General features: G+C 38.1%; 1 protein-coding gene and 1 non-coding gene across 3 annotated transcripts; both read right to left on the bottom strand.

The window, feature by feature from the left end:
- Positions 1-4,875: 4,875 nt before the first annotated feature.
- On the bottom strand, positions 4,876-130,399 carry LOC101281953 (cadherin-6). Of its 2 annotated transcripts, none has more exons than XM_004266036.2 (12): positions 130,214-130,399; positions 60,984-61,340; positions 30,273-30,567; positions 26,950-27,069; positions 24,751-24,918; positions 22,409-22,596; positions 20,151-20,404; positions 14,890-15,026; positions 12,240-12,361; positions 11,063-11,180; positions 10,678-10,929; positions 4,876-5,411 (listed from the first exon to the last, which is right to left on the bottom strand). In XM_004266036.2, exons 2-12 carry the CDS (start codon positions 61,209-61,211, stop codon positions 4,921-4,923), a joined length of 2,373 nt encoding a protein of 790 aa, XP_004266084.1. In that variant the 5' UTR covers positions 61,212-61,340; positions 130,214-130,399; the 3' UTR covers positions 4,876-4,920. The 2 variants fall into 2 exon arrangements, with proteins under 2 accessions (XP_004266084.1, XP_049564281.1); XM_049708324.1 differs by lacking the exon at positions 130,214-130,399 and adding an exon at positions 129,963-130,129.
- TRNAD-AUC (transfer RNA aspartic acid (anticodon AUC)) lies at positions 41,623-41,695 on the bottom strand. Its single transcript has one exon. It is a non-coding gene; the product is annotated as a tRNA-Asp (tRNA).
- Positions 130,400-288,358: the final 157,959 nt, after the last annotated feature.

Below are 288,358 nucleotides of genomic sequence, written 5' to 3' on the forward strand. Positions count from 1 at the left end.
TGCAGTTTACTTTCAAAGCAATGAAAATAATCACAAACAAAATAATACAGTGGTTTTGAATCGCTCCTGTGTTTCTCCCGAGCAGATCAGTTTTCGTTTGCTACACAGCATTCCTCCTGAATGCCTAGTAATTCTATACATATGATTCCTTAATAAACACTAAACTAATAGATCATAGAAAACTAAAAGCTTATAGCAGGTGCCTCTAGACGTATTTACATAAATAGCACAGTCTTGCAAGAAAGACCAAGATCTCATTATAGTGGAATGCTTTTTCCACAACGCTGGGTCCATGCCTCATTTGTCGGATTAACCCCATTTGAGGAGAAATTTGAGTTTGTGGTCCATGCGTTTTTAAAAAAAGGGAATTAAGCAACTTGTAAAAGCTCTTTTGAAATTAATCTAATAACCCAGTGGCTCTTCGGCTAAGTGCCTGGTCCTGTCTGAAATACAGTGGGTAATAGGCTTTGTTTCCATTTCACCTCCTTTCAGCACTTTCATCTGCTGGCTCTGTCGGGCAAACGTTCCCCCCAAATTAAAAAATGAAACTGCATCATAAATAAGGTATTACCAAATGGGGAGTAGATTAAAGATCGTCTCAGCAATGCTTAAATTAAATTGACAATGCAGAGACCATAAACTTCTGGCTTTAAAAATGAACTATTTCTTTATTAACTTTTAACAAGTGTGTGAGTCAATGTATTGCTCTGCACAGAAAATATGGTCGGGGTCCGATATTTTTTAGTAGAGAATTATCCCTTTAGAAAATTATTCCATAAAGATGCCAAAGGGAGATTAAAAATGCTGCAACCGTAAGAATCACTGAACTTTTAAGGAGATGATACTGTAATTTTGTATTCTCTAGAAAAGAAGCTGCTGTCAGACCTCAGGAAATAGTTCATTTTCCTGAAGATGCACACACGAAGTCTTAATCTTTCCACTCTTATTATCTGTTAAAGGAGGCTGGGTTGTAGTGGTAATAGTAGACTGCTTGGATTTTTTAATCTCCTGTCACAATTCAAAAAAGATTTCCTCTAGACCAAAAAAAAAAAAAAAAGAATAAAATTACACTAAAATGATCCTTTTCAGAGGATACCTTTCAAAATAGTGGAGATCATGACTTTTTAGTGTTCTTCCAAAGTAATTACACCACTTCAACACTAGTGACTATGAAAAAATAATTTATTTGGTGGTTCGTTCAGTCTCTGGGGAAAATGAATTTAGCTGTACCTGCTTTAAATATTTAGTTTGTGCCCAGGAATCAAGTTTCTTCTTTCCTTTCAACTGCATACTTTTTTAATGGTCCTCAAGTATATAGAATTGAGGAATGCCCAATTCATAGTTTATACATGATTATCTCCAGTGAAATACCCATTTCAAGACAAAGCATTTGGTATAAGGTATTGCTCAGCAAATCAGAACACCTCAAATGTATGTATCACTTAAATGTTTAAATTTAAAAATTACCTAAAAGTGAAATGAATGAAAATATTCTGAAGTTAGTTTGGATCCATAAAATTTGGATGCTTCTAAGATAGAGATTCAACTTATAAGAACTTTTTGTATAACTTTTTGGGAGCTGAAAATGAACACTAAACCAAAATTTTTATACTGAGTTAGAATATAACACCAGGTGTTATTCCATCTGAAAATGGAGTTGATTTGTATCCAAACCTCCCTATAGGCACCTAAACTGTAAAGCTAGGAAAGCTCTTACAAAAACATGTATTTTCTGGGCCCAGGTCCCCTCTCTTATGGCTCTATGAAACCAGTTTTGATTCTCCCTCATTTGATTTAGTCTTTTATTTGGGAATGAATGTTTTCCAGGCCTTTCAGAAGAAAGTGCCATGAAGTGAAGGGGCTTTAAACTTATGCACAATAGCTTAATGTTTTCAAAATTTCAGCTTATTCTAGGGAACATCTCAGTGATGAAGAAACTTTCTCCTTTGAATAGAGGGCAAAAAAAAAAAAAAAAAAGTGAGAAGGGCCTCAAAGTTCTTGAAACAACCCACGAAGGCAATCTCCCTATACTTAATGAATTTTAGTTTCTCAGTGATTAAAGCAAATATTAAAACAACTTTACCTCTTCTCAATTTCCTCCTTTCTCATCACAAACATCTAACATCAGGACAGAGACAGTGTGAAAACTGAGCTGAAAGCTAATGTTTTCTCCAGTCATTCATGTCAACCCAGGTTCTTGACCGGATGTCTTGGTGGAAGGAAGTGAGACCAGCACAGAATGATGGAACTATGGCTCTTATTGTTTCCACGACATCAGGCAGCTTTAATTTTAGGAAAATGTTACTCAGTCTTGACATTTATAGGACCCTAGTGCAAAATATTCAGCTCCAATCTATCCAACTTCTTAGAGATTCACTTCATCATCAGCTTTTGTGGTAAGAGATTTAACAGTTATGTACTTAGTCATATTAACCTGCTCTTGGTATAACTGTCCCATCTTCAGGGTGGAATAAGATAACTTCCAATTACACCTCAGAAGTTCCACTACAGAACTTCTTACTTTCACTTTAGGAGGAAAGCGTAAACCTTACCCTTAAACATGGAAGTTGCTGGCATCAACCCACACACATTCCAATTAATGCCAAAATTTTAGAAGGAAGACTTCTGATGATACTTTTCTTTTACAGGACTATCTTTCTTGATATACTTTATTACATGACATGAAATATAAGGATAGAGAGCTCTTAAATTTTACAGTAATTTGTGTGATTAAGGTGCTGTTCTATTGCTATAAATAACTAGTTCTTATGATTAACTTTCCTAAGCTATCTTTTTTTCAACACTTACCTGTGACTATGATATATATCGACTCATTACAGTGAAGCCCTCCTGTAGTATTTTGTCTGCGTTCCTGTGTGTGTGTATGTCTGTGTGTGTGTGAAGAACTAGAAAAGAAAACCTTGTAAGCAGGAAACAGCCCAACCATGAAATACTTGTTAGTATACAGGGAAGTCCATCCATTCAGGAAACACAAGGAATAATATGGTTGTAAAAAATTTTCACTCTCATTGGGTAACCCCAAAGACTATATTTCTCTTATTTTAAAGGTGCTGTCTTTACTTCCTGGGTAATAAACCTATTTAGAACTTAACTACTAAACAACAGTGTGTTTCCAAATAGAAAGTATGTGCTGATAGGACATTATCCCCAAATGGAAATGGCACTAAGATTATCTGTAGAAAATTACCATTAATTGAAAATAAATTCCTAAGACTAATAATTGAAGTCAGCGTATTCTTAAGTACATATTATATACATACAGAGCCTGTTTTTTTCAAAGTTTTCAAAACAAGGATGTTTCATTACAGTACTTTGGAAATTTCTGATGACTGCACAATGTAAGAGTCTAATGACAAAAATCATTAGAACAGCATATGAAATAAATGATCTGAACCTGCCAAAAGGATTAGTTCAGTTCAGGGTCCTCTGGATGATAACTATGATGCTAATTGCATAATTAGAGAAATAATGGATTTGAAGGATTGTACATTATTTTTCTGTTGCAGTTTGAGACCATTACTTTATCATTCGTTCAAAGACAAGGAGGGCAGGGATTGCCGTGGGAACAAAGTTAAAAACAATGAAAAAATTTTAATGCTTTTGAAAGTCAGCTATCATTTTAATTACAGTCTTAAACACCCTTGTTGAAGGGAATCCAAGTTTTCCCTTTTTAAGTGTTTTCCAAGCATGTAATATGTAGGTTTTCACCGTGATTTCAGTGTTCATCTATATGTATCATGTTATATAAATATATGGATATTTCCAAATGTGAAGGGCAGGGTGTCAAGTTCAAGTGTGACTGGCTCTTACCTCCCCATTAGACTCTGAGAGAGGGATCTGAGTTTTATGTAATCTACCTTCACTAATGCAACTTAATTGTATAAGACGTATCTGAAGAATATGAATTATTGTACTTCACACTGCTACTTTCAAGTATATTAGAATAATACTGACAATTACAGACAAGGAGTTAAACTTTGTCTCAGAAAAGTTCCTTCAAGAACTTTCTAAACAATTTAGACTTATTTGTAATTAGCCTACTGATGGCTGAAATAATTTCATGATACATTTGGTGGCCCAAACTTTAAAATATGCTAAATATTTCCTTTGTTAACATTGATTATCTATTTTTCTTTTCCCTTTATATGGTGCAAGGGCAAACTTTTGTATGTCTAATATATAACAAATTATGAGTCAGTGGCAAGGAATGAGGTCTTATTAAAATTTTTTTTTTTTGGTTATCTTTGAATGTTACCATTTAATTGGCATCATTTCCTAAAGAAGAAGACGAATCTCAAAACGTTGGTGGATCTGATGTTTTGAATAGTCACTGGTGCCAGAAAAAGATCATGAAGGATAAACAGGACTGGCAAATATCATTTGAAATTCTTTGTAACAGAAATACACACCCATATATAGTTCATCATCTCCTTGTGAGCTGATATACCAGGAGCAGTGGTTCCTCCTTCATTTCTTTAACTAAAACTATATTCTTATAAAGTATAATCCCTTATCCCATTAGCATGTGAAATGTACAGAGCAGTCAGCTGACCTTGAGTCAATGCAATGTACTATGAGACCAGGCCAGTGAAATCGAGCACGTTCCAAACCTGCACTAAGAGAACAGGGGAAAGGATTACTCCCCATCCTCTCCTCCAGCACGATGCCTGTTGGGCTGACATGGTTAACTGGATGCGCTAAAAAATAAACATTTGCCTCTCAGAAGCTCATAAAAGTGTACTAGAAAAAATGTCTCTAACATTGGATCCGCACGGACTGCAGCCATTAACTTTTGGAACGGGTAGAACAGAGAACCCTTCACGGAGCGGTGGACAAACAGAAAGAAGGAGCCACTTCACATGTTTCAGTGTCGTACTGGAAAATGAAAAAGGCAACATATTAGGAGTCCTTGTCACTGTCCACCCCTCCGTACATATCTGCGAGCTTTTTGAACCGAGGCCCCCAGTCACTAAGGTATTCGTAGTCCTGGTCTCCATCCGTGGTCACCGACTCCAGCGAGCTCAGGGAATCGGCCACCGAACCGGTACCCTCGTAGGCGAAGGTAGCCAAGGAGTCGTAGGGCGGGGCAGTGGGGTCCGTGTCATTTTCCTTTAACCTTTGGTTAATGAAATCTCGGACGTCGGTGTTATCACAAGCTGCTGGAGTCCGTCGGGGTAGAAAAAGGGCTTCGGGCACAATGTCCCTGCGTAATTTGCTGTCCTCTATGGCTTCGGGATTCCTCAGGGTGCCGATATCAAAGGCCTGGGTGTCCTCCTCTCCCCCACCTTCGTCGTTGTAACTGACAATGTTGTCTCTGATGTCCTCTTTGGAAATGATCAAAGGTTCTTTTTTCCGCTGTCGCCTGAGAGCTGCAAACAACACCACTGTCACTGGAAGCAGAAACAAAACAGCGAGGGAAGGGAAAGTTAATTTGCCGACCAATTAACATCAGGAAGAAACACTGCTCCAAAGTGAAGTTTTCAAAGTTTTCGAGGAAACTACTCGAGACTCAACTTTTGCTTCCTTAAGGTTGCACGTGCCTCCACGCATGATCAAACCATGACCCTCTCCCACCCCCAAATCGAGTAACTATTTGAAAGAAAGGATTGAAGTAGAGGATAGAACACCTTCATGTTTTGTCAGTAGTTCCTTCTTGCTTTGAAATGGCAGACTAGTTTCAAGGTAAGGGAAAAAATAATAATAATAAAAAAGAGCTCAAACACAGTGAGAGTACTGCAATAAGAGTGAAAATTATGCTGAACACCTGAAATGCTCTGAAACTGTTTATAAGTACAAGGCTGGCACCTTCAGGGATGTGTTGAAGGGTTTGCATAACTCCACTTCTAAAATAACTTTTGCACTGATGCCTTCTTTGTTTTTCCCGAGAAAAGTATAAAGTTAGTTTAAAACCCAAAGTAGAGACGTGGATGTTTGGATACCTTTCTTACATATAAGGACAGGTAATACCTGCAGAGACCCAGATACAATTCAGAAAGCCGTTTTGGACTTCAAGATCAGCCAGTTTGAAGGGGGCAGGTAATAGTGCACATGCCAGATTATCTGTGTTTAAGCTAAACAAAACAAACACATTTGAGTGGGAACTTAAAAAATCTCTCAGAGTTTCATGTTCTGTAAGTCTGTTGACCGGAATGTTTGTTCTTTTGATTTTTCCTAATTCGGATTAGAGGCAAAGCAAGAGCTGTGTTTAAATAGCTCCTGACGTGGGCTTCCCTGGTGGCGCAGTGGTTGAGAGTTCGCCTGCCGATGCAGGGGACAGGGGTTCGTGCCCCGGTCCGGGAAGATCCCACATGCCGCGGAGCGGCTGGGCCCGTGAGCCATGGCCGCTGAGCCTGCGCGTCCGCAGCCTGTGCTCCGCAACGGGAGAGGCCACAACAGTGAGAGGCCCGTGTACCGCAAAAGAAACAAAAACAAATAGCTCCTGACGTTTCTTCATAGCTGGTTGGGTAGAAAACAGCTGGCTACCTGTAAAGAGACACATCCATGAATGAACACATGGATGGGAAAGTGAAAACATACTGACAGCTTGGAGAGAAAAGAGCCATCCAGGGCAGAAAATGCATTGTTAACCTGGGGTTGTCCGTGGGAGATTAGTACCAGTAACACCTCTTTACTCTGTCATCCATAACATGGTCCAGTTTTTATGAGCCGTGCAAATTGAATTATCACAATAAAAATTACAGAATAATGGCTTTTGGTGGATGTGTATATCTATCTCTATATTAATGGATATAGGCACACCCAGGTGTCTATATATTTAACATTTCAGATGTTAATAGTATTAATAATTGGTGATCTATCGAGATAGTTCTATGTGCCAAGCACTGTGCTAAGTGCTTTACATACCGAATCGAATTTAATTATCATAATAGTCTTACAAAGTAGGTACCATCATTATAACTCCATTTTACATAAGAGGAAATTGAGGTTTAGAGATGTCACGTGTACAAACAATTGAAATCTAGGTCAGTCAGACTAAAAAGGCTGTACTCTTAATTACCCTGCTTTGAAGCATGTTTGGATTGTAGACTATTTCTAAAGGATATGCAATTTTGCTGTTTTCAAGCATGCGGTTGTGTAACGGTACACATTCTCTTTTGCTGCCAGAGAGTATCCTGATGCCTCATTTATCCCTTTCATTCAGGGTATTTATTTATTTGTTCATTCAATAAATATTTATTTAGTGCCAACTCTGTGCCAGGTATAGTTCTAAGCATTATCAATAAAAAAAAAAAAGATCAAGAGCCTGTCTGAAAAAGGGAGGCAGGAGTGGTGGTGGTGGGGTGGCGGATAGAGACAGAAAAAAACAATGTATGTAATAAATAAGGAAATTATTATAAGGTGATAAGTGCAATGGAAACAAGAAAAAGTAGGGCAGAGTAAGGAGGATGGGAAGGACTTCCGTGTACGTTTGAGGGGCTGTATATATTTTCTGGGGGGGAGACTGCATCATTGAGGAAGTAACATCTGAGCAAAGAGATGAGGAGTTATCTAAGGAACTATCTGGAGAAGAGGACAGAGCTAGGAGGAAGGCCACGGGGTGGGGGTGTGCCTGCAGCGTGTGAGGTGCTGGGGAGACGAGCAGAGTAGGAAGGGCCATGTCAAGTGGGGCTGTGTGTTCTTTGTATGCCTTCACTTTACCCGGGGGTCCAGGTGGGTGGAAAATTGCACGGCTCTGGGTGGAGGGATGCTCTTAATCTACCTTTTATGCTGGTTTCCAATGTGACGCAGATTTGCAAAACAGAGGGTTGTAAATAAGGACAGTCTTTGGGATAGAGAATAGAATCAAGCTAACTCGCTCAAAGAAATAAATTCTGATGGACACAGGTTCATTCCAACGTTTAAGGCAAGATAGCAGGCATTTATCACTTCCTGATTTTTCCGCAGCTTAAGGTGCCTATATCTTGTCTTTTACTCCTGTGCACACCTGAAAGTGCAATTGTCTAGAAGACAGAGGGCACATTCAGTAATTTAAAGGCATTTGTGCACTGCCTAATTCTCCTACTGTTACAACTGCCTATATCTTTTCTTATTGGCCCAATACACATCTGAACAGAATTTCTTGAGGGTGTAACTGCCTAAAAGGAAGATCTTTTTCAAAGCTAACTTTTATAAATCGAAAATGTGAGTTCTAAGCACATGGAACAAAAACACTCTGAGAAAGTAAAATGCTGCCTTCTCTGTAACTGAGCCCTTCCCTTTTCTCTACCCCCTTGAGGCCAGAGGACAGCAGTGAGATATTTGGGGCCAGGGTGCTTGGACAAATTTGTGTTCAAATCCCATCATGAAACTGGAAGGTAGCAAAGCATCTGAGATCAGCAGATCTAGGTTCACTTAAATGATCTGACCTTTCTAAGTCAGTTTCCTCCTCTGTAAAAGAGAAGCAGTAACACAGTGCCCAGTGTGAAAGTTATTATGCCAACTCTAAAGCACCAAAGAAGCACGAGATGTAGTAGTTGTTTTTACTGTTGCTTTATTGACAAAAACAACAGATGCCACATGATCCACTTTCTTGACGGCAGATTTCCTCCTATATCAATGTGGCTTTCCTTCTCTTACCAACTCTCAGGTTTGCGGCCACTTTCTTCAATGGTCTCATTTTTAGTTCGAGCTCTCTTTCAGCCTGAAAGTTACACTGCATTCTATAAGTTCATGGAGAAAATAGAGTACAGTGTGGAAGCACCAGGGGTCGGCAGGGTAAAGACCTGCGTTTGGAACTTAGCTCTACCACCTGTTAGCTGTGTAACTTGGCTTCACACCCTGGGGCCTCAGTTTTCATATGTAAGATGCAGATAAATATAGACTAGATGGTTCTGAGGATTAAGTGAGAAAGACATTTGTAAAGCATCTTGCCCAGTGTCTAGCCCATGCTGTGAGCCTAGTAAAGATTAAATCCCATTTTTTTCCTTTTTAATTAGGTACAGAATTCCAAAGAGACTAGACAAGATGTGGGAAACACTGAGGCAAATTAGAAGTAATGAGGAGACAGTGAAGTCACTGGAGGGAAAAGATGAAAAAAGAGGACATAGGGAGCTGGTTAGAAGGAAACTAAGGGGGAGGACAAAGTGGGTAGATGATGAGGGAAGGGAAGCATGACCTCTATGAAGTGAAGGCTGGCTCTTCCTCCATAGACCATGAGTCCTTGGAATTCTACCTGAGTATGGCATGCCAGTCTAGCCCTTCTAAAAATAACTCTTTTTTTTTTTTTTTTGTGGTACGCAGGCCTGTCACTGTTGTGGCCTCTCCCGCCGGGGAGCACAGGCTCCGGACGCACAGGCTCAGTGGCCATGGCTCACGGGCCTAGCCACTCCGCGGCATGTGGGATCTTCCCGGACCGGGGCATGAACCCGTGTCCCCTGCATCGGCAGGCGGACTCTCAACCACTGCGCCACCAGGGAAGCCCATATAACCTCTTCTTTTTATCAAAAAGAATATTCATATCTTTCTCTTGGAAAACAGTTTTTACAGACTCACACCATTAGAACACTGATTTGTCTTTGCATACTGTCAGTTTTTATTTACCCTCATATCTTAAAATACTTCCCCCAAATCTTAGCTGACAAAGAGAATCACAGTTCTTTAGCCGAGTTTCAAGACTCTGTTATAATTAGCAGAGTTGATCTGGAACGTGAAACTCTTGAACAGGGATCCCTAGGCTTTCTCTTCTTGGAGAAATGGAGGTTTTCCTTTCCTCTTTTCGAAGTCACTATATTGTCATTTTTTAAAAAGGAGTTTTTCTCCTTCTGTGAAATCCAGGTTAACTCTGGCTTATTTTTTCCCCCCATGGTGTAGGCAAGCTTCTCAAATCTTAATTTTTTTTTTTTGAAGGGCTGCATTAACTAACATTTGATTTCTTAGTTCACAACAGTCAAGGGACTTTGGAGCATTTTGAGCTCAACTTGTGCACTTAATTAGTTGGTTGGGGGTAAAAATTTCCTTTGATTCACCATTAGATCTTGATTTTCATTATTCATTCATTTCTTTTAGGTCAAAGATTTATTTCCTTAGTTACAAACGTTATTTATTATTGAGAGTCTGAGAAATAATAGACATTGTGTATGTGGCAATCAGAGAGCAATGCTAAGAAGGTAGTTATTTAAGTGGGTGGATCCAAATAAGTTTTCTGAGATAAAGAAAATTTCACCACGATTTATTCTCCTGTATGAGAAAAGAAAAGTCATCACATTTCTCTTTCCACTTTCCCATTGATCTTTAAACTTTACCTTTGTAGAAATGGCCTTCATTACATACCCCATGTCCAATGACTTTTGTTCTTTGAAAATTTAACGTTTGCCAGGTTAAATATTAAACAACAAATGAAATGGAAAGGGCATATTTATATGGCCCTCCAATCCCCCTGTGGTTCATTCCCAGTCTGATAGAAAAGAGTTTCTTTTGGTGGAATGACTCCCTGGGTAGGGAAAGACATGGGCAAGTTTCACAGCTGTTCATTCTCCAAAGCCATTTTCAAGCAAAAACTAGTTCACGGGTGAACCACATAAGATTCTCAGCACATAACTCTCCTCACCTAGATCGGGCTGTATGCCTTAATGGGGGAGGCGGATAAATCTAGAGAGCCACAGTAACAGTGTGTGCACCTCAGCACGGGGAGATAGGATGCAGGGAGAAGCAGTTTACCTAGTAGGGTCACGATGCACAGCAGGATGGCAACCAGAGCCCCCGTGCTCAGTCCCGTGGGGTGGACGAGGGCCTCCGCGTGGCAGGACTGCATGTTCCCTTGGTGGTCACACGCACAGACCCGGACAGTCACTGTCCCAGTGCTGCTTTGGACTGGGTAGTCATTGTCTGATATGACCACAGGCAGGAGATAGGTGCTCATCTCGTGTCTATTGTAGCCATTTTTCCGAGTTAAGATTCCCGCTGTGTTGTCTGGAACCGGAAAGCAAAGTGGTGAATGGAAGTGGAAACCATGTTATATATTGGATCAATTGTGATGGGAGTAGACAGATAATAGATGCAGATATAGATATATAGACAGACAAGGCAACTTGGGCTCATTTACCTTTGTTGTCTTGAATGGTAAAGTTTGAGCCACTGGCTGCTTCTGGGGCCAAAGAGAACGAGAATTGGTGCCCGCTGTAAGGGTCATCCTTGTCAACGGCTCGTAGGGTCTGAATCAACTAAAATTGAAACCATAAAGCTGCCATCAAGTCTTGCTGACTCAACAGTGTTTCTTACAGTTTTGCAGTAAATGGCTTGATCAAATGATTTCTAATTTTACTTTTAAAATGATAGCCTCTAGAAAATTTACAATGAATCCACTGTATGCAAAGAACTAATAGGCTGGAAGTAGAGCCAGGGACAGTACTTTGTTGTGGAGCTGTCCTGCGCACTGTAGCATTTTTAGCAGCAAGCCTGGTCTCCTCCCTTCAATCCAGCAGTACCCTCTTCCTTGTCACAATCAGAAATGTCCCCAGACATTGCCAAATGTCCCCTGGGGGGCAGTATCACCTGGGTTGAGAAACATGGCCCTAGAGTGATACCAAGCTGTAAAATATCACAATGACCTATGACAATATTGCAGCTTAAGTAAATGGAGGCACTCTTTGGACAGCCTGCTTAGAAATGCAATCTTGGCATATACATAAGCCGTCAAGCTGCAAAAAAAGCTAATTTGAATATAAAACACACAACTTCAGCTTCTCATTTTAACATGCATTTTAACAGTGCACTTCTATTTTGACAAACTGTAACATAGTTTTTATATCACTGTCAGAAAAGACCGATTTCAGGTGGGGACAAATGTGTAAAACAGTAAAACATTCATGAATTTGTACTGCTTGTACAGATGGGCAATGTAAGTAAGTGAAACTATGAATTATAGGCAATTGTAAAATATGTTCTAGCTTTTACTTTCCAGTATATATGGTAATTAAAAGTATCTGCTCACCAGTAAAGATTTTTCCAATAAAGCTGTGACTAATCTATTTCATGTCAAAACTTAAGACTGATTTGGGATCAGCGTCAGTCTTTGAGACTGATGAACTTCCTGTTCTTAAAAACTGTTTGTTCTCTTATGCAAGTTAAACATTCATCGTGGTTCTTATTTGTAGCAATAATTTTGTTGGCATTTATTTCATAGATAATTCAAAACTTGCCCTCAGCTCTGTGTATCATCTGAATTATTAGAAGATCTAAATTAATCTGAGTTAATTAATTTACTTTCTTATGAAACTCACCTGATCTGCTTTTGCTTTTTCACAGACAAAGGTTTCATAGAATTCAGCAAATTCTGGAGGGTTGTCATTGACATCTAGAACTTTAATATACAGCGGTACTCGGCTGCTTTGCTTTGGATTATCTGCAAAATGCCAAAAAGAAAGGAATAGGCATTTATATGTTGACGGCCAGCCCCTTTAGATGATGGTTACTCACTCCTTTCTCATTCATACATAGATTCCCCAAAGCTCCTGTGAGTACCACAGTGAATTATGTATCATCATAGTCACAAAAAAGTAGAATTAGATTGTTTGGTACTTCTGGAGTTGGATACACCTGACGGAAATATCTAGGAGACAAAGCTACTTCTATTGGTACAGTGCAACTGTATAACAAACCCCAGAGTAACACAAAATAAAGAAAAGCTCTTCAGGAAAGGAATTTTAGAAGCATATTTTAAAGGAAGCCAAGGAAGTAGGCAGATGGGAAAAATGTGGGCAGAAGGAAAAAGGATGGGATAATAATGATTGTTAATGGTCTTAGTTTTTTAGTTTGAGAGCTAGACATTGTGCTGAGCACTTTGTTATATTTTATTTAATCCTTATAAACTTCTGAGATAAATATAATTATTGCCCCCATACTATAGATGAGGAAACACATCATATTATAGATGAGACACAGAGAAGTTAGGTAACTTGTCCATATTCACAGAGATAGTAAGGACTGGAGCCTAGACTCAAACTTGGGTCTGTCTGACTCCAAAGCCTAGGCTGCTCATCTAGGATAATGATAGAGCAGAATCAGTGTTTGAAGACCTGAGATAAATGAAGTATTTTGGCTGTCATCTCTGATAATCTCCTGGGTGGTATGGAAGGCAGATTCCTGTTCTAAGAATCAGGAGCTGGAGTCTCTTACCTCAGGTCTCTTCACTCACTACACTCATGTCTATTTGTTTGTTCACTTCATAAATATTTAATGAGCATCTAATATCTAAGTAGTGCCAGCCACTATTTGAGGTACATAACAAAGATCCTGCTTCCTGGAGCTTTGTTCTTATGGGGGTAGGCGAACTGTAAACACATAAATATATAATGTGCCAGATGGCAAATGCTATGGAGAAATTAAACAGGCAAAAGGGACTGGAGAGAGATGGAGGTGCTGCTTTGTATGGGATGCCCAGGATTGGCTTCTCTGATGAGATGCCATTTGCATAGAGATATGAATGAAGAGAAGGATTAAGCCATGTGAATATTTCCGGCTCTCGAGGTAGAGGAAATGGCAGGTGCAATGGCCCTGGAGTGGGAGAGAGTTGGTTTAATACAAGCTCTTGGCTCTTGGCTTCAAAGGTAGTTAAGAAGTTTAGACAATAAGATTCTTAGGTTCCTTTGCATCTAAAATTTTGCTCACATTATTCTTCCCAAGTTAGAACTGCAGAAGATGAAGTTTTAAAAGATCTTTATCACTAGTACTTTCAGAGATATCATAGAAACATTAAATCTTAAAAACAGAAATTTTTAGGTACAAAGTTTAAAATACACACAAGATGACTACTTCAGTAAAACATAAAATTTCATGATGTTATAAAAAATGATCTTTTCAGTGGGAAATAATTTTGTAATTTTAAAGCTTGAAGTATTCTCAGTCATTGGTATCCACATTAGTCCACATAAATTCTGAAAATCAAATTCCTACCTAACAAATTTATAATGAGGAGTTCTTATCACTATCAGAAAGCAATGCTTCATTTTGTCCACGTTGGTTGTTATTCTAGTCAATATCTTTCAGTCACTTCAAATCTCATGAGTTATGTTGACAAAGAATATTACTGTATTATACCATTTGGTATGGAGTATTTCACACTAGATACCCCACTGAGCTAAAAATGTTTGAACTTTTAAAATGAAAAACAAAAACTAAAAAATGAGCTATAATTTAGAAGCCTATTTTCAAACGTTTCAATGTTATTTTAAAGATCCTTTTTCTTTCATCTACTTAGGTCTATACATTGTGTTTACATTATACAGTTTTCACTGTATATAACCATTTTATTTGAAGTATTCCTTTGGCCCTATTTTTCTCTGCCTTAAATTTCACGGGGACTGCCATAAAATTCATTCTAAACATTGTGTTGATTAGTATTGGTGATTAGTAGTAGTCACTTTGGTGTACCATGAAAAAGTTACAATTTATATCTCTTAATTCTGTAACAATTTTGAAGTAGACATTCTACAGAAAGCTAAAGGATGACTATCCAGAAGATTTCTAAACAATGACTACATTTTAGAATATACTTGATCTCCACCCCCTCTTCCCGGCCACACACACACAACGTCTGTGAGCCCATTTCTTTTAGCTGCTTCTGTAATGTTCTGATTTATAAGCTTTTTGGAATCAAATCCAACATGTACCAATTCAACCTAGGTTGACAGACGCATTCCTGTTTTATTGTTCCCAAACTGCAGAACTTCCACAGTTGCTTCTGCATTTAGGAACGAACCAACATGTGTCTAGAAGAAACATTAGTGCAAATCATTGCAGAGCTCTTTCCCTCAATAAGTATCGAGTGGGATCATCAATACATGGTGATGAGTTTCAGCCGCATTTCACTAGCCCTTGTGGAGATGCTCTCTCTGTCAATCAGGGACAGCAGTGGTAAAAGGGTGGACTTACTGATCTCTGTTGCTATCACTGTAATGTTGTGCCACAGCAATGTTTCTCGGTCAAGAAGTTTCGATGTAAAAATTGAACCATTTCCAGAATCGATGTTGAATATTCTGTCCATATCTGTGTGTCGATCAACAGAATACCTGATAATGCAGAGCAGAATTTAGAAAGGTTTTCTTTGATTTGCTATTCTCGCATCCTAAAACTATTCCCAGAAAATCTGTTACGTGAATTTTTTTCTACCTGTAGCACGTATTTGAATATCGGTAACTTAATATTAAGCAAAATATTCTGATAAATTATTTCTTTACAATTGAGGTCTTAATAGTACATCCACTAGACAAGTTGCATGATTCTGAGTATCATTACTAAAGTTTCATTTTAAAAAAATGTAATTTAGATCAAGTTTATATAGTAATTGTTACATTTTAACTTAAGTTTTTAGACATTTGGTTAGGACTTTAATGTGTGTGTGTGTGTGTGTGTGTGTGCATAAGTAGGGTTATTGGCTACTTTTCTATTATCCATTTTATTTAAAAAATCGTTATGTTGAAAAAGCAAAAGATGGTTAATGTGGCTGAGGTTAGTGAATCTGGAGAGGGAAATATCAGATGAGCTTGCGGAGAGATTCACAGTCGGGATTGCAGAAGGATGGGCTGGCTGTGGGGAGGAGTTGGAGTTTATTTGAACTTGATGTGGATCTTCCAATGGATTTTAAGCAGAGGAGTGTCACCATCTAACTCATGCTTAACAAAGATCACTGGCTGAATTGTGGAGAACGGTTGGACGGTGCTGTCACAAATGATAGGAGTGAAGAACAGGATTTGGGGAAGATCATAAGTTCCAGTTTTGATATGTTGAGGCTGAGGTGTCTGAGGAACGTTCAGGAAGCTCAAGATAAACATCCAGACTGACAACCTAGATGTCCTATTCAACACTCTAGGAAGAGAAAGGGAAAAATGCAAAGAATGTACTTGCTTAAAGGATGGACGGGAGAATGGAGACCCACAGGGACTAGAACAGTGCCCAGAGTAGAGTAGGAATTTGATAAATCTTTAAAAAGGAGAGTTTGGAGAATTCAAAGAAAACCAAGAGGTGCTTTAGAAACCAAAACAGGACAAAGTCTTCAACGCTGGAATTGATGAAAGACTAGTAGATTTTGAGAAATGTTATCTTCTTTATAAATTTATTACTAGTGTCTGGATAGTCATATGTAAGGGGAAAATATGTATACGCCGTTTTATGGGGGGAGCATTAAAGAGAAAACTCAGAAGAAAGTTGATATGCGAAGGCCATTATGAAGAAAAAATTGCCTATTTCAGCTGAATTCTCAAAATGTACATCATGATAGGAGATTTTAAAATGCTACTCAGTAGAAATATATTTTAAGTAAATGTCCTACCTAGTCATACACATGTGGAAGTATTATGAATGCTTTTTAAAAAAACTCTTGTTACTAACTTGCAAATAGTGTATCATGTTCCAAGATTCTATTTCAATTAATTATTTTGTTTTAAAGTACTACTAGTGAATTATAATAAACAATGTTATCTTAATAAAATCTATTTTTGTCATCTAGCAGGTGTCTAAAAAATATATATTCCATTATTGTAGGCTATTTAAACTTGATTTTAAAGAGAATTAATGAAGTTCACAATGGATACATATATGTCAAGATGGAATTTTAGTTTCAGTTTACATAAATCTAGTGTTTTATTATCAAAAGGTTTGAAACAGATGAAATAGCTACTGTTTTGCCATTTATGTCATGAATCAACATTTATTAAGAATTTAACCAATTGCATTGAACGTGCTTGATCACCTTTTTTCATTTTTGAGAATGATAAATATTTATAGGACATAATTACCAAAAAGGAAATCTCAGTATTCATAGCCTTTGTAAGGAATTTAATAATTTTCTACAAATATATTTTTTTCTTTCATGAAAAATGTCAAGTTTAAGACATGATGCTTATTGCCTTTATAAGCTGTTAACAATTATACACAGCAGTCATCTTTTCTTGCTCTTTGCCTCTTTTCTTCCTGCTATAGTTTTAAGTTTTACAAGTAATCGTATTTTCCAGTCAAGCCTTGAAATAAAGGGTAAGGGGTGAGGAATTTTTACTTGAAGGTGGCTTTTGATTTTAAAGAGAGAGGACTGTTTAGGAAGTACCATAATTGTGTATTATTTTCTTTCCTTATTTGGGGCTTTAAAAATTAATAGAAAACCTAAAACGTCTACATTGTTTAGGAAAGATATCTCATTTGAGGCACACAAGGCCTCATTTGTTTGTTGTTTTTCTTTCCAAAGTAATTTCTATTTATATCCAGAAATTTACTGTCCAGTCACATTAATAACTGTTAAGGAAAAAGGTAACCAATCTCATCATGATTATAGCAGATCATTCTGCTAGGTACCTCGTTTTATTCCCTAGAATTTTACTGTATTCTGTGATTCAATAATTTGTCTTCTCATGTATCCTGAAGGGAGATTTGTGGGTCAGGAAAAGAAAATGTGTTTGCATGTAAATTTTTCATAATAAGTATTCAGAGTGACATTTTATAAGACTTCCATGGAAATCAAAGGACATTTGTGATATGAAGTTGTTGGAAGAAAATTATTTTATGTAATTAAAGAATTAAAGATTTGTGCTTACATAATGATAAATCATTGTTTGGGGGAAGAATTCTCCAGTATTAATTGTGCACCTAACATTGTGTCTAGCACTTACTTGTGCAATATTTATGTCTTGCATAACCAAAAACTATGTGTGGTTGTAATTTCTGAATGTAAGAATCAGTTTATCCTATAAAAAACCCCACTGGAATATGCATCTATATACCAATATATCTATGTGTATTTTTATCCTTAAAGCTATATCTATATATGAAATCCATATGTACCAAGGGAAGGCTGGCAGAAAAAACTTTAAAATTAGCTGACAGCCAGCCTAATCTGACAAGCTAACTACTTCCTGTAATAAAACATAATATAATTGCAATGGGTAAAAGTGGTATTTGGTATAAAAAGTAAAACAGACATAAAAATGAAGCCTACATTCCCAGAAGACATTATCTCTTTCAATTAAAAGCATGTTGACTGATGAAAGAGGTAACCGAAGCTCATATTTATAAACTTCCAGCATTAGCACTTTTCAATTGGTCTTGATGTTGACCTGCTAAGATTTTTGTCTTATGCAGTAGAACGAACTCTGCATGTTGGGAAAGTACTTAAGGTTATTTGTGTTGTAGGAGCAGAGGCCGTCATTCATTTTCCTTATTAATTATGTTAAATGTATGCGGAGGAACACTTGACCCATGGGGCTCTCATGTGGCTGCTTTGGGTTGCCCATCATCCAATTTAAGGAGCCTACAGGTATTCCAGTAGAACGATAAGACAACAGAGTCTGTTTTCCCAAAGATTTAAAATTATTCCCTGAAAATAAGCCAGGCATTTTTGAGTCTTAGATGTGGGACTTGCCATGAGGTTTCATTTGAACTCAATGGCTAAAAAGTTGAACTCAAGGGCTCAATGGCTAAAAAGTTGGAAAACGACTGCCTTAGAGCCTCAAACTCTTTCATCTGCAATAGTATTCTTCATGCAGCAGCCAATGTGGTCCTCTTAGAGAGTAGTTTTGGATTAGTTAGCTTTTCTACCCAAAGCTCTCCAGCGGCTTCTTACCTCAATCAGAATAAAATCCAGTGGTTACCAGCGCCTACAAACCGCAGTAGGCCCTGCTTCACTCACCACCTACCAAACCTCCCTGTCGCCTCATACCGTGCCACTCCCAGCCTGTGTCCCTCTCTCAGCTGCGGAGGCCTCTACTCCTACCTGCCAAGCAAGCTCTGATATCAGACCTTACCCTTGCTTTCCCCTCTTGTTGGCATGTTCCTCCCCCAGAGAGCAGTGTGGTTCATCCCTTCATTTCATTCAAATCTTTACTCAGATGATTTCCAACAAGGCCAAGCCTGACCACACTATCTAAAATAGTACCCCAGATACCCTTTGTTTTCTATACTCTGTCTTATTTTACTGCTTACACTTTAGTTTCACCTGACATAGCATATATTTATCATTTGCTTATTTCTTTCTTCCCCAATTAGAATGTAAGCTCCATGAGATCAGGACTTGGTACTGTTCTCTGTCATATCTCTAGTGCCTAGAACATGCCTGGCACACGGCAAGTGCCCTGATCAGAATAGATCTGTAGACTCACGGGTACAGCTTCTCAGTCTACTTACTTTCTTCATGAGGAATAATTTACACAATACTATTCTGGTTTAGCACTTTTCTCATCTAGTCAACTAAGCTACTGGTAAAGGCTCAAAGTTGCTGACTCCAGTGCTTTCATGATAAGATTCTAGAATGCTTAAGCAGTGGTGGTCTCAAAGGGCAATGAGGGGGGCTTCCCTGGTGGCGCAGTGGTTGAGAATCCGCCTGCCGATGCAGGGGACACGGGTTCGTGCCCTGGACCAGGAAGATCCCACGTGCCGTGGAGCAGCTGGGCCCGTGAGCCATGCCCGCTGGGCCTGAGCGTCCGGAGCCTGTGCTCCTTAACGGAAGAGGCCACAGCAGTGAGAGGCCCGTGTACCACAAAAAAAAAAAAAAAAAAAAAAAAAAAAAAGGGCAACGAGGCTTTCTTACAACATGATTTACAACGAAGGTGTAAGGAAAGTACAGGGAAAATAGAGCTTGCTTACATAGTATATATTTGGATTCAGCTCTATTAATTTAATTTCCCCAGGATTTCACAGATGTATATCATGAAACAGTGCTTGTTTTTATCCGTGTCTGCAACAGAAAAAAATTATGCATCCAAATGGAGCATAATTCTGCCTGTAAGTGTTACATGGTGGGTTCTTCCACGCTTGAAAAACTGACTTTCAAGCACAGCGCCTTGTTTGTTAAAAATGCTTTCTCCATTCCATACCAATCTCTGACAAATCTAAGACCTAAAAAAAAAAAAAAAAAACCCAGACCATTCAGCTGCATTACCTTGTACCACTTCCATGTAAGCAGTAACCTCCTTATAGCTCATTTTATGTTTTTTCACCCCCAATTGTGAGTTTTTTAGGTTTACATCGTTGCTAAAATAATATTTTATGATGAGCAAGGAGAGCAGAGTTAGTAAAGGTACTTTAAAGTAGTTTTTCAGGAAGACAAAACTAATTGGAAAAACGGGATTCCTCTTTTCCAACTTACAAGTGAATATTTGAATATAAGTCAACAAACTTATGGAAGAGACATGTCACAGAAGTGTGCTTACTTGACAGGATTTCGGGCAGCATCTGGATCTTGGGCTGTGACTGAGCCTATTGTCGTATTTATCTGAGCATCTTCTCTTATTTGTAGAATGTAGGCCAGTTTGCTGAAGACAGGGGGCTCGTCTACATCTTCCACCATAATTTTAACTGTGGCTGAATCTTTGAATGGACCCAGGTAGAGAAAGCGGGGTTCAATGTGAGGGTTGGAGGCTTCCACTTTGAGGCTGTACACTTTCTTCTTTTCAAAGTCCAAGAGCTTGCGGGGGGTGCGGGGAGGAAGAAGTGACATATTTAAAGCAGCCAAGACACAGAAAGCCAAGGCATGAGCCATTTTTAGTGCAAATCACTGATAAATGAAAGTGATCATATTGCTTTGAGACATCACTACACAGCGTGATACTGGGTAAAGACATTGGAATTCAGATACCACACAATCCTGATGGAAGTGTGGGCTGAAATCACGCACCACGGGTGCAAGTTATGATGGGCAAGAGAGGGAACCTAGAAGCAGGAGGGAACCTAGAACAGGCCCCCTTTAAAAAAAATCCTTATATTTGACTACAGGGAGCCTCGCCAGGGGCAGGTTGGCAAATATGTAGTAGATCCTTCTGTGTCAGATGTTGTCACATTTGGCTGTAATTGAACAGCTAATGAGTGCTTAAAATTTGCCAAGGGACTTCCCCAGCGGTCCAGTGGTTAAGACTCTGTGCTTCCACTGCAGTGGGTGTGGGTTCGATCCCTGGTCCGGGAACTAAGATCCCACATGCTGCGTGGTACAGCCAAAATTTTTTTTTTTTAATTTAAAAAAATTGCCAATATCTGAGCCCCACCCTGGACCATTAAACCAGAATATCTGGCGTGGGGATGGCAATCTATACTTTTAAACATCTCCCCTAGTGATTCTACTGTGCAGCCAGGATGGAGAACCACTGGTCTGCAGCATGATTCCCTGTTCTTCATTCAGATAAAATAGATTATAAATGGGGTTTTTTTTGGCGTGAGTTGATAAAATATTCCAAGTGATATCCTGATAAGGGCGTCCGGCTAATTACTTGCCGAAGAAAGTAATGATCATTGTTGTCAGGGGTCTTTAGGAGAAGTATCTCTGCTTCTGGAGACATAGTGAACCCAAATGCTTGTTGCTGACTTTTAGTTTTAGATGATAATATGACAAGGCTCACGAGAAACACAATTAATCAAGATGTTAGTGAATGTGATTTAGTCGGCTAGGCAAAATTTCAGTTTGAATCTGATAAGGCACTAAGAATATTAAAAAGGTTAATGCACACTAATGGGCTTCCTAATTATATTATAGTATAAAACATTGATCTGAATGTCACTTAAACATGTTTTATTGTGTTTCCAGATATTAAGGCATGTAATCCAAAGCTTAAGATGAAAATTTTTCTTCTTATTTACATCTACTTACGCTTATATTTACCAGCAAATACAACAATATGTGACAGGAGAGAGAAGATATTACACCATACATGATAAAAGTGAAATCTTTAAAAAAAAGTAACCAAAACTAATATTATTTTCAGCTTTGAAGCACACAGTTTATTGGTTTTTAATTTTTGCCATATTTTAGTATACTGCTCCGTGATACCAAACAATTCTGCGGGTTAAATAGTGAATAAGTACATAGGGGAAAATAGGAATTTAGAATATAAAATCTTTATTATTGTGTTCCAAAAAGTAGCTAAAGAGCTTGCAGGAAATTTTGCTACTTTATTTTTGTGGTCTTTATATATCCTCTCTAATTCAAACCATCTTTATCACTGCTTGTATTATTCTCTTCCTTCAAAGCACGTAACGGAGTTTGTAGTTATACATGTTTCTTTGTTTATTTGCTTCCTTGTCCATGGGAGCAGTTCCCTGAGAGGAGAGACCATCCTGTTGAATGTACTGTTGCACCTCTAGCATCTAGAACAGTGTCTGGAACTGTTTTTAAATTTATTCTTCACTTACATTATTTATTTCATGTATTTTTTGTATATCATTTGTTTATATTGTTTATTTACTTAGGAAGTTTTTGATAAAAATTTATTGAAAGTATGGAATTAATGTATAAGATTATTGAGGACCCCTGAAAGCCAACCAAAGAACTCTCAATGTAATTAGACTAGGTCTTAAAAAGAAAATTAATAAAACAAGACTTGAGAGGAACGTTCATGTGAGATGTAATTGCCCCCAGTTACTTAGGGACCAGAGAAAAGTAAATGCCTTCATTTGTGTGGTATTTTAAAAAATGCATTACCTTTTTGACAGTTATAATCCCTTCCTGGGTTTCCTGATCGGTGATGACATCAAACATGTCCAGCCCCTCTCCCTCTGTAATGCTGTACTCAATTTCAGCATTTTCTCCCAGGTCGGCATCACTGGCTTTGATCCTGCCAATTGGTGTACCCGGCGGAGATGATTCAGGGGTTTTAAACTGGTATGTACCTATTAATCACCAGACAGAAATAAGTCAAACACAGACTAATTACACTCCATCATACTAAAAACAAAACCCATTTTCTAGCAGTTCGTTCACACATTACCATGGATGCAGGCAGATTTGTGCTTTCCTTAAAATAATTAATGGTGCCCTAGTCTCCTTAACGTTTTTACTTTCATGATTGTTAAGAATATTTCTTCTATTTCATGACCTGTCTCATGGCAAAGGGAAAACACTTTTCTTGTCCTGTAAGTAGGCTTCCAAGTTTTTGGTGTGATTGTGAGAAAGTCTGAACTGTGAAAGGAGGGCGCAGAAGGTTGCAAAGACCCCTGTTAATGTAATCTAGCAGAAAGAATAAAAAAGAATTTAACCTGAACTGTGACTTTAAGCCAATTACTAGGTGTTCTTTAAAAGAGCTCTTTCTGTCATTGCTAATAATAACTGAAGGTGAAAACAAATTACAGCACTTCCAGAATGTATCCAAGTAGAGATTCCTTCACTCCTACATGAAGCTGGTCTAGTTGCAGTTAGGGATATAGATAAATACATTGAGAAAAAATCTCTTAATTTTTTCTAATTTTGACTAATTTCTTCCTTTAAATTTTACTAGTGTTTTTTTCTATGCATAGATTTCTCCCATTCTTGTATTTATATTAATAATTTAAAAGCTAGACATATACTTTTCTCATGTTGGAAAAGACGTTGAAGGAGAGTACATGTGAGTTTCAATTAGATCTGTCAGGCCAGCATGTGCTTAGGAACAGACAAATAGTAAAAACAAAACTTATTCTATTCTCACCCATTACATTTTGCCAACTATTTACACAAATTGCTTTGGAAAAAAAAAATTTATAGACTATGACACTACTAAAATATAGTCCTTCAACAATATTTAATCCACTAAGTATTGATTGAGCTCATCCTTGGTAAAATGATAAAACATGCCAAGTTTTTCTCTAGTGTATTCCACTTCCCTTTCGGGTGCCTCCAGCCCCTTTCTATATTCTCCGGTCCCTTGCCTCGGGACATTACGCAGTAATGATCACAGTCTATTTATTCAAGGAGAGAGCACAGAGGGGGAAGGTCCCGTGGTATGGGTAATCCTTCTGTTATCCTTCCCCAGGACATCCCCATATGGAAAAGGAGGTTTCTGGGAAATGTGCTGGTGATTCTGATATTTTCATTTCAGGCCTCTGTGGGGGATGTTTTAGCGTTCATAAAACCTTTCTTCTCCCCGTTAAATCAGAAATTAGTTAGCTATACTGTTTTTGCATTTAACTGTGATTAAAATACTTGAAAAAAGTAAACAAGATAAAACTATTTCCTGTTGATCTGTGTGTATCTCCATTATAAAAGAAGCCCTTATTAGCTGACCAGCTTTACAAAAGGGCCACGCTTGAGTAAGTGGGTTTTCTACTTAATGATGGCAGCTGTTTTCTCCTGGAAGACAGGATTCAGGTAGTTTTCTTAGGAAATCATAGTCAGAAAGGAATTTTGATCCTGGAAGAAAAATGTCATTAAAACCAGTACCTACTTGAGGTCTCTAAGTGAAAGGGTCAAGTGTACTGCTTGAGACAGAGTGGGCATTTATGAATGCTGGTTTCTCCTTTATCTTCCTTCTTACCTAATCATGAGCGTTAAAGATTTTAGAGATGACTTTTGGTATCTCAATTAACCATAATGTAGAAAACTATTTATGATTACAAATGGATTAAGTAAATAGTTATTTCCACAGTTGTATTTTTAGAAACAGTAAAATGATAAATCCTCCCCTTGCAAAGCCTCGTGAGGACTTAAGGGAGATTACATGCCTGATTAAATTCACAAAATATAAAGTCAAATTTTTCCTCACAGCAGCATGTTTGTATACATATGTTCTGCACAAGCATATTTATGCCTGTGGTGGTCTTATTAATAAGGAAAAATAAAATAATGATGTTGCTTTTATAATAACAGCCATATCAGACTATCGCTCAGCTAATGACCAATAAATGTTCACATCTACTGAGCATCAATGTTGTCAACTCATTTTAATAAATGTGCCAGTTCTTACTAAGTTCACTAACTTTGGCAATTAATAACAGGAAATAAATATCATTCTTAAAGTTACAGTTTTACAAAAGTGCACTGAAGACACTCATTCAATCAAATGTTCCTACTCTGGGGAAACCGGGGAGGGTTGTCATTGACATCCGTCAGCGTGATGTTCACTGTGGTGGTCCCAGACAATCCCCCCATCTGTCCACCCATATCCTTGGCTTGAATCACCACTTGGTACTGCTCCCTGTTTTCACGATCCATGTTGAGCAAGGCTGTCTTGATGATACCTATGGATATGAAGTTCAGAAATGGAAAGGGATATATTAAAAATACTTTACAAAATCATTTATTTATGCAAACAAACATAGATTGTCACCCACAATATGCATCACACTGTGCAGATGTCATGGGTGACCATTAAGATGATTGATTATAGTAATCAATCAATAGTAATCAATTTCCTTCGTACTGAAGGAAATTAAACCCACGTAGGGGAGGTAGATACATAGATACATTAAAAAAAAATACACCTATAATGCAAGGAGAATGAAAACAAGTACAAGTCACATCCTGCAATAGTGCAGACTGTAAGTGGTATAAATATTAAGTGTTATAAGATGACACAGCAAAATATAACTTGGCGTGTGGCACAGTGCTAGACTACTGTAGCTGCTTGATAAAGGACACTGGGTGCATTATGAGGAAATTAATAAAGTCATATATACTTGAACTGACTCCTGAGTTTCACATTACCGAATTAACTAATTCCTCAGCAAATATACCCACCATAATGAATGCTCTGAGGATCTTCTAAACCACAAAACTGTGGTCTTATAAAAACACAGCATCAGTTGTCTCATAATGATCATCTTGTATGATCCTAGAGAATTTTTTCCCTAAAGCTGACGTGAACTTTAGTTCAACAGGTCCCAGCAGTGACCAGCATTCTTCAGTTAGGTAAAATTTATCTCTGTTGTTAGATGGTTATAAAATAATTAGTTTAAAGAACTTCTAAAAGTTTGTCTAATTTCTATGTAAGGCTTATGCTTCAATTAGCAGCATTCTTTCAAAAATCACTGGAGAAGGCTTTATAACCTTCTCAGGTGGCACATTCCAGTGCTTAATGACTAGTGAAGCTGAAAATATCTTTTTATTTTTAACAAGAATACCTCAGACAACAGTTAGGAATGAATACCTCAATTTCATTCCTGCAGTGCTGGCTTCAGTGAAAGTGAAGCTGCTTTCTGTTCTCCAGATAATAGTACTTCTCTATTTAACACGGGAGGTCACCTTAGCCTTCTGTCCTTTAAGTTGAATAATTCTAATTTTTCATCCTCATTGTTTTTAAACTCAACATTTCCTTTTTCCTTGGGATTCTTTCTAAGTTCATGGCACCTCTTACATCGATTTCCAGCTGGATGTAGTGACCTAGAAAGGTTTTGATTTCTACTAACAATAATGGATGCTTAAAAATCGTATAAAAGGAACTCTGCTCCTATTATGACAGCAAAAATATGTGTAGAATTTACTATACAATACAAGTGATATTTATTAAAAAACAGTTCATCATAAGATAGTATGCTACTCTGTGGAGATAGTGCAGAAAAATGAGATGTTGAAGAAGGATTCCATTAAGGCAATCCGTTTTGTTTTTTAGGGCAGTAGCAGTTAAGATGAGCTAGACAACGTGACAACGAAAGTAAAATTTGAGTGGTTTAACTGAACTGTAGTGCTCTGTGCAGGCCAGTAAGAAGCTCTGCTCATGAAAACCCTTAGACATTCAGGCTGGAGACCCACTCGATACTGGTTTCCATCCATGATCACTGTGGCGAGAGGAAGGGAACATGGTGGGTTGTGCACCAGGTCTAAAAGTTTCGCTTGGAAATGACTCGTATCACTGCTACATTTTATTGGCCCCAATAAATCACATGGCTACATCTAGCTTCCCAGCAGGGTAGAGAGATGCGATCCTACTAAATAACTAGAAAAAGAAGAATCAGAATATGTATAAACAGCCCTACTGGCTATCAGAAGGAGTTGGCCTTTTAGCTTCATCTCAAACTGGAAAAGAGAATAAAACAATGTGTAATTTTTCTGAATCTCCTCTGAATAAACATGGTGGATGAAAGATCCATTGTCAGATTTCTTGCTTAAAATGACCTGGATGTCATATTTACAAGTGTATCACTGGTGTTGGGGAGATGAATCTAAGAAAATTCCATCACACTGATTGTTTTTATTAAAAAATATGCTAGCTCAGTTGAGCATGTCAATTAAAATTACAGATGGTAAAAAGAAGATACAAAAGGAATTCTAACCTGTTTCTGATTCAACTGAAAAATAGGGCTGCCCCTGTAGGATGCTATAGACAATTTTAGCACTGTTTCCGTACGTTGGATCATCAGCGTCAGTTGCAGTGACTTGGACAACAAATGTGCCTGTAATGACAGAAACATGAATTGAAAATAAATTAAGGGTTAATGACGGGTCCTTGATACCCACACATAAGGAAAAAGCACAATCTTACTTCTACAGAAAACTATCATGGCAAGGGAGTGAAGAACTACAGTGGGATGCTAGGCTAAAAAGCCTTGGATTTCTCACTCTGAAGGAATGTGATCAACATTAATAAATATTGTAAGGATTAAATTAAAGGGAAGCATGGGAATGATCATGACTTTGGGTGTAACTGATTCCAACCCATCTCCAAGGGTGAGATTTGATTGGATTCTTGCTACGGCAATTCTTTCAAGTTATCTAGGCCTAAATCTATTGGCATCTTGCACTATTTTTTCTACGAGGATTAGTGTAGGTATTGTTTAATCAGGAGGCCATTCGTGATTTTGCTGGAGATTTGCTGTGTCATAGGTGCTTTTACTCCTGGACTAGAACGTGCTGGTGTGGAGCCTGCAAATGCAGTAGCTATTTTGTGATCTTAGCAATGCCAGCCTGAGGACAAAGCTGAATAGGACAGAAAATTACACAGAAATATCTAGAACACAAATCAAACTATGTTCAAAGTCCACTTTACTTTTGGACTTAAGTAATGTGACCAATAAATGCTTGCATTGTTTAAAGTAATTTGAATTGTGTTTTCTGTTACTTACAAATAAAAGCATCCTAAGTGATAAATCTGATAATTCTAAGAGGTTGAAAGACCTTGAACCTTATGAGAAGTAGTTTTGGATTAAGTAAAGAATTAATTGGAATAGCAGAGGATACACATCCAGAATTTATAATCCCAAAAGATGATTATAATTAAATCCACAAAGAAGGCTATGTTGTTTTAGATTGGCATTCTTATCTTAGAGACCACAGTTAATAATAACCTTCAAAGTATCCCTAACCCCCAAGAAATTCCATGCAAATTTTTACATGTATATTACAATGAGAAGAAGTTCCATGGACTTTATCTGATTCTCAAAGGGGTCTGTGACTTCCAAAAAGGCTAAGACCCTCTGATTAAGATCATTTTATGGCTGACTTTTGGTATTCATATTAGACAAAGAGTAAGCATACTGCTAGAATTCTCCTGTCCATGAACAGGGCAGGGAAGTCACATTTAGGGAATATTAGAATTTTTACATTGCTTTTGTAATATCTAACCAGTTCCATTTATTGAACAAATATACTGTACTGTGTTAGGGTTGGATGCTCTGGAGGTAGCATGTTGATGCATGAGATAGAGCACCCGTCCTTGTAATTTGACAAGGTATGTAGGGAAAATGAGAGCATATGATTTTAAAGCGAGGAGTAGTAGAAGTCAACAGACACCTACGTTCTTATTTGACATCAGTACAAAATTTGATTGCTTTTAGAATATGGTTATCTGGACACTTTGAGTGCCTGTTAGTTGCCAGGTGTGGTACTGGGGGCTCTGCACTTGTTTTCTCCTTTCATTCTTACGATAAGGATTAGGAGTTGATGTTTATTATTTCTTTTTTATAGATATGGAACTGGAGGATCAGAGACATCAAGTCATTTATTTACCTAAGGCCACATTGCTGCTTCTTAGTAGGGATAGTTTCAAACTTAGGTCTGTTTGTCGTCAAAGTCCTTTTTTTTTTTTTTTTTTTTTTTGCGGTACGCGGGCCTCTCACTGCCGTGGCCTCTCCCGCTGCGGAGCACAGGCTCCGGACGCACAGGCTCAGCGGCCATGGCTCACGGGTCCAGCCGCTCCGCGGCATGTGGGATCTTCCCAGACCGGGGCACGAACCCGTGTCCCCTGCATCAGCAAACGGACTCTCAACCACTGTGCCACCACCGAAGTCCATTTTTACTACCTTGTTATTGTCCCACTACCGTCATGTAATTCTTTTGGGATGCCTTTACTATCACAATAATGACATGTTAATTTATGATAATGATGAATGTCAACATAACTGTGCCTGTGTGCAGATTGGAAAAAGGCTTCTCTTCCTCAAGACGTGTTACTGCCAGCTACCCTCAAATATTTATAAAACATATTTAATTCTATAATGACTTCAAGAGTACGCTGCCCCTTATATTGTGCAGTTATACTTTGCACATCTTGTTAGAGTTGCCCAGTGTGGTGCTGATGACCAGGCTGTCCTTCATTAATTCTTCCTGCCCTTTACCACGTAGAGGAAAAATATTTTTCCTAACAAATCTTCCTCTTAAAAGAATTCTAATCCTCCTCTTAACTTTGGTGATCATTTGTGATTTTTCTAACAAAAAGTGACTTCCAGTAATGAGATGAATAACTTCTTCATTGGGAAAAATTGAGATGTTTTATAATCATTTCTGTAGATTATGTATTTTCCAAGTCTTAGAATTGTGAACTGAAATGTCTCTGATATCTGACTCTCAAAATTATGGAAATGTTTTTTATTATGTAATTTAGCCCTTTTGAACTTGACACTGAATATAACTTAAAATAACCCTTTACACAATAGTTGAACATTTGTCATTGTCTCCCCTGAAGTGTTTTAATGTGGCTGACAGTGATGTCAGTAGGATTTTTTTCTTAATTTAAATTCTATTTACCTTTTCCCAATCTAAGCAAATTAAATGCACACGTATTAACTTTAAAATTGGTAGTAGAATTGTGCACAAAATATTAATTTACCATATTAATGTCATGAAAGTCTCTTAATTTCTACCACTTAGTAAAGAACATATCCTCTAGACATCGTCTGCATATTGTTTACGGATTTTTTAAAAAGTTTTCTTTGAGTCTCTTTCTCAAATATAATTACTCTTTAGTCTGGACTGTAAATTCAGGGCTTTTGTTTTCCATTGGGGAGATCCTTACCTGAAGCCTAATGCCACTATGGGCTAAGAGAAATAGAGAGGGCTGCTGCCTTTCAGTCCAAGAAATAAAGTGGGCATCTTGAGTGGGGGAGGAATTAAATGAAATGGTCTCTCCTCCCTCCCCCTCTCACCCTGCCACTTTTCATACCCTAATCACTAGAGGAAATGCTGTTTTCTTAAAAATAATAAGACTAGAGTAATATTAGGAGACACCGGTGCGCTTACAAAAAGGACATAAATGGACTCTTTGAAACACAATGCTTCTAGAATTTAGCAGCTAAGTTCATTCAATTCAGCAAATTTCACTCACAGGACTTGTTATTCAGTTGATGTACTAGAGGAAATGGTTGAATCACATCTCACTCACCGACATCAGACATTTCAGGAACAGTGGCCGTGTAAACCTCCTTGGTGAATATTGGTTCATTGTCATTGATGTCATGGATCTTGATGATGAATTCAGACTCGGGCTCCACAGGTCTCCCTGTTTTTCTGTTTATGGCCTGAGCTCGAAGGATGTAAACAGGTTTTTCTTCCCTGTCCAGCCTCTTGGTGGCCTGTATATCCCCTGTGTTTTCATTGATAATGAAGAGATCTCCTGCTCCATCTCCTGAAAGGATATATTTAAGTGATCCATCTCCTCTATCCTGGTCTGAATGTAACTAGTGTAGAAAAAAAAAATTAAAGAAAGTAAAAGTCAAGCATGTGATCCTAAACTGTTTGTCTTTATGATGCAATGCTATGTTAACTTTCATTCAAGTCTTTCTAAGGGTTGCAGATTGTTCTCTTTTACTATTTACTTATATCCTCAATAGTAAATGCCATTCGTTAATGAACATGTTTCCTTATAATCACAGAGATTTCCAGAAGTGGAACAGAGCTTGGATAAAATTTAGTAATCCTGATTTTGAAGAATGGAAAACTAAAGGCCAGAGCAATAGTAAGATGCCCAAGGACATAGAGGCCTGGCGGGAACGAAACTATTTTCACTACAGCTTTCAGATCTATTAATACACTCTCCCCCTCACTTTTATGTACACAGATACACTAGACAAGCAATATACTACTGAGAAAAGGATTTTGGTTTTTGAATCAGAGTATACATTTTGCCTCTACACATTGCTATCTTGGTGAATTTAGGAAAGCTAGTCAATCTTCTTGATTCTAATACGATGGAGATTATAGTCAAGTTTCTAGGAAGATGTGAAATTTATTTATGAAATTCAACTCAAAGTGTTTGAGAAACATCTTAAGTGCTGCCAGGGACAATGCCTTGAAACCACCCTGACTAGGTAATTTACAAGATAAATTGGAATAAGAATTTACAAGATAAATTGGAATAAGATAAATTTACAAGATAAATTGGAAAAGAATATTTAACACATATTTTAGTTTAATATGGGAAAGGACCTTCTAAAAGATTAGATTGAATAGTCTGCCTTATGAAGCAGTGGGTTCTCTGTTCCTGAAGGTCATCAAGCAGAGGCTCTGATAAGATTAACAGCCAGTGAAATGGGTCTGGGTAAAGGGTTGCAGTAATGAACGTGAAGATACCACTGAAGTGAAGAGGGCGATCCTAACTTGGAAAAGTAGCCCATGGGTTACTTATCCTGAACTTTATATCCACTCTATTGACTTCCCTGTTGTTTCTTTAGTTCCCTTCTCCCCACCTCAGCAAAAGTTTAGGCAGTATCTCATAGGTCTTCCAATAACCTAACCCTATTCACAATTTTTTTTCAAAAAGTGCTTTTTACCAAGGAGAACTGTTTTCAGATCTCAGTTGTAAGTGTCAGCTACATACAGACAAGTCAGCTTTTTTTTTTTTTTTTTTTTTTTTTTTTTTTTTTTTTAACATCTTCATTGGGGTATAATTGCTTTACAATGGTGTGTTAGTTGACAAGTCAGCTTTAATGGCTAGTAGGACCCTGTGGGGCCCTCCTGGGTACAAACCCCTCTGTGCTTCCTGTTTCTTGTTTGTAGAGAAAGGCTTTAGTCTCCTAGGTCTTTCCTGAGTTCCAAAGAGCAGACTCAAGCAGTTACTAATTAGGTAAGTGAGGGAATGCAGAAACAAAGGAAAAGCAAATAGTTCAGTGATAAAACGGAGTCCTAGTTCCTCCTGAAGAGATATATACATAACAATCTGACATACATTTTTGAGTTCTGCAGAAACTAAGCTCCCCCACACAAGGTAGAGGATGGTGATTACATGTTACCACAAGCATGCAGATGCCAGATTCAGAAGGTTGATGATTATGATTCCTGAAACATCACCCTGTTACCTCACCACCAACCAGTCAGAAGAAGGTCCATGAGCTGCAATCCTCATGCCAAATGTTGCCTTTAAAAACCCTTTCCTGAAAGCCATTGGGGAGTTTGGGTCTTTTGAGCATGAGCTGCCCATTCTCCTTGCTTGGTGCCTCCAATAAACACTGTACTTTCCTTCATTACAACCTGGTGTCAGTAGATTGGCTTTGCTGTGCAGCAGGTGAGCAGACCCAAGTTCTGTTTGGCAACAATCTCTACCTTATTTCAACTCTGTCTAAGTGGAGTATAGGCTATGTTACAACAGTAATGGCAACAACAGCAGCAGGTAAACCATCTCTGTGTTCTCTTGATTGATACAGCATGGAATGTTCAGAGTAACGTCTACAAACACATTTGAAAATAGAATCTCAGGGGAAAAAGGGACTTAAAAAATATGTAACCCAGACTTTCTAAAAGTATGTCCCATGGAATATCATTTACACAAAATGCTGAGGAAAAAGCATTCTGTGGCCCAATAATTTTGGGAAATACTTCATATTCTGCCTCTTTCTTAGAGTCACCCAGTGCCCATTAACTTAGGAAAGGCTGTGAGTACCTATAGTCCACAACTCTACTAAACATCATTTAATCTAGCTTTCCTGAACTTTCTTATGTAATGAATCCTTTTTGGGTGTGATCCGTATTGATATTCCCCAAAACAGTTTTCCAAGAAACTCATTTTGGGAAACATGAGATAATTGAATCCATCACTGCGAGAGTCAAGAAAACTGAGGCTCCTATATGTAGTGTTTCCCAAATCACGCAGCTCATGTGAGAGTCAGATTAGAACTTGAGTGCAAGAAGAGGCTTATAGATTATTCCGTGCAACCTTCTCATTTTGAGAGATAAACTGTGTCTAATGCCACACAGCTACCACTAGTTAATAGCAGAGTTTGAGGAAGAGAATATTATTTATACAATTAGTGGCCTTGAAAGCAATTTGACAGAAATCATGCAAGATAAGTGCGAACGGGGAGAAAATTGCTTAGAAGTGAGACAAACGCAATAAGAAATGTAAAACAAGAGCACTCCATGATTTGTGTAATGTGATGCGCTAAGAAAACGCTGAAACCCTGACTACACAGAAAGAGTCACTGGGGAAAGTTTTAACTCTCCATCATCAAATTCTTATGACTGAAGAGAGCTCTTAAAAAGCTATTTCATTAACTCATGAGTAATGAAACCAATGTCACTGCCCTTTGGATCTGGCTCTAGGACAGCCATGATCAGCAGCCTGGCACAGTGCAGGGGGTACCACACCAGGAGTCCCAAGTGTGGGCCTTGCTCATTCTCTCTCTCTCAATAGGACAGTCAATTAACTTCCAAGCCCTGGGATCCTTATCAGAAAATGAAGATAATTGAGCTACAGGACAAGGCTGTAGTGAAGCACTAAGAGACTATATACAAATACTATGTTAGTTCCTACATAAACATGCGATAAAATCATGTGTTTTATAAATTATAAAGTGTCTTCCAAATTTAAGATATTGTTACTATTATTAGCTCTTAGTTCACAATAAACAGGTTTTTGCTTTTGACTTTGAGAACTTTGTTCTGAGGCCTTTGAAAACCCAATTTTACAAACACATGGTATCTCTAAGGTAAAATCTGTTATCAAAAGCCAGTATTCTTCTATCAGGTGGCCATTGCTATCTTTCCACATGATTTATTATAGGCTGCATTCCACTAGATTATAGACTCCCCTCAGCCGGTTCTTTCATCACTTTCAATATGTAGTTGTTGCACAATTAGTAGGTGAATACCACATTGGATGACAAAATTTATTCAGGTAAAAGTAATCAGAAACTTATTTTTAGCTGTCAGGAGAGACCATTTCGATGACTTATAGAACAAACACCAAGACAATGTAAAAGGGCAGTGGAGATGCCAACCAAGAGCGTGAACAGGGATTGCTCTGCAGATCCCAATTCTGATTTATCAATATTTGAAAACTAGTGGGAAAGTGCATCTCTTCACTCAGGCATTGTATAATAATAAAACAATTTAACCTCATCCCCCTCCCAGTGCAGTGTTTGCATCTGATGGAGCGCACAGAATAGAAACCTCCAGAAGCCTTTGTGTGCTCTTTCCCCCTCTACTTCCCTTCCGCTGAACCCCCCTGAGGCCAGTTCTTTTTTCTCTTCTTGGGGAAAAGAGGAAACGTAAGAAGACATCAGTGCAAGTGAAAGCGGTGATGACAAGCAGACATTAGGGGTTTATTGAGCTCTTAAGAGTTTAATCGGATTTTTTTCTTTTGTGATGTCATTCATCATGGCCACTGTAAAAGGCAGAAGTTAAACAACAACAAATAAAAGGTTGTATGCTGCCCGAGGCATGTTTTTACTAATTTCAGTTTAATGTGGCTGTTCCATTAAGTTTAATCATCTGGCTCACTTCTAACGATTCACCATCAAGTAAAAATTATCCACTTCCCTCGGAAAGTCACATTTCACCTGGGGCTCGCAGGACTTTTTACTACTGTACCTGGAGCATTTTGTTGCAGAAGAAGCTCTTGGTCTTTGCTTGTTTTTCTGCTGACTTATCATTATTTTTTTAAGTGTAGCATCTTGACAAATAAATACAAGGATCTGGGGTTGTAGATACGGCCCCATTGCAGGCATCACTAAAGCGGTGCCAGTATCTTTTTATCTGCTACGTATGCCACCTCCCGACTTGATTTTGTCTCTAATTCAAAGGTATAACACTAACTGTACAGATTTTTAGTGGTTTATGGAGCTAGTTAATGCTGCCCCATTCACCCCATTCCCTATGTGTCACTGAGTCACTTGTCTTAAGTCAGTAACCAAACTGAATCTTCTAAGCATATGCATTGTTGAGACAAGAAAGCAGCGTTTAAACAGAAGTTTACCTACATGGCACATCTGGAAGTACCTACAACAGCCTGAAAGGGGCTTAGGGAAGGAATTATGTGATTTTTTTTGCTGAAATAAAAAAATGGGTTATGACTAATACGCTCATAGAGTGTAATGTGGCCCTTTAAGAAATGTAATGATTGCTAATCTGAAATGTTATAAGAATCAGAGAACAGCTGTGGTGAAAAGATGTTGTCTGATTGGGATTGAAGTGTAGAAACTGGAGTTACAGCAGAGAGAACACCTTTGTGCTAAATAGATTGAATATTATTTTAAATTGGGAAAATAGATTTACAGTCAACTTAGGACAAATTGAAGCTTAACTGAATTCAATATGTATATGTATATATGAGTGTGTCTATACATACATCTCTCTACATAATGCATGTATACATAATGCTAATAAATATGCTTAACGTAAAAATTGTGAAGAGCTTGTTAGGTAGAGTTTATGTCAGGAAGAAATTTCTTGAAGTACATGGCAGGGATTAGGAGTAGATTCTGTTTCAGAGATCATAGGGGTAGGTAAATAAAAATATCTTTTTTTTTTTTTTTTTCTTTTGCGGTATGTGGGCCTCTCACTGTTGTGGCCTCTCCCGTTGCAGAGCACAGGGTCGGGACGCACAGGCTCAGCGGCCATGGCCCACGGGCCCAGCCGCTCCGCGGCATGCAGGATCTTCCCAGACCCGGGCACGAATCCGCGTCCTCTGCATCGGCAGGTGGACTCTCAACCACTGCGCCACCAGGGAAGCCCTAAAAATATCTTTTAATAAAATTTTATATTACATATTTTAATATGCTGTATTTGGATGTTAATGATTATTATGAATTAACTAATTTATATCTAATTTATATTTAATTTATGTTTTTTACAAGTTAAAATGCTGAGGGCAGCATATTTTTGTGGCAGGTTGTTGGAACTAGACATGCAAATTCTCAGGCCCCATCTACCTCCAGAATCAGAAACTCAAAGGGTGTGGCCCAACAATCTGTGTTTTAAGAAGCCCTCCGGGTGACTGTGATGAGAGCTCAAGTTTGAGAATCACTGCCTTAACTAGTACAATCATAATGCATGCATGGTCTTGGGCAAGGGAAAGAAATGCGTATGTAGTAGTCGGGTAACCTTGGGGAACTTAGTTAATTTCTCCAAGTCTTATCTCCCTCATCTACATAAGAATAATACCATACTTAGTTTACAGGTAGGTTGCTCTGAAAATTAATAAAACAATGTATGTAAAATGCTTAACAGAAGGCCTAGCTCAGAGATATGCATCAATAAATGATTCTTACATCACAGACAGGAAGTATTCAGAAGGTGGACTTTGAAGGTGGAAACACTTGGGTCTGAATTCTGACTTTCCTATTAATCAACTAAATTAATTAAGTTATCATAGTTTTCATAGGTCATCTTTAAGACAAAACTCAAAATAATTAATTTTGCCAGATATTCCTCTTCTACTTGTCCATTAAATGTAGATATTCCTTAGGCCTATGTCTTAGGTCCTTGTCTTTCCTCATTTCACATACTCTCTCCAAATGAGATTATCTATTTTCATGGATTAAACTATTATCTCTGTGCCATTAATGTCCAAATCTCTATAAAACCTCAGGACAGACATTTTCGTGAGATACAGAGTCAAGGATACAGTGATTCCCAGGCAAGTCTCTTCGACAACTCACACTCAGTACTTCCCAGTTGACGTCATTACCTTCTCTCCCAAACCATTCTTCCTCTTGTATGTCCCATCTCTGTAAGGACCACCAGAGAGTCACCCTAGAACCTTCCTTCTGCCTCCATCTCCAAATTCATTAGGCCCCTAACTCCTGCCAATTCTACCTCTTAGCTATATCTTGACTCACCTCCTACTTGTCTCCATTCCCACTGGTGCCACCCTGGTCCAATTCACCACCATTTCTCTTTGACCTATTGCAATGAGGCTCTCTGAACACACACTCAGTCTTGCTTCCTTTCCATCTATTTTCCTTTCTGTGACTAGATGAACTTAAACAACACCATCAACAACTTTCAAGATACCACTCTTTTCTAGCTGAATCCTTCAGTGTTTTCTCTTTACTCTTGGGATAAGGCCCCTAGCCCCACTCAGCATGGCCTCCAAAGTCTCCACAGTCTCTGCCCCTCTCCTTAGCTTCCTCAGCCATCATTCTCTCCTTGACACTCTTTGTTCTAGTGTACTGTACGTATTGCAGTTGGTTGAAGATACATCAGACTCTTTCATATCTAGGCCTCCTTGCATGTGGTCCCCTTGGTGTAAAGTCCTTTTAAACACCTTCACCTGGTTAATCCAATTCATACATCAGGTCTTTGTAATCTTGATTTCCTCAGGGAAGTTCTCCCTGAGCTGCTAGTCTAAGTTATAGCCTCCTGTTCTACACTCCCAATTTCTTCCCCAGTTAGCCATCAGTACATTCTCAATTTTTTTTTTTTTTGGAGAATTTCACAGCTGTTTTCATGTTTCAGTCAGCAAACAGCTAGATGGCAAATTTCATGATTAAAAAAAGCATCAAGCCTGTCTGGTTCACTTCCGTATTCTCAGCACCCAACATATCAGCACATTATAGATCTTCAATAATTAATGATTGCAAAGAAAGAATGAATGAATGTTATAAAGATAAAATTGGATAAAATATCAATAATCAATGAAGGTTTCTGGAACCTAGAAGGTAATCAATAAATCTTAGTGTCCTCCACCCCCTTTCTCACTTGATTTTAGGATAATTCTATGTATCAAGAATATATGTTCCTGAAGCTGCCAGATAATTTAGCAATTACTACCAGAAACTAAGCACATTGTCTAGTCTGAGCAGTCAGAGAGCAATTCAAGTTGTCACCTCAGATATAAAAAATTTTCTTTAATAACCAATTAAACCTCAATAATAAAGCCAACCTGTATTGGATTTGTTCAAAAGAGCAGATGTTATAAGTACCTTGACCCATTATAAGTGCTGGGACAGAAGTCATCTGTTAAGGGTGAAGAAGTTTCAAGAATGAAGCTGATGGAAAATGAATGGAAAATTCTCCATTTCACAGAAACATTGTTCTATTAAAATATAGTTTAACTGTCAACCAAGGCCATTTAAAAACACTTATTGGCCTGAAGAGCTGCATAAGGCAATGAATAAAAAACTATAATAAAAAATAAAAAATAATAAAATAAATAAAAATCTATATAAATATGAGATAAAAAAATAAATATTAGATAAAAATCTATTAAATATTAGAATAAATTCTATATAAATTAGAATAAAAAAAATCTAATACCTGCCTTCTATACCTTTGCAAATTAGCCTTGGAAATACTTACCCGTACATAAAAGAAAGCAAATAAAAGCAGAAATTAGACACTTCGGTATTCTTATTAAGTATTAGTTAGGAATAACAAGGTAAAGGAAACGCTAGAGAACAATACAGAGGGAACCTGTGAGTTGGACAAGGTGGAGTCAGGGGACATGTTAGCTCTTTGATGGTTTAGGAAGACTTCTTGGAGAAGGTTGGATCACCGAGGGGAGAAAAATGGCTTGGCAACCAGTATGAGCACGTGGCATGGTTTCAAGGCTCTGTGTGGGAGAAAATCAGAGAAGGCCTTGAGTATGTACCTGGAATAATAAAAGCAATAAAGTCAGCTAAAATAGAAGCGTCCTTCCCTTGAGGTGCAGGGTCACATATTTTCTCACACTGCATTCAGATGTGCACGGGAAGATGCAGCTTCCTTATTATTTCTTTCTTTTTTTTATCCCTCAAGCTCTAATCCCATTGAGTGTTAGGAACTCGATATTAGGTTGAATATTCAGTCAATATTCAGTAATTTAGTGCAGTCCAATAAAATCTGCCTGATTCAATAATACAGTCTCTTTAGATAACTATTTTAAATAAATCCCAGTCTTTCTGGGTTTTGCTTTCTCTCTTTGCCCCTGATTCATTCCAAGATGACATCTGGGTGTATGAAGAGGAGAGACCCACATGGCACAAATCAGAGGAAAATTCGGGGCTTTTGGAGCTAAGGGCAGTCCTGTACTGCCTCTGGTCCACTGGTCTCTAGACAATAGCTCTCATCCATTACTTTCCTCAGGGGCATCTATGGTTTTGGCAAGTGGAATCACGATCTCAGCTCTCCAGGGTCCAAGGTGACTAGTCCCACCCTGCCTGCCTCCTTGGTATCACATACCCCCTGATGTCTGAGTATCACTCCTCCATTGCCCTTGGCAAATGTGGACTTAGCCACAGGGTTGCTTTGTCCTTGGTAGGTACCAGCAAAGAGATCATCCACCCTTTTCTTGCCCTGGAGAAGCCCAGGAGCTTAAAGGAGCTTCTCCTCCACCACATGATTGCCTCAAAGGGAAACGGGCAAAAACCCACTTTGTTTTCACCTTTATCCACAAACTTGCCACAGCTTCCCACTGCCCCCTTTTCCAGACTTCAGATACAATGTCTCAGAGAAGTAGAAATGACTTTAGATACACACAGGGCTGTGTGTTTTTGTGTTTAATAGCCAGGAATGTGAAATGCCTCCCTCAGTTTCAGGAATACCCCACCACTTAAGTTTTGGTGGGAGGAAGAGACAATTCCCACCATAAAAACTGAGAAGATAACTGGGGGGTAAGAATGACCAATAGCCCAGAGCCCGGCACCAATAACTTTTGGTAACTACATTTATAAATGGGATTCATAAGTTTTATTCGAATTGGCCAGGCTCATCTCTTGATATGTTAAATGGGCTCTAGAAGAATCAGGACAATCTCTTTTCCTCTGACAAAACCTAGGTTCAGGCTGCCTCCATCTCCCATTTTCTTTTTTGATTATGCTGTGTTGCCGCTTATCATGACTAGAAAACATTATATCCTTCTATATAATATAAATAATTTGATTGATTTTTAGAACAGTGTAAATATTTTCTCTTTAAAGCTTTCTCTTACATGATCAATCATTTGGCAATGGGTCTGTCTGGAATTTGGGAAAATAATAATAGCAGACATTTATGAAGCCCATCCTATGGGCCAGGAAATGTGCTGCTGTTACACAGATTATATAATTTGTTACTCATTATGACCCTCTTCCTATCACCTCAACTGATGAGGAAACTGAGGCAAGGTAAGAGTTTAGTAACTTCTCAGCATCATACAACCAATGGGAGAAGGATTGGAGTCCAGGCAGTCTGACACCACAGTCTAGTCTGTTAACTGCAACATAAATATTTTCTCTGGATATTCACATTCAGTTCTATGACATTCATTAAAGGTTTATCCTGTACCAAACAATATTTTAAGTGCTGAGTTACACAGATCTATCTAATTCAGGATTTTTTGACCTCTGCTCTATGAACATTTTGGGCTGGGTAACTCTATTCTGTGTATTATAAGATGTTTAGCAGCATCCCTGGCCCCTACCCACTAGATACCTGTAGCACCTTTCAAGTTGTGACCACCAAAAATGTCTCCAGACGTTGCCAAATGTCCCCTGGGGGGCAAAATAGCCTCCTTTGAGAACCACTGATTGAATCCTATATCTATCTATCTATCTATTAATGTCATCTATCTATCTATCATCTATCTATCAATATCATCTGTCATCTATCTATTATCTATCTAATCTATCCTTCAATCTTTTTTCCTCAATGCGTACCTTGTAACTTTAAAAATACGTTCATATAATACCGTAAAGTGCTCTGCATTTGCAGAGATTCCACATGACCCCACTCAATTCAATCTTTTACCTTTGTTAGATTTAATAAGCACTGAAACAGACCTTGTGTTATATGAAGGAGAATTTTTGACAAAACTGCTAAAAGCAAAAGAATTTTAAATCTAAACTCAGAGAAATGTATTAATTCCCTTGACATTTATCCTTTACACTCAATACCTTGAATTTAATGTCAAAAGTACCAGAGTAACTATTTTTTTTTTACTTTTTTTTTTTTTTCCAGAGTAACTATTAAATGAACAAAACTTTAGTGCTATAATAGTTGTGGTAAGCAGAATAATGGCTCTCCCAAAGATGTTCATGTCCTAATTCCCAGAACCAATGACTATGTTACCTTACATGGCAAAAAAGACTTTACAAGTATGATTAAGATAAAGATTTTGAAGTAGTGAGACTGGATTAACCACATGAGCCCAATGTAATCACCAGGGTCCTTATAAGGGAAAGAAGTAGGGGAGAGCTGGAGCCAAAGAAGGAAATGTGATGATGGAGTAGAGGTCAGAGAGAGAGACTGAGATAGAGAGAGATTTGAAGATGCTATGCTGTTGTCTTTGGTGGAAGGGACCATGAACCAGGGAATGTAGTCAGCCTCTAGAAGCTCGAAAAGACAAGGAAACGGCTCCTCCCCTACAGCCTCCAGAAAGACATCTTGCAGCACCTTGATTTTAACCTAGCGAAACCCATTTCAGACTTTTGACCTCCAAAGCTATAAGATAATAAACTTATACTATTTTAAGCCACTAAGTTTGTGGTAATTCATTACAGCAGCAATAGGAAACTAAGGTAGTTTTTTTGTTGTTCTTTTTTGAGGGGGGAGGATCTTAGTTCCCTGACCAGGGATCAAACCCGGGGCCATGGCAGTGATAGTGCCTAGTCCTAACCACTGGACCACCAGGGAAGTCCCACTAAGGTAGTTCTTTACCTTTGGAATTCAAGGTGAGCTGGAACTGCATGTGGTCCTTCAAGAATTTCAGTGAAGAGAGAAGAAAACTAACACTTGGTGAACATTTACTATGTGTTAGGTACTGCAGGAATGCTTTGTTTGTTAATCAATAATACTCAGAATGACTCCAGGAAGTAAGCTTTATTTTCTCCACTTTTTTCAGAGAAACTGAGGTTAGGGAGGTTAAGTAACTTATCCAAAGTTAAGAGCAGAGCCAGGGAGGTTACCAAGACCTGCTTGACTCCATCAGAGTCACTCTCTGACTCACATCAGAGAATACTACCAAAAAGCACTCCCTACCATGATTATAAACGTTTCTGGATTCATTATATTATTATATTAGACCCCAGGCTAAATTATTTGTAAATTCTATTGGCACAAATGGTACAAATTATAATAGATGTTATTGTTCATTTGGGATTTATCAATTAAACAAATGCATTTTGGTTTATTCACTGCATGAAGTTATTTCCCCAAAAAGGAGTTGTTTACTGCCTTTTGCTTGGCTCTGGAAGACCAAGGTCTTTGGCAGACTGAGACATTAGTCTGACCTCCTGCTTAGTCTAACATTTTCATTTTAAAAAAGCCAGTGGTAAATCAAGCTGAGAGCCAGATATCCAGTCAAAAATTGATTTAGTAAGGCATTGTAACTCACCAATTACAATCCTACTTTTTGCCTTATAATGTAATCTCTTCAGCACTTACCAAATCTAAGGACACACACACACACACACACTCCCCTTGCCTCCTCTCTCTTTCTGTCTGTAAAAATACACTTTGGAAGAAAATATTAATAGATAAATGCAGACATCTGAGACATGATGATTCAAGCAGCAGAAATTTTAAAAAAATTATGCTCCTCACTAGTTAATGGACTTTTCCCCAAACATGTTTTTCTTCAAAGGTAAAAAACATATTGGAAAAAAAAAAGAAAAATATTGGATATAATATTCTTATGTAGATTCTTACTTAGAATCTAAAAAGTTAAAGCCATATCTTTATAAAACAAGTAGTTTGCTTTAGGGAGAAACTATTTCTCATTCAAATTCATAACTCTCAAGCATCCTGTACATGTCCAATAAATGATGATTAAACTGAATTCTGTAACCCACTCATATACTCAAGGAAATAATTGTGAGCAATTCTAGGAGAAATGATTATGAGTTCATTAACTAGTTTTTAGTTTTATTGCATGGCAGTAGCTTATAAATTTTTAAATAATTTGAACAGCTTTGTTTTTTGTTTTTGTTTTTTCTTTAAGAGAATAACTGGGAAACAATCAGTGAAGAGAAATGTGTGCTGTCTAGATGGCCATGCTAGGGAAAGTGTGCTCATGGTGATGTTAGTGCCCTAAATTCAAGTGCTCCAACTCCTAAGCCCTGTGCTACTCTTCCATTGCCCACCATGCCTGAAATACTCTCTACTACTTGAACATGGTAATAATGTGGTATAAGGGAAGAGTAGTAGACTAAACCATGTCAAAAAGCGTGGACTCCAGCTTCACCTTTGGCACTCTGCTGGCAATGGCACTGTGGTCTCTTAACCCCTCGGGGACTCTGTTTCCTTACACCCAGAAGGATTAAATTCTGCTCAACTGAGAGAGTGCTTAGGCGGATCATGAGGAATGCTTGTACACATGAAAACACTTTATAAACTGTAGTACTTGATAAAATGTGGAAAAATATTATCACTGCTCCTATCTCATTACAAATTTTCTGCAATAAAACTCTGCTAAAAAACAATCTAAGAAGCTTCTTCACCTACCAGGGGATGATTTCCCTTGTGTTGTGTTTTCTGTTCTGTCCCTCCCATGCAGCACCCTCCCCTTCTTTGAAGTTATTTGATGGTTTGAATTGCAGTAAAGATTCTGACTGTCTCATTATCATTTTAAAACTCAAGTAAGTGATGTCTAGACTGTTGAAAAGGAGATAAAACTGAATAAAGTACTGCCACTGAAGTCTGCCCAAGTCACTTCATTTTCTTGGTTTGATTTTAAAACAATATTTCCCTTTAAGAGGCAGGTAGATTGGTAATCACCAAGATCATAGCATTCATACAAGGTAAATGATTCCTCCCTTTTGTTCTTTTTACAGAATACACACAGTTCGGAGGGTAGATAGAACACTCAAGATACAAATGGATAATAAAGTAATTTCTTATACTCCACTCTACCTTATTGATTTCTTTTCAAAAATTTTTAAACACTTTTATTTGGCAGTAATCTCAAACTTAGAGAAGATGCAAATATAAAAAATGCTTTACTTGATTTCTAAAGGGAAAGTTTGCTTCCTGGAGGGTATTTATCTTCATTGGAAAAACAAAAAAGAAAACCTAGGATGTAGATTAAGTAAATGAGCCAGATTCTTATGCCTCACAATTTATGAAAAGAAAACAATAAAGCATGCTAAAGTTTTGCATCACTGTTTTAAAGCAGAACTTTCTTTGCATCTCCTCTTTCATGTTCGCTTCTGAACTGTACTCATAATATAAACAGTAGAAAGAGTTAAGATGTGATTATTTTCCAGAAATGATTATATTTCTTGTGAGAACTCAAAATATGATTAGAAGAATATATAGTTGGTACAAAAAGAATTAGTCGTTATATAGAATTTTTCTCTCTCTGTGTTATCCCATTTTTCTGTATAGTTGATTTTTTTGTGAATCATTGCAATCAACATTCTCAGGTCTTAAATGATTTCTCTTTTACTGAGCACTTGAATTATCTGCACAGTGTAGCTTAGGAATTTTAAGAAAAAAATTTGTTTTCTATTAATGAACTCCGGCTTTTTCTCATTTTGTTTCAAACTTTCTTCTACTGAGATCCTAAATAATGTCTGATTTTTCATTTGTAAAAGTCTTAAAGGAACCAACTTTTATATTATTTGCTATATATTTTCACTTTTATCTTTCCTGTTTATGCACATACAACTAACTGTGTTATCTTTAATTTCTCTGGTTTGCACTAAGGAAGCTTGAGTTTTCTGCTATTATATCATAAAATACCTATGTCATTTTGATGTGAAATTTCCAGAGGTAGTTTCTGTGGAAAGACTTTCATGATGATTTGGTTTATATGTTTACTATCTAATATATCCTTGAACTTTAAAGACTAGATTTTCAGTTGTCCACAACACAAAACGCTATCGACGATATCCATATCAAATCATCCACGTCAATAAATTGGGAGGCAGCTTTTAGATAACACAGCAGTTTTTTATCTTTTGTGGTCCCTGCAGCTTAACTGAAGTAATATTTGACTGTTTCCAATGTGCAAAATCTGTGCTAGATATCTTTAAGGATAAAAATATGAGTGAGGTATAGTCTAGGGTCCTGCGGAGTTTATAAAGATACAAGTATTCAAAGGTTTAAATTCAATATCTAAAGTACTAATTTGAAAGACCAGACCTAGGACCCAATATAAAAGAGTACTCAGTATATTAAAGGTCAAAGTTTAACCTTAAACAAGGAATTAATTATTTAGCTCTTAAAAAATGTAATTAAACAATTAAATCAAAAGTAATTTTCCCACAATAATAAACTTTGGTGCAATAATATAAGGATCTCATGATATTAAATCCCACTTAACAACTTAACTATGATAATTCCAGTTTAAAACATTATACCCTAAGTGCGATAGTCATTTTTGATTGTTAGATGCATTGAAGTTTTATTGAAAAAATAACAAGACCTAACCAGACTCTTAACATTTCACAGTAGTTTAAATATTCAAAAACATAAACTCCAAATTGTGGTGTTAAGTAATGATGTTTTAAAATGAAATGATATATAGCCTAAATAGGAGGATCTACAAAAGTTACCAGGATCATCAAATTACATAAAGTGTAGTGCTCATTTTAGTTTTAGTTTGGTTGGGATAATAAAGAAAACTTTGTGTTGTTATATATACTTGGCCCTCTGAATTGCTGGTGATGAGTTGTGTTTGCAGCTGCCTTAGCTGCTCTGGCACCATCTTCTGGCCCATAATACTTGACTTCAGAGAATGAGACTGAACATTAGTGGAATCATCAACTGGGCACTTTTGGTTCATCCTTCTCTTCACCTTTCCTGTTTTCTGAAGATGCACTTGATAGTAGGATGCCTTCCCTCCTTATTCTGGTGTTCCCTTAGTACCTTACTAGCGAGTACCATATGCTGACCCCATTCTAAGCTCTTTCTCGTATTAACTTAATTAATCCTCACCTCAACAACTTTATTACTCCCCTCATTTAACAGCTGAAGAAATGGAGAGCAGAGAGAGGTTAAATAACTTGCCCAATATTACCCAGGTAGTCACAGTGTAGCTGAGGCTCAAACATAGGCAGGCTGCCCACGCTATTAACTTTATAGTCTCTGGTGAATAATTGTTGAATGAATGAAAGCCATTTTCTCTCCAAATCTATTTGAAAATGCAAGAGCTGAGATAAATTCTTCAGCTGCCTTCTTAACTCCAATCTCTGTTCCCTCTAGTCAGCATTAAATCCCACATCCAGACGGATACGTCAGGCTTTTTGTTATGCTTTCATTACTGCCCTCAGGTCTTCTGAAACACACCAATTCACCTAAAGTATTTATCCATATATCTTACACATGTATACATTTTAATCTTTTAAAGTGCCTCCCTTTTCTTGTGCATATGTGTTCTCTGTGAATAGAAAACTGGAAGAAACTATAACTATTTTTCCTGTGAAACATTTTGGCATGCTGCTTTTCTTCTTATTCCAGGCTGCATAATTTCAAATTTGATTCCTCACACTGACCTTTGAGAATAGCTGTTGTTATTTTTACTTATTTATCAATAATGGCAATAAGAAAAAAACCTCTAATTCTCTTATGGAGAATTCTGTACTTTCTTTCAATATCTTCTTCAATTCTAGATGGAAAGATAGATATTCAAAGAATATTGATATATTTAGCACACTCATGAGGATATGATATATGTGATGTATGTATCAATATATGATGACAGTGTATATTACGTTATCATCTTAATAACTGGCAATGCAAAAACTTGTAGGAAGGTGGAGCTTGCTAACAGCAGCCTACATCTATACAAAAAGAGTTGAATCCTTGAGTTTCCAATGATACATTAACATCTAAATATAATCTCTAAATTTGATGAAGGTTGTTAAAGGCAGGACCCCTTCCAAAACCCATTTATTTTTGGTAGAAAAGGGTAGAATATTAGAAAGACAGCTTTTAATTTTGACTAGAGGTAGGGCACTCTAAAAGTTAAATTTATAATTCTTGTTACAATATATTCTTAGTTTCTCATATTTAAAATAATGTACGAATTCACATCAATGGAAATGAAGAAAATCAGTGGTTTAAGAATATTTTGATCTTTGCCAATATATCAGGGATTTTTAATTGATTTTTGAATTGAGTCAATCAAAATGATAATTAGGGATTTTGATTTTAAAAGACATGTAAACTGGGATGTTGGCATTCTGTATATTTATATTCCCATTCTGCTAGTGTGGACCCATACATGACAAAAAATGAAGAACTCTGGTGCAAATCAAATATTTACATGGTTTCATAAACAGATTAAGGTGATGAGTAAAGAAATACTTAACAACGTCCATAGGCTAGATTCTGGCGGGTTTGTTATAACGATCATGCAGAGTCTCTATAACCTTCTGACAGCCTCTAGCTCTGTTTGGCTTGTGGAGCACGGAGGCAAAATAACTCAGTGGGAACGGAAAGGATTTGAACCTTTAACTCTCTTTTGTTCAACTTGATCCCTCCATTTTTTTCAGCAAATTGAGTTATAAGCAGAGGATATAGGAGTCCACAGGCATAATAACATGGAAGTTGGAGGATTTGGGATTGGGTCCTTGTTTGGCTTTCTATACTTTACTCTGCTTGTGTGACCCAGGTAGCCAAACAGTGCATTTGGGTTTATGACCAAGGTCAGACATTCTAACTCTTCTGCTCTCCATGTGAGTGACTGCAGAGAGGGAGGTTTAAGACTCAGAGAACGGCTGTTACACAGGACATTTTCTTACGCATAAAATAGCAAATTGAAGCTTTTGTCGTAAAGAAAGTGGAATCAGTTGGCCGACAGTGGAAACAAAATCAGCATTACCACCAGTTATTGACAGTTGGGAAGTTAATTCTGGAAACATTTTTAAAAAGTACGTTCAAGGAGCAAGTGAAGGCACGTTCTCTTAAATACACTAACTGGTTGAAATATGAAAATGTTAAATGTCTGAGCATTAAATTTAAATGATGAAGAAGAGAGATGTGCCCAAGGCATTTGTCCTGACACAGGGAGAAAAGATTACTGCAGGTGACTGAATCAGAACAGAAGTTTAGAGAAGGTTATCAAGGGAAATAAAAAGAAAAGTGACTTTTTCATCATGATGACCAGAAACACCACTAATTGCATATCTAATTTTAAAATGCTGACCTATAACTATTTTGAATAACACTGATGTGTTCTTGAAATTAAAACAAGAAAAATTAAAAAGAATGTGTGGAATAATAATGCAACACATCTGTGTAGCTCTTTAAAAGTAGTCTCTAAAATTTTTTTCTGTTTCTCTCTACGCTTGGGTTTCACACAGCAGGTCCTCAGTAGGTATTTGTGGTATTGAGTTGAATGCAATCATTGAATGCCAAAGCATATTCTAGGACTGTTTCTTCATTTGTGCCTCAAAATGTCTCTGTGAAGTAGTGGATGCACAGGGTAGGGGATATAACTGAGTACTTGTGAGGTCAGACAGAGGTCGACTGCCAGGTTATAGCAGTCAGAGATCTTGGGCTAAAGTACTGGCCCAATCTGAGCCTTAGTTTACTCCTCTGTAAAACAGGGATTACAGTGGAAACTCACTGGTGAGGATACATTGCAATAGTACACCTGAAGCACTTAGCAGAGTGTTTGGAACAAAACAATAGTAAGTGTTAGCTATGAAGATGTTTTAATCTGATGTTCCTGTTTAAGCAGCAGTGGTTAATTAGTCGCTGAATCACCTTAGGAGGTCTCTACTCCTAAGTCTATGCTCTTTAAAAAAAAAAAAAAAAAGGAATATAAGAAAGCAATCTTTTAATGACAGCATCTTTTAAATGGTCTTTCAGATGAATAAAATATGGCTTCATGTTGACTGAATTTGGATTACGTAATTAGGAACAAATAATTGTTCATTCCTAATTTTAAAGGTGTATATGGCTGACAACTTTTATTTTTATGGGCTGTTAAAACATTACTGTCTAATTATCCTATGACTAGTGGCTCATTGAATCAGGTAGACATTAACGACTCAAGAGAAAGGCATATTAGGAGGACCTGTACATTAGAGCATTAAAGGGAACCCAAATTTTCATGATATTTAAAAAAGCACAGCATATCAATTTTTGGAAAAACTCCCCCAAGAAAACCATCACCAAGATGGCAGAGTAGAAGGACGTGCTCTCATTCCCTCTTGCGAGAACACCGGAATCACAACTAACTGCTGAACAGTCATCGACAGGAAGACACTGGAACTCACCAGAGAAGATACCCCACATCCAAAGACAAAGGAGAAGCCACAATGAGATGGTAGGAGGGGCGCAATCACAAAAAAATCAAATCCCATAACTGCTGGGTGGGTGGCTCACAAACTGGAGAACACTTATACCACAGAAGTCCATTCACTGGAGTGAAGGCTCCGAGCCCCACATCAGGCTTCCCAACCTGGCGGTCTGGCAACGGGAGGAGGAATTCCTAGAGAATCAGACTTTGAAGGCTAGTGGGATTTGATTGCAGGACTTCAACAGGACTGGCGGAAACAGAAACTCCACTCTTGGAGGGCACACAAAAAGTAGAGGGTGCATCAGGACCCAGGGGAAGGAGCAGTGACCCCATAGGAGACTGAACCAGACATACCTGTTAGTGTTGGAGGGTCTCCTGCAGAGGCAGAAGGTGACTGTGTCTCACCGTGAAGACAAGGGCACTGGCAGCAGAAGTTCTGGGAAGTACTCCTGGGGGTGAGCCCTCCCAGAGTCTACCATTAGCCCCACCAAAGAGCCGGGTAGGCTCCAGTGTTGGGTTGCCTCAGGCCAAACAACCAACAGGAAGGGAACCCAGCCCCAACCATCAGCAGACAAGCGGATTAAAGTTTTATTGAGCTCTGCCCACCAGAGCAACAGCCAGCTCTACACACCACCAGTCCCTCCCATCAGGAAACTTGCACAAGCCTCTTAGCCTCGTCCACCAGAGGGAAGAGAGCAGCAGTAAGAAGAACAGAAGCAAGAAGAACTACAAAAGCAAGAAGACAGGAGAAGCAAGAAGAACTATAATCCTGCAACCTGTGGAACAAAAACCACATTCACAGAAAGATAGACAAGATGAAAAGGCAGAGGGCTATGTACCAGATGAAGGAACAAGATAAAACCCCAGAAAAACAACTAAATGAAGTGGAGACAGGCAACCTTCCAGAAAAAGAATTCAGAATAATGATAGTGAAGATGATCCAGGACCTCGGGAAAAGAATGGAGGCAAAGCTCGAGAAGATGCAAGAAATGTTTAACAAAGACCTAGAAGAATTAAAGAACAAACAGATGAACAATACAATAACTGAAATGAAAACTACACTAGAAGGAATCAATAGCAGAATAACTGAGGCAGAAGAACGGATGAGTGACCTTGAAGACAGAATGGTGGAATTCACTGCTGTGGAACAGAATAAAGAGAAAAGAATGAAAAGAAATGAAGACAGCCTAAGAGACCTCTGGGACAACATTAAACACAACATTCGCATTATAGGGGGTCCCAGAAGAAGAAGGGAGAGAGAAAGGACCAGAGAAAATATTTGAAGAGATTACAGTCAAAAACTTCCCTAACATGGGAAAGGAAATAGCCACCCAAGTCCAGGAAGTGCAGAGAGTCCCATACAAGATAAACCCAAGGAGAAACACGCCAAGACACATAGTAATCAAATTGGCAAAAATTAAAGACAAAGAAAAATTATTGAAAGCAGCAAGGAAAAAATGACAAATAACATACAAGGGAACTCCCATAAAGTTAACAGGTGATTTCTCAGCAGAAACTCTAAAAGCCAGAAGGGAGTGGCATGATATATTTAAAGTGATGAAAGGGAAGAAACTAAAACCAAGATTACTCTACCCAACAAAGATCTCGTTCAGATTCGATGGAGAAATCAAAAGCTTTACAGACAAGCAAAAGCTAAGAGAATTCAGCACCACCAAACCAGCTCTACAACAAATGGTAAAGGAACCTCTCTAAGTGGGAAACACAAGAGAAGAAAAGGACCTACAAAAACAAACCCAAAACAATTAAGAAAACGGTCATAGGAACATACATATTGATAATTACCTTAAACGTGAATGGATTAAATGCTCCAACCAAAGGACACAGGCTTGCTGAATGGATACAAAAACAAGACCCATATATATGCTGTCTACAAGAGACCCACTTCAGACCTAGAGACACATACGGACTGAAAGTGAGGGGATGGAAAAAGATATTCCATGCAAATGGAAATCCAAAGAAAGCTGGAGTAGCAATACTCATATCAGATAAAACAGACTTTAAAATAAAGAATGTTACAAGAGACAAGGAAGGACACTACATAATGATCAAGGGATCAATCCAAGAAGAAGATATAACAATTATATATGCACCCAACATAGGAGCACCTCAATACATAAGACAACTGCTAACAGCTATAAAAGAGGAAATCGACAGTAACACAATAATAGTGGGGGACTTTAACACCTCACTTACACCAATGGACAGATCATCCAAACAGAAAATTAAACACAAGCTTTAAATGACACAATAGACCTGATAGATTTAATTGATATTTATAGGACATTCCATCCAAAAACAGCAGATTACACTTTCTTCTCAAGTGTGCACAGAACATTCTCTAGGATAGATCACATCGTGGGTCAAAAATCAAGCCTCAGTAAGTTTAAGAAAATTGAAATCATATCAAGCATCTTTTCTGACCACAACGCTATGAGATTAGAAATCAATTATAAGGAAAAAAGACTTAAAAAACACAAACACATGGTGGCTAAACAATACGTTAATAAATAACCAAGAGATCACTGAAGAAATCAAAGAGGAAATCAAAAAATACCTAGAGACAAATGACAATGAAAACACGACAATCCAAAACCTATGGGATGCAGCAAAAGCAGTTCTAAGAGGGAAGTTTATACCTATACAAGCCTACCTCAAGAAACAAGAAAAACTCAAATAAACAATCTAACGTTACACCTAAAGGAACTAGAGAAAGAAGAACAAACAAAATTCAAAGTTAGCAGAAGGAAAGAAATCATAAAGATCAGAGCAGAAATAAATGAAACAGAAACAAAAGAAAACGATAGCAAAGATCAATAAAAAATTATCAACAAAATTGATAAACAGTTAGGCAGACTCATCTAGAAAAAGAGGGAGAGGACTCAAATCAATAAAATTAGAAATGAAAAAGAAGTTACAACAGACACCGCAGAAATACAAAGCATACTAGGAGACTACTACAAGCCACTCTATGCCAATAAAATGGACAACCTGGAAGAAATGGACAAATTCTTATAAAGGTGTAACCTTCCAAGACTGAATCAGGAAGAAATAGAAAATATGAACAGAACAATGAAATTGAAACTGTGATTAAAAATCTTCCAACAAACAAAAACCCAGGACCAGATGGCTTCACAGGTGAATTCAATCAAATATTTAGAGAAGCACTAACACCCATCCTTCTCAAACTCTTCCAAAAAATTGCAGAGGAGGGAACACTCCCAAACTCATTCTATGAGGCCACCATCACCCTGATACCAAAACCAGACAAAGATACTACAAAAAAATAAAATTACAGCCCAATATCACTGATGAATATAGATGCAAAAATCCTCAATAAAATAGTAGCAAACAAAAACCAACAACACATTAAAATGATCATACACTATGATCAAGTGGGATATATCCCAGGAATGCAAGGATTCTTCAACATACGCAAATCAATCAATGTGATACACCATATTAACAAATTGGAGAATAAAAACCGTATGATCATCTCAATAGATGCAGAAAAAGCTTTTGACAAAATTCAACACCCGTTTATGATAAAAACTCTCCAGAAAGTGGGCATAGAGGGAACCTACCTCAACATAATAAAGGCCATATATGACAAACCCACAGCAAACATCATTGTCAATGGTGAAAAACTGAAACCATTTCCTCTAAGATCAGGAACAAGACAATGATGTCCACTCTACCACTATTATTCAACATAGTTTTGGAAGTCCTAGCCATGGCAGTCAGAGAAGAAAAAGAAATAAAAGGAATCCAAATTGGAAAAGAAGAAGTAAAACTGTCAATGTTTGCAGATGACATGATACTATACATAGAGAATCCTAAAGATGCCACCAGAAAACTACTAGAGCTAATCAGTGAATTTGGTAAAGTTGCAGGATACAAAATCAATGCATAGAAATCTCTTGCATTCCTATACACTAATGATGAAAAATCTGGAAGAGAAATTAAGGAAACTCTCCTATTTACCATTGCAACAAAAAGAATAAAATACCTAGGAATAAACCTATCTAGGGAGACAAAATACCTGTATGCAGAAAACTACAAGACACTGATGAAAGAAATTAAAGATGATACCAACAGATGGAGAGATATACTATGTTCTTGGAGTGGAAGAATCAATATTGTGAAAATGACTATACTACTCAAAGCAATCTACAAATTCAATGCAATCCTTATCAAACTACCAATGGCATTTTTTACAGAACTAGAACAAAAAAATCTTAAAATTTGTATGGAGACACAAAAGACCCCGAATAGCCAAAGCAGTCTTGAGGGAAAAAAATGGAGCTGGAGGAATCAGACTCCTTGACTTCAGACTATACTACAAAGCTATGGTAATCAAAACAATATGGTACTGGCACAAAAACAGAAATATATATCAATGGAACAAGATAGAAAGCCCAGAGATAAACCCACGCACATATGGTCAACTAATCTGTGAGAAAGGAGGCAAGGATATACAATGGAGAAAAGACAGTCTCTTCAATAAGTGGTGCTGGGAAAACCAGACAGCTACATGTAAAAGAATGAAATTAGAACACTCCCTAACACCATACACAAAAATAAACTCAAAATGGCTTACAGACCTAAATGTAAAACCGGACAGTATAAAACTCTTAGAGGAAAACATGGGAAGAACACTCTTTGACATAAATGACAGCAAGATCTTTTTTGATCCACTTCCTAGAGTAATGGGAATAAAAACAAAAATAAACTAATGGGACCTAATGAAACTTAAAAGCTTTTGCAAAGCAAAGGAAACTATAAACAAGATGAAAAGACAACTCTCAGAATGGGAGAAAATATTTGCAAACGAATCAACAGACAAAGGATTAATCTCCAAAATATATAAACAGCTGATGCAGCTCAATATTAAAAAAACAAACAACCCAATCCAAAAATGGGCAGAAGACCTAAATAGACATTTCTCCAAAGAAGACATACAGATGGCCAAGAAGCACATGAAAAGCTGCTCAACATCACTAATTATTAGAGAAATGCAAATCAAAACTACAATGCCGTATCACCTCACACCAGTTAGAATGGGCATCATCAGAAAATCTACAAACAACAAATGCTAGAGAGGGTGCGGAGAAAAGGGAACCCTCTTGTACTGTTGGTTGGAATGTAACTTGATACAGCCACTATGGAGAACAGTAAGGAGTTTCCTTAAAAAAGTAAAAATAGAACTACCATATGACCCAACAATCCCCCTACTGGGCATATACCCAGAGAAAACCATAATTCAAAAAGACTCATGCACTCCAATGTTCATTGCAGCACTTTTTACAGTGGCCAGGTCATGGAAGCAACCTAAATGTCCAGCGACAGATGAATGGATAAAGAAAATGTGGAATGTATATACAGTGGAATATTACTCAGCTATAAAAAGGAATGAAATTGGGTCATTTGTAGAGATGTGGATGGATCTACTTACGGAGTGAAGTAAGTCAGAAAGAGAAAAACATATATTGTATATTAACAGATATATGTGGAACCTAGAAATATGGTAGAGATGAACCGGTTTGCAGGGCAGAAGTTGAGACACAGATGTAGAGAACAAACGTATGGACACCAAGGGGGTTAAGCAGTTGGGGGTGGTGGTGGTGGTGGGATGAATTGGGAGATTGGGATTGACATGTATATACTAACATGTATAAAATGGATGATTAATAAGAACCTCCTGTATAAAAAAATAAACAAAATAAAATTCAAAATTTCAAAAAAAAAAAGAAAAGACAAAATAGGAAGATTTTGAGCAAGACTAATAAATAAACCAAGAGGGCAGGCATAGATAAATCATATTAGGAATAAAAAAAAATTGCAGATTGAAAAAAAATAAGAAACCATCACCAACTTCCAAAAAGCTAACATCAGAAAATATCTATGAAATATATGGTTTATCAAATTCCACAAAAACAGATCTCTTGATATGCTGCTAAAAATAGAAGCATTTCAATGGCCTCTAATGGAGACTAGTTTTACCTATACATTGTGTGGAAGGAGAGGATTAAGAACATTGTGAGGGATAAAATGGAGGAGACAAGGAAATTAAGTGTTGCTGTGGGCTGTTTAATGATAATATGTGAGTCTTTTGCCTAAAATTGTGCATAGTTTTGAGATTTTAAATATATTCATTCTTATATTAATGAATAACCATGTCTTCAAAATCTAATCTATATCTACCTATGTTTTTTTCTTATTGAATTTAATCTTAGACTATATACCAGCTATTGTCAAGGAATTGCTATATTATGTAAAGCTGGAAGAAGGGGCATGGGGTTTTCTGAAAATGTGGAATTACAATGCTTCCCTCTTATTTTTCTATTCAGCTTACATAAAGCCAAAGATAATCTAAGTGATTCTGCATAAAATCAAATACTCTTTCCTTTAGCCCTTGACAAGAAAACATGTACCTCTTTCTGTTTTCTGTGCCAGCATCAGTGACACTTTCACTATCCTGATTGTTCTATCTTGAAATCTCTGACTTTTTGAACCTCCTGCATTCTCTCCTTTGGCTTCTGCAACCAGTTAATTGGGAAGTACTGGTAATTCTCCCTCTGCCAGATGGGCTAACACCTGTTCTTCCCTTAAGATGTGGTCCCAACACCATCATTGTCTCTAGGAAGCTCTGTTGAACCCCTGAGCCCAGGTGGCCCCTCTCCTTTATATTTCAACAATACTTTGGGGATACCCATTTTATCACTGAGCTTGCCACATCTAATTATAATTATTGCCAATAATATTCTCCTAGGGCAATGGTTCTCAAGTTTCGCCACATATTCGGATCATAAATACTTAATTAAAGACCAACTAAATCAGAATCTCTGGGGAAGTGAGACCCAGGCCAACGTACATATTGTTAAAAGCAGCACTTCTCAAATTTTAAGATGCATAAAATTCACCTAAAATTCTGCTTTTGTTGAAAAGCAGATTCTGATTCAATAGATCTCAGGTGGGGCCTAAGAGTCTAAAGTTCTAACAAGCTCCCAGACACAGATGCTGCTTATGCTAAATCAGCATAAAAGTTCCCCCAAATGGTTATGTATTTTAGAACATGGGTCCCCAGCCTTTTTGGCACCAGGGACCGGTCTCTCGGAAGACAATTTTTCCACGGCGGTGGGCCGGGGGAGGGGGTGGTAGATGGTTTAGGCGGAAAGGCGAGCTATGGGGAGCGGCAGGTGAAGCTTCGCTCCCCGCGTGCCCGCCCCCCCCACCGCCCCGCCCGCCTCTCACCTCCTGCTGTGTGGCCCGGTTCCTAATAGGCCGTGCGGCCCAGAGGTTGGGACCCCTGTTTCAGAAAATAGCATCTTCCTTATCTGTATCCGTATCCACGTCTATATCTTATGCTCAAAAACTTTTACCCAATATAAGACCACTTCTTTCTATTCTGATACCTCTACCTGCCACCACCTTTTCAGGTATGTAGAGGTGTTGAGAATTGTCTCATAAATCAGAGTTTGGGTGTCAATATTTCAGCTGTAACTGGACTTCCTCACTTGTATTTACAAGTGCATCCCTCCCCAGCTGTGCCATGTCCATGTTTCTGTGTTAATCTTACTGGACACAGAACAATGCTGAGGAGCATTAAGACAGTATGAGAAGGAAGGTCTTGCTACCTTTGCTTGTGCTTCAATTTTTAAATTATTATTAATTATTTTTGGCTATTAATCTATTTTTGGGTCTTCGTTGCTGCGCGCAGGCTTTCTCTAGTTGCAGTGAGCGGGGGCTACTCTTCGTTGCAGTGCTTGGGCTTCTCATTGCGGTGGCTTCTTTTGTTGCGGAGCACGGGCTCTAGGCACACGGGCTTCAGTAGTTGTGGCACTTGGGCTCAGGAGTTGTGGCTTGCGGGCTCTACAGCGCAGGCTCAGTAGTTGTGGCGCATGGGCTTAGCTTCTCCACGGCATGTGGGATCTTCCTGGACCAGGGCTCGAGCCCATGTCCCCTACATAGGCAGGCGGATTCTTAACCACTGTGCCACCAGGGAAGTCCCTGTGCTTCAATTTTAAAGCATGATCTTGTATATTCACTTCATTGTCACTCCAGCCTCCAGACTCCATCTTCTGCTGCTTCTTGGATGCTTATGTGACTTTCTTTTTCTCCTTCTACACCAGGTAGCCTCTTGCTCCCACACCCATTCTCACATTTTCCCCCATTGTGAAGTCACTGTCATCCCTACTGACTTACCTCCAAATAACTGGAACCAAGGAACACACATATAAACAGCTGCTTATAATGTAAAAACTTCTTTCTTCTACTTTAAGTGTATTTGCTCAACCATATTACTTTTCCTTAGTTAATGCTTCTATCTGTTACATGTACAGATCAACCTTTTCAGTTTTAGGCTCTAAGTAGCTATTATTTAGTAGGGCTAATGACACAATTTAAGGTTCTATTAGCCTTTGTACACCTTTATATACCAATCTAACCACATTCCTATGGTTCCCAGAGTGTGCACCAAGGCACCCTGGTGTGCAGCAGGGAACTCACTGCAGCACCAGGAAATATTTTAAAAATTTGAGGGAAATACAGCAACATGAACTATCAGACATCTTGCGAATTACTAACTCAGAGTAGATCACAGTTTCAACAGCAGGTGGTGCTACATTCCTTTCGATGATGTCATATATTTATTAAGATGGGTTTCCCACAGTGCCCGTGTTAAAAAGCAAGTACCGTGTGAAAATCAATGTGGAAAAGGAAACCAGGGGTCGGTGTCCAATCTGAGAAGTTGTGCAGTGTCCAATACCTGCCCACATTCCATTAGGAAGTAACTGGTTATTTAAGAGTGAAATAAAAATATTATTTTTTCTATTAATTGTTATTTTAGTTACTTATTTGTTAGAACATAAATACGTATTAAGTTGTTTGGGCCTAATTATTTCTTTTGGCCTAAGGGCATTGTGAAAAAATTATCGAGATGTTACAGGCATTGCAAACCAAGAAAGTTTTGGAACCTCTGCTATAGTCTAATTTTTTTTTTTTCCCCCAAATTTCTTGACCTTGTGGATTCGGATAATCTCATCAGGTACCTGTTTACTCCAAATCTTTTAAAAGTGGACCGACCTGTTGCCACATGAGAAACGAACCTTTTTTTTTCTTTTTAAATATTTATTTTTTGTCTACGTTTAACTGTGGTAAAAAACAAATTGTAGTCTAATCCCTTTGTCTGTTGATAAAACATATAGTCCAAAGACAGATTCAGGAAAATGCCTTATCAATAGTTCAGGGACACCTCTTACATACATCTGATGTAGCAATGCTGGCACCTACGATAACTTCAATTATTGCCCTTCACTTTTTTTTTTCTAGTGTATATTTTTTATGGGTTATAACTTCAAGGAGGTGGGGCAGGGGCAGATAATGATGAGGAAGGGAAACTTATCTTGCTGCCGATAAAATATCCAAATCCAACGAATCAAACTGAAGCTGTGATTGTGAAGGGGTTTTCCCACAGTCCTCTACATTTGCCAGCCACTGAGAGATCCGTTAATTATATCATTTTACTTTTTCAATGATATAAAAGTCAGTAACCCACTTCCACGCATTACAGACAGATTTAATAGAATGTATACAATGGAGTTTTCATCAATAACTTCTTTCTGCACCTACTACGTGCCAGCCACTAGTTCTTGTCTCACTTTACACTGCAGCTCCATGTCGTAGGTAGGCATTGCTCCATGCATTTTCTAGATGAAGAAAGTAAAGTCTGGAAAGGTTAATAGCCTGCCGTGGGCCAGACGACTGGCAATTGGCAGCACAGCGATGCAGCCTCAGATCTGCTTGACTCCACAGCTCGCAATTTTTCCCCGTGGCAATATTACCTCTCACAATTATAATCATAAAACTGATTCTTCTGAGGTTTTATCCATTGTTGCTTCTAGTATTTTGAAATATCTGGCCTTTCTTTTCTTTTTTTTTTTTTTTTTTTTTTTGCGGTACGCGGGCCTCTCCTGTTGTGGAGCACAGGCTCCGGACGCACAGGCTCAGTGGCCATGGCTCACAGGCCCAGCCGCTCCGCGGCACGTGGGATCTTCCCAGACTGGGGCACGAACCCGTGTCCCCTGCATCGGCAGGTGGACTCTCAACCACTGCGCCACCAGGGAAGCCCTACCTGGCCTTTCTTTAAAAATACATGTATTTTTATGTAAAATGGCATCACAATTTGAGAAGAAAAAGAAAAGAAAGGGGGGATCAATTATTTAAATACAGCACTTTAAAAAACTTAATCTTCTATAACAACGTTATTTGTATTGTAGAAAGTGCTTTAAAGATTATAAGATTATTGTTATTTTTTACAATAATTTTTTAGCCTTGCCAGTGTAGTGCTATTCAAATTTCACAGAGGAAATGGAGTGAAGTACAAGTAAGCGGACTGTCTTCAGCAGTCACACAGTATGTGAATTTCATAGCAAATACAAGGTTAGACCCTTGGGGATCCGTGTTGATGTTCACCCCTTCACTGAATACTTCCTCTCCTACTTTATTCCACATTAATAATTCACTTCACTGGAATGATGCCTGGTTACCTCAGCCCAAGCCATGGATGGCTTTCCTTCATTTATTGTGGTAAATGCTTAAAGAGAATATTGGCACGGGGTTATTCAGGGATATTTGATAACAGATTGAAGTGTGAACATGCAGCCCCTGGAATCTGTAAAATTTATGCTTTTTGAGTGATATCCAAATATAGATGTTCTAAAATTGTAGCTGTAATCATAAAGACATTTTATCATCTCTATTATGTTTGTTCCCAGTGTGTTTACGTAAAGGATGTATGACAATTATTTTTCTTATCAATACCATGTTCTGAAACAGAGAACCTACGAAGTACAAACCTGTGTCCCTGTCTTTTTTCACTTATTTGCGGGATGCAGATATTCTGCAACGGGAATGTAGCTGTTGATAAAATTTCAGTGAAAACTCATGATGACAGTATAACTAAGCTGTTTCCCTGACTCAGCTCCAGTAATCTGGAAGGGCTGTAATAAGCGATACGTCCTCATTTTACTTTCTGGAGTCAATAAAATGGTCAGATGATATTTGGAAATAGCACCTTTACATAATCATTTTTTCTCTTTTGTGAACCTTGCCACAATTAAATCATAAGTTTTGAAATGCCTGGCTCTTGCCAATTATGGGAGATAAGACAAAACAGCAGCAGCAGTAACAACTAAATCTAAGGCAGTGGTGGGTTTTGAGGACAAAGGGCTCCATTTGGTCAGAGAATGGATGGCACTGTAGGTAGCAGAGTTAAAAAATAGTTAATTTGAACGTGGCCAAAGGACTAAAGCTCAGAATGTTTCCTTTCACAATGAGAAAAAGGAAACTTCTTTTCCTTACAGCTTAATCACTCTATTCCTACTTTTAATACATACTACTTTATAGAATAGCTGGACCACATTTTTCAAGCTAAAGTAAAAATTCAAGGATTTATGATAATCCTATGCGGCTGGTTGTAGGTGTTTCGTTTTCAACGGAAGCATTTCTCTTTCTTTGTTGCAGTGCTAACATTTCTCAGCTTCTCGCTACAGTCTTCCTGAAACTACTCAAGTGAAAAAAAAAAGTCTTACCAGATAAGCAACAATTCTTACTGTACTGGGGGAATATTTCACATCTTCCCCATCTATTTATGAGAAGTAACTTCTTCAAGCTTTTAAAACCAGAATGTCAAAGAGCCCAGTGGAATCCTACCTTGCCCACATACTGATAATCGGATCCTGTGTATTCCTCCAGCAGAAAGAACTGATTCCACATCCAGCTCCTTTTCGAACGGTTCAGCTCATTTTTGCTGTTTCCAGAGGGCTCCAGGGTCCTTTTCTTTGCCGGGAAACCACTAGTCCTCTTAGATAATGGAGTTGAGAAAGTTGGGTAGGGCTGGCCAACCCAAAAGAGAAGCAAGAAGTATCGGTAAGTTCTCATTTTGATGACACAGTCCAGTCTTTGAGTAGTGGGTGCCCTTCTCCTTGAAGTGTCTTTTTTCACTGCACTGTATCCAGCCTCATTCCTCCTCTCTTCCTTAATATTCTTGGCTTGGCTCTCAGAGGATATCTGGAAAGAATAATAACATATTAAGCATTTTTAGAGGTGCTTAAAATTCAGTGTTAGAGCAAATAAGCTCTGGGAAAAAAAGAGGACATAAATTTGAATAGCAAAACAACAAAAAATAAATTGTCTATCAGTTTTGAAATGAGGAAAACAGTCTTTCAGATATGCTAAATGGAAGGTGTGTTCCGAGTAGGAAGCTGCTGTTTTTCTCTCTCCTTTTCTATCACTTAAAAACCCTATTTTAAGTAATAGCATTGCTGTAGGTCAACATGCCAGAGTGGATTATTTCACTATTCTTTTACCTCTGAGTATGTGGGTTGAGATCTGGTTAGAAGAAATGAGTTTGTGTTTCTGATTCTATTTGCATATTTATCCTCATGAAAGAATATCACAGACAGTTTTGATTCAGTTGAAAGTGGATAATGTTGAAATTTTGCTACAGTGTATCGAGCACCTGTGATGTGGAGGCAGAAGCCTGTTCTGCAGACTCGTGGCTTCAGAGATGTGTTGTGATGGAACAGCCTGGGTCAGATAAGCTTGGAAAAGACCTAATGCCTTCCCTTCAGGATGCTCATTAGCATATTGAGGTTTCTTTTTTTGTTGTTTTTTTGAAGATTTTTGTCTTAAAAAAATTTTTTTATACATATTGATGTTTCTGAAGTGAAATTTTGTAGCAATGATGATAAGCCTGCATTTAGTCCAGTATTTCCCAAACTTGACCAGGAAACTTTTTTCCTCATACAACCCAATTAACACTACAGGATGGGTTAATGAACAACCTATGGAATTTGTATTTAACAGAATAAAGAATAAAATGAACAATTCTATTCAAATTTCTTTAGGAAATCCTGGTGGGCTTTTCTCTCTAAATTTTACTTGTATCATAGGCAACTAAGTATATATATTAAAATTGGTCCAACAGTTTCTATGTAATTTTCACAGGTACATCAGATATACCTCAATACCACAGTGAGGGCAATCGACGGCAAGATCTTCAGAAAAGTCAGCTATTATAATCGCGGTAATAATTTTCCATGACAAATACTAATTTTCAAAAACACAACCTAGCATTTGAAACAAATCCTTGGGCCAGAGTGCTTGGCAAAGATGTCACAATTTGGTTTAATATCTTATGTAAATTAAGTAATACATGCCTATATCTCCTTCCTAAACTTTCCCATGTTTCTTGAAAAAAAATCCAATAGATTACTCCTTCATCTTACTATTTGATATAGAGAACATATTTTCTTAAATAATATTAATAAAAAAGTGAAGGGCTTTGTAATGTAGAGCAGAGTAGTAATTAAGCTGGTACAGTTAATAAATAAGTGCAGATAAAGAAACAGGTTGTAGGTAATCTGATCAGTATTTTTTTTTCCCTCTATGTCAGAAAAGATTTGTTCCCTTTTGTCCTGTTTTTCTACCGGGTAAATGTATATATGACCAGTTTTTTTTTTTTTTTTAACCTCAGCAATTAATAATTATAGCCACCCAACACATGTTTAAGTGGAAGTTTTCTGTTGGAATATAAGTGTAATATTTCACAGTGTTCAGCATTTTTAAACCTTTATTCCATTATTATGCATCTTCTTGACAGCAGGCTGGGGAAGTTGAAACTTCCACAGGTGAGTGAATTAGTACTGTGACAATTAGTCATGCTGGATAAATGCCAGGTAGCTATATTTGTCATTATGTGGCCTTGGTACAGGTATGGAATGACTGATGATCAATTAGGTAACGACGGTTCTTCTCTCTTCTTGTGGATGGTACATAAAGGGGACTGAGAGACCATATGGAGAAAAGCCCTCTAAAGACATCTATTCATTTCTAGTAGTAGATATTACACTGAAGTTGATTCAGTGGAAATTACATTTTTCTTAATTTCCCACACTCTCCATTATTTGTGTAGACAAATCCTGCAGTGAAGAATTACACATCTGCTGCTGCACTCAGTGTGTGGCCCACAGTGCTGGCAGGAAAGAGGGATGCAGAGAATGGAGGTGTCAGCTGTTTAAAAGGCAGACTCCTAAAGGCCATTTTAAAGAAAAATCGATCCCTGTGGATGTTGTATGCAAACTCTACAAGCTGTTGCCACTTGACTATTAAATACTAGTTCTTTTTAATATCGCAGATACCAAAATGTCAAGTATTTCATATTTTTTTCTGCTTGGCTGGTAATAAGCTTTTAAAGTGCTACAAATTTAAGCAGAGTTTCCAAGTATGGTAGAACATGTAGTTTTGCTGTAACCCAGCTCTTTTTGTACCAACTTGGTAGGGTGTATCCTTGTTAAAACTCAATATGCAAAATTACTAAAATTACCATGATCCACTCATATTTGGTGTTAAAGGGATAGATTTCTCTGTGAAATTCTATAGTTAAAAAAAACTCCAACAAACTCTACACTGTTGAATATATAACTTAGCAATTCTCATATAATACTTCTTAATAGTCAGGATTGCATAGTGCTTAAGACTATCAGTGTTGGAGACAGATTGCCTGAGTTTAAATTGCTGTGAATTGGGGAAAATGCTTGATTTCACTGTACCTTAGTTTCTTCTTCTGTAAATGGGGGTAATTACAGTAACTACCTCATAAGGTGTTATATATGGATTAAATGAGTCATTGCATGCACTTAAAACAGTGCTTAGCACTCAGTAAGGTATTAATAAGTGTTAGCTATTATTATTACTACTATTGTTACTATTATTTGCATTGCAAGTGTAGAATCCATCTACAGCAGCTTGCAAAAGTCTGCAAAAGATAGCTTGGTTACCTCTTAGGCTTTAAATACTTCTTTATGTTTCAAGAGGCATCTCCAAGCAAGTCAAATTCTCTTAAAATTAAAGAATAGAAGCACTTTAAAAATCAGAATTAGTCCGTTTGCCAATTGTTTGCCTTTGTGTAGACTTCGATTCTGTATTTCACAGTAACAGTATAGAAACAGAGAAGGCAGAAGCTTTATGCCCACTGCCTGCCTCAAGAAGAATACGGGCAAAAAGGAAAGGTCACTGGAGGACAGACTCATTCATACAATCTATGTGTTTTTTTCCCCTTTCCATTTTGTTAAAGTTTTGAAAATCATCTTTACTTTATTCAGGTGAAAAAAAAAATCAGACCTAGCTTCAATGCAGCAGTAGTGTCCTTGCAAAAATGGGACTGGACATACATGTCTTCTTGTAATTTAACATGCTGATATTATATCAGATAAGAATTTGATATAGTTGAAATTAATGATATACAGATTTTAGATTTTAATCTAAAAATATGAAATGCAAAAAAAACCCCATATTCCAAACATGACCTTAGATGCAAAAAACTGGATTCTTAAGGTGATAAATGGCTGTAAGTTCAAGGAAAGGAAGGAAAGGGCCTGGTATAGCACAACTTTGAGAAATGTGGGAAAGTCGCTGACTTCTGAGCAGTCAAAATACAAGAAAACCGCTTCCCTGGTGGCACAGTGGTTGAGAGTCCGCCTGCCGATACAGGGGACACGGGTTCGTGCCCCGGTCCGGGAAGATCCCACATGCCGCGGAGCGGCTGGGCCCGTGAGCCATGGCTGCTGAGCCTGCGCATCCGGAGCCTGTGCTCTGCAATGGGAGAGGCCACAACAGTGAGAGGCCCGCATACCGAAAAAAAAACAAAAAAATACAAGAAAACCACATGGCAAGTAGTAATCGGATGTGCTGGCTCGTTCTGTAGGTCTCGGAAAGTAAACTAAAATGACAAGAAAGTAATGGCCTACATAGACAATGAATTTTAAAATAGCAGGTATGGTTATTCAAGAAGGAAAGAACCAGGAGATTAGACAGTGGGAATGGAAAGAATACAAAACAGTGTGGATATTGTATCTTTTTGCCCCCATCCCCTCATGGCATTAACAGCAAATGAGTTAGAGATATCAAAAACTCTATAAAAATAAAACTTGACCTGCCTAATTACAGCCCAATGACAGTTTAGCAATGAAGTTAAAAGATTACTTAATAGACCAAGTCTCTACTTTTTATTTTCTTTTTGCTAGAATCTGTTTTTTTTTGGGGGGGGGTGGATTTCTATTTCTTATAGGCAATAGTTTGAATCTTTGCAGAAGCCTTTTCTTAGTCATGTGTAGAAGGTAATTAAGATGTTTACGGTTAGTGGGGCAAAGCCCACATAACATTGATAATTACATACTTTGAAAATTTATTTGTCTGGCAGCCAATATGCATATATACTTCAATCTTCACAAGAGTACATAATCAAGTCCAGCTTTTATTTTAATGCATGCCAGTTAGAAGAAGCCTGGGCCTCATTAATTCAGGGTCTACCAATTTAGAATATGTGATAATTAATGGCAGAAGCTGGGCTGAAGTTTTCCTTTGATTAGCAAAATCTTTTCCACTAGATCACTGGAAATTAATAATGTAAAAATATTTCATAGGAGATATAGAATGAGAAGACAAACTACAATGTCTTCAAGTTCCTTGGAGTACTTTGGAATCACCTTTTATTTGCAAATAATTAATATGCTAATTAGAAAACTTCTCTATTGATTGAATTGCTTCTTCAGTGACTTATGTTTGATAACAGTCTGAATGACTCAACTATATTATCTGGTTTTGAGATACTGATTTTATTATACTATTTACAGACAAGCAAGTAAATATTAGACAGATTTAAAAGCAATATAATTACTTTAAAGTTTTAGAATTCGGACTTAGCATACATTTGTTCTGGTGTTCTTGATTAATTCTAATCAGTACAATATTACTATAATGCCATCTAGGCTTACAAATTAAACCAAGTACATTCATTCTTTGGCATGCAGAGCCTTAACTTTGGCATTGAAAGCAAGTAAGCATTCAATAAAGCAACATTATTAATATACTTGAACCATTTACCCTAGTAAGAGAATGTTTTAAAATCTGTTATGAAATTATTTCTTCAAATAAATGGTGTTGCACAGAAATACTGGAGCATAGCACTTTGCATAATGCTGCTCACAGAATCTTATCTACCCATAAGTCATCCTAACCCATTGGCATAACCCATTAGTAATGCTTTTAGCATATGTACCATAAGTCCCTTCCGAATTTTTGGTACATCTTCTCACATTCTATGGTCAGTGAAGTAGAAGACAGCTGGTTATTTACAACTATTTAACATTTCTCCTGACCCTATTGTATTCCAACTCTTGAGAGCCTGAAACCTCTCCATTCTCACACTATCTTTGGGTGCAGTGGGGACAAGGATGGTATTTACTCCATTAAAACCGGCAAATCAAAGAAGCAGGACTGTGATATCAGGATGAATTAAACAGAGTGAAGCCAAACGGACAGGTCTTCCTACAAGTAAATCTTTAAAAATATATATACGTTCTTTATTCTAAGAGAAGAGTTTTACAGCCAATTAAGTTTGTTCACGATTGATTTTCTGATCACCCAAGGAACTTTGTTTTGAATAGGCTGCCAACTGCTGTGAATAAAAGTAAGTCTATAGTACATGGCTGATCTTTTAGAAGTGGTGACATAAGGATAGAACCAATTTAAAATTTTTGGTAGAGATTTCACATGAAGTCTTCATTTCGAAGCCTCCATTTCATTTTTCTGTAAATGTCAAAGTCACTGTTGAGTAAAATTGGTTCCGTTTCGTGTGTGTAATGAACTCCACTGAAATGTGTCAAACAGCCTTGGCATCTTTCATCATGTAGCATTCCTCTTGTGCCAATGAATCATTATGGCAACAGTCATCGAATGATGCCCAAATTTTTTGTAAATGTTTATATTTGTGGATAATATGCCAATCTGTTTGCAAACTGATGTGTTTCCAGATGAACCTATTTCAACAGTATTACCCTTGTTCTAAAATCATATTCCAGACATTGCATTAATGAAGATAAAATCAAATGTGTTACAGCACATAAAAGGGCGTTTTATACGTAGTTGAGGCTCAAGGAATATTTGTTGGCTTGAAATACTCACTTGGGAACAAAAAACCCCAAAACTTGAATCAAAAAGACACAGTTCTTTTTCCACATTTTTTTTGGGGGGAGTCCAAACTATTTTATTGTGAGAGGAAGTATCAGAATACGGTTAAGAACAGACTCTGGCATGTCACATGTCTAGGTTAGAAGCTCAGCCCCACCCAACACTGGCTGGGCAAATAGGGGACCAATGTGTGTCTCAATTTTTTTTATCTATAAAGTGGAATGATATTAATAGTGCCTACCTTGTAGGATGGTTGTGAGGATAAAATGAATGAGAATCTACGTGAGGTCTTAGCTAGTAAGATGGTCACAACTACCTAAGTTGTCAAAGAATATCTTAGCAGAGGATACACTTTGCCTCCTGCACATTTCTTATTTTGCCTTTCACAATTGAGAAACTTCAGTCAGTCACTCATCTTTAAAGATCAATGCATGCCTATTTCTGGATTAACTTGAAACCACAGAAGCTCTGGTGACATCTTCATTTCTGGAGTGGAGGGAGCTGCCTCCTGAATCGGTGCTAGCGCTTCCCTATGATCCTTATGGATGCCTGCCCACTGTGTGTTCAATTGCCATTCAGTTGTCTTTTGCCATCTCACATTCTCTGCAGTTTTCTTAAACCTGCTTGCTTCATTCCTTTATCAGTTATGAAACCTGCTTGCTTCATTCCCTTACTGCTTGGCTCCACAGGGCCGTTGGGCTTGTGGATGCTCTCTTTGACTTGTGTGAACAAAGGAGAAGAGAAAGCATTTTATGCCTTTAACTAGCTATTCATGGCATGAATTTTAAACATTTCTGTAGCAAACTATATGTTTAGGTTGCAGAAATCTATGAAAGACTTGGTTTCATATTACTCCCTGCTTGTACATTAGGCTCTCTGGCAGCTTTACTTCTTTCGGATGCATAGCCATTTAAGACAACGCCTGAATAAGACTGCAAGATGTCAAAACCCACTTGCGCATTAGTGTGAATGATTTCAGTGAGTTTGGTCTTCTTCCAATAGCTCAATGAAAAGGCAGCCCGAGTGTATTGGCTGGGAGCTACAAGGGTACCGTAGCGGGGGTGAGGAGTTCGAAACAGATTTAACTTTATTAAACTGCAAAAGGAGTCACATGGTTGGGTTTACCATTAAGTCATTGTGAAATGACTGGCACGTCACAGATGCTTTTTAAAGGCTCATACTCATGAAAGTGCTATGAGGAGTGGAGATGTTGTATTTATTCTTGCTGATATAATATCTAAACCTTTGTCCATTATATGAATTCTAGCTCATAATAATAGTTAAATTTGCTGTGCTCTATTCCTGAACTTACTATGCGCTAGGCACTGTGCTGAGCACATCACAAATACCTCTTCATTTAATTCTGATGACAATCTGTGTGGTGGATAATATTCTTATAATTTCTGCAGATGAGAAACTGAAACTTACAGAGATCGAATAACTTGTCTACGGTCAGGTAATGGGTACATGATGAAGCCAGACTCCAGCCCTGGCATCAGACTCTGGAGTCCTTGCTCTGAACTCACTCTGAGGAGTCACAGGCCAGGCTGCTGTCCATGATAAGTGCTCATTATAGCTGCGACCTTACAACTGAATCTTCACAACTCCCCTAAACGTATAACCACAACACAGGTCTCTGAGAGGTAAAAATAGTTGTCACAAAATGTATAAGCTAAATAAGAACAGCAAACAAAGTTTGCTTTGTGCCATACAATGGGATAAATGCTCTGTAAACATGTAGTCTTAAACAACAATTCTTTGAAATGGAGACCACCACCCTTATCCTTTACTCCAGACACAAGAAACACAGGCTTGGAGGGACCGGACGCTTTGCGCAAGGGTGCACAGCTAGTGGTTGGCAGAACTTGGACCAAACCCAGCTAATCTAGAGCCTCCTTCTTAACCATAACATTCACTATCTCATTTGTATTTTGCTCATGGAAACAGCATCTAGGTTTTATTTACTCTCATTTCAGACAAAATTTGAACAAATTTATCATCAGGTTTCTAAATCCCCAGCAAATTAAAGGGACAGTGTAAGGAGTGCTGGAGGCTGGAGTCCCATTAGTAGGAGAGGGTGGCTGAAAAGCCCAGAGAAAGGCTTCAAAAGACAGACAGAAAACTAAAGACAGAGTGGACAGGTAAGGAGTTGGCCCTGGTGGATAGGCGACACTCTGTGCTCCTATGCTGAGAACAGTCTGCACATAGTGACACCAGATAAACATTTGTAAAATAAGTGGATGCGTGGATGAACGCATGAGCGACTGAATGTAAGAATGACTGAATGCCTGAATTGATGATAGGACTAATGACTGTAAGCATGGACATACAAAAACCTCACAGCACTTGAGGAAATCCAGCACATGAATAGTCACGATAATGATTCTGAATCATTAAGAAGAGTTCCAAGTCATCTTGGATGTTTGGTTTGAGAAGGCATGGATATGTAGGATAAACACAAGCAATACGACTGTCAAAAGTTACCACAGTGATATCTGTTTGGCTGTGCTGTGCAGCATGCAGGATCTTAGTTCCCCGACCAGGGATTGAACCCAGGCCCTTGGCAGTGAGAATGCAGAGTTCTAACCACTGGACCGCCAGGGAATTCCCACAACAGTGGTATTTAGAAGCGCTGCTGGGTGTTAGGCCTCACTGTCCTTCTCTCCCTTACTCCCCGTGTTACTTATCTCAGGCAAGCTCTTCCACCTCTCTGAGCTTTTGTTTCTCATGTGTGACATTGGGGCTGGTGTGCTGGTATCCACGGATAGAACAGCCCTGTGGTTAGAAGCACACTCTGAGCCAGTTCACCCACATGTATCCCAGCATCAATACTTATTAGTCTTGAGAAGTGGGCAAGTGGCTTGATATTCTGTGCTTCAATTTCCTCATCTTCAAATTGGGAATAGTACAGTTTTAGGGTCTTAAGGGGTAGCACCTGATAAATAGCATTTCTCTTTCTCTTTCAAACTTCAAAGAAATTAAGAAAACAACAACAATAATGAAGGAGTGTTAGACACCAAACTCTCACTTTTATCACCAAAAAAAAAAAAAAAAAGCCAGGCTGAAAAGGTAGCTTAGTTTGAAAGCTTAGTGGGCTTGCTAAGTAAACCCAGCATTGGGTAGATTCCCCGCTGGAGTTGGGGTTACAATTGATTTTTCTTTTCTTTTACAAAAGCAGACGTGGTTGTTACCTCTGGCGAGCAAGCTCCAATTCTACAGTTCAGAGCCAGTGCTCTCACCCCTAGCTGGCTCAGGTACAGTACCCGGAGGTCTGAAGGAAGTGATGGGGCAGAATCTGTTTTAACCCCCATGAATTAAAAACAGATCATTAGAGACATGAGTGATCCTGAGAGCCAGTAAATCACTTATTAATTACCAACAATTCTTGCACTTAAAGCTTTGCTTTCTGGAGTTGTTCACAGCATCACTAAAAGGAAAAAAAGTATGAATAATTTAAAGACTGGGAGTTTAAAGCTTCTCTTAAAATATCTCTCACTTCAGGTCAATTATTGCATTACAGGCAAAATGAATTCTTTTCCATTTCTCTTCACCTTCCTCACCAACCCCGCTCTCCGGACACACACAGAGAAATATGGCAAAAAAGGGAGGATGTGCTTTGGACATTTACCTGTTAACATTGAAAAGCTACAGTGGCTATTCTCACCCAGAAGGACAGTACTGTTTACAGAGGTGTAACCTTTTACACCAAGTTGTTAATGGGAAAAAATAATTGAAGCCCTACTTGCTATTTGGATGGCTTCATTCATTCAGTGTGTTTTATGCAACACTTTATTTTCAGAGTATCCATAACCTAAATTAGATCCTTCTCATAATATCCTGGTATAGTATCTTTGAAGAAATTTAATTGAATAAATATTGTATAACAACTTCAAGAGGTACTGCAACATTTAAAGGTTTATTCCCTGAGACTAACTAAAGTAGAAGGGGGCCTGTGAAGTTGGGGACATCTTAACTCATTCAGGCTAATGTTAACTGACCATCACACTAGACTTGAACTAGACAGGAAGACAATGTGCTTGAATGGGTTGCTGGATGTTTTATCAATTCTGATGGCCTTCACTTACAAACTTTAATTAGAACCTCTGTTTACTGGAGTCAAATTGTGCATAAAATATCATGCAAAACATTTTAAAAGGGAATTTTAATTATACCACTAAAGAAATGCCCTTGCTCAGTGTTTACTAAACACTTGCCAGAACAAGTTAATTAATACATGTTTAAATAAGTGAAAGAAGAAGGGAAACAAACAAAAAAAATCACATTCATCTTTTGTCAAGTTTCACTGCAGTTGTCAAAGAAGTTCAATTTCTAATTTAACAACTGCACTATCACAGTGTACATGTGTAATTATAAACAATGGGGCACCAGAACACAATGAAGGCCAGCAGAAAGCTAATTCTCACTGGAAGTTGTTGTTCAAATTAACTGTGCATTGTTATTTGATGTTCGCCAGTCATCAAATCAAGCGCTTTTCAATTTCATTCACCTATTAATTATTCCATGGTAGAAAATCAGAATGTTCACGTTAATTTTTTAATAGGTCAGTAATATGGCCTTTTACTTATTTAAAGCTACAGAAAAATACTTTTTAATAGAAAGAGCATAATATGTAGAAAAAGAAAACTTTGATGATAGAGTTTTTAGTTCTAATTTTAATATGCCACCAACTTTTCAGCTTTATCTTTTCAAAATCCCCATTTTTCTCACCTATTAATGTAAACCATACTGCTTGTGCTAGTAAAGACAGATATTGGAAAACAGCTGATAATCTACTAGAAAAACAAAATGAAATCAATCTTTCTGGGATATGCCCTGTTATCTCAGTAGCTTTATGAAAAAGTATTCAAAAGTAGCTTCAGAAGAAAAAGTATTCAAAATAATTTTGAAATCTTTTGGAGAAAGAAAATGTACATATCCCATTAACGGTAACTACCATTATTAAGGAAATTATTCTCTTAATCAGCATGTCCCACATCAGTCTTATTATAGTTTGTTCCTGTATTGCTGAAGCTGATAATTTGGTCATTTCTCAGATTCTCTAAAAAGCCACAACCTGTGCAAATCTGGGAAATGACATTGACTTAGGAGCAGGCCCCCCTTAAATGTCCTTTTTGAACTTCCACTGATGGGCCTGGCCAGGCCAGTTCAGACAGCTGAGTTAAGCCTCACTGATTTGTTATAAAAATTAAATATGATACAGTATGTAAAACACTTACTGCATTGCCACCTAAGCAGAGAGTAAATAGTAGCCAGTATTGCTTTTGATACCATTGCTTACCAAGAGCTGATCTTATGCAGTGCAACAATAGTACATAAAACATTCTGCAATCGTTGAGCCACTTAATATTAGTAAAAAACATGAAGTTGAAATATCATAAAATGCAACCTGCTTAAAAAACAAAACAAAAAACCTTTCCTTCTATATATTATTTTTCCTTATTCCTAGAAAAAGGTGTGGTTGGTACCTAAGCATGCTGACTTGCTCTGTAATTTCAGTTGGCAGGGGAAAGAGAAGTTCCTCCTATATTTTTCCTAACAAAATAAAGAACCTGAAATTCCAGCATATTTACACACCTACCAATTATGAAATGAGTTTCCTTGGATATTAAAACTAAGCCAAAATATAACTTAGTCCTGTAAAATATTGTCAAACTCTGCTATAGGTCCACTTGGAGCATCAGGAATTATTTAATTAGCAATTGATGAGTGGACTTTAATGTAACTTTATTTTTTTCCAAGACACAGTAGGAGGTTTCCACAGTAGAAAGTTTTTGTAAAATGAGCATTTTTCTCCAGAGGAAGAAAAAAAGTACATATTATATATATGTTTTTAAAAACATTTTAAAAGCATCGGAGAGTCAAGTGTTTCTGACATCCTGAACTTTAGATGTTGCAGCTCAGTCACCAATGTAAAATTTCTTTCAGATGACTGTAAATAAAAATCAGGTATCCATGATTATAAATACTCCATTTCACACTTTCTTCAGCAACAGCAAAAAATTTCAATTAATTGAATCTTAGCCAACTACAAATAATGCCAGAAGTGCAATACTTGGTGCTCCAGGTCATGGGCAACCATTAATTAAGATGCAAAGGATCAGCATTAGAGGCCCCAAATACAGATTTTTGTCCCAGAATTTCTTTTTCTTTTTGATAGGTATGGGCTGAAATATCTATAAAATGCACCTCCAGTTATGTGGGAAAAGAGGGTATTGGGTACAATCTTTATTTTGCTTGCTCTGGAATTTTTGATAAAGTTCTGAAGTGTCATTTTTGAAAATGAAAATAAGATTATTTTCACTTCAGTGTTTTTATTTATAGAATAAAAAAACCCTTTGAATTCCACGTTACCTCTATTTTAAGGGAAATGCCAATTCAATGGTTTCCCATTGGAGAGATGGAGGGGGAATACTAAGATCTTTTAAAATGGTTAAAGCTACCAAAAGTAAAATTTGTAAACTATGACATACCTTTTTTAGAAGTTTTTCCCAAATCACTTGCCAAGAGGCTAATAGAAATGAATTATTGTCAAGGTACTATCCATAATCTTTCATAATATCTAGATTTTCTGGCAGTAAAATTTTGTGTGTGTGTTTGTGTGTGTACGTTTTGCTTTCTGAAATGTAGATATTTCTTCATATTGCTTTATGGTGGTTGAGTTCAAACAAGAAGAATTCTGAGAAAAAGATCGTGCAACTTGTTAGCTTCCCAATTTATCATCCACCTATACAAGATTTAATGGTTGTGTTAATGCAGGTCTCAAGAATAATTATAGTCTAAAACAAGTCCTTAAAGTAAAGAGATGAAAAGAACTATATAAAGGGAGGGCTGTCATGAAACAGAAATTGCACAAGCAAGGGAACTTTCATCGTGTTGACTAAGTACTTTACTATGGGATTCTTTTTTAAATTAAGGTGCCTAGAAAGTTGGATGAAAATAAAATATGTATGATTAGCAGGGAATACCTTGGCTCAGAGTAGATGCATATGAATGGAGAAAGGACAGAGAGGTGTTTTTTCCCCCCCCAAGTCATTACCAGCTTCAGTTCACAGAAAAGTTATTTCAAATAATCTCTTTGAAAGGCTGCTTTGAGGTCTGCTTTTAATTTGAACAGTTAAATATCGTATTCATGCCAATGAATCTTTTTTCTTGTGTTAATGTCATTAGGAAGAAAGCCTCCCAGGACAGAGTGAATATTGTAATTGCTTAAAAGAAGAAATATATGGCATGCATATTTAATAAAAACCTTTAAAACAATTTCCTTATGTTGGCTAGGCATTTTTGTTTATATAAGAGAGACTTTTAGTTTTAAAAAACTAAACTACGTTGAACCATATGGAAAAATCTCTAGAATAAGATTTTAGCAAATAACCTCTCACAGATCTTTCTCTGATTATATCTGTTTAGGTTGCAGGTCTGTTTTACAGAATCCTTAATCTTGTTCATACAATTAGAGTAAGCCACACTCTATCAATCTGGAAAACTCCTAAGAACAAGATAGGAATCATCATGAAACTTTGGTCATAAATTCCATAAGGTAATTGCTTTGGTATTTTCCACATCTTGAAATGCTCCAAACAACTGAAAAATATTTGTTTTCATGAAAAGTTAAAAAAAATTGAATGCATCACTACTTTTCAGAGCTCAACAGATTGCTGTCTACATGCATGGCATTTCTCACTGCTTATAACTAAAGAGAAATGACGTTGGCACTTTATCTATTTGAAGAGAAATTGTTACTGCAATTGCCTATGAGACATCAAGCCACCTGCCACAGCATCCCTGGCTGTTTTGTTTTGGTTTTTTTTCCTTTTGTCCAAGGCAATCCTTTCCAGTCAGAGTGGGGATAGGAAACCAGTATGCCACCAGACAGAAGTAGCTGGAGCATTCTGGCTAAGAGAATGGGCTTTGGAATCAGTCAGATTATAGGGTGAAAGATTTATTTACTTGTGTGACTTTGGACATGTTATATAACCTTTCAAAGTTTTAGCCTTTTCACCTTAAACTGAGGATGATTATATTCAGGTCCCAGGTTATTAATGTGGAGATTGAATGACAGGGTGTACAGAAAGAGCAGATACTTAGTAGCTGTTATTAGGTCATTTTGGGGGTGAAGGTCTGATGAATTGATGACTTTTGAGATGTTCTTCTTTGTCATAATGGCTTTTCAGATATGGTAGCTAGCCGACCCTGAATCTTTTCTGCAGAGATGTCCTGAGTAAAGATCCCTGGGAGGTCTAAAGGCAGGACCCAATGTGTGAAATTTATTGAAATCTTCAGTTTTATCCTAAACACTTATGCATATTTTGTGTTCTACTCAATAACAGATCTAAATTGTTTTATTAGCAAAATCATTTTTGCCTCTTACATCTTCTTATAAATCTGATGCTCTGGTGTTACCTTCATACTGTGGCATTGCCTGACCTCTGGCACCGTGCTGGGAACAAGAACGGCCAGTCTGGTGCACATTGGAGAAAGACCGGGAAACAGACTTCCCTAAACTTTGCTTTTTAGTGCCTTCGTACAGGTGATGAGGGGTTGGGGGGGCTCCCTCTCTCTGACCACCCCTCTCATTCCAAAATGAAACATAGGCAGTGTAGGTTCTCCTGTATGGATCGTCCCCTCACCATTTTTAATTTAAATTTTTAGCTGATTTGGCTGAGAAATAGGGTGCAATGGGGTGGAGATAGAGGGTGAAGAGAACAAATTTTATCCTTTAATGAAAAAAATTAAGTAAGATAATAAATGGTAAAACAAATGCCATTCTACGTTGCCCCTCACACGTCCCTATTTTGGAGTCCATTAAGAAAATGCTAAGAGTGACTTATAGTCGGTTGTTTTAGAACTAATGGCATATGCTCAGTAGAGATTGAATCTCATCCTATGAATCATGGGAAACTTGTAGGTAACTTTGCAGGTTAAGTGGGAAGGAAGATTACAAACATGCTTTGGGTGGCCTGCTATGCAGACAACTGGGTTCTTTGCTTTAGGCTCAATAACATTTCTTGTAAGTAAAAATCCATGAGATAGTAAATCATTGCTAAATAAATAAATAAAACATGGTATAAATAATAAAATCATTGTTTCTATCTGTCCTCAACCTTCTGTCACTCCGATAGGTTACCCAACTATTCAACTTAAAAATAAAACCTCATAATATCTCCTGTTCACCAGCAGCCCTCTAACCCCATGAGCTGGGACACACAGGTGAACATTGTAGGGGTAGGACGGCACTTGTTACCATTTCATCCTGGACAAAGGCCAATAAGGTAGATGGCAGAGAGGGAGGAAAAGAGAGAGGGGGAAAGACAGGAATAATAAGGGCAAAAATGTAAATTTATCTCCCACTGTCTGTTTACATTTCATTCACTGGAAGTAATATTTACTTATTCCTGGGGCCCTTTCTTACTTCATAGATGGGCTGTTATCTCATTTTGGTGATTAGACTGTGTCATACACATACAATGATCAAACCAAACTTGACTGAGTGTGCATCTTCCCTCCTTAGCTCGGGCTTGCTTCCTGCTGGAAAGGGATACGCTTCTTCTGCTCCCCCTCTCTCAGCCCCTAGCCCCCAGGTCATTCATTACCTTCAGTCCCTGCCCACTGTCAATGCTGAAGCTGTCAGTAGGGAGGAAGGGACAAGTGACGGGACAGTTCTTTCTGCTTTCTGTGCCAGTCAGATTGTTCAAGCTGATGTTTCTGGATAGCTCAGTTATATGATTAAAATGAACTTTCCCCTCTGGGGGCACTTTGATGGACTCTTCAAAGCTTCCCTACTTCTGGCACCTCTTCTACAATTCCCTTGCTCCAGGCATATATGATTCTACTCAAGATGGCCTAAGAGGACACGTTCTGCAGCACTTGGACACTTTTAGACTCTCTGCTGAAGTTACCGTGCTCCTCCAGGCCCTCCCTATTGGACAGAGCCCAAGATGATCCCCTGCCAGTTCTTTCCCATTTGGCCCGCTTGTGTTCTCAAGAAACACTCATACATCCATGTTGTGACAAACTCCAGCCCATCCTAGTGAGGCAGACTGCCCCTGGTTCTATTGCCTAAAGAGTGATCAGCCCCTCTCTCACACCCCAGTTCACAGCCTGCTTTCCCTCCCTCCAGTGTGAGTCAGGAAATAGTCCCCCTCTGTGTCTCCCAACCACAGGGAAAAACCTCTCTCAGCTGTTTGGGTGGCCCCATTGATGTCTCCCTTAATACTGAAATCTCCCTTGATTAGTTTTAGGATTGGAAGGTAGCAGCCCTTCTTATAAAAGAGGGTGGGGGGAGCTTCCCTGGTGGCGCAGTGGTTGAGAGTCCGCCTGCCGATGCGGGGGACACAGGTTCGTGCCCCGGTCCGGGAAGATCCCGCATGCCGCGGAGCGGCTGGGCCCGTGAGCCATGGCCGCTGAGCCTGTGCGTCCGGAGCCTGTGCTCCGCAACGGGAGAGGCCACAACAGTGAGAGGCCCGCGTACCATAAAAAAAAAAAAAAAAAAAAAAAGAGGGTGGGGACTGGACAATGACAGAGCCCTTCAGTAATGTCATCTGCAAATCCCTTGCACCTTCTCCATCTGGTGAGGTTGTCCTTCATACCATTTACAAATTCTGCACATGGTAGGAGTTGAATCCACATCCTTGTTGCCCATATTATTTTGGCAACGCAGTTTCCACAGAGTTAGGAAGAGTCTTCATCCTTGTTACATACAAATCTGGCTTAATTCACTTGGGAAAAACAAGCAAACTCTCATGATAACTAAAATTAAAATAATATATGAACATGGTGCCAAAATTAAGTCACTGAAACACATTTAACTTCTCTGGCAGGTAATCCAGCACTTAGAGTCTGATTTGACTATAAGAACAAGTCTACACAAAATCGGTCTGAAATGGTCATAAAAAGAAGCAAACTTTAAAACTGTATCAAATTCACATCATGAACTTTTCCTTTAAAAGTGATATTTATAGGCTTGGTGCCAACCTTGTAAGTAAAATCTGAAGCAAACATTGCCTTTGCACATTTTCATGCGATGCCTTTGAATATGTTGACCAGAGAGTGGATAAGATACTGGTTTGTTTTAAAGCTAGGAAGCAAGTTTCCAGGTTTGGGCATGAGCTGTGTCTATCTCTAGGATTCTAGCGGGTCTCGATGTGCCTGGCAGACTCTTGGGGTCAGCCTGCCCAGAGTCTGTGAGCATGAGATACATGATGCCTCCCAGGAGAGAAATTGTCCTCAGGGAGGGACGTGTCAAGCAGACAAACTTAAACCTGTAATGAAGCCTCAGCCGTCACATGGGAAGGACAATTCTGAGCATAGTATGAGGCTGCCATTTGGATATGTCCTTTTAGGGACTCTGGTCTGAGTCCTAGGGAGGAGAGGGCTGCAAGTAGAAACCGAAAGAGCTATTTTCACTAAAGTCTTCTGGGATACTGAAGATTCAGATGACCTAAATATCCCCCAACCCCAACTGCTCCCTTAGCCTTCCTGGCTGAAAGAAGCAGCTCCTGCTTTGTCTGTTGAGACTGATAGGGTCTTGCTTGAAGACAGCCTAGTAATGCCAAATTGGGATAGTTACATTGCAAGGGGATGCCAATTCTACTCATGTCTCCACATTACCCACCCCTTCACTTCCGCTAGACTTGTATCCAGCAGCATACCTCAGCAGGCTCCACGGGGCCAATTACAAAATCAGACCCAGGAGAAGAAGGCTCTAACATGAAAAGAACTGCAAGGTTTTGAGGAATACATATTCAAATGGATTCTAAGGGTGTTATACCAGGTAGGGAGGAATAAAATTTTAGACTGAGCATGTATGTATTTATCAGATATTCTTGGTTCTGTTTATTTGGTTGGTTGACTCAAAACTTGCCTCAGCAGTGGCCCATGTTGAATGAAGTTGAGAGGCCAGAGATTCATTGGTATAGCACAGTAGAAGGAATCTAAAGGCTGAGGGAGACAGGAAGTTGAAGTGGATTTATCTTTTGTTGCTGTTCATGCACCTTAACTAGATAGTCTCCTGACCACATCCAGGTGCTTCCAGAGAACACTCCCTTCATTAACATATTGAGAAAATACACCAGCATCCTTGCAAAGTGCCAAAGAGTTGTTTTCTGTAGGCTGGTGATGAATATGGTGATGCTACCATTGAAATGGGCTCCTTAGTTGCCATAGTGACTACATGCTGCCAGGATGGCAGAGGCAATGTGCAGCCTGGGACCTTAAGAGGCAAGATGGGCACTGTGTTATAACAGACACCCCAGCCAGAATGGTGATCAAAGAGGGATGATCTGCAGAAATCTTTGGTGGTGGCTAATGGATCATGGAGATCTTAGGACTGAAATAGATAGTCTACTAAGGTCCTCTTTGATCTGTAGAGCTGCAGAACTCCAGATTTGGCAAGCAGAGCTGCCCCATATAGAGACCAAGCCACTAATCAAATTCTAAGACTTGAGGCAATTCCTAGACCTAGCAACTGTAAATGAAGAAGAAGTATGGAATCTTTGAGAGCAGATCTTTAGAGACCCCAGCCTTCCCCAAGGGACTTGTAGCTATTTATCAGAGTTACTATGTACAAGGAAAGAGAGACCCCAAATTCTTCACAGTTTTGATGGTGGAATATCTCTGAAACTCTACCGGTATGGTCTTGCTTCTGGTTTACTTTATTAGACAGAAGCATCTTCATTAACTTCCCCTTGACTCTTTCTATTACAGTGCTCACATTTCAGGAATCAGGGAGCTAATGTAGAAATTCAGTTCCCGGGTTTATCTATTCCAACTACTTACTCAGTAACTGAGTTGGAGTGGGCACATGGACAGTGGCTCTGAGCTGAGAATAATCCTGGGGTCCAGACACCACTGTGGTACACTGGTCACAATGGGAATTTTCGGAAATGAAGGGGAAAATGGAATTTGGGGTCAAGCCCGCCTCTCGGTGGGCCCAGTGGGAACACAGTGTGGTTATTTTCTCAGTGGGGGTGGTTAAATTGAGTTGCCCTGCAAACTGCCTAGGATTAGGGGGACTTTGCTTGCCTGGGACTTCTTCAGAGCTTCACAGCTTAAGCAGGTAACTGTAGCATCATGTTCAAATATGGTATATGTTGTCTAAAAAATCCAAAGATGTTCTTACTATTCTTTAGGGAGGACCAGGCAGCAACTTGGTTGCAGGTCAGTTCTATCAGGTTTCTTCTCTCTTGGAATAGACACTTATCCTCGATATAGATTTGATTTCCCTGAATGCCATGATTCTGCCACTACTCCCTTCCATAGACTTACTTTGCCATATTCGCTGTCGTAACAAGCCAACCAACATTGCTCTGAACAAGAAACTTTTCCAGAAAAAAAAAAAAAAAAAAAGCAAAGCAGTGGGTGAATGCCTATGGGATTATCCGATTTTTTTTTTTTTTTTTACCATGTACCTTATTACCCTGAAGCAGCTGACCTTAAAGAAGAGTGGATTGGCCTGTTGAAAACTCAGTTACAGCAACAGTTGGAAGACAACATTGTAAGACTGGGTTACCGTCCTCCACGATGCTCTGATCTAGTTAATAACATATGGTGCAGTTTCTTCATAAACAGAATTCCTGGGGTAGAATGGCAGCTCTCATTATTACATCTAAATTTCACTTGTAAATATTTTATTTCTCAATTCCACGGATTAGGGCTTTGCGGGTTTAAAGTTCTCATGATGCAACGGAAAACTACCTCCACTAGGGGACGTAACAATGGGTCCATTTAGTTGAATGTTGAGATTGCCACCTGGTTACTGGGCTCCGCATGCCACTGGGCCAACAGGGAAAAAGGATGTCACTGTATTTTAGGATTTATCCTGTTTATCAAGGGGGAAATAAAGTTGGTGCTTTATAATAGGAATTAAGAGGAGCCCAGGGACCCTCTTGAATGACACCTAGTACTGCCATGTAAGGTGGTAAAAGGGAAGAGTGGAACAACTCTATGGCAGAGACTGTGATATAGTCACCAAAACACATTTCCCTTTTCCGTGTAGGCACAATGGCTAGACAGTAATTCCCAGCCTGCCTTGCAGCTAGATGTAAGCATGTGACTGTGGTCTGTCAATGGACTGTGAGGGGAGCATTATATGCTACTTGCAGGCCTAGCATATAAGATAAAAGGAGCTAGGGTATTAGAAGGCCACCGTCATCTGACCAAAGATACCCTCTTGGGGCTTTACTTGAAAGAGGAATAAACATCTCCTGGGTTAGACCACTGAAAATTTCAGGTTTATCTGTTCTAGCAACTGGCATTACCCCAACTAATTAATTACAAACCCCTTAAAAGCACAATTTTCCCTTGAGTCAATGGCACACTTCAGAAGAGAGCCTGCCCACAGGGCTTTATGTCTGTATTCTATCCAAGAGGGATGCTTTCTGGATGAGGGGAACCAAACAGCAAGAGGCCACAAGGAGATTCAAGCACACAAGTTGGAAGAGGTTGGTCTGAAGTGGTTCTCTCACCTTAGGAAACCATGCAGTTGAGGTGCCCTTGTTAGATGCCTGAAAAACTCATACTTGGTTCATACATGAGAACTTTATTTTGAATGCCTGCCATACACTGTTGATGTCCAAGGGACACCATGACCAGTAAGACAAGAGACACTTGCTTTGTCTAGCTTTCTCTTATATGCACCCAGTGGTGAGGATCAATAACTTGAAGGCTGGTGGGAAAGAGCAGGAGGGAAACAACCTGTCTCCAAAACAAGTTTCTGCTGCTGTAGCCTCACTGAGGTTGAGGAAGTGAAACAGGATTAGGTCAGATCTGACATTGGAACTTGTAATTGGACAGGACCAGAGTGGACTCTAAAAATAACAAGGTAACCAGAAAGTTATGGAATTTGCCCAAGATAAATAGGGAGGGAAAGAGAGATTCAAGAGAGCATGAAAGAATGTGGCAATTGAAGAAAAGGAAAACCATTTCATGCCATTTGACTGTTAAACACAACTTAGAGTGACGCTATAGTCATCATACACCCTCTACTTTTCACTCTGTGTTGCTAGATGAGCACGGAGAACAGTCAGAATGAATCCTACCATTATGCTTCCTAATTGTGGGAGAAACCAATTCATATTAATAAATAAAAATTGCTATATTTCTTCTTGGCAGTTGGTGGGCTATCTGAGAAGATGGAGGTTTTCATAAGGGAGGAATGGAGGAGTTCTTGATGGGACTGCTGCCCATGGGATTAAGGTGATGAAGTGATTTATTCAGCATCATATTTTCTGCTCCAAGGATGACCTAAGTGATCTGGCTGTGTCCGACCACGCTTTATCTCTAAGTGAAGGTCAGAATACCTCAGGTGTTGATGGTAGTGGAAATACTCTCTCACTGCTGTCTGTGAACCACTGCTTCTGGTCTGGCACACTGCAGTTGCTTCTACCTCTTTCCCCCAAATTGAAGAAAGAAATACACAAAATTAGCATTTCCTAAAGTGTGTTCCACAGGAATCTAGTTCCATGGGATATTTATAGATGCTAAAGAGGAAAAAAAATCTCTTTGATCAAATAACTTGGGTAAAGCTGGATTAAACAAAGGGGAAGAGTTTTTTTCTTTACCACAGAAGTTCTCACAGCCTTGATTACGCTAACGTTTGTGGTGGAGCTCATGGCAGAGACGCAGAGAGTAGAATTTCACAGACTTCTAAGTCCATGGACCCTCTTTTAACTCCAGATTGTTTTAGAGGACTGAGTGTTCATCAGCCCATACTTTGAGACCTGCTGGTCCAATTCATTTCCCCTTGTGCACAAAAATTCACAAGTAATGAATGGATGTGAATAAAAAGAGAAAGTTAGTGAAATCCTATTCATTTATCTAAAAGACCATTTGAAGAATTGTCTGTGTTAAGATTACGTGCTTTTTTCCTGGACTAGAGAGAGGGCAGACTATCCCTTGATGAAGTGAAGGCCAGTGAAACAGGAATGCATGTTTAATCCCAGCGCCAGAGAGTGGTGAATTCCTCTGTGACTCTTCTAATACATAATTTTCGTGTGAGTTTTAAAATGAATACTATGCTTTTGCCTTGTCAGATTTTCCACTTTTCATCTCATGCATCACTTTTAAACGGCCCATGTGGATAAGAGAAGCAGTACTTGCAAGCCACACGTTTTGGTCTAATCAAGGCAGACCCTAAACTCATCTTGCTTCTAAAGTTGGGTTTATTAACCATTCATTTATAAACATTTGTTTCTATATACTTCCAGGAATTCTCCTTTTTACCATTTCACATCTTTATATCATTGATTTCTAATGAGCTAAATTTTATTTTTAAAAAATTCATTACACAAATGGAGAAATAATCTTCCACTGAAATAGTATGGATTAGAAATATGGATTTGGTAGTCATCTAAAGTATGCGAGCAATAACTAAATCAATTCTCATTACTCATAAAATAAAAAAGTATGAACTTGGAGGCAGGAAACCTAGTTTCTGTTTCTTCTGTGTTTCTAATAAGTTCTGTGGCTGTTGGCAAGTTTCCTTACTTCTTTTAGGCCTCAGTTTCTTCAACTGTAAAATGAAAGGGCTGGAGATGATATCCTCTAGGGACCTTTGAAGCTATAAAATTCAATGATTCTCATACTGTTATTTTTCCTAAATTTCCACATTTAGTACATTTTAATATGTATCTGTCATTGTGATGCCCTGCAGAGGAACAGTTATGATTTCTAGAGCCACACATCCATGATACACTGAGATAGATGACCTGATTGGAATATCATCCCCGTTATTTTATAGAAGATGAATGAACCATCATCATTCTTCTAGCCGTCAGTCAAAATTGTGTTTGGGCGTTTGGCTACTTAAGTGTGTCCTTTTTCCCTAAATGTGTATAGAGAAATAAATGTATGACCCCAAATTCAGATTAACTTTTAACTTCTGAATATCTTACAACACGATCAAGTACAAAATTCGGAAAAAGTTGATATGCTCATAGCACAGAGAAGAGGCAAAAATTTCTGTAGCTGTGCTATCCAATACAGAGCCACCAGCTCTGTGTGTCTATTGAGCACTTGAGATGGTGCTAGTCTGAACTGAGATGTGGGTAAAATACATAACAGATTTTGAAGACGGTGCAAAAAAAAAAGAGTAAAATATATCATTGGTTATTTTTAATATATTGATTACTTTTTGAAATGATAATATTTTGGGTATATTAGGTTACATAAAATGTATTATTAAAATTAATCTTGTTCCTTCTTACTTTTTAAAGTATGGCTATTAGAAAATCTAAAATTACGTATGTGACTCATTATCTTTCTAGTGGACAGCACTGTTCTAAGGGATTCTGTCATGATAATGAACACTTTAGATGGCAACACTGAATTCTATTTTATTCCCATAGGAAGATTAATCAATATAAGTAGCTCTAAACTTTTAAGAAGGCTCGGTTCTAAATTTTTGTGTCACTTCTCTCTCAATTTTTTTTAACATCAAAACAATATAATGAAAGGCTGGTTACTTTCCCAGGTCAGCTCTAAAGCTTATTTAACCTTTAAAGCTTAAATATTGTGTATAAGCCATGAAAATAGTAGAATACAGTACTATTGAAAGAATAGTAATTTCACAAAATAAAATAAAAGAATAAATCTTCTTGTTTGTTTGTTCTAATTATTTATACTTGAGTTAATTCTGCTCAACCAAAGAAGAAATATAAGGAGTTGGAAACCTTCAACATGGCCCTTCAGAGGACTTCAACACATTTTCAAAGATTTAAATTTTTTATGTTTAATAACACTTCAGACTTAGGGTTTTCATTCTGTTTAAGGCATATGTGATTCTTTCACTACCTTCTTCCTTATTGCCAGGATTACAGTAATTGTTTTGAGCTACAACAGTGAAAACAAAAGGGAACGAGAGGAAGAATTGAGAAAGACTTCTTCCTTCTACTTTCAAGGAGGCAAGTGAACCAAGAGAGCTTGCTTTGGGGTTAGGGGACAGCTTTTGGGTGGGAGGGTGTGGGGACAGAGAGGGATTGAAGGCCATTTCTATGCATGGTCTTCCTTTCTTTGAAATAGTACTTCTCAGTGGGTACATTTCTGTCCGCAGCCTGAGAGCACAGCGTTCTACAGTAGAAATAAAATTTCCCCATTTGATTGTCTTTTAGGATACCTAAAATGTACAACAGAACCTGACTACCTTAAAGCCAGCTGCCACCACCTGACAGCTGTATCCCAGACTGAAAAAATCCTTAAATGTTAAGTTGAAGGTAATTTAAAACATCTCCAGTGACCAACATTTGAATCAATCATGCCTATGTTCTAAAGCCTCCATTAAAAAAATCAATCTGTTACCTATTTAAAAAAAATCAAATACAGGAATAAATTTATTTATCTGAATAAAGATTTACGTGGTCCTAATTTCAGAGTATACTTTGGTTTCAGGTTTTCATGAGGGGAAGAGCCAAAAAAAAAAAAAAAAAGAAAGAAAGGAATTAATATCTATGGAATTTTAACTCTTGCAACAACCCTGTGGGGGTGGACATGATCGTCTCCACTGACTGATGTGGAAACATATTCAGAGGTTTCCAAGAAGTTGCATCAGCTGTTCACATTTGCATGGTGAGCAATACGAGGTCAGAAATGGATTCGGTATCTTGTGACTTAAAAGCCCATTTAAACTTGCTGCTTCTCTTGCTTTGTTTCCCAGAGAAAATATGAGAGGAAGAACATTGCCTGTAAGAGAATTGCGGGTGTGAAACATATTTCACACCCAAAGAAATACCGGGGAAAAAAAAAGGTCAAATCCATTCTTTTACCTCTGTCTCAGGACTGAAAAGTCAATTTTTAATTATACGTGTAAGGTTGACCGGGGGCTAACCTATCAAAAATGCTGAGTTCAGGGTTGGAGATTAAATATGGAGAGAGGCTCAGTTTATTACTATTTGGGAGGAATAAACGTCCATACAGAAACAAGAGACTGGAATCTCTGCCCCCAGCCTGCCCTTGACCTTGAGGCGAACAGTGTGAAGTCTGATCCTTTGGGACAATAAATGAAGAGCTAGTGGATAGCATGGCCCATAGTGTATGCCATAAATTCTGGGATGCTGGTCGTGTGTGGGAGATCATGTGGCTACCACCATCTGCTGACACCTCTATCCTTTTGGGGGCACAAATTTGCTCAGGTCATGTAACATTCTTAGAAGCCTACAAAGGGCTCCTTTTTGCCTTGCGATAACAGAGACTCTAAATCCTGTGTCTGATTCATTCTTTTCCAAATGACATGTCTGCGATTGCTAACCATTTATTAAACGTTATTCCTTCTGCTTACCTACCTTGTTCAGCTGCCTTAAATCTGCTCTGTAACAGACAAGATTTAAATAAACAAACTGGGTTCATTCATTCTTAAACATGCTATTTTGTCAAACAGCTATTTTTCTGCATGTTTAAAAATATAAGATGGCTAAATGGCCATGTAGTCTTAAATATACAAATCTATGTGGATTTCCTCCCAAAATGAGATAAATTTTGCTCTTTACCATCTTATCAGCATGATTCCACAGTACTCCCCAAGCATCAGAAATCACATTGAATAAGGCACTAACTGTGATGAAAGACAGGGGAGAAAACGGTGCATCGGGACCCTCTTCTCCATTCAGAGGTTGGACACAAATATTGACATGAAATCTCAGCATGAGGGGCCAGACTGGCAAGTTCTGCTGATTGAGACAGGTTCACAGCCAGTGCACTCAAGTTCAGATAGAGGACAAAATGAAACTAGGAGACAGGGGGAGAGGGGAGGGGACTCCCTTCCAAGCAGGGCCTTCCTCTTTATCCCCCAAAGTGCTCCAGTAGACTAAAAGCAACAAAGCTAGCCAGAGAAGTTGGTGGGGATTTAATGGTGTTTGTGGTGGGATAGAGCACATGGCCATGTGAACCCTGCCAGAGTTCACCACATGGCTGCGCCCAGGAAGGGTTGTGTATCCCTGAGAACCAAGTAGATCAGATGGAGATTTGCGGTTTTTTTCCCCCTGCTTCCCATCACCTTCATTCATATTGTGTTTACATAACTTCTTAATTAGGGGAGTATATTAGGATACCTCAGTGGGTCATTACAAACTATAACTGAAATAAAGTTGAGTGATTTGTTTTGGCGAAAGACACCTTGATTGAGGTGGTTATTAGTAAACTATAAAGTACGATGAGGATAATTGGTAAGAGTGCTATCATTATTTAGTGGTGTCTTCAAATTTTCCCACTAATTTTCCTGTGATTAAAGAAAATTACTTACATTTAGCCAGTTGAATATAGAAAAGAGGTTTGTCAAAGTATAAAATTGCTATTTATACTTAAAGCATTAATAAACTTTATACTTCATAATAAATTGTTACATATTTTTAGACATCTGCTTCTTACTAAAACACCTGAAAAATGTTTTCTATAGTTCAAAACATGAATGGCAAAAAGAATAAGTTTTTAGCAATTAAAAGCAAGAAACATGCAAATATCAATTCTGCTAGTGCAAACAACAGGCACAAAGTAACACAAATAAGGTGAATTAATGTCCACAATTCCCTTCTTCTGATCAAATAATACCAAAAACTGTAAAACAGGTATTTTATAATAAATATAAATTAAATAATTTTCTTAATTAATATCCTCAATTGTGACTAACATATAGCTTCTTACATGTGTTACAGTATATTTAGTTCTTGGCCTTTCATTTTGGGTTAAAAAAAGAAAATACGTTTGGAAATGAGATTGTCTTTCATTTGCTCCTTGAATACAAGAAATTATTTATTTGGTTTTCATTGCTATAAATAATTACTCATTTGAGGCTTGTTTCTCTAAAATGAAGGGTTACTCAATCAGTCATGCATAAAATTTGTTATTTTCCTCCACTTTGTCCAGTAGCTGCTCGCAGAGAAATTGTATGAGTCGTTAGTTTTCACTGTCATTACTGCAAACTGGAGTCAGAAGAATAAGGGAGAATCATAGAAATCAAATAGAGGAAAACTCTGTATGTACCAGGATGGTGGACAGCAATAAAACTGTCCACTTTGAAATGAAATCACAGGACAATATTTCCTTACAAATATATGGGCACAGAGGAGCCACTCAAATCACAGACCTATCCTTTTGCTGTTGTTGTTGGCTCTGATATAATGTATTGACTGAAAAAGTGGAAAATTTTTAACTTTGGGCTTGAAAACAATGGCACACACAAAGTAAAAAAAAATGAGGGCATAGAGTAATGTAAAAATATCTTTAAACCTAATGAAAGAGATTACCAAGGAGTAACACCCTGGATTGACTAGGTGGTTGGAACATTTTCTTCCACTGTTTGGTTCCCTCAACTGGTTTTGATACGTCAGCTCACTCAGTGTCTGAAGTCTAAATAGATTGAAGCGAGCAAGCAGTCAACCAATGGGTCATTGACTTCAGTGTGGCAAGCCCCCTCACCCCCCAGTGATACTGAGTGCCTTGGTATTGCACACCTGTGGATAATGGAGTGCTTGGGTACAGGATGCTTTGGGTTACTTAGACTAATAGAACAAGAAAATGATCCTTATGTAGCTGCAAAACCATAAGGAATATATATAACTATATGTATGGTTATAAATTTACATAAAGAGTATATACTTCTATGTGTGCAAATCGATATACACATGTATGTATATACATGTATGTATATTTGTGTGTATGTATGTATATATATACAGACTTGTTTACAAATGTAATTTGGCTTAAATGTATATGTAACTTGGGTTAATCATCATTATAATAATAGAAGCCTAAGTAAAAAGGCCTGGAGCTTAGAAAAAAGGACATGTTTTATAAACTCTGACTAAACAGATGGATGGGGGCAAGGGAAGGTGTCACAGAATAAGTGAAACAAACAGTGGGAAGGAACGAATGCTGATATTCAGTGATTTACAGTGAGATCCCCGAGCTGACAGGGAAACCAGTGTGGACTGGATATGTGAGTCCCCATCCAACTTCCCTTCCCTTCTAGCTGTATCGGATTCTGAATGGCAGACATTAGGAAAATAGCATCTTAGCTATTAGTAACTTTCTCTTGGTGTCATTACTGTGTGGATACTTTCCCATTCTCATTCCGTGATAGTTTTGCTAAATTTAAAGATATAACTTAATTAGCAGACACACATACACTCAATACATGTGACAAGACTCTGAAGTCACAACACAATCCACAATCCATTATAAAATACAGAAACAGTTTTTAAAAAATTTTATACCAGTGTATGAAATTTAAAAATTTACATATTTTCTTTACTGGTATTATTTTAGCATAAACTTTTCATGTATTTAAAAACCTAATGTTTCATCAGTTTTTGTTACAACATTGGACAAGAGTAACATATTAATAAAGAATAAAAATATACCCTAAATACCATTATTATTAGGCTGGATGTTTATAAATTTCCAGACCTTAATATATGATATTTTATCAAAATATTTATTAAGAACACACATTAAACAGAATGGCATTATGATAAAAGAAATTTTGAGATATTGACTATCATAACTTTCTATTCACTTAAAAGCCATCAGAATTGAAAATTAACAATTCAGTAATTCATTGAGAATTATTTTTGAGACTCTAATATGCCCCAGACACAAAGTCCTGCCTTGTGGAGATTGCATTCTAGTGGAAGAGATGGACTATAGGAATAAGTGCATGGATAGGTAAGTAATATATATATATATTTTTTTTTTTTCCCTTTTTTTTTTTTTTGCGGTACGCGGGCCTCTCACTGCTGTGGCCTCTCCCGTTGCGGAGCACAGGCTCCGGACGTGCAGGCTCAGTGGCCATGGCTCACGGGCCCAGCCGCTCCATGGCACATGGGATCCTCCCGGACCGGGGCACGAACCCGCGTCCCCCGCATCGGCAGGCAAACTCCCAACCACTGCGCCACCACGGAAGCCCGGGGCAGCTATTTTATATGTCAAGGAAGGAAGGAAGGTCAAGGAAGACCCCTCTGTGAAAAAACTGGCATCACAACGAGCCAGTCATGGGAAGAACTGGTAGAATTTCTAGCAAAGGAAACAGCAAGTGCCATGGCCACGGAGGAAGCAAACTTTCAACCAGTCTTAATAGAGCAAAGGCCAGAGTAACTGAAGTAGGAGGTGAGATGACTGGAGACTGAAATCAGTGAGAATTAGGAAATACAATAAGCGAAGTTTGGTAATTTAAATGTTTGTAACATAGTTCTCCTCTCTTAGCTTTTATACTTTAAAATATTACTTTTTTGGTATAAAATATCCTCCTTATATCCTTCTCTCTGCATGTCTGTGTTTGTATGTGTGGATATGTATGGATGTGTAACATGCATATATGTATTTGTGTATATATGTGCATGCATGTGTATGTATGTGTCTATTCAACTGTTCATTGCATGTTAAAAGTATGACATGGTGGACTTCGGATTGCTTAGGTATGAATACTGGCTCTTCCATGTTCCAGCTCTGACCTTTGAAAGGTTATTTAACCCCTGTGTGCCTCAGTTTCCCCATCTGTACAATGGGGATTAGTACAGTACCTACTTTGGAGGGATGTTGTGAGGATTAAATGAATTAATATATATAAAGCTCTTAGAACAGTGGCTGGCATATAGTATATGTGGCAAATAGTATAAGTGCTATGTAACTGTTACTTTTATAATTTTCTCAACAAGTAGCACTTTATCCAAATGATTAGACTATGTTACAATTTTTACTTTCAATTTACACTCCTACAAGCAAAACCAATAATCAAAAAGTTGACTTGATATTTTTTCATTGGCTACTCATATTCATTTACTTGGAAAACTAGTTTGAACTCTCATTTGTTTTTGGAATATTTCAAGCTTAATGAGGACACTTCTGTTTCTAAATTGGGAAGAGTAAGTGCTTCTGTCCTGGAGAGAATGTGCCTCCAAAAATGATTTCTAGAGGTTAAGGGTGCATTAAATATGTGTCCACTTGAGGGAGCTCCAAGATTTCTCCAAAACCCTGGTCTTCTCAGCCCTGGGACTGGGTGCTACGACACTGGGCTTGGGTTACAAACATTGTGGAAGGCAAAATTTAAATGTCCAGAATTAAAGTTTAGGAAAAAAGTACTGGGTAGTAAAACTGATAATTATTTTACTGTTTTCCAGTTATGTATTTAATTGAGGGGAACAGAAACACTTTTTGGAGAACTTCAAACAGCTCAGCTGGAAGCATGGGAATTAGCATAAAGTGAAATATTTATGGGAGCTTAATACTGTTTAAGACTCATTTTCTCCTTGCCTTAAGACAAGAAGTCAAATTAACCATTTCTAATTAAAGAGTTGGAAAAAAGTAGTATGAGACCAGAAGTAGGAGCTAAATGGGAATGTCTATGTTGTGAAGTGTGAAAAAGTCATTTGACATAATGGTCAAGAATGGGAAGATACAAAAGAATTCCCATGGAACAAGAGGAACAAATCAGGGTGATTTAAAAAGAAATATAATTATGATAGGCTTACTACCATTCCTTCCTAAATGAATATTTTTCCTCTTAGGTCAGAGTTCTAAAACTGGACATGATAATGCCCCTTTGTCTCTCTCTGTTAGTCGTTCAGCTACAAAGGAAGTATACACACAACATCCAAAATGAACTGGGATCACTTTAAATACTATTCATGGGAATTCTGGCCCAGAGAACAGCCATGCATTAAGGATATCAAAAAAGAAAGAAATTTCCAAAGCCCAGTGAAGACACAATCCTGGGGCCTCCAGGCCACTCTCATTCTCCTTATTTCTAAACCACTATTCAGAGACACGATGATTTGCTTAATATATCAATTTTATGCACATATTTTAATTTTAATTGCATCATGAGCGAACTGTTAAAAAGAATTTGAACGTTTGGCCCCTAAATCACTACAGGCTGAGATGAAAATAAGGCAATAGAGATTGCCGCCCAGTAGAAAAGGAAAATATTATATTAGAATATACTTCCAACAAATGAAAACTATAATTAAAATATAATCATGTGATTAGAAATTAAAAAGAGCACATAAGGCTTCCAGCATATTCTTCATATGCTTAGATCTTAAATTTTAAAGAGTTTATGTTAACACAGCTTTAAGCATTTTGCACAAAGATTCATGTCAATCTTTTCATTCACACTTTGTGAAATCTCTTACAATTGTTTCTTTATTAATTAACACACAATATTTTTACCTGGGTGGTATACTGTATTGTTAAGCTACTTTTGTATGCATCTCAAATTTCCCCTCAGCGTTATCTTGATTTTGACTAAATTGAACGGATTTGTTGTGCTACCTGAGAACAGAATCAGGATTATCCTGCAGATGGTTTTTTAAAATCATTTTTGTTGTGTTTTGTTTTGTTTTGGTCATTTCCATTTTTCATAGAGCATTTGTTTCTTTTTGCTTTGGCTGTAAGTTTCTTTTCTCATTTTTCATTACTACATTACCTCATGGTCTTAAGCACCTTCTGCTGCTTTCTTAAACAAGATGATATGCCTGATGAGGAAGGCTAATGCTTCTGTATTCTCTCTTAAAAAATAAATTGGGGGCTTCCCCGGTGGCGCAGTGGTTGAGAGTCCGCCTGCCGATGCAGGGGACACGGGTTCGTGCCCCGGTCTGGGAAGATCCCACATGCCGTGGAGCGGCTGGGCCCGTGAACCATGGCCGCTGAGCCTGCGTGTCCGGAGCCTGTGCTCCACAACGGGAGAGGTCACAACAGTGAGAGGCCCACGTACCACACACACAAAAAAATAATAAAATAAAATAAATTGGAAGCATATTTTAATGGTGTTTAACATAAACAGTTTAATACATATTCAGAGAGGCTGTTTCTCTAGCAGGTGGAAATGAGCCAGGCTCTTTGGAGATTTTCTCTGCTTGTGACGGCTACACAGACAAGCCTGTGCACAGTCTGTTTATACAATATCCATCATCCCTTAGTGCATTCTCTGTATCTTTTAGGAGAAGTTATCAATTGGACAGAGAGGACTTTCCTCTTCTGTATATTGAGTTCATCTTTTGATTTGCCATGGTAGACCCTAAAGATTACCATGAATAAGTACTTGGAGGAACACACAGGCCCTCGGTTTCTTAACTACTGCTTCTAAACTGGGACTTTAGGGCTTTCTGTGCAAAAGAGAAAGCGAATTCTCTTTAGCTGGGGTGTACTGCGATAAGTGGGACCATTGTTATCTTGACTTTGTTGTGGAGACAAGCCACAGTGGCAGCAGAGATAGCATCAGACAATTAAACTGCAATACAGCGTTCAAAGGGTAGGGAAGACAGATTTAATTATGAAACAGATGACACTGCTCAATCCTAATTGTCATACCAGGATCCAAGTCGAGGGGCCGTTAATCACCAGCCAGGAGAATGGATAGCAAAGCACCTTATGTCACCAAAGGCAAAAAGCATCAGACCACAATTACATTGAAACGTAATAATCTCAATTAGGAACAACAAGAACAGAAACAAATAGAAACTTCCTTTTATGTTCTGTAACATTAAGTACTGGGAAATATTTATTCAGTTACTATGATTGTAGGCAATTAGATTTCTCTTTCCTGTAGTTAATACTTTCACTAAGAAAACCTTAGGTGTAACTCTGGAGTTTCTTTAATTCTCACAAGCATTTTCAGAGTTACAATTCCTTTTACACAAAAAATTAACCATATTTATTGGTTTAGCCAATAATATCAGGGGAACTAGAGACCTGTAAATGTTTTCAAATTGGCACCATCCGTAGTCATAAGAGCCAAGCTGCCTCAACAACTTGTTACAAATGCCTAACAGCTCTAGAGAGAAAATATTTTCCTGGGCCTACAGTTCCTCATCTGTTTTGCTGTTCTGCAAACTTCACAGAGATAATGGACAATATGCCTCATTTCCTATGCACCCATCTATTTTGGCCAAACATTCAATTTCTAACCAGTATGGTGACCAGAAGTAGAGAACAAGAGGTCTGTAACATAGAATAGAAAAACAGAGGACTTGGAGTCAAAATACTTTGTTTGCAGTCCTTGCTTTGCCCCTTCTTTCTTTATCACTAAGTCCGTTAACCTTCTTCATTAGACTCAATTTTTGGAGATTGGATGGCGCTCACAGGTGGCCATGTAGATTAAGAAAGATAACATGGTTGGGAGAGTTGGTAACCTTGGAAATGCCATACAAAATTGTTATTTAGTATTACATGAGATTGGAGCTATAGCATCAAAGAATTAACCTTAATTGAACACCTACTAAGGGTCTGTCATTATGCTAGGTACTTTTGCATTTTTATGCCCTATATGAGGCATGATTTCCTCCATGTTTCAGGTAAGGAAACACTCATGAAGAGGTTAACATGCCTAAGATCGTACAGCTTTGTTACTGGCAAAGTTGGGATGGGAATCTAGGTATGTCTAGCCGTGGAAACACACTTTTTTCCATTTCTCCAAGTTTGTAATCAAGGTGAATGCAGTTTCCTCCTTCAGCTGATTCAGCTCCTGAGTTCTGGCACAGGAGATGTGTGCTTGGCAGAATAATGGCCCCCTAAAGATGTCCATGTTCCAATCCCCAGAAGCAGGGAATATGTTACCTCACATGGCAAAGGCACTTTGCAGATGTGATTAAGTTAAAAATCTTGAGATAGGGAGATTATCCTGGATTATCTGGGTGGGTCCAATGTAATCACAGGGGGTTATAAGAGGGAGGCAGGAGGATTAAAAAAAGGGATGTGATTGTGGGGCACAAGTCAGAGAGAAAGAGGTTTGAGGATGCTACACTGCTGCCTTTGAAGATGGAGGAAGGGGCCTCAGATGGAGGAAGACCTCCATCTGAGCTAAGGAATGCTGGTGATCAAAAGTTGAAAAAGGCAAGGAAACGGATCCTCCCCTAGGGTCCCCAAAGGAAACACGCCTTACTGACAAGATGCCTTTAGCCCAGAGCGACTTTTGACCTATGAAACTGTAAGATAATAAATTTGTATTGTGTTAAGCTACTAAATTGTTGTAATTTGTTATAGCAGCAATAGGCAACTAATACAGGAGCCTTGCCTTTTCCAGGGCTCTCAAGCTTTGCTTGTCTGGATGGAGGTGGTCAGGTAGAGGAAGGAGGTGGATGGATCTTGGAAGCTGGGCAGTTGATAGGCAGGAAGTGTCTGAGAAGCACAACCACATCTTGTGGCTGGGATGGGATCTATACTTGCTTTCTAAGAGAAATATTTATTGTTGGGGTTGGAGGCCATAGAGGTGTAAATTCTGGAGGAAGCCTTGGCCTGTGAGGCTCAGAAGGAGGTGAAGGAATTAGGGTGTTCACCTCTGATACACTGCCAGGGAGGAGAGGAGGAATATACTCTAGAATTCTAGGAAAGAGTCAGAAATGTTTCTGTTCCAGAACATAAGGAACAGTGACCTCCCCAAATTCCAAAGGTTGTAACCCCCAAATATGTATATTTATTTATTAGTTATATCCATGTACTTCTGTACTACTAACATACAGTATATGGTATTGAGCAAACAAAAAAAATTGGAAGTATATGTGACAAAAAATTAATTTAGAAGTTCAAACATTTCTTCCCAAACTCTAATAGATTATCTTCCACAGTCACCATGGAGTGGTGTAGAGCATGGAAGAGGTGTGGGAAGACACGATTTGATGGGCAGAGAGTGCCTCCCTTCATATTTCCTTTCCTTGTCTCTTACCCAATTTAGTTTAAGAAAGGGGGTAAAGTGGGAAAGGGTGAGATGAAACCTGCACTCCTCTGAATTAGCACATGACCTAGGTAGAGAGATTGTGACCTTGGATGGTTGAGAAACCCTGCTTAAGGGAAGCGTGTCTGCACATAACATACTGTGCTGGGGGAAGGGGCACAGTTTCCAGGGAGGAGCGATTTTCAGGTTTCGAGATTATGAACAGACTTACCATTTTCTTATGAAAGTCATGAGATCATATTTATTCACATTTGATACCGAGGAGCATAAAATACTGCAAAATCATTAATTAGTTTTACAGAGTGATTTGACTGCATAATAATGAGAATTGTGGAATTTTACCATTCTCATCTTTCTTCTTCAAAGGACTAATTTCCCACAACATATTTGCGGTCCTAAACAATTTCTGAAAGTGACAAGGATAATGAGTTTGTGTCCCTAGTTTGTAAAAGCATTTCACTACTTCAGGAGGAGGATGAACCTACAGCTTTCCTACCATCAGCCCCCTGAAGGGAGAAGCAGGTCAAGGAGGTGGGTGCGTTGTGGGGAAAAGCAAAAGGTGACTGGAAGAGAACGGGGCCCTGGTCACAGACACCCCCAGCTCCCTACTTGCTATGTAAATACAGTTAAGTCACACAAGCTCTCTGTGCCTTGCTTCTTTTTTTTAAGAAGGGAAACACCTCATTAGAAGAGATGATCATTCACATCCCATTCTTAAGTAAGGCAGAGAGAGAAAAACAAATACCGTATGCTAACGCATACATATGGAATCTAAAAAAAAATGTACTGATGAGCCTAGTGTCAGGGCAGGAATAAAGACGCTGACATAGAGAATGGACTGGAGGACATGGGGGCTGGGGGAAGGGGAAGCTGGGGCGAAGTGAGAGTAGCGTTGACATATATACACTACCAAATGTAAAATAGATAGCTAGTGGGAAGCAGCAGCATAGCACAGGGAGATCAGCTCGGTGCTTTGCCACGACTTAGAGGGGTGGGATAGGGAGGGTGGCAGGGAGGCTCAAGAGGGAGGGGGTATGGGGATACATGTATGCATATGGCTGATTCACTTTGTTGTACAACATAAACTAGCACAGCATGGTGAAGCAATTATACTGTAATAAAGATGTATTACAAAATAAAATAAAGCAAATAGAATAAAAAAGAAATAATCTATTTTTATACCCTGTTTATGAGATACCAGAGTATATTTTTCTGTGAAATGAGAATATTTCTTTTCAAACTCTCATATCCAATGGGCTACTCAATTATATCTAAGCTGAAAAGTTTTAGATTTTATTTGAGGAAGAACCCTACTTTTTTACAGTAAAGGGTTAGCACAGAACTCAGGACTGTAAATTTCTCTTACTAATTAATTATATCTGGGGTATACGAACACAGTCCATATTTGGGATATGAATGTTGGTCCTTCTACTTATGAGCTCCTCCACTTTAGGAGAGTTATTGAATCTCTGTACTCTTCAGATTCTTATGCACAACATGGAGAAAATCACGCCTACTACGCATTATCATTGTGAGCATCTGAATATGTAACATAGTCGGTGTATTGTATGTCTAGAATGGGCTCTCATGTTGTGTCTATAGCAGTAATAATATCATCAAGCCCAAAGTGTACATCACTTAATACCCTCAGAGAGGCTAAGAGATGATGTAAGCCTTTTGCATTTGTTTTATGCGGTCTCTCCTATAAACACAAGGCCCAGAGTCATTTATTCATCAAGATAGAGCAGTTAGGACAGAAATCAAGCCATATAAAGACATGATTACCAGAAAGTCCTTCACTGGACAGCTCCTTAAACAGGGTTTCACAGCCTCAGCACTACTGAGTTTGGGCCGGATAATCTCTGTTGTGGGGCTGTCCTGTGAATTGCAGGATGTTTAGCAGCTTCCCTGGCTTCTCCCCAACTAGACCAGTACCACTCGCATCCCAGTTGTGACAGCTAAAAATGCCTCCAGACACTGCCAAGTGTTCCCTTGGGTGGGGAGAGGGAATCACTGCAGGTTGATAACCTTTACTGCCTTAAAATGATGAGCTAAACAATATAGAGAACTAGACTAAAATATACATGCTGTGAGATTACTTGTTACTTTCATAAAGACTAAACATGCTAGTGAGAATAGTTAAAAGCTTATCTCTGGAAACTTGGAATTTCACTCTACCTCTAGCTCTCCACGTGACTTTAGATAATTTATTTAACCTCTCAAAGTTCAAGTTCTTTCACTTGTGAAATGGGGATAATAATCATACATGTATAACAGGTTATTGTGAGGATTAAATGAGATAATGTCAAGATGTTAGGCCCACGAAGGCACTTAGTAAATGTTGGTAATTGTTCTTTCATTATTATTTATCACCGCTACTGCCACCACAATCATTACCATCATCGTTGATCTTTTTCTATGCAGCACTGCAGTATTTCTCAACAATTGAGTATAGCTTTAAAAAAAGAATTATTTGAGAAAATACATTTTAATTTCTTTATAGGATTTCAAACTTCAGTCTTCTAAGTGAAAGCCTCATCAAAATATCCAACCTTTTTTTCCTTTGGACTCATTCATTCATTAGTAATCATTATATTGGACACAGTTAAATATGCATTTCATCCAGAGATGCCCACAGGGAACCCAATGTAACATACACCACCAAAGCCAAAATGTAATGTTAATGGAAATTAACGAAAGACAAATCATTCCATAGCACACTAATTTTAAGAATTAAATCACCGAGAGCTGCATATTCTACAAATAATTACAAAAAAGAATAAAATAAGAATCTCATTAAATTATTTAAACAAAGTACTGGATTTATAAAACTCCTAAGTTCCACATTAGAGAGCACAAGTATGTTTCCCAGAAGGAATGATAATGTTACAAAGCTTCTGTTTTTCCGAAATCCTAATTTTATTAGCAGCAAAGTAATTAATTTTTGTGACAACAAATTCTTCAAGGAGAAATAAATACTAAGCCAGATTCATGTGAGCAAAGCGGTTAAAGAAAAGGAGATGAAAATACATCAAGGAAGCCTTAAGAGCCACTTTTATCCCCCACTATGAACTATGTCCTTAAAATCTGGTTCATTTTCAAAAGGGCTTCTAAACAAATCTCTACTACTCAAAAGATAAAGATGGTCTCAATGAGCTTGCAGAAAGTCAACTGGAAAGGAAATGGGAGGGATTTTTTTTTCAGATGCTGAAAGATACTGTACGGTTAATGGAATGAAGAGATTCTAGAAAGAAAGCTGTGTGTGTGTGTGTGTGTGTGTGTGTGTGTGTGTGTGCGCGCGCGCATGAAAGAGAGAGAGAGGGAGAGGAAGGTGTTGCAGAACAAAGGACTTCACCATCTCAAAAAATCAGGACTTTGCAAGAGAATATAGTCTCTTGAATATCTAATGATCATGGCATTAATCAGGATAATGCACAAAATAAGAAAAACAGAAAATGACCTAAAATTTATATTAGATTGACTTAATTTTAATTTTTACTACGTGCAGTGAATGAATAGAGGCCATGTGGAATTAGACAGACTTTGAGTTAGGTTATAAAACCATCATCAACTAATTGTCCTACCTTAAGTAAGTTTCTTAACTTCTTTGTATATCAATTTTATATAATTGTATAAGTGAATCTAAATATTTATATATTTATATCTTATAAATATTGAGAGGATTAAGTGAGATAAAGTGTACCAAAGTCTTAGCATTGAACCTGGCACCCAGGAGGTGATTCTTATTATACCATTATCTGAGTCATCAAAAGAAAACACTTTCATGTTAAGCCCAATTTAAAGTACTCTTTTGGAATTTTTTTTAATTAGAAACTTTCTGTAACATTATCCCAGGCAAAGTAAGAATGCATAAGTTTTGACGTGAATAACAATGGAAAAATAAGGGACTTATATCTAATTTGCACTCTCTGATTTATGTGCAGGGCTAACTTTTATGTTTATATCAATCACTTTTACAAGATGGCAGGATTACATTCTTAGAGTAAGGAAAAATTGGTTTTAAAGAATGTTCGCTTGATGTCAGAGTTTGGTCACTGTATATATTAAAAGCTATATATTTCAAATATTAAAAACATCCCTAGAAGTAGTGAATATTCCTATCCAAAAAAAAAGTTATTTGGGTCATTTTAAGATTTATTTCTCTTGTAAGGAGTTTTATTTTAAAAATCTGGTTTGGAAAGTCTTTTCTATTCCTAAAAATACAACAGGAAAAGGTATTTCATAGTTTTTTTGAAAATGCTAATCTGTAAAAGAAAGGCAATTACATATACTGAAAGCTTACTCTCTGAGAGAAAGCATCCTTGATGGTTTTGTATATGGTTTTACATGTAATCCGCACAAAAAAATCTAGCAGTTGTGATCTCTATTTTTATGGATGAAAAAACTAAGTTTAAAGAACTTGAGGAACCACCTGTCTCAAAGACTCAACTAGTACTGGCCAAGTTGGAAGCTTAACAGTTGTATAATACTCTACAACTCAAGCTTTTCCTACCACATCATGCTGCCTTTCCTTAACAGCCCTTCACCCAACACCTCAGACAACAAACATTCATATTGATTGACTAACGTTCCTGAATCTGTTAACTCATGCTGTTCATCAGAGAGATGGCATTTATTCTATTTTACAGATGAACAAATGATGAATAAAACCAAGTGCAAGACGCCACATAGTCATCAAATCCTATCGTGACCCATTCTAGCCTTCTGATTCCTCCCAATTCCTTCCACAAGTCATCAGTCTTTGATGACTGCCTTCTCTCAAGTGTGTTTAATAAAATCATTAATAAAGGTCAATAAAAGTATATTCAAAAAGGTAAAGTCTTCATCAATAAGTTGGATTTTCTAAAGATATAGAGGACTATTCCCACTTAATTACAAGATTCTATGCCCTGGAGATATTCTGGGTTCATTCTTTTGGAATAGAATTGTTAGGGGAACCTCTGCCTGAGACCTCCCGCACTGTCCAGGCACCATAGTAACCACTTGCATGAGTTATCTTCCAACAGGAGGTCCTGGTAAGGAGCGCAGAACTAACAAGCTACCACCAACTGGAAGAATTTGGGAAAGGTCAAAGGGAAAGAGGAGATTCCAGTCCATATGTCCTACCAACCTCCCAGAATCCTTCTTGCTGGAATCCATCTTGGCTGAGTGATGCGCACACCACCAGGAAGGACCCTGGGTTAAACTGATTGGCCAGAAACAACCCAGAAACTAACCCCATTACCATAAAACCCGAGACTGCGAGCCATGTGGCAGAGCAGTTCTCCTGGGTTCCCTTACCCTGCTGCTCGGCACCCCTTCCCAATAAAGTCTCTTGCTTTGTCAGCACGTGTGTCTCCTCGGACAATTCATTTCTGAGTGTTACACAAGAGCCCACTCTTGGGCCCTGGAAGGTGTCCCCCTTCCTGCAACAGAATTAAAGTTGATTTCAGATGACCTAAATGTATGTGGGCTGAGTGCAAGACCAACAATAGGTTTCTGACTTTGGCCTACATATTCAATACTGTTGGTATGTAAGGAAAAGACTATTGATTCAATTCATCCAATCAGAAGTGTTTACTTTCTAAAGGGTTCTGGCAGTGAGCTGGAGAGCTTGACTAGTGAGGGAGGAGTGACTGGGGACAAACTGAGTTGCAAAGGACAAAGGACTTCATCAAAGTGCAGCCAAGCTGTGCTTGCATAATGAACAACCAGGACAACTATTAAATCAAATTCTGCTCAAGAGATGCAATTTGCATGACAAACTACATGGCTTCAATTTAAATGTTTTCCCTCTGCCCACTGCCTATCCAGGATAGGGTGAAAATTCAGGCAAGGCAGTATATCTTAGCCAGAGGCTAAAGCAAAGAAAAAAATCCAGATTTTAAGGATGATGTTTCCTGGAAAAAGATCCCTTCAGTTCTTAAACTGGATCAAGCACGTTCCTCCCTTCAGTCCTTACACATACTGCCATCTTCCTGGTACCCTCTGTCCACCTCCATCTCCCCACCCTGTTTTCTCTGGGCTTCCTCCTTTTCATCCTTCAGGTTGGGGAATAAAATATCACTAGTTCAAGAGGTCTTTCATGGCTTCCCTATCAGAGTGTATGTTCCCTTGGTTATTCTCTGGCATTCCGCTCAGGTCTGTTTCCTTCATACCACACATTACAGTTTTTAAATAACATGTCTATATATTGAATGATATATTTGCTTACCCATTTTTGCTTCCTCTACACTGTAAGGTTCTCAAGGATAGGGACTATGTCTTTTATTCACCAGTGTACACTTACCTAGCTCAGTGTATACTTACTGAGCTAGGTAAGTATAAGGTGCTTAGCAATGCTTCACAATGAAATGAACGAACAGATGAGAAGATAAATAAAGAGAGAATTTGGCCACCCTCACTTTAATCAACTACATTAACTCTTTGTGATAATATGAGACCCAAGGATTGTGCTGGAATGTGTTTATGAAGTTAAAATATTCTAAACACTTTTAAATGGATTTAGCATACCTGTTGGAGTTGGTCCTGCTTCCTGAGTTCTCACATTAAAAAAATCAGTATTTACTTTAATTTTGGCAATATGGACAATTTTGTCTCATTAATTCAAAAAAGAATAAAGAAACTAGTTAGTAGGTAGAAACTTTGATACTAGGTCTATACCCTGACAAGACCCTCTGGTGCTTTCCAATAGGGATGCTTGTCATAGGAAATATAAAGAACTCCTTTTAATCATGGAAGTTTCCAAAGGAATAATAGTGTTCTCACTCTGATTTAATTAGATTTATTAGACTACACTACAAAAAAAAAAGAAAGATAGATCTAGGCAATTTTAGTATATATCTGAGGTTTCCTATTTAAGGCTTAAGTACCATGATTATGTGTGGAAACTAACAGGGGAACTGCTACTTTTTCATGAGATATTTAACCAGCTTTCTATTTCATTCGATTCTAGGTGGAGAATGACCTCCTAGACTAAACAGATTGAAGCTTGACAGACAGTGCTTAGGAAGTAATTTGAGCTTCAACAAAAATGCTTTCTTTATTAATTTGTTCATTCATTTACTCAGTAAATACTTACTGAATGCTTACTGTGTCCCAGGCATTGTTCTAACTGCTAGAGACTCAACAGGGAACAAGATAGGTATTTTCCCTCTTAGAAACAGGTATTTTCACTCATAGAATCAGTCAGAGGGAAACAGAAAATAGACAAGCAAACAAATGAGTAAAGATCATTTTAGGACGAGAAGTTCCATAAAGGGAATGAAATGAGGTGATGTGATGGAGTATCTGAGTGAGCTATTCCGAGCTGAGACATGAATGACATGAAGGAGGCAGTTATACGGTGAGCCTGGGGGGGGAGTTCCAGAGACAGAGAACAGAAAGAGCAAAGGTGTTCTAGTGCTATAGGTGTTGAAAGTGTTATAGTGAGAAAAGGTTTGGTATGTTTGGTGTATTAGTCAGGGTTCTCAAAAGGAACAGATCAAACAGGATACTTGCCTACCTCTCTATCTGGATTTATTTTAAGGAATTGGCTCATGCAATTGTGAAGGCTTGGTAAGCCTAAAGTCTGATGAGTAGGCTAGCAGGCTGGAGACTCAGGGAAGAATAGCAGTTCAAGTCCAAAGGCCATGTGCTGGCAGAATTCTTTTTTGCTGGGGCGTTGAGCGGGGGAAGGTAGGAGGTATTAATCTTTGTTCTCTTAAGGCCTTCAATTATTAGATGAGGCCCACCCACATTACAAAGAGTAATCAGCTTTACTCAAAGTTCACACCAATTTAAAAGTTAGTCTCATCCTGGGGCTTCCCTGGTGGCACAGTAGTTAAGAATCTACCTCTCAATGCAGGGGATATGGGTTCGATCCCAGGTCCAGGAAGATCCCACATGCCGCAGAGCAACTAAGCCCGTGCGCCACAACTACAGAGCCTGCGCTCTAGAGCCCACAAGCCACAACTACTGAGCCCGCGTGCCACAACTACTGAGCCTGCACACCTAGAGCCTGTGCTCCACAACAAGAGAAGCCACCACAATGAGAAGCCCACACACCGCAACGAAGAGTAGCCCCTGCTCGCTGCAACTAGAGAAAGCCCGCACGCAGCAATGAAGACCCAATGCAGCTAAAAATAAATAAAGTAAATAAATTTTAAAAAAAGTTAGTCTCATCCAAAAATCACCTTCACAGAAACATCCAGAGTAATGTTTGACTAACTATCTGGGCATGGTGGCCCAGCCAAGTTGACACATAAAATTAACCATTACAGCTGGGAAAGAAAAAGAAGTTAAATGTAACTGAAGCACAGTGTACAAGGAAAGGGGTGTTGGACATGAGGGCAGCCAAGTGCAGTGGGAAGCACTGAAGCTTATTTTTTATTTATTTATTTATTTTTTTGCGGTACATGGGCCTCTCACTGTTGTGGCCTCTCCCGTTGCAGAGCACAGGCTCCGGACGCGCAGGCTCAGCGGCCATGTCTCACGGGCCCAGCCGCTCCGCGGCATGTGGGATCTTCCCAGACCGGGGCACGAACCCGTGTCCCCTGCATCGGCAGGCGGACTCTCAACCACTGCGCCACCAGGGAAGCCCCTTATTTTGTTTTTAATTTTGTTTTATTTTTTTTAACAGCAGGTTCTTATTAGTTATCTATTTTATACATATTAGTGTGTATATGTCAATGAGCACTGAAGTTTTGAAGCCGCATGAGTAACACGTTCTGGTTTAAATTTTACAGATGACTCTTTCTTTGTGTAGAGCCTGGATTTCACAGGAGCAAGAGAGAGAAATTAGGGAGACAAGTTTGGTGGCTTCTGTGGTAGTTTAGGCAAAAGGAAATGGTGGTTTGGACTTAGGCTCTGCAAGTGGAGAGAGAGGAAAGGAGAAGGATTCTGGGCATATCTGGGAAGCAGAGGTGACTGAATACTGATGGACTGAATGTGTGGCTAACTCAAAGGGGGCCCAGTAAGATGGGTAAGAGGGGGAGGCACACATTTCGGAATTTTCTCTCAAAATAAATGGGAGTGGGTATAATATCTTGAAAACCCAGAACACCGTGTGTTTTCTCATATCTGTAATTTATACCAGTAAAATAGGTTCTTTGTTAAATGGATGAAATTGCAGTACATTTGGAATTACCTACCCATGTTTTACTTTAATTAACTATAAATCTTTGAGACATGTGAGATAAACCTCTTTCAGGTACAGTGTTCTTTTAGCTATAATTTTAAATACAACAATTGGGTATTGTGTTCATTTTTTTGTTTTTGTGAATTTCTCTGCTTATAAAATGTCTAATTGCATCACTGGATAATATAATTAAGCTTAAAATAGTAATGGTTACAAAAAGATATTGCAAGTATATTTTAAGTTAGCATTTCCACAATTATAAATGCTCTGCAATTTCAAATGTATTATAATAATGATATTCAGTAATTTGGTTATAAAAATGAATTAAAATGAGCTTAAAGGACTTTAATGACAATGGAAAAAAACAAATGCCTTCTCTACTTAAGCAAAGAAACTTCTAAATGCCTCATTCCATATCATCTATACTTATACTCAATTTGTGTCTGTATTTAAGCTAAATATATCTTAGAGTTTTTTCTACTTTAAAAAACTGGTTTAAATTTTTGGGGAGTGATTAGATCTATCTAAATAGCAGAACAGGAAGCCATGTCCTAAATCCAAAGTTAATTAAAATATTAACTTAATAGAGGCAAAGCTGTGCCTCCACTGGGAATTCTTTAATTGCTGCTGGGAACTTGGTACTGTAACCTGTGTGTACCCCTGGCTGAGCTGAGCTTTGCTCGGCTTCCACATCTTTCACTCTTGCTACCTTCCCACCTAAACATCCAGTCCTTTGAGGTGAGGGAGAATGTCTTACTGATCACAACATCTCCGTGTCTGGCATGGTGTCTGGACCAAGGATTTATCAAGGTGTTCAATTAATAGTCCTGAAAGAACTCAATTCGTTTGTGAGTATTCAACTTTTTATTCTGAATATCATGGACCCAGGTTTTCATACCGTGGATGGTGACCCAGTATTTGGTCATGAAACCAATTTAGTAAGTCTGATGAGAATTTACAAATAATTAAAGGAATAGAATATAATAGAAAAGAGAGCTTGGCATGTAAAAAGTTTCTCTTTTTTTGATGAAACTTTAAGGTTATAAATATATGTGAATGTGTGCATTTGGTTGTGATGTAAAATATATTTCTCACTGTATATGGTTTTGCAGTAGAAAAAGTTGAAAAGTTGGTCTAGGTTTTGAAGTCAAAAAGGCTATTTTTCTTCAAAAGGATCCAAATTTATGAAAATTATGCCTAATAATAAGAGACAGACAGAGAAAATAGGGGAAGTTGAGGCCATGTCGACTATTCAGCACACATAACGTAGAAATAAATAGATCCCATTTCATTTAACAAGTATATATTGTCCACTTACAAATGCTCTTGTTTAAGTACTATGAGGAATACAAAAATACAAAAATAATATAAAGTTCCTCTGCTCAAAGAGCATGGGAGCACCCAGCAAGAACTCTATGTATCCAGCTATAGCCTTGCAATCAGGAAAAGGTTATGGAAATTTTTTCCTCCTCTTTCCTGCAATTTATGGCCACCTATTTCCAAACTTCATTACTCAGGCTCTTAGTACAACAGTTAAAACAAATTATACGTTAATCAGCATTTGTGGGTTAGCCTAGGAATCAAACTGTCATTTATTATTTGGTTCTCATGGACAACTGACTTCCAAATGAATTTTTAGTATAAAACCTGTTCCTAGGTTGGAGGATGCTTATGCAAAAAAAATTTTTTTTTGGTAGCAGGGCTTGCTATATTAGAGCAGCAGTTGGCAGACTTTTTCTCTAAGGAGCCAGACAGTAAAGATTTTAGGCTTTGTGGCCTACATACAGTCTCTGTTGAAGCTACTCAACTCTGTTATTGTAGTGTGAAAGCAGCCATAGATAATATGCAAATGATTTGTTGCAGTGAAATTTTATTTATGGGTACTGAAATTTGAATTTTATATAATTATCATGAAATACTATTCTTTTGATTTTTTAAAACCATTTAAAGATGTGAAAACCATTTTTAGCTTGCAGGCTGTACAAAACTAGGCAGTGGGTTTTGCCTGAGAGCCTTAGACTGCTGACTCCTATATTAAAAGCAACAAAATATCTTTTCCCCAAGAGATTTACTGTAATGGTTTTGTGCAGCCAAATCAACAAAATAAACATTAGATTGCAAACAAAGTTCTTAAGCCCAGAAACTGTCTCATTTTTTTTTTAAACCTCAAGTTTTCAAAAAAAAAAGTCAGATATAAGTTTTAAAATGTACTGAGAGTTTGCATAAATGAATTATTTAAATAATATGGTAAGCTATCTGGTAGAATTTGTAAACATGTAAAACCTCTTTATACTTCTGGTGTAGGAGGGAACAGATTTTGAAAAAAATCAAAAAGCCTATCTCTCACTTTACAATAGTAACTGTGTTTTACATTACAGTCATTTTCAGGAAAAACAGGTTTTAGGTCATCTGTCTCCTGGTTCCCATGTGGAACTTCTTCCTTGACTGTCAAATTTGAAGATACAGGTTTGATTTTACGAAGAGAGCTGGCTGGTTTCTGTGTGTGTGTGTGTGTGTGTGTGTGTGTGTGACTGCAAGGATTCAGGGGTCATGTTTTTACTTGTATAAAATAATAGTCAAATATCATCATCATTATCATTATCAAATAATATTACAAATCAAAATGGTCAAGATTTACTGAGTAACTATTGTGAGCCAAGAACTGTGTGACTGCCTTATAATACATCTCATTTAATCCTCACAATAATTTAAAGTAGGACATTGAGGGAAAAGGATCGTGGTTGAATGATTTACTCAAGGTCACATGGATAGGGGGAATCCACATGACTGACTCCTAACCTTGATTATTCCCTGAATCTGCTTATATGTGGCAACACTCTTTATTTTAGACCTGGAAACATTAAAATCCTTGTTTTGGAATGAGTAATCAGTCTTCTGCACACCATACGTGGAATTCTCAATTTACCTAACTTTATTAGCATTATATTTGATTAGGCTACATCTTCAAAACATTGATTTGCTCTAATCAGCGTTATTTTACATGGAGGAACTGAATTGGCCCCAAGCTATTTGGTTTTACATTTTCTATTGCCTAACTATTGATGGTTCCCCCAAACCTGTCACTTTCACTGCATTCTTAATGGCATGTTTTTACTAATAAAGTTAAATGTTTCAAATTATTTTAGGGATCCAGTGTAGAAACTATATTGAAGAATGGGTTGAATAATATTCATACCTGCAGCAGTTTATTATGACTCAATAAATGTAATATCTAATTCTATGTGATACTGTATTTAAAGGATTTAAAAATTCATTAAATATTTTCAATAAAAAAGTAAAGTATCATGTAAACCATCACTAACTAGTTGATTGGTGCTTAACAAAGAACTATTCTAGTAATTATAGTTAAAATATATTAAAGACAGACATTATTCTAGAGAATATTCAGAAAGAATTATAGTAGAAAGGAATTTATAGCTCTAAGTTTTGCTAATTTATCCCAAATTGGGTAAAATATCTCCTCAGCAGCAGGACTATAATTTCAATTGTCACAACAGATAAAAAACAATTAAATCTAATCATTCACACGTGTGACTTGATCCATTTCCACTGGATTTCACGAATGAGCTAATATGAACTGTAACGCTTTTTACATCAAAGTTTTAAGCTTTTTTTTATTTTTGCAGTACGCGGGCCTCTCACGGTTGTGGCCTCTCCCGTTGCGGAGCACAGGCTCCGGACGCGCAGGCTGTGCGGCCATGGCTCACGGGCCTAGCCACTCCGCGGCATGTGGGATCTTCCTGGACCAGGGCACGAACCCGTGGTCCCCTGCATCGGCAGGCGGACTCTCAACCACTGCGCCACCAGGGAAGCCCCAGTTTTAAGCTTTTTGATGCTATACATTTTGAAAGTAGCAAGAGGAAAATCATAGTACAAAATCATTCAAAGTTGTCAGTGCATATGAGTTTCAAAAACTTTACTAGGACATGCTCACATTTTTCATTAATTTCAGGTCAAGATTTATCTGCAATCAGTAAATAAACGTTTACAGAAATGTAGTTCCATTGCCAAATGCCTTAGCTTCAAATGTGATTTTCTCTCAAAGTGATTTCTTTTAGATAGAACACAATTTCTTTCTGATCCTGAGCATATGGGCCTATGCTAATATGAAATGGTGTCTTAAGAAAGGTTATTTGATTTTATTTTTTTGCAGGGAGCAGTCACCCTTTGACCTCTTTTCAATATGTGACACAGAGCTGATTGTGCAACAACCATTAGCCTCACCCGAAATCCCTAGTTTGAGGTCAGGGCTCAGGTCAGGGACCATTACTCTTGGGTGTCAGAGCTAAACTTAATTAATAACTTTAAAAAATACATGGATGATATTTTATTCCCTTAAGATGTATGAAAATGGCCTGCAGGATTTAATCCTGAAAAACGTTCAAAACAAGAATGGTTTAGTTGTTTGATATGCCCCGTGACCTCTTCCTGAAATCACCAGCACTGCCCAGTGTGTTTGGCTTTTTCCCAGCCTGCTGTGCTGTCCAGTTATTGTTGTTGTTCTGCTTTTTTTGTTGAGGCACAGATTCCTTCTGTGCACCTTTCTGGCCCTCATGGCACCCTCTGGTAAACCATCGTCTTTTGAAGACAGGCCCTCCCCTGTCATGCTGTTGCAGAACGGAGGAAGGCCACATGGGTAGAGAGTTACAAAGAGAAGGGCTGGGACTCACAATTATGAAGAATAATGGTGGTTTCTATGGTGCCAGTGGGCAGAGGGGGGAACTCTTCTTGTGAGCTGGTGCTGAAATGTTTAGCAATCATTTTCCGATGAGAATTGGCAGTTGCCTGCCAGGACGGGATGTTCTGTCAGCACAGGTGTCAAGGGAACGAGAGAGGATTCTGAAGAAAGTAATTGGCAAATCAGATAGGGCTGGGGAAAAAGAAAGGCACTGGGGCGGGTGAGAGGAAGAGGGCAAGGTGCTATCCAGCTTTAAAAGTAATTTTTAACCAACATTATTTAAGAGGCTTTTAGAAAGCAGATCCCCCTTTCCCAGAGGCATCTGCCAACTGACAGTACAACAGGAAAAGAGACTACTTCCGAAAAGGCTTTAAAAAAATACTTTTAGAGGCTGTTAAAAAGACATACAATCACATCCTCCATAAACCTGTTTCAGCAGCAGTTTACTGCTCAGGCTGGGCTTCTTCCACTTAACAGTCTGCTGTTTTCCAATACGACCACCGCACCACCCACTCTCCAGAGACCTTCACCCAACAGAGGTGCTCAGCAGCACCTCTGTTTTCTGGCTGAGCTCCATAGAGGATGGAGACGCCAACATTTAGTGTGTGGTCTGGAGATGTAGTTTTCATTTTAGCCCTTTCATCCTTGCTGTAAACTATACACTGCTTCACCTCTGAACGTCTGAGACTTATATTGCTTGAGAGGCTTTCCAGCGGGTATATTGTAGCCTTCCTTCTGTGCTTTCATTGTTTGGGTTCTAATGTTCTTTCCCATCATCATCCAGCCAGTGAAGTAGCTTGCATCTGTGCTTTCAGATTTGAGAAAAATGCATTCCGAGAGTCCCCTACCAGTCCTTTTTGAGAGTTTGCCTGGAGATGTAAAGTCCTCAGTGAAGGAAACGGGTTATATTTATCATTGTATCTGCTGTCATTAGCATACAGTAGGCAAGCCTTCAATACTTGCTGAAAAAAAGAATGAATAAATGAATGAGTGAATATGAATGAATGATGGCTATCAGGAGAACAGGAGATGGGAATAGCAAAGGGAGGTGTTCAGGGGCACGTAGTTGGGCTAGAAAGATAAGCTGGTAGCCTTGATTTTTAGAACTGTAACTCATTCCCCCCATTTTTTATATGCAAATTTTTTCTGGGGGGGCACTGTTTTTCCTGAGAACAGAATTTTGGGGCAGGAAAGAGAGAAAGAAGGAGAACTGATTACAAGAAAGTGTTATCAAGTCGGCCACCACTTCATGGGATCATCCTAGAAATCCTATGAAATGCATCTCAGGACCATCTCTCCTGGGGAAGAAAGGGAGAAACACTTATCCATAGGCTCCAAGCCTTGATTTGTCAAAGATTCACCTCCTGAAACAAATCACCTGCACTTCTGGGTTGTACAGGGGTTAGCACGGAACAGGTTCCTGTAGTGTCTCACTCTGTGGTATCAACAGAGAAGCCCCAGGGCAGAAAGCAAGGTGTGCACTTGCAAAAAGTGGGTCAGAATATGCGTACAACTGGTTGTCATGGCAGTGGCTGGAATGAGACACAGGCGAAGTTAGGAGATCTGAAATGGTGCATGTGCGGTATCCGATGCAGACCCCCAATACTAATATAACACACGCAGCCACTCACTGTTTTTAGAAAAAAAAGGTAAAACGCCTTAAATCTAAATCAATAATTTGAAAACTATTAGAATAAGTATTATGTTTAATAATGTATCAAGTGTATCGTTAGTAAAACCATATTATAGAGTTAGAGAAATAGAGAATTAGACGCAGCTGGGTCTGCGTCTGTGTGTCTTATTTTTGATGAATATATTGTTTTTAGGAGACTTTAAAACTGGAAACCTGCCAGGAGAGACCTGCTGGTCTGACGTTTTCTCCGCTCATGTTAGGGGAAGGACTGTGCAAAGGAATTAGCCTGGGCTTGGTGCAGAGCTACCTGGACTAGATTTCTGGGAAATCTAATGCCAGCTACAAAAGTGCCCCAACTGAGGAATTCAGGGATGAACCAGAGTCTCAGAGCAAAAGCATGTCAGTTAAAGTTCTACCAATATGAGTGGTATATGTACACATTAGTTTTCCACGGCCTACCACAGGGGACCTCAAACTTTTTGCTTTCATGTTAATCAAAATAATACTGAAAAAAATCTACGTATTTCTTCCACTTTGTTAACAGTTAAAAATATTTCACTGTAAGTTTAAGTTGTTGAAAATAATGTAATTTCTGGCTAATTGTAAATATTAACAGTAAAACAAACTATCAAATCACTCTAAAAATTTTCCAGTGGAATCTTAATAGCAGTTCAACAGCTACAATGCCTCATCTAAAAATATGTGCATGAGATCATTTTAACAGTCTGAAATTTTATACCATTCCTTCTGTTATGAGCTCCTTTCCATTCAACTTCCCCCACATATTTTAATCTAATGTAACTTTTATGCTTGAATGTCTTATATTGATCACATACACTTTGCAAAAATTATATATATGAATTGAAATTTGAAATAACATTTTTTTCTGCAAGTCTCTAAGTAATACTACTTTTATTCTGACTAGACTTTACTATTATTCTTATGACACAAAGCAACTTACACTGCAAATTTTTATAGTTATATAATTATATTTATAAACATAAAAGTAAACTTTATATGATAAAGGCTAATTCTCATAGATCTAGCCCTATGGGACTGCAAGCATAAACCCTGCTGGCCTCAGTGCCAGGCCATCCAGAGGTGTCCCCTGGGTGGCAGCCAGAAATCCGGGCTCCAGGTGAGGGTATAAGGCCCTGTCTGGGAGATACTGCCAACTGTAAAGAGGCGAAGGTCAAGTGCAGAGATGATGGCAGGCACTGGCCTTTGTTCCCTGAGAGCAGGGCCCTGGGCCCCCAGTTCTGGGCCAAATCCGAAGCCTGCCCCTCAGCCCAAGTTCCAAGACAAACGAATGGGCGCTTTCTTGGAACGGGTAGGGGGTTTCCCTGTGCTGTCCCCGTAGTGCCCAGGGTGGCAGCCTGCCAAGAACTGTCCCCGAGATCCAGGAACGTAAGCCCCTGTCACCAGAGGCGGGCAATTAAGAGGTGTCCTTGGGCGGTAGCTTTGAAAGCCCGGGCACCAGGCGTGCGTGAAACCTCCCACCTGGAGACAGGCGTGAGGAAGGGGGGGAGGGGAGAGCGAGGAAGGGGGAGGGGCGCGAGGAAGGGGGAGGGGCGCGAGGAAGGGGGGAGGGGCACGAGGAACCGGGGAGGAGGTGCGAGGAACGGGGGGAGGGGGGCGCGAGCGCGAAGGTGCGAAGATGGCGCCACGGCTGGGGCGCGGGCTGAGAGAGCTTAGAGGTGGAGCCTGCCAGCCTCCCTCTCAGGAGCTCCACAGCTGCCCTCAACGTATGTGTCAAATCAGAGGCCTGCCCTTCAGGCAGAAGCTAAGCCTCCAGTCCAGCAAGTGAAGGGCTCCCACACGGATGCCGGCGCCCCTCGTCTCCACCCGCGCTGGGCCTGCGGCAGGTGAGTCCTGCCCCTGCGAGCCCCGTAAGAGCCGATTCTCTGATCCGTCAGGTGCGGGCGGTGGGGTTCAAACCCTTCGCTCCTCAGGGAGAAGCTGCGGTTTTGAGTTCCCTCCCGATTTGCCGCGCCAGGGAGGCTGCAGTGTAGGGCGGGATGATGCCCTGACGTCTCCTTCCTGTTTGCATGCGGGTCTTCTCTGGTAGGAGCTGCTCAGCCAGCTTTTGGATTTTTCTCAGAGGAAGTAGTTCCGTCTGTGGTGGTAGGTTCCCTGTATTCGTGGGAGGAGTGCGGTCGGGACCGTCTGACGTCGCCATTTTGAATGAGAACCTTCTCATTGCTCTGATTGAGGTGTTTTTGGTGGTGGAGCTGGTGTTGTGTGTCTGGTGTGTACGTGCATCTGTGCCTTCTCATGCCAGCGCCATGTGTTTCTGAGGCCAGAGTTGTGGTCTCTTGCTTTTTTCCTCCACTCGTTGCCACATGGGCAAGGGCAGCTGGCCGTCAGGTTAGAATAAGATCCCCAAGACAACGATGTGCTGAACAGAATTCATATCTACAATTTTTACTTCATTTTGGCTGCAGTTAGTTCACACCTTTGCAAACTCAAATGAGGAGCCCAGCTCGGGTTGCAGATTTTCTGGGGAACGGTGCTGAAGAGGCTTTGAGGAAATTCTGAATTTAAGCCACATTTGGCACATTCACTGTGTCAGCCAAAACCCGTTTCAGTGAATAGAATTATGGGCATGTTGCCCTCAGTGGCACATTACGTTGGTGACATAAAAAATGTGCATCATTTCAATTAGTGAAATTAAAAAAAAACACAAAAAAACAAAACTTGTAGCATGTTAAAAATACCCAGGACCCTCAAATTGATTGACTATTTGGAATAAGTCACAAAAATAACAGCAGCAACAGAAACACCTGATATTTTGGGGGGTGCTTCCTACATGCTTAGCATTATCTTAGTTACTCCTCACAACACCCTTCGGAAGTTGGAACTACCATTATCCGCATTTATAGGAGAAAAACGCCCTAAGAGAAACATCCAACAGGGTCATCTGCCCAGCTGGGAAGTATTTGTACCTACACAGTAAACCTGGGACTCCCTTTGTCATGCAAAGTAGGACAGTTTAAGAGCTCAATGCCCCCTTTCCTCAAAATTTCACGTGTAACTCATCTCCTGCTTAAATTTGAAGCTTTTATGGTCATGGCTCCTTAATTCTGCCCCTAAATTGCTTGGCAAAAAAAAAAAGACGTTTTTATCATAGTTAAACAATTGCAGAGGTGAGTGAACTCACTGTGGCAAGGTCAGTTCTAAGGGAACACAAATAAGATGAGGAAAAAAATGTAAGATTTTAGACTTTATTACAGGATGTTTCAGAACATCCTGTTGTGTGGCATACAGCACATCCACATAAACGCATTTGTAAAAAAGCAACCCCAGAACCTCACTTTTGCCTTAAATTATCCAAATAGCAGGGGCAGCACTCTGTTGAGCTTTCATTTTTACATTTTGTAATTATTTCTAATACCGTTTTGACTTGGATTTAGATAAACATGTGCATTTCAGCTTAGTTGCCTTTCAAATAAAACCTAAAAGAAAAAAAAAACCATTCTTAAAGAAAGATTTGGGATATTTTTAGTAAGGCAGAGAAAAGAAAATTGTTTTGTGATGCTATTTTTAAACAACACTTTTTAAAGATTTCTTAAAGCTCCAGTGGTTAGGACAGTGCTAAAGGCAAAAATGTTGCTTAAGAAAACACTTCAGAAAATGCTAGAAAAGTTAAAGCCCAGACCAAGTCCCTTGAGAGTAAGGAGAGTGCTCACATGGCATGATGTCCTTTGAATCTCTTAAGGTTATTTTCTAAATGAGACTATGAGAACAAAATGAAATTATATTTCCCTTCCAGCTAGTTAATCCTCAATTCCCTAGATGAAAAAAATGTTTTCTTTTTGGACAGTGATGTATTTCTAGTCAGTAAATTCCCCAAACAAATACACCAAAAACCCACTTCAGGCACAGAGTAAAATAAAAGATAGGAACAGAGGTCATTAAAATGGTTTAGTATCACTCTAGTTCCCATTTTGCAGGTACCCCTCGCTTGATGGAATAGGGGGGTTTTGGTCTTATCATCTATTACCTCTAAAGCTATGGTTTATGAAACTGAATTCCATTGAATCCCGCACCTATGTAACACTTAGATTTTCACTTAGAGTAATACTGATTCTCGGGCTAAATTGTAGTAGACAGGGTTTGTTAACTACCCAATGTCCATTTCTCATCTTCTTTCTTCCTGATAGAATCCCAGTTTTGTCTAGGTATCTTTCCTCCCCCAAACACATACACACACACCCTCACACATACACACAAATAAATCAAGGGAAGCTGATCCCCAGAATAGATCTTTAGTCTAAAAAAGCCAATTAGCACATGGGATTTCCCAGCAATTAATAATATATGGAGTGGTCATATGTCCTGAACTGGCTCAGTCTGACTTAATCCTTGATTGTGAGAGAGGTTTTTCTCTCTCTTCTGCTAGACAAAAATAAGGAAGGATGTAGTCCCAGTAGCCACTGGCAATCATCTGAATGTTTGAGGGAAATCATTGATTGAATGTCATTGATGCTGAAGATGGCAGGAGGGATAAACAGAAAAATCTAGAGTTTTTGATCATTCCAGTCATCTGTGGATCACTTGGAACCTGTGTTTCTATGGGATGTCTCTTTTGTAAAATATAATTGTATTTATTTCTTTCCAGTTTGAAATGGGATTTTTTTCTCACCCATAGCCCAAAGCATCCTAATACACAAGCTGAAAATACTTGGTGAGAAAGAGTAAGAAGTAATCAGATATTCAGGATGCTGAACATGAATTACTATAGCTTACTTTTGATTGCCTTTCCTCTGTTAGTGGGCATACTTATTGGCTTCCCCTTTACCCCCAATAGCTTAATCACTACGGAAAATCCTTTAATTCTCTACTTATCATTCTGAAGTTGGGGATGTGAAGTGTGGGAGAGGCTGCACCTACAATGTTTAGGTTACTTGTGTTAACGCAAGATGTTACTGATTGAAAGTGTTAACCAAAGGAACGGTGTAGAGGCAGAGAAGAATGTTGGGACTCACTTTCCTAACTTTTCTGAACCCATAGTTCTACTCCCTTTCCTTGGAAGTTACAATTTCCCATAGTGGTGAGATATAAGAGACAAATTGTCAAGAATGTACCATGGTACCTATTCTGCTCTAGGAAATCCACTTCCGTAAAACAAACTAACTTCTATTGATTGCTAAGTTTAAAATTCTCCATGTACCTTTGACTTCAGGCTGATGGACATCACACTAAATAGAAGAAGTATAAAGAACATCCAAACCTCTCCCACTTCATCTCAAACCTTACAAAACATTTTGCATGTCAGAGAGCTGGGCTGAACTGCATATTTCATTGCCAAATAATATTCACGAAGATCCCATTCCATGCATTGACTGCCACTTAAGGAATGAAACAGGACTACATAATCAGTTGAATTTAATTCAATCTATTTTGTGCAGTCGTGTTCAAGGTTATAACAAGGTATGTAGAATCTGGTATTAGACTTCCTATAGAAGCTCAAGAAACATGTCCAGGGTAGGAATTTAGGGGAAAAATGATCTTGCTCATAAAACATGTACATAAGATTGTTTTGTAGATTCCATTTGATGTACTATTATGGGTGGATAATAAACCAAAAGATAACCAAGGTTTATCTTGCTTGCCTTCGCACCAAAGAGGGAAAATATACACAGCTCTAGTTTTCAACCTGTACACATTAATAAAAGCTCTAAACAATTCTATGCCTTGGGGTGGAGTGACCAAAGAAATTGCAACTTTTAGATAAGAAAACATCCCAAATAAAAAACTGAAGTATTGTATTAGGAGACCCATCAGTGATGTGGTCTGTAACCCTATTTCAGACATTTGGCCAGAGGCACCGAGGTCATCCTGGGGACATCACCCTTCTGTTGGGTATACCCCTTTGTTCTGGGCTGTCTAGGAGGCTGGCACTGACCTTTCTTGCTTGCTAAGTGTATTCCTGCAATATGTTCAAAGGAAATCAGGTTACAAGAAACAAAAACTAGCATTCAACATGAATAATGTAAAAGCATATAAAGGTAGTCCAGAATTTTATAATGAATACTCTCCATTTCTTCTTGCAACAAACATCATTTGTCAAAAACAGTGCTAGGCCTTAGTGATAAATGTAAGACCCAGAGGCCTTGTTCTCTAGGTGTTTACAGTGTGATAGGTGAGACCTGAACAATCTTGTAGATACTTTTGAAACAACATGTTTACAGTTGCACTGAGGCTAAGTAAAGGCTATTATAAGATCATGCAGTGAAAAATCTAAGCTGAGTCCAGGACAGGTGAGTGGAAGTCAGGGAAAGCTTCCTAGACAAACAGATTCTTGCCCTTTTCCTTGAAGATCCAGTGCCATTTGGTCAGTGAAGATGAGTGGGGACACTGGAGGTAAGCAGCCTGGACAGCTGTTCCAGTGTATACCAGCTGAATATTAATATTGGTACTGAGCTTGGGTGTCAGCACATTAAAGTCTCGATTTAGCAATGGTAGACCTTAATCTATTTCATGACTGAAAGACTCAATCCTGACAGAATATCTACCTATTCATTGAATAAGTTTCTAAAATGGCAGTTTCTAGCAGTATTATTTAATACAGGCATACTTCCTTTTATTGCACCTCGCTTTATTATACTCCCCAGTTACTGTTTTTGGCAAATTGAAGGTTTGGGGCAACCGTGCATTGGGCAAGTCTGTTGGTGCATTTTTCCAACAGCATTTGCTCACTTTGTGTCTCTTTGTCACGTTTTGGTAATTCTCGCAATATTTCAAACCCTTCGCCAGCAAAAAGATTACGACTTATTGAAGGCTCGGGTGATGGTTAGCATTTTTTAGCGATAAAGTTTTTTTTTTTTTTTTTTTTTTTTGCTGTACGCGGGCCTGTCACTGTTGTGACCTTTCCCGTTGCGGAGCACAGGCTCCGGACGTGCAGGCTCAGCGGCCATGGCTCACGGGCCCAGCCGCCCCGCGGCATGTGGGATCTTCCCGGACCGGGGCATGAACCCGCGTCCCCTGCATCGGCAGGCGGACTCTCAACCACTGCGCCACCAGGGAAGCCCAATAAAGTATTTTTAAATTAAGATATGTACATTTTAAAAGACATAATACTATCTCACACTTAATAGAATACAGTATAGTGAAAGCATACTTTTTACGTGAACTGGGAAACCAGAAAATTCATGTGGCTTGCTTTATTGCAGTTGTCTGGAACCAAACCTACCATATCCAGGGTATGCCTGTATTAAATACATATTGTAACCAACTGGATGTCATGGTGTTATCTATGGCACCCAACACAATGTCTTATACTTAAGTGTTAATTAAATGGTTATTGAATTAAATTGAAATGCCATCACCTAAATCTTAAATTTCTTGTGTAAAATGATTTCTTGCTGAAAAGTATTTCTCTTTATATTCCACAAACTCATTGGGGGAATTGTAGGGATTAGTGAAAGAAACAACATGAAAGTATTCTGAGGCATGCTATTAAAAATAAAACTGTACTAAGCTTTTGGTAGCGAAGAGGGATGTGGTGGTTCTTTCTAAACTGGGGCAGGAGGTCAAAAACCAAATCCTAAAATGAATAGAGACCCTATAAATCATAATATACTGAAACTAAAGGCTAATTTCCATGTTCATGTAAGATGCAGGTATGGGGAGAAGACAAATATAATCAACTCTGAATATCCTATTCATTTTATACAAAGCTGGCACTATCGATTGGCCTGTTATTACTAGAGCAAGCATTCCTTCCCTTTGCTGTCTTCCTTCACTTTGTTTTCAAGTTCTGGCTTCATGCTTAGGAAGTCCATTACTATCCCAAGATTATAAATATATATTCACCTAATTGTCAGTAAAGTTACAGTTCTGTTTTGCACTCTTAATCTTTAGTTCTTATGGGATTTATCTTGTATAGAATATGAGGAAAGAATCTAACTATTTCCCTCAAAGTGCTAGTGTATGTTGTCTTATCACCCAGTGTCTCTCCAGCACTGGGCACAGGAGGGTCTCAATAAATATTAGAGAATGAATAAATTAATGAATGCTGAGTCTGAACCTTCCAAAAACTCTTGCCAGGTTTCCCTTGGGATCAACAGTAAGTGATTGTAAGACTGACTCAAATTAAAGTGAAAAGCCTGGCCTAAAGCTAAAAGGCTTTTGTGAGGCTGATATCTGCTGCTTTGGGCTATAATTAATTGATCTAACTTGTTGTGGGAGTATACTGATGAATTCATTGAGGCATGAAAGAGAAAGATGTTAATTATATTTTTTGAGTCCTGAGAAAAATGTACACGTTATATATATTGCATATATATGTATGTGGATATATATATATGTGTGTGTGTGTGTGTGTGTGTGTATATATATAAATCTCTACACCTTTGACATTACTTTTGGATTTGAGATACAAACATTTGAATCTATCCGTCTATCTACCATCTATTTGGGTATATATACATATATATTAAGCATAAGAGGCACTAGAATTTAATATTTAAGAGTATGGGCTATCAAGCCTGCCAGGATTTAATTTTAGCTCTGACAAGTACTACCTGTATGACACTGGGCAAGTTGCCTAAGTGCTCTGTCTCCCAGTTTTGTCTTTAAAATTGGAAGATTGACAGTATTTACTTCAGAACATTGTTGTTAAATTCATGTAACCATTTAGAATACAGCCTGCAGTATTGTAAGTGCCAAGTGTTACCTTTTATTATTATTCTACTCATTTTTCCCAATAATCTTTCTTATTTTTTCTCAAGTAACAGATTCAACATATTTTAAAAAGAACATTTAGGATTATTTGAATGAGAGGTTAAAAAAAAAAAGTCACTTAGCAAAAAATGCAACTGCTTTATCATAGAAAATATACAGTAGCACACGTGGATACTAAAACTGTAAAAGAAAAAAAATTCAGAAAGAACAATGTTTAGTTTAGATTTGAATTCTGAAAAATAAAATACATAAATTGAAAGTATAAACTCAGAGGTAACATCCTGTTACTAAACACAAATTAAGAATTAAAAAATCAAGATGGCAGACTTCTGCTAATCTCTTTAGGAAGGCATAAATTGTTAATCAGGCTCAAGGCAACATTGTTTATACCAAGTTTAATAAAAATCTGTCTGGAGGAAGAAGAGGTCTGGTGGCCAATTCTGAAAGCTGAGTAGCTCTGTTTACATGCCTAGTCCCTCTAGCTCTCAGGACACCATTGATAGGGTTTCCTTTCAACCTGACTCCTTTTAAAGGAGTCAGAACTATTAAAAACTATAGCACAGGATAGAAAATTTATATTTTTTCACTGGTGTGAATAAACTTGAAAAGGAAATAAATTGGAGAAATATTTATTTAAGAGAATCTTTTGCAGCTTGTATGAGAAGAATTTCACAGTAAGCATTTATTGAGCCTTCACTATATGCTTACATTTGCTAGTAATGCCTTCATCGTAAAACAGTGATCTTGAGATGAAGAAGTGATATTTTAAAACCATTTTCTCCTTTCTTCCCAGCCTGTATCCGCAAGGCATCTTATATTTGTATCATGTGGGCTCTCGCTGTACAGGGAATCAAGAAAATTTCCTGAAGTCTTGGCATTGTTTTTAGGAGCACTTGTCAATCAGGTGAAAACTAAATTGGAAAGTATTTGACAAGTGTAGTATCTTCTGAGGAGTCAGAGCCTTGTGGCTGCTTCTTTGGATTGGTGAGCCCAAATTTCACTTGCTTTAAAGTCTTTCTTGATAACATCATGGATATTATTGCCTATTTCTTAATTACAAAGCAGGGCAGGTTTGGCTCTTGTTTTCGTGATTGGTTTCTCTAAACAGCCATGATTATCATAAGGAGAAAGAAGAAAAAATAAGCAATTTAAAAATCTATTTTAATTTAGTGACAAATTGGGAGGCAGACATATGCTCTATTAATGTTCAACACATCCAGGGTGTAAAGCAAACTTCTTGTTCTTTGGTGCACAATTAACCCAGCATAGGGTTTCAATAATTTCTCCCCTCTCTCTCCACTATATAAAAATCTTTCATTACATCACATTAAACTCAGTCGCTTGAGAGCATTTTACTCTTATGTAGCTTTCAACTTCATATTTTAAGTAAAGTAACTGTCCTATTTAGCATTCTATTTGGTGAAAAAGTGGTCATTCACACGATTACTAGATATCTAGCACTATCTTTCCCTCTATTGGGTCATCTCTTAAACTTAATTGCATTGTTTTTTTAGAACACAAAGTACACACACGTTTAAATTCAAGGGGGGAAAGTTAAAACATAAACCATGGTGCTATTTGTAAAGCTATTTTGGAATGTGGCATCTGAGAATTAAAAGCACATTGAGGAAGAAAGGGAAGTATCGCGACACAAAATTTTAAAATATGGGACCTGTATTTGGCATGCCTGCACTTATTTCAAAGGCAGTTTACCTGCAGGTAAATACATGTTCCTTGCATGCAAAAATTATTGCAGAGCTGGTACCTTCTGGATCTGGAGGTTTGGGACCACCCCTTCTTGACGACAGTTACCAGTAAATGACCCCTTCATTCCGCTGTCTTAATTAGGACCTGCCCCAAACATCTCTCTTTTGATAAAAAGGGATATGAGTCAGAAAGAGTAAAACTGTGGCACTGATCTTTATCACAAGGCCTTCCTCATAGAATTTAATTCTTTATGAAACACTGACAAAACCCCAACTAGATACTTTTGTGCAAGTAATTTACTAGCGAATAATTGCTGGAAGATATAGTAGCTCTACTTGATTCAAATTAGGATCAGCAGTAATATACCAGTCTTGGTGAATTTTATCATTTTACATTGGTGATTACTTAGTCTGACCACATGGTTTTGATCAGTGTTAAATCGGAACCTGTTGCTAAGAAGAGATTAGAATATTTTAGTTGAATGTGAAATTGAGCAGTGCCAAACATTTTATAAAATGGATGATAGTAGATTAATAAAACTCTTTTTTTTAATCCTGCGAAGGCGGTTTAAGCTTTGCAGCTCAAAATATGATAAGCTCATTTTCATGACTGAAATCTGTACTATAAGCTAGAAGGCAATTGCTTTTTGATGTAACAACGCATACCTTAAAATACAAATTGACACCTTAGAAAATCTGTGTTTGTTCACAGTTATATGTAGTTCACTTTTAGGAAAAAAAGATACCCCTTTAATAATGTGTACAGTTAAATTGAGCTGGGTTTTTAAAAAAATTAGATATAAATTTAAAAGTTCTTGTTTTCTACTGAATAATCCACTATGTAATCAAGTAGGCGAATTCATTGCTGATGACACATTCTGGCCATGATCTTGGCAAAGCACAATTTTGGAGGACCTATTAATATAGTCAAAGGTTGTATTAGTATTCCAAATGTTATTATTAATCTCTATAAAGCTTAATTAAGGGATCAAAAGATAACTTTTGTTTGAACGACTTTATATTTTGGGCCATCTATTTGGCTTATCATTGTAATTCCCCTTTAGTTTTTATTCATCCAAACAAGTAAAAGACTAAGTCAGTCATTTTACAACATTATGTTATTCATTATCTAACCCAGTGGTCCTCAGACTTTTGGATTTCACGGAACATTAACAGTTATTTTTTTAAGGGGGGGAGGGTTGACATTGGGTTGCTTGCAGATTTTAATTTTGTCAAGGGAAAAAAACAATATAATTTATCCATACACTTTCATGAAAAAACTGCCATTGTAACTCCAAAGAAGTGGGAAGGTCACTGAGTCCTTAAATTGAATAAATTGAGAGTTATGAAAAACATAATAAATAGGTTGTCATCATGTTTCATATCTGATCACTGACCAATAAACTTTTTCTTTTTTGGGCAAAGATGCACACTTGACTTTGGATAGCCTGAGGAATTACTGATTTAGATAAAGTTCACTCAAAATTACCATCAAGCCATTACAAATAAAACAAAAAACTACATTTTTATCATGTGCCCCAAGTATTGGTCAAAATTTTGAAGGAAAATTTTAGTTCTTCTTTGCAATAGGAGCTTTACAAAAGGGTACGAACACATAAAATTCCTAAGGATGTCTAAATCCTTCTTTTCTCCATAAGTTTCCGTGCCTGCTCCTTCATAGCATATTTGTAAATAACAATATTATAGATTTAAATTTCCTCTCTCAATTTTTAATGCCAGGATTGAGTGGAGATGATAAAAAGTCATAGTACTCCAAACTAGAAGTCAAGTTACAGAAGAGATAAAGAACAAAATGAATTTAGTTTATCCACTTCATCTCTCTGGTCATCAGGTATCTCAAATGTAAATGAGGGGCGTTGGGTAAAGTCATCTCTAAGCTCCTTTCTGTGTCTCACATTCTCTGATTATATTTCTAATTGTCAAACTGTCCATGAAGGCTGGATTAACTACATGACTTTTTGAATGGTGGTAATAGAAAGAACAGAGTTTAATGAAAATGGCTTATCACTGTCAACCATATATAATATTATTGTATTGTTAAGAGGATGTCTTTCTTCCTTTCTCCTTCCTGCTCCCCCCCCCCCCGCCCCTTCCCTTTTCTTGTAAAATTTTACTTGGTAAAGACATGATTCAGAACAAACACTGAACTGTGGTGGGAATGAAATAACAAAACTGTGGTCATAAAAGAAGAAAATAACTATTTTTACCCACCAAAAAAGGAAGGAAATAAATACAGTCTTATTCAACTCTACCTACAGTCCCCAGAGCTATGCATATAGTGAGTTTGTCAATGCACTAAGAAAGGACTGAGGCCCTCGGGGGGTGCAGTGAGGTTGCGAAGCCCCCTGTCAATGAAACAAATAGTTGTCATGTTTAGCTACCTTCCTGAAGTATCCCCTCCAACTTGAGGCCCTCTCTGAAGGCAAGAGAAGATAATTTATTCTCTTATAAAAAGTACCATTATTATGCTCATAAAAATGGCCCACACAATCCTTTTTACTACAATTATAAACTCTAATCCATGCTTCCAAGTGGTTTTTTAAAAATGAATAACCTACAGACATTTTCCTCAGCCTTAAAAATCTGCTTTGCTCTGCTCAGAATAATCAAATCATTCCCAGGCTCTCTGCTGCTTTGTATTTCTCAGAGAGTCACACTTTTACTTCTAAGATACCACAAGTGTTTGTTAACAGGACATTCATTAAGTGCTTGGCTCAAACAAATTTCCTAGAAATTCAAACCAAAAAAGGGCTTAAAAGGATACAAGTATAACATTTTCCTTTTGACTTACTGTATAATTATTAACATACGGAATGCATGTAAAATACTTAGAACAGTGTGTGACATGTAGAAAAGCTCAGTAAAGGTTTATTATCGTTTACTTTATAATTATCATTGTCATTATTTGGATGTATAAAAATTCTGAGCTTACTGGTATTTTTTTAATCTTGGCTGAAAAAAAAATATATATTCACATATACATTTTAAAATATATTTGCCATATTTGTTATCAGTCATGTATGGGGTAGGGGTGTGCTGTCCTGCTAGTTCGGTCTTTTCTTCACACTGTACTACATATAGAATCCAAATGAATGACTTAAATTTGGTCTTTATCACTTTTGTATACTTTGGGTTGCAGGTGTCAGAAGGACACACATATCTATTTAGCTCACAGGACAATAAAGATAATAGAAGGAAAGGAGTCGATATTCTTCAAAGCACTAAGAAAACCTTTCTTTGATTCTGCTGGGATTTCAGACCACTTTTTAAAAATGTACTCCTCTGCTTATTTTATGATCCATGCAGGATCATTTCCTTTAGATGGTGATTTTTTTTTTTTTTTGCGGTACTCGGGCCTCTCACTGTCGTGGCCTCTCCCATTGCGGAGCACAGGGTCTGGACTCGCAGGCTCAGCGGCCATGGCTCACGGGCCTAGCCGCTCTGCGGCATGTGGGATCTTCCCGGACCGGGGCACGAGCCCGTGTCCCCTGCATCGGCAGGCGGACTCTCAACCACTGCGCCACCAGGGAAGCCCTAGCTGGTGATTTTTTAAAGGATAACTTTCAAATTTGCATTCCATGGTAGAGAAGCATAGTATTTATAAACATGTTAATGATGTAATCATGTTTATAAGGTTGTATTTAATAGTAGCAATATCTGTAAAGTGGAAAATGCACGCTGTATAAAAATGGCAATTTAAATTCTATTTCTATATTCGTATGTTTTCCTCTTATGTAAAAATTCACCTCCTCATCTCCTTTCATTTTACTCAACTGGAACACCTCCTCAATTTAATTTTTTTTCTTGCTGTTTTCCATTCCTATCATTTATTAGGTCTCCTGAACATCTTTTGGGCAGATCTACCAAATTAGGGAATTATAGAAGGAGAAAAACACAGTGCTTTTTCAAGTGATGAAATATGAAGATAAATTATACCCTGTGGTGTGGCTAGCTTTATGTTCCTCATCTTCTACCTGAGTTGTTCTCTTCCACAGGATAGCACTGAATATGGTAGGAAAAGCTTGGGACCCATGTTGCCCATTTATACTGCACATCAAATTTAATAGTAACATTCTGGCTTTAATTAAACTCTTCCTCTTATAAATCTCAGCAAGGTGATCTGATTAATAGAGGAAATGAGCACCCAACAGTTTTAGTGTAACGATATTAAACAGATGAAACAAGGTAAAATAATCTAATAATCTGTGAGGATGGGGGACACAGAACGCTCTGCATATGTGTCCACTGCATGTGTGCTCACAGCATTTATTCTTCAGTTAGTTTTCTTTGTTGGAAGAGTTAAAAATTTCCTGGATACTTCAGTCTTGAACAGCTAGAATATAGACTGTATCTGGTCCCCTCTGACCCAATCATTTTGGCTTAAAGAGCTTTACTCCATTTACATCTGTAGTAAATGAAGGTGCACCACCTTTTTGAAGGATTATTTACACTTTTCCCCTCTTACCTTCTCTCTCTACTTTGTGAGTGATGGGGTTATAAAGGCTATCTACTTTTGGCTGTATACCTTAATTAGGGAGAACTTGAGGTTTCTCATCTGATTGCTTTGAAAAGGGGGGCATTCCTTAGGAATAGGAACTTTTAAAAATGTAGGCCGGTTTAATCTTCATAAGAGGAAAGCTCAAACAAAAATATTGTTTAGATCTAGGAAACTCTCTCAAACTCTCAACTGTGTTCAAAATAAAACAAAAAGTCCTAATGGAGAGAAAAAAAGAAAAGAATGAAGAGAAAACAAAAACCAACCCAAACCCTACATTTCTTTATTTCTTCTCTAAACAGTGTCACAACTGGGTGCTCTGTGTGTAGGTGAATTTTAATTTTCTTCTTTCAGCAATTTCACTATTAGCATGATATTCTTGAGTCTTTGTATTTAGAATCATTATTCAGAAAAAAATTTAAACCAGAGAAGGTTTGATTATCTACGTTTTCACCTTTTTGTGAAGCAAATAAGGTAAGACGCTAGCTAGGCTGAAACACTATTAAAAAATGCAATTCAGACTGAGTTACTGCTCATTATTTTTATAAGCGAGACCCTAATTCTCATCGACCCCAAAGAATGGGCTGCTGTGACTAAGCTAGCAGCAGAAGCAACTGGCTTCTGCCGGATGTTATCTCATTTGGAACACATTTCAAACTTTAGAACAGATTTTTAAATTGGAAGTTGAAACCTGCAAACTGTCAGCAGAAAAGGCTGATTCACCACTGTAGAACTTATCTTACTATGAGTTCCAGGCAGAGTTTTTTTAAGGACTAGGTTACCTAAAATGTGTTGTGATACATCAAAGAGAGAAATAAAAAACACTTCCTGGAATAAGAGTGACACATGCATCTATGCATCTTTTGGACTTTTAATATATGCTTATTTGAATGTGGACTTCTTTAAAATAGAAGCCTCTAGTTCAGTATAACTTGTGGATGTTCATGGATCTCTGAAGGGTTAATTAATTTTTTTCTGCAAATATTGCTTCATATATTTGCATGAACCCCCCTGGTGGAGGTTCTTCATGTGGAGCTTTTGGAGCCATTATTATTATAGGGTAAATTTGAGTGAAAGAAGTACAGTCTTGGCAAGGTTAAAAATAAGGAATATCTTATATTGATAGTGAAGGGGAAGCTGTTATGTGCGTATTATTTTAAATAACAAAATCCATGATGCAACTGAACTGCAGGGAGAACAAAATCCATGATGCAGCTGAACTGCAGGGAGAAATGCATGGTGTGACCCACTAGAGGTCCCTTCCAACTAAAAAAGTTTACTTAGTTCAAAAGATTTAGCCTCTGTAAATTGGCATTCACGACTGCAAAGCGAGTAAGGGCCAGAAGGGGGGACTGCACATTTTACTTCCTTAGGGAGAAACATGGTTTCATTCAGATTATCTGTCATATTTTATCTCTTTTTTTTATCCTTATGTGGCACAATCACTCAATTAGCTCTCGTTAGATATTCAGAACCTGTTGTTCCAAGTTACTGATACATTTGTAAAAAGGAAGTGTCATTTGATGTCCTGGTACTGTAGTGTGCTTTCTAGAGATATTAGCTGTTTCAAGTATCTTAGAGCAATATTTTGCAAGATAGATTTTTGCTTAAAAAGGAAGAGTGCCTTAGATTAAGTTTTTACTTGCAAAGCTGATGGAAGTGGTGGGTGGAGGAGGTATTATACACATTTTCTGATAGCGGGCAACTTGGTAGAAAATGATTATGTTTCTATATATTATCTTTGCAGAGTTAGCATTAAGAAATGTAATTGCAATAAATTGATGTAAAAGCCAGATAGTAAAGGGACTAAAAGTCCCTGTAGAGACACCAGTCTGTCACTTATAATGGTAGCAAAAGATAATTGTAGACAAGTACAGAAGAACTAACCATTGCTATTATCCTTCAGAAATGTATTGCTGCTTCTCATGTTTTTCTGAAGACATGGGTTACTTCCTCTGCTTCTAAAGTACGCCATGAACCATCAAAACAGGTAGAAAAAGATCCGCCTTTTATTTCCCCCCAATACCTTTTTAATTTGAGCACAGCAAAGAGCAAAAGGGGGTGAGATACAATCCTGTGTGATTGCATTTTCTAGTAAATTGTTAGATTTCTTTTAAGTTTCTGAGCTCTGCATTGAAAATCTGGTCTCTGGCATAAACTTTGCCCTCCTCCTGCTTGATCATATCCCCTTTCTTCACACAACTTGTTTTCTGGCTCTCTAAAAAAACAGCCAGCACAGAGCCATGCAAGTGCTGATACACAAAGGATGATGCTCAAGCCAAACTGGAAGAGATTTTCTTCTCCTAAAGTAAAATACCAAAGGTTTTCCTTTTCAGGGACAGGCATCAGCAAGAAAAGAAAGGTAATAAGCAATCCTTGGTCACCGTTTGTATAAGCTTATTTGTTCTTCATTCTTAGAAGAGTTGTGCATTAGCAAGGTATATCCCTGTGTTCCTTTTCCCACACAGGGAGGATTTTGCACCCCCTGGATTATAACCACTTCGAAAGCCCATATTTTGCATGTGCACCCCTCCAAAGCAGTCAGACATGTACACATTAGCCACTCCAGCAACATTTTTTGCAGGAAAAAACCTCTTCTTTCCTACATTATGTGCTTCAGTAAGTGAAAATGAATATTGGCTGAGACACACGGGATGATACACCTCCATAGTGTGAATATCATAATTAAAATGTCTTTACAAAAAAAAAAAATGAGAGCGAGAGAGAAATGTGTGGCTATTCCAGATGATTAAACTTCTTGGTACTTGGATGTTCTCTGTAGTTCACTCAGGTGAACAGCCCCTTGCACTAACAAGGACCTGCATATAACTTCCCATAAAATACAGATTTTATTGCAGCAGTGACAACACTTCTCAGTACGACGCTGACCTTTCCAGCATCTCCCATCTCGAGATCCCCGATAACTCTGGGCGTAAGAATAACTACAGAAGTAATCCCAGCTCTGCAATACACACCATAGCAACGTTCCCTCTTATTAAATTCCGTAATTAACGCATTGGGGGCTCCACTTCTCCTGCATCGGACACCTAAAACCAGGCGCACTTGGTTTGTTCTCCAGCCAGTCCGGGGGAGGCGTTATCCCCCAGATTTGTGCCTGGCCAGCCTTGGAAAGCACGAGCGAGCTCCGTCTTCCGTATGACTTTTCCCTGGACGGTGTGCTCCATTTTCAGAGTCCAACGTTTGACTTTCCTTGCAACCTAAGCATTTCTGCCCTATGTGAGGCGGCAGGCGTTGCCCCCAACGTGCAAGCTAATAGTTTTTTTTAAAGCTTCTTCTCCGAGACAAATCATCTCTTTAGCCTAAGTTTTCCTTATTGGGAGCATTCGGGAGTTCTCAAGCTACCTAATTTTCTGCTTTAGCCCACAAACCAAGAAATGTAACTCGGCCAAAGCGGTCCCTGCACAGACCCTTGTAATGTGGGCAGGTGGGAATAAATCAAGCCCCAAACGGCTCCGCGGGTCCTGCACGCACCAGCGCCCTTGGTAATTGACCAGCCCACTTTGCAAATGCCGGAGCTCCCTTGGCAGCCTCTGCCGGCGGAGAGAAAGACAGTGGGTGCTTCCCGGCGGCCCCGTCACATATGCCCCCACCAAGCCCCGCCGCGGTCTTACCAGAAGGCGGAGGAGTGGCGCCGAAGCTCCCTGGGAACCGGCGTCCGTTCTGGGCAGCGGCAGCAGCGCCGCCCGTGCAGCCGGACCCGAGCGCCTGCCCCGACCCGGGCTCGCAGGCTGAACATCCCTCCCAACTCCAGCGTGCGGCACCCAACGGGCGGAGATGGCTCTCTTTCTGATTGGCTTCCATCAACGCTACAGAATTAAAAAAAGAAAAGGCATGCACCATCGCCAACTGAGACCGAACCCACCTCTGCTCGCCTTCCTGCGCCCGGGGAGACACTGCGACCCGCCCAGGCTGCTCCTGCCTCCGCCGGCGCTGCGGTCGCCCGCTCAGCGGTTCTTGCTGTCGTGGCTGAAACTGCAGCTCTCGGGACGGGAAGGTTACGGGCTCCGGAGAGCTGGCTCTTGTGGGCACACACTGATTTGCAAGTGAATGAAGTGGGAGGGAGCAAAGAGAGGAGGACTTTGTTAGAGAGGCCCAGTGCCTGCCCCCGCCCGCCCCCTCCCCTTGACAGAATGACTCCCTGTGTTTGAAGTCCTGAGCAATTCGCTCCTTGTAACACTCCCTCTGCCCCAGGCTTTCCTTTCTTTTCCTTTCTTATTTTTTGGAGGGTTAAGACATACTCAGAACTTGCATGACTTCGTCTGTTCCCTCCTTTATACTATCAAAATGCACCTTGTGCTATTATCAGCAACGGTTGGATATTCTTTTTTTTTTTTAAACTGACCGAACAATTACAATTCCCAGGGACACCAGTACCTCGTCGCGCTATCAGTTGGTCAGCTTCGTGTTATAGCACGCATAACATGCACACACATATAAAACAAACCCGGTCTCCGGAGATAACAATACTGACGGCTTTTCTTTACAACATAAACAGGCGTTTTCCAGACGCGAGTAGGCATAGAATCAGACGCGTCTTTCCTTCTCTCCTTCCAGGAAGACAGGTTTTTCGCATAGTCCTATGATCTCTGTTACTCTTTCGGAGTGAGTAACCCCAGGATGTTGGAAAATGAAGCCATGCTTCCCTGGGCTTGCAGAAACATTCAAATCCCAAACCCTTCAGGCTCACCACTCACTGACTTATGGCTGAGTCCATCTTTCTGAATGAGTTAATACAAGAACGCAAAAGACTTGCAGAAGGTGTATAATGATATTCAGGTCTGCTTAACAGTTTAAGATGAAAGTTCCTGAAGCAGGATAATCTCCAAATTAAACTGTTTGGTACACATAGCAGTTTGCATAGCTATATTTACAGTGACCAAAAAATAATTTCTAATATTAGGGAACTAAGCTGCAAAATCTTAAGCATGTCCAAGTATTAAGTGAGAGTAATGGTTTTTTATATAGAAGATACAGACATGATGGAGCCAGGCACTGTTAGATTAGGAAAATTAAATCTAATTACCACAGTGATTGCACCCCGGGTCAGTAGCATCCCAAACCAGCTGTTAGTGTATGCTGTAAGTTGTGGGGAGATTTCATTGCATGGTGCACTAAAAAAAATCCAGGCTGCTTTGGCTTCTGAGTGGTTAAACAGGTTGGAGGTTGGTCTCCTTCCCAACTGAGCTCTTACTAGAAAATCTTTTGTTTCTCCAATAGAAGTTCAGGCATTTAAATAAAGCCAAAATCAAAGTATTTCCTCTAGGCAGTCACTGCTTCAAAGATGTGTGCATGGAATGGTTTTAGCACAGATGTTCCACACATGGAAGATGGAAAGACTGAATTTCTTTCTTGAAAAGATCTTCCTTTAATGAAGAATTGCCACCAACTTACAAAAAGAGGCTGAACATTTTGTCTTCATACAGCTATTCAGACTCTTGTGGAGGAAGGATAGGCGAGAAGAAAGCTGCTTCCATTCCTCAGATTATGAATTCTTATACATTTAATTGGAAATACTAGCTCCTTATGTTTGTATAGTCATTTACTGGTTACAGAGTACTTTCACAGACTATTTTATTGAAATCTTCTTTCAACAAGTGGTCCGATTTTTCCCCATTAGGACAAAAGAAGCAGATTGGTGATGAGATTGCATAGGTTAACATGTCCAAGGCAATAAAAACTGGTAAGCAGAAGAGTCAGAAATATTACTGGTAAAACTGTGGCTATATGTGTGTATATATGTGTGTATATGTGTGTATATATATATATATATGCCTATAAAAATAAGCCACATTTTAAGACTGCCTTTTGCAGAAAGATATGCAGAATAACTGATTTTTGTGGTAAAAGTGGGATAATAGTGAAGTTGATGTTCCCCCTGTTGAACAAGTTTGTATCTCACAAAGGAATTCTCTAATTGTTTGCAATATACTATTCTTCCAACCCCTCTCAGCTACATATCAAAGGTGGTTAAAACAACTACTTTTTATTAAGAATGGATAAACAATCAATTTGCTTTGGAACAATTCAAGTGGCAACATTAAATTACATAAAGGATAGCACTTTTTAATACTAAAAAAGATTTTTGGGTGATTTTTGAGGATTTCTAAGCAATATTTACTACAATCATTATTACTTTTCAATTACAGAAGTGATATAAATATCCAGAATTATTTCATTCTCATTTCAGAGATTAAAAAAACAAGAGTTACTAAGGTTAAATGATTATCCAGTGTCATATAAGTACTGTTTCCAGTTCATCCTCTGGCACACCAAAACATGCTGCCAAGTAACAGAAGTTAATTAGAGGTAAACAGATGAGAGGGTCTTTGCCATCATCATGTAGGGTCTTCTCACGAAACTCAAGAGTGGAAATTCTGCAGGGCTTCTGGAAAGACTTGGAAGCAGACACTGAGAAGCCACCAATACTCCACCTGTGGTACTACTTTCCTGTCCTCACTGTGCTTCTGCTTCTGTTTTGTCTCCCTTCACACTTGCTTCCTCTGTCATTCAGTCAGACCTTCAGAGCAGTACCACTGATAGTTCCAGAGCTTACTTGTTGGAGAGAGTAGTTTCTCCTTCTGTTCCATTTCTAATTTCTTGCAAAGCAGCTCTGATTGGTTGGGTGTTCTCCTGGACCAGTTGACTACCCGCCCCCCAGCCCCCTGTGCCCCAGGACCCCAAAGAGGGGCAGCAGCTAGGGAATGCCCTTGTGAACTGGGAATACATTCCAAAAAGTGTCCCATTCCATACATTCTCTTGTTTTGTTTAGTAATTTGGTGCAGCTGAAGTATCTCATCAGTTTTTAGACTACTTCATTATTTTATATGCTTCAGTCAAAATTACTTGTACTTCTCGCCTTTTACAACTTGCAAAGTTTCAGTTTTTAAAAAATGCTCCTCCATAGACCATTACTAGGGATATTAATTTTGATGAGGGATTTTTCAACTTCTAAATCTCTCTTCAGATGATTAAGAGGCCATATTATCCTTATGATGGGGATACATATAAATAAATAATTACAAATTCTCTGACTTTTCAATAATATGCATCTCTATGCAATGATTATCTGATAAAAACATTTTCATGATCATCAACAATTATTCCTGATTAGAAGAAAAAAGTTCACTTTTAAAACCATGTGCCTAATTAAGAATCTTGGCATGGATAGTTTTGCTTCATCCAAATCATCTTCCGTCTAAAATTTACCTTAAATGTGTTGCTACCAGAAAAATTACACACGTTACAATGCTTATTACTTAATCATCACGATGTGCACATGTGAACAGATTTCACTGAGGAATGAGTGTTTATTTCCCACCTCTGCCCTATGTGTGTATGCACGTGTGTGCACATGCATACACACACATGCGTGCACACACACACCAGTGTTTAAGGGGGAAAAAGATCTAACCACTCTGGGTATTATTGAACTGAAACAAAGGAGACAGGAAACCTCGATGGAATTCCTCTTTTGTGAGAGCCATAGAGGAATAGACATCTCAATACAAGCTAAAATAAATTCACACAAACTTTGTGTGCTTATCCAGGTTTTCTAATCCTGGGAGAGTTTCCAATACTGTATTTAAAATGGGTTGGATCCCAGGATGCATTAAGACATTTCCCTCTTGATCATTATATTTTACTCATCACTATAGGTAGATTACAATAGCCAGGAGATTTCCAAATGAGATAAATGCGCAGCAGCAAAATGTTATTGACATACACAGGACATTTTAGTACTCTGGGCATTTCCAGGTTGGTAGAGTGGACTTCAATTTTTGCCAAATTCTTTCATATTTTATTCACTGCTTAGTGGTAGAATCTAAACTTGTCTGATCAGATATCTACAATTCAAGTTTGGTAGACTGTACTGTGTTAGTGAAGGAGCATGCCCTGGTTTAGAAGAAACAGCCCATTAGGAGGATATGCAAGGTGTCAGCATACTCTCTTAAATAACTGGTATAGATGAGAATGAACAGAAAATCCTACACTTGGATCCAGAGGGAAAAATAATTCCTTTCTCCCACTAATCCCTCTCCCAATTATAGAAGCACTTGATGGGAATAATGGCAGGCTGGTGTGGGAAAGACAGTATAATAACACATGTTCAGAAATATTTTGGGAATATATACATAGAGTATTAAAATTTCACAGATTTTGTCAAAAGAAGACAAAGACAAGAAGATTATCCTTTGTGTAGGCATAAGTGTTCTCTTTAGAATAGACCAGACCTCACCTTAGAACCTACTGTTCCTCTTTAGGTACCACACTTAAATACCTTTTTCTTTTTTGCCCCTTCTCTGTATTTTCACTGTACTTTCTAAAATACCTGTAGTACTTTAGCTAGACCTCATTGTTTACGTATTCTTGTTCGTCTGCCAGACTGTATATCCACTGAATTACTGAAGGTAGAGCGTTTGCCTGTTTTGGTTATCATTTTAACTCCTGGTGCTTGAAAAAAATGCTTGGTGCTTGCATGTATAAGTAAGTAGAGATCTAGATAAACTAGAATTGATATAGTAGACAGAATGTGGAGATGATTCATAGACTTAAGATCATGTTTATGAGCTAAAGGTGACAAGGCTGGAAGAGAGAAGGTTCAAGTTGGCCATGAGCACTTTCAAATACTTGATGAACTGTCATATGGAAGAAAATTAGACTGGCTTTTAATGTGACAGAAGCTTCAGTTAGTATCTATTGGAGAAGCCACTGGAAGGTACTGCATTTTGTTAATTCTAAGATACCTGTATTTTCCCATTTTAACATCTCTGAAATTATGATGCCTCTTAAAATTGATGTGATAATAAAGGATCATGTCATGGTATAATTGACAGTGTCTCTTCTTTCTTAATGACATAAAATAATTGTGTGACTTACTACCATTGGCATCTTTGATCTGATGACATGCAGATGGTAGATTTCAGCTCAACATATGGAAGAATTTTCAAACTCTTAGTTCTTTTCAAGATGAAAGGTACTGGCAGCTTCAGCATAGCAATGGGTCCCATTCCTGAAGGCATTCAATCACAGACTGGACAAACACTTGTTATAAATGAACTTACCAACTTTCTGATTGAATGATCTTTCACATCTTTGTCAAACTTGAGATTCTTGAATTCTCAGCCTCTTACTTTTGTAGATGAGAAAACAAGGATAATACAGGTTAAGTGCTTTGTCCAAAGTCACACATCTCATTTGAGACCAAGACTGGTCTGTCCATGCTTCCCATTTTGTACACCCGAAACTAACACAACATTGCTAATCAACTATACTCCAATATGAAGCTACTTTCATTTACTGCTTATCCTTGTTTTCTCTTCAAGCTTGCAGTATAGAAAATGGGTACATACAATATTTTGATAAGAGCAATAACTAACATTTTCCGCCTATATACGATATGTCATTTACTTGTTCTTTACATGTGTTATCACATTTAATCCATGTGATGGCTCATGGGCTAGGTATTATCATTCTTGTTTGCAGATGGGGAAGCTAAAGAATGGGAGGTAAAGTAATTTGTTCAAAGTCACACAGTTAGTATGAGTCAGAGCTAAGATTCAAACACAAACTTTGAAGTGAGTCCTGTACTCTAAATCACTATATAGGGGCACAGAATTTACTGCAGAATCTATATGGAGTGGTGTGAAAATCAAAATCTGCCATAGTATGAAATTTCTCATTTTAAGATAAACATGCTTTTGGGTGTTCCATTACTTTTTAAAATTATTTGCCTCAAGATATCTGGATAATGGTTTCAGCTCTCCACTGCATTTATGTTCAAACAAAACCTTAAGTGCTTTTGTTAAATTTTAGGGCCAGCAGAAAGCTTATCGATAAACTGATAAAGTAAATTTACGTCTCAAATCAAGAAAATTCAGTTTTATTCTCTGCTGTGTATGTACCTAACCCATCCTACTCCTACTCTTTTCCTACCTAGAGGTACCCCCAAGGTGAGAAAAACCGGTATTTAACTTATTTCCTGACCTTTGTTTTTATTCATTGTGGGCCCTTGGCCATCTGTAGAGATGCATTGATTCTTACTGGTTTTTTTCCTGAGGAGAGCTATCTTTGTGCACTTCTCAACCCTCAGGGGGCGGTCTTTATTCCTAAGAAAGGAATCCTTCACAGCGGATGCAGGCAGAATTCTTGTTCACAGCTGAGGTCCTCTCTTTGCTCCTTGGAAACTATACTTATTATCTCTCTTAGAAGGAAAAAGAAAACTGGAAAAAAAAAGCTGCTGGGTGTCAATTGATAAGAAAAATTTTAAAAGAACCTTAGTTAAGTCCGTTTTGGGGGGTACTTTTCCAGACATCATAATGTTAAAAATATCAAAAAATATTTTCATATGCAGGTAGTTTACTGAAAAATTGTGTAGTCTTGACCAATCCCTTGTCTCTTGGCCTTGGTTTATTTATCTGTAAAATGAAGGTGTTGAAGTAGTTTTTTTACTCCAGTCATTATTCTCTCTTTTCTTTACATGTTGCTATTCTGTGTATGGCCACTAGGGGGACAAAGGAAAGCCCTTTCTATTGAAACTTGCTTCCCATTACTAATTTGGAATAATGTGAAGAACAACCACAGGGAAAGCCGGTTTTTCTTAATGAGCCAGTGAATATTTTAAAATGCCTTTTTATTAATTGGTATTAAACTGTGATACGAACTAGTACTTCTTTGTAATGTTTGAGAATTTGAGGAAAATGATTATTACTATTTCTATGACCACTAAAGTCTTTATCATTATAATCACATATCTCCGTGAACATCACCGTGTTCAAAAAGGCCGTGAGCCTTTTTGAGAAGTATCACAAGCCACAATATTTTAAGAATGCAGATAAAGGCATTTAAAGGATATTTTGAAACTTTTTAGTCGTTATCAAAGTTGATAATAATTAGTTAATATTTTCAGAAACTAAAACAACACAAATAAGGAGTTTCTAATTGCAAATTTGAAAGGGAGCTGAATGTTTTGTAACTGAAAAAGGTCCATGTATACACAATAATCTTTAAAAGCAATTTTAGTAGCTAAGATTTATTGAACACTTACTATATGCCAGGCAATGTGTTAAAAGCTTTTGTTCGTATTCTTTTGATTCTCTGAACAACTCTGTGAAGTAGTTACTTTGTCAGGTCCACGAGTAAATGAACGTTTAGAGAGATTCATTAACATGCCTGCCGCACTGCTGGCCTGTAGCAGAGTGGGGCTTTGAATCCAGGCACTCAAACATCGGAGTGGCAGATACTCTCCACAGCTATATTGGTAACAGCCTGTGCTATATTGCTCTTCCGGATTATAAAGTGCTTCACATTCATTGCTGCTCTGTGTGTTTACTACAGTTCTCTTCAGTAGACGGTGCGGATTTTATTAGCCTTTGTGTTTTCAGGCAGGGCAGGAAGACTCAGAAAGGTTCAGAGTCCTGAATAGGAATCTACAGTTTGACTTTGAGAGAATGCATTAGAAACAAGAGTATTTTATCTTCAGCTATTAGAACCAGAATATGGGGATGGGATGAAATTGTCTACTTTCTGAGATTTTGGTTTTGAAAAGTGTATGCTTATAATCTAGTTGTCTCTAACTCAAAAACGAGACCCTAAAATTCTCAGAAGCTTGAAATTTCCCATTTTTGAACATCAGTAGTCACTCCATTTATCAAGTGCCTATTAGGTGCCAGGAATTACAGTCAGTGCTTTATGAGTTGCCTTTTTTGATTCCTTAGGACAACCTTCTAAGGTCAGTATTCACCTCATTTTACAGATGGGGAACAGAAACCTAGACAGATTAAATAACTTATTCTAGGTAACACAGCCAACTAACGGTTGGATCTGAACCCAGATCCTGCGTGTGACTTGAACTCAATATACTTAATGAGGTTCAATGTATCACGTTTGTTTGAAATAGTTGTGGTGACACTTTCTATTCTTGGATATAAATGTGCCCCAAGTTGCAGTTGGTGAGGCAGCAAGACTGTGGCTTTATGTGGATGTGAATAAGTACATGCAATAGAAGAGGAGGGTAAGGTTTCTGCTGGTCTTCTTTATTTTGCAAAATCTGATCATTTTTTTGGTGAAGCATAAGGCAGAGCCATCGTGTCTTAAGACATATTGGAGCCCCTGTCCTGGAGTGACTACCTCTGAGCAGTGAATCAGAGGAGTTGGAACGCAAGCTCTTTCTACTGATATGATAATATCCACTTTGTCTCTTAATGTTTCTACTACCCCCAGTACTGGCTGGTGGAATCTTCCTGTCTTTTGCCTGATCCTCACAGCTCAGTCCTTTATTTTTCAAGACTCATTTCACATTTTGCTCATTTGAATATGATGCTTGTTTGAAGTGGAAGGAGAAGGAAGCACAAAGCCTGCCTATCCTCTGTCCCCTCAGCCCCTTGGAGATGCTGCTAGAAAAGGGGGCAGATCTTATAAAATTATATAGCTGTTCAAGATTAAATTGATTATCTTTCCTCAGAGGGTTTCATTTTAAATAAGTGATGACACACATAAAATTAGACCAAGAAATAGTACAATGTTATATGCTCTTGTATTTTTTTTTTCTTGTTGACATTTTTCATCTGTGACAGTTCATCCATGAGGGTTTTGGATACGTGCATACAAGTTATATTGTGTGCTTAAAGGTAGTAATTTCATTTGTTATTTTTATTTGTGCATTTATTTGCAAATGTTTGCAAGCCTTCATCTAAGTTTTCATTGAAACTTTCTTGAAACAACATTTTTGCACTGAAAACTGGTAGATTCTTGAAGGGTGACTTGTCTCATGCATATGTGTAGTCACACTTCAACCCCATCATATGTCACTTCTCTGCTCCTGCACTAAGGACTTCCCATAAAATGAGGCAATATACAAGGGGAACTTGAATTACCTGCATAAGTATCGCAAGATAGCATTTAACATTCTAGTTTGACTCCTTCATTTCATACTACCTCTTCCTCCCTTTTTCCACCCTCTGCTTGGAGCATCTAGGCTATCCAAAAAGAAAATGATTATGTGATTATGATGCCAGAGAAAAGTGGTTATGGTGTGTCTTACTAAATCATTTTGGGGCACATATCTTATTCTGATAACATTCAAATGGCCCGTGATTACAAACATACAGAGTTCTTGAAGATTGATGAAACATTAAAAATACAGCATCCTTTTGCATTTCTAAATGAAAATCATTAGACCAGGCTATTAAAAATGGCAAGAGAGTACATAGCTTATTGGATGAACCATTTAAATTCAGATTTTTCTGGTGCAAGTTTTTATGGTGGAAACCATGCGAGAAATATTACTTAGTTCACACCTCCTTTGAATCCTTCTGCATGTTGCTGCCTCTGCAGCATTTTACTAAAAAGTTACAGTGACTTCAGTGAGATTATGTGGTAAACTGAACTCCTCACAGCTTGATCCTTCCCTGACTTTGTATTGAAAACCACTGTTGTTGAGTGGAACACAGGTTGCTAGTTGCTCTGTTGGATCTGGCATTTGACCCAAATGCCTCATGTTTATTCCTTGCTGACTAGTGGCTCCATTTGATTGCCCTTCTGTTGCATGCCTCTGAATATACACTGGGATGGGAAAATATTTTGGGGTGCAAGATCTAAACAGAGCTTAGCGATCTGGATCTTCCCATAGAGCAAATTTCCTGGTTTGTGGTTCACCCTCTCAGAGTTGAGAGTGATGCAGAGATGTTGCTGGGTTTTAGAGGCTGGCCTCTTGGGACATGGCAGCTTGCCATGATGCCATCAGTTTAGACTAATGATTGCACAGAATTCTCATGAAGCAGATGGCTACTAACCACAATATTAATATTATTTTGCTTTGTACATTTAGGGAAAAGCTCATTTCACAGTTGCAAAGGAAAACCTCGTTTGGATTTTATAAAGAATGATCTGCAACAGAAATAACATGCTGTCAGGACCTGTTTTATATGCTTTCATTATCAGTGACAAATTGTGATATTAATTCTATAGCAAATTTGTGCTTGGGATTTTAGCATTTCTCTCAGCCATTTCCTTTCTCTGCATAGCTAGCTGTAGAATAAAATGCTCTGAATTCTACCTTGGAGGGATCAACAGCTGGATTTAAATGTTACCTCTGTAATTTGCTTAGAGATACCATTGTTTATAAATGTGAAGAGTGGATGTTCTTTGACAGGATTCGGAATGAATAGAGGTTTGAGGTAATTGCTTAGATAATCCAGGTAGCAGAGACACTTCTGCCTGGATTCCCAATAACATAGCTGAAACAAAAGGAATTTACTTCTGTTTGAATTAGTCAGGTAATCACTTATGCACTCTGCTTTGTGTTGCTGATGACATTCTGGTTTGAGTGTATTGGGAGAGATGGTGGTGACAATTAAGCTCATGTGATGGAATGGCTGTCCTGTGATCTGTGTAATTTAGCCATGGGGTGCCAATCATTATTTTATTTTGATTAGTGTTCTGGACCTTCTATAATGCTATTTTCAGGATAACTTACTAACAAAAGTAACTCAGGAATGCCTAATATTAGGACATGAGGGAATTTAGCATGGCTTTGCCTCAAGCACAAGAATTTTAAAATTTGGAACACGAGAGTGAAATGGAGTACTTGGCAGTGGTATGCAAGTTTTCTGTTCATCTCTCAAACCATCTTGAAGCCTAGCATAGGCAAACACGATTCATTGTGTGCAGTTGTTTTGAATAGAGAAGATGTTTGGAAATGGTTTTTGACCTGCTTGGTGCTTTGACTTTCTTATTTTTGTGAAGTCTTTAAAACATAATATAAAAAAGAAAGGGAAAAGAACTAACTGCTTTTTGGATCTAGTAAACTAATAAGAGAGGACATAAAATCATAAAACGATAGGCAATGGCTAATGAATGAAAGAAGAAAATCACATCTTTTCATGGAAAGGGTTGGAAAGAAGACTAGTAAGGGATGATACTCATATTCCACGTACAAGGTCTGTTTTGAACTCTTGGTAGTTTAGTTCCAAATCCAAAACAAGAAAAGAAAAGGCTTACTCAGTATCCAAGTGACTGTTTCTTAACAAACTGTCCTTAATTATATTCGACATGTAGTTTTTGACCACTTAGCAGTTTTGCAGCAATAAATTAGGATAGGAGGTGACATGATTAGATGGAAGTTTAATGACAGTAGACCTGACAGCTAACCTTGAGCGGCAAGAGAACAACCACCACCACAGAGCAGACATTGAGGGTAATACAACAGAAATACAGTGATGAATCCTCACAAAGATGACTCTACAGTTCAAGAAAAGTTAAATTGTAGCCACTTTCCCTTAGAAAGTTAGTAATGATTTCTTTAAGAAGATGATGAATGACAGTGCAGTAAGGCAAATGAGTAGGTGTGCATCCGTAATTTGGAAAAATCATTTATGTGGAATGGTGGATTCCCAGTGATGCAGTTCATTAGGTGTCTTTGCATTTGAGTTGGGTCATGTCAGATCAAACAGATCCCTGGGTAGTATGTTTCAAGAAATACTGGTGTGGGTCAAATATCTGGTATTACTCACTTGGAGATTCATTCCTTTAGGCCTTGAAGGCATTTTATTTTCACAAACCTCCTGTTAAACTTAAAATACCTATAGGTCATAAACTGTACTCTGGTAATCTATGGATATTACATTATTAGATACTGTGAGAATTTTATGTAGGATAAGCACTTATTCATTTCTTGAGCTCAAACTATCTCCATACTCTGGATACTGAGGAAAAGACTTGGAAAGCAAACAGCATATTTCAATTCTGTAAAACAGTTACCCAACTTTCATTTTCACCTTCCCAGGGAATAGGAATCTTCTAAGCTTGATGCACTGGAAAATTCCATCCATGGTGCTAGCTGTAGCTGATAAATTGTTTGTTCACTCTTTTTGACTATATGACAAGCTTGCTGGGTAAATGATACTACAATTGTAAAATAAACTGTGCAATTAAATGGCATTTAGTTATATGCAAGGATAACTCAAAGATGATTGGCAATGTTATATAAGTTAGTAAGGGAAATAATAAATGTATGCAATTCCGATGAGTACATAACTATATGGGCAACCATGCTTCTGGTTATTAGTAACAGGAGAGAAGAGATGGAGACTGCAGAAGGGGTGAAGGAGAAGCTGTGACTGGAACAAATGTGGAAATAAAGCAAACTGTTGGCCAGGTGGCCCACCTTGTTTGGGGAGAGCACCAATGGTGAGCTCTACCGATCAGTTCCAAGTTGAAAAACAGTTTGTAGGAGGATTGCTTACTTTTAGGGTAATCATCCATCCTGGATTGCCTGCGATAGGTCCAGTGTATACCTGTTGTACTGCTTGAATTATTATTATTTTTTTAACATCTTTATTGGAGTATAATTGCTTTACAATGGTGTGTTAGTTTCTGCTTTCTAACAAAGTGAGTCATCTGTACATATACATATATCCCCATATCTTCTCCCACTTGCATCTCCCTCCCACCCTCCTTATCCCACCCCTCTACTTGGTCACAAAGCACTGAGCTGATCTCCCTGGGCTATGCGGCTGCTTCCCCCTAGCTATCTATTTTACATTTGGTAGTGTATATATATCCATGCCACTCTCTCACATCATCCCAGCTTACCCTTCCCCCTCCCCGTGTCCTCAAGTCCATTCTCTACGTCTGCATCTTTATCCCTGTCCTGCCTCTAGGTTCTTCAGAACCATTTTTTAAGATTCCGTATATATGTATTAGCATACGGTATTTGTTTTTCTCTTTCTGACTTACTTCACTCCGTATGACAGCCTCTAGGTCCATCCCCCTCACTACAAACAACTCAATTTTGTTTCTTTTCAAGACTGAGTAATATTCCATTGTATATATGTGCCACAGCTTCTTTATCCATTCATCTGTCGATGGACACTTAGGTTGCTTCCATGTCCTGGCTAATAGAGCTGCAATGAACATTGTGGTACATGACTCTTTTTGAATTATGGTTTTCTCAGGGTATATGCCCAGTACTGGGATTGCTGGGTCGTATGGTAGTTCTATTTTTAGTTTTCTAGGGAACCTCCTTACTGTTCTCCATAGTGGCTGTATCAGTTTACATTCCAACCAATAGGGCAAGAGGGTTCCCTTTTCTCCTCCACACCCTCTCCAGCATTTATTATTTGTATATTTTTTTGATGATGGCCATTCTGACTGGTGTGAGGTGATACCTCATTATAGTTTTGATTTGCATTTCTCTAATGATAGGGATGTTGAGCATCCTTTCATGTGTTTGTTGGCAATCTGTATATCTTCTTTGGAGAAATGTGTATTTAGGTCTTCTGGCCACTTTTGGATTGCGTTGTATGTTTTTTTGATATTGAGCTGCATGAGCTGCTTGAAATTTTGGAGATTAATCCTTTGTCAGTTGCTTCATTTGCAAATATTTTCTCCCATTCTGAGGGTTGTCTTTTCATCTTGTTTATGTTTTCCTTTGCTGTGCAAAAGCTTTTAAGTTTCATTAGGTCCCATTTGTTTATTTTTGGTTTTATTTCCATTTCTCTAGGAGGTGGGTCAAAAAGGGTCTTGCTGTGATTTATGTCATAGAGTGTTCTGCCTATGTTTTCTTCTAAGAATTTGATAGTGTCTGGCCTTACACTTAGGTCTTTAATCCATTTTAAGTTTATTTTTATGTATGGTGTTAGGGAGTGTTCTAATTTCATTCTTTTACATGTAGCTGTCCAGTTTTCCCAACACCACTTATTGAAGAGGCTGTCTTTTCTCCATTATATGTTCTTGCCTCCTTTGTCATAAATTAGGTGACCATCTGTGCGTGGGTTTATCTCTGGGCTTTCTATCCTGTTCCATTGATCTACATTTCTGTTTTTGTGCCAGTACTGTACTGTCTTGATTACTGTAGCTTTGTAGTATAGTCTGCAGTCCGGGAGCCTGATTCCTCCAGCTCCGTTTTTCTTTCTCAAGATTGCTTTGGCTATTCGGGGTCTTTTGTGTTTCCATACAAATCGTGAAATTTTTTATTCTAGTTCTATGAAAAATGCCATTCATAGTTTGATAGGGATTGCATTGAATCTGTAGATTCCTTTGGGTAGTATAGTCATTTTCACAATGTTGCTTCTTCCAGTCCAAGAACATGGTATATCTCTCCATCTGTTTGTATCACCTTTAATTTCATTCAACAGTGTCTTATAGTTTTCGCATACAGGTCTTTTGTCTCCTTAGGTAGGCTTATTCCTAGGTATTTTATTCTTTCTGTTGCAATGGTAAATGGGAGTGTTTCCTTAATTTCTCTTTCAGATTTTTCATCATTAGTATAGGAATGCAAGAGATTTCTGTGCATTAATTTTGTATCCTGCTACTTTATCAAATTCATTGATTAGCTCTAGTAGTTTTCTGGTGGCATCTTTAGGATTCTCTATGTATAGTATTATGTCATCTGCAAACAGTGACAGCTTTACTTCTTCTTTTCCGATTTGGATTCCTTTTATTTTCTTCTTTGATTGCTGTGGCTAAAACTTCCAAAATTATGTTGAATAATAGTGGTGAGAGTGAATAACCTTGTCTTGTTCCTGATCTTAGAGGAAATGGTTTCAGTTTTTTCACCATTGAGAATGATGTTGGCTATAGTTTTGTCATATATGACCTTTATTATGTTGAGGTAATAAGTCCCCTATGCCTGCTTTCCGGAGGATTTTTATTGTAAATCGGTGTTGAATTTTGTCGAAAGCTTTTTCTGCATCTATTGAGATGATCATATGGTTTTTCTCCTTCAATTTGTTAATATGGTTTATCACATTGATTGATTTGCATATATTGAAGAATCCTTGTATTCCTGGGATAAACCCCACTTGATCATGGTGTATGATCCTTTTAATGTTATGTTGGATCCTGTTTGCTAGTATTTTGTTGAGGAATTTTACATCTACGTTCATCAGTGATATTGGCCTATAGTTTTCTTTCTTTGTGACATCTTTGTCTGGTTTTGGTATCAGGGTGATGGTGGCCTCGTAGAATGAGTTTGGGAGTGTTCCTCCCTCTGCTGTATTTTGGAAGAGTTTGTGAAGGATAGGTGTTAGCTCTTCTCTAAATGTTTGATAGAATTCTCCTGTGAAGCCATCTGGTCCTGGGCTTTTGTTTGTTGGAAGATTTTTAATCACAGTCTCAATTTGAGTGCTTGTGATTGGTCTGTTTATATTTTCTATTTCTTCCTGGTTCAGTCTCAGAAGCTTGTGCTTTTCTAAAAATTTGTCCATTTCTTCCAGGTTGTCCATTTTATTGGCATAGAGTTGCTTGTAGTAATTTCTCATGATCCTTTGTATTTCTGCAGTGTCAGTTTTTGCTTCTCCTTTTTCATTTCTAATTTGATTGATTTGAGTCTTCTCCCTTTTTTTCTTGATGAGTCTGGCTAAGGGTTTATCAATTTTGTTTTTCTTCTCAAAGAAACAGCTTTTAGTTTTATTGATCTTTGCTATCATTTCCTTCATTTCTTTTTCATTTATTTCTGATCTGATCTTTATGATTTCTTTCTTTCTGCTAACTTTGGGTTTTTTTGGTTCTTCTTTCTCTAATTGCTTTAGGTGTAAGGTTGGGTTGTTTATTTGAGATGTTTCTTGTTTCTTGCGGTAGGATTATATTTTTATAAACTTCCTGCTTAGAACTGCTCTTGCTGCATCCCATAGGTTTTGGGTCATTGTGTTTTCATTGTCATTTGTTTCTAGGTATATTTTGATTTCCTCTTTGACTTCCTTAGTGATCTCTTGGTTATTTAGTAGTGTATTGTTTAGCCTCCGTGTGTTTGTATTTTTTACAGATTTTTTTCCTCTAATTGATATCTAGTCTCATAGGTCGGAAAAGATACTTGATACAATTTCAATTTTCTTAAATTTACCAGGGCTTGATTTGTGACCCAAGATATGATCTATCCTGGAGAATGTTCGTGACCACTTGTGTAGAAAGTGTATTCTGTTGTTTGTGGATGGAATGTCCTATAAATATCAATTAAGTCCATCTTGTGTAATGTATCATTTAAAGCTTGTGTTTCCTTATTTATCTTCAGTTTGGATGATCTGTCCATTGGTGAAAGTGGGGTGTTAAAGTCCCCTACTATGATTGTGTTACTGTCGATTTCCCCTTTCATGGCTGTTAGCGTTTGCCTTATGTATTGAGGTGCTGCTACGTTGGGTGCATAAATATTTACAGTTGTTGTATCTTCTTCTTGAACTGATCCCCTGGTCATTATGTAGTGTCCTTCTTTGTCTCTTCTAATAGTCTTTATTTTAAAGTCTATTTTGTCTGATATGAGAATTGCTACTCCAGCTTTCCTTCATTTCCATTTGCATGGAATGTCTTTTTCCATCCCGTTGCTTTCAGTCTGTATGTGTCCCTAGGTCTGAAGTGAGTCTCTTGTAGACAGCGTATATACAGGTCTTGTTTTTGTATACATTCAGCCAGACTGTGTCTTTTGGTTGGAGCATTTAATCCATTTACATTTAAGGTAATTATCGATATGTATGTTCCTATTACTATTTTCTTAATTGTTTTGGGTTTGTTATTGTAGGTCTTTTCCGTCTCTTGTGTTTCCTGCCTAGAGAAGTTCCTTTAGCATTTGTTGTACAGCTGGTTTGGTGGTACTGAATTCTCTCAGCTTTTGCTTGTCTGTAAAGGTTTTAATTTCTCCGTTGAATCTGAATGAGGTCCTTGCTGGGTAGAGTAATGGTTGTAGGTTTTTCCCTTTCATCACTTTAAATATGTCCTGCCGCTCCCTTCTGGCTTGCAGAGTTTCTACTGAAAGATCAGCTGCTAACCTTATGGGGATTCCCTTGTATGTTATTTGTTCCTTTTCCCTTGCTGCTTTTAATATTTTTTCTTTGTATTTAATTTTTGATAGTTTGATTAACATGTGTCTTGTTATGTTTCTCCTTGGATTTATCCTGTATGGGACTCTGCGCTTCCCGGACTTGATTGACTGTTTCCTTTCCCATTTTAGGGAAGTTTTCAAGTATAATCTCTTCAAATATTTTCTCAGTGCCTTTCTTTTTCTGTTATTCTTCTGGGACCCCTGTATTTTGAATATTGCTACATTTAATGTTTTCCCAGTTGTCTCTGAGACTGTCCTCAATTCTTTTCATTCTTTTTTCTTTATTCTGCTCTGAGGTAGTTATTTCCACTATTTTATCTTCCAGGTCACTTTATCTGTTCTTCTGCCTCAGTTATTCTGCTATTGATTCTTTCTAGAGAATTTTTAATTTCATTTATTGTGTTGTTCATCATTGTTTGTTTGCTCTTTAGTTCTTCTAAGTCTGTGTTAAAAGCTTCTTGTATTTTCTCCTTTGTATTTCCAAGATTTTGGATCATCTTTACTATCATTACTCTGAATTCTTTTTCAGGTAGACTGCCTATTTCCTCTTCATTTGCTTGGTCTGGTGGGTTTTTACCTTTCTCCTTCATCTGCTGTGTTTTCTGTGTCTTCTCATTTTGCTTAACTTACCGTGTTTGGGGTCTCCTTTTCGCAGGCTGCAGGTTCTTAGTTCCCACTGTTTTTGGTGTCTGCCCCCACTGGGTAATGTTGGTTCAGTGGTTTGTGTAGGCTTCTTGGTGGAGGGGACTGGTGCCTGTGTCCTGGTGGCTGAGGGTGGATCTTGTCTTTCTGGTGGGCAGGACCACGTCCAGTGGTGTGTTTTGGGGTGTCTGTGACCTTATTATGATTTTAGCCAGCCTCTCTGCTAATGGGTGGGGTTCTGTTCCTGTCTTGCTAGTTGTTTGGCCTTGAGTGCCCAGCACTGTAACTTGCTGGTCGTTGAGTGGAGCTGGGTATTAGCGTTGAGATGGAGATTTCTGGGAGAGCTTTCACCGTTTGATAGTACGTGGAGTCGAGAGGTCTTTGGTGGACCAGTGTCCTGAAGTCGACTCTCCCACCTCAGAGGCACAGCCCTGACACCCGGCCGGAGCACCAAGACCCTGTCAGCCACATGGCTCAGAAGAAAAGGGAGGGGAAAGAAAAGAAAGAAGGAGAAAATAATAAAATAAAGTTATTAAAATAAAAAAAATTGTTAAAAATAAAAAAATTAAAAAGTCATAAAAAAGGAGAAAGAAAGAAAGAAGAGAGCTATCAAACCAATAAACAGATCCACCAATGATAACAAGTGCTAAAATTATACTAAAAAACCAAAAAACAGAAAACAAAAAAAAGGACAGACAGAACCCTAGGACAAATGGTAAGAGCAAAGCTATACAGACAAAATCCCACAAAGAAGCATACACATACACACTCACAAAAAGAGAAAAAGGAAAAAAAATATATCTATATATAAAAAAATAATAGGAAGAGAGCAATGAAATCAGTAAACAAATCTACCAATGATAATAAACTCTAAATAGTAAACTAAGATAAACGTAAAACCAGAAACAAATCAGATGCAGAAAGCAAACCCCAAGTCTACAGTTGCTCCCAAAGTTCACTGCCTTAATTTTGGGATATTCGTTGTCTATTCAGGTATTCCACAGATGCAGGGTACATCAAGTTGATTGTGGAGATTTAATCCTCTGCTCCTGAGGCTGCTGGGAGAGATTTCCCTTTCTCTTCTTTGTTCGCACAGCTCCTGGGGTTCAGCTTCGGATTTGGCCCCGCTTCTTTTGTGTAGGTCACCTGAGGGCGTCTGTTCTTCGCTCAGACAGGACGGGGTTAAAGGAGCAGCTGATTAGGGGGCTCTGGCTTACTCAGTCCATGGGGAGTGAGGGGTACGGAATGCGGGGCAAGCCTGCGGCAGCAAAGGCCAGAGTGATGTTGCAACAGCCTGGGGCATGCCGTGTGTTCTTCCGGTGAAGTTGTCCCTGGATCATGGGACCCTGGCAGTGGCAGGCTGCACAGGCTCCCGGGAGGGGAGGTGGGGATGGCGACCTGTGCTTGCACACAGGCTTCTTGGTGGCGGCAGCAGCAGCCTTAGTGTTTCATGCCCCTCCCTGGTGTCCGCACTGTTAGACGCAGCTTGTGCCCGTCTCTGGAGCTCGTTTAGGTGGTGCTATGATTCCCTTCTCCTCACGCACCCCGAAACAATGGTCTCTTGCCTCTTAGGCAGTTCCAGACTTTTTCCTGGACTCCCTCCTGGCTAGCTGTGGCGCACTAGCCCCTTCAGGCTGTGTTCACGCCGCCAACCCCAGTCCTCTTCCTGGGATCTGACCTCCGAAGCCTGAGCCTCAGCTCCCAGCCCCGCCCGCCCTGGCGGGTGAGCAGACTAGCCTCTCAGGCTGGTGAGTGCTGGTTGGCACCGATTCTCTGTGCGGGAATCTTCCGCTTTGCCCTCTGCACCCCTATTGCTGTGCTCTCCTCCGTGGCTCCAAAGCTTCCCCCCCCTCCCATCCCCCGTCTCTGCCAGTGAAGGGACTTCCTAGTGTGTGGAAACTTTTCCTCCTTCACAGCTCCCTCCTAGAGGTGCAGGTCTCATCGCTATTCTTTTGCCTCTCTTTTTACATTTTTATTTTGCCCTACCCAGGTACATGGGGAGTTTCTTGCCTTTTGGGAAGTCTGAGGCCTTCTGTCAGCGTTCAGTAGGTGTTCTGTAGGAGTTGTTTCACGTGTAGACGTATTTCTGATGCATTTGTGGGGAGGAAGGTGATCTCCACATCTTCCTCCTCTGCCATCTTGAAGGTCTTCTCTATACTGGTTTAATTATTGATATTGCATTATTTTACTATCAAAAGTGTTCTAGCTTTGACATTAAATAATTGCATGATCACTATACTTAATTTTGAGTGAAACAGAGGAGAAAATACAGAGCCTATTTTAAAACCTCTCTTACAATCTCCTATTTCCTTACAAGCGAAATAATAAAAACAAACCTGACAGTCATAAGTCTAGTTTCCTACCTAGTAAGGAAATGACACTAAACCGTACAGCAACTTCAGCTTTCTCTTCCTACTACCTTTATGTTTTATGGAGCCACCTATATTCACTGTGAAGTTGATAATAACTAGGCAAAGATGAACATTTCCGATGAGAAATAAACAGTGCTGCACTTCTGAGTTTATATCCAATAGTGTATCAGCCGGGAACTGGAGGGGAAGAAGTGAAGTCCTAAGGTTATGTCCAGAGAAATGTTAATATTCCCAGACTATCAGCCTGCTGTATCTGGCCTGAGTACTGTTCCTCCCTGGGCAGTCCACCCCACATTGCTAGCCAGGGTGGTTATTAGAATGAATTTATTATCCTTTGGTCATCATTAACACTGACTGCAGTGGGTAGTAAAGTTTTTACACTCTTTATGAATGGATCTGGAAAGCAGTTTCAGAATTTTTCAAAGTGACTTTTGCGGCCAGTATTCTATATCAGGGACATATCCTTATAAACAAGAACAGCACATCTCTCAACAGTCACACAGAGTTGCTTTTAGGATTTTTCTGGTGTTAAAAATCTTTACTTACTAACTTTATTTTCACTCTTTTATGTAATAATAGTATTCTTTTATCACTGGCTCTTGGAATATGTTGGTGTCCGGCAATTAAGAAGTTTCTGAGTATTGTAGTCACCTAACCAAACCAGGTCTTTTTGTGTTTTGGCATCTGTCCAATATCTTCTTTATCTATGCTTTCTTTTTTTTGTCTTTGCCATGGAGCCACTGTTGAGGAAGAGTTTGAGGATCCAACAGGAGGATTACACAGGGCTTCATACAGGTAGCTAGGAGAAGTAGGACAGGTGCAGGGAGGACATGAAACATGGGGGGAAGTGAAAAGGAAGAACTTGTGATAAGACAGTGGAGTGAAGGGATGCAGACCTTAGGATCCACAATACTGTGAGGTAGGCATGAAGAGGACAGTGGGTTAGCTAGTATTCTAGATATTCGGTAAGCAAGAGGGGAGCATGAACCCTCAGCAGAAGTGACGTGGTAGCCAGGAGCACTGAGGAATGATATAGTATACGACCCTGTATCTAAATTCCAGCATCTCTCTCTAATAGCTGTGTGACTTTTAGCAAGTTTCTCAATGTCTCTTTGCTTCAGTTCCTTCATCTTAAACTGGGGATGGGTCCTGCAGTATCCATCTGACAGGGCTGACCTGAGGGTTGCGTGAATCAGTCCGTGTAAAGAGCTGAGGAAAGTCGTGGGCATGTTATGAGAGCTCGGTAAGTGTTAGCTGTCTAAGAACGCCCGGGCTGTTGGTCTATGGCACGGCCCTCTCCCTGCAGCTGTGTATAGTGTAACTGAGCACTGCTGAGCCAGGAAGGACTTAGCTAACAGGACCGGCAGCGACAGCGCCATGTGAACACCGGGGTTATTTCTTGGCAGCACGGTGTGGACTCTCAGATGATTGGCTTGAATTCACAATTCCCCTCTGGGCCAAAGAAGACAAGAGTGTTGGACGATTACCACATATACTGGGACAGTTATGACCTAAAGTCTAGGTATCCCTTGGGGATTATCAATTGGCCCTAAAACAGTGCTCTCTCTTTGATGGTAAGTGCTAGAAAAAAAGCATGTACCTCCCCTCCCCTTATTCTCTTTGCCACACTGTAACTGTGTCCTTAGAGATGGTGTTTAGCTCCAGGAAGAGTGTTTTACCCCTTTACAGTCAAGGATAAATCATGCCCTATAACTGGGGTGTCTAAAAATCCCATTTGGTTATTTTCTTAAATGTAAAACATCTTGAGCATCGATTATCCAAGTGTACAAGAGTCTCCGGGTCTCTGATATCAGTGCTTAATAAACTGGCCTTTATTGCGTGTATCTACGACTGTGTTAGGAGTACTCGTCTTAGAAGACATGATCCCCGCTTTCAAAGAATGTCTGATCTAGTTGAGAAATAAAACATTAGTGTGCTCTCGATACTAAGCTGCTGGGTGTCATTGCCATTATAGTTTGTAAAAAAATGTCTCGAGCTATTCTTCATGTGTTCTGGTAGCGTAGCCCTTCCTTTCTTACTTAATTCACCATTGTAGTAACACAACACCTAACGTTTAGATGCTTTGGCTCCCTTTGCAGTGCTGTAGGTTTCTAATAAACATTGTAAATTAATCATTCCCCAGTTTATTCTTGCCTGAAAAAAGAAAAGACTTTGTTTTCTGTGCTTTTGTGATTTGTCCTGTCCTTATATACCGTTCTGTACCTGAAATTCTTGCTTAAGCACTATATGCATTACCTTGATTCAGTTGTTAATTTTTTAAACCTTTTTTTTAAAATTTAAATTGAGGTCATCTCTGTAAGGTGCCTGTTACAGTGTCTAGGGCATAAGGAGTGATCAATGAAAGTTAATTCAACTTATTAATACATTTTTTGTTCTTCTGCCTTGCAGCTCTAAATCATTCTTTTCCATCATGTAGCATATTCAAGTTCATTTCCATTTTATGCATTTGTTCTTATTTTGTGGAAGATGGAAACGAAAATGTAAAGCACTAGGATGAGGGCTCTCTCTCTTGTGGGACAGGAACACAGGCATGAGTAGTATATTCTGTGGAGCAGGAGTAAAAACAATAAATGTCCCAAATATACTTCCCATTAAGCAGGTAAAATTATTTCCCTATTTTCATAACTTTGTGTTTTATTTATAGTATAAATTCTATGTGCTTTTCAGTAAATACTGAGCAATGGTTACTAAAGACTATTTTTCACGGCCCCATGTAACATGCTCCTGATATGCAACCAGAAGCTTTCTTTCCGTTAACTTCCTCACTCCTTTCACGACAGCAACATGGAGCAGTATTTTAGGACCTTGAAAACCTCAGGTTTATATATGGTATTGTTTATTTGTATAGTCTCTAAGCATATTCTTCTTGCACAAAGTAACTTTTGTTTATTTGAACTTAATTTTATAAAAATATGGCACAGCTGAGTTGGATTTTCATAATTCTTTCTCAAATTTGGGCTTTCTTGTCACTGGCAGATTTTTAAAATATTTTTCTTTCTTTTTATTTTATTTTTGGCTGCGTTGGGTCTTCGTTTCTGCACGCAGGCTTTCTCTAGTTGCGGCGAGCGGGGGCTACTCTTCGTTGTGGTGCACGGGCTTCTCATTGCGTTGGCTTCTCTTGTTGCAGAGCATGGGCTCTAGGCGCGTGGGCTCAGTAGTTGTGGCTCGCAGGCTCTAGAGTGCAGGCTCAGTAGTTGTGGCACACGTGGTTAGTTGCTCCGCGGCATGTGGAATCTTCCCGGACCAGGGCTCAAACCCATGTCCCCTGCATTCGCAGGTTGATTCTTAACTGCTGCACCACCAGGGAAGTCCCAGATTGTTCTTTTTCTCTTGAAAGGTTAACTGCGTCGTATCAGTCATCTCAGAGGGCTCTTTTGAGATGAACTAAGGAAATAATGAACATGGTTCTACATTTTTAAATTTGTTATAAGACTATGACCATAATGGAGAAAATGCCATCTACTCCCTGGAAGTTTCTGGTGCTAAGGCCTGACTGCACATTGAATTTCATCAGGGTGCTCCTGGATGGTGGAGGTTGAGGGCCACTTCTTTCTACATCCTGGACTTAACTAGTACTGATTCTCTCAGTGTATCCACCTGCCTGCTTTGGATGGTACAGTGACAACTGATACACAGGTGCTTTGGCCATTTCTATTATAACATCTACTGGGGATACAAGAAAACTACTACTTATGATTTCATTTAGAACTTGTACCAAATGGAACAATCTCTTTTAATTTCACCAGCAAATGAAATTAATTCAGAGTTTATAAATAATCTGAAGAAGTACTGAAGAAGATAGATGGTAAATATGTCCTCTCTACTTCAGAACTTGCTCTCCATTCAAGATTAAAGTTCAAGATTAAAGATTAAATCTGGCTACCAAAAAAAAAAAAAAATCCAAAAAGCCCCAGAAGATTTTGTTCTTTTCTTTTATCTAGAAGACTGGCTTATCTTCATTTGTGTTGGTTGGCAGTAGAACCCAATGCCCAGAGAGATCAAACACTGGTAGATATTCCTCAGGAATGGTTCAGAAAATTTATTCCATTCCGACTTCATATGTTATTTAGAAGCACAGCCAATATCTAAAATATGTATTCTTTTTTTTTTTTTTTTGCGGTATGTGGGCCTCTCACTGTCGTGGCCTCTCCCATTGTGGAGCGCAGGCTCCGGACGCGCAGGCTCAGCGGCCATGGCTCACGGGCCTAGCCGCTCCACGGCATGTGGGATCTTCCTGGACCGGGGCACGAACCCGTGTCCCCTGCATCGGCAGGCGGACTCTCAAACACTGCGCCCCCAGGGAAGCCCTAAAATATGTATTCTGCCAGTGCCACACAATGTCTGAGATTCTTCAAGGCTTCTATTATTTTATACAACCACCATCTTTTACTGTCCACTCTGGATGGACAATTAACTGAACTTTTATCTAGGTCTGAAGAAGAGAAAAAAGGCCAGTTACAAAAGCTTTTGTAACTTGGAGCTTTGGGTATTACAGCCTTCTGTCTTTTGTAAGACAGTCATCGTAAGATTTTTAACTCTGGATACTTTTTTTTTTTCTCGCTGTGTCCTATTTATGTGAATTAAGCAGTGTAAGGTCCAGGAGAAACTGAGACAGAAAAGTAAGGATTATCTGTGATTTGAGTTTTATAACTGCATATATTAAATCATGTTGCATTCAATAAAACAGATTAGAGTGGGAAGGCAACAGACATAAAAAGTATCTATGCATCCCTTCTGTGTGATTTTTTCCATATCTAAGACATAGACTTGTATTTAAAGGAGAACTTATAAATCATCTTGGAGGCCATTGCATTTAATGCGATGTCTTTATGGGTGACCAGTTGGCATGGCAATGATAGATGGGCTCACATAACTGGGTCTGGTGGTTCAAATGTAGTTCACTTTGGCAGTGACTAAAAGGCTTTATGATCCAGCAATTGCTTAGCGACCTGGATGAAATGAATTGGTCTCTTTCTTAGTGAATAGCTGTCCATGTCACAAGACTAGAATGTAACCGGTACTAATTGTCTCCCTGGTTGATGGTTTCAGAAACAGGGCTAAAGAGGTCATAAGGAAGGGTGACAAAATGCTCTGTCTTTTCACACCATCGCTCATTTACCGAGCTCACTGCACCCAGTCATCCCATTGGCCAGGCAGAGAGGAGGAAACCATTCATTGTCGCAACCTGAGTTAAACTGAGCCTCCCTTAAACGACATGTCTTCAATTCTCGATTATCTCTGTGGCAAAATCCTTATACATACTAAATTTAGTTCAACAAAACAAAAGCAAAAACAAAAGCAAAAACAGTGTTAGAAAAGAAAAATAGTCTTTAAAATGACAGATGTTCTGCTCATTTAGAGCAAAGTCCAGACTTAAAAGATTCATGGAATTAACTTCATAGTTTCTTTATAGTTGTATCCTACTGTGTTAGAGAGTTGACTTAAAATGTACTCTCATCAATGCTTGTCCTTTGGGACCCATTAGAATAGTTTTTACCATTTTTGTCCTATATAAAATGAAGTCTAGAAGAATTTTCCCTGGATGGGAAGAATTAAATTAAAGATGTCTGTCTTTGCTAAATGAATATAAAAATATGATTCAATCCCAAACAGCATCCAAAAAGTTGATAGTCCATAGGGAAGAAATCCGAGAGAATTAACAATGATGAGATAAACACAGTAGTATTGAAGGAGACAAAGAGTTAGTGTAATGAAATAATATGAAACAAGCAGATTAATGGAATTCAGCTGGACTATGGCCACATATACACATCACCAAATATGGGAACTTAGTATTTGTTTAGCATGGTATTTCAAATCTGTAAGATGTTTGGACAATTGAGTATTCAAAAGCAAAACAAAACTGGATTCCCCCCTCACACCATACACAAAAGATAAACTACAGATGGATCAGAGATCTAAATATAAAAATTACAAAATTATTTGAAGAAAATGTTTATAAGTTTGGAGTGGCATTCTTAAGTAAGATTTGGAAACCAGAACCCATAAAGAAAACACATAGGCAGATTTAGTACATTAAAATTCTAAATTCTATAAACAACAGCAAATCCAAAGTTAAGATACAAACAGTTAACGTGAAAATAATTGTACCACATATCAGGGGTCCCCTACCCCCAGGGCCGAGGACCATTACCAGCTGTTAGGAACCAGGCTGCACAGCAGGAGGTGAGCGGCGGGCGAGCGAGTGAAGCTTCATCTGCTGCTCCCTGTCGCTGGCATTACCGCCTGAACCATCCTCCCCCAACCCCGTCCACGGAAAAATTGTCTTCCATGAAACTGGTCCCTGGTGCCAAAAAAGTTGGGAACTGCTGCCATATATAACAGGTGTATGTAACAAATATTCCTAATATTTAAGGAGTTTTTCTAATACAATGAGGAAAAATATTAATCACTTAATAGAAAAGTGGACAAAAAATATGAACAGGCAATTTAGAGATGAAGAGTTGGAAAAGACTGATAAATATATAAAGAGTTGTTTAACTTAAGTACTAATAATTCCTTTAGGAATGCAAATTGAAACAGGATACCCTTTTTGACTATTAGATTGGGAAAATGTAAAGAAAATAGGAAACATTGTGTGTTGTGCTATGTGAGGCTATGCTCTGGCATGAAAATGACCTTTTCATATATTACTGTGTTAGAGGGAATTTGTAAAACCTTTGGAGATCAGTTTGGTAATGGTAATAACTTTTAAAAATTCAAATGCACATTTTCTATAACCTAGAAATATCATTCTGAGGAATCTCACCTATAGCTATAGCTATGGGTTCAAAAGCATATGTTTTTGCCCATCACAAACATAAATGTTCATTAATAAGAGAACAGTACAATAAGTACATCATGGCTTTACAATGGATTCTATGTAAACATTAAAAAGAATGGAGTAGAGTTATACCTACTAACATGAAAAAATATTTGTGTTGTTGAGTGAAAAAATGTGTAATATAATGTCAATTCTTTAATGTGTATGTGTTTGTATATTTTTGTAAAATCTTAGGAAAATATTGAGAAGTATGTGTCCCCAGTTATTGAAAGTAGCTAAAGTTTAAAGTAGTTGAAAGGATGAGTGGGGTTGGAGAAGTCAAGATGAGACTCTTTTCTTCCTTAGATAACTTTGTTTTAAGAGGATGGGAACATGGGTCATTGTCTGGACTTGAAATTTTGAGCTTTTCAGTGAGATAGGTTTGTGCCTGCATGGCCACACATGATGTGTGCCCTTGTCAACTCCCATTTCTCCGATAAGACCAAAGCAGGGAATGATCATTAGCCTGCTCACCAAAGGCTAAGAAGGCGGTTGTGAGTATACAGAACACCAAGATGGTTTTGAGGGGTGCCCAGTACTCAGATATAAGTAAAAGGAAAGTGACCTTCCAATCTCTGTTAGGAGAATGTTTGACTTCCTGTCACTGATGCTTAATTTCAAAGTTATTTGCTTTTAGTTCCTTTTTTTGCTAACATAATGCCTACCGTAAAATGACTCAGTAAGTATCAACTTTGTGAAGTGATTGTCAATTGGAAATATTAATTTTAAAATATATTTTTTTAAATTCATGTTTTAATAACTTATGAAGATTTTTAAAATGGGAACAGCATTTTTCTTTTCTTTTTTTTCCCCATTTTCTTCCATAAATTGTTTTAGTAATTTGTGTTGTCACTAGCGTTTGAATCAAGGAGAGAATCTATGGCCTCCTCAAAGAAGTGTGGCAAAATTTCCAATTACTAAAATACAAAACTTGTTCTCCTTTCTCATGTTTTTATACCACAGCATGGAAATATGTCTTCTGATTTCTTATAGTAAGGAATTAGCTTTTAAAGTAGCAAGTTGCTTTTAAAATCACTTCTCTTTCTCATTCATATTCCTTTTTCTGTCTTTTGTATCAGTTATTGGCTTTTGGAACAGGTTTGTTCTTTGCTTTTATGCAGCATACATCAAACTAGACATTTATATTTTTATATTTAAATTAATTTTTTTTACCATAAGCAGTATCCTAATTTATGTCAAGGTGATATCTCCCATGTGGGAGATATTTTATTGCCAGATGGTATGTGAACTTTTCTTCTGTTTGTATCACAACTTTTCTGTTGTCATTCCTTCTAAGAAACACTTTTGCTTTAATATAGGAAAATCATAAGTAAAAATTTAAGCAACCAGTGATTGGAGAGTGATTATGGCATTTGCCCAATACTAAGTTGTTAATAAAACCTAGGGAGAAGGAATTATGGAGATCAATTTCCCTGAAATGCTGCTTTTGACTTGCTAATCTGTTATTCAAGATTCTTTAATATTTTAATTCTGTAGCACCTCTTGGCTTTCATAAAGTAATATAAAACATTTACCCCTGCCCTTGTCTGCAATCTTTTACCCCTTAATACCTGAAAAGGGTGGAGAATGATGAAGAGTAGTTCCCACCTGGTGTAGGACATGCCCTGAAAGAGCTAACCTATTGCTCAAGGAGAAGTTGCAAGGAAAAATGACCCTCACATCAGTAATATTCTTGATCTTTCCTCTAAAAAAAGAGAGGGAAGACAAAAGCAGACATTAAAACCTAACAAAAGTGAAGTCAAAACCAAGGCAGATTTCAAAAGACATTGACCCATAAGTGGATATTTGTATAAGAATTTTATACATGGCAGTAAAATTTATTCATTTTAAAAGCACTTTGGGAATATGTTTATGAGATGCAGTGGTAATTCAGATTCTAGGCAGGAAGGTCCTTGATGTCAGCTTTGGAAATAGGACAGTTTTTTTTGCCTAGAAATCAAGGTGGGGTGGGGGGAAAGGCACAAAATTGTTGGAATAACATTAAAGTGATACCACTGAGTGGACTTGAGAGAAAAATAATTTATATGTGCTTTAATAGTGGAATGATGCAGATGTTATTTTAAGTGAAAAGCAATATGATATAATAAAGTTTGTGGAAGCATTTAGATCCAGGCGAAGGGGATGCACTTGCAGAGCAGCCTAGTGACAAGTGAAGGCATAGCTAAATCATGCATTATAGAGGAACTGAGGGTGACAGCCACTAAAGCAAAGGGGAGCCCTGTGCTGCTTACTGGGGTTTGCACAGCACTAAGTAAACTTAAATGGCTCAGGTGTTCAGAGGATGAACACAGTCATGAGGAAAGAAGCTGCTGTGTACCTGGTGAGGTTAGACAAAGAGCAAAGGCACACACCATCCACATTCCTATGTGTGCTCAGGAGTTAGGCCTCCCTTGTCTGGTTTGCATGTTTGTTGGGCAGGAAATGATCTGTCAGTTTAATTCAGAACTTGTATTTTCAATGGAGCTGACATGGGGTTAAAGAAAATCAATATTAGACTTACAAGATAAAATAATGTTATCTTATTGACAGCTATCAATAATGGATAATGAGGCCTTCGGTTGAACTTCCTTGAACAAACAAGGACTTGAGGCTGTCAATAGGTTATAAATGAAAATCTAATTACGTAGACTTGTTAGCTTGGATTCCAGTCTTAGACATTAATGTAATTAATTTGTGGAAGAGTGGCAATTTGAGTGGGGGAATTCAAGCATATTTTATTAATTTTTTTTTTACACATAGGTAGACTTTTAGAGAAAAATACCTTTCCCTTTCGCAAATAGAAGCATTGCAAATGCATATATGACGTGTGAGCACATGTGCATGTGAGACAGATTTTTTTTTCAGTTTATGGGACATTATTATAAATTTCCAGAGAGAAAAGGAAATATAAATTTCTCAGGCAATTTAATAAAATTCAGATAGAAATAATTGAGTTTGAGATACTCAAGTTTGTCAGTATCAATTCAAAATTAAAATAAATTTTTGTATTCTACAAAAGTAAGGTCACTGTTAAAAGTTTCTGTTTTTTCCTTGCCATGGCTTAAAATACACGAGCAAAAGCACAACTCCATAGGGCTTTCCATTAGGTTGGCTTTTCTAGAAAATTAGGATCCTTAGAAAGGGGGAGGTAGAGATAGATTTTTAAAAATTCTCTCTTCTGAAGTTTTATTCATTATAGCTAAAATTTGTAAGCAGCCAAGATGTCCTTCAATAGGTGAGTGGATAAACAAAGTGTGTATTATTCAATGATAAAAATAAATGAGTTATCAAGCCATGAAAAGACACAGAGGAAACTTAAGTGCATGTTGCTAAGTGAAAAAAGCCAGTCTGAGAAGGCTACACGTTGTATGGTTCCAACTGTTTGACATTCCAAGAGAGGCATAGCTATAGAGACAGAAAAAGATCAGTGGTTTCCAGGAATTGACAAGGTTGGAGGTGAGTTAGAGGAGAGGAATGAATAGGGGGAGAATAGGAGATTTTTAGAGCATTGAAACTATTCTGTATGATACTGTAATGGTGGATGCATGATACTATGTATTTGGGAAAACCCATAGAATGTACCTCACAAAGAGTGAACCCTAATGTAAATGTTGACTTTGGGGGATGATGACATGTCTGTGTAGGTTCATGGATTGTAACAAACGTACCACAATAATGCAAGATGTTAATAATAAGGGAAACTGTGTGTGTGTAGAGGGAGGTTGGTGAAGAGGTAGGTATATGGGAACTCTCTTTTCTTCTCTAGTTTTTCTGTAAACCTAACACTACTCTAAAAAATAAAGTCTATTGATTAAAAAATTGTCTCTTCAAAATTACAGTTTGAAATAGAAACTTTCAATTCATAAGATTAAAGCTACTCTGGGTGAACACATCCCATAAACCATCAGGATCTATCTTAGAAAGCCAGCGAGCTTTCTCCTTATACTTCTATACTGACTTTCCATTTGACCCAAAGCATTAATCCAGGTACAGCAGGATGAATTAGTGATTGCATGGACTCTGCCTTGGCCCACAAGGAGGATGTCTAGGGCAAGTCTGTCATGTGTAACAACCCTGGCCAGTGAGTTGAGGCTGACCTGAATGCACTCCAGGCCTGAGGTGGTGTCATTGATCACTTAAGTCAAGCACAAATTTTCTAACTGGATGGCTCCCATCATAGGAATAACTGCCCAGGGGTCCACATAAATGACAAATCAGTTGTTCCTCCAGGAAACTCCCCTGAATAACCAAGGCCCTACTCATTTTGGAAAGATCTTCACAGCCATCTTTGGCTACATAATCCACGGGTGGTGTTTTCCTAACATTTGCAGGTCTCTCATCCCACCCCTCAGGTGCAAGTCGAGGTGTTTTTGGGAGAGAGGCAAGTAAATGTTTGGCTTCCTCACAAACAGTAGAGTCCTGGGGCACATGTAATACCTTTGGAAAGAAAGTGCCATTTCCACTTGTTGGGCCCTCCCAAGTGACACATTTGTCACAGAGAACAGGCTGACAATGACTCCAATGTGGTCATCTGGCTGGCTGCTAAGTCTTAGGGGGCCCCAGTTCAGTTTGAATAACTGAGTCTAGTCCTTGATTTCAGAAAGAATGACTGAGGATAGTTCAGTATTTCCTGTGTGTCTACACCACTAGCCAGGTAGCATTTTCCTAAGGAAGGGAGGAGGGAAAGGCATAAGGAGATATTAACAGGTATTTTGCATGGGAGGTTTAGGATCTGGGGCTATTTTGCTGTTTCTGATGGAGTTTTCAGTAGGGGGAACAGTGGGCAAATTATAGTCAAGCCATCTAGCAGGAGATGGAAAGCCTGTCCAGTTAACTAAATTTAAGGTGCTTACAACAGTTTTGGAGACCTGCACTGTGGCGCTTCCCTTCTTGAGGAAGGTTCCAGGCAGGAAGCTCCTCCTTCCTCTGAACTTGCAGGGTCTAAGATGCTCCCTTTCCAGGCATCTGAATTGTTCTCTCTTCACTGCCACTAAGTTATGTCTTCTTCAAGTAACTTTACCTTTTTTCCCATCATCCTTACTCTCAGACCTTTCATGCAAAAATGTGAAGTGTAAGAGAGGTAGAACATCATTATGAAACTTCAAGAGGCTGCAAGTGTCCAACCTGGGCCCACCAAGCCATTGTAGGGGTACGAATAGGGGTCATTAGCATTATGTTCTAAAGTCATTAGACCATCATGCTCATTATGCTTGTGATCTAAGACCATACCAATGTAACAAAAGAATCCAGGCAGCTGAACCAGAACCGAATTTGAATCCTCTGGCATTCCTTTTGGTTGGGCTATCACCCAGAGAGTATATGAACCAGATTGCTTGAGGTTACTCTCAGGGAAAAGGGTGATGCATCATGCCCAGGAGTGGGCAAAGCAGTATTCTGAATTTTCAAAATTAAGTCTATATAAATCCCACTACCCCTTTGTCCTGATCATTATCCAGGGGTAATTATTCCTTGTTTTGTATTACTTGTATTTTTCATAAGTCATATGGAATAGTTACTATCTCTCTATATGTCTATTTTCCCTAGAAAACATAATTTCTCTAAGGTAGAAAATTTTCACCTTTGCCTTTGTATTTCTAAGCCTAGAGCCTAGGAGGCCCAGGTTGGACATTTGCAGCCTCTTGAAGTTTCATAATGATGTTCTACCTCTCTTACACTTCACATTTTTGCATGAAAGGTCTGAGAGTAAGGATGATGGGAAAAAAGGTAAAGTTACTTGAAGAAGACATAACTTAGTGGCAGTGAAGAGAGAACAACAATTCAGATGCCTGGAAAGGGAGCATCTTAGACCCTGCAAGTTCAGAGGAAGGAGGAGCTTCCTGCCTGGAACCTTCCTCAAGAAGGGAAGCGCCACAGTGCAGGTCTCCAAAACTGTTGTAAGCACCTTAAATTTAGTTAACTGGACAGGCTTTCCATCTCCTGCTAGATGGCTTGACTTAGTACTATAGAAGGCTCTTAAAAAAATGTATCTTAACTAGAACTCATTTGTGAAAGATGGACTAGGGTAATGCTATTCAAATTAACTATGAATTGTGTAAATACACAGAATCGGATTAAAAGGAAAAGATTATTGATTCATTATGTGCAGAGAAAACAAAAAGTTTGGGGATAAATATTACATATTTCCTTAAAAAGTCTATAATTGTGTATTATTTCAGGAAAAATTCAGTAAAAGTCTAGGAGATTAATGTTATGTTTCTTGTGGCCTTTCCCCCATTGCATTAAGCTATTTAGCAATGTTTTGACATTTAATAGCTATCTATAGAATTATTTGATTGGATTATATTAATTTTTTTGGTCTCAATGATGCTTATCAAATTAGTTCATTAAAGTGAAAAACATCACACTAGGTTTCAGAGATGAATGACAACTTCAACTTCAACTGAGATGAATGACAACTTCACGAACCTAAAGAAAAAGAGTCAAATAGTTAAAAAAATTTTTTGAACAGGTTTCTTCAGGCTTTGTTTAAATATCTTGTGGTAAGTTTGGGCAACAGTGGGAAAAGGGTCCTGGTACTCTGGTATAAGTGCTGATGTGCTTAGTATTTAGAGAAGTTCAGCCAACCAGTTTTATAAAGCAACATGAGAAGAGAGGAGTTGCTGAGGATAAGCAGTGAATAGTCTATGAATGGCTTCGGTAATACCAAGCTTGTCTCTGAATCCTTGGTGACTCAGTGGGATGCTTTACTTGCTAGCTTTCAAGTCTGAGTTACTGCTTTCCTGCTGCCCTACAAGGCTCACCTTCCATTTTTTTTTTGTTTTTTTTTTTCTCATTTCTTCTGAATGCACTCCCCAGGAAGTGAAAGTTACAACTTGCCTGGACAGACATTCCAGAGCCTTTGGATTTTAGGGACATAGGGAATGTATTCAGAAGCTTCCTGCTTGGTGATGACACCCTTTGTTCTTTTGTACATATTCTAAGTGAACTTTGCTCCAGACAAATTAGCCTAGGGCAAGGCCTTAGAAAGAGGAGATTGCAAGAGAGACACATAACACAGGAAAGGGAATACTCATTCGTTTCCATTTAGGTTCCTATTTTTAGCCAAACATTTATCATTTTTATCTTTAATTCCTCCTAAGAATGTTAGTAATTCACAGTTTTAATGTGTTGTGAGTATAAAATTGCTTTTGTCTTTTCATTAAGTTTTTAAGCATTGGTCAACTTTAGGGACAAGAAATCCTTATATTTAATAGGGGAACAATTTGATCCGCATGTCTGCTTGAGTTTTTTACTATCTGGAATTTGAGGCAACACTATAGATGTTATAGATCTATTGAATTACAAAATTCCGCCTGTGAAAATCTTAATTCATTAAGGAAAATTTTACCCTTGCACTGTCTGGCAATAGAATATCAATGTTTTCTGGAGAGGTATTCCCTGACTACTAGTACATTATTAGAATAACATATCACACGTGTTATGGTAGATTGTGTGACTGGAGGGAAGAAGAAGAAAGTTACATTTGTACCTTGGTTTACCCATTATCTAGCCCAGTACATGGTACAGAGGAAACACATTATCCATTGCTTGTTGAATTGAAGTAAATCCTGGCCTCATCTGAAAACTTAGTAAGATTACCTAATTTTATTAGGAATAGGGAAGGTAAATTGATATAATGATCTCATTCATGAATAGTAATTTCTCTTCTTAAATAAAGATTGTAGTCCAGGCTTTCTTCCTCTCGTTTTATAATATTATAATAGTGTTCTAAGTTACTGCTTCTGGTACTTCACTTCTTAATGGACACCACAGTCAGGCTTATCTTTCACAAATGCTTTCCTATTATGTCTTTTCTCTGCTCAGATCCTTGAAAACCTCCCCATTAGGAAGGGTAAACTGGACCACTTTGTGTCCCGTATAGTGCCTAGCGTGGTGCTTTTCAGAGTTGTTACTGAATGCAAGTTTGTGTGCCTAACACACAGGGAGACCAAACAAACCAAAACTTTGGAGTTTGGAGCAGAAAAATGTTTATTTAAGGGCCACGCAAGAAGATAGGTGGCTCCTGCCCCCAAGACCCCGTACTCCCCGAAAGGGTTTCAGCAAAGCACTTTTTTTTTTTTTTAAACATCTTTATTGGAGTATAATTGCTTTACAATGGTGTGTTAGTTTCTGACTTATAACAAAGTGAATCAGCTATACATATACATATATCCCCATATCTCCTCCCTCTTGCATCTCCCTCCCACCCTCCCTATCCCACCCCTCTAGGTGGTCACAAAGTACCGAGCTGATCTCCCTGTGCTATGCAGCTGCTTCCCACTAGTTATCTATTTTACATTTGGTAGTGTATATATGTCAATGCTACTCTCTCACTTCGACCCAGCTTACCCTTCCCCCTTACCATGTCCTCAAGTCCATTCTCCATTCTCTACATCTGCATCATTATTCCTATCCTGCCCCTAGGTACTTCATAACCATTTTTTTCTTTTTTAGATTCCATATATATGTGTTAGCATATGGTATTTGTTTTTCTCTTTCTGACTTACTTCACTCTGTATGACAGACTCTAGGTCCATCCACCTCATTACAAATAACTCAATTTCATTTCTTTCTATGGCTGAGTAATATTCCATTGTATAAATTGCCACATCTTCTTTTTCCACTCATTTGTCGATGGACACTTAGGTTGCTTCCATGTCCTGGATATTGTATACAGAGCTGCAGTGAACATTGTGGTACATGACTCTTTTTGAATTATGGTTTTCTCAGGGTATATGCCCAGTAGTGGGACTGCTGGGTTGTATGGTAGTTCTATTTTTAGTTTCTTAAGGAACCTCCATACTGTTCTCCATAGTGACTGTATCAATTTACATTCCCACCAACACTGCAAGAGGGTTCCTTTTTCTCCACACCCTCTCCAGTATTTATTGTTTGTAGATTTTTTTTTAACATCTTTATTGGGGTATAATTGCTTTACAATGGTGTGTTAGTTTCTGCTTTATAACAAAGTGTATCAGTTATACATATACATATGTTCCCATATGTCTTCCCTCTTGCGTCTCCCTCCCTCCCACCCACCCTCCCTATCCCACCCCTCCAGGCTGTCACAAAGCACCGGGCCGATATCCCTGTGCCATCAGCAAAGCACTTTTAAAGGCAAGGTGAGGGAGGGGCGAGGTTGGTTGTTGCAAACTTTTTTGTGTCGGAATCCTTTGTTCTTGCATCTGTCTATGTAGGTCAGATCGCCATGTTCCTATAAACCTCCAACAAGACAAATGTTATTCTCTGTTCTGTAACTTTTTATCTGTATATGAATGGACTCTTAAAGGTCAGAGCCCTGAGAATAGGCTGTCCTGTATATTTCAGGCTATAGGCAATATTCTTTTACAAAAAGTGCAGAGCCAGCCTGACTAAGCACAGGCAACAAAGGACACAGGTTAAAGTAAAGGGAACAGATCTAATATGGAGTCAGATTTGTTCTTCCCTATTACAGAGTTACTCAGTGGCTGCTGATTAACTAGGAGATATCAGCCTGAAGGTGGTTCTCACACTGTGCTGCTGAGCTCTGCTTTTAGCCACATCTTGTTAAATTCATGTATCAATGATGTGTATGAATACACAGAATATATGCTTATCAAATTTGTAAATGACTCAAGGCTGGGATGGATAGCAAATATACAGGATGACAGAATTAAAATCTGAAAACATTTTGAGAAGCTTCCTTTAATAGGATGAAATTTAATAGAGTTAAAAGTAAAAGCCTATCTTCAACAACAACAACAACAACAAACCCCTTCCTGCTGAGAGCATCTGCATATAGACGATTCTCAGGAAGGACCATCAGTGATCGGGCAGCCACACAGGCCAATGGAATCATAGACTTATTTGGAGAAAAGAAGGATGGAGGTGAACGTCACCCCATTGGCACTGGTCAGACCCCATCGAAAGTCTTGTGTGCAATTCTGGATTCTATTCAGAGAGATACAGACAAATTGGAATGTATTAGAGAATGTCAAAGGGTCTTAAATCTATTTTTTTTATTTTATAATGAGTCTGAAGAATAGTTTTCTAACTAACCTGGAAACATTTAATTACTTTGTCAAGTTAAAAAAGATAAACAAGAGTTGTGATACTAGTTGGGGTAAAGATTTCTTTTTTTTTGAATTTTATTTTTTTATACAGCAGGTTCTTATTAGTTATCCATTTTATACATATTAGTGTATATATGTCAATCCCAATCTCCCAATTCATCACAAGATTTCTTTTATCCTAGAATTTAAAAAACGATTTGGAGGATCAACTATCTAGCACACACTGGGTGCTTCTCTGAGTAGAATATTTATTCATCAGTGTGGCAATTTTTTCTCTTAAAAGAGGTGACAGGGAAAGGGCATGGTTAGGAGCGCTGCGAAATGACCAAGCTGTGCACATGTGGGAGCACATGTCTTCTGCTTCTTACGGTCCTGAGTGAGATGTGAGGAGATAGAAAATGTTTGGTCCTTCAGGCTTTGCAAAATACACCCAGAGATCTAGAACAGCTAAGAGGAAAGAAAGAAGTGAGAAAACAGAATAGAGGGAGAGAAAAGTAGGGGTAATGGAGAGTATGATAGGATAGGATAGGGCAGAAGAGAAAGGAGAGAGAAGAGAGACATACTGAGCCCCTTATAATATGGTCTGGGGAAGAATATTTACACCATAAATTTACTAAGAGATTTATGAGTGAGTCACACGTGATCTAGTGATGACCAGTGCAAAGCTGCAGATGTCTTAGGTAAGGATGCTTTTAAGAAATCAGAAGTGTTATATTCTCTCCTCTTCAAATACCTGCCTCTTCTGCTCCTGTTTCTTTTCTGTGAAAAGGCAGATACTCATCAGGCTTGTGATGTGCTATCACATATAGGTAGACCTATGTTTTTGATTGGAGGCCTTCAAAATGCTTTTCCACTATAGTTGAGAACTGTTGAGAAGCTGCTGTACATGATACACCATGGGGCTTTTGTGTTGCTTTCAGAGTTCCATGACTGCAACTTCTGTCAGTTTCCCTCTGTGTCGTACATCTGCAAATTTAAATTCAAGAAAACTCATTCAAAACAGTGAAATTAAGTAATAATTGAAGTGGATACTAGCTACTTCAGCACAGAGGGATTTATTTTGGTATATTTTTAGGGCTTGGTACAACATACTGATACAAAAATATTAAATCACCAGAAAAAAAATTGATAGTGTTTTAAAGGAAGTGAGAAGGGAGAAAAGAACAAAGGAATTTTCTCCAATCAAATGCAAATGAAAATGACCCGCAAGATTCTGCAAACAGTCTCTCTCCTGACAATGAACATTTTCATGCAGTGAAATCCATTTTTGAGACTCATTAGCAAGCACTGTGATCTTGCTTATTTTCTATAGGAGCGTCTGGTTATTTCAAATTGATTAGGAGACCTCTGATATGGGAGAGCGAATCACTGAACTACCCCAGGTATTTCTGTAATTGGTTATCATGCTTATTTACAAATGTTTCAGCACAACCAATTTATTCTGGAGCAGATTTTCCTTGCCTTTCCACTGCTGTTCCTGCCAGTGCTGTTTTCTGTTTTTAGGGAGAGAAAGGAATAAGAGGGTGGGAGGGAGCAAGTGGGAGAGAGAGAGAGAGAGAGAGAGAGAGGGTGAGAGAGAGGGAGGACACAAATTAATCTTCTCATGTTTTTTTTTTTTTGTTGTTGTTGTTCTTAAAAAAAGCAGATTAATGGATTAATGGATTTATTCAAGGTATTTATCAATAGAAGTAGTTGAAAATGAAAGAAATGGAAACATGTATGTATTAGTTTGTAGTGAGGTCACTCATTGCAAACTGTTACCAATCTTTTCTGATTCTATTATTTCCATTAACTAGTGCTGGGAGCTGAGGTTCAGCTCCCTCATCTCTCTCACCCTGCCTCAGTGCTGGCTGACCTTCATGTATTCAATCCACTTGCTCCTGAGCTCATCAGAAATAAATGGACTAGAATAGAACAGAATATGGCTCCATATTGCACTGTTCATTGTCTGACGATCCTGAAGACCTGAGCAAGTGGCTAGTGGTGCTGGTGTCTCCGGCTGCAGATGGGGCACACATTACATTCTCCACAGTCTCTCATCTACAGCCCGGGGCATTCCAGAGTCAAATAATGGGAGGCGGGACTCTGGTCAGGGCACATGCCTCCTGCCTCAGCCCTTCTGTGAGCATCTGCATGAACTTTTCAGCACAAGAGAAACATGGCAAGACCCTGATTTTAACATCTTCTGATTAGAATGTGATTTAAGAAAATGCGGACAGTTTTTCCAGACTATCCCTGCTGGAGACTGCACATCACTGGGGAGCTGCTACCTATTAAGAAGTGTCTTCTACCTCTGCTATGACAGATACTCTTGGCACAAATGCAAAACATGCATTACCTGGTGCCAACTATGATTTCTGTCTAGGACTTCCAAATTTAAAGTTATTTATTATCTTAAAAGTTAAAGTAAACCTTCAAGTAAAGGGAGTTCTAAAAGAAATTCCTACTGCTAAAGAATGGGAGGGGTTAGATTTGATCTAGTTTGATTTCCCATTGGTGAAATTTACTGAATATTTATGGGAAATTACAAAAAAAAAAAAATGGTGCTGGGAGGAGTCCTTGAGGTAATTTAGGCTAACTTACTGATTCACAGATGACAGAAATCAAGAGAAGTCAGGTGACTTTTTTCAGTGTCAGTTAGTTACAGAGCTGAAAACAGAATCTAGCTTTACTTCAGGTGTAGGCCTAATAGAAAAACAAATTTTCTGTTTTCTCTGTATTCCCAACAAACAGCATCCCCTTTACGTCAAAAATTTTCTGTCCTTATAATGTGATTTCATTTTGCTTTTGTTGTGACGATAGGAATTACTGATAATAACACAGAATATAATAAATTATAAGGAGTGATATCTTTCAATTTTTATTTCAGAATCTAATGAAACTGTGTTTGATTTTTGAACGTACGAATATGTAGAGAAAGCACTTTTCTTCTGTGGCAAAGATATCTATTGTACAGTTCCTAGTATTTACTATTCGTACTTCAGTAAACTTCTGTAAATCATTATCTAGGGTGAGAATTAATAAAAGTAGCCATTGGCAAATTTCACATAAATGTGTGAGAAAAACATTCCAAATGAGGTTTTTATAGTCGCTGAAGGAAAAGCTCTTCTGTTATATTAGAGCTGCCAAAAGAATTCAGAACTTGAAAGATCCAGATGACAGCAAAGCAGATTGAAGCTGCTCTTCCCTCTACATTCTCTTTTCTTTATGCATTCAGGGCTCTGAATCAAGAAAACTTATATGCAAGGGGTGCAGAACAGATCCAATTATACAGAGCTCCAGCTAATGTCTGACGCTTTAAGTACTTTTCAGAATTTCTGTAGATTGCTATATAGCCAACTCTCAATTTCTCAAAGTAATGAGGAAAGTCTTGGAATACATTACCCCAGACCCCATAGAATGAAGTAATTAGTATTCATTACCAGTTTTATTTCAATGGCTAATTGCACTTCACACTCATATATTGATACAAAAAACTGGACACTCAAGTGGTATCTACTGTCATTTATTATATGGACATGGAAAGAACAGTTGAAGGGAAGTTTTTGCTGCTCTAAAGAGTTTGCAGAATTTTGCACACAGTTTGATAGAGTGCTGTGATCCATTCAAAACCAGACCTGACATCAGTGAGTAGAATGGGGGAAGGGGAGGTTCTTAAGAGGTATAGATATAATAGATACCCATTAAATTTGAGGGTGGCCATGGGTGAAGGTGGTGGTGGTATTTGTATGTATGTGTATGCACTCTGACACCTATGATGGGTCTAAATGGGCATGAGCCAGAGTTTGAGAAACTTTGGTTGAGTGTCTACTGAGGAAGATGAACCGGGCAAATTTCTACTTGAGGAACATGCTTCTAGAGTTTCTACTCTGACTCTTAGGAGACAGAAGACTCCATTAACCTTAGTTTGAAAACACCAGAGCGCTGCAGATGTCCATAAAATTAACTTGTAATTTTATTCTTGCTTCCCTTGCATTACTACATAAACGGAATAAAGAAAAAGGAATACAGTTGATATTTTCACTCATGGAAAATTTCTGGAGCCCTCTTGTAAGCCAAGTGCTGTAGTAGGAGCTTTTGCTTGTATATTAGGGCCTAATCGAGAAGCAGAAAGCATACTAAAAGTGGAAATTTGGGAAGGAAATAATAATAGGACAATTAAAAAATGTGTGGATATTGTATAGAAAAACCATAAGGAATTGTGAGTTACCTCAGGGATAGTAAGAGTAGAATTAGAATATTTTCATGACTCCCAGACCTGTGGGGCAAATAGAACTCAGAGAGAGAAGAATGACTGTCAGGAGTTCCAACTCAGCAGAGGGATATAGTCAGTGATCAGTTAGCCTTTAGAGAAAGAACTAGGGGAATATGTACATACTTTTCCCCAACTCTCCATTCTTCATCACACCTTATGCTGGGGCTTTCTGTTGGCTGAACTCAATTGGAAACGAGAAGAGAAGGAAGCTCATTAGTGCAGTTCATTATTGGTTACCATTTTGGTGGACAGGTAGATCAAGGTGTAGAAAGGGGAGTCAAAAAGAAAGAGAATATATTGAGAATGCAGGCTTTTTCTCATTTCATTGCTCAAACAGCCCAGGGTGGGTAGTGTATGGCAGGATTTTCAGTTGCAAACATCAGAAACCAACTTTACCTGGCTTAAGCAGGGAAAGATATTGAGAGCCTTCTGGAATCCCTGGGACACTTAGAAAATCCACTTCCAGGAGGATACCACTGCTCCTTACCCTGGGTTTATATCATAGACACTACTGCTGCTCCTACTGCAGCAACTGCTGAAGCTGCCATAACAGCCAGAGATTCTTCCTCATGGACTCCTTTCCTTGTTTCAGCTACTGATTCAAAAGTGAGGTGTGTGCCTGCCACTGGTAGAATCTGGGGGCTCTTGACCCAACTTTGCTTCAAAAGATGGTGGAAGAATGAGTACCTGGCATTATTAGCTGTCTGTAGAAGGGCAGTGCCTCTCACAAGAATTTTTAGGTGAGGAATTCTCCAAATTTAGGGATGGGTTTCTAGTGATGGATGGCCAGAGAGCATGTCAGATGCCTGCTACACATAGGTTTTATTAGCTCCATTTTGCAGATGAAGATCTGAGGTTCAGAGAGGCTAAAAAATTCTTGCCAAATTAATAGCTTTAGTTGAGAGTCAAAGATCAGGTGCAGGTTTTTGCTATTTCTACTATGTCAGAATTTCTCTCTAGTCTCTCAGATAATTTAATCTGATCTCCACTTGAGTGAATTTTTTCTTTTTAAGACTGCACCAGATATATATTTTTTGAAAGTGAAAATGATTCTAAAGTTAAATTGGCTAAAGAGATACATGAAAAAACATCAAAAAAGAAAGAGAAAAGGAATAGTGAGAAGAGATATGCTTTCTGAGTATTAAAATATAATAGATGCTGTAATAACTGAAATAGTGTGGTATAGGTATAGGGGTGTACAGATTAACACAATAGAAGTTCCAGAAACAGATCCAAACAAGCATATTACTTCAGTTTGTGATATAAGTGGCATTTTAATACAGTAGAAGAAAAGATAGATGATAAATTTGTTGGGAAAACCTGCTGACCATTTGATTTAAAAAATTACACCTCACACAAATTGAATTCCAAAGGCATTAAGTGTTTTAATATGAAAAATGAAAAAGAATAAAATTAAATGTAGGTGAATATTTTTATAATGTTGATCTGTGTAAAACATTTCTAAGTATGGCACCAAATGCAGGAAGATAGAGAAAACGATTGCAAAAGTGAGTACAAAAGAAGTAAAAATTTCTCCACAGCTATAACGATATAGACAAATAGTTACATTGAAAAATACTCACAAAATACATGAAATAAGGCTAATATTTTTAGTATGAGAAGAAAAAATTTACAGAAGACATGAAAATGGTTTATTAGCATATGAAAGGATGTTTAAGTGCATTTGCAGTATTAATCAAATGAATTCACATTACAACAAAATTAGCAGAAATTAAAGCAATTAACAATGTCCAAGGTAGGCCAGGGTGCATGTCTATGTGTGTATGGAGGGGTTTATTTTATACCATTCTGGTTGGGTTAAAATTGGATTAATTTTTCTGGAGAGTTATTTGACATTATATATCAAAATTCTTTAAAATGCCCTTTGATCAAAAAATTCTGCTTCCAGCAATTTTTCATCATGAAATAGTTCAACAAACACATAAATCACACAGGGGTGAACATTGCAGTGTTACTTTTAATAGAAAAAATACGAAAAGAAATACTAAATATTCATAAACTGGGGATGTTAAATGTTTCATGTACATTTATAAAGTGGAATACTACTTAGCCATGAGAAGGCAGATATCTATCTATTTATATCAAGGGATCCATGATATATTTTTAGTTGAAAAGTCAGGGTATAAAATACTATGAATAACATATCTAGTATTTGTAAGAAAAAAATTGCATTTAGAAAATACTGGGAAGATAATGGTCTAAAGTGTAAATGGTGGTTTCATCTGACTAGTAGCATCTTGAATGACCTTTATTTTTCCTTTATCCATTTCTACATTTTCTAATTACCTTATGATAAGCACTGATAAGCGTAATAAAACACAAAAAAGCTATTTCTATTTTGAAAAAGTGAAGTGAAAGATATAAATTACCATTAAGCAACATATAAAGACTAGTTTTCATGTTCTTATTTACACAATTTTTCTAATATAATTGTGTGTGCGTGTGTGTGAAAGAGGGTAATAAAAAGCTAGAAAGAGGCAAGGAAGACAGAAAGATGGAGTAGACTGAGTGATTTGTCCTAATTTGTGGAGGGAGAGAATTGATGACTATAACCTGCACGTAAATCCCGCTTTTTACCCAGAGCTGGTCCCTGTTTACAGCTTTACAGTCAACTGGTGTAGAAGACTATGGCTCTCACATGCCTTCTCCCCAGCTCTCTCCTGCAGCGGTGCTGATATGCAGTGGAGATGACCAGAGACCCACAACGTAGACAGAGGGGCATGAGAAAATCAGAGGCTAGATAGCCTTCTCTTGATCACTGGATGTTGAACTGCTCTACTTGAGGAATGTGTTCACTTTTGAGTAGATCAGGAGAACAGTTTTGGCAGAAATAGGAGAAAATGCGGCACTGGGGAAAGACAGTTGGAAGGGTTAAGGAATGGATTCAGGATGGGTCAATGACTGTGAACTCAAGGCCTGTCATCCTCCTGCTTCAGGGGTCATTCTAACCTTTAATAGCCAAATAAAGTGATTCCAGCTTCCATGCTGTGCACCAATAGGGGCCTTGAACATCCCAATATGTTCGAAACTGAAGGGTGGCTGCGCCTGAGTGAGAGAGATCATACCTCTCCTTCACTGGTCCATGCCACAGTCGGGCTCCCACTAACTGTCACTGTTGGTTCCTGAGGCTCTGTTTGTTTTCCTACTATTTCACCCCACACTGGACACCACCTCTCTTTTCTTGCCTCACATATCACCAACACAATCCTGCTTTGGGCAGCAGACTTTTACTATAGCTTTAGGATGTTGCAGTAGAAGATGGAGGTAGTGAAGGGGGTAAATCAATATGACATGAAGTCTAAATATTTCTTAAAATTGTTAGCATTTAGAAATTCTTCTTCTCCTCAAGCTGCCTTACATATCCCTCTTCCTTAATTTCTGGGACCCTCATCCTTTTTATTTCAGGGGCAGAAACCTTAAATACCTTTTCAAAGACAATTTTAGTCCTCTATATTTTGGTGCAAGGGGTGGTGGGAGCTAACCTTTCGTATCCAAAAAGACCCTTAAGATGTTTTCCTAAGTGCAAGAGCCATCTTTCCTGGAGATTAATTACATGTTTTCAGTAGGAAACGGTTAACTATATCTTTTTTTTATTCTTCCCATTGTATAATACTTTATTGGGTCAAGACTAGGGAAGGGTCAAGGTATTGTTGGGCTTTTTATTCTATCATGAGATCTTTCTTTATTTTCAGAGGCCACTCTGTGGACTAGGTTAATTTTGATACCAGATTGGACCTTCACTTTGGGACATAGTAGGGAGCCAACAGGACCTCAAAGAAAGGATATAGTTGAACAATGTAAAAAGGAGAAGCTAGTCTAAATTTCTTCCTAGACCACTAGGCTTAGAATGAATCACAGTGATTTACTCTAACCTGCTGTTAATACAGATGAGGAACTGAGGCCCCAAGAATTTAGGTGACTTGCACAAAACCAACTGATTAATCAACATAGATCTGAGACTGGAATTCAGGTCTTCTAGCCACCAACCTAGTGGTTATTCCACTAGAACATGCAGTTGACCCTTGAACAACATAGGTTTGAACTACATGGGTCCACTTATATGCAGATTTCTTTTCAATAGTAAATACTATAGTCCTGTGTGATCCACTGTTGAATCCGTGAATGCTGGATAGTGGATGTGAAGGAACTGGGGATACGGAGGGCCATATATGGATTTTTGATTGCAGAGAGGGTCAGTGCCCCTAACACCCAGATTGTTCAAGGGTCAATTGTACTTTAGTTTTTCCTGGAGGTATTAGACCATACAGTACATCATTAATTAATAAAAATAGTGTGGAACAGAAACAGACATTAGTATAGCAAGATGATTAACAATTTCAAGGGTTTGAGATTGCCTCTTTTTGTGAATTTTGCTACCTTTTATTTTCTCTAGTTCATAAAATTTAGTAGCTTTCTTGTTTTCTAAAACAAAATATTGTATTTAGGGAAGTGCTTTTCAACATGAGAGGACTTTAATACTAATAAAACAATAGAGCTTATTTTCCAAATAGTTGAATGATAATCTGTTAGGGGCAAAATAAGAGACCTGATGGTATTAACACTTACTTTTCTTGAGCAAGTATTTTCACATTATATATATATAAATATCTCCTTTTTCTGTTGGCAAAGATCAAAGGACCAATAGTACTCAAGAGATGACTTCAAAAGGATTTTGGCCAAGTTTTATCTCTTTGCATATAGGCAACTACACAGTAAGAAGAGCAGCAAAGGGATTCACCAAGTGAAAGGAAGGAACATTTGAAGCAGGAGAGAAATAATTTCCTAGCAAGAAGGGCTGTGTGATGATGGTTCAGCTGGTGATCCATTATACCTGTTAAGAGGCCAAAGAGAACTGTAGATCTCTGAGGTCCATGGGGACAGAGGCAAGGGAATAAGATGAAGGGAACACTACAATAAATGAAGTGCCTTAACAGCTGAAAAAGGCTGATGGATGTGCTCTGCACCTCAGAAGACAGAGCTCCCGGCAGGAGAATAAAGAGTGCAACAGAGCAGGGCCTGCTAGAACCACACAGTTAGGGAACTGATCCTCTAATAACCTCTCGTTTCAGAAGTTTATAATATGCTATAAAAATCCCGTCTCTAGACTAAAACCTAGCACAACCACACTGAACTGCATTTTACTGCCATTGTACAAATCCCCGACTTGTTGTTACTTTCTCTTAAATAGGGCTGGATCTATTTTCAGCATTGCAGGTACCAAGATGTTTTGTAAAAATTTTCCATAGAGAATAGATTTGATTTTTAAAATGCAGAAACTGGATTTCAGTTCTTAAATGGAAATGCTGCACTAGGCACCAAGGACATTTTGATTAAATCATGCCTATGTTCAGGCTATTAGTTCCAACTCGGATGTTGTCTATAGATACAGAAAACTACTTGAAAAGCAGAGATGTTCAGAGTCTCCAATGGGTGAAGGTCATCAATAGCTAGCTCTCCTCAGCCTTCATAACAAAATTTTGGGAAGCTTTTGCTTCTCACACATATTGGCAGTTCCATTTACTATCAGTCAAGAGGAAATAAAATATTTTATTTTATAGAAGAGTCTGTTGATACTTCTAAAAAGAGACCCAATAATAGACATGCGTATTTCAAATGTTGTAACCATCAGTAGTGAGTCTTCCTACACCTTTACCTGGTACAATTTTATTTCAGTGATTGGTTACAGTTCATGATCTATCCGTTCTATACTTCAAAAATAGGTTAACTATGTTAAATCAAATGACTGTGCATTGTTAAATTCAGAGTCAGAAATAAAAATCAGGTCATTATATCTCTATTTTCCTTCACTGTGTCATTCTCTGTAATCAGAATCAGTTATAATGAATGAATTATCATTATTAACTAATTTCTAAGCAACAGTCTTTTCCTAGGTACATCGGGTATTCTACAAAGTATAGAAAAAACAGACTACCATCATGAAACATAATACATTGAAGTAAAAGGACACACAACTATTTAGAGAACGAAAAGTCTAATTAAACAATTTACAATATTTTACATTTTTTCAGATTTGTTCCTGAAGAAAGGGTCACTTTGATAACCCAGCTGTTCTAGCTAATTATTTTCAACGTGAATTGCTATTCACACTTGACTCTATTAGTGTATTTATTTTCAAGTTAGAGGCTCAGCTTCAAAATATTGGCCACCCAATATTTTCATTTAAAGGTCACAATAATCTCCTCCTTTTTTTGAGGAACTAGTGGGCTAAATATGCTATTCTAGGGAAGAAGAATTTTGCACAATAGGTGCACAAAACCTTATGTTTTTCCAACTTTAAGCTTCACGTTGCATTTTTCTTTCTATTGTCTCTAGGGCCAGTATGTGAAGGATTAAAAAGCCCCCTTACATTTAACTATATTATAATTTTAACAACCCAAGATTGAGATTTCTGGGAATAGACTAAGAACGAAAAAAGGAACTCACTTGTACGTGGATCTTTTGCAAGCATTTTGATTCTGTTTTTAAAGCTGAACTCTTTTACTTTGATTTTCTGAATTATGGGATGCTGTATTGCTTTCTTTTGTAACCCTTTTTGGGTTCTTTTTGTGCGTTTTTAGCTATGTAAGTCAGTTAGTGCAGTGATTAGAGTGTATCTGGTCTGCAGTTGTTTTTGTTCACTTTTCTAAAGTACTATGTATAAGAAAGTTCTAATTGGGTTCTGTGTGTATATGGTGAACTTGGAACATATAAAAGGGTCACGTTACCTAGACTGGGTGAGGGCTTCCTGGAGGCAAGCTATGAGTTGAGTGTCTAACAATCAGTATGAGCTGCCAAATGCATGTTTTTTTTGCACATCAATTCCAGGCAGAAGGAACTGTGGATGAAAGATTCTAGAGATAAGAAAATGTGGTATATTCATAAAATTTAGTGCTGCTGGAATATAGGGTATATGTATGTAGGGAAGGGGGATTGTGCAGAGGAGAAAGGAGATGAAGTCTGGCAGGTAGGCAGGCTCCAGATGTATAATGGCTTTGCCAAGGGGGTGAGAGGGTGGAGGGGCAGGGTGAAGGGGAAGAAAATCTCTGAAAGGTTTGAAAGGTAACCAATTGCCTATGGTTAGACCAACCGCTTAATATGCTGCTTTGGAACCCTTTGAGGTCTTTAGAATTCATTATTATACCACCTAGCAGGCTGCTCTCCAGGCTTCATAAATTGATAGTCTTTCAACCAAATAGAGCAATTTCCTGAGCTTCCCAGTGGCAAGGCTCACCCTTTCTAGGCACAGTAAATTCCTTTGGACCTTTCCTCACCTTTTCCCCTTCTATGTTCTTTACAATGTCTGATTCTTTCCCAGATATTGCCTTGAACTATTGTATTAATGGGTAACTCTAGATTAAAAGTGTCCCTCATTTGTAACACATTTGCATTTGAGCCGGAATCCTCAGAAATGGCTTTCCTGGAGGGCATTTCAGGCCCCATGCCAGGCATGAAGAGATTCGAGCTTTCAACTCATCTCAAACTAGGCCATGTAAGTGACTGTCTGCGCTGACTTCAAAGACCTTTGGTTTTGGTGCTTAATCTGGCCTGCCTGTGAGAGGCTCGCCATTATACCTTGTTAAACTAAACTGAGTATACGTGGATGTGTATTTAGATTCAGCATAACGGTGTGTGTATGATTTTTTTTTTTTAGTTTGTGCTTTCAAGAATCAACTAAGAAAGCTCTGTTATTTGATCCTGCTGATGTTCCCTTTCAGACAGCTGCCACCAGCACCTCTTGGCCACTTCCTTTTTATTTCCTATTCCCTTTTAACTGTCTAGCTTACTTTGATATGTTTTCGTCTCTCTCTGTAATGGCAATGAGAGAGGATGTTTTTTCCCACGGCCATGGCATGATATGCCTTTTAATTCATTTTAGGCTTACTACCTTGCAAATGTAAGAATGAATTAGGGCTCTGTTTGCCCTGGACAAGCGTGTTTTAGACATGTTGGAAGGTGAAAGTGTGCATTAGACTACTTGTATTCTTGACAGCCCCTTTCTGTGACAGCATTGGTCATTAGAGGTTTGATTCCTGGGTCTGCCACCTTTCTGCCTTGTGACTTTGGATAACCCACGTAATCTCTCTGCTCACTGCCTCCTTCTTTATAAAAGAGTAAAAAGAATATAATTTTACCTTCCTGAACACCCAGGGATGCTGTGAGCTTTCAGATCAGGTGTGAAAGTTGCTTTGAATGCCGTGAATTCCATGCAAGAATGCTTTTAAAATGGCTTAATACAAAAATGTTAAGTAGAGAGCATATTTTGTTTTGGAAGACAATGTGTCTTTTTTTAGTGCACAAATTATGTGGGTTTTTTTGCACAAAAATTTTTTTACTATGACTTCTGGATTTATTTTAACACATGATTTAAGCACAGTATGCTGTGCTTTTGACAGCGTTATGTATCTTTCTCTAGAAATCTGTAAGACTGTGCTGTTAATTTGAACCTAGGGAGTGAATCTGGTCCCTAGTGAATATTGCCACTACTGGAACCTGATGTCCTATTAACAATCCACACAATAAAAATCACAGGTGATGCCCCTGTATTGTGGAGCAGCTCTTTCCAGTAGATGATATAGGGTCTATTTTGCAACACATTTTACTTTTCTAGTCTTTCCCTCTTGACTGCACTCAGCTTCTGGCTGACCTGTTGGTAACTCCAAGACAGGATACGTTACTCTTTAACTTTAGGGGAAAAAAAGCTTTGCAATTACTGCAGAGACCACACATTTATATTAAGAAATATGCATAATGAAGTACTCTTATATTCATACTTATAATTCCTTGTTACTATACATTTCCAGTTCTTTACATGTCGAATGGTGGCAATTTGCCACTATTTCTTTCAAAGGAAAGGAAGCATATGGTCATCTCCCTAGATTTGAAAATTTAGACCATATATACCCACTAATGAAATGATTTTGAAATTATGGAAATTGCTTTTCTCTCTAAAGTCTAAAATTGATTCCCAACTCCAGTTTCATTACTCTCCAGGGTAACTCCAATCATCCCAAAATATGGTATGAAAATTTTAAGACAAAATTAATGTTAATTCATTTTAAATTAAAAACAAATGCCTGCCAAACTGTGATGGTTATCTTCACATCCAGTAAATGCCATTTTTAACCTGAAAGTGTTCTCTTCCATGCTTGTTGTATGTAGCCGGGCATATTTAGGGTGGCCCCACTGAACACAGCAGAATTCCATTATTCTATAGAAACTTCTTTCTCCAGATTTTCTAATTAAAGCTTGAAATAATTTTAGGACACTGTGAAGGAGGCAAAATTATAGCTAAAGGTTGACCCTTTTTTTCCCGGTAGATCTGAGTTCCATTTGAACTGTAGGTAAACCTCCACGCTAGCGTGAAAAATGTTTTGTTTTATATTCCTTACACTTTATGTTGTCTGTCCATGAGTATATTTAGAGTTGCTCCAAATCCCTACCTGACGTCATCTACCAGCTGTCTATTAAAAAGTACTCATCAGAAACATCCTCTTGCTTCAGTGCATCCTTACTATGCTTTTAAAATAATTATTATTGTGTAAATTAATTGGCCTTTGGGAGCAAGAACACTATTAAACATGGCAGTTTGGTCATCAATATTTTTACATTATTTCTTCTCTTCTGGTCCCACTGCTGAAGTTCAGCATAATTTCTTTTGAGCCCAAAGGCATGTAATTTTCTTTGTGCTGTGCCTCTATGAATTCTCTGCCCCGTCTTAAATGGGATCCTTTTTTTCTTTACTTAAGATATCTTTTGATCATTTCAAGGTAATTTTTATATTTATAGTTCACACAACTCTTCTTCTATTTACTGCCCTGTTTATTTGAAATCAAATTATAAACACTTATTTTCCTTGACTCACGAATAATTTCTCTAGCAGTGGGGAAAAAAGTTAGTTAGATTCCACAACTGCTTAAAGTCATATTCAGAGCAAATGATGGTGTTTTGATCAGTGGAGCCAGGCTGTGTAAGTATGAATCTGTTATCCATTTGGTAAGATCTGAAAAAAATGTAAGTAAATAAGATCACTATCTTACTGGACCTTGGCCTACAAGATGCTAAGACCCTGCTGGATTAAAGACCCTTCTAGAAGTACCTAAAATTTCTATACTTTATTTTTATGAAATGGGGAAATATATCTCATCATAAGGAGAAAAGAATGGGATGGGGAAAAAATGGGCTGAGGACCTGAGTAGTCATGTTTTTAAAGATGACATACAGATGGCCGCCAACAGACACATGAAAAGATGCTCAGCATCACTAATCATCAGGGAAATGCAAATCAAAACTACAATGAGATATCACCTTACACCTATCAGAGTGGCTCTTATCAAAATGATGACAAATAACAAGTGATTGCAAGGATGTGGAGAAAAGGGAACCTTGCACATTGTTAGCAGGAAGGCAAATTGGTGCAGACACTATGGAAAACAGTATGGAGGTTCCTCAAAAATTAAAAATAGAACTACTGTATGATCCAGCAATCCCACGCATGGGTATTTATTTAAAGAAAACAAAAAACACTAATTAGAAAAGATATATGCACCCCTATGTTTGTTGCAGCATTATTTCCAATAGCCAAGATATGGAAGCACCCTAAGTGCCCATCAATAGATGAATGGATAAAGAAGATGTTATATATATACAATGGACTATTACTCAGCCATAAAGAAGAATGAAATCTTGAATTTTGGGCAATATGGTTGGACCTGGAGGGTATTAATGCTAAGTGAAATAGGTCAGACATAGAAAGACAAATATTTTATGATTTTACTCATATGTGGAATCTAAAAACCAAAACAAATGAACAAACATAACCAAACAGAAAGAGTCTTAGATACAGAGGAAAAAACAGGTGGTTGCTAAAAGGGAGGGAGATCGGGGGAGGAGACAAATAGGTGAGGGAGATTAAGAGGTACAAACTTTCAATTACAAAATAAATGAGTCATGGGTATGAAATGTGCAGTTTGGGGAATATAGTCAATAATAATATAATATCTTGTATGGTGACAGATGGTAACTAGACTTATCATGGTGATCATTTTGAAATGTATAGAAATATCGAATCACTATGTTATATACCAGAAACTAACATAGTGTTGTAGGTCAGTTATATTTCAAGAACAAACAAGCTCATAGAAAAAGAGATCAGATTTGTGGTTACCAAAGGTGGAGGTGGGGTAAGGGGGAATTGGATGAAGATAGTCAAAGGGTACAAACTTCCAGTTAAAAGACAAATAAGTACTAGGGATGTAATGTACAACATGATAAATATAATTAACACTTTTGTATGTTATATGTGAAGGTTGTTAAGAGAGTAAATCCTAAGAGTTCTCATTACAAGGAAAACTACATATACTTTTTCTATTTAATTTTGTATCTATATGAGATGACAGATGTTTACTAAACTTATTGTGGTAATCATTGCATGATGTATGTTAGTCAAATCATTGTGCTATGCACCTTAAACTTACACAGTGCAGTATGTCAATTATATCGCAATAAAACTGGAAGAAAAAAACAGAATGGGATAGGAAAGGATAAATATTCTTTGTATATGTTGAAATTTTTCTCATCCCAATTTTGTTATTATCAGCAGTATTTCATATAAACATCTAGATGCAACTGAAGTTTAATTTAGTATCATGAAGAGGCATAACAGATATTGCTGTTCTATAACAGTAAAGATTCATCGTATACGGAATGTGTGCGATGATTTGACTCCCTTTGTAATTTAGGTTTTTCAAGGCAATGGATGTTGACAAGGAATACAAATGACATGTGTGGCAGAGACACCTAGCTGAACAGCCTATGAGATGATGTTGGGCAGTGGCTGCCCAGCCAGAGACTGCATCTCTCAGTGTCCTTCCCATTGTAGGCAGGGCTGTGTGACTAGTTCTCACCAATGGAATATAAAGAGAAGTGACTTCCAGACCAGTGTGATTAAGAAACAGGTGGGCTTGGGCCGTAGTCTCTTTCCCGTCCATCAGCTAAATGAAGAGGACTCCCAGGACCTAGAAGAGAGAAGAGCCCTAAGGATGATAGAAGCAGCATGGGGCCCTGAGTGACCATGTGGAAGGCTGCCCAATCTGGTTGAATCTGCTGTGAAAAGTAAACTGCTATTGTGTTAAACCACAGAGAAGTTGGGACTTATCTATTACAGCAGCTAGCATTTATTGTACCTTTATAAATATAATATGAAAAATATCACATTCTAGTTGTGGGACACTCAGCACAAACCACATGCAGAATTTCAACAGAAGCAAGAATCAAGTTGAATACATGCTTACTGTGTATCTCTTTTTAATTTCAACACTTGGAAAATATTCTAAAATGATTCCCTTCTTGCTAATTTCATTGTTAATCTTTCTAACTGATAGTATTATCTGAAAAGTTTTAATGAACCTGATGAAAGGCTAAGAATTTCAAAGGACAGTTTACTTTAAAAGATTATAGTACAATGGGTTATCCAAGTGTGTATATTTATGTAATATGTCTAGCACATGGTTCAAATGTACAGCATGTAAATGTTTGCCTGTGGCCATATATTAGCATTAATGACCTGGATATGGTAGCACAATATATTACTATATTCTTATCATGATATAATTAAGATTGTTCACATGTCATAAGAACTAGGCACTACAATGCACTGGGCATTGAAACTGGGTAAAGAAAAGGATTTAACATGCTCCAACATTCTAAAGTTCACCATCCTCTACCAAGGACATTTCTCTTTCTCTCCTTTCTCTTTACTTCTCTCAGATAATTCCACGGAGACTTGACAAGACTTCAAATTCCAAAATGTTCCAACTGAAATGTGACATGATAGTGAAAATTAAGAATCATAATTCTTATTTTACTTAACTTCTCATTTCTGCAACAGTCCTGAAGGCTTTCGGGGGTTTGAGATATATTTATTTTAAATACTACATCAGGAAAATTTTAATGTTGATCACAGATGGGACTATCATATTTATAACTCAATTGTAATTCAATCATTTCTTTGGGGACAGAAAGTCCTCCAGGGAGAGTCACACATTTACATGATGTATCCCAGTGTTCAGCACTGTATTTGTAACTCTGTTTCAACCAAGAGATGCGTAAAATCACAAACGACTGGTCAACTCCCTATTGGATGCAACTGAGAAAACTTATGAATTCCATTTTCCACTTATTAAAATTTAATGCTCTAATATTAATAGAGGCTATGAACTAGGTTTTTGTTAAGATTTTCAGATGAGAATCTGAAACTGAGCCAGACTTAGCTAGTACCCAGCAATATTTTGACATTGGTTCTTCTTTCCTCTTTCTATTTCTATTCTCTATGCTTTTCCCTCTCAAACTTTACCATTCTTTTTTTTTTTTTTTTCCATATTCCTCTTACATCCTCTCTTTGTGGCCAGTCTTTACTTCACCGGGGGTTCTGTTTTCTGTGGTCTCAGAAGAAGACAATTTATACTCAAGGCCATGGCCTCCTACTCCACTTTCATGCCTCTAGCATAACTTCTTGGCTGGATTACTGCAATAGCCCTCTTACATGGTCTCCCCAAATGCAGTCTTCCTTCGCCAGAATGATGTTCCAGAAATGCAGTTCTGTTCCAATTTCTCCCTACTTATAACCTTTCACTGTCTTCCCATTGCTCTCAGGATAAAGTCCAAAGTTTTTAACAATGTTGATAAGATTTGTATTTGAGGCTGGCCTGCTACTTATGGTTGTATGACTTGATCTAGTTACATGTTAGTTTTATTACACAGCCAGTCCTCATTATTTGTGGTAGTTGTGTTCTATAAAGTTCCTGTGAACATTAAATTAGGGAATACTGAACCATTGCTCCTAGGGGCATTACAGGGTGAGGTTCCTGTGAGCCTCTAATCATGGTATTTTCATTAACAGATCAATATATAACCTTGTTTTATGTATATTTCTGTTTAAAGACATCTTACTGAATATATGTTATTTATTCATTTACATTGAACTCATGGCCAAAGGCAGTATATACCTCATGCCTAAATGAAGCTTATCTAACATACATATATTCTCTGTAAGGCACATCGCAGCCTCCTTGCACTAGACACTAGACAGCATTACAGCTCTATTCTTGGGGGTCATTTAAAATAGTGAAATTGCCAACAAAGGGCACAAAATTTGAAAAACATGGCACTGAATAGACTGAGAAAGGAACACTAACTTATAGTATGAGACCTGAAATGAGAAGGCAGAGTGTTGCTTTCTTTGACCTCAGTTGGGAATGGGCTTACATCCGGTGATTTAGAATTTTCCCTGCTCCATACATGCCTGTGAATGACTACCAAAGTACTGTGTGTATTGATTCTGGGGTTACAGATAAATTTTAGTGGGTAGGAAAATTTGCAAATAAGGACTCTGTGAATAATAGGATTGCCTGTGCATGGAAGGGAAATAAGTTTATAGCAGATACTCTTGATTTCCTACTCCATGTTCACCTTGGCCTTTGTTGGCCAATTTCTAATTTCAAAAGAGTTGTGTTTCCTGTTTCCTGTGTGGCCATGTGCTCAGAGAGGAGGCCCTGGACTGCTGCTGATTCATAACCATCTAAACAAATCACTTTGCCAGTGAAAGGTTTAGGAATGGGCATGTGACCCACTGTAGCTAATGATGTGTGTGGGGAGGGGCAGTGAGCTGCCAGGCTTTTGGGAGAGATTTTCCTGCTCACAAGAAAACACACAGGAAGAGATTACTTTCCTCCTCTTCTATTGAGAGATTTTGTGCCTGCTTGGTGCCGAAGACAACATGAAGACAGCTCTGAAACCATGAAGACAGAGTGGAAATGCTGAGTATAGCTCAAAGAAAACTTGAATAGTATTTAGGTTTTTGAGGACATTGGTGAACAATTGTATTAATCAACAAAGCCTCCTTGATATGAAAATGATAATAACCCTTTATGCCAGTTTGAGTAGGCTTTAGCTTGTTAGTTATTTGCAACCTAAAACATCCTGGTGGTATGCTTTATTTTCCATAAGGCTGGTATTAGGAATAAGTGGGAGAAAAAATATGTAAATATACATGTGTACGTATATATGCATGCCATCTGTTATAGGATTGAGCCTTGATAAATGTTACTTTCCCGATGGTATTTTTAGGGATAGAAAGAGTGTACAAGTTAAAGACTAAAATTCCAAATATTTGTCATCACTGTTTCAAATTAACAGTAAAATCAAAATCTTATTGGATATTTTATTTCAATGTTCTTGCTTAAAATTATGATCGCAATTAATTCTTTTCCTCTTGGCCATTTGTAACTCAACTGTTCACTCTTCTATTATGTAAGGCATTGGTTAATGCTTTAAATTGTGGTATCATGATAATTATAAAGTTGCACAATATTTCCGTAACAAATTCATCATGCTGTGAGGTAGAGAGAACCTATATTTCAGGGGGCTTTGTGAGTACTTCAAAGGAAGAATGGCAAGTTTTCAGAAATTGAAGTTTATGTATAAAAAATAAATACAGGGGATTTATTCTCAGCTATTGTTTATTCATTCAACTAAGTATTTTTAAGTCTTTATATAATAATAATCAAAGCATGGACTGGGTTGCAAAGTGCTCTAGAGGATATGTATCATGTCACTAAGACTTAGAATCCTTGGCATGGCATAGGTTGTAAAGTTTTGGAGACCATGGGCTGTTTTTCAAACATCTTTGTATTGTCCATGCTGCCAAGTCTAGATATTTTTTTACACAATAAGCCCTCAATAAATACTTGTCAAATGCAGTAGAACATGTAGCACTCAAACACACACACTCACACAAACACATTTCTATAGGATTAATATTTGCCAAAAGAATATGTGATTTTTTTGCCTCTGTTGAATTTTTAACTGGTATTGGATGACTCTGTGTCCTGGTATTTCTCACACATTTCTCTGTTAGATTGCCCAAAACCATCTGCGAAGTGTCATTTGTCCAGCTTTGTAAAATGCTCAGACACTTCATGACACAGTCGTATCTCGTGGTTCACAGGTGATAGTATTTGGTGACTTGCTTTGTGATTTTACTTTCCTGAGAGGCCTGATGAAGCCACACCATTCAGCAGGGATTTGCAGCGCTGTCATTTCTTGTGAGTGTCCACTGAGACCTTGAACTAATGCTCTTTAACTTCCAAATGATTTCTCTGAGACATTTCTAGGATTCTGACAAGTAGTCTAACACACAGCTATTTTTTTCTCTTATAGATAATGTATTTGAGCATCTAGAATAAAACCAGTTTCTCTCTTTAGAGGATTTAATTTCCTTTTAAACATTTAAGTCTAGTATTTTCACTTACTCTGCTATTATTTTGCAAAGTGCATTTCAATCAGTGTTGACCTATAAATTGCCATATTATTCCCTATACGACATGCACAATAAAACTGAGAAACTTGAAATCAGACCTCCCTCAATCATAATGAAATTAACATAAAAAACGAATTTAAACTTTTAGGGTGCTATGTAAATGTTATTACTATTACTGTTGACTACTATGTTAAATCCCTATGACTACTGAAACCCTCACTATAATAAAATATAGCTGTTTTTTTTAAATGGAAAGCAATGCATCTTGTAAAATACGCAAGACTTGGATTTTAAAATGAAAGAACAAATGGCCTTTCATAGATTTATAAACTTGATTTATGTTAGTTTGAATAAAACTGTTATGGGGTTGGCTGACTTTGCTGCCTCCTGTTGGGTGTTCTTGTTTCTCTATGAGATTAGGGTACACTAAGTTAGGTTATAGAAAAAAAAGTCCTAAAATCTCAGTAGATTAACAGCACACAAGTTTATTTCTTGCTCAGGCTACGTGTTTATTGTAGATTGACAGAGGGAAGGTATTGCTCATCGTTGCCACTCAGGAGTCAAAGCCAATGAAGGCTCCAACTGGGCAAGAACGTCCCAAGGAAAAGAGAATGTGGATCTTGAAACTTTTCATGAGAATTGACACATTTCCTTTGTGCTCATCTTTCATTGGCCAAAGCAAGGCGTATGACAGGACGAACTTGAGCCAGGTGAGCAGGAAGTACAACCCTCCCACAGGGCTGGAAGGAGAATTAGAGTCTCTGTGAATAGCCCTAAACTGGAAATGCAATTAGAAAGGAGAGTTCGGAGCAATTTCCTGAAGGTGTCTTTGCAAAACACACAAATAACTTTTATTTTATGTTTCTGTGGGTTGGTGTTTTTCAGTTGGAGGTCTTGATGGGGGATATTAAGAAAGAAGTTTTACCTGTTACTAGCTACCCCTTTGTTCTACCTGTATGTTTCTTCAGGAAGTCTAAATAATGCTGAACTCTGTTTGCAGGGCAATACATGAATTATTGCATACTGAACAGTGAGATGTCTGTGCACATTAGGTGAATGGTTTGCTTTAATTACATGTGTGAAATTTAAGATAGTCAAATGGTAATTTTTTTTTAATATCAGTATATATTGCTTTTATTGTCTGTGATAGAATGATACAGTATAATCCTAACCCAGTTATAATAAATGAGATACAGCCCCCCTCCCATATGTGCTCTCTTGACTTCTTTTGAAAATATATATGCTTATTCACTTTTGAACTGAGTGCACATTTTAAAATTCATAACAAAACAGAAAATCACATTGTCTTAAGTGTGTTTAATAATCACTTGATATATTAATATTTTTTCCATTGGTGTCAGTCAATTCACTGACAGATTTCAAAAATAAAAAAGGAAAAGAAAAATGGAAGCCATAATACTGTCATGGCTGCCATTAAGAGAGTGTTTTTGGGAAGGGATTAGAATGACCCTGGGTGGTAGGTAGGTTTTGTTGCACTGAGTATACATCAAAAAGCCTATTTTCAAAGTCGGTTTAGGGAAATTAAGACAGAATAAAATAATTTTCATTTAGTGTGAATTAAAAAAAATGTGGGTGTACACTTTTTTGAGCAGAAGTTTAGCATTAAAGTGACTAAAATGCCAAGTGGAAAGTAATGCCCTTAATGGAAGTATAATGAATAGTGAGGTCAAGAAATGGATGTACTCTAAATTATTTTCTTAATAAAGAACAGACCTTTATTCTCCAATTTCTTTTAATTTCAACAGTAAAGATTTTTTTAAACAGTAGACAAAGGGCAGTGGGATAGACTTCTGCTTTATAAAATGTCATCAAAAATCTTTAAAAAAAGTTTCTAATAGGATGGTCTCATAAATGTTACTTTTGTATTTCAAAGACTTTGAAGCTTGGGAGGTATTCTCTTTTGTTATTGAGTTACCTCCTCTGTTTGTTTATTACCACTCTATTAAGGCTTGCTCTTGGCAGGAGCAGACATCCTCCTGGCTGCCCAGAGCAGGACCTGCACATGCTCCATCCAAGGAGATGATCACTGGGACCAACCAGCTCCTACAGAGATACGTCTCTGCTCACAGCAAGAGAGGAAATAGGAAATGACTCAGGGCAAGTTGTGTGAAGCTGGGAGAATGAATTAGACACACTCCTAAATAGAATCGGAAAGTGTTATAGTCAGAGATAAAGGAGAAGGGGTATGAGAAAGGTTGCTTACTGTTCCCACCTGGGGACTGAAAAAACGTTCATGTGCAGTACCTCTTGACAACTCCAGGTTCTTTTCAGTCGTGTTAACCAGAAAGGGGCATCACCACTGAATAGATACTTTCATTATTTCTGCCTTTTTAATTTTTTATATGTCTAATTATGAAAGAACACTATCCTGGAAACCAAAATTAGTGAGCTTGACTGAAACAAGCATTTCCTACTTAAAAATTTGGAAAATAAAACTGTAACAATAGCTCTGACCTCAGAGGCACTGTCCTTTATAATATGCAGTGCAAACTTGGGCAGCTCCATCTAACCTCAGGTCTATGAAAACAAATTTCTACAATGGGCTTGTAAGCTTTATGTTCCTAAACCATATCATTATTTTGTCAAGACATTGGAAGAGAAGCTAGAAAAGCAAATTTTATCTCCCAGGAAAAAATAAATCTCTGAACAATAGCTTCTGTTGGTCTTCATGTTACCCTAGTACATTTGGTCATTTTACACCTTTTTTATAAAAATGACTTAAGAGTGTGAAAGTCTAAAACTTAATGCCAACTACACATCGTCTCATTTGATCAGCTCTTGGTTTTCGTTTATTTATTTATTTATTTTTTATTTATTTTTTTTGGCGGTACGTGGGCCTCTCACTGTTGTGGCCTCTCCCGTTGTGGAGCACAGGCTCCGGACGCGCAGGCTCAGCGGCCATGGCTCACGGGCCCAGCTGCTCCGCGGCATGTGGGATCTTCCCGGACCGGGGCACGAACCCGTGTCCCCTGCATCGGCAGGCGGACTCTCAACCACTGCGCCACCAGGGAAGCCCGGTTTTCGTTTATTTTTAACCTTATTTGGTAAGGATATTTAGGAAATTACTTCCTAAGCCTCTTTGGGTATTTATTTTTTATTGATTCTGAGTGCCAGAAATTCAAAAAACAGGATGAAATGCTTACTCTTAGGAAGGTATAGAGTCTATAATAAAATAAAAATGTAGACTAAACAACAACACGAACAAGAAAAACAGAACGTGAGATGAAGGAAACAGACAAACAAAAACCCCAGCATCTCAGGATAAAGCAGTCAGTAGTGTTTACATCAGTTGATTAGGGTATGTAATGGGAGAATTTTATGGGCTCGCTTTCTTCATCTTGATCTCTTCTTCTCCTCTATCCTCTTCCCCTCCTTTTTCTCTATGTAATGATAATTGCTAGAAATTAATGCAGAAAATAAATTGAGAAACAAAACCTAAATGAGTATCAATTACCTTATAATAATATTTTTGCACACAGTAGAGATACAGGCATCAAGAGAATATTCTCATGGGAAGCTCTCTCTGACCTTGTTTTTCTAGGAATATAATTAGTCCCTGTGTCATAGCCCTCTATTAAGCTTGTATTGGGTGGGCCAAAAAGTTCGTTTGGGTTTTTTTGCGGCTGTTATGGGAAAAACTCGAATGAACTTTTTGGCCAACCCAATATTTTATTTTATTTATTTATTTTTTAACATCTTAATTGGAGTATAACTACTTTACAATGGTGTGTTAGTTTATGCTTTCTAACAAAGTGAATCAGCTATACATATACATACATCCCCATATCTCTTCCCTCTTGCGTCTCCCTCCCTCACCCTCCCTTTCCCACCCCTCTAGGTGGTCACAGAGCACCAAGCTGATCTCCCTGTGCTATGCGGCTGCTTCCCACTAGCTATCGGTTTTACATCTGGTAGTGTATATATGTCCATGCCACTCTCTCACTTTGTCCCTGCTTACCCCTTTGTCCCCGTGTCCTCAAGTCCATTCTCTAGTAGGTCTGCATCTTTATATTCCCGTCCTGCCCCTAGGTTTTTCATGACCTTTTTTTTTTTCAGATTCCATATATATGTGTTAGCATATGGTATTTGTTTTTCTCTTTCTGAGTTACTTCATTCTGTATGACAGACTCTAGGTCCATCCATCTCACTACAAATAACTCAATTTCGTTTCTTTTTATGGTTGAGTAATATTCCATTGTATATATGTGCCACATCTTCTTTATCCATTCATCCGATGATGGACACTTAGGTTGTTTCCATCTCTAGGCTATTGTAAATAGAGCTGCAGTGAACATTGTGGTACATGACTCTTTTTGAATTATGGTTTTCTCAGGGTGTATGCCCAGTAGTGAGATTGCTGGGTCATATGGTAGTTCTATTTTTAATTTTTTAAGGAACCTCCATACTGTTCTCCATAGTGGCTGTATCAATTTACATTCCCACCAACAGTGCAAGAGGGTTCCCTTTTCTCCACACCCTCTCCAGCATTTATTGTTTGTAGAATTTTTGATGATGGCCATTCTGACCGGTGTGAGATGATACCTCATTGTAGTTTTGATTTGCATTTCTCTAATGATTAATGATGTTGAGCATTCTTTCATGTGTTTGTTGGCAATCTGTATATCTTCTTTGGAGAAATGTGTATTTAGGTCTTCTGGCCACTTTTGGATTGGGTTGTATGTTTTTTTGATATTGAGCTGCATGAGCTGCTTGTAAATTTTGGAGATGAATCCTTTGTCCATTGCTTCATTTGCAAATATTTTCTCCCATTCTGAGGGTTGTCTTTTCGTCTTGTTTATCGTTTCCTTTGCTGTGCAAAAGCTTTTAAGTTTCATTAGGTCCCATTTGTTTATTTTTGTTTTTATTTCCATTTCTCTAGGAGGTGGGTCAAAAAGGATCTTGCTGTGATTTATGTCATGGAGTGTTCTGCCTATGTTTTCCTCTAAGAGTTTGATAGTGTCTGGCCTTACATTTAGGTCTTTAATTCATTTTGCGTTTATTTTTGTGTGTGGTGTTAGGGAGTGTTCTAATTTCATTCTTTTTACTTATAATATTTTAGAAGGCAGGCTGACCACAGTACATTTGATGCTTTGGCATGAATTCTAATACAATTTAGAAATTTTAATAATTTCTAAACAAATTACCACCTTTTTATTATTGAATATTTTTTAAACCTGTTTCCACCATAGTCAAGTTCCAGAGCGAATAAAATAGCACAGAGTTGCAACATGTACGTTTTCAGCTCCTTTAATAGGCTATTTGTCCTTAAGAGGTTTTAAAAGATTTTTGTTTCCACATTTCAGGTTGAAAAATAATATCCAGTATTTGTGCATGTCTATATTTACTCTCTTTAATTGTGAGTCAGTTTTAACACATAAGATATCAGACATTTGCATGGTCATGATTCTCAGAGAGTAGAATGCATTATTTTCCTTAGGTGATAACCCAGAGTGATGCACAACTCCAAATACAATGGTTGACCGCACAGCAAGTTTCAGCATGATTGCTCTCGTAAACCTTTCTGGTCAAGTGCAGAACTTTTTAAAGATTAAAGCAGATTTGTGGTATCAAAAGGTATTCTGATCGTCAGCCAAAATTCCAGGAGGATAGGGTTATGCACCATAAACTTTATCCTCCTTTCCAGTGATTTTAAGGTATGTTTTTAGAGATAGATTAAATGTAGATTCCCTTTGTATTTGTAATCCACATTCCCAATTACTGCAATAGATTTACTGTGCAGTTTTGCTTGAACTTCAGGGATCTGAAGGCTGGCTTGGTCAAATGACTTTCAGAAGAGCTCTAGTTATTACCATGCTTAATGTTGTAAGCCAGATAAAATAAGGAAACTAGGAGAAGCTCAGTTTTCTTTGGAGAGAGTGTACTATAACTTGCTTTAATTTGTTCCTTGGAGTCTTTGCATGCTCTTGGTGATATAGGTAAGACAAGGTTACAAAAAACGTCTTTCTACTATTTCTCCAAAGCAGGGTTTCTGCTTTATGCTGAATTCCATAAATTCGGATTCTAAGTAGTCTTAAATTCACAAAAATACTACATTTTAGTTTATACGAAAAGTTTACAATCTCCCATCCAAAACTCTTGGGGCCGAAAATGCTTAAGAGTTCAGATTCCCACCCACCCCTCAGTTTTAGAAAGGTAATATTGTGCACATACTATATATTATGTAATATTTTTAGCAAGGTCTGGGGCAAACCCCCATGGTCAAATAGATTCATATTTTCCCAGCAAACGTATGAATGTTCTCGGTCAGTAAGATAAACAGAGACGATCAATAGCTTGCTTTCAGTTCAGGTCAGATCTTTTTAACCAAAAATATAGAAACCCTGAAGTTTTTCAGAGCATTTTGGATTTTGGAATTTCAAATAAGGGATTACAGGTCTGTACCCATTTTGTATTTCTGGTATAACTTGGTAGACTTTGTGAAACTTTTAGATATTTATCAATAAAGGGAAGCATCATAGAATTGTTTTAAAACATTAAGTTAAATGTTTATAATATCTTTAAAATATTTGGAAACTTTTGTTATCCTAGTGTTATTGGTATAAAGACAGTAAAGTATTACTGATAACTGGTCATACAGACACAAGCATTAGTATTTGCTTCATAGTTATAAAAATGAGATTAAATTGCATTTTAAATTTTGAAAAATTTTCATTGGAAACACTGATTATGTTATACTTGAGCTATACACCATCACATCCCTCCTCTGGCTCTCTTGATCCTATCCTCTCTCCTACTACAGGAATTTTCCTTCTGTAAAATTTCTTTCTCTTTCTTTCTTGGATCGTCTTGGATCATTTTCTCTCCTGGACATTCTAATTACCAAACTGAGATCATGTTTAGTGACTTAAGATAGGACTTTGGAATCACTAAGAGTTATTAGAAAAGTTGTCGGATTATCTAAGTTTTCATCCAGAGAAAAGAGAAGAAAGTAATCCCTAAATAGAGTTTAAAAGAAGACTGGGAGGTAAAAATAATTTGATCATGGTTACCTCCCTTGAGTCTTTTTTGGGTCAATTTAGTGGTTTCAAATTTTATTCCTTGCTTCTCTATTTCCTTCCAGTAGGTGCCCAATTTTTTCTACTTCCTGGTTGAAAAAGGCTCTTCCTTCTACACCCCTCATTCATAATCCAATCTACTCAAAACTGTGGTCATCCCTGCCACTCCAGAGAAACTAGTCTTAAATCTCACCAATGACTTTCTAGTTGCCAAATCCAACATAAACTTTGTTTTCTTCTTACTGAACCTCTCAGCAGTATCTGACCCAGCTGATTACTCTATCTTTTTGACAATACTTTACTGTCTTGGTTTCTGTGACACACATTAACCTTATTTTCATTCTGTCCTGTGACATCTTCCTTTCAGGCTCCTTGTTGATTTCTCTACTCGCCACTTCTACATGGAAGTGGCTCAGGGCTAGGTTATGGGTTCCGACTCCTTTCTGCACATCAGGTAACTGCATTTGGGTCCATTGTTTTGTGTCATCTATAGGCTGATGACATCTAAGTTTAACTCACCAGCCCTGATCCTTCCCGTGAGTTATGGACTGTGTATTTAACTGTCTTCTTGATCATACTGTTATTGTCTGATGGATGTCTAATGGATGACCCAGAGTTATATATCCATCAGGCAGTTTTCCCTCAAATCTGTTCTCCCTGTCTTGTCCATCTCAGTAAATAACACCATCATTCATTCACTGTCTTGGGCCAAAAATCTAGGAGTTGTTACTGCTCCCTTTCCCTTATATCCCACATCCAAGCCATTCACATCATGTCCTAACAGTTTTATCTTCATTAGTCATCGTGAATAGAGAATCTATCTCTACTACAACAATCCAGGTGAGAGATTATGTTTTCATACCATTCTGACCGACGTGTGAAAAACAGATGGTTGGGGACAAGAATGGAAAATTCCCACTGCACTGAACCCTACCTCAAATATTATCACAAAGTACACTCCCTTTGGCTGACTATGTCCTAGGTAGACTTGCCTTCTCTTGTTCTTGATGCATGCCAGACCCTTTCCTCACTCAGGACCTTTGCACTTTTTGGTCCTCTTGTCTAGACATTTTCTTGTTTATATATTGGTTTACTTATTTCTCTTTTCTTGCTCCCTTCAAATAGGATGTAACTAATATACACTCTCTTTCCTGTTCAACCCTGTATTCCCAACAGCTGTCGAAGACCAGTACATAGCAATTGCCTGTAAATATTGGTTGATTCAATGAAAGAATGTAAGTATTTAGGGCTTGCAATTTAAATGGAAAAAAAAATCCATGCTCTGATAGAACACTGGTAGTCTCAGTGATGACTCCTGGGTCCTAACTCAGCCACTTTGGCAAACTCAATTAAAGAAAGTTCTCCATGTGTTTTTTCCTTACTCCCAAGCATGCAGCTTCTTGTGCCCATTAAACAAAAACAAATGACAGCCCACAGAAATAAAAATGTAGGGCATATATTTCCACATTGAGTTCAATACTGCAAAAAACACATAATTTCAAGCAGATGGTTTCTCCTCAGTAACAGTGCCCTTTTGATAAAATTTTGCACCACAGGAAATCCATTACAATAAATATCTGTTCCAGTATCTGTCCATTTAGCAATAATTCTCCATATGCTTGATTCCTCTTCTCTGATGAACTGTCCTAGGGACCCTCCTCTCCTTCCCTCTGAGATTTCCAGGGTTTAAACTCTGCCTCTGAGTACTTGCTTGTTGTCATGGTAGCCTTGCTAATTTTGCTTATATTTTTTCCCCATATTTTCCCACAACCTTTGAAAAGACCAAGTTATATATGTGCCAAAGGCTATTTCTGACTTAATGTTGTAGGCATGAAAGTATTTCTTTTTTTAGCCTCTTGAAAAATGTTAAACTGTTGTCTCAGCGTCATTGATTGAGACTCTTTGTTTATTCCCAGGGCTGAAAGTTAAAGCCATTCTATTTTGATAGAACTATTTATTTAAAGCAAGTTTGAAATCAAAGACACCTCATACAGTATGCAGGGAATGCTGTTTAACCCAAGTAATCCCAAAGTAAATAATTTATTGGATTACTCAGTAGGTTGAGAAATGAAGGTAGGATTTGGGTCTATTTGGTCAGCCTTTTAGTTTTTAATTACTAAATAAACACATGTGTTGTGTGAGTTTAGAAGAAAATAAAGTATTATTGAAAAGAAGATATTTTCCTTGTAGTGACCTTAGGTGGTCCAAGAAAGAACAGGTCCCATCCATACCCTTGTAGCAGGGGCAGCCCTGGTACCCCTGGTTGTGTGGTGGCAGTCACATTTGCATCTAACACCTAGCTTTACCAAAAAGTGGCTCTGTGGCTGCAAGAGAACCATTTAAACTCTCCGGGCTCATTTCTTTGTCTATAAAACAAGAAAAAATCTCTCAGTTTCCTTCCAGCTCTAAGACTGAGCCACTCTCTTCTAGACCAACCAGAAATTATTATAGGAGTGAGGCAAGACACAAAGCAGTTTAGCAAGGGCCGAGAGACCATAATGTGGACCTTTCTGCAACTCAAGACATGGATGGCCCCTCCTATCCATTTTATAGCAAACACTTGCTTCCTTTCAAGCTGATAAAATGTCATTTTGTTTCATTGTGTTTTCTTTTATGAGAAACATGCCACAGATCTTGTATAAAAGTTATTTTACTCCTGTGGATGAAAGAATACAATACAGAGATTTTGTTCCTTATTCTTGCCTTTTCAATGAGTTTTTGGATTGCTAATTTTTTTGTTGTCAATTAAAAATACATCTCCACAAGCCCAGCTGCTCATGGACCCATGTCGGCTGCACATCCTGTTTCCTTGGCGGTCAAGCTCCTGTTTTTAAGCCCTGAGAAACAATGCTTATTTATTTATTTACTTTTTGTGAGGAGAATCCTGATCATTTGCTCTTTCTGGTAAAAAGAAGGAAATAGGGTAAACAATAGAAAACATTTAAGTAGACTATAAGAAGGAACTTATTGACCCTGGGCAATGAAAAGCTGGCAAGAAGTGCTAAGAGTTGTAGATCGACAATTGGACCACTTGCTTAGGAGGATTTAAATATCTAATCAAGTCATTATAGAGACCTCAGTTAGATGGAGTGTACACAATCACAGTTACTGGTCTACCAATTCCCAGCATATAGTACTTCAGTCAGGAAACCCTTGGAAATGTAAAGCAGGTAGTTTAGGCCAAATTAAAGGTTTAAAAGATTTATAGAGCTCACTATATAAAAAGCAGTACATGATTAAAATATTTTCAGACAGGTTTAAATGAATTTATGGGTGAAGATGCATTACACATTAATAAAGGGAACATGGAAATTTGAAATAGATATCTGCTCTAAGAAACACGCCTGCTTTTCGCCTCAAATATTTTGAAATTGACAACATGCACAAAATGTGCCTTGTTACCTGTCTTAGAGAAAGCCTGTCAAGAGTAACTCGTTCATTAATTTGACCTATTATGGCATTTCTTATGTTCTTAGGTTCCTATGACCTCCTTGAAGGCTCATTTGGCCTTGAAGCACCACAAGGTGAAAAAAAATCTCAAAGTTAATCAAGAAGTTACCAGAGTGCTTTTACAAAGGCTTAGCAAATTGTCGGCTTATCCTTGAAAGAACAGCCTCCACCAGAATCTTTTTCTCTAGGACAGTGGCAGAAGGGCAGAGAAGGGGATTGTGAAATTGCTGCCAGAAACTGGGTTTCCTCCCTAATCCTTGTCTCGCTTTCAGCCATGCACAGAAAAATCTTGAGTTCAAATATTTAGGTAATCTCAGATGAAGGAATGTAGATCTACTCATTCCTTAGAGTTTCAAGGTAAGGCCTGAATGGACACAATGGGCAAGTCAAGTGTCTTTCATTACTAGTAAGAAAATCAAAACTGACGCAGCCTAAGGTAAACAAATCCACACGAAGCAATTAGGAAAGTGCAAAATGCATTTTTATTTCAGAATATTGTAGTAATCTTAAAGGTGTGCTCTCTTGAATGCATATGATTTAATGAGAAAGTAATTAGTTACCTATGTATGATTACTTTGATTTATGTCTAAGATGTGTAACATGTTATGGGCAAATAGGATGGGATAGCAGTAAGGTGGAAATAAATCTGTTTTGATAAAAAAAAAAAAAACAACCCATTATACAAACTGTTTTTCCAGAAGGTGGACACTTGCTCCTGAGGTGGTTGATTCTTTCACCTTGTTGTTATGTCTGAAAAATTAATGCTTGTTCTGCAACTATAAACCAGACTGTTAAGTGAAAGCCGCTCTGCCAACATTGTTTGGGTCATTAGAAGAGTCAACCAGTTGTTCTCCTGTCCTTTCTGCGTGGCTGAATTTCCTTAATGACCAATTCATTGTGTGCCTTCAAGCATGACCCCTAAAAAGCTGCGATCTCTTTAATGAAGGATCCATTAGTCTTTCAAGAATGTGAACATGTGAAGTTGAAAAACCTATTCAATAAGGTATCTCCTTGAAAGAACTCTAATCATGCTGGGAAGTACATTTACACAAAACGTAACTTCTTCATGCATGTTTAACTGAGCAGAATGGTTTTTGGAGTCACATTAACTGATCCTGAGAAGAACATGGGCTCAGTTTACTACATACTTCCCATTTTCATAAAGTTGCTAAATGCCACATTTCTCTTCAGTCCACATTTATACATAGCAGAGCATTCCTTCTTAGAACGTAAGCCATTGTGCAGTCCTCTTTCTGCATCCTTTGAGCCTTGGCAGCACACTATCTCCAAGACTTCATGATCATAGACAGTCACCCTGCTGTTGTGTGCAATGTACTGCTTTATACAAATCTTTCTGGTGCCATTGGAAATGACTCCCAGGAGACAAAGCCCAAGAACGACCCAGAGTTTTACCTCTTTGTATATTCAGTTCTGCATTTCATCTTTGCAGTTCTAAACCTATTCAGAGGTCTATCTGTTTGAGCTACTGAAATTTAGCATATCCTCTGCTGAATCTAGAGAGGAAAAGGATGTAATTATAATACATGAATTGCTCTTGCTCTGCACATTAACACAGTAATAGGAGACAGGAGTTTTTCAACATAAAAAAATTGGTTTTTGCTTTTATTTCACATATTTAAAAATAATGCAATATATCAGGAATTAATTTTAAGATAGTCAAGTGTGATTCATCACCATTGTCACTTTTACCAAGGAAAATAACTCTATATACTTTCTATATCATAGGAGGAGAAATAACGTATATTTCATTTTAACACAGAAATACAATTTTGCCCCATGGTAGAATTGGATTAGTGATATAGGAAGGTATCTCTTAATAGGGTTTTACTGTATTCTCCCGTAAAGTTGCATAATAAGTATCAGCTTCCATAAAGGCACTTACCTGCAGAGTCATCTGACTAGCTTCTATGAGTATATTCCATAGTTTCCATTGAATATGTTCACTTGGGAGATTTCTAGTCTAGTATTAATTTTTATAGAATTAAATATACTTGGATACTGATTATTTGAAAAGAACTGGAGTTAATAAAGAGTCTGGTAAGCAAAGAGGTGGTCTATTACCCAGCTTTTCCCAGTCAGGAACGGTTGAAGCTAATGGTTTTGACTACGTGTCAGGTGAAAGTATTATATAATAAATGCTGTTATAACTAGGGTCTTGCTTTAGCAGAACCCCTTGGATGCAGACATGTCTGGGCATGTCTGAAGCCCAGCAAGGCACTGTCCACTCAGTGCATGAAGGGCTGAGGAAGTTTCCTTGGAGAGGATGCCTTCCTTCTGAGGAAAGAAGGGAGGGAGACAGTGAAGCTTGTCCCAATAACAAAGACAATCTCCAGAAGGAAGCAGGGATTTTTGAGTTCAGCATGGAGTCTTGCTGTTTGCAGCTGATTCGTTTTCTGGTCTAGACCCCAGTGGACTCCTTCCTGTGGGTTCTGACCTGCGAAGTGTGTTGTAAAAAGCCTGAGTGGGCATGTGAGGAAGGACAACTTTGAATAAAAGCTGAATGACTAGGATTGTCTCAGACACCATTGTTTTGGTACTAACACTAATGATGTAACACAGAATGTAGGAAGAGGAGTGTCCACCCAGTTTGCGAAAGACAAAATAAAACAAAACCAAAACAAAACCCACAAAAACCAAAATTGCTGCTGTTTGACTGACTGCTACAAGGGCCCATGTGTGAAATTGTGGGGCAAAGTGGGAAGTGATATGCATGAAATGCATCACTGTGTGGATTTAGGGGAAGAGGCCACTGCGAGTGGGATGGGGGATGGGGAAGAAGATAAATTGAGTCATTGAGGCTACTTTCTATTATCATTAACTTTTGTGATGGTGAGCAATGTGCTTACTTGCTCTTCTCCTTTTTTACATTATTAAAATAAGTGTTAGAACCACTTGTTCACTTTCATGTTTAGTGGGTAGTGAAACTTGAAAGATTTATTTGCTTAAAAGTTTTAAATGGCTGTCTATTTTTTTTTAACTTATTTAGGATGTGCGTATTTATCAAAAATCTTTCCTCTTAGTGTTGAAATGGTAGGAAAACACATTTCCCCCCCAACACATGGCATGATTATCTATTCTAAACTGGAGAGTGTGTGGAATATAAGTTGGCTGGACTCCTCTAACTCATTTTGTCCCCCAAAATGTCAGCCCCAAATCATCCTCTAACGCAGGGTTTCTCAACCTTGGCATTATTGACACTTCAGACTTGAAAATTCTTTGTTTGGGGGGGACAGCCCTGTGCATTGTACTATGTTTAGCAGCTTCCCTGACCTTTACTCACTAGATGCCTGTAGCACACGCCCCCACCCCTCAGTTTTGTTACAGTAAAAAATGTCTGCAAACATAGCCAGGGGAGGGGAGGCAAAATTACCCCAGGTTGAGAATTAATGCTATAATGTAACACAGTGTACTAACTTGAAATTAAGATATTTTATGAAATGTTTTTGAGCACCTACACAGACTGTGACAATAACTACTAGTAATGATGTGCTATTAAATATAAACTGAGGTATATTAAAAAATTTAAGCATTTACTTGAGCATTTATTCATTTGAATTGGGCACTATTGATCCGGGAGTAGTTAGGAGCACTCCACCAAAAGGAGCCAGGGGAAAGACTGACATAGAGAAAGTGTGGAAGCAAAGAAAGGAAGTAATTTGATTGGCTATAACTTAAAGCCTAGTTGGTTGTTTGTGATTGGTTGTCCTTAGTGCTTTTCTTTTAATATTTATTTTATTTATTTATTGTCTTTGTTTTGGCTGTGTCGGGTCTTAGTTGTGGCACGTGGGATCTTTCATTGCAGCACGCGGGCTTCTCTCTAGTTGTGGTACGCAGGCTTCTGGCTTCTCTCGTTGAGGTGCGCGAGCTCAGTAGTTGTGGCCCACGGGCTTAGTTGCCGCACGGCATGTGGGATCTTAGTTCCCCAACCAGGGATTGAACCCATGTCCCCTGCATTGGAAGGAGGATTCTTTACCACTGGACCGCCAGGGAAGTTCCATCCTTAACGGTTTTGATTTCATAATCTTGAGGCATTTACAGGCTTGGATTTTGGTTTGCTTAGCTAGACATCTACAGCATTAGAGCCAACTCAGTCTAGTGGTCTCTGTTTAATTAATTTAACAGTGCATTTGCAGGTGTGGACAAACTTTCTATAAAGGGCCAGATAACAAATATTTTAGCCTCTGTGGGCCCCAGGGTCTCTGTTGTGACTACTCAACTCTGCTGTTGTAGAGCAAATGGATGGATGAATTGGCTGTATTTCACTAAAATTATTAATATATATATTTGGTCCAAAGGGCTGCAGTTTGCCAACCTCTCTTCTATAGGAAAACACGGCACTACATACCACACATACTGAATTATGTTAAGTCATTGATCCCACAAGCCCCAAAGCTAGTGTAGAATAAATAAATGAAAAATATGGTACATTTCTTATATATATATATGTATATATATATATATATAGAGAGAGAGAGAGAGAGAGACAGAGAGAGATATCACCTATCAAGGCTCAGACAAAGTCATTCTGCAATAGGATTTGTGAATTTTATTTTTCTATTATTTTGCAACAACAGGCTGAATGAAGAGAGTGACTTTGTTTTCAACATACTTTTAGAGCCCAATGCAGCGTTTACTGAAAAGAAAAACCATGTGAGAGGCACAGAATTATTGTTATCAAACCAATGAATGTGTGGAAAGAAATAGAAATGCTTTAATAGTATATTGGAACACAATTTAACACTCATACTCTTTGCCTAAATAATACTTATTAAAGTGGGACCAACTAAAAAAGGCCAGGCCATCTCTGGGCTGATGCTGTATGAGGGTTTAGTGAGATGGTCTTGCCACAGAGGTCGTATTTTATAAGGGGACTAACTCCATCTAGAGATTCTAGAGACAAATAAAATCCAAATTTCAGAGAGGTACCCTTGCCACTTCTCCCTCTCTCTCTCCATCACTCCCTCCTTTCCCTCTCCTTGCTCCCTCCCTTCCTTCCTTTCTTTCTAATATAGAGACTCAAGCGAAGTTGCCTTGATTAACCCCAACCCATGTCATTGGACTCTAGCATTCTTCTCAGGTCTCTGGGGATTCTAAGGATGGCTTATGTTTCTTTATTCATCTTTGGCTTCAGCTGCAGCTGTCAATTCATTATGTGCTGAGTGTACCTTGATGTTCCGAATGTCACAAGGTTCCTTTTCCTCGATTTCCTCACACTTCCTCCCCACTAACAAGCCCACGTGTATGGTGGCCTTTATTATCGGTTTGAGTAGATGTAGGAAGCATTGTAACGCAAACAACTTATAATTGATTATTAGACATTCATATATCCTCTAAACTATTCTGCAGTCTCTAACTTCCAAGATATTGGCCTCTCACCCAATCTCTCTCCTTTCCCTTTGCCCCTGGAATCATATCTCCAACCCCCCCACCCCCAAATCTGTTCTGTTTTATTAAGAGAAGCATTCTGAGTCTCTCCAAGCCTAGCCCTGCATATGGAAGCTCACCCATACCCTGTGCTTGACAATGGACTGTCGGTTCTGGGTCTTGAAAATTTCTCAGTCATCTGTAAGGGGAAAGAATTAATCAGGTGAGTTATTTTTCCCTGATATGAATTAACCTTCTTTAGAGGAAAGAAGCAGTCTTATTTAGTGTTTTTTTTTTTTTTTTAGGCTAAATCTCCATTATGCATTATGCCTTTGGAAACCATAGCACAGGTGAAGTTTAGATTTTATCTATTTGTTTTTGCTTGTTTGTTTTACTTTATTTAGTTATCCTTTGCCTGCCAGTGGTCAGCTGTGCAAAGATGATAAGATCTTATTGACCATGAAATGGGAGGGAATGACCATAGTATAACTAGGAAAGCCTTTTCCAAAATTTTTGTTTGGGTTATACTCTTGGCAAGATGTTGAGACAATTAAAAAGTTTGGATTTATTTTTGAAACTATTCTTTCAGATTAAAAATAATTGTATTTTACTTATAGGAGTTTCTTCTTTCCTCCTCCCTCTTCTTTTGCCACCCCCTCAGTCGAAAGTGAACAATTAAGCACTTAATTGGATAATTTATGTTTCAAATTCCCTTTATTTTAAATTATACATATAAGATCATTCTTGTCCTACTTAATTTTAACTTTTGAAGATTTAGTCATAAAGAACAGGTGGGGGAAATTTTTTTCTAAGAATAATTACTTGAATAGAGGTCTGAAACTAGTATGTTTAATTCCTGAGATACTGATTGAGATAATCACAGCATAGTTGAGAAGAACCAGAGGTTGGCTCTTGGTGTTACAAGAAGTCTTTCTTCAAAGTTTTGGTATTATACCTAAGTACAAGCCAAGAGCAATGAATCAGGCTGAAGCTGGCAAGAAATATGTAGTTATATTAATGGTATTAGACCTGAAAGTATTTATACAGTTAGATCAAGTGAGTTCTGAAAAAAGAGACAGAATATTTTGCCTTTTATAAAAGCTTATTTTAAGGGAATTATGTACATCAAGGCCTAAGGAACCTTAACTACATTCCTTTTTGGAATAAAAAGCTACATTACTACAATGTTGATGTTATGAAAACCTGTAGAGGAGAAATTCTGATTAAAATTAATTCCTGTTACTATGAAGCCTAAAAGGCAGCCAGCCAAAGTAAGGGCAAAATGAAGTATATGCCTTGGGGAAGAGCTGTTTCAGACTATAAAATTATGAGTCTAGAAGAGGAGGGAATTGGGAGGATTTATTAAACTCAGTAATGAAACTTAAACCTAATCTAAGTAACAGTTTCTAAAGTAACCTAAGGTGCAAAACCCTCCAACTGTGAAAATTTAACTCTGAATGTATTTTAATTTACAACAAGAAGGTGTATCTCCATATATTGACTAACAGAATAAGTTCACAGACAGAAATTTCCAGAACATAAATTCGTAGAGACAAGTAGAGGGCAGATACATATGTCAAGACACTTTTGAAATTAAATTATTATTTTAATACTTTAAATTTTATGATTAGCATGGAATTGAATTCTCCAGTAAAGCTCTTAGGGAGGATAAAGGCAAAGATTTCTTCTTTGTAAAATTCAGTTCAATTCAATTCAATTCCTCAAATATTTTTGAGGGCCTGGTGATCTCTGGGGCCTTTCCCAGTACCATCCTGAGTTGCAGAAATTATAGATTGATTTGCTGCCTACTTGGTTAAGAAGAGGTTTGATCGGTGCATGTGGATACATTTTTGATTTCTTGCTTTCTCCACACCCGCACCCGCGCCCACCCCCCCCGGCTTTTTGACTTTCTAGACACTTTATTTTTAACTTTTTCTCTCCTAGTTCTCCCAGTTTTCTTTTGTTGTTGTTCCATAGCATTTTAACCTCTTGGTCTATTGTGGTCAGTGTGTTCTTTACGGAACCAAGTCTCTTCTTTCACGGAAGATTCTTACCCTGAGTCATAGAATGGATGATACCCTGTTTTAACAAGGATCCCAAGAACAATGGTGGTTTTGAGACTTTACACTTTCAGTGTAGGCAATGCCTGAATTTCAATCATTTGCGTCTTGAAAACGTACACAGAAACGAGAGCTGAAGTGTGCTCTACCCTTGTGTTTGTTTTCTGCTTTATTCCTGATGCATTTACACAAGGACATGTTGCATACATCACTTTTTATGCAGCGTCATGTTACCTTCACCCAAAGACCAGTTACATCACCCATTATCACCAAGTAATAAAGCTCTCACCAGTGTCACTGTATTCTAAGCAAATGTCATGTCTCTCCTGGACACCAAAGTAGCTTTCTCACCAGTCTCCCTTGCTTCCACTCTTTCCCCACAGTTCACTATCCACAGGGAAATCAGAATGGTCTGTTAAAAGCATGAGTCAGATTTGCTCAAAACACAATGAAAGTTTTCCATGACATTTAAAATCAAATCCAAACATGACCTAGTCCCTGCCTCTTCCTTGACCTCATCTCATGCTGCTTCCCCTCCTGCCCACTGCACCGCAGGATCACCAGCTTTCTTTCAGTTCCTCCAGCAGGCCTGTTCCTTGGTGGGCAGTGCTCTTTCCTCCCATCATTCCAGGACTGCTGCTTGCAGTCACTGAGCTGTTGGTCACATTTTCTCATCTGCAGAGAGGCGCACCTCAACCAATCCATCTGAAGTAGCCACACAGTACCATCATATCACCTCTTTCAATTTTCTTTGGACGCTTACCACTCTCCGACGCTCATCTCCTTTATTTATTGTTGTTGTGTTTTGGCCACCTGCACCCAATAAAATGCAAGTCTTTACAACTGAGGACTGTGCCTGTCTTGTTCCTCTGTTTCCTCAGAGCCTTGGATAGTGTTTGCTATGTACTTTGTGCTCAATAAATATTTACTGAATGAATCATAACCTTCTTAACATTTTCTACTTGGGATATGAGGCTAAACAAATTATAACAAATCTAGATCTATCATTAATTAAGTTGGTTAGTTCTGTCCCCTATGTAGATAGTGATAAAATGTATCTTTCCTGAAATAACACAGAATATCTATAATATGCTTCTATTTTTTAAAACAATGAATTTCTACTGCCCTTAAACTGAAAGTAATTTGATATTCTTTTCATTATGAATTTTATACATTTGAGTATTATATTCAATCTTTAGTATTCAAGCGGTTATCTTTCCCTTCTATCTCTCCACTTTTAGTTTCAATCGTAGACAGCTATAATTTTAGGATCCTAAGGCCAAAGGTTTTAAAGATCTTCTTACAACAGAGAAGTGTATTGAAGAGGTCTGCCCTTGAATTTGTGGTGCCTGAAAGGAAGCCAGCAGGGATTGTTTGTGCCCAGGGGCACTTGAAAAAAAATTGACCCAAAGTAACAACACTAGAAGCCAGATATCAAAACATATTTTGCCTAATGAAGCTTCAGGTGTAATATCAATGTTAGAAATTGGAGTGCCCAGAAGATGGTGAGGCTTGGAAAACAAATTTCTGACCCACTCAAGCTGAAAGTACAGGGTACAACATATGGATTTAGGGTTGATTCGAGCAAATATCTATCACCCATGTTTACAGGTGCTTATGATGCCAACTCATGTTTTTAAAGGCCCTGTGGGAAAACCAGTTATAATTTATATATGAAGTGTGTGACCTTAAATCCACGATCTATTTCACTAGGTCCATTCAAGGTAAAGATCTAGATTCAAGTGATACCATTCAAACTGTAGCAGGGTGACTCATTAGGTGCTTGTAAAATCAATTCAGTGGGTCATGATCAACAGTTTTTTTTTAAAGACCATATAATAGAATTGAATCAAATACAAAGTATCAGAGAATGTCTCACGTTGTAAAACTTACAACAGATTCATAAAATTTTTGATGTTATATGACTATAGTGTGTATGCTGTCGTCATGTAAAATACATTTCTCACTGTGAGTGGGGTAAAAAATCTGTGAAAGCCACCAGAGATTATAGGATTGGGTTGGATTGGGTTCATCTGACATAAAATGAAGAATAATTTACAGAGGGAATTTTCCCAAGGGTATGAGGACCAGTCCCAAAGTAAGGGCAAGGTCAAATTGTCACTGAACTCTATGAAGTAGAAAACGGCTGAAATATAGAACAGAATATGTTAGACTCCATAATTCATAATTCCCTCAAACATAGCCTTATTTGTCTTTCCCACTGATAATTCATAACTTGTTTAGTGGTGTTTTGAGCTTCCCAACCAGAAGTTAAACTCTGTGAAGTAGAAGTGGTCATATAATTCTTCAATGTGTCTTGTAATGCTGAGAACATAGTAATCTCATAAAACATTTTTGTTAATTGACCCATCAAAAAATAAAAATGTGGGCTTCCCTGGTGGCGCAGTGGTTGAGAGTCCGCCTGCCGATGCAGGGGACGCGGGTTCGTGCCCCGGTCCGGGAGGATCCCGCATGCCGCGGGGCGGCTGGGCCCGTGGGCCATGGCCACTGGGGTTGTGCATCAGGAGCCTGTGCTCCACGGCAGGAGAGGCCACGGCAGTGAGGGGCCCGCGTACTGCAAAAAAAAAAATAAATAAAAATAAAATAATAAAAATGTGAGTAACTAAAGAAGGTCAAATATAATCTGCATCATTTTAGCTGTTCCAGCATTATAACCCAGCAGTTTTGCCCACCATCCCTGTGTGTCAGTAGCTGACACATCAATTTTCTATCTGCACATGTTTTCAAAGCAAATCTGTTTTGAATTTTTAAAAATAGGACATATGATAGTTATCAAAAACATCTTTCATGAATTCCAAATAGCTTATCACAATCCATTCCATTTTTTGACCTTTAAATCTGTGATTCTATCAAGGAAAGAGATCACATTCTCCCAACTTGATTTGTTTTTCTTCATTATGGTAAGGTCAGAACCTAGAAGAGGTAGAATGGTTTCAGGTTCCTATTTAGATTCCTTTGTCTAACTCAAGTTTTGGATCAACTCCTCCTTCACAATCCAAAGTCACTGAGTTAAATTAAACAAGAGATTCCTGAGAAGATGAAGCCAAGCATGACTAACATCTTGTCCCAGACACATGTCAAGCTTGGTTAAGAATTAGATTCCTCTTTGTTGTTGCCAGGACAGAGGGAAGTCTCTTTTAGTATGACCCAGCATGAGCGAGCAACATTCATGTTAGTTTGAAGCAATTTACTTTTGTATTTCGCTTTTGTAGTTCACAGCAGGTCCTTTCAGGAGAAATAAAAGGGCTTGCTCTGCAATCTACCTTTATTGTTTTGCTGAAGAGTAGAAGCAAAACATATTTCAATCAGAAGAATTATACCTGAGTGCTATAAATATTTCCAGAGCCAGCAGAGAAAGCCCTGCTCCATTTAAGGTCAGCGCTGATATTTGAAAGGGAAAATGTTGATGGTAAACCCATGGGGAAATAAAATCCTAGACTATCCTAAGTGAGCTTTCTCATTGGGTAGTAATCAGGAGATAAGGTGAGAAATTCCAGAGATTAGCCACAATAGATAAGATTCTCAGACTTCTTAAAAAAAAAAAAAAAAGACATTGCTAGGATACGCAGTGACTTATATGGAACTCAAGTGCCACTGTTTTATAGCAAAGCCCCTTTTTTATTGATTAGTGTTAATGAGGTGAGGGAACCCCACATTGATGGATTATCAATGTCTACCTAATCTTGTTTTTTACTATTTAATCTTTCTTGTTACTATGGTTAGAAATATGTGCAAACTAAATCCTTGTTTCTTCTTTTACTTGACCTTATTCTGATTCATCAAATTGATTCTCTTACACTCTGAACTATGCCAATTATTGTGTCTGTCAAGCCATATATTCATTAGAATATTAGGGCTAATGGACATGGTCTAAGAGCATGTTCATCTTTAGAAATACGGTAAAAGCTAATTCTTTTGGCTCAGCAAAGCTCAGGTTGACATCTTGCCACTCTTTTGCAGCCCGGAATATCTGGTGACTTAATGAAGCGAAGATCTTAAACACACAACTCAGTGGATTATTCAGTGTTAAGGTTTGCAGTAGAGTCTGTGAAAAAGGATTAACACTTTCAGTTCTACAAAAGCACAGGTGATGAATGAAAACAAAAGAGGACTACCAGAATGGACAGTGCCTCAGAAGGATTACAGAGTAACTTGTACCTCAAGAGCCCATTGATCTTCCTCTTCATATGGTATTTAAAAAATAATCTTTTATATGCCAGTTGTAATACAACTGGATTAGTGAAGCCAACGGGCTGTGACTGTTTAAATATTAATTGGGGCAGCAATGTCTAAATCAGTGGTTCTCAACCCTGACTGCATATTAGAATCACCTAGGGAGCTTTAAAAATTTGCCTAGTCCCCAACTCTAAAGAGACTGCTTTAATTGGTTGGGGGCAGTGTCCTGCCATCAGAATTTTAAAAGCTACCTTGGTATACAGTCAGCATTGAGGACCACCAGTAAATAAATGCTAAAACAGAATAGCGTTCTGTTACCAGAATGCTTGACTCAAATATTCTATTCTTTTAAAGGTTCTCAATGATGTATCTTTTTTTAAAAATAAATTTTTTTATTTTTATTTATTTTTGGCTGTGTTCGGTCTTTGTTGCTGCGCGTGGGCTTTCTCTAGTTACAGCGAGTGGGGGCTACTCTTCATTGCAGTGCGTGGGCTTCTCATTGCGGTGGCTTCTCTTGTGGCAGAGCGCGGGCTCTAGGCATGCGGGCTTCAGTAGTTGTGGCATGCGGTCTCAGTAGTTGTGGCTCGCGGGCTCTAGAGTGCAGTCTCAGTAGTTGTGGCACATGGGCTTAGTTGCTCCACGGCGTGTGGGATCTTCCCAGACCAGGGCTCGAACCCGTGTCCCCTGCATTGTCAGGCAGATTCTTAACCACTCTGCTACCAGGGAAGCCCTCAATGGTGTATCTTTTATTGAAAGAATAGAGTATGGATCCTGTTTTATTCCATCCCAGTTACTTTGGCCTTTGCCATGTGGTAGCGTATTATGGTCTGTGTTGAATGCAATTAAAATACTTTGGTCATTTTCAGGAAGGCTTTTTAATTTTCAAAATATACTTGATATGAAATTTATACTCCAGAAAATCTCTTGTTTTTTTGCAGTGTCATGGAATTTGTTCATCAGGAAAAAAAAGGCAAAATATACCCAAAGACTCTTTGCTAATTCAGTAAGCAAACAAACAACAAAAACCTTAAAACCTATTTTGTTTAGTTAGTTCAGCTGCCTAAAAGAGAAGGGGACAATTAATTATTCATCAATTTGTGTCAGGAAAAAAACTCAGTGTTGCTTTTAGGGGTAGTGTTATATCTATATACCTGTATCTATACCTGTATATCTATATATGTAGATATATGTCTATGATTATATCTATAGGAACACTAACAAGAGACCCACCATTAATTGCCTATGAAGTTTTGATCAAGTCACTCAGCCTTACTGGGCTTCAGGGTCACATAGCAGTGGAGCTGGGATGAACATTTGTGACTCTTGTCTCACGTTCTGCTCTGTTACTTGTGAAAAAAACAATGAGGACCAGTGGGTAGAGAAGATGATGGGGGAACTGATGTGGACCCTTCCTTAGAGATAAGTATGGTTTCTATAGTTCTCTACAGGCTGCCCCTCCTAACTGTGTGTATCTCAGTGCATGGTGTGGACTAATGTGTGTTCTTGTGGAAAGGCTGATGTTAAGTCTCATTCTGTTCTGGATTCCATCTTGTGGCTGCTCACCAGGTCAAGGGTCTCCTCAACAGCAATGCTGACCCCTGTGGTGACCTGCACCCACAGCCAAGGCCCTCCTCTTTTGTCTGCTCCCTATGACCTTTTGTTTCATCACAAATCCCCACTAATGGTTTCTCTCACCTTTCTCCAAGGTGTTGCCAACTAAAACAAGTACTTCTGTGCCTTGAATAACTAGTTACTGCCTTTCAGGTGGTTTCTTAGTAAAATGTAGTGGAAAGGGGGAGAGAAGTCCAGCCAGGGCAAGCAGGAGGGATGTAGGCACACTATAGCCTTTAGGGAAACTGGAATCTGATTTGGTTAAACTCCTACTGTCTGGTCTTCATGTATCACCTCATTTTCTTGGTTGCACGAAGGCAAAACGTACACACTTTTGTTTGCTTCCTCTCCATATATTTATTTTCCTAAAAGATCTTCACGGTCTATACACTTTTATCTAAATTCACTAACTTCACACATTTATATTCTAGTAATTCTAATACATCTCTCTCTAATCTGAATTTCCTCTCCCATCAACCTATCTGTGAAACATCTAACTTTTACATGTCTTCCTGACTTGATTGCTCTATAAAAAAGATGCCATTAACACATTCTTTTTGGTTAGTCCTTGTTTTCTTTTTTTATTTTATAATGCATTTTACAATATAATAATAAAAAGAATAGTGTGACTTTTTGTTATAATAGTACAGTTCTTCCAGTTTATTCTTCTAAAAGTGACATCTACCAGATCTAGTTGCTAAACCCAGAAACAGTATCTTTTGACCATCATCAATAACTTTGTTCTGCTTCTTGCCCCATTTAAAAAATTTGTTGCCATCTTCCACTGCAATCTTCCCTCCCCCAACACAATACTGTTTTCTGTTATTTTTCTTACAGCATATTTTTTCTTTTCCTTCTTTTTTTGTGTCCAGTGCATTTTCTGCATCAATTGATAAAATTATACAATTTTTTTTCCTTTAGTTTATTGACATGATGGATTGCATTGATCAATTTCAAATGTTGAACGAGCCTTGCATCCGTGGAATAAATCCAACTTGGTCATGGTCTATATTTCTTTTTACACATGGATAGATGCAGTTTCCAATATTTTTTGAGAATTTTTGCATCTAAATTCATAGGAGATATTGGTTTATAGTTTTCTTTTTAAATACTTTTTTAGTCTGGTTTTGAAATCAAGGTAATACTGGAATCATAAATGAGTTTGGGAAGTGCTCCTTCCCCTACTATTTTCTGAAATAGATTGTGTAAAATTTTAAAAAATGTAATCAATTTCTTTAAATAAAAAAACCAGAACAAAAATAGTTCACCCATTTCTCCCATCCTCCACTCCCCCACCTCTGGCAACCACCAATTTGTTCTGTGTATCTATGAGCTTAGCGTTTTCATTTATTTATTTATTTTTAAAGATTCCATATATAAGAGAGATCATTTGTCTTTCTCTGTCTGACTTATTTCACTTTACATAATACCCTTGAGGTCCATCCATGTTATTGCAATGGCAATATTTCATTTTTTATGCCTGAATAATATTCCCTTGTATACATATACCATAATCTATCTATTCATTTATCCATTCGTTGGACACTTAGGCTGTTTCCATATCTTGGCTATTATAAATAATGCTGCTATGAACATGGGAGTGCAGATATCTTTTCAAGTTAGTGTTTTCCTTTTCTTTAGATAAATATCCAGAAGTGGATTGCCAGATCATACGGTAGTTCTAGTTTTAATTTTTTGAGGAGACATCATACTGTTTTCCATAGTGACTGCACCAGTTTACATTCCCACAGTGCACAAGGGTACCCTTTTCCTCCACATCCTTGTCAATCCTTGTTATTTCTAGTCTTTTTGGTAATAGCCATTCTAACAGGTGTGAGGTGATATAACCTTTTGTGGTTTTGATTTGCATTTCCCTGATAATTAATGATGTAGAGCATCTTTACATGTACCTGTTGGTTATCTCTATTTATTCTTTGGAAAAAAAATTTCTATTCACATAAACATGTTATTCTGTCCACGTTTTAATCAGGTTGTTTTTTGTTACTGAGTTGTATGAGTTTTTTTATGTATTTTGGATTTTAGGCCCTTATCAGATATATAATTTGCAAATATTTTCTTCCATTAAGTAGGCTGTCTTTTCATTTTGTTGATGGTTTCCTTTGTTGTGCAGAGGCTTTTTAGTTTGATGTAGTCCTACTTGTTTATTTTTACTTGTGTTGCTTTTGCTTTTGCTTTTGGTGCGAGATTCAAAAAATATCACCAAGACCTATGTCAAGGAGCTTACCACTATGTTTTCTTCTAAGAGTTTTATGGTTTCACGTCTTACGTTCAAGTCTTTAATTCATTTGAGTTTTATGGTTTTATGGTTTCAGGTCTTATGTTCAAGTCTTTAATTCATTTGAGTTCATTTTAGTATAAGATAGTGGTCCATATTCATTCTTTTGCATGTGTCTGTCCAATTTTTCTAACACCGTTTAAGAGATTGCCCTTTCCTCCTCATATATTCTTCACTTCTTTGTCATAAATTAATTGACCATATATGTGTGGGTTTATTTCTGGGCTCTCTGTTCTATTCCATTGATCTATGTGTCTGTTTTTATATCAGTACTATACTGTTTTAATTTACTATAGTTTTGTAATATAGTTTGAAGTCAGGGAGTGTGATACCTCCAGCTTTGTTCTTCTTTCTCAAGGTTGCTTTGGCTATTTGGGGTCTTTTGTGGTTCCATACAAATTTTAGGATTGTTTGTTCTATTTCTGTGAAAAACGGCTTTGAAATTTTATTAGCTATTGCATCAAATCTGTATATTGCTTTGTGTAGTATGGTCATTGTAACAATATTAATTCTTCCTATCCGTGAGCATGGACTATCTTTCCATTAATTTGTTTCTTCTTTAATTTCTTTCATTAATGTTCTTCTTTAATTTCTTCCATTAATAGCTTTCAATATGCAGGTCTTTCACCTCTCTGGTTAAATTTATTCCTAGGTAGGTATCTTATTCTTTTTGATTCAATTGTAAATGGAGTTATTATTTTTTTTAAGAAGATGTTGGGGGTAGGAGTTTATTAATTCATTTATTTATTTTTGCTGTGTTGGGTCTTCGTTTCTGTGCGAGGGCTTTCTCTAGTTGTAGCAAGTGGGGGCCCCTCTTCATCGCGGTGCACGGGCCTCTCACTATCGCGGCCTCTCTTGTTGGGGAGCACAGACTCCAGACACGCAGGCTCAGTAGTTGTGGCTCACGGGCCTAGTTGCTCCGCGGCATGTGGGATCCTCCCAGACCAGGGCTCGAACCCGTGTCCCCTGCATTAGCAGGCAGATTCTCAACCACTGTGCCACCAGGGAAGCCCATAAATGGAGTTATTTTAAATTTATCTTTCTGATAGTTCATTATTAGTATATAGAAATGCAACATATTTTTGTGTATTGATTTTGTATCCTGCAACTTTACTAAGTTTGTTTATTAGTTCTAACAGTTTTTTTCATGGAGTCTTTAAGGAGCTATATGTATATCTCATATCATTTGCAAATAGAGATATTATACTTATGTCATCTGCAGATAGTGTCAGTTTTACTTCTTCCTTTCCAATTTGGGTGCCTTTTATTTCTTTTTGTTGCCTAACTGCCCTGGCTAGGACTTCTAATACTATGTTGAATCAGAGTGGTAACAGTGGGTACTTTTGTCCTGTTCCTGAACTTAGAGGAGAAGCTTTCAACCTTTCACTATTAAATATGATGTTACCTCTTGTGATATATGGTCTTTATTAATGTTGAGGTATGTTCCCTCTAAACCTGCTTAGTTGAGAATTTTTATCCTAAATAGATTTTGAATTTTGTCAGATGCTTTTTCTGTATCTATTGAGATGAATTTTTTTTAATCTTTCCTTTTGTTAATGGGGTGTAGCACATTGATTGATTTGTGGATGTTGAAACATTCTTGCATAAATTCCATTTGATCATGCTGTATGATCTTTTTTTTTTTTTTTTGAGGTACGTGGGCCTCTCACTGTTGTGGCCTCTCCAGTTGCAGAGCACCAGACTGGGGCACGAACCCGTGTCCCCTGCGTCGGCAGGTGGACTCTCAACCACTGCGCCACCAGGGAAGCCCCTGATCCTTTTAATATAATGTTGAATTCAGTTTGCTAATATTTAGTTGAGGATTGTTGCATCTATGTTTATCAGGCATATTGGCCTATAATATTTTTTTCTTGTGGCATCCTTGTCTGGTTTTGGTATCAGGATAATGCTGGCCTCATAAAGTGAGTTTGGAAGAGTTCCTTCCTCTTCTACTTTTTGGAAGAATTTAGGAAGGATTGGTATTAATTCTTCTTTGAATATACGGTAGAATTCACCAGTGAAGCCATCTGGTCCTGGACTTTTGACTGTTGGGAGGGTTTTGATTATTGATTCAGTCTCCTTACTAGTAATTAATCTGTTCAGATTTTCTATTTCATCATGATTCAGTCTAGGTAGGTTTTGATTATTGACTCAGTCTCCTTACTAGTAATTAATCTGTTCAGATTTTCTATTTCATCATGATTCAGTCTAGGTAGGTTGTTTCTAGGATTTATCCATTGCTTCTAAGTTGTCCAATTTATTGGCATGTAATTGTTCAAAGTAGTCTCTTATGAGTCTTTGTATTTCTGTGGTATAAATTGTAATATCTCATTTTTCATTTCTGATTTTATTTATTTGAGTTCTCTCTCTCTTTTTCTTGGTGAGTTAGCTTAGGGTTTGTTCATTTTGTTTATTTTTTCAAAGAACCAGCTCTTGGTTTCATTAATCTTTTCTATTGTCTTTTTATTTCATTTATTTCTGCTCTAATCTTTGCTACTATTTCCTTCCTTTTATTAACCTTGGGCTTTGTTCTTTCCCTAGTTGCTTGAGGTGTAAAGTTAGGTTGTTTATTTGAGATGTCTCTTGTTTGATGAGGTAGGCATTCTTTGCTATGAACTTCTCTCTTAGAACTGCTGATGCTGTGTCCCATAAATTTTGGTATGCTACATTTCATACCATTTCAATGTAACATACATTTTCATTTGTCTCAGGTAGTTTTTGATTTCTCTTTTAGTTTATTCTTTGATCCGTTGGTTGTTCAGTAGCATGTTGTTTAATCTTCACATATTTGTGAATTTTCTAGTTTTCTGAATGTAATTTCATACCACTGTGGTTGGAAAAGATGCTTGATATGATTTCAACCCTCTAAAATTTATTAAGACTTGTTTTGTGGCCTAACATGTGATGTATATTGGAAAATGTTCCATGTGCACTTGATAAGAATGTGTATTCTATAGTTTTTGGATGGAATGTTCTGTAAATATCTAAGTCCACCTGGTCTAATGTGTTGTTTAAGGCTGATGTTTCCTTATTGATTTTTCTGTCTAGATGATCTATTCATTCATATAAGTGGGGTGTTAAAGTCCTCAACTACTACTGTGTTGCTATTTTTCCCTTTAGGTCTGTTATACAGTGTATATCAAACATGCAGAACAATATAGAAAATAGTAGTGAATACCTGTTCACCAAGTTCAATCACATCTTGACATTTTTCCCATACCTGCTTCAGTTATTTTGAGGAAATAAAAATACAGAAAAAATTAATGTCACCTGTGTGCCCCTTTTTCTCTCTTCTCATTCACCTCTTGGCCTCTTCCAAGAGAAGTAGTATCTTAAATTTATTATCATTCCCATGCTTTTTTTTTTTTTTGCGGTACGTGGGCCTCTCACTGTTGCGGCCTCCTCTTCCGTTGCGGAGCACAGGCTCCGGATGCGCAGGCTCCGGATGCGCAGGCTCAGCGGCCATGGCTCACGGGCCCAGCCGCTCCGTAGCATGTGGGATCCTCCTGGACCGGGGCACGAACCCATGTCCCCTGCTGCATCGGCAGGCGGGCTCCCAACCACTGCGCCACCAGGGAAGCCCCCATGCATTTTTTTAAATCATTATTAAATGTATATATTTATAAATAAAATAGAGCATTTTACTCAAGCGGCATTTTATGAAGTGATAGTCTAACTTTTTTTGGCACAAATATTAAGACTTTTGAAACACATGGCTCAAATTTATGTATTTTAACTTCTATATCATGTTCTAATGAATATTCATACAATGTATTTTGCCAGTCGTTGGACAGTTAATATGTCTCCAGTCTTTAGTATGTTTCCAGTCTTGAATTATTATAGACAGTGTTTCAATGAACATTTCTGTACCTGTCTTCTTATGTAAAGAGGCCTGGTTTTTCCTGCGTCCCTAATGCATTTTTAGTTGTGTAACAGCTCCTCCAAAATTAAACTTTCTTGCCACTTACTATCAGGGGACTGAAAGGCAAATTTCCTGGTTCCCATTTCATTTTAGTATACTCTAGGAGTGTCAATAGTAAGGTTCTGACCAGGGCAATTAAAAGAGGTTGAGCCACCTGGTTAGAATAAAAACAGCCTGTGGTGTAAACTCTTTGTGATTCATCAGCTCCTTTAACTGTAAATTTGCACTGCTCTTGCAGTAGATAGCTGCTGGTATGCCACTTACCCAGTGTTACCTCTAATTTACCTTCCTTCCCCTTGGAGCTCAGAGGAGATTGTTCCATATACCCTGCTAGGATGAGAGACTTTTCCGTGGGGTTTTTCAGATTTATGCATTGTGAGCCTCCTGGAGCAATCAGAGATACAATGTTTAAGGTCACTATTCCAACTTTCCATAAGATGGGTTGCTCTTCCTGCTAATGAAACTGGAATCACAACCACACATTTTTGATAATTGCACTCAGAATTGGATTGCACTTTATTCCACCTCTGCATTGGGCTCATTTTTTTTTTTTTTTTGCGGTACGCGGGCCTCTCACTGTTGTGGCCTCTCCCGTTGTGGACCACAGGCTCCGGATGCGCAGGCTCAGCGGCCATGGCTCACGGGCCCAGCCGCTCCGCAGCATGTGGGATCCTCCCGGACCGGGGCACGAACCCGTGTCCCCTGCATCGGCAGGCGGACCCTCAACCACTGCGCCACCAGGGAAGCCCTGGGCTCATTTTTTTATATAATAATATGAAAGTATTTTCTGCAAAACCGCATCAAATAATTATATAAAAATTGAATAAACATAAAAGCTAAGTTGTATAATATTGCATTTTCAAGTGATATCATTGAGAGTTTGATTTAATCATGGCAGCTCCTGTTTCATGGGATTGCTTTCATTTTCCCAAGTTGGCTTCTTATACTTGGGCAAATGCAAGTCCAAGTTTGCTTCTTTCTTCAACCTGAGCTGCCTCCTGTTGGGAAAGAATGCCAGTTTACATTATGCTCCTCTCTTTGTACTCTGATGAACTGAAGAAAAGTAGACAAAGCCAGGCTGCATAGACCACCACTCTCCTCACCTAATTTTTTGTTTTTAAGGTAGTGTCATGTTTGACCTTTGTTATATCCTATAGAGCTATCAACTTCCATCCTACAAGGGACTCCCATATCTTTGCAGGAGAGTAACCAAAGTTTTCTGCTTCTATCCTATTGTCCACCAATAATTTCAACCAGAGCCACATTAGTTCCATTAGAGAAAACAGGGCAAGGGCCAACAATAACAAACTGAGAGGATCAATTTCTTGGATCAATATCCAGATTGAACAAGACTCATGACCGCTCCACTTTCAATAAACTATATTAAACATTTGAAACCAGGAAAATGATAGGTGGTGTTGCCTACTCCAAGTAAGTTACATTCTTCACCTGAGCTTTTATCAGCTAAACCCAGCTCTGATTATTTCACTACTTAGGAGTTAGGATGGCATGTATGGGTAATGCTATTTGGACACTAAATTCTGAATTTATCATAGGAGGAAAGATGAACATGCTTTCCATTGTTAAGCTTCCCTTGCAGGAAGGGCTACCCTGTGCATTTCCAGTCATTTGTTTCTTGCTGGTACATATAGGCAGGTGCCATCACTGTTAGAAAAAAATTATCATAATTCTTCACAGACATAGAAAATCTTTTGAGTACTCTAATTCTCATAGATAAAAATATGGGTCAGACAAAAAAAGCAAGGTGAAGTCAGGGTTAGTGTTAGTACCAAGTGTCTTTGAGTTGGCTTACACAGTTGGCATGTGTTATTATCTACACCATATATAAGAACCTAACATGAAAAGCAAGTGGCCCTCGCAACCTTGACTAAGGGAAAAGGACATGACTGGGTCTGTTCACCATCATTACTTTATTTCTTGCCTTAAGCTTGTTGTGCTGGCATGCACATGTGTGAACTTGTGCTGTTCCCGCTCTCCATGAAGCCAATTTATTTAAATGGAGATTCTTCCTAAACTGTGCTGTCAGTTTACCCTCCTCTGGGGTGAAATGGTGTTGTCTGAGCTCCCAATGTTGGACCTTCATTCCTCCATCCTATTTCTGATCTGAGGAGGGAGGAGTGACTGAGCTTTGCCTGCCTATCCAAACAAGAAAGCAGCTCCCAAAATTAACCATTTGTTGCTTGTGATCTAGTCTTTTGCCTCTTATTCAAATTTCACTGCCTGAGGAGTATGATTATGAGCTTTTACTGATGGTAGCTAATCAGGGTATATGGCCTTTAACCAGTCAACCAGTGTTTATTAGAAATGTAGTGTGGATCTATCCTTAGGGTAGGTAATAAGAGCACTTACATGGTTCCTGCCTTCGATAGTAAGTAAATTAGATTGTTCTTACTTTGATAGTAAGTCCACGGACAATTTGGAAAGTGTGTGCATGTAATTCACAGCAGTGGGTGATTTCCAAATGAAACGTATTAGGAGAGCCATGTACCGGGCTGGACAGTCCTCAGCACTTGGGGTGCCAGTAGCCATACTTGATGAACCTGTGGAAGCTGCCCTGATTATTGCTGTAGATCACAGTATCCCTTTTCCTGCAAAAAAAAAAAAAAAAAAAAAAAAAATGACGATGCCAAAAATGGCTTGCATATGGAGATCAAAGCCCTTACATCTTTGTTGGTTAGGTGGCTGGATGGGATCTGGTCAGGCAGGAGATCCCCACTGTTTCCTATCCCTCCACACCACCACACTGTTTGCAACCTCCAGCAGCCGTTCAAGTTTACCACAGTGTGTTTCACAAAGTCATTATAGTATATACAGTGATGTGGAAATGTTTGGGAAGCTCTCTTTAGATAAGTGTTCTTAGGCTTAGCTGTACTTTAGGATCACTTGAGGAACTTTAAAAACCCATTTCTAAGTCCCATAGACCATTAAATGAAAATTTCTGGATGAGGCCTGGGCATTGACATTTAAAAAATGCTACCCAGGTGATTTGAATGTGATGCTAAGGCTGAGTAACACTGCTCTGGACTGAAATTCAGAGTAGAGGAATGGATATTGAAGATAGAGAGTGGGCTAAAAAAATACTTGGGAGGGAGGTGGGGTAGGGTTATCAGACTTGACTGAGGTTAGAAGAAGAGGAGCCAGGTTGGAACTGTGTACCAACCTGAGAGTACTCCCTCTTAAGAGTTTACTTTCTTTATCTTTTACCCCCAGAATCTAGGAATAGTCACCTGTTTCCCAGCATTACATTTCTACATCCTATGCTGCAATTGCTATTAACTGATGAAGGACATGGCTTGTAGACAGAAGTGCTGTCTGCCCCACACAACATCTCTGTTGCTCTCAGAGAAGAAAAAGCCTTATAATGCAATGCTTGGGTCTAGCAGTTTTCAGTGGTGATTAACATTGAGGTGAGCCATGATCTGAGGTGAAGCTGGGTGTGGTGGGGAAGTGCACTTGTTATGGGAGCCACTTCCAAGGGAACAACTAATAGGAAAATGAGATAGAAATTTGCTTTCCTAGTATGTACTAGAGAAAGATCATACTTGAAACTTGGGATGAATGCTTGAATTGTATAGGCAGTAAAATATAACTCATTTTGTGTGTGTGTGTGTGTGTGTGTGTGTGTGTGTGTGTGTATAGAACGTTTGCATCCTCCATTTTACTCATCACTACAAATACTTATGATCTAGGGAAGCAGGCCAACTCACCCAAAACCAATCCAATAAATAATGATTTAACTGACTGGCCAATTCTTCAAATAGCCAAGTTTGACAATTTTTCTAATTTTGTCCACTTACCAGAAATTTGGGTATTCAAAACCAGGTAAAAATAATCATATCACATTGAAATTTAAAAATGTATTTCCAGAAACACAAATTAAGGCTTACATGTTAATTTAAGGAATTGACACAGGAATATTAAACACCTAAAATTAAAAAAAGGGAGTAAATAACTTTTAAACACATATGATAGAAACAAGAAGTGGCCAAAATAATCAAGTCACACAAAGTTTTTGGTTTCTAACAATGGTTTGAAAAGATATTCAGCACAAAACCTGCAAATCAATCAAAGTGATGGAAAGGAAGTGAGAATGCATGGAAGGTATCACTTCCATGTGTGGTAACATTGACGAGACACTAAGTTCAAGTGAGAAAGAACAATAACAGAATAAAAAAGCATACATTTGGTTAAATCTTAAAAACATTAAAACCTTAAACATGCTAAAAATGGGTATATTTGAACGAAGCAGAGACAAGAACAGCCACATTACTTGTTACATTTTGGCCACTAATTGCTAGGGATCACATACTAATGTTGAAATACTCCTTGAAAAATTGGTAAGAGAACCTTAAAATTTTCAAAAAGCAGAAATGACATAGAAGAGAATTGAAAAGACATCAGAATAAACTGAAAAATTTCCATATGAAATTCTGAAATAGAAATCAGTCAACTAAGACTTTGCAGAACTCCTCAACATGACAGAAGCCATTCCATCCTATATAAATTGGTATACGTTTTATAACTATTTGCTTTTTAAAAACAAATATTTTGGTAAATAGATAATTAGTAAATATGGCAGTTGGTCATTCATATTGATTTTTTATGAATTGAATAGTAAGGTACATGGCAACATTTTCCAGAGAAACTTAGTTTCATAGAAAAAGGAGCAAAGTTCATTATCTATCTTATGTGTACAAGGGTATAGTTGCATGTTCCTTAGAAACCTGAAGACTCTAGAGTAGATGATGCAAGCTCATGTCTGACATTTCGAGGTACAACAAGAATAGTTTACAAAGCATATTAATTAAAGGATATCAGATAAAAAATATAAAATGTAATATAACTAATTGCCAGGAAACCTCCTACCAAGCATTTCAGAAACACACATAATGTCACTTGAGTTCTTATGGAGAAGAAATAAATCCAAAGCTAGAGAGCTCCAAGTGCCAGTATATATGAGAAAATTGTCACTTCCAGATCTAGCATGGTATTTGGCACATGGTATGACATATGTCATCTTCACTGCAAGCATTTTCTTATGCATATGGTCCCTCCAGCTAGAGGAGCCCATCCACAGTCTATTTTATCAATAGTGAAGACACCCAGACTGAAAATAATCTTGCATTAAATAAAGTCAACTTATATTTGACCAAGAAAGCAGTATATATTTTATAGATACACTTTTTTCCTTAAGCCATTATTGCAGAAAATTCTGTGTACTGAAGGTACAGAATCGTTCCATGCCTACGTGCTAAACATTAATTGTGTTTAGCAAGAGTTCAAGAGTATACATTAAATATAAGAGATTTGCCATGGATCCTGTGTGCCCCATATTTGCCTAACTTTAAATGAAAACCTTTTTTTTTCAATTTTAAAATGGTTTATAATTTTTATATCCTTTTTTTCTGCTGTGCAGCACTGAGAGTTTTATTAGTCAACGTGATTTAAAGATGTAGGTTTCAAAAGGGAGGAGGCTTGGCACAAATTCCTTGATTATGTCTGACCGTTCCAAAAAAGTAAAATTATGTTAAACAGCTAATATGTAAATGCAGTATGTTAAATAAAAGCAAGTTCATTCTCTTTTAAATGGTTTTTAAATGAAAAGAATGTGGTACATCATTTGTGAGTTCTATTTTGATTTGTTTGCTTTCTTTAAAAAAATGCAGGAAAGTAATTTTAGAAACTAAAATAGACCATGATTTAAATGCTCCTTTTAATAGTGAGAAAATGATTTTTTAAAAAGTGCATTTTACTCAGTGTGGCAAGTAAATTTCTATAGAGAACTCACAGCTAAACTTCAACTGCTAATTTTAAATGTTGGAAAGGACCAAGGAATTATTTTGAATATCAAATAAATGGAATTCAGAAATGCCCAAGAGTTCAGAAAACTAAAACTAACATTTTAGTTGAAGAAATACTTCTTCACACTGCTAAAGAAATGTTTGTCATAGGGTTTGCAGAAATGGTATAGCGCTTTTACCAATACTCTGAACTTAGAGCCAGAAAGTCTAGGCTTTGGTAAATTACAGTGGAATTTAAGTGTTGTACTTTCCGTGGTGGTGCCCTGTTTGATGCAGAGTCACCACAGGCAAGAGGCATTTAACTCCATCTCTCTTTCAGATTGTTTTCGGCAGTTACCATGACTGTCATAAGATTCCGTCTCAGATATTCTAGTTCTCCTCCTTCTGGTCCTGTGGTAGAATTACACTGCCCCGTTGAAATTAGATGTGACCATGTGTCTTACTTTGAACAAGGAAATGTGATTGGAGGGGACGTATCATTTCTGGTGGAAGCTTTAAAAGGCAGTGTGCCATTTGCTGTATTCTCTTTCCTTCTGCCACAGTGATGGGCACCTGTCTGAATGGAAGAGTCTTTGTCAGCTTGGTTCCCAGAGAGAGGGCACATGGATCCCCCCAGCTGACCCAGTGGATATGAGAGATAAGCCTTTGTTGTTATAAGGCCTTAAGGAGGATTGTTTATTACTGCAGCATAATGTTGCCTCTCCTTAATTTAACAATAATAAAAGTAACAGCAAATTAGCTACTATCCCAGAAAAGAAAACCAACTAAAAGAAATAGATCACAAACTATTTGTTAAGGTGGCATCACCTTTTATATACCATGTGAAGAAATGTATACAGTGAAAAAATTAATCATTAAAACGGAACTCAAAATTTTTTAATTTGATTTTAACATGTGATATGGAATTTAACACTGGTCTTGTGTCATTTTATTTTATTAGATAAGATTAGGAAACTTTTTCTACATATAGACTGATAAATATTTTAGGGTTTGCAGGCCGTCTGATCTTTGTCACAACTACTCAGTTCTGTCACTCTAGCTGGAAATTAGCCATAGACAACATGTAAATGAATGGGCAAGGCTGTGTTCCAATAAATCTTTATTTACAAAAATAGGTGGTGGGCCTGATTTGGCCTAGTGGCTGTAGTTTGCCAACCTCTGTTATTAGGTAACATGTTTATGAGGCCTAGTACGTTTATATTGGCATCTCTTATATTTTCCTACATGACCAAAGCAAGTATATTTTCTTAGAAGTAAATTCCATTTTTTTTTTTTTTTTTTTTTTTGTGGTACGCGGGCCTCTCACTGCTGTGGCCTCTCCCGTTGCGGAGCACAGGCTCCAGACGCGCAGGCTCAGCGGCCATGGCTCACGGGCCCAGCCGCTCCACGGCATGTGGGATCTTCCCGGACCGGGGCACGAACCCGTGTCCCCTGCATCGGCAGGCGGACTCTCAACCACTGCACCACCAGGGAAGCCCTAAATTCCATTTTTTTTAACCATTCTTTTTGTGGAATAGATGGTATAATTGGCATCAATGGAGAAATTATATTTACTATAAGTGAGAAGGATGCATATACAATTTCTGATTTATTAAATAATATAATTTTTTACTAATTAAAATTTTTCATTTTAATAGAAGGCTATTGAGTCACATTGAGATAAGAGGTTTGTTTGAAATCTTGGAAGCAATTTGCAGAAGATCTAGGCCTACAGCCCTGGTCTTCTGGTATCTACCTATTCCCATTCTATTTCATACACTGACTTCCAAATGACTAGAACAAGTTAAGAAAGATCAGGCCACAAATTTTTTTTTTTTTTTTTTTTTTTTTTTTGTGGTACACGGGCCTCTCACTGTTGTGGCCTCTCCCGTTGCGGAGCACAGGCTCAGCGGCCATGGCTCACGGACCCAGCCGCTCCGCGGCATGTGGGATCTTCCCGGACCGGGGCACGAACCCGCGTTCCCTGCGTCGGCAGGTGGATTCTCAACCACTGCGCCACCAGGGAAGCCCCACAAATTTTTAAAAAAAATTTTTTATTGGGGTATAGTTGATTTACAATGTTGTGATAGTTTCACGTGTACAGCAAAGTGAATTTGTTATACACTCTCTTTTATATCCACTCTTTTTTAGATTATTTTCCCATATAGGCCACTACACAGTATTGAGGAGAGTTCCCTGTGCTATACAGTAGGTCCTTATTAGCTGTCTATTTTGTATATAGTAGTGCGTATGTATCAATCCCAATCTTCCAATTTATCTCTCCCCCCCGCCCCCCGCTTATGGCCAAGAATTTTAAACAGGTTTCCTGACTTTATTTAAAGACTGCAGAAACTGATTTTAGTTAATACTGAATAGAGCAGGTGTTAAATGAGTAAATGTGAATATATACAGAGTGTATTAAGCTTCAGTTTAAGGTTTTTTCAAGGTAGGAGGAAAAGGAAGATATAGAGTCCTGCTATTAACCTAATTTATGATGTTTACTTATTCCCACCTATCTGACTAATGATCCTTTTTTCTCTTTAGAATTCTTAGTTTCTATCTGCTACCTCTTTCCCCCAAAAGCAGCAAACATTAGCTGATTAATAGTTTCTCAGCGGCTATGATCAGGGGAGGTAACCTCTCATAGCACGTTTATATCTAAATCAACACAATATCGAAATCCCCTTTGCTAATCTCCTGGAATTTGGTTAGTGTTTCCTGAGCTTATATCTCCACTACGACAGTGTGTTTAGAAAAATAAACACCCAGGGCATAAAGATACGAGAATTCAATTCTGTAAAAAAGAATAGATTTCACTTTTGCAGTTTGAGACATTTCATCAAAGTCTTTTAAAAAGTTTTTTTTCTTTCTTTCTTTATTTTTTCAGTGATACTGAAGAAAATTTTTCCACATACAAACCATCAGTTTAGATGACCATTTCCCCTTATATTTCTTACTCTTTTTCTCTGTACTTAAACTAACAAATGAGAAAAAGAAAAAAAAATTTTGGTGCTAGCAAGAAGAGTATATTTTAGAAATCATCCGTCTAGCTGCATTTATCTTGCAACTTAAAGTGTCATTTAATTCACTTTCTTGAAGACCTAGATGATTAATTATACCCAAATCTTGATTACTTGTACACTCTATGGATTCTTTGTACCTATGCTTGATCACAGATTAAATTTGGTTACTGTGGTAGCCTGAATAATTACCCATCAAAGACAGCTATATCCTAATCCCCAGATCCAATGAATATATTATTTTACAAGGCAAAAAAGGACTTTGCAGATGTGATTATTTAAGGCTGTTGAGGTGGGGAGAAAATCTTGGACTATCCTGGTGAGTCCAATGTGGTCACCAGAGTTTTCATAAAAGGGGGGTAGTAGAGTTAGAACCAGAGATAAAAAGATGTGATGATGGAACCAGAGGTTGGAATGACGTGCTTTGAAGATGGAAGAAGAGACCATGAGCCAAGGAATTTAGGCAGCCTCTAGAAGCTGGAAAAGGTAAGGAAACCGATTCTTGTCTAAAGCCTCCAGAAGGAATGCAGCCCTGTCAGTGCTTGATATTTTTGATTTTAGATTTCTGACCTGCACCACTATAAGAGTATGCATTTGTGCTGTTTTAAGCTACTACATTTGTAGTAATTTGTTGCAGTGGCAATAGGAGACTATTACAGTTAATTTCCTAAATTATCAAAGAATTGAATTTCACAATGAGCATCTATAAGAGCAATAACCAGCTTCTGTTTCTCAGTTACTAAAAGAATACATGTTTTACTAAAGTATACCTTTGTGGGACTTCCCTGGTGGTCCAGTGGTAAAGAATCTGCTTTTCAATGCAGTGGATGCGGGTTTGATCCCTGGTTGGGGAACGAAGATTCCACATGCCGCGGGGCAATTAAGTCCGTGTGCCACAACTACTGAGCTCATGTGCCTCAACGAGAGAGCCCATGTGCCGCAACGAGAGAGCCCATGTGCCGCAAAGTACAGAGCCCATGCGCCCCGGAGCCCGCGTGCCACAACCTAGAGAGAAGCCCGCGCACCATAACTAGAGAGAAGCCTGCCCGCTGCAACGAAAGATCTCACGTGCCTCAACCAAGTTCCGTGTGCCTCAACTAGGATCCTACACAGCCAAAAAAGTAAAATAAATAAATATTAAAAAAAATAATTCTTTAAAACATACCTTTGTTTTAGCAGCAAAATGATAAATAAACAAGTGGGACTACATCAAACCAAAAAGTTTCTTCACAGCGAAAGAAACCATCAACAAAGTAAAAAGACAACCTACAGAATGGGAAAGTATTTGCAAACAGTATATCTGATAAGGGGTTTATATCCAAAATATATATGGAACTCATCTAACTTAATAGCAAAAAACATAAATAACCCAATTTAAAATGGGCAAATTACATGAACAGACATTTCTCCAAAGAAAATATACAAAAGGAAAACAGGTACATGAAAAGATACTCAACATCACTTGTCATTAGGGAAATGCAAATTAAACTCACAATGAGATATCACCTCATGCCTGTTAGAATGGCTGTCATCAAAAAGACAAGAGCTAACAAGTGCTGGCAGGGATGTAGAGAAAAGGGAACCCTTGTGCACTGTTGGTGGGACTGTAAATTGGTGCAGTCACTATGAAAAGCAGTATGAAGTTTCCTCAGAAAATTAAAAGTAGAACTACCACGTGATCTGGGAATATATTCCACTTCTGGGAATATATCCAAAGGAAAGAAAAACACTAACTTGAAAAGATATCTGCATTCCCCATGTTCATTATTTACAATAGCTAAGATATGGAAACAGCCTATGTATCTATTGATGGGTAACTGGATAAAGAAGTTGTGGTACATATTTACAATGGAATATTATTCACCCATAAAAAGAATGAAATCTTGCCATTTGCAACAAAGTGGATGGAGCTGGAGGTAATTATGCTTAGTGAAATAAGTCAGACAGAGAAAGACAAATACTGCATGATTTCATGTATGTGTGGGAAAAATACTGCATGATTTCATGTATGTGTGGGAAAAATACTGCATGATTTCATGTATGTGTGGGATCTAAAAAAAATTAAAGCAACAGAAAAACCCCAAACTCATAGAGAAAGAGATTATACCAGAGGCAGAGTGTGGGGGGAGGAGGAATTAGAGGAAAGGTATAAACTTACAGGTGTAAAATAAGTAAGTACTAGGGATGTAATAATGTACGTGATGATTATAGCTATAATACTGCTGTATGATATATAGGAAAGTTGTTAAAAGAGTGAATTCTGAGTTCTCATCACAAAGAGAATTTTTTTCCCTTTTTCTTTCTGTTCTTTTTATTGTATCTACATGAGAAGATGAATTTTAGTTGAACCTATTGTAGTAATAATCATTTCACAATATATGTAAATCAAACCATCATTCTGTACACCTTGAACTTATACAGCGATGTATGTCAACTATTAATCAAACTGGAGAAATTTTGTATTATGTTATTTTTTTTTTCCTTTTTGGATAGTTGTGTGTTCTTAAAAGCACTACCAATTTTAGACTAGACTTCCAATTTTTACAATTGCTCTGTGGTTTGTTCAGTGATACTGTATTTTCTTCTTGTTTCTATGAGTTTTAAGGAACACTGTGGGGAAATGGAAGCTGGCCTCCAGTAGCTCGTTCCACCAGTATTGGAGGAATGGGTTGTAGGTTCACTTACAATTAGGCATAAAAAGTGTCCCTTTTTTTCCCCAGAGCCATTTCACCTGCATGGCCTGAAGTGAGGCCAGGGGCCAAAACACAGCAAGGGAAACAAAAATCTTCTGTTACAAGTTAATTGGAAGAGAGAACAGGAAAAAAAAGAAGCTTCTTCACTCCTCCTCTTTACTAAAGTGGTTGTGAATTCTTGTTGTTAAAGGTTGTGAATTCTAGCCACTAAACTCCATTTTATAATTGAGCATTTTTTAGACTTGGCCAGGGTCAAGCTGCAAAGGACTTTTAAAGACACAGTCGTCCTAGAATTTTCTGGGACCTTTAATAATAAACCTGGAAAAATGCTCAGTCACTTGCTGGTGGGAACCAGAGACCCCCCAACCCTGGTGCCATGTATATAGTCAGGACTCTTTGATGAATCAGCATGCAATTCCTGTGGTAATATTTTACCTGTTACTTGTAACTGGTTTCAGTTTTTATTAAGTCCAAAAGGAATACCTTTCCTAAAATATTAATGGTTGCAAAGTTTAAAATGTAGATTCTAGGGCTTCCCTGGTGGCGCAGTGGTTGAGAGTATGCTTGCCGATGCAGGGGACACGGGTTCGTGCCCCGGTCCGGGAAGATCCCACATGCCGCGGAGCGGCTAGGCCTGTGAGCCATGGCCACTGAGCCTACGCGTCCGGAGCCTGTGCTCCGCAACGGGAGAGGCCACAACAACAGCAACAAAATGTAGATTCCAATAAATGCTTTGCTTTTGTACGTGGGCCTCCCTCCTGCTGCCCACTGAGGGCTGATTTGTTCCCCTTTTCTACATGATTTTAGAAAATACTCATTTTGCAAAGTGGTTATATGATTTACTGTCCAAGGGAAAAATAATTTATCTTTATGTTGGTGCTGAATGTGAAAACTTTATAGATAATTCTTTATAAATTGATGTATTCTCAGGAAAGAGATTAAGACGTTGAGCACTTAGTACTCACTGGGATGTTGGTATTGTACACGATAAGATGCAATGTTATATTTCACTCAAGCAATTTCAAAGCCTTACTGGAGAGGCAGAATGTAAATGCTATGGAAAGGCTAGTTCATAAAGCACAAATACATGTGGTCTCACATCCAGTGAATGATGAAGAGGTAAAGGAGCAAGAGAAGATGGATAGAGAGGTTGAAACAAATCTTCTCAGATGAGGTGGGGTTGAGTTAGGTTCTGAAGTATGGGGAGCATTTAAGAATTTAAAGAGGAGAAAGGAGAGAGTCCAAGACACCAGGAGATGTCAACAGCAATTGTGAGCACATCATGTACCAAAGATTGAGAGGAGTCCTGATTTTTGCTGCTGGAAATGTGTGTTTATAATCTAATTGGAGGGCAGGTCACGGCAGTATTTTCTTTTCTCTGCGATTCTAATGAGAAACACACTCTTGGTTTCCAGGTGGGGTCCAGCCGTTCCTCTTTTGTGCCAGCCTCAGCTGGTGAAGTGCTGTCTTAGCCATAACAGCACACTCTTCTCCAGGAGGCACAGACTTATCTTAGAAGGCTTAGCATCCTGTCACTTTTCACTTAGCATTTGCTTCAAGTAGATGAAAAAAAAATACGTTCTAGCTATTGGACATTTTGCAGTATTAACAAGACCTGTGTTAGAGGTAGTCCTTAACTGTATAGTTTCCCTGTTAAGGCCCAGTGCTATCTCAGATTCCCCATCCCTCATCATAACCAACAATATCACAACTTTGTCTTGTCTTTCTTTAATTTATGCATAAATAATTTTGAGCTAGGTGCCACGAGAAATAAAATGTCCTCCCATTTGTCCCTACCCTGAAATTTTAAAATTATTTTTTTGCCCTTACAGTTTGAAAATATGACAAACTCTGAAAAACCGCCCTTTCAAAGCGAAAACAAAGTGGGTTACGTCAGATTCTGTTTTGAGGCACGGCTTCCTAATTATCTTGTAGGACTCAAAAACCTTTCAGACGAAGAACCTAATTTTGGAAATAAACTTCTTTCCAAGAATGAAAACGTGCCACAAGGCTGAGTGCTGTTATTATAACAGAGAAGGAGAACCCACTGGCTGTGCAGGAGGCCAGCAGCCATGGCACCTTCTGTACTTGTTTTAATATGCGTACTCACAGAGGGCTCCCAAACCCACTTTCTTCCAGCTGTTACTGTTGGCTTGGCCTCCAACTGTCACGACCGAATACTGTTTTTAATGGCTCCCTATAATAAAAATTACAAGCTCTGTAACCACCTAGAGGAGTGGGATAGGGAGGATGGGAGGGAGACGCAGGAGGGAAGAGATATGGGAACATATGTATATGTATAGCTGATTCACTTTGTTATACAGCAGAAACTAACACACCATTGTAAAGCAGTTATCTCCAATAAAGATGTTAAAAAAAAAAGACAGAAGAGCCCTTCATGTTCAAAGTTTTCAACAAGCTCTCCCTCTGTGTACCATTTTTAGAGCCAAGTACATTCCTCTTTGTTACCTGTACCTAACACCTCTAAGTGATGACTCCAGAATGTATCTATTCTCATTTGATCTGGACGGTTTCAACAAGCAGTTGGGATGAAAGCCCCTAATTCATTAAGTCCAAAGTCCAATTGATTATCTCCCCCAATTGCTTAAATCTCCTACTTCAGCTAATTACATTGTCATTCATTCTTTTTTCTTTTTTTTAACATCTTTATTGGGGTATAATTGCTTTACAATGGTGTGTTAGTTTCTGCTTTATAACAAAGTGAATCAGTCATACATAAACATATGTTCCCATATGTCTTCCCTCTTGCGTCTCCCTCCCTCCCACCCTCCCTATCCCACCCCTCCAGGCTGTAACAAAGCACCGAGCCAATATCCCTGTGCCATGCAGCTGCTTCCCACTAGCTATCTACCTTACTACGTTTGTTAGTGTGTATATGCCCATGACTCTCTCTCGCCCTGTCACAGCTCACCCTTCCCCCTCCCCATAACCTCAAGTCCGTTCTCTAGGAGGTCTGTGTCTTTATTCCAGCTTTACCCCTAAGTTCTTCATGACATTTTTTTCTTAAATTCCATATATATGTGTTAGCATACGGTATTTGTCTTTTTCTTTCTGACTTACTTCACTCTGTATGACAGACTCTAGGTCTATCCACCTCATTACAAATAGCTCAATTTCGTTTCTTTTTATGGCTGAGTAATATTCCATTGTATATATGTGCCACATCTTCTTTATCCATTCATCCGATGATGGGCACTTAGGTTGTTTCCATCTCCGGGCTATTGTAAATAGAGCTGCAATGAACATTTTGGTACATGACTCTTTTTGAATTATGGTTTTCTCAGGGTATATGCCCAGTAGTGGGATTGCTGGGTCATATGGTAGTTCTATTTGTAGTTTTTTAAGGAACCTCCATACTGTTCTCCATAGTGGCTGAACCAATTCACATTCCCACCAGCAGTGCAAGAGTGTTCCCTTTTCTCCACACCCTCTCCAGCATTTATTGTTTCTAGATTTTTTGATGATGGCCATTCTGACTGGTGTGAGATGATATCTCATTGTAGTTTTGATTTGCATTTGTCATTCATTCTGATGCTCAAACTAAGAACCTTAAACTCATTCATGGTCCTCTCTTCTTCGCTACTGTTTATCCTTCCCAGTGTCTCCATTCTCATAGGGACTCTGGTTCATTACTCTCTAATTTCTTACCCAATTAACAGCACACACACCTCGTTCTTTCTGCTATCTCCAGCACATTCTTTGCACTGCCTCAATCAAATAAGACATCTTCCCAAAACACAAATCTGTTCATTATACTGTCCTTTCAAAAACCTTTACTCAAAGAAAAAGATTTAAATTTCTTGGCATGGATTATGTGCTCCTTAATTAATTAATTGATTAATTTTATTGGAGTATAATTGCTTTACAATGTTGTGTTAGTTTCTGCTGTACAGGGTAGTGAATCAGCTATATGTATACATATATCCCCTCTCTCTTGGATCTCCCTCACCCCCCATTCCACCCATCTAGGTCATCACAGTATGTGCTCCTTTATAATCTGGCCCCAAACTACTTTATTTTACTAATTTTCTACCCAACATTATCATGTGTAGTATGCTATAAACACATAGAAATTGCCAGTCTCTTCTCAAATACCTTGTTTTCTGTTAAGCCTTTTTGTTTTTCCTCATTTTTACTTGGCATTCCTTTACACACGTGTTAAAATCCTATTTATCCTTTAATACAGTTCAAATGCCACCACATCAATAACTTATTTCCAGTCTTGCCCTTTCAACTCTCATTACCCTTTACCTTTTTCTTTCTTCTGGCATGTATCAAGTTCTACCTCACAGTGTAATTTAATAGAAGAGAGTTTGGAATGTCATCACAAGTTTAGGTTCATGTCTGAGTTTTTCCTTACCTGTGATCTTGGGCAGGATATATAATTTCTTCTTGATCAGTAAGAAATGGATGCTATTCCTCACTTTTCTTTTTTAAAAAATATTTATTTATTTATTTATTTTTGGCTGTGTTGGGTCTTCATTTCTGTGTGAGGGCTTTCTCTAGTTGCGGCAAGCGGTGGCCACTCTTCATCGCGGTGCGCGGGCCTCTCACTATCGCGGCCTCTCTTGTTGCGGAGCACAGGCTCCAGACGCGCAGGCTCAGTAGCTGTGGCTCACGGGCCTAGTTGCTCTGCGGCATGTGGGATCCTCCCAGACCAGGGCTCAAACCCATGTCCCCTGCATTGGCAGGCAGATTCTCAACCACTGCGCCACCAGGGAAGCCCCTATTCCTCACTTTTAAGGGATAAGATAGGTAGATTTCTTTATTAAGTTATGAAGTGCTACAAATGTGATTTGATAGTATTTGAGGAACCAGAAAATGGTTATGATACTAAAGCTATGTTTGAAGGTACAACGAAGCAGGAACATTGAAATCATAACTTTTGGTTAAATTGATCAGGGTAGATTTAAGCACAGTTAGCAGAGGGCAGTCCAAAGAATCTTTGAATTGACAAAGTCCATCCTCTAAAGTTCACAGAGGTCTGGTTGCCACCATTCTGTAAGTAAAAACATGTGTTTTTTTGGAGATGGGCAAATCTGGGTTTAAATTCTGAGCCAACGTTTAAGCTATCTTACTTTTTTGAGATTCCATTCCTCACCTGTAAAAATAATTCACTGGTAAAGATTTGCATGGGTCTGTTAATGAAGGGCACAAACGCTGTGAAACATCACTCCTTTTAGATGGTACAATTGTAGGAAATTTAAAAGCAAAGGAGGTTGATTCCCGTAAGATGTGAAGGAGGAACTCAGTTTCCTTGGTATCCTGAGGAGGTGTTTTCAGCTCTTAGTCTGTCGTAGAACTGGGGTTTCTCATCTTGGAGCAGTTTTGGGCAGCAGTGCTTTCATCATTGAAGGCTGGGTGCTCTGGTTATACTGGCTTAGCAGGGCTCTTGCTAAAACTGGATTTTACAAGGAAGTACACAGATTGGCCCAGGAGAAGGGTTAGGAGCCTGATCAAACTTTGGACAAGCAAAATATCTTTGTCAACATTTACGAAGTATACATTCTGTATATAACAGGCACTAAGTAATCCATCCATCTACCCCTCCCTCCCTCCCTCCCTCCCTCTCTCCCTCTCTCCCTCTCTCCCTCTCTCCCTCTCTCCCTCCCTCCCTCCCTCCCTCCCTCCCTTCCTTCCTTCCTTCCTTCCTTCCCTCCTTCCCTCCGTCTCACCCAAAATGCTTTCCCTGGAACTTAAACTATCTCTGACAAAAATCCTATGTGAAATATGTTCAACTCACCTCCCAAGACACATTGTCCCAAGACAATGATTAGAAGTGGCTGTGTTAAGAAAGATTGTGAAGCTCTGTCTGAGCTCATTGGGAAAGAGGGCTGCAGTCAATTAATAAAATTTGTCATGGAGGTGCCATGGGGACAGTGGCAGCAGGCAAGCAATGTGTTTTTCATCCTTGATGCAGGTAGATGACATGTGGCTGTTCTTCAAATGTTCCTGGCAGCACTCTGTTAAATATAGACACAAGAGCTTAAGGTCTCATCTCAAGCCCAAGGATACTGGCCTAATTTTGAAATCATGGGTTTTTGTTGTTGTTTAGACTAAAGATACTGATAACTAAAATCTTCAAGAAAACAAAGCCACCAAAATATTAAGCCCACATTGGATTGCCATTGCCCATAGAAGGATGAACTCTGTTTTTCAAAATATACATACACTTTCTCTATTGATACTTTTTCAGTTCCTCAGCCTGAAGAAAAGCTAAATAGATAATGCTTTTGAAACTCAACTGCAACATAATAAATAAAGCCATCTACTGCTTAACACCATTGTGGCGATAAGTTTTAGAAATATTAAATGCATTTTTTAGAAATGGATTTTTGTGATTTCCCTTTGACCTATAGGAATATTTGCAGTGAATCTCAATCTTCCCTTTCTGTCTGGGTAAAAGCTTCAGCCCCTCCTGCATACATCTTTCTAGAGCTGATCCAAAGGCTGAGGCTAAGAAATATTGTAAATAGGGGTTCTTTTTCCAACCTACTCCACAGGAAGCGTATAAGAATTTATGGATTCTCTATGGTCAAGAGCAGATTTCTGGCATCTGAGTAGCTCAGGCAAAAGTGCTCTCTCTCTCTTTTTCTGCTGGGGAGGACAGGAATATTTAAATTTCCAGAGCAGTTACCTTAATCCTTTTCTATGTTTGCCCTAAAAACCAGTCTGTGTTTGTTAGTTTGAGAGTGACGGTGCGTGGATTTTAGTTACTGCCAGGTGAGACTCAGTCTCGTCTCATTCTTTCAGGACTTCAGGGGAGCTTTTGCTACACTGCTCAAATCCCCTCTCAGCTCCCCTACATTTGTTAAACTGAGGCCCAGAGATTACATGTGGCTCTAATGCTGATCATTAACTGCCTGTCCAGATGGTCCCGGCTGTCAGTGACAGATAGTAAGTCTAAATTGTTCATCTCCAGTGTTTCTTGTAGACCGCCCAATATGTTTACTGTGGTCCATTTACAGGAGGGTGACACTAAGCAGATCTGATGCTAACATTCTGGCACTAGTCCTGATGAGCAAAGTGGCAGATCTCGGGAGGAATGTGGAGGATATAGTAAATGAGTAAGTTACACCCAAAAGCACCAGCGTTCCAACATAGCTGACTATTTTAGTCATCTGTAAGACAGGTAGGAATTCAAACTTAGTGCTCCCTTCATGCTGGCCTGAAGAAGATTAGCAGTGCAGCAACTGACATCTCAGACTACTTTCATTTAAGTCATGGAAGCAGCAAGCAAGCAACAAAAAAAACACATCAGCCTCACCTACCTTAAGGTCATTCTCATAAATGTCAATCATGCTGAGGTCAGTGGGGTTTCTGGAGATATGTATCACAAGAGACTTACAACTCACTCTCATGCTGCTTTAAACTTGCATTCTCCTTTTAAAGTTTTGTGCTAATGTCCACTTGATCTCACAGTTCTTTTAGTTTCACCCTTCTCCTAGCTCAGCTATCAGCTCAGTCAATGTCTCTTTATTTCGTGGTCCTGGGAGCCATAAATGCTAATAAAAGTAACTCTTCTCATTTTCTTTCTTTTTTTTTTTTCTTTGAAATAATAGGCAGTGAGCTCTTGAAAGTGCTGAATAACTAATTAAGAGTGCGTAGTCATGTTTTGAGTGGTGATATTAAATCTCTTTAAAAGACAGAGTGTCAATTATGTGCAAGGCACTTGGCTTCACGATATCATGGATCCAAGAAACTGCAGTCAAACTCCTGTTATCAAGTAGGTTTACATGAAAACCACCAACCCTGTTAATCAAATACATTGTAGGTATTCTTTTGAAACCCCACCATGGTCGCTCAGTTTCTAGAAAGCCATTAATTGCTTGGTAGTCAATTTATAACCATTAATTATAAAGATGTGCAGTTTAAATAATTCTGGCTCCCTTTAAAAAGATGGGTTGGAGGGTGCAAGAGGAGAAATAGGAAGACCATGATAACCTTGTGCAATATAGTGGGTGAGAAGCACACAGTCCAATGCATTGGATGAGGTGGGGGGAGGATAGGAAGGATAACTGCTGGGTGATACCACTATTGTGGTCTTTTGTAACATTACCTATAACTTGTAACTTTCTAGATCTCTTGGGCTTAAAATATACATATTTACTTTTCCTTTGGAAACAAAGTGACACAAAATATTTCTGCTTCTCCAGGTGTACAGAGTAACAATGTTTTGTAGTTACTCATTTTTATGACTCAGATATATTTCAGGGCAATGAAAATGGGCCTTTCATATTAGGAGAGAATTCATAATTTGAGAGGAAGCAAATCTAGATATGAAAGCAGCAGGATAATTTTCCTCTAAGGTTTTCAAAGTTCCATTCAACCTTACTCTTTGATGGCAGTGGTGATGGAAAGAGTGTTTGGTGTGTGTGCTTCAAGCCCCTGAAATGATCTTCCTTTCTCTGGACTTCAAAGTGTAGAAATTGTTCCATCCTACTTTTCTACTTCAATCCACACTGTCTGGTGGTCAGACTTTGAACTCTGGGTGAGAATAGAATTAGCCTTCAGGAACTTTGGGGGAGATTTATAAAATAAGCAATGAACATTTCTCTGCTTTCTAAAGACTTTTTGCTACCATTCCAATAACATCCCTGGTGGGCTATAATAAGCATAGTTTAAAAAAAATCTCTCTTGGATCTCTACTGCCCCACTTTCTGGTTTTGAACAGCTACCCGGGAAACTATTATCTCTAAAACTGTTTCTATTCTTATGTGAAGAAGGCAAATATGGGAAGGCTCCCTTAGCCTCCTCTAAAGTTAGGATTAGAATTGAAGAATACAAGAATGAAGAGACATTTTAGGACTTTTTACCCAATTTCATCTTTGTAACTTGACTCTTAGTATTTAGATAATCTTTTTTCTTTAACGTGTCAACCAAAAATTTATCATTCGATCTAAGAAAGAAATGGAAAATTTTATTTGAGCCAAATTTGAGGATTATAACCCAGGACAGCATCTTAGAAAGCTCAGAACTGTTCCACTGGTTAGAAGTCAAGGCACAGTTATATGTGTTTTGAGACAGAGGGCTATACATTAAATGATGTATTATTGACAGTTTACACAATCCAGATCTAAGCATCATTGTGGCCCCTTATAAGACCAAGAAGGAATGTTAACTTTTTTTTTTTTAACATCTTTATTGGAGTATAATTGCTTTACAATGGTGTGTTAGTTTCTGCTGTATAACAAAGTGAATCAGCTATATGCATACATATATCCCCATATCCTGTCCCTCTTAAACCCCCCTCCCACCCTCCTGTCACACCCCTCTAGGTCATCACAAAGCACGGAGCTGATCTCCCTGTGCTATGCAGCAGCTTCCCATTAGCTATCTATTTTTTTTTTTACATCTTTATTGGAGTATAATTGTTTTACAATGGTGTGTTAGTTTCTGCTTTGAAACAAAGTGAATCAGTTATACATATACATATGTTCCCATATCTCTTCCCTCTTGCATCTCCCTCCCTCCCACCCTCCTTATCCCACCCCTCCAGGCGGTCACAAAGCACCGAGCTGATCTCCCTGTGCTTTGCGGCTGCTTCCCACTAGCATTAGCTATCTATTTTACATTTGGTAGTGTAGAGAATGTTGCTCTTTATGGCTGTGAAACCATGCCACTCAGACTGAGACTTGAACCCATAGGTTAGGACTTAAACCTGGACTAAACCCAGATTGGGACGTGAACCCACGATCTTTTTATTGAGATCACACACCTGGTCTCAGGACTTAATGAAGCTCAGGTTCTTTAAGTCTCATTGCAGAAAGAATTCAGTGAGAGACAAAATGATAGGTAATGGATTTATTTAGAGATACACATTCCATAGACAGAATGTGGTCTGTTTCAAAAGGCGAGAACGACCTTGGGAGAAACACACTCCACAGACAGAGTGTGGGCCATCTCAGAAGGCGAGAGGCCCCAAAATATGGGGTGGTTAGTTTTTATGGGCTGGGTAATTTCATAGGCTAATGAGTAGGAGGATTATTCCAACTATTTTGGGGAAGGGGCAGGAATTTCCAGGAACTGGGCCACCGCCCACTTTTTGACCTTTTATGGTTGGCCTCAGAACTGTCATAGTGCCTGAGGGTGTGTCATTTAGGTTGTGTATTACAGTGTGCATATAATGAGGCTAAAGGTCCAATGGAAGTCGAATCTTCTGTCATCTTGGACCTAGTTGGTTCTAACCAGTTTTTGTCATGTCCTATGGCTATGTCATTCATTTAAAAGTTGTCCCCTGCCCCCTTCTCTTCTGTTTCAATTCTACTTATAAATATTTCTGTAATCTACTTTTCCCTTTCTATTTCTATTCCTATAAACATTTGTTTCTTCATTTATTCAACAAATGTTTACTTATTGTGAACTTAATATGTTCCAGATACTTCCAGGTATTTACAGTGGTGCTATCTCAGTGTCAGCTGTGTGCTGAAGCTTGTACGACTGTGAGCATCTTTTCCCTTCTCACTGTTCAGTAACATCATATTGGAGCTTAAAAATAGCCATAAATCAGAGTTTCCTTTCCCTGGAGAGCCAGATATTGAATATTTCCAACATAGTATTCACATCTCTTAATCTCTCACATTTACTCTCAGAATAGCCTCCTAGTTGGAGCTCTCATTTCATGATCACCTCCTAAACACAAATGACAAGACTATGATCTTTTTAAGATACAGACTTGATATGTCTTTTGCTTCCTTCCATCATCAACAGCTTAAAATAAAAAAATCTTTATTGTGGTACATGAGACCCTTCTTGAACTGGTTGCCTCTCCATATTCATTTCCTATTACCATTACATTTTACACTCTGTCAGTACCATATAGTATATAGATACTGAGTAAACCCACTTATTTCTGATCTGATTTTTATTCATGCTGATCCCTGTGCTTAGAAAGCTTTCTTTCTCTCTTTCTTTCTCTCTCTTTCTTTCTTTCTTTCTCTCTCTCTCTCTTTCTTTCTTTCTCTCTCTCTCTCTCTCTGTAACCTCTAATCTTCAAATTTTAACAACTAGCTCAATATTTGGCACAAAGCAAGTGAGCATCATATTTTATCATTAAATGGAATGAACATTTATTTAGTATTACTTCTTTTAGTAAGCTTTTCTGGACTCTCCCCTTCCCTATTATAGAGAAAGTTAAATGCTCTCTCATAGTGCTCCTTTCATTATCATATGTAGACATCCATGGTCACATATAATGTTGCATTTATTTATAAATCTGTTCCATTTATTTATAAATGTTCCATTTATTTATAAATCTGTTTCCTTTATTAGGCTATAGATCATTGAGGACAAACATTGAGCTATCCATTTCTGTCAAAGTTTTGAAATTGAGTCCATTGCAGAATAACATATGATTAACTGCAATTTTGTGCAGTGCCTATCATACACTTCTATTAGTAAGGATAGGCAAGGTTATGCTGTGATAATAAACACATCCCTAAATTTAGTGGCTTTACATTAAAAAATATATTTCCCACTCTGTGCATGTTGGGGAAGTTTTCTAGGGCCTCCATCCTCTGTGTAGATTTCCAGAATCCAGTCTGCTTCTATACTTTGAGGAAACTCCATCTGTGGCTTCCAAGGTAGCTTATCAGGGGAGGAGAGAAGAGCAGGAAGCATAGTATCCCACATATCACTTCTTGGAGTTCATTGACTGTAATCTAACTCCAAGGAAGTTTAGAAATATGGGGTTGAATGGTGATGTTTGGAGAACATTAACAATTTCAGCCACAAAACATTAAGGACTTAATGTTTTGAAACATTGGAACGTTGTGAAAGGAAAATGTCATGAGGTGGCAGACTTGGGGGAACATTTATGGTAGAAATAGGGTTCAAACTGAACTTGAAATAAGGTTAGAATTTAGATAGGAAAGAGAGAAGAGATTCCAGTCCTTTCTTGACCTAAAATATAATTAAATTCTGGCTTAATTCCAGATTATTTTCTTGTTTCTATGTAACTTTCAGATTCATAATTTTACTTATACTGCTTGATTGTTAAAAAAAATTAGAGAATAATGAAAACTCATTTAGTTTAGTTGAGAATTCTCATTAAAATTATGAGAATTCTCATTATTCTCACTATGGTTACTAATTAAAGACTGTTAGGACAGTAAGTAACATTAATACTTAGAAGTTTGGAAAAAATGTCATTTTGTGGAAGACCAGTTATATTAGTCATGGTAAGTACTGGATCTTCTACATAAATAGTTCAGTTGTACATTTTACTAGCTGTAATCTTGCATCACAGAGAAAATGTGTGTCTCCATATGGAGTTTTGACTCTCCACATCTACTGATTAATAAGCTAATTAAGCTTTGGATTGCCCAACTAGACCATTCTCCAAAAGGTAACAAATCATAACACTTCTTGGGTGTGTTGTGCTTTCAAATTTGCAAAACAATTTCATATTCACCATTTACTTTGATTCTTTCACTAACCTCTTGTTGTGGATAGATATCATTGAATCCCATCTTGCAGATGAAATAATTTAGGTTAATTGACTTTCCCAAAGTAATAAGACAGATTATTAATATTAGAAATAGGACTGAAATCTATTTTTGGGATCTAAGCCCAGTGTTATTTTTAAAATATCGTAGACCTGCTGTTGATAAAATCAAACTGTGTCCTGGTTCAAATTATTGTTGAAGCTCCACAAGGAAAACTGACTTTTTCAGGATCAAATATTACACTGAAATAAATATATCTTTGAAGGCTGACCACAGTTAAAAAAAAAAAAAAAGTAACAAAAGAGCTAATTGATAGAGGGAAAATAATAGCAGATTAAAATTCTCCCTCAAATTAAGTCTTTATTTCCTCTTATCCTAGAGTTTCTGAAAACAGTTTATATAATTTATATTGTACCTGAATTATAAATTTCATGACTACAGCTGCTTGCTTATATCATTTTCATTATTTATTCATTAAATATATATTGATCACTTAGGTTAAGCACCACAGTGGACACTGGAGATCCAATGGGGAATAATATATAGTTTGAACCCTCACAGAGAAGTTAACAAGAATTGCAGTAACTGCCAAGATGGGATGAATACAGGAGTGGTGAAAGAATGAAGGGAGAGAGGACCCCACAGAGTCCATCAGGGGTAAGGATGCCTCCTTGGAAGTGCCCTGAGAAGTGGGCAGGATTTTAGGTATGTGCCAGAGTTGCCCCTGGGGAGGTAGCTTCATGAAGAAGGTGTTGTGCCAGTTCTGCCTGGAGGCCAGAGAAATGTTAAACTGTTATGTAGTTCAATTCTGATAAGTATGCAAATATAGTTATCATCTAGATATAAGGATATTAAGAAAAAGGAGTAAAATGCTTTTAATAAGGAAAAGAGGAGTGGTTCTGAAATTCTAGTGTGCATCAGAATCACTTGGAGGCCTTGTTAAAATACATTGCTTGACACCACCACTAGAGTTTTCCTGTTTCAGTAGGCCTGGGCTGGGTCCTCAGAATCCGAATTTCTCACAAGTTCCCAGGTGATGCTGATGCTGCAGGTCCGGGGACCACACTCTGAGGAACACAGTCATGGTGCGAAGGATTAGGATTTGTGTGTCAGTGACTTTCAGCTATACCTTTGCCCTTTGCCCTTAACATATGTTCTGAAGGCAATTAGTATTTATTGTAAAGGTGCTTCATATGGTACTGAATAAGTTAATGAATTTAATTAATTACCCTCCATTGGTTATACCATTTATATGGATTTATGATTATTTCAGATTCACAATGAATACAAAAGCTATAAAGAGATGACATCTGAAAAACTGCAACTGGAAGAATTTACTAGATTTGCTGGCTGTGTATCTTGACTATATTTTTAGGGCAACTGATTGGAAAAAAAATTCATTTAAAAACAGAGAAGAGCTCACTTGGATATTTATAACATGGTAGGTTAAAACTAGTGCAACATCTGAATGGGAAATTGTGAGTCTTAAAACCTACATGGGCATTTTCTAAAAACTCAATGAACTGATTCATTTGAAATTCCACTAAGAAATACGTAGTTCTGGACAAGAATTCTTTCAACAGAGAGATTTTCCTAAAAGGGTTAACATGCTAAATCATCTACCCGCCCCCCCCAAATTTTTAAATTTTAATTCTATTAGAGGGAAGCTGTATTTTCATGAGTAAAACCTGTAGAAACTCCTTCCCCTAGGTGTTTCCTGGCAACAAGTGGAAGCAGATGGAGGGAGGGAAAATTAAAAGTCTTGGCCTTTACCCAGGCTCTGCTGCCTTTAGTACCTTCTACCCAGGTTCACTTGTTTAAAGGGCCTAATTGGGCTGGGAGGAGTCAGAGAGAAAGAGCCACCATCCCACTTGAGTCAAAGACAAAACTGTAGTTCCCAGAGGCTCTCATTATGCTGGGAAGGGAATGTCTGTGGTCTAGGTCCTGATCTACTTAATTGAGCAAAACCTTATGGACTGAATGAGTGCAATTTGGAGGATTACTTTAAATATGGGAGGGCAAGTGTTGGAAGGATATTGAAATGGTAGAAAATCTCAACTCAGAACAAGGAAAGGGGCATCAAAGAGATAAACCAGTTAAGCGAGGGAAGAAAAAGTTCTGTGTCCTTTACTATAGGCCAGAGAATTTATAAGCATGATCTCATTTAATCCCACCAGCAATCCTGTGTAATCGATATTAATATCCCCAGTCTACACAGGACAGTACTGAGGCCCTGAGTCTCTACAGAGCAAGTAAGTAGCAAAGCTGGGATGGAACTTTAGGTCTTTTGACTCCAAAGCCTAGCCTCATTTCATCATACCAACCTAACTTTTCTTGCAGAGTCAGAGATGGCAGTTGTGTAGCTCAAAGATGATTATTGGAGAGAGAATGTGGGTAGATAAAATATTGAAAAAAATTTGAACAGTTTTCACCATAGTCAGACCCTAACTCTTACTTAAAGCAGAAAAAGAATTAAACTATTTCTACATAAGACCCTTAGTTTGCTGATCTCTTGGAAGCTTTTCTTCAGTTATTTCCTCTGCTCCAGCCCTATGTTTTGAGTAATATTCTAGATTTATTTTTTACTCCAAAGGCCTGAACTTAAGTGATCGATTCTCCATCTGTTATTGATTTTCTAAAACACACTCATAACTGGGTCTTGTCAGCCACCAATGACCTGCCATACTCTTTCATGGCACCTCTCCTCAAAAGGTGGATTTTAGGCATTGCTCCTTCAGGATGACCTTTTGACATTCTCCCTGACCTTCCAACAAACTCCCATTCCTAGCACATGTCTAATATCTAGTGCAGAGTGACAAGACCACTTAAGTTGTCCAGCTTTTAGGGAAAAATTATGAATGACATAGTAAAAGAGCAAGATGAGCCCTTCTTTTCTAACTGCTTCCTTCTCTTACCCTTTTTTGCCTTGGACTCCATTTGAACACAAATATTGCTCCTTTGCCCTTCATTCCTTATTACTTTGCATGCCAGATGAAAGTGCCTTATGGAATAAAAATCCTTGACATATTTCTGAGGGAGAATCACCCTTAAAGAATTAACCTTCTAATTTGGGAGGAATCTTATTACTTCAGTTTCCATATCACTAGTTTTAAAAAACATTTTTAAAACAATGTCACCATAATATAGAGCATGGAGCTTTGTGCATAAGCAGGTAAATCATTTTTGTAAATAGCTATTTACTAAGGATACGCAGCAATTTGTGCTGGGTGGGAGGTAAAGAATGAGATTTCATCATTTAGTAGTGAGATATACATACTTCTCAATTAGCTGTGCTAATGGGGACAATGATAATAAGGGTAATGGAATCCATAAGAAATCCAAGGTGGAATTTAAATCAGTCCTTTTTGCTGCTTCTTAGTAATGATGGCAAACATTTTGCTAAAGAGAAGTTTTAGATTGTTTGTAGATTTCAATTACTATACTATTCCAGTTCCCATTTTTTCTCAACAACTTAAAGGTGGATACTTAAACACATAAGGGCCTTGTTGCATTTTGAAAATAAAGTTACTTTAATCAAACTGTTTACGAATATATAATACTCAAACAATGGCCTGTTTTTCCCTTCATTGAGTTGAATAAATGTTGGCATTTGGTGAACAAAGTAAATAAACACTTCTACTAAAATTAGCAGGGCATTTACTGGAGAAAATTCTGTGATGTTATCCAGAAATGAGATGGGTTCAATTTGTTAAGACTTCTCTTAAACTCTTGTAAAAAATTATAGCTGCAGGAAGTAGGGTATTCACCATATTCATTGGCTCTTTTCCTATTTATATCAAGAATTTAAAATAAAAGACTCAAACTCCTCGAGATAAAACCACTCTATGCTGCTAATTTTTTCTTTTTATATACAAAAGTATGACTTTATTGGATAACATAAATATTTAAAAATATTAATAGGAAAATGTTATAGAAATTAATAATTTAAAGTGAGAACAATAAAATAAAAACCAATGTACAAATGAGTCTCCTCCCCTAATATCACATCTCCCTTCTGTTCCATTTGTACTTAACTGAACTTTAACTGACCACATCTATAATATTTCAGAGTCGGAATCACTTTCACTGCTAAGTCCAGAAGTTCCAAGAGTTTTACTTATGTAACTTGGGCAGAAGATAGCCTCCAACAACTTTAAATTTGAGAGGTCATGATGCACCTCTTGAAAACTCCCATGTGTTCAAAGAGTCTTGCTCTAGCTCCAGTCTGTTCCCTCGGGCAGCAGATCCATGATGAGGAGCTTACCCCACACATGAGCTAACACCTTTCTGGAGAACTGTCTTCTGCTAGTTCTAGCAAGATTTCTAATTTGCTACATATTTTTGCCAGCCACATCACTAAATTTTCTTCTTCTTCCAAGTCAGAACAGAAGGATGAAGAAAAATAATACAGCCTTCTATCTCTTTTGAGCAGACCAACCCTCTCAGTGTTCTGAATGTTTTTCAACAAAATTTCTTGAGTGGTGAAGGTACCATATTAGCCTCATTTTGTACTTTGCAATTTTTCTTTTGGATTTCTCTTACTTTTTTTTTTTTTCCATGAATGACTTAACACTGAATCAGTTTTCTTTCCTTGAACTAGAACTCCTAGAAGTGTTTAATATTCACCCAGATTTCTTAAAAGTAACTTTTCTTAACACTTCATTCTATAAGCATGCCCTGAGTGCCTACTGATGCTAGACAAGCTTACACAGACTCTTACCACATAGAGGCCAGCTGTCCAGTATGGTAGCCACTAGTCATATGTGGCTATTGAGCACTTGAAACACCGCTGGTCTAAATTGAAATGTGCTGTAAATATACACTGGATTTTGAAGATTTGGAACAACGAAAAAAACCTCACTAATAATTTTCATATTGATTACATCTTGAAATGATAATATTTTTGATATATTTGGTTAAATAAAATATATCATTAAAATTAATTTCACCTATTTCTTTTTAATTTTTAAAAATTTGGCTCCTAAAGAATGTAAAATTACATATGCAGCTTGGATTTGTGGTTTGTGTTACACTTTCTACTGCTCAGCACTGTTAGGTACAGCAGCTCCAGCACTGTGAGAGCCACGTACAGGATGCTTTGACAGGAGCTGCTATTCCAGCCTGGGCCTGCATAAAGCAAGGAAAGTTACCTGGAAGAGGTCCCTTTCAGATGTGTCTCAGAGGATAAACAAAAGTTTTTCAGGAGGGGGGAAGCATTGAACAGGTATGTTCCAAATGGGGAATAATGAACAGAAAGACAAGGGTTATGGTGGCTAGAACTTAGGGCATGCACTGGGGACCAGAAGATGATGACTGTAATAAGGGCAATTTTAGAAGAATCTGTTGGTCCAAAACATGTTTCCCTTAGGTAGTGTGTTTATATCAGAGTTTCTTTTGTAGTGTAGAAAGAACTAAAGGTACCAAAGAGGAAGGAGAAGCTCACCTTCTCCCTACCCGATTCTGAGAATTGTGGGGAGAACAAAACCCAGAAATAAGGGGATCTCAGGCTCACAGAGCCCCACTTTCCTTCACATATGGGGATGCTTAAACTACTTTCAAAAGTAGGAGGGAAGGTGAGACTCTTGAAGATTGGAGAGGCCAATGGCATGCTTCCTCAACAGCAGCTCCCTGCAGTTCTCCAGCATCTCAGGAAGGCTGGGTTCTGGCAGGGGACAGTGAGATAGATGAGCCTGAGATGGAAGGGCCAGGGGCCCAGCAAGATCTAGGGTAGGGCTTATGATTCCAGAGTGTGGACAACTTGCATGGGGCAAGCAACCAGGACTATGGATTAACAATGACTCTGGGTACACATGTGATATTCTCTGTCCATGTGGGACCAGCCACGTTGCTGGCCACCAGTCTTGCAAGCAGACTTGACTAGTCATTCTCCATCAGGGACCAGTGAAGATCCAGTTACCACCCCCTGCCCCACCCCCACGTATTGAACAAGAACAGGTGAAAGTAAGGGAGAGGAACAGAAACCTAAAAGCCTAAGCCTTTATCCTATAGGGATTGCTTTGTGGTACTATAAATGGCAAATTAAAGTTTGTCCCCAGACCCAACTCTCCAGCAGCTTGTGGGGATGATCAAATACATTATAAGAAAGAAAGGAGTTACATTTTCTTTGAACATCTGAGTATAGTTCAAGGCTGCTACATGAAGTAGAAGTTAGGGAGAATAGCTTCTCTGAAATTATTTTACTTTTTAATTAGAGAATAATGGATAGGTACTAAGTACAAATGTATAATATGTATATTTTTATATAGGTATAATTATATGTGTTGTGTGAAGAAATAAGTTAACTAAAACACATGGAAAAGAAAATATTTAGCAGGACTAAAATTATGAAAGAAGAGTACATTTATGGGGCCTAAATAGCATATTTAATTCTTACTAAATTGATTTTTCTTTCCTCAGTATTTGTGTTAAATTGGACAAAATTTCTCCTAATATTTAACTTCACACAATATATGGTTGGGTGGGGGAGGGGATGGGAGAGGAGGAAGGATCATTTCTGTATCTCCTAAATTTGTGTACGTTTTTAGTTTCTGCTCCTCCAAAGTTGAGGTAACAAAGGAAAGTGTCATCAGGAAGTAGTAGGACTAAGATGTGAAGAAGAGTATAGTGGGCATAGCCTGGGTGGCTTCCCATTTCACGGTGGCTTTCATGATCCTTGCCAGGATCCTAGGGAGCTCTACCTGTGGCTGATGTGTTGTTCTGAGTACCTGTAAGTGAGGGCTGCCCTCCTATTGGCCAGCTCTTCCTTTGATTCAGAAAGCCATTGCAGTATCCTTCCAGTAATTCCTCTTTACTTCAGTTAATTCAAACTGGCTTTCAGTTAGTTGTAACAAAATAAGTCCTGACTAATGCTTGGTGTACTTAATAACCAAAATGAATACATTTTTTCAGGATTTTGGAAGCACACATTTACACATAAGCAATACAACGGACAGATCTGTGGTGGTCTACAGTGCTTCAGATAGTGCACATATACAAGAATGATAATGAAGCATTATCCCCAGACTTCACCCAGGAAGCATACTAGTTACATAGATCAAGTTACTAAATAAATGTGAACACAACAAAATATTTTGGTTTTATTATTCAAACTTCATACCCCAAGACTGATAATGAACTTGGATAAGAATCAGTGAGACTTTATTTAGCTCTCTTCTCTCATATCTTCATTATTTGTAGCAGCATCTAAACCTCAGTAGTTTCTGCTTCTTCTTTCCTTCTTTGTCCCTTTATATGCAGAAGACAGGGCTGGAGATTGAGGGTCTACGTATGGATGTCTCTGATTTACAAAAGGTTTTGAAGAGAAATTATGATTATCAATTTCATGATTAACAGTGATCGGGATCAAAATCATGATTATCAATAATCACTAGCACGTCCCTCTGGAAACTCATCACTAGTTTGATGTGTAAGACTTCTAAGCTAGAGCATTATAAAGAATGTAAATATTTTAAAGCAGTTTTGTTTTTTCTGTCAATATTCTGCTCAGAGATCTACAGCAGCTTTCTCTTTTATTTGTGCTGCCCTTCAGTCATTAAAAAAAAACACAACAACTATGCTACAGATGTTTGCATGGCTACCAAGGGGCAGATCGAGATAAATGTTAAATGCAACTAAATAGTCAGTCTATCGTGGGGAATGTCAGCTTCTCTCAATCCTTCCTTCATATGTACAGTCTCTTCCATGCTCCTCTACCATGTATACATTATGCTACAGGAATAATCCATGGCTTATTTTTCCACTCTTCCTTTCAGTTGGTACCTTCAACTCACTAGTTCTTGATCTTCAACAAGGATAATTTTATGCCTTTCAATTTTTAGACAACTACACTATTCATATCAGGATAACAGTTTTTAGAAAAATCACCCTGTCCTTTGTTGCCAAATAGGTATTATGATATACCATTTGGGTTCCCAAATTATTTACATTGCCCCCAACAAAATCCTAGGTCTTATAATCCTGCTTCTCAAAGTTCCATGTGACACTGATTCAACTGTTTGAAGTGGTGCTGGAAAATTCATAGCCATAGCAAACTCTTAAGATCAAAATGTTCCAACATCCTCAGGAATTTAATAACCATACACTCAGCAATTGTTTTTTAAGCTGTGCATCCTGAAGGATTGCACACTATTAGCAGGGTTGGTCTTGGGAACTATGTTTCCATGTCGATAAAACATCTTAGTGTTCACAGCTAGTGTTTTACTGCAGTTTTCTACCAAATTATTCAGAAGTATTAGAAAATTCATTTTTACAATGGATTAAGTTAGAATATTGGCTCTTTACCCCTTCTCATGTCTGTTTTTTTTTGAAAGATAAAGAATTGTCTTAAAACTGCTGGCTGCACTCATGACAAGGTATTAATACATACAATTAAATTAACACCTATCATTAAAGGTTTGCCCGATAACAATCAAACGTAAATGAGATTTTCAAGAAATTGGGTAAACAAAGTTCTGATCTTCAATTATCCTTAAAAGCTTTGATGTAAACCTCAGTTGACTAAAAGGGAAAATCAGCAGACAAGTTCTGACCACATATCAAGTACACCATCAGTATACTAAATACTGTAAAAGTGATAGATGGCATAAAAGTAAAGAAATTAGGTGTGTTCTTGAGTTGAAGTCTATATGAAAAGTTTCATGTTTGTATTAGGAGATGGAATCAGTCTGCCTTCTACCCCAGCTTGAACAGGAGATTTAAGAAGCATAAATGTGACTCGTAAGAGTACTCTCTAAAAAAGAAATAATCATTGAAAATCCATGTCAACCTGATTATTTACTATGTGTACACTATAACAAATGGTGGACTGATTACTTTATTTCAACTCTTCAACACACTGTGGGAATAACATGAAGACATTTATTCATTTAGATTTTTAAATGAATAAGGGCATGTAGTTTTAATTCTGTAAGAATAGAAAAATTGTGTTACAGCAAAAAGTCTAAGGTAGGGGGAGGGCTGTTCCACTTAGAACGCTGCCCCCATTTATTTCCTAAAATCCTGAGGACAGTGTATGGGAAACTTTCTAACAAAATTTCTAAAATGACTTTATTGTTATATTTAATGGCATTGATGTTCAGTCATTCATTCAGTAAACTTAAGTACATGCCTGGTAGTATGTGTACACTGCATTAGACAGTTGGGAGTCATATAGAAATGAGTAAGATATACTATCTGCCCTCAAGGAGTTCATAGCATAATAGGAGCAACAAGTAAATGAACAAAAAAATACAGTATGCTATTATGGTCTTGTTAACCATTGTCTCCATAGAACCCCACCCAGTGTTTGGGATTCAGTAAATAGCCATGCAACAAAATTTGTGCAATAAAAGAGAGCTGCCTGAAATATTGTGGACAAACTCTGCATGGAGGATTTGGGTAAAATTTAAAGAGTTGATCTTGAAGGACGAGTGGAAGTTTGCCAAGATTTTAAGAAAAAAGGGTACTGCAGAAACACAGAACAGAATTGCAATGATACAAACTTACACAATAATGTTTGGGTCCTTGAAGAAGGAACGGAGATGAATTTATGATGCTGGACCTAGGCTATATGAGTGGGAACAATCATGGATGATTCTGATAAAATACGGTATATCTAGATTGTTTGGACCCTGCTTGGCTCCACTTGGAGGAGCTTAGGCACTATTCTTGGGAATGTGGAGATCCATAGTGGGTTCTAAAAATGAGAATCACGCAAGCAGATTTGTGATCTTTGGAAGCACTATGGATATGGGATGGAGGTAGAAGATCGGTGCCAGGAAAAAGGATAGAGAATTTTTCAGGAGATTAGGAGGAATATACTAAATTGATGACATGGTAAAGTTGGGAGAAATGGACAGTTTTGAATGCTATGATTTGTTGACTGATTATATATGGGGTGCAGGAGAGGAGAGTTAAATATTCCCTTGTGGTTTTTCCAGAGTAAATTTTCATCTGTGCTACTCCTTGGAAAAATTTCTCATATAACGCAGGCCCCTTCATGCATCCTTGAGCATAACTACATAAAAGAAATTGGATTAAATGGAACCTATTTTACAATTCAACCTCATATTTGTTGGTGTTAAAAAAAAATGAATTTGACAGGGCACTTGCATCTAAGTACTGATGAGTCATAAATCATCAAGCAATAACCTTAGGAACTCAGTGAATTTCTCACCATTCTTCAGTACCTGTCAGAATCCAGGCTAACATCCAAAGCTTTTTAGGATTAAAGAAGATAGCAAGCTTCATATGCTACAAACATTACATAAGGGCAGTAACACCTCACAAAGTAATTGTATTAGAATCTTCAAGGACAACGATCACGTGTTTTCTTCTTTGTGGGGTAGCTAGCGCCTACCTCCATAATAGAGCATGTAGTAGGGGTTCACCAAATATTGTTGAATGTGTGCATATTGATTATACCTTTGACAGCCGACAGCAGCAGCTCTTTTAAATTACTTAAATGACGTTCTCTTAACCGATCTTCTGGATTAACCGACACTCTTCATTCCTTCTTAAAGCTGCTGACTGTTGCCAACGCACTGTGAGTGCTATGGCAGGTAGGCTACTCTCTAGTCTACCTGCTCTCGTAGGACCCTTATAAAACATTAGTTGGGCTTGGTGCTAAATGTGTTATTGTTACTTGAACTTTTTGTGGTGAACTGGTTTTGTGGTTCTGAAAATTAATTACCTTGTACTAATAAAATATGAATATAAAATGTAAGGGTGATGATTTCTTTGGAAATCATGTCAAATACATTTGAAAGACTCAGTAAATGTCAGTTGCTGAAAATTACTAGCCAATGGATGTGAATAAAATATATATATTTTATATATATAGAGAGAGGATTTACTTTAAAATCTGTGCTTTGTTAATGCTTTTATGTTCTTTCTCTGCTTTAAAGTAAACTAAACTAGAAATCATAGATGATGCATTATAGATGAATTTACTGATGAAAGACAATGGGGAAATTCCAGTCAGTAAACTTATACACAGTAAAAGTTGTCTTGGTCTTATATCAAAATAATAGCAAAAGATGTTCATTTATTTGTTTTTAGCTTAAATAAAATATTTATGGAAAACATGCATCATTTAAAAAATCCCTGCTTTAGCCAATTTTATTTTTGAACAGTCTATCAACTGATAGTTTTAATGAGTTGGACGAGAGAGCCATTGCTATTTTTCTTGAGAGCAACGTATAATAAGGAAGTCTGCATCAGCACTTAAACAGAGGCATGGACATTCCTTAATAACTGCTCAAGCACAACACTGGGTTCTAGCCTTTACCATCCTGGCCCTGAATAGAGACATTAACTTTCTCATAAGGCCATTTTATTGCATGTTTACAGCTCTCTTCACATAATAAACCATTTCCATTAGAGAAAAGAAACATTCGGGAGTCATTTTGAGGATATCGCAGAATATCATCAAGCAGCAATGATTTGGAAACAGTCATCACCTAGGTTCGTGCCATTGTTTGGTAATGTTATGCATTGATGAACAGGTACATTCCACTGAACACTAGAATATTTCTCATTTTGTTTTTGGGAAGTGGTCAGAACCAGAAATAACTATTTTGCGGAACTAATTTGGCCTTAAAATAGGATGTTGCTTGCCAGGAAAAGACTCCTTGGACATATAGGAATGCTCTCTGTAGTATGAGCTTGTGGAAAATTCTTTTTGCAAGTGTGGTGGATGGCAGATAGACCTTAGGGTAGCTCCATGGTCATGGCATGTACAATCCCCTCCCTTTGAGCGTGGTCAGGACCTGTGACTTGCTACTAACCAACAGAATATGACAATGGTGATGGGATGCTATTCCCACAATTAGGTTATCTATTTATCTGTCTATCTATCTATCTATCTATCCATCCATCCATCCACGTGCATATATAGTTCTATTTTGTTAGCATACGGTAGAGATAGTCTTTGATAACTCTGAAGAAACAAGCTGCTATGATAAAAACTGCATATGGAGAGAGTCTGCTATAGATTGAATGTTTGTATACTCTCCAAATCCATATGTTGAAATCCTAACACCCAAGGTAATAGTATTAGGAGGTGGGGCCTTTGGGAAGTGATTAGATGGAATTAGTGCTCTTAGAAACTTCAGAGAGACCCCTTGCCTCTCCTACCATGTGAGGACATAGGGAAACAGAAATGATGGTGGCCATCTATGAACCAAGAAGCAGGTGCTCACCAGACACCAAATATTCTGGCACCTTCATCTTGGAATTCCCAGCCTCCAGACCTGTGAGAAATATATTTCTGTTGTTTATAAGGCACCTGGTCTATAGTATTTTGTTATAGCAGCCCAAGCAGACTGAGACAGGGTCATGTGGAAGGAAAATGTTGATGGTCTCTAAAAGCTGAAGGACTTAGTCATATAGCTGAAGGGAACTGAATTGTGTCAATAACCCTATGAGCTTGGAAGAGGCCCTGAGTTCTAGATGAGGACACCTTGACTGCAGCCTTGTGGGACCCTGAATAGAGGAATCAGCTGAGCTGTGCCTGAACTCCTGACCCACAGAAACTGTGAGATGACAAGTGGTAATTTATTACACACCAAGAGAAAACTAATAGAATGGGATCACTCGCCTATTCTTTGGGTTTTATTCCTGTCTTTTTCTTTCTGTAAAGTGACTCAGGATGAATGGATGCAAATTATGTTAGTTTGTCGAATTAAAAAAGTTTCCCAGGTTCTGTCCTTCTAAAATACCTGATAATGTATTATCTCAAGTTTCTCTATATTTATAAAGATGTTTCTGAGTGTCTTCTGTTTCTTAGTTGGCTGGTAGGTTTTTTTCCCCTCATCTCTTACTATTTAGTCGTACATATTTTATTTACTTTTTAAAGGAATGGAAAAAGGAAATAAATAAATATTTAGGCAAATAAAAATATATTCTCACTGGATTTATTAGATTGAGAGAGAAAGCTTTGTAGATGTTTTAGAAAAACAGAGAAAGCATCACTATCATAAGTGACTATATTCTGCTGGTTCCTTTGGAAATATATCCAGTACCCTCCTGCTTATTTTACTCTTTCCCCTCTTATCTTTTGCTTCTTCCATTTTTTTTCCTTGTTCCTAGTCCACCATATTCCATTCCGTTGCCCACAGTTAGTTGGAAGATTCATCCTATACAAGTGATGTACAGGATATTTTCTTATAGAAATACAATCTACAAAGTGAAATTTCTCCTTTATTGCTCACATCAGCATGTGTGTTGTCCATCTCTTCAGGAAGTTTCAGAACTTTGGGAGATGGAGGAAGGCCAAGGAAGACCACTTTTATTTCAGGATTTTATTGATTACAGTATAACAGTCAATCTTGAGTCTTTCCATAGAGTTACCACTGATCTCGTAAAGATCATTCGAATAGATAAATAGATGATATCATGCTTTTAATGCCTGTAAGTACTCTCCAAACATACAACCTGACTTTGTGGCATGATTTTATGTTTTTATTTTTGCTCTGGAAAAAGCAACACAATACCGGTTATTGATTTGATTCTAAATGAAGCATATTCTTATGTATGTGGATTTGCCCACATGGCCTCCTTTAATGTTAATGAGAGTGTAAAAGATTGACTCTGTGTCTTGAGCTGAAAGTTTTCACTTTCCAGCTGACTCAGAAAGAGCCAAGGAGAGCTCTTATGTCACTGTCATGCCAACCAAAAGTAAAATGTTTTTTTACTTAATGATGAGAAATAACTCACAGCTCTACCCACCTGGAGGGGAGTGAAAAATGGCTCATCCACTTTCAATCATCAAGTTCTTTGTATGTCAGGTTCTTTGCAGATCTTTTAAACAACAACAATAACAGAAAAGTAGGGTAACATTTTGATTTCTTTATTGAGAACCCATGAAAAGTTATCTCTTGGACCAAACAAAGGAAGTGAGTAAAGAGATTTAGAACAAGATATAGTGGGAGATTCTTCTGTCTGTGTAAATAAAGAGCAAGTGTCATAGGAAGACACACATTAATCAAGTAATTAACCTTTAAATGGTGTTATTTATTTTGCAGAGCAATTTTGCCACCCTGAGAACTATGGAGAGACTAAAAAAATAATACATGTTAACTCTTTAATGGCTTAGAGAGTTCACGTCATCTAAGTGGCTGACAGATTGCTGTGTAGCTAGAGCTGAGGAACTGGCGTGCAGGAATAGGCTGTCAGTCAAGCAACTGTCATCTTTGCAAAAGCCCAGAACACGTCTTTTTTGTTACTGAAGAGCATTGTCATGTTGGCAGATTCAGGGACAGATTCTGAAATAAAAAATATTCATGCAAGTAGAAGTATCTCACTCCCGAGATCTGCTTAATGCTTTTCCTCCCGAGGCTGAAGGCCTTCTAGGTCATTTCTGGTCATTAGACTCAATTAAAAATTAGGAACAGAAAATTGATCTTTATCTACCTCCAAATGCATCCACATTAGGTGGCACATGGATGTTAAACTTAATAATTCAAAACGTGGTGTGGACATATTTCCTTGAAACTTAACAGTTTGGAGAAAAAGAACATATCCAGGTTACCCCAGAGGAGAAAACATATTACCGTTTGCCTTTCTGACATCTTATTCTCCTTCAGTGCACCTGGCCAATCTCTACCTGGCAGTGCTCTCAATCACCCAGATGGAAAGAGAGTTTAGGTGACCCCTCCAAAAACTGATGAGGTTCAGCCTCACCACTGGTCTAATAGAATGTGCTCTATAGTGGAACAGTCTACATTATATGCATCTGTCTTTCAGGGACCAATAGTCTGCATATATGCTTGTTTTGCACCATAAAGCAAAGAAATATTTTCCTGACTCTTTCCACATTTACTTACCCATAATATTGTCAGTAGATTGCTTTTATCATCATGTCTGGTTTCATGAATAATACTTTAGGGCTATAGCTTGCTTAATACAGCATTTTAAGCAGGATTTTTTATCTTCTAATACATGTGGACCAGAAATAATATGTCTTTTAATGATGTGAGTGATTATTTTACTTCCAAGATGTTCAGTGTCTTAAGATCAAGACAATATGGGAGAGTAATATGATGGAAGCCGTTATGTGCATGCACAAAATGATAAAGTAAATCAGTAAGCTTATGTTTCTGCATTAAAAATCTTGCAACTGATTATTAAAACTTGTTTAGAACTCTTGATTCAAATTCACTAAGAGGGGGAATAGAATATTGAAACTCTGAAAATATCTCTATTTCTATACCTGCCCACTGACCAGAGAGCTGAATAATGCAAAATTTGAAGAGATTCAGTTACTAAAAAGAAATCTCGAGAGAATAACCATGAAAGTTTTCATTTACATCACAGTCCTTGTGCACGTTAAGAAGGCAGGACCACAAAGTTAAGAGTCTATTTCTATTTGAATAATTTCAATATATTACCAGAGCTAATTTTCTGTAATATCCCTAAGACTGTAAGAAGAAACATTATACTCTCCAGTCTCTTGATCAAAAACTTCCAAATCAGACTTGCAAATCACCTCCTCATCACATCACTGGAGCTGCCAGATAAGAAAGTCTTGTAAGAAAGGGAACGACCAGAGTGCATTCATTAGTGTCATTGTACTCTAATTGAAGAAATGACTTCTTTTGTATCCTAAGATGGAAAATAGGTAAGCTTGTGACTGGGCTCCGTTTATGTAGCTCCTGGTTGAATGGTAGAACAGAACTTACACATTCAAGAAGACCTATGGTGGGGCTTCCCTGGTGGCGCAGTGGTTGAAAGTCTGCCTGCCGATGCAGGGGACACTGGTTCGTGCCCCGGTCCGGGAAGATCCCACATGCCACGGAGCGGCTGCGCCCGTGAGCCATGGCCGCTGAGCCTGCGCATCCGGAGCCTGTGCTCCACAACGGGAGAGGCCACAACAGTGACAGGCCCGCGTACCGCAAAAAAACAAACAAACAAACAAACAAACAAAAACCTATGGTGATGGAGAATACTATAAAATATGGAATCTACTCTTGGAGATTTACTTTAAAATTGTAATTGCACTTGATATACTATTTATTGCCTGTTGCTTTAAAGGTTATTGGAAAGAGCCTCCCACAAGGGCATTTTCTATTACTCAGCTTCCTGTTTTGCCTGTAGCATCCTTAGTTGAGAAGACATGGGTAAGTCTTTAATAAGTTCTTTATGGGTCTTAAATACACATGCCAAATCCATATTGGTCTCTGCAGCAACAACTCTTCTGACACTGTTCTTGTTCCAGTCGTACCAATTATATTCCCGGATCTCTGTAGAAAGAAGGATATGCTAATCCTGGAGCCTCATCAGTATTGAAATAAACAGTATTTGCCTCAAGCCAGGGGTGCATTTTGGAGGGACTGAAGGCAGATCCCCTAGGCATATATTTATCAGATCTGTAAAACGTTGTATCACATAGCTTGAAATTTAAAAGTCAGACCATTCTATTATTTCATATTTTTGTATTTTTGAGCTTCAGTTTTCTTTCTTTCTTTTTTTTTCTTTTTTCTTTTTTTGCTGTACTCGAGCCTCTCACTGTTGTGGCCTCTCCCGTTGCGGAGCACAGGCTCCAGACGCGCAGGCTTAGCGGCCATGGCTCACGGGCCTAGCCGCTCCGCGGCATGTGGGATCTTCCTGGACCGGGGCACAAACCCGTGTCCCCTGCATTGGCAGGCAGACTCTCAAACACTGTGTCACCAGGGAAGCCCTGAGCTTCAGTTTTTCTTATATGGAAAAATGGGATTAATAATTCCCACTTGGCATTAGTGTCATAAGGATAGAATGGGATGATAGATGTAAAAACACTTTGTAAACTACATAAAGTGCAGTAGAAGTGGAAGTTTGTTTCAATAAGAAATTGCATTTTCTCTTTTCTGCTGCTTAGTAATGGAGTAGGCGGTCTTGCTAGTTACTTAGCTTCCTATTTATGAGGAAATTAAAGCAGAAATTGTCAGAGGCACCATGTAATGACAGATACAGTGGAAGAAATGATTGGCAAGATGATTACATGGTATCTACCAACTGAACCTCTATGGCCCTTTGATTTCATTTACAATTACATTTAATTGTAAAGCATTTTTGGAGGGAGTGGTGATGGGTTTGCCCAATATGCATATCAAGGAGTAGATATCAAAACAGTGTTTCAAAAATTGTACAGATGTGGTAAAGATATTTAATTTGTGTACTATTAAGAGATGAACTGTGATAGGTAACTCATTTAAGGTCACATTTGGCCAATACATCTGTGTCTTTTAGAAATTGTTACCTATTCAGGGAGACCTAAGGACCTCAGCAAATCAATCTGCAATCTCAACGGCAAACTGAAAAGTCTGTTACCTAATTTTACTGTTATTTTCTTCATACAGCATGAATTCGTTAAATACCCTAAAAAGTCACAAATAAATGTGCAGTGCTTAGGCTAGAATAAATGCTGAAGACACTAACCCTAATTTTCGCCTTTCATTTAATAAACTATTTCCCATGGCTTGGATGCATTTGAGTTCATTCAGTGTTAAGTCCCCTTTGCTCTGTTTTTGTCCTATAGTTGGCAATATCCATCAGATGATGACCTGCCAACCTAGCCTGACTTACTATGCAGAATAATCAAAGTAGGTGAATAGCAGCCTCTAGGAGAATCATATTTCCTGCTTCTCAGCTTAATGCATGTGTGTCATAGGAACTCCCTGCAAAATTGTGCCTAGGGGCTTTAGGATCCAAGTCAAAGCAATTCATAAAATGGATGCGTTATACATCTAGCTGTGGAAGATTGATGTTAAGGCTCCTTAAATGCTTGCTAAGTCCATTCACGAGCAGGGATGGTACAGTTATCTCCTTTTTAGTAGCCTGCCGTTTCATTGCTCTTTAAAGAAATCATTAAAGATATTTGAAGTTGTCAGAATCAGAGAGCTCGCATTTTGGAGGAATTCCAGGAAAGAAATGCCTTATACAGAAATGCTCCCAAGACGATTTAGGTATAGTAAAAGTCTATCCAGTAAAATAGACTAATTCAGGGTTTTTAAAATCACAAACATAATCGCATCGGTTTAACTCATTCATTTATCCATTCATGTATATATTTATTGTGCCTTATAAAATTAAACTACAATTCTAGGTGCTTGGTTCTTTTTTTTTCTTTCTTTCTTTTTTTTAAAATTAATTTATTTTATTTTTGGCTGCTTTGGGTCTTCGTTGCTGTGCGCAGGCCCTCCCTGGTTGCGGCAAGCGGGGGCTACTCTTTGTTGCGGTGCGCGGGCTGTGGCGGCCCCTCTTGTTGTGGAGCACGGGCTCCAGGCGTGCTCGTGGGCTCTAGAGCGCAGGCTCAGTAGTTGTGGTGCACGGGGCTTAGTTGCTCCGCAGCATGTGGGATCCTCCCGGACCAGGGCTCGAACCCACATCCCCTGCATTGACAGGTGGGCTCCCAACCACTGCGCCACCAGGCAAACCCCTAGGTGCTTGGTTCTTAAGAGGGAACAAGACATACACTGCCTGCTTGCATGAAGCTTCTGGTACAATCAGTGTATATCCTGTGGAAAAAGATGGTGATAATATGTTATATCATGTCATTGGCAACACATTAGCATGTTGCACTTTTATGCATATTAGCACTGTTAAAATGCACGGCCTAAAATGGAAAGTGGTATTTCTGAAAAAATGTCACCAGAGTTAAGAGCAAATATTAGTAGTGAGAGGACTACAAAACGGTAATGTAGATTTAGTCAGAGAATTCAAGAAGTTTGTACATACCCTGACTATGCAGTAGGTCAGATTATTGCATGGAGGAATTTCTTAAGATGACTGTTAATGTTTCATTTACTGATTAAAAAACACATTTCATTCCAGTTCAGTAGAGTTGAAAAATGTATTGTCAGAATAAATGGGGAATCCAGACCTCAAGGAAACTAGGGTGTATTGATGTTGGTGCCCCTCTACTTTCACTTCCACAACCCCCTAAGACCCTTTTGCTGTCTGACTCCCAGGCTCCTTGGGCAAACCAAGTGGATAATCGATAGCTTTTAGGCTTTTAAGGAAAGGGGTATCCTCACCTATAAAATTTCCTGCTTAAATGCTTAAATCTCACCATTGGGCCACCATGCAAGCTTGCAAATGACACTAGAAAATCATACAGACGTATACTGGTTGAGATCGTCCTAATGAAAATATATCGAGCTAGTCTTTGAAGGAAAAGAAAACAGATGCGTTAGTCTCTTACTCTTGAGATTCATATATTATGGCTCTTGAGATAAGAGAAACTATCAGGTTAAATGCTGATAAAAGATTGAAATAGTATTTTATGACTATAGATGCTTTTAAGTCACAGGATAGTAGCTGATGAATTGCCAAATGAATTGCCCAGCCACGTCTTTGGCCCATTTTATTGGACATAGGAGGATGAATTCTATCATCCTTGTTGCTCAAGAGGGCTTCTTTTCATGAGTTAAAATAGCTGAGCTTCCTCTACACCCGTTAAGAATTTGGTTTCCAGCTAACACAGCCCAGAGAAGGAAGAGCATTTTAATTATTTTCTCCATTTCTGCCTTACACTGCACATCTTTACAAAGCAAACATTCCTCTTTGGTAAAAGTTCCTTCCCACAGTTTGACAATTCATCACCCATCTCGGAGTGCTTCTCTCCTTTTTTGCTTTTAAGCTGGATGTTCAGACATTTATCTTCACAGAGGTGAACAGAGAGAACATCTTTAAATATGGCATCGATATGTCCCGACCCAGATAAAAGCCTCTTAAGTCAGTTCCCCTCAATCCTGTTACTGCACATTAACTCTGAACAGGATTATCTACCAACCTGCCAGTCAAGATGTTCAGGGGAAAGGGGAAGAAGAGGAGAGCAAAGAGCTTTTTTTGCTCATCAGTCTGCCATGGAACCAGTGGGATGAAAATGTTTTTCTGACCTCACTTCATTCACATGGATACAAATTACAGTTACTGCTATAGATACTGCAGGAAAAAAATGATCAGAAACACACACACACTTCCTTCATCTGACTTTCCAAAAAGTTAGACAGAAACTTAATCTTATTTATCTGCATATGTAATTCATAGCGTATTTTTAATCAATAGTTTAAATACAGAAGAAATTCAGCAGTTGAGCTCTAAAGAAGTGACAATTTAGATTGGATTGGTTTGGAGTTAATGAAATAATTAGCACCATTTCAATGTGATTAATTTATAGCTGTATATTAAGTGCTCAATTAGTTTAAGAAATGTGAGCTCCCCACATGCTGGCTGAAGAAGGGAAATGACTCAGCAGTGCCAAAGTGTGATTGAAATTTGTCTTCCAAGTCATTGGAGTCAGCTATTGCCATATTTCCACCGTAACCACATTGACTCTAGGAAATGGCTTCTGGAGGGAGCTCTATAAGCAAACCTTGGAAGACCAGAGGGTTCCACTGTATAGTAACTGGATTGTGGAGCGAGAGAACAGGTGAGAAAGAGCTTTTCATGGTATGTTCATGAGTATCCTATAGACAAACATAAAAGGCAAGATGTTTAGGAGCTTTTTAGTTACAGGTTATGGGGATAAAATATCATTGCTGTTTCGAAAGCCCTTCAAGTTTGTCTTAAATAATTGTAATAAAAATGCCCCTTTCACAATCACAGAACACTCCATCTTTCCTTAATATATCCAATGATTCTGTTTTACTTTTTGCCAGATAGACTTTTTGACCACTATAACTCTGCTCCTTCTTTATACTTATTTTTAAAGTGCTCAGATACAGTTTTAAGCTTCTCCAATTATATCTCGTTCAAAAATTTACAAGTTTGACATTTTTAGATTATAATCTCCTAGAGAATATGAACATATTTTCAACTCAGCTGTGTATAATACCTGTCAGAAACTGGGAAAGGCCTGAGATTTTACCATACTTGCAAGCTCATTTGTTAGCTTCACAGTTTCATGGGTGCTGGACCAGAGGTAAAGGACTACTAAAAGCAATAGTAGGACCCAGAATATCAGATTTTCTGGCACCTGTTTCCTAAGGCTGAGTTCCCACAAGGCAATGCAGAGAGGATCAGGTGACACCTGCACTTACAGTGGGTTGCTTTACAGGAGAAGAGCCCTAAGCTTAGCAACCCAAATCTTTTATAATGGGTAGTAGGGATGCTTGCCTTTTGTTGCAGAGAGAGACATTTATACTGTCTAAGACTTTTCATTATACAACACTGTTGAAAAAATTGTCTGGAACAGTGGCAGTAAGTGCCTCTGCTCACAAGATGTGCAGAAATATTAGAGACCTCCAGAGAATTGGCTCCCAACAGTACCCAGCAAAGTGTCTTGTGGAGGAGCTGAGGCTGTCTGTATAGAGAAGCAAAGACTGAGGAGAACTGGATCTCCGTTTTCACGCAACGAAATGGAAAGAGTTTCGGCTGTGTTCCTTAGAGCCCCTATGAGGTAAAACAAGGATAAATGAGTGGAAAGTAAATGAAGTCAGACTTTGAATCACTTGTTATTTACTTATTTGAGTTACAAGCTCATATTGTCTTTCAGAAAAATTCAATTAATGTAGAAGCGAAAGCCCTCTTTACAGCTCTTCCCCATCCCACCTCCCTAGCGGTAACTACTATCAATTTTTTGGTTAAAGGAAAGAACTTCTAGTGATTAGAGCTGTCCAATTATCATTGACTTTTCTGGGAAGTTTTTTCCTACCACAGACAAGTTGAACCACAACTCGTTCAAGGTTTTTGGAGTGAACAAGATGCCCTTACAGCCCATTCCAACGCTTAAATTCTACAACTCTGGTAAAAATTAAGATTTGATGCCATTACTCAGTTTATGAATTAGTTCTATTATGATTTTAAGGAAAAATTAATGAGTGTGATATATGCCAGCTTAGCTATAAGCAAGTAATTATCATTTCTACTGGTGCAGAAACACCTGGGCAACAGAGAAATCTCGCATGGAAAGATTTCCATATCCTTTACTTGTTACCTTTCTTGTATCAGGGCAGAGACCACATGTCTAATGGTAAAGAGAAATTAGAACACTTTCTCAGTTTGTTCTGTCGTGTAGACGGAATATGACATTTCCACTTTCGTTAATGTTCCCCACTTGACAAAGATTGGTGGCTAGTGTCATGAAACAGAGGGCATTATCATATTCTTTCCTCTGAAAGGAGATTGTATATTGATTCTTTTTCTGTGGCACTCTTCCCAGAAAGGAGAATGGAAGATTTTGAATATAAGGTATGGTTGCTCATAAGTGTAAGGGATGCCAGATAAGCAAAATAGGAATGAATTTCTTAAATACCAGTTTTCCAAAATTAGTCAGTTATGGAAGTTTTCTGGCGAAGTTAACTGAAATTACCGTATGTACAAAGGGACCTCAGCTTATTTTGAAGAATGGTACATTTTCTCACAACTTGGCATCACTGTGGAGAGGTGAGGATCTCAGGATGGGCTTGACAGCTGACTAAGACTGCAGGTGGGTGAAGGAGGTGTGGACAGCGCTGGACACTGAGTCTGACACGTAGTAATCCCACAATATGCTTTCGTTGAATGTTGTTGGAGGCAGTGGAACTGGGGAGTTGTTCTGCTGTATGTGGGCTTCACCTTCTTCCCTCTGATGAACGGCACCTGAGGAGTTTGTCACAGCTGACTAGTGGCTTAGTAAAGCTTTAGGTGTTAACAGTGTTTCCCAGTCTATGAGATTGAATATACCTGATATTAAAAACAGTACCGACTCATAACCTAATGTGACCTTGTAATTTGGAATGCACAGCTTCAGGATCCTTTTTATGATCGTGTTTTTAATTTACCTTTAAAATACTGTTTGGGGGCTTTGGCTAGTTTGATTGAATTTTGAAAGGGGGTCATGTTTATAAGTGAGTCTGAACATGAACTTAGTGGCATCATCAACTCCAGGAATTTCTGTGGAGTGAGCTGGATGTAACTATTTCTACTACCCTGTCCTGAATGCTATGGAGTGGGCCACTTGAAATTTATAATTTGTTTTATCATTATATCTGAGATACTTATGTTCTCTCTTTATCTCTATCTATCTATATATCTGTACCTCCATATATATATGTATATAACATATTTACTTCATATTCATACATGTATATGTATTTCCTCTTACTCTCATAGATAGATAGATCTTGACACTCTGTCTCCTTTTTTATTGATTCATAAAAACCCAGGTACTGAATTTTTATGTACATATAGGTTTTTCATTTCCTTTCACTATTTTTTTTTTCATACCTTGAAATGTAAAGCACTTGTCTCCAACAGATGCACTCAGGATTTACTCATGTATCCATATTAACACATAATCCAGAAAAGCAGATGCAGATGATGTGAATTTCCTTTAAGCCTACTCCTTGATTTCCTTTAGCTCTCCTGTCCTGTGCTATGGACTCTGCAGAAGAATCAGTGTTTTCTTTGCTGATTTAACAGTGGAATTAGATGTTAAGTATGTTGACATCGGTGCCCAGTATCCTGGTGGTGAGCTCTATTTTCCTCAACTTTTTCTCATAATATAACCAAGGAAACTTGTAAAAAAATGTTTAAGGCTTGATGACTTAATTTAAATAATTAATTCAAAGAGGAAGTAGTTTTGACAACACAAGTCTTAAACAGGAGATAGGAAATTAACAAATCTTAAAACTCCAGTGTCCAGATTTATTTTCCTTTTTAATGTAAATTCTGGTTAATATCCTGAAATCTGTATGAAGTCTTGTTCAAGTGTAATTTGGAGCATAAATGTGCTAAGTCAGCTTTTTAACAGGTGTTATGAGTGATTTATTTTAATATCTTTTATTCGTATGATCATATATATAGGAATATATGTAATATATGTTACATACATTCCTATTCAGAGTGTGCATGCATGACTTTCTATAACCCAGCTCAAATGGAAAGTACCATTCTGGAATGTTTACCTCTCAGTAATTTGACACAAAAGTGTGGTGAGTCAAACATGACTGGTATAAATTATGCTCTGGTATTTTATTCTGTTAGTTGATTTTGGTCACAGGAGGCCGAGGGGTAGATCCGTCATCACAAGCAGAGCTAAATGCAGTGGTCTCCGTTGTCTTGGGGCTGTCCTTTCTCTCCCCATTCTCACAGACGTTTGGCCACAGCTTCTCTTTCGCTCTCCTGGGCTGATACTCGCCTTCTTCCAGCTTGATGTGCTTCACATTCATAGAGACATGTCCCGTGATGTCAGAGATTTAGAGCCTGCCGTGCCTTGCCATGTGTATGGATTGATTAACGGTGTTATGTGATATTTATTTAAGCACCCATAATGTGCTGGGTGCTGTAATACTGCCTGTGTGATGGGGTCCAGCTGTGAGCACAGTACAGCAAGACAAATTGACAGACTGGATTTTTTTCTAGCTTCAATTTCTCAGGCTGAGAAAGGAATATTGGCCCATTTTCCCCTCTCTCTGCAAGGAGCATTTAACTTTATTCTGTGTTGTGTTCCCTACATGCCTACTGACAATGTGAAGATAATATTACTTGGTGCTTGAAGCTAGAAATCCTTATTTGTTCTGATATTATATAATTTATGTTTGCAATTTCAGGCAGGTACAAATTTCTCAGAGTGTATGGTGTTTCTTGTATGAACATTCAGCAAATTCGTCTCAGCTTCTTTAAAACTAGAACTTAAAATCTCAAACGACTACATTCGGCTCGATAACCACAGACAGTAATGACACCTCTAAGTAGCTAATGTAGGCGTGTAATATCCTCATAGCCCTGATTTAACTTTATTTACAGATTAAAATTGAATTGCAGTGGATTTATTGATATAATAGGCAGAAAGTGATTATCAAGCATCCGTCACTGATGGAGGAAAACCAATCAAATTATGCTCCACGGTTAGCTTTAACCTAACCTAACTCATCACCTTATAAAACTCAGAGGATTTGAGTCATACGCTCTCACTAAAAGTCAACGAGCTGCAACTCCCACTAAACTTATATCTGCTCCTTTCAAGGCATTCAGGAGTTATACTAATTTTCACAACTGCAAGTTATCATAAAAGAAAATGGTAATGGGCTGGAGATTTAACGTCTGCACTTCTTTACTGTGCTTGCAGCCATGGGAATATTATTCTTTAGTGTTTGCTGCAAATCCATAAAGGATTTGGTGCTGTGCTTTCCGTGAAATGGTGTCAACCTGTGCTGGAAAGTTGTGGGTAGTAGAGGCTGGTGGTGCCTTTGACAGTGACAAGCAGATTAGGAAAGGTGTCACTTTGAAGGGAGAACTGGGGTCAGTCTTTGTTTCAGAAAGCAATAAACACCTTGGTTAGAAGCAGGTGACAATGATCACTTTGGTCTTGGACATTTATATCTCTCCTCTTTAGAAGTGGAAAAGGGGTGGGGTGGAGAGAATATAGTGGAGCAGATTAATCACCCCATGCCAGTGGCTGAGCAAGGTGCCCAGGGGGCATATGGGTCTCCTTCCCTTCTGACCACTAAAAGCTGGCAAAATTAAGTTTTAAAAAACCCAGTGCCATCGTATTTCAGAGGGTTACTAATGTCATGTGGGAGCAGACAGCTGACGGCTGCACTTACTCTCATCGCTTGGAGCATTCTTAAACAGATAGCTTTAATGTTTATGCACTTGCATATCATATATCCTGAAATACATTTTTTAAAAAGCTATCGTTTTGGGAATCATCATGTGAAACTTTAAGATATAATCTTTGCATTTATCCTCATCTATGTTGCTGCTAGTTATTTCTTATGTGTAAGATGGAAGATATTGATGTTGTCAGTAAGTACTGCTTTAATTGCACCTGAGGTTTGCAGAAAGGACATACTTATTAGAAATTGAAGGCCATATGATGGCAGACTCAAGTTTGTTTTTATTACACTGTTCATTTTTACCTGTTGTGTGGTATATTGTTAATTCTTAAGACATCCATCTATACTTTAGAAAATGGAAGTCCTTTTGAGTTGTCCTCAACATCATGTCCTCCAGATCTGGTACACAGTGTTCATTGACTTCAAAGAATATTTCTTGTGTATGTAAATGTCAAAAGGAATGGAGAAAGATGAAATACTTCCTCTAATTATATATAGGAACATATTCATTTTTATTCTCCCGTCTAATATTGCTGATCCTATGTGATAATCTTTTTTTCTTAATGAGTATGTTTTTTACTCACATATAAACTTGTTCATCCTCTGCCATGGTATGCATATTTACTTTCCATGTCCAATATCCAAATATGCATAATTTAAAGAAAAGACAAGTAATGATATGATTTGGGTATTATTTTCAGGAGTTTCTGAGTTGGGAGTGGGGGTGCAGAGAGACACTAGTTTGTCTCCTTTCATTTATAGAAGAATGCTATTCATTCAGGAGAGTCCATAAGAGTTGTCTTGGTCAGCTCAGTTTGCTATAACAAAATACCATAGATTAGGCGGCTTAAGCAATAGACATTTATTTTTCACAGTGCTACAGGCTGGAAAATCCAAGATCAGGGTGCCAGCACGGTCAAGTTCTTGGTGAGAGGCATTTTCTTTCCTTGTAGATGGTCACCTTCTCTCTTGTGTCCCCACATAGGGAAGAGAAAGCAAGCTCTGTTTTTTTCCTCTTCTGATAAGGGCACAAATCGCATCATGGGGGCTCCATCCTCATGGCAATGACTTCCCAAAGACCGCATCTTCAAATTCTATCATATTGGAGCTTAGGGCTTCAACATATGGGTTTTGATGGGACACCAACATTTAGTCCATTACAAATTTATGAGAGAAAGCTGCTATTCTTAAAATAATTATTTTTATTAAAAAACGGAGCCTGTGTATAGAGCACCCAGCCCATGCCCAGCATATAGCTGAAGTATTGTTCTTGGTTCCTAATCCCTCTATCCTTTTTTAATTAAATGTATTTCCCATTATGACATATGCGCCAGGAGGGATATTCTCTCTCATTATATCCTATGGGTTTCCTTTGTTTTTATGCTTGTCCTCTCACCACAGATCTCTATTTTCATTCTTTTTACTGGAAAATCTGTGCCGTTTATTATTTCAGCGTCTGCCCTTATAGCTTGTCCCTGTAACCTCTCATTACACATTTCTTTGTGGCCCCTTTAAGACCTGGAATCCTCTGTGAGTTACCATGGTTCTCACTGTAACACTGTCACTAACATCTAGAGCAGTCTAAACAAACATCTGCAGCATTTAATCTTGGGAATTTAGAAAGCACAAGAAGTACTGCGGGGCATAAGATGCTCTATGTTAATTTGCATTAAAAAGATACTGGTTCTCCCTCAGTTTTACTTTGGGATGCTATCCAACGATTTGTTTATTTAGAGGTGGCTACATTTCATAGCTTGCAGAATATTTAAGTAAGAAATCATATGAACTTTGACAAATATTCTTTTTTTACTGGGAGAACGTTGTAGTCAGGTTACTCTAAAAGAAAGGCGAAGGTCTAGCTTTAAATTCCGCTATCTGTGCACGCAATAGGATTTTAACTTTGGTGCAGTGCTTTCGCAGATTACCATACCTCAGGGAACCTGGGGAGCATTAAGCACAGGCCATTGGCAAGATAAACCATGCATGCTTTGTAGGCAGGCACACCAAATACTCCCATGAAAAAGCTCTCGCTTTATGTATTCAGTGATTGAGTTGTAAGCACCAGTACTTGAACTGCTTCATGAGAAACTCATTTCACAATCTGTTTCATTCAACTAATATTTTATTTAGCCCCTAGTATAATTCATTTATTGCTATAAGTCTTAGAAATATAAAGATGAATATGATAGACTTCTGGCCCTCAAGGAGTTTATTGTTTAGGGATGAAAAAAGCATCCATATAGCAGATACAGTGCAGTGAGATAATTATTAGCCAATTAATATATATGAATGGACATTTATGCTGCACTAGGAAGAGCAAGTTAAGTTATGTTAGCAGGGAAGCTGGAAGGACAGGGCCACCCATAAAGAGATCAGCGTGATGACCAGCATGATTCAAAGGCAGGGATGAGAGAGCATGAGCTTTCAGACTCATAGAGCCAGGCTCCAGGGGGCCATCAGCTGGAAGTATAAATTTGGGCAATTATTGGCTTTTGGTAGTTGCTAAAGCCACGGAAGGACATAAATGAAGGAAATAATATAGAGACAGTGAGGAAACCCGCAATAATAATGGTTAGTTGGAGGAAGAGAAGATAGTGAAGGGGACTAACAAAGAGAAATCAGAGAAGTTTAAAAGTGAGAACAGAGATGTTGATGTTAAAGGAAGAGCTTGAAGAAAAAAATTGGTCAATATGTGTATTCTGGGGAAATATATCTAAAACAATATCTTAAAACCTTGGTTCTCCAGCACAATTTTTATTTTCATTTTTTTGTTATTGTTGTTAGTTCTAAGACATCACTAAAAATGTAGATGGTCTCATAAGAGATTTTGTTCCATGGAGATGCTGAATGTCAAATCAGTTTTTCCTCTTGAATGTTCAAGCCATGGCATAATTATAACTTGTTAAGAATGCTGAGATTTGAACTTTTTAAAAAAGTAAGCCTAGGGTTAGCCCTGACTGCACTGAGACGTGTATGAATCAGTTTTGGCACCCTTCCTTTATCCCCAGCCAAATTCTAGAAAAGATGGTCTGCTGGTACTTAAAAGAGAAAGTGCTAATAACTCACAGCTAAAGTTAAATTGCTCAGCGTGGTCTTGCCAAATCCCTCTTTTGAATTTGATCAGGTTGTTACGCTGCAGCTCAGGAATTTCAGGGAGCTGCTTTCCCACAGAGGACAGTACAATTAGGTGAGACTTAGGTGATTAAGAAATGAATGTTGACCAAGTGATCATTGCATATCTGGAGGGAGGCCCCTGACCCTGCCCTGTTCAATAGTTTCATCAGCAATTTGGATGAAGTCCCAGGGAATAAACCAATGAAGGGAAGCCACAGGGAGGCCGATATTGATTATGTGAAAGGTAGCACTTTCTCACAGTCACAGTTGTCCAAAAATGGTTTGGGTCTGTCGACGACAGAGAGCTCTTCATCACTGGAAATGTTGAGTGCTATAAAGTCCTGGATGTTTTCCAGTCATTCTCTGCTCATGGGAGGAATTAGATTAGGTGACCACTGCTTTCTTTTCCAATTTTCAGATTTTCTATTCTAAGGATATTCTCTACGTCTCTAAGTCGGGGTGTGCTTTCCTTACAATAAGAGTGAAATAAGAAGCTTGCTATAAGAATGGCTTTCCCTTTGACCTCTTTTCCCTAACTGAGCGTACCCCTCTTCCCTACACACACACCCTTTTTCTCCTTTGAGCCTGACTCTCTGAAGCAATTATAAATCACAGAGCACACTCTTGAAGAATTGTGGGAGAAAGTCTATGGCATATTTAGCATTTCTTTTCACTTATTATCTGGAGCAGATTATATCTCTGTGGCTCAGCCTTTATCATTGTAGGAAAAAAACCCCCTATTTCTGAAGCTCTGGAAAGCAGGCAAGTGTTAAGTAAACCATATATGCAGAGGGCTGAAACAGTGTCCTAGAAGTGATTCTTCTTAAGGTCAGGGACACATGCTTGTTTTATCTAAATTCTTTCCAGAATGTGTGTCTAGGACACAGCCACTATTATGTAGCATCGGATCATAACCTACATGCTCCCATATTGTCAGGCTTTGAACTATCTGCATTAGGGCCACTAATTTACTTCACTCCACACCAATTAGTTAAATCAACTGTGGATCTAAATATATGCTTGCTCCTTGTGCAAAAAAAAAAAAAAAAAAAAAAAAAAAATCCCTATTTCCTGACAATCCCTATGCTTCTCACTTGATACATTTAGGGAAATATACTCATGCCAAGCTTCTGCACAAGAACTTCGCTTTAGAATTTCAGACATTCTTGGATTCAGCAAATCAGAATACACTTCTTTCCTTTTCAGTTATATATTCAAGAAACCATATTAAGCTAAATAATCATATAATTATTGTGACAATTTAGAATTACTAAATACAGAATTTCAAACTTGGCTGGTTGCCAGGGTTGTCTCTGTCTTGTCTGACATGAATTTCTTGCAGAAGAGAATCAATGAAGAGCCAGATGAATTTTACAGGAGTTCCATGGGTGTATTCTATTTCCATATTCCTTATTTTACTTCCAGGTACATATAAAATGTCCAGTTAGTCTATTAGCCCTTTAATCTACATGCTGTTTCTGGCAGCCACTTGGCATTGACATGTGTGATAGGTATTTGAAAAATTGGTGGCAAAGCAACTTTCTTGAAAGCCAGAACAAAAGAATTGGAGGTTAGAGATCAGTCATCTTCTACTATCTTATACAATCGACAGTGATTTGTTCCTATGGTAGCTCTTCTCTGACCTGTTAGTGAAGGACAAAATTCTAAAGAAATGTTTAATTAACATGTGCATTTTGTATAACAAAAGCTCTTGCCTTAAAATGCAGGCTGTATGGAGAGGCAGTCCCTGAAATAAAAAAGTATTTACCTCCTTCCTTAATTGTGGTGGCTTTTTGTACTAGTATCCTTCATCTTATTAACATCACTGTAGGATGGTATCTTTGACTGGTTCTTGCAGGCACTCATCTGCCCTGCTCCCTGGGAGACTTTTCAAAGAGGTTCAGGGCTTCAAATACCGTTTGTTTTCTCCTTCCTGTGAACTTTGTTCCATCATTTAAAAAAATAAAAGATCAAATTTACAAAACAGAAATGTTTCAATGATTGAGAGTCCTGGATTTGCTTCTTTTAAAACCACTTGGGCTTTACTATAATACATAAAGGCTTGTGTAGAAATTTTTGCGTTTATTGACACTTTATAAAAATCTTCATCAAATTTTTTGTGTCAGTTCGGACCAGAACTTAAACTCTGTCTATAACCCTCAAGTTCTCTCATAAAAATAATTTTTAGGGCTTCCCTGGTGGCGCAGTGGTTGAGAGTCCGCCTGCCGATGCAGGGGACATGGGTTCGTGCCCTGGTCCGGGAAGATCCCACATGCCGCGGAGCGGCTGGGCCCGTGAGCCATGGCCGCTGAGCCTGCGCGTCCGGAGCCTGTGCTCCGCAGCGGGAGAGGCCACAACAGTGAGAGGCCCGCGTACAGCAAACAAACAAATAATAATTTTTAAAATATGCAAATGACTTGGTTTTGTTTCTTTTGTTTCCTTTTTAAGAAAACTGTGGATCTTTAAATTGATGTATCATCAATGTATCTATAAATTAAATGATTCTTTATTTGAATGGTGTGAAATTAAAAAAGAAATTGTTACTCTCAAAGACTGACTTTTTTTGCTTTGAAATATGGTCAAAGGAGTTTAGAAATTTTCTCACTGTGAAAACTGACTTTCGAAATACAATTTTGTAGCAGCATTTTAAAATGAGGAACTGAGACAGTTTTACCATGATTTAGATAAAAATCATACTGTTGAGCAAGGAGGGAGCTTGGGCCTGAGTTACGTTTGATTATTTACATTAATTAAACAACTAGAGCACTTTAAAATTCTGCAGTTTTATAGCTAAGTATGAAGGTTTTATTTCATTAAATTATTATTTTTTCTGCTTCACCGGAAGGTGTAGCCCGAGTTTTACTCACAGTTTAATTGATTTGGGATATTAACCTTGACAGGGTGGATTTCTGGCTGTGATTACTTACATAGGGACTGACCAATGCGTGATTCGAGCGCAGTGAGACAGTGAATAAAAGTGACCTATTTAAAAAAAAGCTTCATTCTTTTTTCATTATGAAACATATACTTTTGAAGGGCATAGACAAATGTCCCTTATCACACCATGAAACACCATATGCACATTTACATTTCTCCTTAAAGTTAAAACTTTTCAAGAAATCGAAGAATTAAATTACTCAGTTCATTCACAATAGCCCTTTTCCTCTAGAAGGCTTTTCAATTAAAAATTTTTCTGTCGACCTCTGAGTGGATAGTACAGCTGGAAGACAATGTGATAGAAGCAAAAGAATCACCCAATTTTAAGAAAGATTTAAAGCAGCTTCTTAAGATGAAAATGTTGGAGGTCTTTACAGGCACATAGAGGGTGGGTGAGCTGTAGAAAAGGTTAAGGGAGTTCTAGTAAGGGATTATTGCCTTCTCTGCATGCTGATGCTTTCCTTACCCTGTTTGGTAGTCGATTATCCCTTAATTTATCCTCTGCTCAAAAAGCTTCTTTAGTCTTTATTTTATGATTATGTGTATTTGTTCCATTTGTCAGTCACTAAGGAGATGGAGAAACAACTAGGTCATGAGATACAATATTGTTACCAGCAGTAGTTAATTGAACCTGACAGAACAGAATGGAGAATGCAGACATTTGAAGACAAACTCATTAGGTGTAAAAGGGTGAGAGATGTTGGGAAGAGTGATACATACAAATACAGCAGCTATGTAGCAAACTCCGCAGTAATTAAGGGTTGAACAAACCTGGTTATGCAGAAGGGTGAGAGGAAAAGCATAAGCAGGCTTAGGAAGACTTTATCTCACAAAGCATGGCAGGGTGCAAGTGTATCACTGAATTCTTAATTCCATCCTTAATTAATTTTTCTCATATAACACCTTTTAAGCACATGTATAGGAGATACTGAGCTGGAGTTAGTTGAAAAATTTAGAAAATGTTGCACTGTCATTGAAGATATTTTACATTTAAATACTTTATTCATATCGTGTAATACATTCTTATTTTGATAATTAGATTGTAATTGTAGGAAGATTATATCGTAGTGCTATGTATTGATATCCACAAATACAGCATAGTTCTATGTACAGGTGATCAGTATATGTCAAGTGAATTAAACTTCAAAATTTTAGAGAGTTTCTGCATCATCATTATTTAATCAATTAGCAGTGTACAGTGTTACAGAAAGCACTTGATTTTCTTGTGTTTTTGTTTTGGAATCTTGTTAAATTATAGTTATAAGTTCAAAAAGCTTCAAGTTATAATTTTAACACAATCTTGGAATAAACATGCAAATACCAAGTAATATTAGAGCTTTATTTCTCCTTTGGTACAACAAAGTATGAATACTAAGTTTAGTTTTACATTAATTAAATGATATTCTTGGAATGTACTTTTGGTTTATTTTCATAGTTTAGTGCACATTCATAGCTGCCATTATGCTTGATGCTGTTTGTTATGATATGGCTTCTACAGTGAGCTACGCAGTAATTGAGTTGTTGGTTGGAGTTTGTATTTGTTTATTTCTATAGTCTAGCAGTTGTTCCACCCAGAGGGGATCATGTGTTTTGGTGCATGCTGGGAACAAAGGGAGTTCAAGCTTAGGGAGAGGGAGTTGTCAGGAAACAGAAAGATGCCAAAAACTTCAGTCCCTTGGGAAAGGGGTTATAGCCTGGTGATGCAGAATCAGTTCAATTGTAAGCTAGGCATTAAGACCTCAGGAATAAAAGAGGGTATAGGCTCTACTTCAGACTGCTAGAGTAAAGATGACTCTTGTGCTGGATAAAGCAGTAGATTCTTTCAGGAATTTTGTCTGAAATGAAGCAATGACACAGCTCGAGTCCCATAGATAGTAAAACAAATTACAAACATGGCTTCAAATATCTGATTATGACAGAGTAAGTAAGTTTCAGTCAGTCCCTGGATGTGTCAGAAAAACTTTGTGCTCAGAAGTTCCAGATAGAATAGAACCATAGAGAGGATTTAGACGTCTTGGAATTATTTAAGAGGAGGTCACTGCTTGGTACCACCATGGTGGCTTCAACATGATGGTTTCTACAGAGTAGCCTAAATTCATAGCTATTTAAAATAAATTCTTTAGTATAACCAATTTGGTTCCTTTTTCCAATCTAATTCACTTATGCATAATCTGGGTTGCCAGATTAAATGCGGGATACTCAGTCAAATTTGAATTTCAGATAAACAGTGAATTTACTTTAGCATAAGTATGTCCCAAATATTCTATAGAACATAGTTATACTAAAAAATTATGCTTTCTCCAGAAAAATAATTGGGTGATAAATATCCTGAACCTTTCAGATTTCAGAATGTCTTCCACTTGCCTTTTTGAGGTAAGGGGCAGTTTAACTAGCATAAAATTAATCAGTAAAATACTCATTTTGAAATTGAAGGTTTTGTACATATAATTACATTCCGGAACTTATTTTTGCAGAGAAGAAGACTGAGGCTAGCAATATTTTAATTATTTTCCTTCAAGGATGCTTCTTGAATTACTTATCCTTGAAATTTAAATTTTCATTGGGATATTTCTCATTGTTGACTTCTGTTTTTAAATTTGCCTAGGCAAAAATTCAGTTTCTTTATTTTGTTCTAATCTGGAATGTTTCTATCTATGTCTTTGGCTATCACATCTGAATTATTTACTCTTGTAACTTCTCTAAGGAAGTGTATTATTTGCAGTTTGCATATCTGTTTTCTCTCCTCTCCATGCTGGGTATCTTCCTTTTCATTTTTTGACTCCATTTAGTTTTCTCCTCCGAAGTCTTGGTTTGTTTTTCTCATACAGTTGATTTAATATTTTTTTGTCACTTTATATCTAATGTTATTGTTCCTATAAGTGATTTCTTGTGTTTATTTTTATATTATTGAAAACTATATTTTTTTATGTAATGAAAGTTTTTTTGTGTGTGTTGGGAACTACTGCTTTCTATTATTTTATTGTTTATTTATTTAAATATTTTTTTGCAGTACGCGGGCCTGTCACTGTTGTGGCCTCTCCCGTTGCGGAGCACAGGCTCCGGACGCGCAGGCTCAGCGGCCATGGCTCACGGGCCCAGCCGCTCGACGGCATGTGGGATCTTCCCGGACCAGGGCACGAACCCATGTCCCCTGCATCGGCAGGCGGACTCTCAACCACTGCGCCACCAGTGAAGCCCTCTGTTATTTTAAATATTGTGAAATAAATTCATTTCAGGGAAAAATGATCTTCCTTTTAAGTTCCTTTATTTTTCTGTGTTTATTTTTTATTTGCGAATGCTTTTCTACTTGGTTACTATGACTCATAGAGAAGATATTTCAAAGAATGGTGATATTACATTGACTTAATTTACATTTTGGCTAAACACTTTGTGTGTGAACACTGCTTCAGACAGTTCAGGCAGTTATTTAAAGCAATTTTGATTTTAGTTCTATTGACTAACATATTAAAGACATATGGGAGGGGGATTAAAGTCACAGTTCTCTGCTCAAATGAAACCTGAAGAACAAAGACACTGTTTGAGTTCCTCCTTAATGCTTATTTCTATCATAAACCAGTGGTTGAAAATAAAAAAAACTGGTGGATGGTTAAAAATTATACTTTCTTCATCAGATCATAGGTTCATGAGAGAAAATTTTTGTTTCAAGACTTAATTTTCTAAGATGTTATCTTCATATTTGCCATATTCTTTCTTACACAGATTTCCTGAATTAAATCCATCATTATACTTCTATTGTGTCTTTACTTTTGGAGTTTTCAATAAGGTGCAAACTAGATAAAATAGCTTTATTGCTATTATTCTCTTTTTCTTCATGGTTTGAATTCTGCTAGATTTCATAAAATCTCCCCTTGGCTTCAGAAGTTGAACTAATAGACTTGCTAAGCGGGAAAGAGTCTCTGACCCTCTTAGCTTTTCCTCCAGTGAATCCGTGGCTTCCTATTCTCCACGCTGATCTTTGTCTCTGTTGCAGCCACTGCATTATTTATTTACTTATGAGAGCCCTGTTCTCCAAAAATCTCATTGCAGAAAGTAAAGACTGAAACAAGGACGCTCGAGTGTGAAATTTAAAACAGGTTCTAGTGAGGAAAGCAGGTGTACCAGGCATCACAAGCCATATTCTAATCCTCACCCCATTTCTCTGAGCTCTCTTCTGTGAACTGCCTTTCAGATGCCCACTGTTTATCCAAAGAATTTCTTTTGCCCAGAATCTTAGTAAGCTCCCTTTTTCTGTCTGTAATTGAACAACTTATTTGGACTCTGGTAATATCTCATTTCCATCAGAATCTTACTTTATCTTAAATACTTGTTGTCACGTATCAACTAGCAGCTCTGCCAGTGACAATGCCACTTTAATGTTCCCAAAGAAAGACTTGTCTTTTATCTGCTGCTCTTATATCTAGTTCTTTAAGAACTATATTCTTAGTCTATGGTTCTGTAGTCTTCTGGGGATGCATTTTTTTTAAAACCTGGTAATGACTTATTACTATGGGTTCACTGATCTATTTACGGCTATTAACATCCTTTGGAAAGTGGGTTATACCACAAACTATAGAATGTGAGCAGCCATTCCATGAACAAAAGCAAAGGAATCGGACTTTTAGGACGTAATCATTCTATATGGCACAGATCTACCAATTTGATCATGACCCTTTACAGGAAAAAAAGAAAAAGCTACCCAACCTAAAATCTAAAACATGACTTCATAAGAAATATAGTGGGGAAAAAAGATGTTCCTTTTCAAAGCTAATCTACCTCTTTCTTAGAAGCCCTTAGTTACTTTGAATCTCTTTTACCATATCAATTAATATATATTTTTAATCTTTGTAAAATAAGGGGGTGCAGTATGATATCGTAGAAAAGCTTATTAACCAAAACTGAATTTTAGTCTCAGTTCCGCAACTAAATGAAATAGCTATGTGATATTAAGTTACACTTCTTAATCTCTCTGGTCCTCAGTTTTCCTCATGTGTGAAACAAAGAGGATAAATTCTAAGACATCATCTGGAATCATTTTTAATTGTGGATGTATATGCTACTTGGACTATCTGCTGTTACTGAATTTTCCCCTCTCCCTTACCACATGAAAGTTCATCTAAAATAAATTATAGTAGTTGTTGGGTAGAAAAAATAATTCTAACTACTGACCAGAACCCTTTAAAGTAATTTGACCTGTATCATTGGAAGCGTAATTTCTATTTTACCATATTAAAAGAAACAACTCTATCATTTTAACCATATACATGGCATGGAACAAGCTGAAAAAATACCAAGAAAATTATACTATCATGGTGAAGTTTAGACCAATGCAAATCTAAACTTATTCTAAAGCAGTCTTCCCAAAATGGCAAATTTTATGTAATTGGTCTTTTTGAGATGTATACACAGTTAAAAATGTATAATTATGGTTGAATTATCATTTCAGTACTAGATAAGAATGGGTTTTCTGAAAATCTTGAATCTCTTAGAAACTTCCATATTTCAGGCATGAGAGGGGTCATCATTTTCATCACTGAAGAATTAATCTCTTCCTGATGAAACATGGTATTAAAGAAGCAGGGCGGGTTACTTTTTAGTTATTGTTCTTCTTTTTTCTCTTTAATAAGGGTTCAGATATATCAAAGAGAAGACTTTTAAAATTCTTCTATTGGCTAGCCTCCAATTTTGTTCAGGTCATTTTCTGTTTATCCTATTTTCATAGAGCACATGTTGACCCAGAGAAAAGACTAATTTTCATTTCCTCTCCCCTCTGAAACAACAGATACAAATTATTTATTTGCTTAAATACATCAGAATTTTCTGGGAACATGATCAAAGAAAGATGAAAGTATGGCTTTAGCAATTTAAACAAAAAATGAGATCAAACTGTTATGGGTAGAAGGTGCTGAGAAGTACCGTTTGCTTCATTCTCTACCAGTCATGGTATCTCTTGTAGGAGATCACATGCTGACCAGACTCTGTACTCATTATTAAGGAATACTCCCTATTAAAAAAGTAGGATGGGACTTCCCTGGTGGTTTAGTGGTTAAGAATCCACCTGCCAATGCAGGGGACACGGGTTCGATCCCTGGTCCAGGAAGATCCCACATGCCGAGGAGCAACTAAGCCCATGTGCCACAACTACTGAGCCTGTGCTCTAGAGCCCGCAAGCCACAACTACTGAAGCCTGCATGCCACAACTACTGAGTCCGCGTGCTGCAACTACTGAAGCCCATGCGCCTAGAGCCCATGCTCTGCAACAAGAGAAACCACCGCAATGAGAAGCCAGCGCACTGCAACAAAGCGTAGCCCCCGCTCGCCACAACTAGAGAAAGCCTGCGTGCAGCAATGAAGACCCAACACAGCCAAAAATTAAAAAAAAAAAAGTAGGATGCTATGCTTTTTGACTCAAAACAAAGCACAAAACACCCCCTCACACACACAACTCTGAGGTGTTCTAAGTTTAAAAAAAAATTCTGAATTCACAGGCACTTGACACTTGACAGGCCCAATTCCCATGGTGATATAATAGAAGGCATTAACTTTCTTATGTTAACAGCTTGATATTTGTCATTTCATTGATTTATATCTCAGTGAATGACAGGCTTCTTAAGAATTTTGCTGATTTTTAGCCTATTAATTTATTATTTAAGCTGTGTATTCTTTCACATATATTAGTCCATTCATTAGAAACTATAACACTAAATTGTATTATGTGGATCATGCTCAAATTAATATAAACTCTGCACCTAAAGTATAAGTATATTGGGTTTTTTTTAAAGGAAATATATTCAAGTAAGACGAGATCAAAATGGTTCATGGTACTAAATACAGAATTGAGGATTCAAATTTATGTTTCTAATGCTGATTCACTGTAAGATGTGAGAACATTTTTTTCCTGATCTGTTGTGAGTAATTATAGTAATGAGGCACCTTGAAAATGTAAGCTGTTAATTAATAAGTCTATGTCTAATTGTAACTGCTTTATACCAGTGTCTGGCATTTTGAACAGTAATCAGATATTAATGTACCCTCACATATACAGTTTTAATCACTATTTCTCCATAATTTATTCTTTTTTTCCCATAATTTATTCTTATCCCACCTCTCTGTTTAGCTCTCTGTATCTAGAGTCAATCAAATGTCTTCCATTTCTTGCAATAATTACTTTATTCTAATATTTTTATTCTCAATAAAGATGATATTTTTCCCCCAAGTCAGTTTAACCTATGTCACTGTCTTTTGTTGGCCACATTCCATCTTTGCCTGTTTCAGAAAATGAGACATTTCAGTTGTTTTTTGAGTTTGTCTATACTTCCTTTTCTACTAGTTTTATTGAGATTTAATTGACATGCAGCACTGTGTAAGTTTAAGGTGTACAGCATAATGATTTGACTTACATACATCATGAAATGATTACCACAATAAGTTTGGTGAACATCTGTAATCTCACGTAGGTACAAAATTAAAGAAAGACAATTTTTTTTCTTGGGATGAGAACTCTTAGGATTTACTCTCTTAAACAACTTTCAGGTATAACGTGCAGCAGTGTTAATTATATTTATCATGTTGTACATTACATCTCTAGAACTTCTTTATCATATAACTGGAAGTTTGTACCTTTTGACGTCCTTCATCCAATTCTCCCTCCCCCATCCCCCCCCAAGTAACCTCAAATCTGATCTCTATGAGTTTGTTTGTTTTTGAAATATATTTGACCTACAATACTGTGTTAGTTCTTGTTACACAACACATTCAATATTTCTATACATTTCAAAATGATCACCACAATAGGTCTAGTTACAATCTGTGACCATACAAACATATTACATAGTTATTGACTATATCACCCACACTGTACATTTCATACCTGTGACTCATTTACTTTACAAGTAGAAGTTTGTACCTCTTCATCTCCCTCACGCATCTCTTTCCCTTCCATATCCCCCTCCCCTCTGGCAACCACCTATTTGTTCTCTGTATCTGTGACTCTGTTTCTGTGTTATGTTTGTTCATCTGTTTTGTGTTTTAGAATCTACATATAAATGAAATTATACAGTATTTATCTTTTGCTGTCTGACTTATTTCACTCAGCGTAATATGCTCTAGGTCCATCCATGTTGTGGCAAACGACAAAATCTCATTCTTTTTTTATGGCTGAGTAGTATTCCTATATATCTATATCTATATATATCCCACATTTTCTTTTTCTTTTTTTTTTTTTGCGGTTCGCGGGCCTCTCACTGCTGTGGCCTCTCCCATTGGGGAGCACAGGCTCCGGAAGCGCATGCTCAGCGGCCATGGCTCACGGGCCCAGCCGCTCCGCGGCCTGTGGGATCTTCCTGGACCGGGGCACGAACCCATGTCCCCTGCATTGGCAGGCGGACTCTCAACCACTGCGCCACCAGGGAAGCCCCTACATTTTCTTTATTCATTCATCTATTCTTGGGCACTTGGGTTGCTTTCATATCTTGGCTTTTGTAAATAATGCTGCAGTGAACACAGGGGTGGATATATCGTTTCAAATTAGTGTTTTTGTTTTCTTCGGATAAATATCCAGGAGTGGAATTGTTGGATCATATGGTAGTTCTATTTTTATTTTTTTAGGAATCTTCATGCTGTTTTCCATAATGGCTGCACCAATTTATATTCCCACCAACAGTGCACAGGGGTTCCCTTTTTTCCACATTCTCACCAACCCTTGTTATTTGTTGTATTTTTGATGATGGGTATTCTGACAGGTGTGAGGTGATAGCTCATTGTGGTTTTGATTTGCATTTCCCTGATGATTAGTGATGTTGAGCACCTTTTCATGTGCCTGTTGGCCATATGTAGGTCTTCTTTGGAAAAATGTCTATTACGGTCTTCTGCCCATTTCTTAATCAGGTTGTTTTTTTCATGTTGAGTTGTATGAGTTCTTTGTATAACTTCGTTATTAACCCATTGTTGGATATGTCATTTGCAAATATCTTCTCCCATTCAGTAGGTGGCCTTTTCATTTTGTTTATGGTTTTCTTCGCTGTGCAAACTTTCAAGCTTTTTTTTTCAACATAATAAATTAAATCTAATATTTTAATCACAGTCATAACTAGATCTCATTCCCTGTCTGAAACAGAAAATTTTGATAGGGATTTTGTGGCAACTATGAAACTCAAATGTGAAAGGGGCACTGATTTAAGTCCAGGTGTTATGCCAGTTAACATTAAAATTAAGTAGTTGGAGGTTCAAGACCATAACTTGAGCATGTCAATCCATCTTCCTTCCTGCCAAAGATATCATTGCAGTGATAGAAATTATATTTTTGAAAGAATGAAATCAAAATTGATTAGAAAACAAAACCTCATTTTGAGGAATTCCATGAAGATAGCGGATAGAACTGGAGTGATTCTATCACTGTTTATGATTTCATAATGATAACAATGATGAAAAATAATTCATTTTAAAAAGAAAAAAAATCCATGTTCTTTGTCATAGGGTCAAAGAAAGCACTCTGCCTAACACAGGGTAAGTATTCAGTAGGATTAGCTATTACTTGTCTGGTTAAAGGCTCAGAGACAGATGTCAGTAGCCTAGGTTCAAACCCAAGCATTGACATTTGCCAGGGATGGCTTAGTTACTTTAATTAATAGTAGCCACCTCACAGCTTTACTCATGGATTTATATATTTATAAATAAATCTCTGTATCTATCTATATAAATAGAGTTCTGTCTTTTAAAAATTTTATAGATATTTCAGATTTTTCATAAACAATTGAAAGGGATCAAGGCAAATGATAAAAAATGCATTATTAGGGAATGGAAATGGATAAATGCAAGGGGGGATGGAGATTGAAATAATTACTCTAGATTAGAAGGAGTTAGAAACAAATTGGATTATGATCAGGCATCTGGTTCCTGCACCAAGGAGAATGTGACAAGCAGGCTGGGCTTTACAGCAGAGGACCAGTGCAGTTGCTCAGGGCCCCATGCTCAGGAGCATCTTGTGCTTGGGGTTTAATGCTCCATGGCTGCAGTTTTAAAATGCTTAATCATTTTATTTTCGAATTTGTATTTTGTAAATGAAGTTCAGTGCAACGATAGAGTGGGCCAGGAGCTCTGAGCCTTGGAGCCTTGGATCCTTGACTCATGTGATCCCCTTTCTCTGCCTCCTCACCCCCTGGAATAGGTACTTGGCCTCCTGATCCTGGCCAATAGGTGCTCTGGGCTACATTTGGCCTTCCCATTCCCTACCTCACCAAGACTGCTGCCCTCTGGGTCTTGTTGGTGGGAGATGTCTGCACTCTTCTCTTGCCCTCTGCTTCTGTGGAGGACTTGGGCATTGGTATGGGGAAGGTAGGGGTTCGGCAAATGCTTCCTGGTGTCTTAGAGTGGGCTAAAGAGTGGGCTAGAGTGGGACCACCTGTGTCCCAGGCTGGCAGTGCCTTTCTGTATTCTGCAGGCAACTTGGCAGGGGGCCTGCAATGGACTAAATGTTTGTGTTACTCAAAATTCTTATGTTGGGGCTTCCCTGGTGGCGCAGTGGTTGAGAGTCCGCCTGCTGATGCAGGGGACATGGGTTCGTGCCCGGGTCTGGGAGGATCCCACGTGCTGCGGAGCGGCTGGGCCCGTGAGCCATAGCCGCTGAGCCTGCGCGTCCGGAGCCTGTGCTCCACAACTGGAGAGGCCACAACAGTGAGAGGCCCGCGTACCGCAAAAAAAAAAAAAAAAAAATTCTTATGTTGAAGCCCTAAGGTGATGGCATTTTAAGGTGGGGCCTTTGGGAGGTAATTAGGTCATGAGGGTGGAGTCCTCATGAATGGAATTAGTACCCTTAATAAGAAGAGACCAGGAGCTACCTAGTTCTCTTTCTACCATGTGAGGATGCAGCAGGAAGACAGCCTTCTGTAAACCAGGAAGAGGGCACTCATCAAGAACTTGACCTTGCTGGCTTCCTGATCTCAGACTTCCATCCTCCAGAACTGTAAAAAAATAAATATTTGTTGTTGTTGTTATTTTTAGTATGTACTTTATGGTTTTTTTAAACTTTTATTTTTATTTATTTTTATTTTTGGCTGCTTTGGGTCTTCGTTGCTGCACATGGGCTTTCTCTAGTTGTGGTGAGTGGGGGCTACTCTTTGTTGTGGTGCATGGACCTCTCATTGCGGTGGCTTCTCTTGTTGCGGACCACGGTCTCCAGGCATGCAGGCTTCAGTAGTTGCAGCACGCGGGCTCAGTAGTTGTGATGTGTGGGTTTCAGTAGTTGTGGCTCGCGGGCTCTAGAGTGCAGGCTCAGTAGTTGTGGTGCATGGGCTTAGTTGCTCCGTGGCCTGTAGGATCTTCCTGGACCAGGGATCGAACCCGTGCATTGGCAGGTGGATTCTTAACCACTGCGCCACCAGGGAATCCCATACTTGTTGTTTAAACCATTTAGTCTGTGGTAATTTGTCATAGCAGCCCTTGACTAGAACAGAGCCTTTCCCATTCCCCATCCAGGTACCAAGTGCAGCACAGAATGAAAATTGCAATATGTTGGGGTACACCAATCTGCTGTGGCCTGGGGCTGCAGGCCCAGCGGAAGGAAAACCAACTTCCCTGTTCCCAGCACCACAAATTTTCATTTTGTACTAGGCCCTGCAAATTATGTAGCCATCCCTAGAAGTCAACTTCATGTAAAACAGTGACCAACATATCCTTGGATACTCTCCTATTTCTATTGAGGTCATGATTCTGTTTCCTTATTGCCAAGAGATGATGGAATGTCAGGAATTCTTGTTGATCTTCAGACTGGTACCCCTGGCACAACCGTAGTAACTTCCTGAGATTAATGTCTCCTTCTCATTCTCAATAATAGTTTCTTCTCAGAATAGTGACCATACTGCTGTAAGCTTCAAAAAGTCTTCCACTTATGTTTGTTGCCAGCCCCAATTCCAAATTACCCAGTGGATTCTTTCCTACCTAGCTCATCTTTTTTGACATTTTTATTTCCATGCATTTTGCCTTCTGTTACAGGCTGCCCTCGCTTGTACTTTTCTCTCTCCCAGTTCCATTCTTTTATTCTTCGTACTTGCATAGTCTTTTCTTCCTCATTCCTACTCCAGTGGTAATATTTAACCTTATCTTCTACAAGACCTAAAACTTGGTGGAATTTTAGTGTTTATTCTTTCCCAAGCTATTTTTCATTTTGGCATTTTTCAACATGTCATTATTTGTTCATTGAGCTTATGTTGGATGCTTTGCCTAAATCAAAATATAGGTCCCCTGAAATTTGTGAATACATCTATTTTAATTCACTTTATTCCTGCTGATCTCAATTTTGGTTTCATGTGAAATAATTTCTGATAACCTACAGTCTATAAGGCCCAGCACTGGGGACTGGCAACATACATATAAAATTGTCTCTTTAGAATTTTCCAGAAGGGTCACCATAGAAGAAAAATATATAAGCTAGAAATACTTTCATTCAGTTTATGTTTCATTTTGATATTCAGCTGACTATTAGGCATATTTCTTGTGAAATTAATATCAATGTTTCAAATATTATCACTAACATTTCTTTTTTCTTCCATACTTTCTTACCAGCCACTAGAATGACCCAGTTCTCCTACTCTAGAAAACTACAATAGCAAATAGGAAAGACAGAAACAGTGAGGAAGGTGGAGTGGGAAGAAGAAAGTGTATTTATTAGAAGTCTTTGTCAGGTCACTCTGACCTCCTAAGGCAGAGTTTGGAGAACACCTTGACAAACTTAAAAGTGTGTCTTGCTTTCATATTTTTCAATAAATAAATATTAGTTGATAACAGACAATGCTATAAATAGATTCATAGTAAAGGGAGGAGGGAAGAAATAAAATACTTACTGTATCTTCTATGTGCCAGGCGTTATACTAGACACTTTACATATGTTGTATTATTTTATCTTCATGATCTCTCTGAGAGGTGGATGTTATCCACTGAGGGAACAGAGGCTCAGAAATGTTAATTTACCATTGTCTGACAATTGAAGAGTGATTGAGCTCAGCTTCATACGTAAGTCTGTCTGATTTTGTGATACTCCACTGTACTACTCTAAGAATTCTCTTCTTCCTTATTTATATTTTCTTCGTTTTTCTTAAAAACTCAGTGGACTAATATTCAACTTTAATTTTAACGAGACAGCCTGCTGCCTGACCTGTAAAAACCTCACCTTTTCTCTTAGGAGTCATCTTAATTTAAAGAGCTGCCAGTCTGTGAAGGGTCAGTAATCTCCTTCCTATTGAATTATCATGCCTCATACAGTTTGTTTTATGGCTTCAGATTGGAGCTAAAGGCCTCCCTTGTTATTCATTGCCTTGTTTCAATAAGGACAGAGTTGGTTAATGTGTTACTAGGAAGATCCCCAGTGGTCACATTCTGGCATGCGAGAAAAATTGGATTTATTTATCAACATATAACCAGCTGTGTGGGAGATGTCTTCCTCACCCCCTTTCTTCCTTATTAGTTGATTTGGGAGGAATGTGAATAATGAGAAAGGAGACTCAAATTTTGAGTTTTCGGTTCTTCAAAGAGAAGAGTCATTCTGGGGCCCACTTTCCCAGTCCTTCTCCTTATAACCCCAATTTTTAAACTCCTAATTCAAAAGATCATGGATAAAAGCTAAGCCCAAATCAAGGTAAGAGAGAAAATTGGGAGTCATACCAACGGCTGGGACAGTTATTCTTTGCAGTATTCCATTGACCTCTTAAATTAATAAACGACATGGCCTTAGATGTAGCGTAGATTCTGAAGTAGCAAAGATGAGAATAATGATAACCTAACACTGCCAGCTACAACTGTACTGACAGTGTCTGGGGCATGGTACTTGAAAGACCTACTCAGAAATTACATTTCTATACTTTTTCTTTGAAACTTGTTGTAGTTCTCTGTCTCAAGGCTTTTGTTTCCACTCATTTTCTTCCCTTGGTTTTAAAATTTTACTCAAAAACATTTGTTATGTTTATTATATGGAAAACTTTAATCCCATAAACAAAATACATCAGATCAAGAAAATAATCACAACAGAGTCTTTGCTATTATTTTGTATGTTTAGACAGTATGCTGCATCTCTGCAGTATAATCACTGTTTAATTTAAAGAATTTTAACTAAGGGAAATGATGGAAAGAAAACCATATTCTCAATTCAAATTTACTCTTTCAGTTTTAGAATACCTAGACAATTTCACTTTTCTGTCCCTTCACTGGGTTGCTCCCTGAATTAGTTTAGGGCTGCCATAACCAAGTACCACTGACTGGGTGGCTTAAACAAAAGAAATTTATTTTCTCACATTCCGGAGGCTAGACATCTAAGATCCAGATGTCTGCAGGGTTGATTTCTTCTGAGGCCTTTTTCCTTGGCCTTTAGATAGCCAGTTTTCTCCCTCTGTCTTTGCATGGGCTGTCCTCTGCGTGTGTTCTTCTGTGAGTGTTGGTGCCTAATCTCTCCTTATAAGGACACTAGTCATATTGGAGCAGGGTCCACCAATATGACCTCATTTACCTTACTTGACTCGTTCATTACCCCGTCATCAAATACAGTCATATTCTGAGGTACTGGGGTGCAGGAGAGGAAAAATAATTTTCCCTCTACCCTTCTAGGCCTTGGCTGAAACCCCCTCCCACCTTAATAAAAGATTAACTGGAGAAAACAACCAGAAGTTTAATAACATGTATACCTCCTGTTTACATGGGAGATACCCAGGAAAATTGAGTAACTTCCCCAAGTGGCCCAAACCATTACCTTAAATACCACCTTCAGTAATGACAAAAGAAAGATGGTGGGGGGAATGGGGAAAGACCACTTATGGGAGGAAATGCACAGTAACAAGTAACAAGGCTGTTATGCAGGTCTAAGTCCTTGCCTTCTCCACTGAGATAAGAGTTTGTAGAGATATAGTCATCCTTCTCTTCCTGGTACAGAGAGGGAGACATCCTTATTATTTATTGTTTTCTAATCCAGATTCCTAATTTATCCTTCCCCTTTGGTAACCATAAATTTGTCTTCTATGTCTGTGAGTCTGTTTCTGTTTTGTAAATAAATTCATTTGTATCATTTTTTTAGATTCCACATATAAATGATATCATATGATATTTGTCTTTCTCTGTCTGACTTACTTCACTCAGTATGATAATCTCTAGGTCCAAGCATGTTGCTGCAAATGGCATTATTTCATTCTTTTTTTGTTTAGTTGATTCAGTT

This window comes from Orcinus orca, chromosome 3 (genome assembly GCF_937001465.1).
Source record: "Orcinus orca chromosome 3, mOrcOrc1.1, whole genome shotgun sequence".
Lineage (NCBI taxonomy): Eukaryota > Metazoa > Chordata > Mammalia > Artiodactyla > Delphinidae > Orcinus > Orcinus orca.

Coding starts and splice junctions, on each gene's coding strand:
- LOC101281953 (XM_004266036.2), bottom strand. CDS start 61,211: ATGAGAACTTACCGATACTTCTTGCTTCTCTTTTGGGTTGGCCAGCCC. Junction 24,919..26,949: donor TTCAGTTGAATCAGAAACAG/GTTAGAATTCCT, acceptor TCATATCCATAG/GTATCATCAAGACAGCCTTG. Junction 10,930..11,062: donor TACCATTCAAGACAACAAAG/GTAAATGAGCCC, acceptor TTCCGGTTCCAG/ACAACACAGCGGGAATCTTA.